The 288,358-nt window shown below is 40.2% G+C and overlaps 1 protein-coding gene across 3 annotated transcripts; it reads left to right on the forward strand.

The window, feature by feature from the left end:
* The first annotated feature begins 6,930 nt into the window (after nucleotides 1-6,930).
* LOC136863858 (COMM domain-containing protein 4) lies at nucleotides 6,931-205,351 on the forward strand. 3 transcript variants are annotated; one of them, XM_068226076.1, is made up of 9 exons: nucleotides 6,931-7,052; nucleotides 12,789-12,825; nucleotides 33,649-33,720; nucleotides 52,285-52,350; nucleotides 63,086-63,125; nucleotides 81,521-81,721; nucleotides 117,854-118,039; nucleotides 184,205-184,282; nucleotides 204,956-205,351. In XM_068226076.1, the coding sequence occupies exons 2-8, from the start codon at nucleotides 12,823-12,825 to the stop codon at nucleotides 184,240-184,242; spliced, it is 606 nt and encodes a 201-aa protein (XP_068082177.1). In that variant the 5' UTR covers nucleotides 6,931-7,052; nucleotides 12,789-12,822; the 3' UTR covers nucleotides 184,243-184,282; nucleotides 204,956-205,351. The 3 variants fall into 3 exon arrangements, with proteins under 3 accessions (XP_068082177.1, XP_068082178.1, XP_068082179.1); XM_068226077.1 differs by lacking the exon at nucleotides 204,956-205,351 and adding an exon at nucleotides 185,613-185,729; XM_068226078.1 differs by lacking the exons at nucleotides 184,205-184,282; nucleotides 204,956-205,351 and adding an exon at nucleotides 150,925-151,057.
* The last annotated feature ends 83,007 nt before the right edge of the window (nucleotides 205,352-288,358 follow it).

Here is a 288,358-nt window from a genome sequence, read left to right on the forward strand (position 1 = left end):
TCAGTGAAACAGCTAAAGCTACAGGTTGTTCCGAAAGAACAATCTATGCTATAAGGAAGGAACACACACACATGGTCCTTTGCGAACTCCCGCAAAAAAAGCAAAATAAAGAGAAGGACGGCAGAAAAATGCAAGGAAAATTAAATATGATGAAATTGTGCGAAGTGGAGTGCGTCGGGTGGTTCACTCTCTTTTATTTGCTAACATACCACCGACATTGAACGTGATTTTGTGTCGGGTAAATGGAGAAGATTCTTTGCCACGATTTTCCAAAACTACGTTGTATCGCTTCTTACACGCTATAGGTTTCCGTTATTTAAGACGGGGTAATAAAGCAGCTTTCATTGAAACCGATGAAATTATTAATTGGAGGCACAGATATCTCAAGGGAGATAAAATGTTTGAGGGCACAAAATAAAGCTATAATTTACACAGATGAATCGTGGGTAAATATTGGGCAGACAGTGACAAAAGAATGGAAGGATACAACAGTGAAAAGTGCACGGCAGGTCGCCACTGAAGGGGTGAGTTCGGGACTTAGGCCACCGAAAAGCCGAGGACCGTGATTTGCCTTAGTCCACGCGGGTAATGAACATGGTTTTGTTCATAATGCTGAACTAACATTTTTATGCCATAAAAACATAAGACAATTGGGCAAATTACGTGAACGAAGTAAAGAAAAATGAGAGAGATTTGTGGAAAGCAGATGAATTACAGGACGATGTCGACGATGAAAATTTTTTAATACGACTTTCTTCATCGTCCGTATCATCCTCAAGTTCATCACCCGAAGCCGGTTCATCCAACGCGGGAACATCAAGGCCTTGCAGAAAGGATAGAATGTGTACGTCCAATGTCTGAGAGCAACGCCAGTGATTAAGGTACGTTGTATTTATTTTACCATCCTACAAATATTAATTTATGAATGAATGAAGTTAAAATTACAAAATTACAAACGAAAAATTTGGAACCGTGACGCCCTGTTTGAGTCACACTCGAGCGTGATCTTCACGAGTCGATTTCGCAACAGCGCGCTCCATCTACGCTGTACTGCAATTTAAGTTTGGAACGCTCTATAGTATAGTGTAATCACCTTTCGGAGTACTATGTCTATAGATAGTGGCGGTTACCCTTTAGGAAGACCTCCTGATATTGGGAATGATGCCTCGAGTGAGGACTTACACATGGACGCTAGTAATACTGATACCCAACGAGACAGTTCTCAAGATACAATACGTGACATGGATCAGCGCCAGCACGTTCCTGTATCTACATATAATAACACTCACCTTGGCCCCTACATAGTATATGTAGAATCGACCGAATCTCAAAATAAAATAGGACATATTCACCCTATGACTCTGAGTCGGATTTTCTATGAGAGGCAAATTGGTGAAGTCAAGGCCATCCATAGGAAGGGAAGAAATAGGATCCAAATTACTTTCATGTCTAGTAAGGCTGCAAACGCCTTTCTTTCTCATCCCATTCTTAAGGAAAAGAAATTGAAAGCTTTTATTCCGTCCTCGAATATTCATCGAGTAGGGGTAGTACTTGGAGTAGACAATACTATTTCCGAATCCGACATTCTCACCTATTTAGAATCGCCATATCCTGTAGTGAAAGTACAACGTCTAAACAGATGATCATCCAAAGAGGGAAAAACTGAATATATATCCTGAAACACCCTACTCGATCGAGTTCCATTATTATACCCAAACTACAACTTCTTTATGAATATTATCATCAACACTCTCCCAAAAACGGCAGATACCCTTTGTTATATCAGGCTTATGCCGAGATAAACGTTCTTCGCTCCTCGTTACTACGAACATCCCAATTACTCATGCATTCCTTTCCATACGAAACCCTCAACTTTATACCTCATATTATTATTCAGTCATCATCCATAACGTCTCAATCCTCACTAAGTATAGCATTAATTACGCCAAGAGAAAAGAAACTTAAAATCTCATCAATCGAAAATGACGTATATATATATGCAGATGGATTGAAGTCTCAACACGGCGTAGGAGCGGCATTTTTTGATTCCAATACACTTACAAGCTTCCATTATAATTTACCGAATCATATAAATATCTTTACGGCTGAACTCTTTGGAATTAGACAAGCATTATTCTATGTTCAACAACATGCTTTTCCTAAGGTAAACCTTTTGACGCATTCCCTAAGTGTTCTTTACGCTCTTAGTACCCCCACACAGTCCTATAATGGATACTTGAGGTCAAATACATTCTATATCAACTCGAATATTCCGGAGTCTACATTAATTTAATACGGATAAAAGGACATTCAGCACACGCAGGAAATGATCAAGCTGATCTAGCCGCGAAAGCAGCGAGTAATTCCTTATCTGATCCTCTTCAGATAAAAATACCTCTTACAGATTTTTTCCAATTATCAAACATGATGCTCTGCAATCTTGGCAGAATTTATGGCAACATACTGCCAGTACCAAAGGGAAATTCTATTATCAGTTCCAACCCTATATTCCAACGAAACCGTGGTATCTAAACGGCTCCTATACCCGACGACACATCATTAACATTATACGATTGCGTTTTAACCACGCATTAACGCCTGCATACAAATACCGCTTTAACATTTCTAACCTCCCATACTGTATTTGTGGACATCCAAACGGCGATAGTAACCACCTGCTCTTTCAATGCCCTCAATATTCATCTTATGAACGTATTTTATTTAAGCAATTAATAAAATTGAACATATCTTTACCAACAAGTGCTCATTGTTTATTATTTGAACCATCACCCAATATTTCACTCTTAAACCAGTTTCTTGATCATACTAAATTAACGTTGTAAACAACTATCTTGCGTTTAGTATCTATCACAGGTCTTACACTCCTACATTCTTTGAACCCCCGTCCTCTAACCACTGTGCCTCGACTTTGAACATACCTCTAGATTAGCTGATGTACCCGTGCTTCGCTACGGAATTCTAAACTGTAGGCTATACAGAATTCTAGGTTAGGTAGTGTAAACTTTGTGAGCAAGATTGTATTAAGTTGTATAGCTCTTAACGTTGCCCCAGAAACACGACGGGGAAGTCACCAACGTCTTTTCTGATATGAAGACTGGGTTAGGGAATTTTCATTGTAATGGTAGGCCAGCTTGCCTACCATCAGTCACAATCAGGTTGGGGAGTTTTCATTATAATGGCAGACACTCACTCTCCGCCTGCCTTTATAGATTCTCAGAAAGACTCTCTTAGTGGTTTTCCCAACTGAAATGAATATGGGTCATTACAATGACGTCAGCAGGAATGGCGCGATTAAAAGCAATGCTTTCATATGATATACTCGATCAAATAAAAACCCACACATTTTCTCACTTTTAACAAACAGTACTACGCTGCAGAACTAACAGCCCAAAGCTACAGAGCTGGAATGACCAAGACGCAGACATCCGTAATCCGTGAACAATCTTCGTCCTTTGTTCGGCGGGGGGGGGGGGAATCGAATAGTGGATGGTCCCAGGGCAGAAACTATGCCCGCTTACTTATCTGTTTCCTGGGAGTACCCGATGAGTCGGAAAATCTCAATTCACCACACTGGCGGGGGAAAGATCTATCTGACGTGGAGGCAATTTTTCCTCTAAGCCAGAGAAGAAACCACATCTTCGCTGCTAATTTGGAATAAAATGAATGTAGATTTAATAAAAGTGAAGAGGAAGAAGCTTTTCTTAAGAAACGGCTCTTTTCAGGGTTGAATTTTGACTTATTTATTGAATTGTGCTACTATAATTTGGAATAGGCCTAAATTGTTATTCTAGACAGTTCATACTACTACTACTACTACTACTACTACTACTACTACTACTACTACTACTACTACTACCAACTGAGCCTCTGACTTAAGTGCGCACACCGCTCATTCAAAATAGCGCGTCAAAGTAGGTATCGAATAGCTGGAATACTATAATGAACCAGTGTGTTACGTACCAGCAGTATCAGAAAATGTATGAAGCAGAAGAATGGCGTGCTAAACAAGAAAGTTATCTAACTCCTCAGCTATTTCCCGCCAATATTCAGTTAGGCTGTTATATTCGGTACGCAGCAGTAATCCCATCTATCGGAGTTGAATGTCAGCATAAGAAACAAAGAACATTACAACAAACAACGGTCAGTGTAATGTTATTGTTGATCAATGTTACGCGCTTTCGATATTGTAGGCCTTCACATTGTTCGGTAATACTAAATAAAACATATATGACCGGAAATTGTATTCTCTATAACTTCTGTTATGTAGTACTTTTCCATAGGACCAAGAACATAGGTATTTAAAAATGAAATTTTAGGTACCTTTCCCTACGCTACCATTTCACTCAGGGTGAATAACATTGTTTATAGCTTAAACTGTAGCTTCTTATTCCCCGACTCAATATACTGATTTTCATTAAATTCTGTTTACCCATTTTATCGGGGCTCGGCGTTGATATGGACTTGGCAACAAAAATCCAAATTCATGAATATCTGTGTCATCATAGCCGGTACGGTAAAAAGGCATAAGACGTAAATGATCCGAAATTTAATTCTATAAAGCTCAATATAGCTCAATCAAACGGGGTCCTACAGGGTGACCCACTGAGTCCTTTGCTGTTTATAGTTGCAACCGCAGATATCCTAAGAATTACCCAAAAGGAGGGAGTATTTTCTTGCGCGTATGCCGATGATATTGTAATTGGCTCAAGAGACATAACAAAATTACAGGAAACTGTAAATGACGTCCAAAACTGGTGCTCCGAAAACAAGCTGTTCATAAACATCTCAAAAACAGACACCATGGTGTTCAGGAAAGGAGGGAGAGTACCCGCCTCAGCAGAGACCTTCATTCGGGATAAAAAATTAAAGATAGTATCAGACTTCAAATATTTAGGCATCACCCTGCAATCGAGAGCATATTGTTTCACAAAACATGTCACAGAAAAGGCAACTCAAGCAATGATGGCAATGCATGAAATAAAAGACATTAGATCACTTAGTCTGGAGACAGCAATGTTGCTATTCAGAGTAAAAATTCTTCCAATAATGACTTATGGCATTGAAATTATCTGGACACATGTAACAACGAGGAACTTATCAACCTTGGAAAAGGTGAAAGCGAACTATATAAAGAAGGTGATAGGTGTATCAAAAACGACACGATCTAGACTTGTATATCTCCTCGCAAGGAAATCTTTTCTCATAGAAGATCTCAGGACAAGTATGCCACTACCGAACACCGGTGCATCAAAGAAACTGCTAGCAAATCTGACGGAGAAGAGAGAAGAAGTCCAACCAGACTTCTATGGCACAGGGGCAAAGATAGATCGCTCATGGACAAAAGCTAATTTTGAATTAAGACATGTCATTACAAGATTAGCAGTTCACGGTTTTCATCACCTACTCTGCAAATCAAAACACTTCCATGACCCAAGTATAGACTGTGAGTGCAAACTATGCGGAAAAACGTGTGAACAGTACCACATTGAATTCTGTACAAGAAGAACAATGTCTATAAGTGATTACGCAAATATGTAACCCATCAATGTAACCTATATTCTGTGTTATGGCTATTTGGCTGCATTAAATATATTAATTCTATATAACTTTACTTATGTAGTATTTATCGATATGACCACTAATAATATAAATATTTGAGAAATAATTTTAGGCCTTCCCCTAAACTACCATTTCACTAAGTGTGAATAAAATGATTTATAGCCTAGATTGTAGCGGCTCACCCCCCGACTTTACATACCGATTTTTATTAAATTCTTTTCAGCCGTTTTCTCGTTATGCGTGTACATACATACATACATACATACATACATACATACATACATACATACAGATAGACAGATAGACAGACAGAAATTACGGAAAATTAAAAACTGTATTTTCTTGTTACTGTGGACATGGTCGATACAGAAATACAATTCTTTTCAAATTCTGAGCAATGTACAGACAAAACTCTTATTTTATATATATAGATGATGATTTGTACTGACATTAACATTACAAGTACACGAGTGATTAAAAATTCTTTAACGTGTGATACGTGTGGACTATGTTTTTTTCACAAAAAAACGGAATAGTGACTGGGTAATAGTCCAAAAAAACGCCAAACCCCATCCCCCTCCCACCTTCGGCAAGTAGAAGAAGAAGAAGAAGTAGATGTGTACAGTAGAGTTGGAGAATCTGATTCCTTTAGAAGAACCGATTCATTTGAAACGATTCACTAAAATGATTCGTTCATCTGAGTCGTTCATTTGATTCGTTCATTCGATTACCACGTGACGGAGAGCCGAAAGCGAAACCATATAGACTCAGATGAACCATTTCTTTTTAGAGGTTATAGTCTAAAAATGCTACATAACTGTCCGACTAATACTTTCTAAATTTAAGTAGTTACCATTCAAAACCATACGACAATCGAGTTTGAAATTTATGGTAGATATGAACATTTTTGTGGCAATGTTCCACACGTTAGTTCAGAGTAGTTCACGAGAACAGGAACGGGAACCTTGAAGTAAACCTAACATTTCGCAATGAGCTGGAAATTGAGTGTATATTACAGTTCCGTGAAGTGTGTGACTTGAAACGACGTGATAATTTCTTATTTTAAAAAAAATATTTTTTCCTGTAAAGTTAGTTTAGGAGTATTTGACTTGTGAACCGGACTTTTAGTTCAGGTTAAATAAAAAATAACGGAGTCGTTCTTCATAAGTTGTCATTGATTCAAAAATGGTGGATACCGGTACCCGATTTGGCGATATGAATCAGAACGAACGAGGAACCAAGGAATGAGTTGCGGCTGCCATCTCTCGATTCACCTTTCGATGCACAAGCGAATCGATTCATTTCGGTCACTGAATCATGATTCAATCGTTCAGTGCAATGATTGGTTCATTATGAATCACTCGTTCAGAATCTCCCCATCTCTAGTGTACAGGTTATACCAATATACTCTATCTACCTTGATACCAACTCCTTATAACCTTCATTTCGGCGTTATTTGCGGTATTGATCAGGTACGACATTTTATTTTGCGGAATGTTTGTATCTATTCATAGAATTCATTTGAAACCATATTGAACAAGTTGAATGATGCGAGGAGTTAAAATTTATAAGCAATCTTCTAACACTCGTTCCGTCTTATTATTTAGGGATTTTACGCTCCAGATGATGGTAGGCCATCTGTAAATATGTAAATATTAATGTATTCGCTCGTGAGAATCTCTAATGTGTTCTTGGTAAAATACCTGGAAGATTTTTTAAGTTCTGCAATAGTATAATACTTCGGACATTGGTAGATCTTCTCTCACTTTTGCCATAATAGTGGTGTCGCAGGTGTGAAATTTGATGCGCATATGACCCTGCCCGGTTATACGGCTGGATGTCTTTCCTGACGCCAACCCTTTGTAAGGATTCACTATTGCTTTTTTATCTGGTGGTTTGCAGTGTGGTGTGTTGTACGAATGTGAAGTGGAATGTGTTAGTACAGACACAAAGTCCCTGTCCCTGAGCACTAGGAATCTACTGTATGCAGGTGGAATCTGCGGCACGGCCGGAAATCGAAACCGGGACCCTATGAACCGCAGGTTAGTACGCTGACCGGGTCCCATCTGCTGAATTATACTGTATTATGGAATGAAAGCAACAAGTATCAGTTGAACATACATACGTTGCAAGATATTCAGAAGAGAAATTTGTGCCCAGGGGCTAAATGTTCAGCTTATTTCTTTCTAAATGACCGAGCAAGTGGCTGTGCTGTTTGGGTCACTCAGCTATCAGCTTGCATTCGGGAGATAGTGGGTTCGAGCCCCACTGTCGGCAGCCCTGAAGATGGTTTTCTGTGGTTTTCCATTTTCACTCCAGGCAAATGCTGTGCCTGTATCTTAATTAAGACTATGGTCACTTCCTCCTCGCTCCTAGCCTTTTCCTATCCAGTCATTGCCCTAAGACTTATCGGTGTTGGTGTGACGTAAAGCAAATTGCTAATGTTCCTTCTAAATAGTCCTGATTGATCTCAGTACTCTTAATGAGGAACAACTATCAGATGCTTAGGACTTAGGCTACTCTGATTGCTGCCCTCGAAGGAATGAGTGTGTAACAATTTATGGAGAAACCTTTAGAAGTTCTGAGTATATTAGTCCTAATTTAAAGTGTAGCATGATTTTATCCTGAAAGAGTAGGCCTACTGTAGCACAACTTGCTGGATGGCTGCTTGCGGGCAACACAGTTTGGAGGGGCTACAATATAAATGCAGATGTAATGAGGTGCTACTCAGGGATAGAGACTGATGGATGGTTGGCAGGATTATAACTGCTGCACTATGTTTGCTGAGTCCACCAATATGATTCACTGTACTATAACTGCTGTCTGTTGTAGCATCATTAATATGAATGCTAGGAATGCATGGATCTATTTCTGAGCATGTTTATAGCTCATTAAGATCATCTTCAGGATCAGATTCCAATTCAGCCCCAGTCAGCTTCCTCGCACATAACGTAGGCCTACTCGTCTTCATGTTTAATCACTACTGCATCATATCATCAATTCAGAATCTATGGATTTTTCTAGAAGGTCCAATAACTCTTTTTTTTATGTCCGTATCGATGTGCGTTTTATTTTAAATTTGCTACTGCTGTATCACTTCAAAGATGACTGAATGACAAAACTGTGGGAGTAAAATGGCTGACAAACATCATACAACGCAATAAGACCACTTAGTTGGAATTAGAAAGGAAATAATTAATATGTTGTTTGTTTATTTGGTGTTAGAAATAGATCCCACTAGAAAGGAAATAATAAATACTGTACATAAAAAATTGTTCATGTACTGGAGGAGAGATTAAAAATAGCAGACATCATTAACACTCTACAATACCAAATAGACATTTGTAGAAAATATACATTAAATAACTTCATTGTTGAATCAGTAATATTGTAACATGAAGTACAACAATGTTAATGTTCCACGAGTCCTGTATCATGCATAAAATCAGTTGAGGCTTCTACTTCCAGACGTAAGGTTTTATGTTTCCTTGGTCTTGATAGTCATTTGGAAGAATATGCTGATGTATGTAACAGATTTTGTATATATAGTTTGAAAACAAAGAACTTGGTGAGAACATGGCTAACTGCATTTTGATGCAATTTACAGTGTTTGTTGTCCCTGAAGGCTAGTAAACAGTAGATAAGGGCAAAACCATAGTAAAGGGGCCTCAAACCGCCAGTTTGACAGTCGTACTAGTAGCGCTGGGAGGGAGCGCCGAGAGGAACGACAATGCTGCCGACTGTTGGCTGGGGACCCTTTCTATCCAACAATATTTCTTGCATTTTACAACTACTAAATGACCTTTTTTTCTTGCCGTGCGTACTGTATGCGCTGCGGCGATAGAAAAGAGCTTCTCGAAGGGAGTGTGGCCCCGAAGGGGCCACTGTTTTCATGACAGAGATTGGTCTGGATGTGCAAAATTATGTAAAAACTAATAAATTACCTTTATTCATAATTTTTTCTTCTGCAATTGTTGGTTACAAAATCTCAATCTCATCCTAGGTGTCGATGACATCATCCTCTTCCATACGTTAACCAATCACAGTTGTAAGCAATGGAGTATGGCGTCCAAAACAGTATTTTTGTTATAAATTTGTTATGAACGTACTTCTAGAGGCGGGTGGGTTGGTCCCTGGCAAGCGTATTGAACACATCTCTCTTCCACGATCATTTTAAGCTGAGAACAGCTGCATTTAAAGTAATATTATATGTAATAATCCTTGAGGCCCCTTTACTATATATCTACCTAGATAAGGAACCTGCAGGCTGGGCGACAGTCCTAACTGCATATTGTATTGATTGTATGTGGCTTCTGGAGAGGCTTGGTGGAGGTCTTTCTGTTTGGCACGTATGGTTGACTTGTGCATCTGTATGTGAGATCATCCTCCTCCACTTCCTTTCCTCTTATCTAGCTCCTGCCAGGTTGGGCAATTTATGGCATGTCTCCACCTTCCTCTCTCCTTCCACCATTCCTCTTTCTTCATTTTGTCCCTGCCAGGCTCAGTAGCACAGACGGTTGAGGCGCTGGCCTTCTGACCCCAACTTGGCAGGTTCGATCCTGGCTCAGTTCAGTGGTATTTGAAGGTGCTTAAATACGTCAGCCTCGGGTTGGAAGATTTACTGGCACATAAAGGAACTCCTGCGGGACTAAATTCTGGCACCTCGACGTCTGAAAACTATAAAAGAGTAGTTAGTGGGACGTAAAGCAAATATTATCATTATCATTTCGTTCCAGTCCAGGTTTCTTCTTCCTGCACTACTCTTTATTGAATTGATCCACCTTGTTCTAATTGTCTCTTTCTCCTTCTCTCGATTGACCTGTTTCTTTAATTTAGCTTGATTAATTTTCAAAAATTGTTCATAAAAAATTCATTAGTGTGATCTAGGAATACATAAATAGCAACAATACTGATATTAATTTATTATTCCTTTATTATTCTGGTCCTAATTAAAATCAGTAGATTAAAAAATATTAATTAGGGCCTATGCCATTGTATTCATTCTTTACTACAAGTTAATAAAACTTCGTATCTTGTCCATATTGTCAACCTTAAAGGGCTTATTAATAGCTGAAAAGTCCCACCTCTACAATACAAGTTCAAAAATGTTTATTTTAAGGCTCACAAGTACATGTCTCATTCTTTTTTAGATCATCATCAGCTTGAACTCAGTCATTGAAACTATTAAAAACCAAGGTACTATTTTAAGTGAAAATGTAGGCCTACACAGTTAAAATATTCTAAAATTATACTTATGGTGATAAATTAAATGATTTCATTCATGTTATGTTAAAATAGCATCTTAAAAATTGACGATGTTAAATAGCAGGAGCAAATGTTGGGGTATGAAGAAAGTTTTCCTATTCATAACTGTACACTTCATTTTAAAAAACAGATAGCTGTTCAGACGCACAACAACTTGATACAGGTCAAGCAGTGTAAGGCCGGTGAGGACGTTTATCGCATATTTCATCACTTAGTACCAGTTTGGCCTTAATTTGCAACCACAAGCAAAGCCCCATTTCTAGTTCTATTCAACAGCAGCTGATGTAGTGTCACATCAATCCAATATTATTGCATAACATTACATATAACATAATACGAAGTCTAGTTTAACAAATACCGAGCTCGATAGCTGCAGTCGCTTAAGTGCGGCCAGTATCCGGTATTCGGGAGATAGTAGGTTTGAACCCCACTGTCGGCAGCCCTGAAAATGGTTTTCCGTGGTTTCCCATTTTCACACCAGGCAAATGCTGGGGCTGTACCTTAATTAAGGCCATGGCCGCTTCCTTCCCACTCCTAGCCCTTTCCTGTCCCATCGTCGCCGTAAGACCTATCTGTGTCGGTGCGACATAAAACAACTAGCAAAAAAAAAAAAAAGTTTAACAGATACCTGTAGAAGTGTTTTTTTTAAACGAAGTGTGCTGTTCTGAATAGGAGAACTTGCTTCACACCACACCATTTGCTCCTACGATTTAACATCGTCAATTTTTAAGATGCTGTTTTAACATGACTCGAATGAAATCATTTAATTTATCACCGTAAGTGTTATTTTAGAATATTTTAACTATGTACATATTTGTGTACATTGGTACCCTGAATTTTAATAGTTTCAATGATTGAGTTCAAGCTGATGATGTTCTAAAAACGAACAAAACATGTACTTGTGAGTCTTAAAATAAACATTTTTGAACTTTTATTGTAAAGGTGGAACTTTTCTGTTATTAGTAAGTCTAATTCATTCTTTACTTGGTGAATGTTGACATACCACATGTTACAATGGAGCTGTCTGTCAGTAGTCATCTCCAGTCATTGATAATCAAATTGCACTTTGAAGTAAAGAGCACTCTGTATCAAGGGATGAACAGGGTAGCCAAATGGATTTTAATACAGCATTTTTCAAAGTATTAATTTCAGTGCACTATATCTATTTATCAGTTTGTTTCCAAAGTATATATTTGTATATATTTAAAAGCAAGGTATCCGGCAGCAGTATCAGACTGGTTTGGCATTTTAAACCAAGGCAAAACATTTTTATAGCTAAATGGAAATATATTAGTTGGATGTAAAAAATAATGCCTCTGGTGGTGATGATGATGATGATGATGATGATGATGATATTCTAGGGAGACAATAAAACATGGTGTTGGCACATAGCCTACTCCTTTTGAGTAGCAGGAAGGGGTCTGCTCAAGGCTTAATGTCGCTGTCCGATGGGTGAATCGCCATCATCAGCATCTTGTGTCCTTACTCTGTATGAACACTGTGGAGATGTTTGGAAGTGAAGCCAGGATTTTGGCACGCAATCTAGTGATTAGAAATTGTAAACCACTACTTCTCCTACACTGCCAGCCAAAATTCTGATGGTGGAATATTTTTCCACCACCGAGACTCAAACCAGCTATCAGAATATATAGACTTGACTCTTTAATGTTTATGGCCACCAAGCAGGCTGTAGTTTTGATTGATTGATTGATTGATTGATTGATTGATTGATTGATTGATTGATTGATTTATTTATTGATTATGAAGTGATCTAAATTGTTGGGCGATTCATTCTGATATTTAGGTCCTTGATGCTGTTGTGGTTTTCACAATGAGAGGCTGGAATGAAGTTGATTTGTGATTGTTTACACTTATTGTTATATAAATGTAATATTGGCACTGGTGCTTATCTAATAATGTGACTTTTTTTTTTCTAATTCCAGGTTGTAACTGAAATTTGTTCAACTTCGAGGAATCATGGTGAGTTATTCTCTCTGAATGTAGACAACATTGCAGTTTAGTGTGTAGCCAAGTTGAAAATCCTTTGTTAGCCTTCACTAACTCAAGATTATTAAAGGTATTATAACTAGATCTCATTGTCCTCCTTTTCAAGCAAGCCCATGTTGATGAAATTGAAAGAATACATGCTGTGCATATTAAAGATGAAGATGTGTTGTTATTAAATGTTTATGTCGGACCGTCACGCCCTAAAAAGATGTTTGGAAGGGTAATAGGGAAGTACATTCAGGGAAACGGGATGGCCTAGGGAGCGGTGATAAGGGAACAGGGAACTGGAAATCAAGTAGGGATGACATAAAATTGTTAGTGTTGAACTGTAGAAGTATTGTAAGGAAAGGAATAGAATTAAGTAATTTAATAGATATATATTTACCAGATATTGTGATAGGAGTTGAATCATGGCTGAGAAATGATATAATGGATGCAGAAATTTTCTCACGGCACTGGAGTGTATATCGTAGAGATAGGATAGGAAGTGTGGGAGGGGGAGTGTTCATTCTGGTGAAAGAAGAATTTGTAAGTTCGAAAAAGAATAAGATACAAAAGTTGAAAACTAGAAAAGCGGCTGGAATTGATCAGATTTCTGGGGATATACTAAAGACAATGGGTTGGGATATAGTACCATACCTGAAGTACTTATTTGAGACACATGAAATTCTAGGTGTAAGGCTCATTTCTAAAGATAATAGGCAACTTGATATATTTGGAGTGTACAGATCGGGAAAGGGTAGCACTGATGCGGATTCAGAATTATTTGATAGGATAGTCAGCTATGTGGGAAACGACATGGAAAGAAATGTGATTGTAGCGGGAGATCTGAATTTGCCAGATGTAAATTGGGAAGGAAATGCGAACGACAGGAAGCATGACCAACAAATGGCAAATAAGTTAATATGGGAAGGACAGCTGATTCAGAAAGTGATGGAACCAACCAGAGGGAAAAATATCCTGGATGTGGTGCTGATAAAACCAGATGAGCTCTATAGGGAAATTGAAGTAATAGATGGTATTAGTGAGCATGAAGCTGTTTTTGTGGTAATTAAAAATAAATGTGATAGAAAGGAAGGTCTTAAAAGTAGGACTGTTAGGCAGTACCATATGGCTGATAAAGCAGGCATGAGGCAGTTTCTAAAAAGTAACTATGATCGGTGGAAAATGGTAAATAAAAATGTAAACGGACTCTGGGATGGGTTTAAAGAAATTGTTGAGGAATGCGAAAACAGGTTTGTTACCATTAAGGGTGGTAAGGAATGGTAAAGACCCACCTTATTATAATAGAGAAATAAAGAGACTAAGAAGGAGGTGCAGACTGGAAAGAAATAGAGTTAGAAATGGCTGTGTGAAGTAAGGAGAAATTGAAGGAACTACTAGAAAATTGAATCTAGCAAAGAAGGCAGCTAAGGATAACATGATGGCAAGCATAATTGGCAGTCATACGAATTTTAGTGAAAAATGGAAGGGTATGTATAGGTATTTTAAGGCAGAAACAGGTTCCAAGAAGGACATTCCAGGAATAATTAATGAACAAGGGGAGTGTGTATGTGAGGATCTTCAAAAGGCAGAAGTATTCAGTCAGCAGTATGTAAAGATTGTTGGTTACAAGGATAATGTCGAGATAGAGGAGGAGACTAAGGCCAAAGAAGTAATAAAATTTACATATATTATAACAATGACATTTACAATAAGATACAAAAGTTGAAAACTAGAAAAGCGGCTGGAATTGATCAGATTTCTGGGGATATACTAAAGACAATGGGTTGGGATATAGTACCATACCTGAAGTACTTATTTGATTATTGTTTGGTCGGAGGAGCTATACCAGATGAATGGAGAGTTGCTATAGTAGCCCCTGTGTATAAAGGAAAGGGTGATAGACATAAGGCTGAAAATTATAGGCCAGTAAGTTTGACATGCATTGTATGTAAGCTTTGGGAAGGCATTCTTTCTGATTATATTAGACATGTTTGTGAAATTAATAACTGGTTCGATAGAAGGCAATTCGGTTATAGGAAAGGTTATTCCACTGAAGCTCAGCTTGTAGGATTCCAGCAAGATATAGCAGATATCTTGGATTTTGGAGGTCAAATGGATTGTATCGCGATTGACCTCTCTAAAGCATTTGGTAGGGTGGATCATGGGAGACTACTGGCAAAAATGAGTGCGATTGGACTAGACAAAAGAGTGACTGAATGGGTTGCTATATTTCTAGAAAATAGATCACAGAGAACTAGAGTAGGTGAACCTTTATCTGACCCTGTAATAATTATTAGGGGAATTCCTCAAGGCAGTATTATCGGACCTATATGTTTTCTTATATATATAAATGATATGAGTAAAGGAGTGGAATCGGAGGTAAGGCTTTTTGCGGATGATGTTATTCTCTATAGAGTGATAAATAAGTTACAAGATTGTGAGTAACTGCAACATGACCTCGAAAATGTTGTGAGATGGACAGCAGGCAATGGTATGTTGATAAACGGGGTTAAAAGTCAGGTTGTGAGTTTCACAAATAGGAAAAGTCCTCTCAGTTTTAGTTACTGCATTGATGGGGTGAAAGTTCCTTTTGGGGATCATTGTAAGTATCTAGGTGTTAATATAAGGAAAGATCTTCATTGGGGTAATCACATAAATGGGATTGTACATAAAGGGTACAGATCTCTGCACATGGTTATGAGGGTGTTTAGGGGTTGTAGTAAGGATGTAAAGGAGAGTGCATATAAGTCTCTGGTAAGACCCCAACTAGAGTATGGATCCAGTGTATGGGACTCTCACCAGGATTACCTGATTCAAGAACTGGAAAAAATCCAAAGAAAAGCAGCTCGATTTGTTCTGGGTGATTTCCGACAAAAGAGTAGCGTTACAAAAATGTTGCATGTTTGGGTTGGGAAGAATTGAGAGAAAGAAGAAGAGCTGCTCAACTAAGTGGTATGTTACAAGTAACTATTCTCATTTTGGTTCCGTATTGAAGTTGACGTATGTCTCAAATATTAGTACAATATTTTAAGTCCACCTGTTCAATACAATACAATATGATCCACTATTTCATATGGTTAAATTTTTTAAATACATAATACATAAAAGTCAATGGTACATGAGTGAAACAGGACATCAGTTTACATCAATTGATAAAGATCTCACAATTCTAAAATGTATAGGCAAAGGAAAACTTATGAATTAGAAAATCTTTACATCTTTTTAGACCAAGCCTATAACAAAGACCATAATCTTAACGATGCCACGGAAGCAAAAAATCCTTTATATGAGCTAACTCCAAAGTTATTAGGCATGGTGAATTCAAAACATAATACAATCCCGCAAACTTTTAGAACTTCTTGTTCTAAAGCTTCCACCACCTCGTCAAATGTTAGGCCCGCCCATCTTGCTCCTAACAGCCCTCCAATAACAGCACATGCGCACAAGGATCCACCCACCATTACTCCCCCTCCATATCCTTCACTGCCTCAGCCACACCGTTATAATACTAGAAGTAGAAAGCTCAGTCAAGCTAGCGTTGCTGGAACAGCCCGACGTACTTAATACGCACCGTACGAGTAAGTACCGCCTTAGGCATTTTTGACGTACGGGAAGTCTCTTGTACAGTACAGTATTATTTAACCAACTTTCTTCAACATTTTATTTCAGAAAAACTTGATCATTTCTTCCAACAAATGTTTCAACGGAGTTATAACATCAACTTGACTGTCTTTTAGATCCAATCGACTACCAACATAATTACTGACATCCGCTAGCTTTGACATACATTTTATCATTAGCAACGCCTCTACAAGAAGTTCCATTTTCTTTTCTACTTTCAGATATACCAACCGTATACATTCTAACATGTTTATTACGTTCACACTTCCGTTTTAAATAACTGACAGTGATTTTACCATCTTGGATTCAAACTATGGGAATTGAAGAAACATCCCCTTTTGATGATTGTGTTTACACTCAAGGCCATCACAGTCTTAATGATATTATAAAAAAAGGATCCATTTTAGTTTTAAACTCTCAAAATTCATGTTTAACCACGTTTTAAAAAACAGTTAATTTACTCTCTTTTAACATACTTTGGTGCATTATCGTTGTTTTAGATGTTATTGTATAATGTTTTACGAAATCATTTTTCAACATTTTACCCTATAATTTATAAGATTAGAATGACTCCATATGTATTATTTTTAAGATTGATATAGGCTGATGATGCCCGTAAAGGAGGGTGAAACATGTACCATTGACTTTTATGTATTATGTATAAAAAAAATTTAACCATATGAAATAGTGGATCATATTGTATTGTATTGAACAGGTGGACTTAAAATATTGTAATAATATTTGAGACATAAGTGGTATGTTCCGAGCTGTCAGCGGAAAGATGGCGTGGAATGACATTAGTAGACGAATAAGTTTGAATGGCGTTTATAAAAGTAGGAAAGATCACAATATGAAGATAAAGTTGGAATTCAAGAGGACAAACTGGGGCAAATATTCATTTATAGGAAGGGGAGTTAGGGTTTGGAATAACTTACCAAGGGAGATGTTCATTAAATTTCCAATTTCTTTGAAATCATTTAGGAAAAGGCTAGGAAAGCAACATATAGGGAATCTGTCACCTGGGCGACTGCCCTAAATGCAGATCAGTATTGATTGATTGATTGATTGATTGGTTGCTTTGCAACCGTAATCTGGGTGCCCAGACCAATGGTCTTGTCCAGATCATATCCTACTCTGTCCAGGCCAGTGGTCTTGTTCTGGTCTTATCCTAACCTATCCTGGCCAATGGAGTCCAGATCAATTAATTTGGTAACCCAGAACGTGAGTTGGTACCTCTCACTGTTGGGAGAGCAGCACGATCACAGCAATTTCTGTTGGTGCACAATGTATGTAAGTGGAAGTGACAGTGTGAATTAAACTTGGTAGTATGGGCTTGCTTTGAAAGTAATACTGATCTGGCTACAGTGTTGATAATCTTAACTTTCCTTGCTTCATTATGCCTTGGAGTACAAAATTTCTATGGTTTTTAGTTCTTCATATAAACTGTGTAGTGATTTGAACAAGTAATTGCCTTTATACCCCTTCTTGAATGCCAGCTGGAACAAAAATCTTTGGGGATATCTACCGATGATGTGAAAAATTTCTAAAAGTAACCCACATTGTAAAACTTTACTAATGACTGTGCAAGAGAGAGGTTAGGAATACAACACAGTGCGGTTTGTACACAACGTCACAGCATGCTACACAAGGCTGCTAACTTAGGAACTTACGTCTGGTTAGGAACAAGACCATAGGTCTGTATTGGTTAGTCAGGTTGGTGACAAAACCATTAGTCTTGATTGGTTAGGTCTGGCTAGTGACAAAACCATTGGTCTGGATTGGTTAGGTCTGGCTAGTGACAAAGGACAAACCAAGAGTACAGTCCTCTAATATCCCTTGTGACAGCAGTCTATTCTGCGTTTGACAATGGACGAAACTTATGAAGATGATAAAACTTGAATTAATCAATATTGACTTATCTTCATTTTAACGTGACTTGTTAAAAATAACTGATAATATTTCTCCTTCCATACTTAATATATTTACGTCAGGGTACAGCATTAATTATTTTAATGTAATGGTCAACTAATTAGATATGTATTGACTTCTACTTAATCTTACATCTATATATTTAACACACATAATCCACCTTGTCAACACATTTCATTTTATTGCCATTAACACGCGAGAGGTCGCACCCACGGCAATTTTATGCACTTTTTAAATATTTTTAAATAATTTCGTTGCTAGCCGCTGTAGGGCTTAGGACGCTCGTTTCATCCCTTCCGTCCCTCTCTCCCACCTGACATTGATTATCATCAGTGTATTGCCTGCTGTGTTCTGGAGTAGTTGAAGTTTTCTTTCACTCTCGCATCTGCCGCGGCAAATTGCCTTCGAGCGACCCCTCGCGTAGTGTATTCTTACATGACTGCATTTCCAAGAAAGTTTCTTAAGTAAAGTTCATGGGGTTTATGGTGGCTTTCAGTCAAGTGTGGTGCTGTAGTTTTATCTTGAATTGTGACCAAATCATTCATTGAAATATACAAACGCAAAAGTTGAGGCAATTTGCTCACGCGCGACCTCTCGTGTTCTTTAAAAACTCATTTAATTTTACCAGATTTTGCAAAAACATTTCATTAATTTTTTACGTTGAGAAAATATTGTTACTGGGTAATTACGTTAGTACTAGTTGAAAGGCAGTTAAACAGGGTATATATTAATATTTTTATTAGAGCATTCACTGCAAAAGGAAAATAGCAGCTCATTAAAATATTAAGCGTGAGCAATTTGCCTTCGCGCGACCTCTCACGTTCTAAAATGGGTGCGACCTCTCGCGTGTTAACATCCGTACATGTTTCGAGAAGCTTCAGTTGCTCTCTTCTTCAGCGGTATAAATTACCAAAACATTCTTGGACAGAGTAAAGTTGACGTTGCACGCGACAAAGTTTTTGTTTTCCGTCTACAGCTGATCCAATAAGTGAGTAATATTCACTATTTAAACTAAGTCTTTGTTTTGTTTTATGTTTTTTGTTGGGTGTTTTCTAATTTTAAATTTGTTTTCTTGTTTTAAAGGAATGGCTTGCATGGTTATTTCATATCAATTAAGGGCAATGTCCTGTTTTTGAGTATGAGTTTTTTTGACAAACAGACTTATCAGTCTTATCTTTATAGATTTTAGATCCATAGAAAGATCTAGAAGGACTAGGAAGTAAAGGAGATGATCCGAGGCAGAAAGACCTGCTGTTAATTAAGGGCAGGTTTTTCTGCAGGTATTCCAGTTTTCCCTGTCATCTTTCATTCCAGCAACACACTCGTTGGCTGAACTGTCAGCATACTGGCCTTCAGTTCAGAGGGTCCCGGGTTCAATTCCCGGACGGGTCGTGGATTTTTACCTTAATTGGTTAATTCCAATGGCACGGGGGCTGGGTGTATGTGTTGTCTTCATCATCATTTCATCCTGATCACGACGCGCAGGTCGCCTACGGGAGTGAAATAGAAAGACCTGCACCTGGCGAGCAGAACCCGTCCTGGGATATCCCGGCACTAAAAGCCATACGACATTTCATTTACTCCAATATAATTTCATTTCATCTGTCAGTCATTACTCATTGCCCCAGAGGAATGCGAAAGGCTTCGGCAGCCGGCCCAATTCCTATCCTCACCGCTAGAGGGGGCTCCATTCATTCCATTCCTGATCTGGTCAAATGACTGGAAACAGACTGCGGATTTTCACTTTTCAGTAGATTTACTGGTAAATTAAATATCATATTTGTGTGAATATTCTCCAGCATCGAACAATCCCCATGTCCTAATTTGAGCAAGGGAAATTTTGAAAAATTTTTGTATTTGTATAACAGTTAAATATTTATATTGAAAATCATAAATACTATAGTACAATATGTTGTAAAATTATGAAGCAACTCATAGCATCGTATTCTTCATTAGAAGAGTCCATTTTTTTTTTTTTTTTTTTTTTTTCTACGGGCTTTACGTCGCACCGACACAGATAGGTCTTATGGCGACGATGGGATAGGAAAGGCCTAGGAGATGGAAGGAAGCGGCCGTGGCCTTAATTAAGGTACAGCCCCAGCATTTGCCTGGTGTGAAAATTAGAAGAGTCCAGCAACATTTCAAATATACTAGCATCAGGTTTAAATTACAAATTTGTTAGAGTCGATTGAAAATTAATTTCTAGAGTAAATTTACCAGCATTTCTCTGACAGAAACTGATAATAAATTTGTGGCATTCACAATCTTTTCTTCATAATAGGGTGGAAGATGTTGCACAGTGCTAATTTTCCTAAAAGATGGAAGTTATTTTCACGGCAAGCCTTAATTTTTAACTCTCTTGCTACTGCTACAGCTTTCAACAAACACATTCTCCTATTAGTAACATATTCGCATATCCTGTTTTTATTTTCTGGAAACCTAGCTTTTTGTCCACAAAATGACCGGGCGAGTTGGCCATGCGGTTAGGGGCGTGGTGCTGTGAACTTGCATCTGGGAGATAGTGGATTTGAACCCAACTGTTGACAGGCCTGAAGATGGTTTTCTTTTGTTTCCCATTTCCACACCAAGCAAATGCTATGGCTGTACCGCAGTTAAGGCCATGGCTGTTTCCTTCCCATTCCTAGGTCTTTTCTATCCCGTCATCACCACAAGACCTATCTGTGTCGGTGCGATGTAAAACAAATTGTAAAAAGAAATTAAAAAGTAAAGTCCACAAAATGCCCAGCGGTTACTGTTCGTTCAAGACAAGCTTAATTTTTCCTCCAATCACGTATCACAGCTTTCGTCCACATTGTACTTCCTTCCTCAGTGTGATTACTAGTTTGCTCTGTCTTTTCAATAATGTAGAACTTTTCTTCTGCTGTAACAAGAACTCACACCAGGTATCCTAAACATGTACTACTACTTAAAGCTGACACCACACAAATAATGCAGTATATACGCGACATGCTTCTCGCTTGTAGTGAGAACAGTTTTGTCAACATTGGGTGGAAAAATACCACGTTCCATATTTCTGTTTGCCAGTAGCCCTGTACCATCTTTGATCCAAATAATGCCCACACTCCAGCTTTTCACCACAAAGTTGAAAAATATAAGTGGAGATTTGCATATGTACAAACCCTCACACCCCATGGCACTACAGCCCTTGAAGGGCCTTGGCCTACGAAGCGACTGCTGCTCAGCTTGGAGGCCTGCAGATTACGAGGTGCGTGTGGCCAGTACGACGAATCCTCTTGGCCGTTATTCTTGGCTTTCTAGACCGGGGCGGCTATCTCACCGTCAGATAGTTCCTCAATTCTAATCACGTAGGCTGAGTTGACCTTGAACCAGCCCTCAGGTGCAGGTAAAAATCCCTGACCTGGACGGGAATTGAACCCGGAGCCTCCGGGTAAGAGGCAGGTACGCTACCCCTACACCACAGGGCCGACATTTGCGTATGTACAGTAGGCCTATACCCAATTTTAAATTTTGTTACTAGTGCATATTTACGACCAATGGTATTTGAAGGGATGTTCGGTTCAAAGTATATTGGGAAGCAGTAGAATATAAATTGATTCGTGTATAATCCTATCTAGACAGTGTGTTGTTGCCTTTGTCCTTCTATGGGAAAGGCCAGAATGCGCCGGCAGATGTCTTACTTGTGGGACGTGCCTGGGTAATAGGGGTTTCAGGTGAGGAGGAACTAAAATTAGTGAATAGTTTTACCAATTTACTTTCCTTTTATCTCTTCACTCTCCTCCTCCTCTTCCTGCCTTCAATTCACCTGCCTCCTCTTATTCTATATTACATTTATTTATATCTTATATGTGTGTGTGTGTGTGTATGTATGTATGTTCAGTCTTCAGCCCTAAGGCTGGTTGGATCCTCAACAGCTCTGCCATCAGCTGTCATAGATGGCCTAGGCATCACTGATGAGGCGTACTAGGGAAATGAGGAGTGAGGTAGTTTCCTGTTGCTTTCCTCACCAAGCCAGAAGTTGCTATTACATATCAGTCTGCCAAGCCCACTGAAATGCATGCACCAACCGACCCTATGAGCAACATTTTCACACCATTCATAGCAGGGACTGGCTGCACAAGGAATGGCATTACTAACATCGCTCATACCTCAGTCACTTTCATATTGTCAAAGCCAAGGATAAGACAGAGACAGATCAATGAAAGTAACAAAATTGCTATAGCCCATACCAGAAGACATAGTGGACTGTAAACACTAGGTCCTGCCAGCAAAGGCATACATCTTATATATTTGCATATTATATGAATTTAACTTGCCTGTTATAAATTTCCGGTGATGAGTCGATTTGGAACCACCAGTCGTGAAGTTCTTATTCTAATAGCTTCACCACTCGGCTAACATGTCACTTGACAGGTTTAGATTTAAAAATCGTAACTTGCATTTAGGCTATATGGATACATAGTACATTACCATTAAGACAGATGGCATTGCGAAGTAATTCACATTTATCACGAAAGATGTCACACTGTCATATGTGATATCAACATAACTTTGAGAAACAATTAAATGTACATGAAATCCAAATCACTAGTTTTGTTACCACAACACATTCCTCTGTATAAAGGACACCACGTAGCCTATCAACCTTCCATTCAGCCATGTATACATTTATATTCAACAAAAATTGCAAAAACTACAGTACAGGACAAATTCAATTCCTTTGTGTAGAAATAGTCCAGAGGTTGAACATCCTGCGAGTCATCTTTCATGAGTTGCTGTTTAACATATTCTCTCCCTCTTTTGTGTGTGTGTGTGTGCGTGCGTGCGTGTGTGTGTGTGTGCGTGCGTGCGTGCGTGCGTGTGCACTAGTCAAAGTTAGTCAGTTCCCATATGTAATTTATTTTCTTTTAAGTACAGCAAGTACCGTAAATTAATATCCAGTCACGGCCGCTTCCTTCCCACTCCTTGCCCTTTTCTATCCCATCGTCACTATAAGACCTATCCGTGTCGATGCGATGTAAAGGAACTAGCAACGGAAAAAGTTCCTGGCGTATCTACCAGACAAAATCTTGATAGAACAGTAATTGATTCAATTTTTATGTTTATTTCCTTGAATCATTGTCATCGATAGTAGTTTCAGTGACAACAGTCGGTCAGTTAGATATTTTGTCACTGTGCTATTAGGAGTGCACAGCTGTGAGCTTGAATTCGGGTGATAGTGGGTTCGAACCCCACTATCGGCAGCATTCAAGACTGTTTTCCGTGGTTCACATTTTCACATCAAGCTTTACCTTAATTAAGTTCACGGCCACTTCTTTCCCACTCGTAGCCCTTTTTTTTGTCCCATTGTCGCCATAAGACCTATCCTTGTAGGTGCGACCATAAAGTCAATTGTGGGAGGAAAAAGAAAGGAAATTTTGTCGCACCTAACCGAACCTAACATAACCTAACCTAACCCAGTGATTTTCGGTGAATCAGAACCTAACCTGTCACTGTCAGTGGTTTTCAGTGGATTATAATGGCCTTGTCGCTAGCCAAAACTCTCCTCGGGCGGTGCTAGATTCCTGCTGGCTGCTCCACTGTCCTAACTAGGGGTCTTATGCGCCCAGACCCTCTTTTCGTGCCCTTGCCCCCCAGCCCATTGGTCTTGTCAAAAGCCAGACCTAACCAATCCCGACCAGTGGTCTTTTCACTAGCCGGACCTAACCAGTCCAGTGGTCTTTTCACTAGACCAGTGGATTGGTTACTAACCAGACGTATCTTATATTCTATCATGTTCTTGTCACTAGCCATGGTCATGTTATGTTGTGTTAGCTGCGCCTTAAACCTCTCTTTTACGAACCGGTTATTAAAGTTTTACAAAATCTAGTGGCCCCTTGTTTTGTACAGTACATTGTGTTGAACAGCCAAAGGTACCAGGTCATTAATCTCCTGTCAAATTATCCACTATTAATGAAAATCTCAACCTCCCAGTCCTGTCACCCATGACATCACCCAGATGCAGGCCCACAGCCAAGGAGCCCATGCTAAAAGATCCTGGACTTCTACCTTTCCGTGCACTCGTCATCTGGTTATGGCATTTTAGGCCCTAAATACTAGTAAAATACCAGGTAAAACGAGGGTTGGGGCAAAAGTCATGGCAACTATTTTTTTTTCCTTGAAGATACCAGTCTGGTTGGAAAATGTGACATATACAGACGAAAGGACAAGGTGTTAACTACATGTGTGATTAGCACTGAAATATCGTAACACACTAATTTATTACGGTGGTATACAGGGCAATATGGCCTTCCCGGTGCAAAAGAATGACAACACAGTACACATAAAGTTGACATGACAAACCTGGGCCTAAAGACCCTCAAAGTAGTCCCCTGCTACTGACACCACACGCTGCCAACGATGTGGGAGGCGCTGAATACCATCTGCCTCAGCATTTGCCGCACCATGTGTGAATCGGGTCACATGTTGGCGCACAGCATTAGCAATGTCCTCTCGTGTTGCATACCGCCTACCACATCGTGGTTCCTTAATCTTTCAAATGAGGTCAAAGTCACAGGGCGAAATGTTGGGAGAGTACGGTGGGTGCTCCAAATCTTCCCATCCTCAACGTCGCAGTAGCTGCCCTACACACTCTGCTTTATGCGGTTTTGCATTGTCGTGCAGGATTATTGCACTGTCCACAAGATCCGGATGTTTCTCCTGAACGCCATGTCATACCTGTCGCACCAGGAAGTCCCTGTAGTACTGTGCGGTCACTGTTCTGCCATGTGGAACAAAGTGGCAAACAATGACACCCCTGACGTAATATACGACGATCACCATCAATTTGACTGAGGAAGGATTCTGCCTCCTTGGTGATCCAGCATGTCGCCACTCCGCGGACTGACGTTTCAGTTCTGGTTCGCATGCCCTGGCCCAAAATTCATCGATGGGTATTATTCGTGACAAGATTTGATCGCCGTCCTGTTGCCAGCGTGCAAGGTGGTCGGAGCATATTGCATAGCGCACCCAGTGCATGCGGTACCCACCGCGATGCGATTTTGCGCAGTTGCAGCTCATTACGCAATATCCTGTGGACGGTGCGTTTCTCGATGCCACTTGCCCTCTCTAACTCCAGTAGCGTCCATCGTCTTTCTTCATCCAGGAGCTGCTCGATGACGGCATGTGCCACATTGGTCCGCACACTGACAGGTCGTCCCGAACGTTGCTCATCACTTGCTGAAACTTTCCTACCCATCGTACTACTCTGCGGTATGGTAGGGCATTATTCCCAAGGGCTTCCACTAATTCACTGTGACATTCCATTGCATTTCTCCCTCGGAGAATGGCTGATTTGATGTAAGTGCGCTGCTTAACACGGGTTACTTCCATCTCGCATGACACTCACCAACTGACTGCATACACACTATGCCTGCAGAACTTCCACTCGACACATGTACATTTGTGATCCGTTCACATATCTACAAGAAAAAAAATAGTTGCCATGATTTTTGCCCCAATCCTCATACTTCAGGAGAAAGAACAATAATTATCGTACAAACAAGTGTGTTGCATATTTACATATGTTGAGAGTTCACAGTGGATTATTCAGTGGTGTACAAAATCCATAGTGGCAGAATTCTATATGATACAAGCCCTCCTCACCGAACCATGTGACTTTGCTGTGGTGGGGAGGTTTATGTATCATATTGAAACAAGTAGCAGTGTCAAGGGTATAATTACATTGGATAGACTGTCAAGAGACTGCGATAAAGAATGGTTCATCAAAAGCCAGCAGCAGCCCTTGAGAAATGCAAGGGCTTCAGTTCAAATGATGAAATGAAATGGTTTGTAATATTATCGAGCAATGCGTAGCTGTATTGATACATTTCCATGGCTGAAATCAATGGAAAATTACAGTTGTAACACCTGAGGATATGCAGCTCTCTCTCTATATGTGATATATTGATGATCGTTTCTTCCTTCAGGAAAGATTTTTGGAGGTGAAATAGTTCCCCCTTGGTGCGTGGCATTGTATGGAAATGAAACATGGACGATAACTAACTTAGAAAGAAAGAGAGCAGAAGCTTTTGAAATGTGGTGTTACAGAAGGATGCTTAAGGTGAGATGGATAGATCGAATCATGAATGAAGAGATACTGAATCGAATGGGTGAGAGGAGATCGATTTGTTTGAATTTGACAAGAAGAAGAGAGAATGATAGGGCACATCTTAAGACACCCAGGGCTTGTGCAGTTGGTTTCTGAGGGAAGTGTAGGCAGTAAGAACGGTAGGGATAGACCAAGGTATGAATATGAAAAGCAGAGTAAAGCAGATGTAGGATGCAGCAGTTGTGAAGATATGAAAAGGTTGGCACAGGACAGGGTGGCATGGAGACTGCATCAAACCAGTCTATGGACTGATGACTTAAACAACAACATAGTTCTCCCCTTCAGATATCTGAGTGAAGTTCTGAAGAACTGAATCATATTACGCTTGTCGATTATATACGGACGTACATCTGTAGAACGTTAATTGTTTCCTAAAAGAGAATGGAATCTATTACTCTGCCGCCTCTAACTGCACAACACACCCCCTTTACCTCAACATGAATGGGTTCCTCATTTAGCTGATTAGGTTTTTCTGCACTCTAGTGTTGGAGAATGAAGAATACATTTCTGTATTTTGCTTTTGATTCAAAACCCATTTTAAAAATATCGTTCTATGATGCAATTTTATTTTATGTAAATAAATATCACACGAGAACACGTTCACTTCCATATATAAATTACTTTATTTACACTGTACGTCACAACACACATACACACTAGCAAATGATACTGTGTACAACACTCAGTAGCGGAGTACCCTGAAGTCGATTCTGACAAGTACAGATATCAACAACACTGACGTGCGCACTATAACATAATCTCTCTTGAATTCACCACCTCACTCACTTTTACTTGAGTCCAATACTCATAGACTGTCTCACTGACTTGACAGCTCGATATTTATACTATTCAATCAACCATCTAGAATGATCGACTTCTGGAAGAGTTCTTACAACACTAATGAAACACACTCGAAACATCGATCGACCAGCTAGTTGAATGGGTACTCGAACGTTCCTTCAGTATTTAAAAATGTACATGGAAATATCTACATGATTCGTAATGTCTCTACACGTGTATCTGGATAATAAAACCTTCCAGTACGTTTCCAGAACCCTTCATATACACCAAATTATAAGTCTAACATACAAACATTATGGAATTTTCTGCCGCTTTCGACTATGTAGATTTTGAGGTTAAACAATACGTATTTGAGGTTATACAATTTTATACTACATATTTACAGAGAAACCATATACTAGTCAATAAAAGATAATTTAGTATTAAATAGACTATAATTAAAATATATTAAACATAATACTTCAGGGTTTTACACCAGGTACGATGTCGTACCTATGACAATTATCCCCCCTAAAACCTTCAATATCTACCCTGTACATTCCTTACTCTAGGTCTTAAATTATATCTAGGTGTCCTTATATCTATTTCTACGTCTCTCTTAGTCCTCACTATTCAAATTACACCTAGACTACCTCAATCACACTGTCTTCTCGTTGGTGTTGTTGAAGTCCACATATCGCAACTAGATAGTTCAATCGATGGCCACCACCTTCCCATGGGGGATCCGCTGGGCCTGGCTGACGGTGTCCCTGTTCTCCGTAGCAATGATCCGCAGGTCCTCGCATGGCATTCGACACTCCACTGACTTTCCCCTTGGTCGTGCCTTTGTGTTCTGCCAGGATGTACGCGTCTTTGTAGTCCACCGGTGTGATGCACGGGAGAGGCTCGCACGTCGTGGTCTTGGTCCTGTTGAATCTCCTCTTTTTCCAGGGTGCTGAATTCAACGTTCCTACCAGCATATGATTTCGTGCCGGGACTAGTGTCCTGGTTAGGTGGCACCCTCGTTTGTTGGCTGCTGTCGCCACAATGATGCCGTCGTCCCGCGGAGTTGCCATCTTCACGACGCCGGAGCCGCCATCACTGCTTGCGGGCTTCACCCGTGTCTGCACAGCTGTCATACTTTCACACAGCGCACTCGCTGTTTTCGCTGGGCCTTGAACTACGGACTCCACTATCGCTACAAGGATCCCATCGTCCCTTGGAGTTGCCATCTTCATGACGCCGGAGCCGCCATCACTGCTTGCAGGCTTCATTCATCTCTCCAGAGCTGTCGTGCTTTCACACAGCGCACTCGCTGTTTCCGCTGGGCCTTGAACTACGGACTCCACCATCGCTGCAATGATCCCGTCGTCCTGTGGAGTTGCCATCTTCACAACGCCGGAGCCGCCATCACTGCTTGCAGGCTTCACCCATGTCTCCACAGCTGTAGTACTTTCACACAGCGCACTCGCTGTTTTCGCTGGGCCTTGAACTACGGACTTCACCATTGTTGCAATGATCCCATCGTCCTGTGGAGTTGCCATCTTCACAATGCTGGAGCCGCCATCACTGCTTGCGGGCTTCACCCGTGTCTCCAGAGCTGTCGTGCTTTCACACAGCGCACTCGCTGTTTCCGCTGGGCCTTGAACTACGGACCCCACCATCGCGGCAATGATCCCGTCATCCCATGGAGTTGCCATCTGCACGACGCCGGAGCCGCCATTACTGCTTGCAGGCTTCACCCGTGTCCCCAGCGCTTTCGTGCTTTCACACAGCGCACTCGCTGTTTCCGCTGGGCCTTGAACTACGGACTCCACCGAGGCTCATACTTCATTGTCCAAAGACTTGATTTGGTCCTTTATTCCTTGAAACTGGGCCTCGGTTTTACCCTCGAGTTTTTCGGACTGTGCCTGAATTTTACCCTCGAGTTTTTCGGACTGGGCCTGGAGTTTTTCGGACTGAGCGTGAATCAACTCAGTTAGTTGTGCGAACATAGTGCTTATCCGATCGTTGGTTTCTTCCTCCGAGGTGACTGCGAAGTCGAAACTGCCTGGGTCCTCCTTGATGTCTATCAAATCCTGGCGCAGCCTCTCTTGTAGGTCCGCTTTGCTTCCAGCCGTCGGTAAACCTCGGGATGCCAGCGCTTTCCGTAACATCGCCGCGGTCATTTGTTCGATCTTCATTGCTGAGTCTTGAAGTGTCCTATCACGGTGGCCAATCTATCGTTCTACGATGCAATTTTATTTTACGTAAATAAATATCACACGAGAACACGTTCACTTCCTTACTTTATTTACACTGTACATCACAACACACAATTATACACACTAGCAAATGATACTATATACAACACTCAATAGCGGAGTGCCCTGAAGTCGATTCTGACAAGTACAGATATCAACAACACTGACGCGTGCACTATAACATACTCTCACTTGAATTCACCGCCTCACGCAATTTTGCTTGAGTCCAATACTCATAGATTGTCTCATTGACTTGACAGCTCGATATTTATACTGTTCGATCAACCATCTAGAATGATCGACTTCTGGAAGAGTTCTTACAACACTCTAATGAAACACACATGAAACATCGATCGACCAGCTAGTCGAATGGGTACTTGAACTTTCCCTCAATATTTCAACATGTATATGGAAATATCTACAACATTCGTAATGTCTCTACGTGTATCTGGATAATAAAACCTTACAGTAAGTTTCCAGAACCCTTCATATACACCAAATTATAGTACAGTAAGTCTAACATACGAACATTATGGAATTTTCTACTGCTTTCGACTATCTAGATTTTGAGGTTAAACAATACGTATTTGAGGTTATACAATTTTATGCTTCATATTTACAGAGAAACCATATACTAGTCATGTTTAATAACACTTAATAAAAGATAATTTAGTATTAAATAGACTATAGTTAAAATATATTAAACATAATAATTGAAGGTTTTACACCAGTTATGATGTACCTACGACAAAAAATCTAATTGTTCATATAGTATCATCCGGTTCAAGTTCATGCAGAAGAGTAACCTTATTGGACATGAGCCCAGGTAACTTCCCTTGCCCTTTGTACAGGACCATAAGGAATTCCCGTTTGCTGAGAAAGACGGCCAAGATATTTTTAGGGGAATTTCCATGTTTTGTACGTTGTTAAGTTTTTCTTCTTTGTAGCACTGCACGTGATTTTATTTAGTTCTTATCATTGTTGCACAAAATGTATTATTTTGTTTAGGAGGAAGCCATTAATATCCTGACCGTACAAATGAATTCCATATGGTCATACAAATCATAAACAAACTTTTTGTGGAATAGAATCATTAGGCCTATTTACTAAGCAGCAATGTGCATAAACTGGCTTTATAGTGGGGTCATGAAAGATGGATGGAGGATAGGTTACCTTGGAGAATAATGGAGGTTAAGAGAGGTAAAGGAAGATCAAGAAGAACGATGGTTAGACTCGGTTTCTAATGATTTAAAGATGAGAGCTATGGAACTAAACAAGGCCACAGAGCTAGTCAGTAACAGAAGATTGTGGAGGCATTTATTTAATTCAAAGAGGCTTGTAAACTGAATACTGAAAAGCATATCAGTTTATAATGAAGATGCATGTATGTACTAAGCATAAAAAATCTCCAGGATGAGGAAATTAGACAAAGAACATGGATGTGATTAGTGAAAAGTTTTGTAGAATAGACCACCAGTAGGTTCAGGAAATATAAAGAGAATGGGTGGCATACAGGACGGCTGTAGTGGAAACAGTAAAGGAATGCCTAGGAACAACTGTGTGTAAAGATGGGAAAAAGTGATCATCTCGGTGGAATAATGATTTGTGAATATAAAAAGAAGGTATATAAAAACAACTACAAAGAAGAACTAATGTAGATAGGGACTTTTACGCAGTTGAAAGAAACAGAGTAAAACAGATCATCGTACAGTCCAATAAGAAATTGGAATTTTTTTTATAACCTGGAAAGGCAAGGTTAAGCAACTGGGGAACCTTTGTGGACTGTAATAAAGAATACCAGTATTTGAAAGGGAGGGAAAAAGGGAAATGAATGGCATTTTGGATAAATCAGGTAAATTCATTATGGATCGTAGGAAACTGGACAGATCGAAGGAGTATTTTGACAATCTCAATATAAATGCAAATCGTTCTGTTGAAGTTTCAGACTGAGAGTTCGTTGTGAGGAGAATGGCGATGGCAGAGAAATTACGTTAGAGGAAGTGGAAAGGATCGTAAATAACCTGTATTTTCATAAATTAGCAGGAATAGATGAAATTAGATCTGTGTAGTGGAAAGGCAAGGTTGAAATGGCTTCATAGAATAATAGGATTGGTGTGGAATGTGAGCAAGGTACCTTCAGATTGGATGAAAGCAGTAATTGGTGCTATCTATAAGCAAGGGAATGGAAAGAATTGCAACAACTTTCAAGGTATATCATTGATCAGGATACCAGGTGAGGTGTTCCTTATATTTTGTAAGGAAGGGTGTTATCCATGAAGGAGAATAAGTTGGATGAAAAATCAGTTTGGTTTCAGACCACAAAGGGGCTATCAGGATCAGATTTTCAGTATGCGCCAGCTAAATTAAAAATGCTATGGGCAGGGTTACCAGACGTCTGTATTTTGTATGGCAAGTTTATATTTTAAGGGCAGTATCCATGTCCATATTGTACTTTTAAAAAATGACAAAATGCCCATATTTTCTTGTTTGATTACATCAGGATGCGGGAAAGAAGACAAAAGATTACTTAGATTCAATTTTTGTTACTAGATGGGATCACTATATGCACTATAAAAAGCCGGTCACGATGTTTTTAACATCAAAGTTCATAATTCTTTCTTCTTTGGCAAAGATTTAGATATTCCGTAAAACAGTATTTTAATAACTTTGCAATTTGCAGTGTATTCACTATGCTCCGTGCCTTCGCTTCGTTATGCGAGCCACGGCAAGCCAAAGCGTATTTATAATAATTGAGTGCTGTTCTGTGTGTGTGTAAGCTTACAGCGTAGATAAAGTTCCTATCAGTTGTAGGTTATGAAATTAGTATTGTAAGCTAACAAGCTCTTCCTAAAATGTCAGAGAGGAAATTTGTCTTCTCAGATGAGCTAGAAAAGGAATATCCATTTCTAAAGATAAATATAAAATAATGAAAATAGGAATGAAGATGAGGTTATGTGCACTGTTTGTAATTTACCATTTTGAATTGAATTTGGTCACCATAGAAACATAAATAAGCGTATGGGAAGTCAGAAGCATTGCAAAGCTGTTAAAGCTTCTATTGAAAGCAAGACAGTGGATATATTTTTTAAGATTTACGGTGATTTACAAAGATTTACAGTGTGCTGCTGGGGAGGCAACTTTTGTTTATCATTCTGTGCAGCATGTTTTGAGCTTCAGTGCAGGTGATTGTGAGTCAGAATTGCTAAATAAATTGTATGATAAAATGTTTACTTGTGGATAAACAAAAAGTGATGCAATAGCAGTTAATGTTGATAGCCCCATTTGTAAACAAGAATGTTGTTGATGATGATGATTGTTGTTTTAAGGGGCCATCAGCCCTAACAAGAATGTTGAAACTGAACTTAAAGCTGCTAATTTTGTTCCTGTAACCACAGATGCTTCCAATAGGTTATATATTAGTCAGTTCCTATACTAGCAAAATATTTCATCCCAACTATTGGGGTTAAAATCAGCTTGTTACAATTTGATGATGTTAGGGGTAAAACTTGAGAAATATTATCACAGCATGTTATCAAAACTTTACAGAATAATGATCTCAAGGACAAAATAGTTTCATATTATGCAGATAACACAAACACAAATTTTGGGGGTGTGAAAAGATAAGGAAAATAAATGTTTTCACTAAACTGCAGAATGAACTTGGAAGGAAAGTTTTAGGTATAGATTGTGGTTCAGACATTGCTCACAAATGTGTCCAGAATGGTGCAGGTCAATTACCCATCAATACTGAAGTTATTGTGAAAATCTGTAAATTCTTCTAATCTACACTGTCAGGGTAGTTCAGTTGACTGACTTCTGTGAATTTGCCAGCATAGAATACCGAGTTCTCTATTGTAGCAGTACCAGGTTCCTCAGCATCTTACAGGTAGTCCACAGAATCTTGTTAATTTGGTCAGTGGAAGTTTGTGTCCTGAACATGTCTAATTATACAACTAGATACATTTTTATTCTCCTGTGAAATAATAATGTTTCCTCAGTTTGACCCTTTTGTGCATCAACACTTATGTTTTGTTAAATCAGTGAGAAGATTTATTTCTCATGAATCAGCTTTAGAATTCCACAAAACTAACTGAAGTTTCCATATTTCAGAGGTTTCGGTTCTGTGGTGACTTGGATTGTCCAGATTGGATTTTAGCTGAAATTAACACCATTGCCAGAATGGTAAGAGTTAACATTTGATTTATAATTCTGACTTTTACCTTATAGCTTACTTTATTGTCTTTGTACCTCTGCTTGTTGTGATCAACTCTTATCCCTGCTCCTCCTACAATTAAAAAAAATAATATTGTGATTGAATTGCTTAGACAGCAGCATGCTAATGAACCTGCTAATGAGATATTGACTTCTAAATTCTGGTGCGTGTCGGTGCGACGTAAAGCCCCTAGCAAAAAAAAAAAAAAAAAAAATTCTGGTGCTTTGCAGCTATCTCTCTGTTCCTTCTGTTACTTTAACCTCGATGATTGTGTAGTATTATGCTCAGATATCTGCTTTCTTTCCAGTTCTAGACTCATATAGTTTTCAAATATATGCTCAATTTCTTGTGCTTATTGTATGTAATAAGGTCGAGACAGAATATATGTACAGTAATTACTCAGCGATGTTATCTGCAGGTGTGTAAGAAGTGGCTTCAGGTCTTCCTCTATCCTTAGGTACCTTGTTTTTGCTTGCAAATGGATATAGTCATTTGAGCTATGTTTTCTCAGAAATATGATTGGTTCATGGTGTGCGTTACTGTAGTCACGTCCTAGTTCGTGAACCATGGGCAGTGGCTGGGTGGACTAGCAACTGGTCCTGAGAGTCGGGATACCAGTTGCTATGGAATGGGAGTGGGCATCTCGGACATATTCTGTGTCATGGCCCTCCTTGTGTTCAGGCGACTCCCCCGGTGGTCCCTGAGCTGTTAGAGGAGAGATCCTCACTTGGACTATGTGCAAGTAAGGGTACCATACTGCTTCAGAGAATTTTCACCGAGCACTCTCAGAACGTTTTAAGTAAGCCTCAGATCTGTAGGAGTAACGGAGTCCCACTCCCATTTTACAGGTGACAGACTCCTTGAAAACAACTTGGTGAATGAAACAGAATTCAGTGGGGAGCTATCAATATTAATGGGGATTACGGAAGGAAGAAAGTAGAACTGGCTGAGTCAGCAAAGAGGATGCACCTGGATGTTCTAGGAATAAATTATATTCGGGTAAGAGGAGATAACGAGGACGAGATAGGAGATTATAAAGCGTAATTGATGGGTGTTAAAAAGGTAGGGGTAGAGGAGAGTAGGGGCATCAGATCCATAATAGACTATATCATAATTGACTTTGAATTTAGGAAATCTGTTAGAAATATGAGGGTGTTCCAGTGATTTTTCGATGATACAGACCAGTATCTGATCTGTAGTGAACTAAGTATCTCTAGACCTAGGATAGTGAAAGTGAAATCTGTCTGCAGGCAGATAAGTTAGAAGATCTCCAGGATGAGGAAAATAAAACAGTACATGGATATTGTTAGTGAAAAGATCCAAACCGTGGACAGTAAGCAGGCTTAGGATGTAGAAAGAGAATGGGTGGTATGCAGGGATGCTGTAGTAGAAACAGCAAGGGAATGCCTAGGAACTACTGTGCGTAAAGATGGGAAAAAGCGTACATTTTGGTGGAATGATGAAGTGAGAGCAGCTTGTAAATGGAAAAAGAAAGCGTATCAGAAATGGCTCCAAACAATGACTGATGCAGACAGGGAATTGTATGTAGAGGAAAGAAACAAACCAAAACAAATAATTGTTGATTTTGGTAATAACCTAGTAAGGCTAGGTCAAGTAGCAGGGGAAACCTTTCTGGATAGTAATAAAGAATATACCGGGCGAGTTGGCTGTGCGGTTAGGAGCGCGCAGTTGTGAGCTTGCATCCGGGACATAGTGGGTTCGAACCCCACTGTCGGCAGCCCTGAAAATGGTTTTCCGTGGTTTCCCTATTTTCACACCAGGCAAATGCTGAGGCTGTACCTTAATTAAGGCCACGGCCGCTTCCTTCCCATTCCTAGGCCTTTCCTGTCCCATCGTTGCCATAAGACCTATCTGTGTCGGTGCGACGTAAAGCAACTAGCAACAACAACAATAAAGAATCTTACGAAGAGAGGGGAAAATGGAAATGAATAGGGTTTTGGAAAATTCAGGTGAACTCATAATAGAACCCTGGGGATCACTGGAGAGCTGGAAGGAATATTTTAAAAGTCTTCCTGATGACGTAAATAATAGAGCTCATGGGGAGGACGACAGTGATGTTGGTGAAATTATGCATGCGGAAGTGGAAAGGATGGTAGATAAACTTCATTGTCTTAAACAGCAGGAATAGCTGAAATTAGACCTGAAATGGTGAAATATTGTGGTAAGGCAGGAATGAAATTGCTTTATAGAGTAATAAGATTAGTATGGAGTGTTAGTAAGATACCTTCTGTTTGGACAAAAGCAGTAATTGCACCCCATCTATAAGCAAGGGAACAGGAAGGATTGCAACAACTATTGAGATATCATTTTGACCAGTATACCAGGCAAAGTGTTCACTGCATCCTAGAAGAGAGGGTGCATGCAGTAGTTGGGAGGAAGTTGGTTGAAAACCATTGTGGTTTCAGACCGTAGATTTTATGGGCCACCTTCCTTCTGAAAATCGCCAAGCCCGTAGTTTCTACAGGGTCGCTCATAAAAGGAAAGTTATTTTGCTAAGTGGTGTTTCTACGGGTCTGGACATCAGAAGATTGTGCCTCGTACTGTTAGTAACGATACTGAGCAAGAGATGACACTGCAGTTGACATATTTTCATGGCTCTGCCTTTCTCATGACAGTGTTATCGTGCCACTTTACCGCCACTTTAAAAACATTAGACACACAATATGAAGGGCTTGCTAAAAAGTTTTTCCTTAAAAAACATGATGATTAAAAATATGAAGTGGCAATCGTTAAAACATTTTTTGAGCTGGAGGCCTTTTCATTTCAATATTTTCGTTGCCCCCTGATGTAGTTCAACTGTTACCTGTACACTGTTGGCTTAATTATTATATTCAGCCATAGGCTGATGTTTGTAAGTTGTTATTGAAGTTGAACCGTCTGTTTTCTAATCTGTAAAATGGATCATAAAAATCAAATTAAGAGTTTAAAAATGGTGACTGACAGGAAACATTTAAGATAAGTTATGATGAACACAAATTAACTTATGTTACGTGGCCCGCCTTTATTACCCGTGTTCTCTGACTATGGAGTCCAGCTCTTGACTGACTTGCTCCCGCAGTGGAGATGAAAGTTTGCCAAAGTTTATCGCGGCATGATATTGAGGATTATTTCGCTGATATAGATGGCGATGTGGATGATTTGGAATATGAGGAATTAGACGCTGGTATATTTGAAGGTATGTACTTGAAGAATACTGTACAACAAGTACGGTATAACAGAATAATGAGCGTTTACTAAACAGTAAAAATTTCCTTCACCATTTCACAGTTCTGTCTCTAAGCAGGTTATACTGAATGCGCTGATCACTGAAATCAACTCCAGGCTATGCATAGTTAGTGGCTTGAGTACCTTCTTCTACAACCAAGAAGTATACCGCTAGGATATGCCACGTTTACAGAACGAGAAATAAGAAATCAAGTGGGAAATCTTCTTGTAAAGGAGACATGCTACTAGTGTGAGCATTGCGGTGTTGTGCTGCGTATGGAGCCATGCTTCAAAAGTTATCACACGTGCGAAGAAATTGGAAATTTATTGAACATCTCTCTTGGTAAGTTATTCTAATCCCTAATTCCCTTTCCTATAAAAAAATGTTTGCAGCAATTTGTCCTCATGAATTCCAACTTTATCTTCATATTGTGATCTTTCCTACTTTTAAAGACACCACTGAAACTTATTCGTCTACTAATGTCATTCTACGCCATCTCTCCACTGACAGCTCGGAACATATCACTTACATTGCAAGTGATTAATATTCTTGTAGATCCATGTTGAAAGTTATTGAAAACCTACAGCCTGTTTTCCAGTCATTGACCGGGTCAGGGATGTAATGAATGAATCATATATAGGCTATTAGTACAATGAGGTCGTCACTCCCAAAGTGATTTATTAATGACTGACAGATGCTATGAAATGAGAATGGAGAGTGTTGCTGGAATGAAAGATGACAGGGAAAACCAGAGTACCCGGAGAAAAACCTGTCCTGCCTCCGCTTTGTCCAGCACAAATCTCACATTGAGTGACCGGCATTTGAACCATGGTATCCAGCGGTGAGAGGCCGACACGTTGCCGTCTGAGCCACGGAGGCTCCATTGAAAGTTATTATACTTGCTAAAATAATTTTTTATTGTTCATCCACCTATTCAATACATTCAATACATTATTTTAGCAAGTATACATACCACTTAGTCAAGCAGCTTGTCTCCTTTCTCCCAAGTCTTCCCAGCTGAAACTTTGCAACATTTTTGTAACGCTACGGTACTCTTTTGTCGGAAATCACTCAGAACAAATTGAGCTGCTTTTCTTTTGATTTTTTCCAGTTGTTGAATCAAGTAATCCTGGTGAAGATCCCACACACTGGAACTGTACTTTAGTTGGGGTCTTATCAGATACTAGGTAGGTGTTACATCATATTTACAAAGTTGACAGTCAAAATACAAGCAATAAACATTACACACAAGTATAGAAATGATTAAAAAGCAAAACTTACATGAAAAATATGCAGCAGTGGTGATGATTAGCCCCCCACCACCACCATCACGTACAGCCAAACATACACAAAAAATTCCAACATTCTTCAACTTTTTACCTGATGAGGAAGAGTCTAACACAATTTTTATCCTTTGAAATGCACAAATATAAATCACATTTAAGGCAACGGGTTCTGGTTCTACTTTTACAAGCTTCATACTGATAAGTGCATGGTGAAGCTATGTCATCAACATTGGGCCAATGGTCGTACCCGTCATATCTATTTTCGTAGACAGGCTTAGGAGATGGTGTGTAGATCTTAGTCTTCTTTCTTGCAGGATGGTCTTCAACTTCTTCATCCTCATCTTCTTTTCTTCTCCTTTCTGTCTGGAGTTGCTACCAATGCTTGCCCTACTACCATTCGAAAATTGAGAATGTACCAGGCGTTACACCTCCGCTCCGCTAATTCAAACATTGCGCCAGTTGAAACTCCTCTACTGGAGGAAGCCTGAACTTTAACTACCGTGTTAATTCTCAAGTTTCTCAGAAGATGTCCCTACTTGTAAATTTTGAAGTGTTCTGAACTGTGTCGTTTTCGATGTATTTTTGTTTTCCCTGTAGCAAGAAGTATGAACATTCTCTTCTAGATGGCACCTCTTATGAACTACAATTGTGCACTTTTAGTGCGAAGTGTAGGAACCTTTTTTTTTTGAAGAAATTTAGTATTTATAAGTTTGTTCTTTATTAAATTTCTTTCTGACATTGTTTAAGTTGGCAACGTTAACCTTTTCTTTCCACCAGTTTTGAAATTGGCCAATCATAAATTTTTGTAATTAATTTTCCACCAATCCTGGTTTTCTTCTTCAGTTTTAACATGTAATCTTTTGGCCGTCCAATAAAATGCTTGTGGGCGGGTGTTATCATTCATGAAATGTCTCGAATGTTCCGCGAGGGTATATAAACTACTGATTTTCGGGTCTCTGCGCCACTTCAGTAACATCTATCATTGTGTAAATTATGTAGCAGGGGGCGGGAAGCGCCTCTTTCGTCGGGCAGCAGTTCTTCAATAAGGTAATGGCCTTTTAATAACTTCTTTTCGTGCTAGCTCAGCAGTTTAACTCTCGGGGCAGGTTCGATACTTTTTACCTTGTAACTTTCCTCTAAAATGTAAGAGACTCTTGGTGTAAATTCTGTCTCTTTAAACTACAAATTGGGATAGAGTGTGCCTAACCCTCTCGAGCTCCCATTCATTTTGTTTTGAGGTGACTACGTTTTCATAACAGCTTCCCTTCTACTCGTAATGTCATAAAGTTTTCTATCGTGTCACCTCCGTAGAATGGGATTAGCCCTTGCATAAGCGGCCTAGGGCCAAATTAGGTTTTAATAAAGTGTATTAGGAGTGCAAGTACGCCTCCACTCAAATTGGTATTTTGGGGCCATGTCATTGACCTGTTTCTTTACTTAATAGGCCTCAGTAGGTTGGGTATTTTTACCCCTGTGTTATTGTACTTGGAGGACAGCTTGAATGTGGAGTTTGGTGTGGCCTTTGATGGGCTTGAACTTTGAGAGCGAGTTGCTCTTTCTTAAAATTTGGTTTCTGTGTGCCTCGAGGAGGCTTCACCATGTAATGGGGAGCAAGTGCTCCTGGGCATGATTGGGGTTTTCTGCCCCTTTGTGGAATCTTGTATATAAGTAATGTTGGGCTAATTGCTCAAGAATTGTGTGTCTGGCTCTCGGAGCCCAAATCCTGTAACACTGTAATTGTACATTCTCGAATTGTTGCTAGGCTACTGAGTACCTGTTATATTTGTTATTTCTTGATCTTAAATGGAAAATATAACCTTGTTAAATTTTTAATTAACTTTAATTTCGTAGATTGAGACCTATTCATCCCAGCACCTTCTTTCACCTCTAACTACCACGGATAACTCCGTAACAAGTGGTAGCAGAGCGTGGTTGAATGGGTCTCAATTTAGCCCCTTTTGACGGCTAAACATTGCTTTGTTTTCGAACTCTAACAATTTTCTCAGTTGCTGGAATTTTTTGATTTTTCCTTTTTCAAAATTGTTTTGTCATCATGCCTGGCCCTCGCGATGTCCTCCATCTCAACTGTTTGCGCAAGGAGGAGTTGATCTATTAATTAACAATTAGAAATGTGCAATCTGGAGGCACGGTTGCGGTAGACACCAATAAGCTTAGAGAGTCCCTTGATTTGCTCATTTCCATCCCCACTTTGGGAGAGAAAGAAATTGACGACTCTCTTTCCACGATCACTGACAATACTACTGAGTTAGCATCTGTAGTTAGTTTTTTTGAAGAAAATGACCCTTCTCCCAATCAAATTAAACATGTGCAAGCCAGGTTATTTCATTTTTCTAATAGAGTTAACGATCTGTTGTCTCTGAAGTTGAATGACATTCAGAGGAAGGAAGCTAGTGTGGTTCTTGAAAACCTTTCTGAATTGTCCAGTAAGGTTACCCAATTGTTAACTGGGGAAGTTCCTCCCAAAACCGACCTACCCGCTACGGTAAACGTAGCCAGCGAGGACCGTTCTCCCACCGGGGAAGAAAGTACCAAATCGATAGGAGTTCAACAAACCTCTGCCCCATTAGACCATGAATCTGAACGACATACCTCATTGAATAATGTACGTTCTGCATTAGCTTCTTTGCCACTTAAACCTTTACCTACTATGTCACCCGGGTGCAGCAGCTTGCCTCATTCATTAGCAATGTTACTCAGAGGTATTTCTAAGTTTTCGGTTAACTCTACCAGTGAAGTTATTTCATTCTTAAGGTTTTTAGTTGAATTTCAGGATCATGCCCTTGTTTTTTCTCTTTCTCCGTGTCAAATTTTGCAGATCATTTATCCCTATGCAATTGGTGTTCTCTCAGACAAAATTGTTAGGGCAATAGCAGAACAGTCATCTATTGAAGATTTTCATGCACACCTTCTTGCAAATTTCATTCCTGCTCGTGCGAGGTCATCTCTGATTCAGAAGTACTATTATCGAGTACAGAGACTGGATGAAAATCTTGCTGATTTCATACAAGACTGTCGTGTACCGACCTCCCACGGACTCGAACCGGCGGACTGCCAGGTGGAAGGCAGCCGGGGTTCGCAGCCGAGTCTTGAGCTCAAGGTGTCAGAGGAGATTAATTAGTGTTAGAATGATGATCAAAAACAGGAGACACCTTGTAGCATTAAGGTAATTGAATAATAATTATAGTCAGATTTAGTTACTGTAAGAAAAGGGAAATATTTCAAGAAGTTACATGTAGTGGAGAGAGAGTTTGCGAAGTGCGCTTACACAAGTGTTGACTAAGAGCGGGGACTTGTTGATCACAACAAGGTATTTACTGTGTATCGACAAACATAGCTAGTATGCCAGGGCCCGCCCGATAACCGACAAAGGAACAAAGCCGAGTGCAAGGCCAGTCAGGGTCAGTACAGATGCACTTAGGAAACAAGGAAAGATGAGGACAAAGTAAGACAGAAGACAGTAGTGCCTAGGTAGCAGCACTTACTGTGACAACTTTTGAGAATAGCTGCTTGAAGGCGCCACGGACTGGATGAACAGTTTGGTAATGCCTGTAAGACCCAACCCCTTGGTAGGAGGTAGGGATAGAACTTTGAGTTCAGGAGCGGAGATATAATCCCTGGCCAAGATGGCGCAGGGCCTTCTTCCAGTCAGTAGTTCGTACTTGTCAGAACGAGATTCTGTTCGGGCATAGCCCAAGTGCCGTAGGGCAAGATTCAGATAGACGCGTAGTAGAACAGTAGGTGCGTGGAACAAGATCATTACATTCAGACTTGTAAATATACTGTACATAGTAGTTTTAGTGTCCTCAGTAATAAAGGACAGGGAAATAACTTCTTCTTTTATTTCGGGAGTAGCGGGACGAGTCATACCTACAAATTACCTGCCTACATTCCGCTCGGCAGGTCAGGTAATACTTCAACATCCAACGGCCTGGTGACCAACCTACGAGTACGTCTCTCAGGACAGGTAGGTCACGACAAGACATTAAATTCTATACCAGGGTGTTTGCTCTTCACTTCCCTGAAGATCAGATTGTACAGGCCATTGTGGAAGGCATTTCTCCATCTTACAGATCATACTTGTGTTTTGCGTCGCGTCCGCAAACTTTTGCCCAATTAGAGGCTTTGGCCGTCTCCGCCGAAGGAGTTAGATACGCCGATACCTTGCGTGTCGCGAAAGAACCCCCTCCTTCTTTCAGTAATTCTCGGCCTCCACCTCGCCGACCAGTCACACCCCGTAAATGTTATGCTTGCGGGTCGCCTGACCATCTTCGCAACAAATGTCCATTGATCAAATCTAGTAGGATAAATAATGGAGCGAGTTTATCCCGAGGTTGTTTTAAATGCGGCGTGTTCTCCCATATTGCCAAGAACTGCCCTAATGCTAACAGCACCCCCTCCTGCTCAGCTTCGGGGGCAACCTCCACCAACAATCATAAGTGACTAGGGGCTTCGGCTGAGTCGGCGAACCCTTCTTCTCGAGGCTCAGCCCCAAGCAATCATGTCGAAATTTCAGGGAAAACTCTGTCTTCAAATTTATCCTTTGAAGGTCCCAAAGAATGTCTTAGGATTGCGGCGGATTCCCCCGCACCCGTACCTTTTCTTAAAATTGAGGTGAATAATGAGCCTATAACTGCTCTTTTAGATTCAGGCAGTGTTTGTTCTATTATTTCGGCTGAATGGTATTCGAAATTGAAATCTGTTTGTAAGCTTCCTGACTATTGTTCATCTTCGGTTCAATATGTTTCGGCTAATTCATCTCCATTAGAAATTTTAGGCTCCTTAAATGTCAAAATTCGTATTTCTAAATTCACTTGGAAAGTTAAATTGTTTGTGGCTAAGCACTTATCTTGCCCCATTATATTGGGAGCCGACTTCATGTCCCATACGGGTCTAGTGCTCGACCGTCAAAGTAAGTCGTGCATGTTCAAATTTGCTTCTAATTGTAAAATCCCCTTATTGAAATGTAATTCTGTATCATGTGCATCTGTTTCGCCTACCCAGGATGAGATGTTGTTAGACCTTAGACATCTACCTGAGGAGCAGGCTGATAGTATTCGTAAGCTGTGTCAGTCGTTTCCAGAGGTGTTCTCTGATACCCTTGGTGTTACTGACCTTCTTGAATACAAAATTGAGGTCATAGATTTGATTCCTATCCGTTTTCCACCTTATAGGCTATCTCCACCTAAAATGAAGGTATTGAAAGAAATCATCGATCAAATGTTAAAGGATGGTATTATTCGGCCCTCTAAGTCGGCATATTCTTCGCCTATTTTTCTAGTCCCGAAACCCCAAGGTGGCTTCAGGCCTGTCATTGATTATAGGGCTCTCAATCGGAAGGTGGTGTTACAATCTGTGCCCCTTCCTGACCTTCATTCTTGTTTTTCATGGTTTCGTAAAGCTAAGTTCTTTACCATCTTGGATCTAAATCAGGCCTATAATCAAATTCCTCTGGCTGAAGAATCCAAACGTCTTACAGCGTTTGCCACGGATTGGAATTTGTATGAATACAACCGCGTGCCTTTCGGGCTCCACACCGGAGCAGCTGTGCTTACGAGGCTACTAGATAGGGTCTTCTCCGACATCAAATTTGAGTACTTGTACCACTATCTTGATGATGTCGTCGTATTTTCAGAGACTTTTGAAGAACATCTAGATCATCTAAAGGAAGTTCTCAATCGCCTTCGTAAGGCGGGCCTAACTGTGAAGTTGTCCAAGGTAGCTTTCGCTAAGCCTTCCATGTCATTCCTAGGGCATATTGTCTCTCCCGATGGTGTCGCAGTCGATCACTCTAGAACACAGGCCATCCGTGATTTCAAACCTCCCAAGGACAGCAAAGGTATTGCCAGGTTCATTGGTATGGTGAATTTCTTCAGGAAATTTATTCCTAACTTCGCTAATAGAGCGGCGCCCTTGAACCCTCATCGTAGGAAAGGCATAAAATTTGAGTGGGGGCCTTCGCAACAAGCCGCTTTTGAAGACCTGAATTTAGCTCTTTGTAATGCCCCTGTCCTTGCTATGCCGGATTTCTCGAAGAAATTCATCGTCCAAACCGACGCGTCATCGTCGGCGGGAGCTGCAGTCCTTCTTCAAGAGACTGAACTAGGGAGGTGACCCATCGCCTATGCATCTAGGACTCTATCGGCTCAAGAAGCCAAGTATTCCATCTATGAGCTCGAAGGTTTGGCAGTCTTATTTGCCCTAGAAAAGTTCCGTCTCTATCTGGAACATGTCAAATTCGACTTGGAGACTGATAATCAAGCCTTAAGCTGGGTCTTACGTAGGCCGCGTCGTACTGGTCGCATAGCCCGGTGGGCCATCCGAATTTCTGCCTTCCAGTTTGACGTTAGGCATATCAGAGGCACTGAAAATGTTGTCGCAGACGGACTCAGCCGTATGTTTTCCACAATCGTTGTAGTCCAGTTCGAAACACAGAAGTGACTTAGTTTTTAGCAGTTAGAAAAATAAAACCGAACTCGCACAAACGTGCGACCTGGTGCTGAAAGGGCTATGAAAAGAAATTTGCACACTTCGAACATTGTTGTAGGAAGTAGATATTTTTGAAGACTTTGATCTAGAACGTGGCATTGTATGGAAGTGAAACGTAGACGATAATTCATCACCTCCCGAGTCCATGCTATCTGAGGTTAATGCCATCTTAACAGATGCTCCCATGCTCTTTAGGGATATTGAGAAATATCAACGTGAAGATCCAACGCTGGCTCCGATCATGGAAACCCTTTCTTCTGGGGAACATGTTGTCCCTTATGTACTGAGGAATGGTGTTTTATGTTGCCCTTCGAGGCATGATCAGATGATGAAAGTCGTAGTTCCAGCTGTTCTTATACCAATGATCTTCAAGTACTATCATGAGATCCCATTAGGGGGGCATTTAGGCATCTTTAAAACCCGTGAAAAGATCCGTGAAATGTTTATCTGGAAGGGTATGGACGGTGAAATTCGTGAACTAGTAAAGGCTTGTAAATCTTGCTTGCTTAGTAAACCCACCATGTCTACCAAGATAGGCCTTTTGTCTTTTCATCAAGCATCGCGCTCAATGGAACGCCTGTATATTGATTACGTAGGACCCTTCCCCCAGTCAAAGGGGAATGCCAACAAGTTCATCCTTGTATGTGTAGATGGTTTTACAAGATTTTCTTGGTTATTCCCGACTAAGCTGGCTATCGCTCAGTCCACCATTACTTGTTTAAATTCTATCTTTGCTTCTTTTGGTCCGTGTCAATATATTGTGTCTGACAATGCTAAGGCTTTCACATCCAATCTATTTCGTAAATTCTGTTTTGATCTGTCCATATCTCATGTGACTACTTCTGCTTATTATCCCCAACCATCTCTTGCCGAAAGAGTCAATCGTAACCTCAGGTCGGCTCTTATTGCTTATCATCATGAAGACCATTCAAGGTGGGACACGTCCCTGCATTGGTTAGCTTTCGCTCTGAATTCGGCTGTTCATGAATCACATAAATTTACTCCAGCTTCGTTGATGTTCAAGTTTGTTCCCAACACGCCGCTCTCCAACCTTTGGTCTTTGAGTGATATTCTACCTGAGACAATAGATCCAGATAATATTAAAGATCTTTGGAAGAAGGCTAAAGCCAATCTTAAAGTGTCTCATGAAAAGGTTAGGGAAAGATATGATCGTGGACGGAGACCCACCAATTTGAAGGTAGGTGACCAGGTGATGGTCAAAAATTTTGTTCCCGCGAGCAAGCTTGCCCCCAGATTTCATGGGCCTTGTATTATTCTCGATTTCCTTACACCCGTTACCTTATTGCTAAGCAATCCAGCCACCGAGAGGATATTTAGGGTTCACCTGTCGCAGGTGAAACCTGTGTAGCTTCCGCGCTAATGTAGCTGATTTTATATTTGCTTTAACATTTTGAAGGTATTCGGAAGGTTATATTTTTTTGGGGGTTTTCTTTGTGAGGCCTTCTGCCCTTGGAGTCAGGTTCCTTATATTTAAGCATTTATTGTAAAACCTTCCCCGACCAGTTAAACTGCCATCTTGTCCTTACCATGGCCATCACCACGCTCTCGTCTCCTGCTCAACAACACACAGTGGCTATTTAAATGAAATAAATATTTCCACGCTGCTGGCCCCTCTGTTCCACCACAATGAATGTACCCTAAAATCATTCTGGTCCAACAAAATTCTGTCGCCGAGATCTTAATGTTTCAGTGCCCCCGCAGCAGCGCGGCGCCGTACCGCCACTGAGGTGGGGTACAGGCCCGCCCCTCTCCAGTGAGGCCAACCAGTGTACGGCGAGCTGGAGTCCTCCTCCCGGCCAAGGCTGATGTGCGGCGCACAACCTGCGACTTGCCCGCGACCTGTATGTTCGCCGTGGGCGCGGCGTGCTTCTACTCCACTACTCCTCTCATAGTGCGGGCGAGCGGTATCTCAGGGTACTTGAGGGGTCCGAGCGGCCTCCTCTGGACACAAGCAGCGGCGGCTGGTCTGGCCGTCAAACCTTATCAATATTGGATGTACTTAATCAGATACATGGACATTTAATACCAACAAGTACTACTTTTTTTTGATTCAACGGCAATATTTGGTGGACTTAGAAAATTTTTCTTCCCTTTCAAGAATTAAAAGTTTTTCCCTCTGAATTCAACTTCTACAAGTATAAAGACATTCCTTCAAACGTTACTACAAAGAATTTTGAAATTGGATCCAATCATTTTAAGAAAACCTTGTTTGTAAATCCTTCTGCAATTAATTTCTATTTCAACAGCATAACTTGGACCTTGTTTTAAAACAAAAGTTTATGTTCTTCTGTGTTACCCCTTGGAGGGACTTTCGGTGGGGGAGGTCTGTACCAGGCGGTACACCTCCGCTCTGCTAATTCAAACATTGCACCAGTTGAAACTCCTCTACTGGAGGAAGCCTGAACTTTAACTACCGTGTTAATTCTCAAGTTTCTCAGAAGATGTCCCTACTTGTAAATTTTGAAGTGTTCTGAACTGTGTCGTTTTCGATGTATTTTTGTTTTCCCTGTAGCAGGAAGTATGAACATTCTCTTCTAGATGGCACCTCTTATGAACTACAATTGTGCATTCTAGTGCGAAGTGTAGGAACCTCTTTTTTTGAAGAAATTTAGTATTTATAAGTTTGTTCTTTATTAAATTTCTTTCTGCCATTGTTTAAGTTGGCAACGTTAACCCTTTCTTTCCACCAGTTTTGAAATTGGCCAATCATAAATTTTTGTAATTAATTTTCCACCAATCCTGGTTTTCTTCTTCAGTTTTAACATGTAATCTTTTGGCCGTCCAATAAAATGCTTGTGGGCGGGTGTTATCATTCATGAAATGTCTCGAATGTTCCGCGAGGGTATATAAACTGCTGATTTTTGGGTCTCTGCGCCACTTCAGTAACATCTATCATTGTGTAAATTATGTAGCAGGGGGCGGGAAGCGCCTCTTTCGTCGGGCAGCAGTTCTTCAATAAGGTAATGGCCTTTTAATAACTTCTTTTCGCGCTAGCTCAGCAGTTTAACTCTCGGGGCAGGTTCGATACTTTTTACCTTGTAACTTTCCTCTAAAATGTAAAAGACTCTTGGTGTAAATTCTGTCTCTTTAAACTACAAATTGGGATAGAGTGTGCCTAACCCTCTCAAGCTCCCATTCATTTTGTTTTGAGGTGACTACGTTTTCATAACAGTTTCCCTTCTACTCGTAATGTCATAAAGTTTTCTATCGTGTCACCTCCGTAGAATGGGATTAGCCCTTGCATAAGCGGCCTAGGGCCAAATTAGGTTTTAATAAAGTGTATTAGGAGTGCAGGTACGCCTCCACTCAAGTTGGTATTTTGGGGCCATGTCATTGATCTGTTTCTTTACTTAATAGGCCTCAGTAGGTTGGGTATTTTTACTCCTGTGTTATTGTACTTGGAGGACAGCTTGAATGTGGAGTTTGGTGTGGCCTTTGATGGGCTTGAACTTTGAGAGCGAGTTGCTCTTTCTTAAAATTTGGTTTCTGTGTGCCTCGAGGAGGCTTCACCGTGTAATGGGGAGCAAGTGCTCCTGGGCATGATTGGGGTTTTCTGCCCCTTTGTGGAATCTTGTATATAAGTAATGTTGGGCTAATTGCTCAAGAATTGTGTGTCTGGCTCTCGGAGCCCAAATCCTGTAACACTGTAATTGTACATTCTCGAATTGTTGCTAGGCTACTGAGTACCTGTTATATTTGTTATTTCCTGATCTTAAACGGAAAATATAACCTTGTTAAATTTTTAATTAACTTTAATTTCGTAGATTGAGACCTATTCATCCCAGCACCTTCTTTCACCTCTAACTACCACGGATAACTCCGTAACAGAGAAGATTGAGAATCTTACTTTTGGGAACTTTGCTCGACAGTCCTCCCGGTACTGTATCCAACTATTAACAATGCTCATAACATGGAAGTGGAGAATCATTTTCAAGGTCTATTTCTTTGTCCTGAACAATGTTCAGTAGCATTCTTATTATTGATTGCAAATATCTGCTCCCCCCATGAGCTTATTGTAATTCTTAATAAAAAACAAGGGCAGTCGACTTCAATATATTTGTGTTCATTTTTTGACCACCTTCTTACCGTGGCTAGGGGTTCAATCCTGGCAAAAGTAGAAGCAACAACGACTCATTGAGAGTCTTTCCATTCCATAACTACAATGGCAATGTCAGAACGCACATATTCATGAACAGGTGTTGACCCCGTGGGTACCCAGTCATCTTCATCACTTACAAACAATGTAATATTCGGTCCTCAGATAACCTGCAAGCATAAATAATATGGAACTGGGCATAAATCTTGTACAGGTATTCTATAAATATGAATTGAATCAAAATTACTGCTTACAAAGTAATATTTCAATTTGAGGTTAGAATTCCTGCCGACCTGAAGCAAAGCCTGACTGCCACAATCGTGCTAGTTGAACTTCGATGCAAGTATAAATTAATATTATTGTATGTATAGCTAACTAATGTTCATAAAATCAATAAATGTAATGTCTACAAATGACACATTCCCAAACATAGCCTTATCATGTCGTATTTTTAAAAATATAAAGCACTTACCTTGAGAGCACATGGTCATTTTTTAACATCAATGTTTACCAGTCACAGCTGCTTCCTGGAGACAGAAAAAAAACCCAGTTGGATGATGTAGCGTGGAACCCGCACAATCGTTGTAGTCCAGTTCGAAACACAGAAGTGACTTAGTTTTTAGCAGTTAGAAAAATAAAACCGAACTCACACAAACGTGCGACCTGGTGCTGAAAGGGCTATGAAAAGAAATTTGCACACTTCGAACATTGTTGTAGGAAGTAGATATTTTTGAAGACTTTGATCTAGAACATGGCATTGTATGGAAGTGAAACGTAGACGATAACTTGCTCAGAGAGGAAGAGAATAGAAGCAAGAAAGAGCATAGAAGCTTTTGAAATGTGGTGTTACAGAAGAATGCTGAAGATGAGATGGGGGGATCAAATCACAAATAAAGAGATACTGAATATAATTGGTGAAAGGAGATTGATTTAGCTAAATTTGACAAGAAGAAGAGATAGAATGATGGGATACATCTAAAGACACCCAGAACATGTTCAGTTGGTTTTTGAGGGAAGTGTAGGTGTTAAGAACGGTAGAGGTAGACCAAGGTATGAATATGGCTAGCAGGTTAGAGGAGATGTAGGATGTAGTAGTTACATAGAAATGAGATGATTAGTACAGGGAATGTTGGCATGGAGAGTTGTATCAAACCAGTCTCTGGACTGGTGACTCAAATAACAACAATGTTTCATAGCACATAATCTCAGATTATCATATGCACCTAACATTTAGTTTAAACATTGTACTTAGATGTTGTTTACATATTATTTCTGCAGCCATCCCTTGGGCTCTTTTGTTAATAGGCATCTAGGTTGCTGACTGTTTGAAACAGAAGTGTATGGCAATAAACTTGGGAAGCTGTTTTATTTAGGAGACTTTGGGCGAGTTGGCCATGCGGTTAGGGGTGCGCTGCTGTGAGCTTGCATCCTGGAGATAGTGGGTTCAAGGCCAACTGTTGGCAACCCTGAAGATGGTTTTCCGTGGTTTCCCATTTTCACACCAGGTAAATGCTGGGGCTTAATGAAGGCCACGGCTGCTTCCTTCGCACTCCTGGGCCTTTCCTATCCTATCAGCGCCATAAGACATATCTGTCTCAGTGTGATGTTTAGCCAATTGTAAAAATTATTTAGGAGACACTCCTATAAAACATACGATTGTGTTTGGTAGATGGAAAGTAGTATTGTCATGTTTCATAAAATTTTGCTGTTGGTACGAGGTTATATGAAACTACAGGACATCACTTCAATTTTTCTCTCTTCATCAGTAAGGGGGCTGATAACAGCTTGGTTTGACCTGTGAAATAATATGTACCAGTAGTAGTCTGATCATCATCTGTATTGGAGGAAGACCTATTATTATTATTATTATTATTATTATTATTATTATTATTATTATTATTATTATTATTATTATTATTATTATTATTATTATTATTATTATTATTATTATTATTATTATTATTATTATTATTATTATTATTATTATTATTATTATTATTATTATTATTATTATTATTATTATTATTATTATTATTATTATTATTATTATTATTATTATTATTATTATTATTATTATTATTATTATTATTATTATTATTATTATTATTATTATTATTATTATTATTATTATTATTATTATTATTATTATTATTATTATTATTATTATTATTATTATTATTATTATTATTATTATTATTATTATTATTATTATTATTATTATTATTATTATTATTATTATTATTATTATTATTATTATTATTATTATTATTATTATTATTATTATTATTATTATTATTATTATTATTATTATTATTATTATTATTATTATTATTATTATTATTATTATTATTATTATTATTATTATTATTATTATTCAGAAGAAGGGACTAGAAGTATAGTGTACAGTTTTATCAGATAAGAGTTTTGCAAAACTCATAATGGATATATTTACAGATTCTTCACTTTGTTTGTTTATGTACTTCATTTACTTTCTTCGTCTTTATATGCGTATTTCGTATTTAGCTTTACAATTTATTTCATGGTGTAAATGAATATGTATGGAACTGAGGAGAGGGATAGAGTGATTAGTTTGTAGCTACACTGTCGTTTTACATTAATTTAAGTTAGGGGATGTTTTGTGGATTGGTATTTACTTAGCACTAAAAGACTGAGGAAGGAAGGTTTGCGGTTGTAGTTACCCATGGAAATTTGGAGAAAGTTTTGATTTATTCACATACCAGGTGGTTCACCAGCCCCTTATTCTTTTTGGAGGTAGTTAACCCAACTAATGTGTATACCATAGTCGTCCAAAAAACATTCTTTATGGCCTTAGTAAAACTATACCATTTAAACAATGCTCGCAAATATGGTAGAAATCATTAGCGGCAGTGTTATTTCTATTACTTCAACCATAATGAATGTGTTAAACTATCACAGCTGTGAATATCACTGTCTTTTTCCTTTCCTTTCCTTTGGTGTTCATAAAACTAGGTTATACTCGTTATTTGGGTTTCCTATCTCCAAAGAGTAAGGGGCTGGTGAGCCACCCGGTATATAAGAAGGTCATGACAACTGAAGTTATGTATTTTCTGAGAGTATTGTAAAGGTGTTATAACAGAAAGTAATGTGTGGGATAGCTCCTAGGTTTCATGGTAAGGCTTTAATATCTGTGGCTGAGGTTGAACGCATATGTTATTTCGTTGTCTTACCTTCCTTCTGTAATACTTTCTCCTTTCTCCTGTCGCTAATGAAAACAAGTGCAAAGATATTTGCAAGCTTCGGTCTTTTTGTTTTTGTTTTGTGAGTTGGTCTTCCCCCCCTTCCATTGTGTTATAGTGTTGATGCTGTGATCCAGTCTATGAATTGATAAAATAAATTTTAAACAATCTGTTTTCAGACTTCTATCAAAATGAAGCTCCTTTGCCAAGAGATTGCGAAGCAGTTCTCAGGTGAAAGCTTGGATGTAAGTAAATTAAATCTTAAGCTGTATGGATTTTCAAAAACCACCTATGTATCTAAAATGATTTAAAATCTTCACAATTATTTGAGTCGTAAGGAGAATTGAAAAAATACCTTCAATTAGGTTCTTTTCTGCTGCATGAGTTTTAGCTGGATAGCATCTTCTACATTGTGTCTGTAACTTGTTTGTTTCTTTTAGTATGATTGGTTCAGTTTTTCTGTTTAGTAACTGAACACTGAATGTGCAGATGGTAATATAAAACTTGTGATGGGAAGATGGTAATAATTGTTGAATGAAAGCTTTGAATGGATTTTTGAATTGTGGTAGCCATTCCAAAAGAAGAAAAGAGGGTAATTAAAGACATCTGTGAATTTGGAGAAATGACTTTCAGGAAATGGATAATATTTTTCTGAATTCTGAGGTACTCAGCCTGAAGGCTGGTTGGAACCTCAACAACTACATCATCAGATGTCTTAGATAGCCTAGGCGTCATTGAAAATATGTACTACGGAAATGAGGTAGTTTCCCATTGCTTTCCTCACCGATGTAGACATTGCTGTTACAAATCACTCGTCCAAACAATGCACCAACTGACCCTATGAGCAAAATTTTCACGCCGTACATAACAGTGACTGGCTGCATAAGGAATGACATTAGCATCACTCATACCTCGGTCACTTTCATATTGTCAAAGCCAGGGATGAGACTGAGGCAGACAGACAGGCCAATGACTGTAACAAATTTGTTCTAGCCTTTATCAGAAGACTAAGTCTTGCCGGCAAAAGCATCTGTGAGAAGTACAGTTGTGGTCAATTTTGGAGACCAGGAACTTCAAAGAACACCCTGCTAAACACTTTGCTGATCAGTGGTTCACTGTAAATATCTGTATGATCAAAAGTGACGTCCTTAATTATCATTCACTAGAAAAATTATTCTATCTAGGATAATTACCACTAATTGATCCTTCCTCCATTTTATTGTCAGATGCTGCACCATGAGTTTACAGAGGTATTGTCGTACGTACGATGCGGTAACTGGTGTAAAACCTTCAGTTATTATAATTAATATATTTTATAGAAGGCTAAATGATCTTTTATTAAATGTTAAATATGATTAATATATGATTTCCCTGTAAATATGTAGTATAAAATTGTATAACCTCAAATACGTATTGTGTATTGTTTAACCTCAAAATCTATAGAGTCGAAAGTGGCAGAAAATTCCATAATGTTCGTATGTTAGACTTATTGTACTATAATTTGGTATATATGAAGGGTTCTGGAAACTTACTGTAAGGTTTTATTATCCAGATACACGTAGAGACATTACGAATGTTGTAGATATTTCCATGTACATTTTTAAATATTGAAGGAACGTTCGAGTACCCATTCGACTAGCTGGTCGATCCATGTTTCGAGTGTGTTTCATTAGTGTTGTAAGAACTCTTCCAGAAGTCGATCATTCTAGATGGTTGATCGAATAGTATAAATATCGAGCTGTCAAGTCAGTGAGACAGTCTGAGTATTGGGCTCAAGTGAGTGAGGCGGTGAATTCAAGAGAGAGTATGTTATAGTGCACGCGTCAGTGTTGTTGATATCTGTACTGGTCAGAATCGACTTCAGGGTACTCCGCTATTGAGTTTTGTATATAGTATTATTATTGATTTAAGCCCACTAAGGAGCGCTGATGACTAGTTCTTCCTCGATGCTCTTCTTTGTTCCCAATATCTCTTGAGCCCTGCTGATAATTTCTCCTTTCTCTCCTGTGAAAGGGGCTTCCGACTTCTAGGAACTCTAGGTGGTGGGGTCCAAGACTGTACCATAGCACAAAATTTGGAACGATCTTCTATATCAATGTCTGAAATCCCAGCCGAATCCAGGTCCTTCTGTACTTCATTAAGCCACAAGCTTCCAGTCTTGTAGCTTTTAACTAAAGAGAAGATCTTCTTGGTAAGCCTGTTGCTGTCCATTCGTTGTAGGTGTCCGTAGAACTTAAGCCTCCTACGTCGCATGCTGGTATTGGATGATTCTAACTGTCGATACAGCTCAGAGTTCGATTTAAGTCTGTAGGTTCCATCTGGGAGCAATCTCGGTCCATGAATTTTCCTGAGGATACGTCTTTCGGCTTTCTCTAGATCATCCATGGTGCCTTTTTTGTTCATCAGGAGGGTCTCTGAGGTGTACAAAAACTGTGGTCTGACAACAGTTTTGTAATGACAGATCTTAGCATTTTTTGAAATGCACCTCTTATTATAATGGTTGTGGGATAGTTGGTACACTGCATTGAGTTTGTTACACCTTTCTAGGATGGATGTACCGTCTCTACCATTGGGGTGGACCCATTCACAAAGATAGCGGAAGCGATTGACTTTCCCAATCGTTCCATGTATGGTCGTCAAAGGGGAGTTTCCGGGATGCCGAGTCTCAAAGTACTTAGTTTTGTCGTACGATATGTGTAATCCTGCCTTCACCGCTATCTCGTGCAGGGCTTCGATAGCAATGACAGCATCTTTAGAGTTGTTGGTTAGGATTGCAATGTCATCTGCGAATGCTAGGCACCTGATCTCAATTTTTCGGGTCCCGGCTCCAATGGCAACTGGTTTGATTTCTAGATTCCTCAGTGTACATTCCCAGTTCTTGATGACTTTATCAAGCACTAGATTAAACAGAATGGGTGAGAAGCTATCACCCTGTCGTACTCCACTTTTTATCTTGTAACTCCGAGATAGTTCTCCCCTGAACTTCACCTTAGATGTTGTATCCGTAAGAGTCTGTTGGATGAGGGTGCGTGTGTTGTAATCAACACCTTGTTCTTGCAGTACAGAGAAGAGTGTCTGGCGGTCGATGGAATCATAAGCTTTTTTAAAGTCGACGAAAACCACAGCGATGTTCATACTCCTTACTTGTTTTAGTTGGAGAATGGTTTTTAGGTTGAAGATCTGCTCGGTACAGGACTGTCCCCGCCGAAATCCTCCTTGATATTCAACAATCGTTCGATCACATTGGCTTTCTACATTGTCCAGTAAAATCCTTGACAGCAGAGATATCCCTCTGTAGTTGTTGACATCACTGCGGTCACCTTTTTTATGTAAAGGGTGTATGATAGCTGATTTCCAGTCATCAGGGATCCTGCCAGTCTCCCAGCAGTCAATCAAGATCTGGTGTATGGCCTCTGTGATCGTATTTCCACCTGCTTTTAGAGCTTCCGCAATGATGCCATCTTCCCCGGGTGCCTTGCAGTTCTTAAGATGTCCGATGGCATTAGCAACTTGCTGCATTGTTGGTGGGTTAGATGGGAGGTGTATCTCTGGAGGATCTTCAACAGGTAATCTTTCCGTGGGCTCTTCGCAATTGAGCAGCTGCTCAAAGTAGTTTGCCAAAAGTTCCACATTCCGGCGGTTACAGGTGACCAAATGAATACATTGTGGTTTATAACCCGAGAGTTCCTCTTTGAAGGCCCGATAAAAGTTTCTGGTGTTGTACATTTTGAATTCTTCATCTAACTTCTCCAGTCTTGACCGATCGTAAGATCTTTTCACACGCCTGATGGTCTTACTCGACAGTTTCCGCATCATTCTGAAATTCTGAAATTTTCCCAGTCTTCCTTTCGTTTAGTCGAGTACCACTTCGTCCACTCTGCGGCGCGCTTATAAACTGCAAGATCGCATTCAGTATTCCACCATCTATGTCGTCTCTTCCTTTAACGTTGTCCAAGGTTATTGGTCGTTTTGCATATGGTGGACTTCAGTTGGTTACAGTCTTTCATATCTTTTTGCAAGATGTCAGTTGCAAAACGTTCTTTATTCTCCGACAGGAATTGGGGATCAATCCTTGGTGGAACTGTGGTAGAAGGAATATTTCGTTTGGGCACTTGGTCAGAATCAACATTCCAACCTTTACGAACTCTGACATTCATGATCTCTTTCCTGCATTTTACACTGATTGCAACATGATCGATTTGAAATGATCCTATAGCTGCGTTCGGTGATTGCCAGGTGGTCTGGTATTTTGGCTTTCTGGGGAAAACTGTGGACATGATCTTCAACTGATATAATCTACACAGTTCAGTTAAGCGCTTGCCGTTGGTGTTTGTTCGTCTATGTGCTGTGTAAGGCCCCAGTATATCTTGGTACTGTCGTTCTTTTCCCAGTTGAGCGTTGAAGTCACCTACGAGTATTTTGACTTGGTGACTGGGGATCTTACCGATCTCGTCTTCTAGCATCTGCCAGAAACTTTGGACCTTTTCAGGGTTCTTATTGTCGTCATTAAGTGGAGCATGTGCATTTACAATAGAGTATCCCTTGTTGCCACATCTTAGAGATAACACAGAGATGCGTTCGCTAGCTGATGTAAATCCGATGACAGAATCCATTATATCGCGCCGTACTGAAAAAGCTGTACCAAAAACGCTGGAGCCATGTATGTTCTTAGATGCTGGTTTCCCCTTGATTACTCTATAACCTTCTGACTCAAAAGCCACATCATCAGTAAATCGGGTTTCTTGGACTGCTGTTATTGCAATTTTGCGCTTATGCAGGATGTCGGTCAATTGTTTGAGTTTTCCGGTCTTACAGAGGGTTTGAATATTGATGGTTCCAAAGTGTGTGACAGTTTTGGGTCTCAATAGGTTGGTGATATTGGGGAACTCCGACTTTCCCCGCACGATGAGGTCAGGCTCCCCAGAATCCGAAGGCCTGAATGCGCCACCATTGGTGACGGGAGATTGGATACTCCCTGGGGTAGTGACATCTGCGTCGTTGTTTATCATCGTATGCGAACTAGTAAAGAAATTTACTAGGGGTGAAGACTAAACGCCTTCATGGTTGGCCATTCCAAATCTTATTCAGGAGCGTTGATTACAACGGGGTCGCCACTCCCAAAGGCATTTTAGAGCTACTGCCAGCAATTATTTAGGATGCCCCTTACATGGGGAACAGACGCCCTTGCAGCTGCCTCTGACATGGGAAACAGACACTGCTGATGCCAAGCGTACTTATATTATTCCTTAAGCACTGGGCTGTCTCTTCCGCAATCTCCACCATTCATAAGTCCATCGTCTCTGCTGTAGATTCCATTGAGGGCTTCACTCGTAACCCTGAGCTGGGACCCTTACCAGATGCTACACACCGGGTCAGTGTGCTCTGGGACTCACGTAGGCAGGGGCGCCAATCCCTGGGCAGGGCTACCTCCGAAGAGGGTCCCTACCTGCTACCTTATTGTATATAGTATCATTTGCTAGTGTGTATAATTGTGTGTTGTGACGTACAGTGTGAATAAAGTAATTTATACAAGGAAGTGAACGTGTTCTCGTGTGATATTTATTTACGTCAAATAAAATCGCAACGTAGAACGATAGTATGCTGGATTATCCATCACAATGACATAGGGTCTTAATCCAACGAAATTGTGTTTCCACTCACGCCTGAAATTTGTGACTATTCATAGCACCATGGTATTCTTGATTTCCCTTCAGATTTGTTGTGAATATTAAACCAGCACCTGCAAGAATTTTGAGATTCATCTTGAAGTTATTTGCCCTAAAATATCAGATCACCTTGTTCAGGACTACTAATAGACAAAAATTGTGATTTGTGCTGAATGACTAAAAAAAGATATCTGATTTTAAGTGGAAACAACTTAAAGTTGAAGTGATCAAATTACGAAGATAATCCCGAAAATAAGGTCTACAATTTTTTTATAAATACATAGACCTGTTTATTTCTACAATGGTTTACATCAATTTTTACAGCTTGAACATTTAACTATTTTTCCACATAATCCCCATTTCGGTCAATGCTCTTTTTGTAGATGCTGTGACAGTTTTTGTATGCCCATGTCATACCAGCTCGCCACCATGTTGTTCAGGAAGTTGTGAACCTCATCATTCACCTCGTCGGTGCTGGCACCCATCTTGCTCACACCTTCTGGTATTTCAACTTTTCCGTTAAAATTCTGTGAGCGGCGCTTCGGGGAACCTCAGGAACCAAAGTGCAGATATCATCCAGGGTGATCCGCTGATCTTCATGCATGATTTGCTTAACCTTCACGACTGTCTCAATGGAAATCGACAGTCTCCCGCTCCTTTGTTCGTCGTGAATTTCAGTCTGACCGGCTGCAAACATTTTTGATGACATCCATGCACTTGGTGGTAACATCCAACGGGAGTTCCATTCTCAACGGTTACCAAGCCAAGGCTGAGTGCCTCAGCGCAGCGTGCGCATGTTTATATGTGAGCGCGGGAAATATTCTTCACAATAGTGTGACCAACAGCCACAAGTACAGAGTTCTGTATTTATAAAAAAAGTAGACCTTATTTTTGGGATTACCCTTGAACTAACCTACCGTAAAATTTGTTACGACCGGGCGAGTTGGCTGTGCGCGTAGAGGCGCGCGGCTGTGAGCTTGCATCCGGGAGATAGTAGGTTCGAATCCCACTATCGGCAGCCTTGAAGATGGTTTTCCGTGGTTTCCCATTTTCACACCAGGCAAATGCTGGGGCTGTACCTTAATTAAGGCCACGGCCGCTTCCTTCCAACTCCTAGGCCATTCCTATCCCATCGTCGCCATAAGACCTATCTGTGTCGGTGCGACGTAAAACCCCTAGCAAAAAAAAAATTTGTTACGAATGTACTTCAGTTATTATATCTACATTAGAAGTCCATCTGTTATGTTAATATATCAGGCACTGAGAAATAAGGTGCTTAGAAATAAATGTCTGACAGGCAACAGTCATACACTGACAAATTATTTCAGCCTGTCTCAAGTGGAAGATTGTCTAACAAAAAACAAACCTAATAAACAGTCTGATAGTAGTGGTGGTATGAACTAAATAGAGTATTTCCTCTGATTGATGAGTATATCTGCCCTTAACATTGAGTATAGCTATCAGTTCTCGGGCATATTTACTGATTTGTTGCTCTTGAGAGAGAGAGTGTTTTATATAGGTTGGGTGACTTTCATAACGACCCCATTTCTGGCTGTCTGCTCGTTGATTTCAACATTCTGTTTTACTCTAGGCCTGATATAGATATTGAATCCCATTAGGGAACCTGAAATATTTGTTCTGAATGAGTAAATTCGTAATTCCAATGTAAGTGGTCCGTTATTGGAAATTTACTGTAGGCCTACTAGATGACAGAGTAAACCAAATCTCTTTTGGACGTCTATGGCCTTTTTAACAAAGTTTTTGGGTAAACACCAAATTGTATCACCAGATGTCTTTTATATGTCAACATTGTATGACATGGAGTGTTGCATGGACTTTTTTCCTGCCTTTCAAAAATCTGACTACCTCTGCTGGATTTGAACCTGCTAACTTGGGATCCAGACTGCACCACTGATCCACAGAGGTAAGATAATGTTATTCCACTAGGGGTCAATTCGCCACCTCTCCCATGGCATCATCCAATGGCTAGTAATGCCAAATATAGAAACAACGTTGAATAATACAAAAATAAGCTAGAGACTTGGATCTGAACCTCATCTGTCAACTATGGTATAGGACACTATCAACTGTTATACATGCTGAGGTATTATTCCCCTGGTCAGTCCGTTGATAAATCGACTTACTTCTTCTAATATACAACAAGCCTTGTTATCTGTTTATTACCTTCAATTATAGGATTGAAGAAAAAAGTCTTTTTTTTTGCAAGTTGTCTCACATCGCACCGACACAGATAGGTCTTACGGCGACGATGGGACAGGAAAGGGCTAAGAATGAGAAGGAAGCGGCCATGGCCTTAATTAAGGTACAACCCCCAGCATTTGCCTGCTGTGAAAATGGGAAACCACGGAAAACCATCTTCAGGGCTGCCAACAGTGGGGTTCGAACCCACTATCTCCCGAATACCGGATACTGGCCACACTTAAGCGACTGCAGCTATCGAGCTTGGTAAAAAGTCATTTATGTTATGCTTAATGTAATAAGGAACTAACATGTTTTGTGTATTAAATCATAAAAATAATGATTAAGCACTTGTAGGTAATAAAAGTCTCTATGTTTACCTTCTTAACTGAGCTATTAATGAACCAAATAGTATCGCACGTACTGGTATACAGAGAAATGAAACAAATTAAGGGAATTATGGTAACTGGTCCCCGTTAATATTGTTAATGTATTCCGTAAAGCTACTGTGCTTACGAGTTGTTTCAGTTAGTGATTAAACAATGGGTAGTGAGCACTGGGTGGATTCAAACTACTGCAATTTAAACCTTATCGCCTAGGCCTATACATATACAGTACCTCTACCAACTAAGCTACTACATCCCACTATCAGAACAGGTTACATAACCTCCATTTAGTGATGAAGTGTGTTATTAATGGGTTTATTACAAAGATAGCTGCTCCTTTACCTTCTGGAAATAATTTCCTGTGTTCGTTATTGTTAATGTATTACACATTGATCTAGAAATCGGATCTCAGTGATGTCTACAAACCAGGTACTTTGTATGCTTCCTCTTCTTGGCCAGTACTGTACAGGTTTACCCTGATTTGTTACTGTATAGGTTTACGATGATTGGTGGGTCTCTAGTGTGGCAGGTCCTGAGATTTTAGCTAGCGGCCAAATTTTGTGTGGTGGAGTGTACATGAGTAATCAGAAAGGAGTTCGTTTGAATTGTGGTTCAGTCCAGGAATTGAAAAGAGACATTTTACCGGCATCTGGTAATGATGGCTAATAAATGAGTGTTTATTAATTTGCTATGGATTTTATATACATGAGTAATTAGAGAAGAGTTAGTTTGGATTGTGGTTTAATACTAGAATTGAAAAGATATATTTTACCAGCATCTGGAAATGAAGACTTTAAAGCTTCAAGCTCCTGTGAGTTAGTCAGGAAAGCCTTTTGGACCACATTCATATGTGGGAGATTGAAATGTATTAATGCATAATAAATGTTGATTAAAATGTCATTCGAGATTCCTTCATGATGTATCCTGTTGAAGACTCCTATGACCAGAATTATCTTGCTCCTTATGAACTGAATATGGGTTGATGATGATGATGATGATGATGATGATGCTTGTTGTTTAAAGGGGCCTAACATCTAAGGAATATGGTTTGACTATGGCGATGTGCTTTAGATAGTAATGACTTAAGTATCATATTTACTGAAGTATGACTTGCTTCCATGTTTGTCTCACAACCTGTTTGTGTGATAAGTGTTCGTTATAGTGCTAGTTTTAAGCTCAGTGTTTTTTCATCGCACCCTGAAGTACGTGTACATGACAGTTGGCCAGAAAGACATGAATTTCCAAGATGAACCTGTCGGACAATATTATCTATACATTCTGTTTCATAAGTGTGGTAGCCCTACATACTTAATAAAATGAATGGAAATAATATAAAACTGAAGGAAATTTAATCAGTTTCATTAGGTACACCAGTCTTCATGTTCAGCATTGTGTCCTTCAATTCAAAGGGTACATACATGCATATGGTTTATAGTGATTTGATGGAATCTGAGGATGTTCTTGTAGAACAAAATATGTTTTTTTTTACAAGTTGCTTTACGTCACACCAACACAGATAGGTCTTATGTTGACAATGGGACTGGAAAGGACTAGAAGTGTCAAGGAAGCAGCCGTGGCCTTAATTAAGGTACAGCCCCAGCATTTGCCTGGTGTGAAGATGAGAACCAAGGGTAAACCTTCAGTTCCCAGTCTAGTTGGGAATTTTAACTACTTGGATCTTCATATTTACACTATACAGCACCTTACGAACCACCACAGAAACACGTTAACTTATAGTGAATACATCCCACTACTTACAGTTGGTCATCTGACTGAAACAGGGCCAAGTCCACATGTGCAACACAGTTCACACCTGCAAACCCATCAGGGTGGTGGAGGAGGAAGAAGAGGAGGCTGCTCTACTGTCATTAACCCAAGTGGAAATACTTTTATCCATATGCCCATTATCCTGGGCTCTTAGGAAGAAGAATGGATGTCTTATAGTATGAAAAGAAAGGAAGTTTTATGCACTTCCAGCAGGTGACAAGACCCAAAATAGAAAAGTATTCAGGTTACTATTTGACGAACTAAAACGGTGATTTTGCCATTTGATACCATAATGGCCAGCAATGATTGGTGTCAGTGACCAGCCTACCAAGTGACCGCTGCTCAGCCCGAAGGCCTGCAGATCATGAGGTGTCGTGTGCTTGGCACAATGAATCCTCTATTCTTGGCTTTCTAGTCCGAGGACCCTAACCCACCGTCAGATAGTTCTTCAATTATAATCACGCTGGTTAAGTAGACATTGAACCAACCCTCAGATCCAGGTAAAAATCCCTGACCTGACCAGGAATCGAACCCGGGGCCTCTGGGTAAGAGGCAGGCATGGTACTCCTACACCACGAGGGTTAGGTCATGCAACAATCTTATTAGTTAATACTGTTAGTGTCAAAATTACTGATAGTGATATGATAGTGAATGTAATTCAGCACTATAAATTGCTCATTGTATAATATACTGTTAATGCTGTGGTATTGCAGAAGTGGAAACTGCTTCAACTTTACCTTACAGGTGTGTCGGAAGTGGCTTTGGTTATTCCTCTCTTCTGAAGTATTTTGCTTTTGGCTTGCAATTGGCCATAATCGTTTCAGCTATGTTATCTCAAAAATTATTCTTAAAATCTGAAATTTTATCTTGTTGTACAGCATTGGAAAATTGATGTGCATGTATTAGACTAATGCAGTTTTTACCATTGAACATCATTAATGCATTTATAAATTTTGTTTCAGTACGAAAAAGTTAAGAAGCTTACTGCAGATGCAAGGTTTGGTAAGTGGCTTTTTTTTCCCCAAAGATAATAATAATAATAATAATAATAATAATAATAATAATAATAATAATAATAATAATAATAATATTAGATAAGTACACATCCTCAAAGTTACAAAGGTGACACTGGAGGACTACTACAATTATAATTTGTTTCACTTGTTCATAATATCACCAAAAATCACAAACATTGACACGTTCACACAACATAAACAGTATTGTTCATACATGCGTATGGTTTATAGTGATTAGATAGAATCTGAGGATGTTCTTGTAGAACAAAATATGTTTATTTTTTACAAGTTGCTTCACGTCGCACCAACACAGATAGGTCTTATGGTGACGATGGGACAGGAAAGGACTAGAAGTGTCAAGGAAGCAGCCGTGGCCTTAATTAAGGTACAGCCCCAGCATTTGCCTGGTGTGAAGATGGGAACCAATTGAAAACCACCTTCCGGGCTGCCAACAGTGGGGTTCGAACCTACTATCTCGTGAATACTGGGTACTGGCTGCACTTAAGCCACTGCAGCTATTGAGCTCAATAACAAAATATGTCTTTCTTCGTTTAATAGAGTGTAATTTTTTACAGGTACATTATAATGAATGTCTTCAACAGACTGGAAATCTTTAAAGTTATATTATCCGAGTCGACAATAAAAGGTATGGCTTTTTCAGACGTGCCAACTCTTCCGATATAAGCGGGAGACTCTCGATTTTTCATTGTTCTTCCCAATCTCCTGATCGCCGGGACAAATCCCACGATTTTCAGAGCGGTTTCAGTAATTTTTGTATTATTTTAAACTCCCGCGCATTTCCTCGTTCTGTCGATATATGGCTGAGTATGGCTGATTGATAGCAGTTCTAATAATTACAACCGGATGGCAGTGCAGGGCACGGTTGCCAGCCATCTGCTCCTCTTTGGTCTATAATACAGTCAAATATTTAAATAGCTTAGTAATAGGAAGTAGAAGTCACAAGCGAGTAAGCTAACCTCAGAAGTAGCACGCCATGGATGCCTACTCGGGGCAGGACCTGCGTAAGTGCTTGTGTCACGTCATGTAGTAGTGCTTCTTGGTTGTATGTCTTAATATTTGTTTTGGCCAAAATGTCAAAAAAAGAAATATGATGCAGTGTTTAAAAGTGCTTATAGGGAAGAGTTTCCTTGTTTCAGTGAATCCAGGAAGGGACCAACGTTCACATTCTGTACTGATTGTAAATACCTAGGTATTAATACAAGGAATGATCTTCATTGGGTTAATCACATAAATATGATTGTAAATTAAGGGTACAGATCTCTGCGCATGGTTAAGAGGGTATTTAGGGGTTGTAGTAAGGATGTAATGGAGAGAGCATATGGGTGTGCTAGAATGAAAACAGCGGCTATCATTACAGAAATGTGCATGGAAGAAAGGGCGAAAATTATATCACATTTGCAGGTGAAAGCATTTTCTGTTGCTACTGATGGTAGCAATGAAAGCGACTTGAATAATATATCCTATTGTTGTAACATTTTTTAGGCCTGATCTCAATGAAATTCAGAGTTGTCTACTCTCTGTGCCTAATTTAGAAGGGGATGCTACTGGAGCTAATATTGCTAATCTTATGCTCTCAACTTTTCAAAGAATTCTGCATTCCATTAAAAAACTGCCTAGCTCTTGGTACTGATAATGCTCCAGTAATGGTAGGATTAAAGAATGTTGTGGCAGAATGCAGCGTTCTCCCTAGCACCTTTTTAATGGGTGCACCACCCTACCATTTTTACAGATAAATGATAGATCTTCGTTATTGACAGCATAATTGCATTAGGTTAGCTTGACTGTTACGTAGCGTCGTGCACGAGCGATGTCTGGAGTAGCGTAGAATCGTGTGCGAGCACTCGATTCCGCATGACGTTTCAAACCCGTATGGCACTCCACAGCAACCGAGTGGTAGGCCCCGGTGTTACATAATTATGAATGAGCAGTAGAACACTAGAAGTTCAAAATACTCTGTTATGTCTCATTCGTGATAGCACCAAAATTGTTCAGTTGTGCAGTTAATGTTTACCTGCCTGATATTATTAATGCCCAGAGGGGAATAAATTGAAATGTTGTCATATTAATTTTTTACGTAGTTTACCCCACCCGACTACTCATTCCTGCCACCCAGCTGACGAAAATTTCTGGGGAGAACACTGGGATGTTTGAAGAGGGAAATTAGTAACATAACCATCGTAGGCTGCTCTTGTTGCCTAATTAATCTTGCTGCAGAGAAGGATGTAAATGTAGATGAAAGTATAATTGATATACAGTAGATGTCCGTTATAGCGAGAATTCATGACGGCGAAAAATGTACTCGCTATGGCGGATGGTCGTTATATCCGATTTTTGTCAAAATCGGGAAAACCCCCATACACATTAAAATCAGTATGAAATGGCAATCATTTTGTTCAAAATTTGTGTTTTCGCGGATAATATCCATACTACAGATTACTTGTTTGTTGTTTTTCGAAATCAGATACTACGATAAAGCGTGTGTTTAATTTCATTCGGAAAAAAAAATATTACCGTATTACCCCCACTTTTTCCTTCAAAAAATTTTAATGAGGCTTAAAAAGTGCTTTGTAAAATCATATGAATGACTTTCTTATACAGTACGCATCTTTAGACTATTTGTAGATGTTGAATTGGCTTTAGTTATACCGTATTTTTTTGCGACTGTACAATTATGCTTTATTTCAGCGGGTTTAATAACCATTAACTTAAAATTGGCATCATAATATCAAAGGTAACTTGCTGAAAATTTCCCGGCAATACACATTCCACGCGTCTCTACAATATGACGATCCATCAGGAAAATATTCTTGCTTACTATATAAGACTTACTTTCACTCAGCGTCAGATATAACTGGCTGCCGCTACACTCACGTCTTGCTTGCCGGATTCGGCCAACTTCAGCGGCTAGCGATGTATAGGTCTTAATTGCGGACTTTGAAAGTCAACGAACGAGTTTACTGCGCCGCGGTATGGCAATTCCGCCCTTGCATTTTTGTGCACATACCTCACAATTTCATCTTCAACTTCTTTAAAGCGTCCTTGTTGCGGGCCACTGAATGCATTTTTAAAATTTTTTTTTTGCAGTACGCATTTTTAAGCTATCTGTCTTCACGGTAACGGCGAATAGGCCTATTGGCTTTCGTTAGGCCTATGCCGTATTTTCTTGCGGCTGCACAATTATACATTTCCGAGTGTTTAATAGCCATTGCTTAAAACTGGCATCATAACATCGACGAGAACCCATTGAAAATTTGCTGACAATACCTGTTCCACGTATGTTTACGATACAACGATCCATCAAGAAAATACTCCTGCTGTCTATAAAACTTAATTTTACTAAGCACCAGGTACAGCAGATGCGATATAACTCTGTTACTGAGTAGCCGTGGCCTTTCTAAGAATTTGAAGGCTCGCATGTTTTGATGCCATTCTGCAGATTTAAGAAACGTTTTTGTAGAGGATAACACTAGCCAACATGATTTTGCGGTAAAATAGAAAATATGTCATTCTTATGGCAATCGCTGCCCTGATTCCGAAAATGATGCTATTTTTTTCCTATCACGTTTAGTTTTGACGCAATTCGGTGTTTTAGTATCTGCATGAATTCGTAAGATGTAATGTTGAGGGATGTTCTTGCGCAACATTTTTTGGAATACAATTATGTGATTTGATTTGTTATTGTTTGCATTTTATTATAGGTTTATTGCTGTCTAAATTTTCATTTTGTAGTTTGGGATTTCCTGGTAAATTCATAACAAACTCCCCCAGATACGCAATAGAACGCGAGGTATGTAGGATTGAAGATAAGACAGTTGAGAGTTTGTCTTTCATCTTAGACCACTTGAATAATCAGACGTGTTAAAAGCCCCAGCCCTTATGCAATGTTTATGATGGACTGATAAAGCAGTTTCCTTTCAAAGATAACAGTCCGAAAGTATTATACTCAAGAACATGAATTTGTATTTTGTATGGATGTTTCAAATCTTCTACGTCGATTGGGAGAGAAAGAGTATGATCCTAGTAAGTGACGTGTTTTTATTGAGTCTTCCAAAATAAGTTTAAAGGCTGTTTGCTTCATAATATAGTAAAACCTCGTTAATTCGAAGTCGTTGGGACTCAAAAATAGGACTTCGAATTACATGATTTCGAATTAACCGCCAATTCGCAATTCAGAAGTACCAACCCTCGCTGCGTTACAAAATATTCAAAGTCCCGTTACTGCATGCAGTTAACCTTGATTCACAGTTTATACCTTTCAAATGCCATAAAAAAAGAACTATTTCCAAAATGTATCCAAGAAGTTGCATTTACAGTATTCAAATAATGCACTTGGATATCTCACTGGCAAACATAACCTCACGCAACGAAAGAAATAAAGAAAGAAAGAAAGAAAGAAAGAAAGAAAGAGAGCAAGAAAAAAAAAAAGCACGATTCAAAGACGAGAAATCTATGCTGGCTCCCATGTGCAAGTACTTTATTCATTGAATTACTATACTGTAAGCATTTTAGATGCCTTGTATTTACACAGAAAGTGACCGATGTCCATAAAATCGAACTTTCCTATGACTATCTTGTACGATTTCCCGCCATAGCACTTCTCTTGTACTTCAGAAATGTAAACACTTGCCACGTCACAAAGTATTCTAAGACTCATTAATACATGCAATCACCTCGATTCACGGTTTAAACCTTTCAAATGCCATAGGAAAAAAACTATTTCCAACATGTATCCAACAAGGTGCATTTATTAATGTTCAAATAATGCACTTGGGTGAATCACAAACATAACCTCACGCAACGAAAGAAAAAATCACACAATTCAAAGACGAGGATAAATTATGCTGGTTCCCTTATGCAAATGCATTATTTTTTGGATTTCTGTACTGTTTGCATTTTTAGATGCTTTGTACTAGCATGGAAAGTGCCTGACGCCCATAACATTGTGGCTTATCGATCTTTCCTATGACGAGGGGATAAAGTTTCTCGCTTCCATGTGCATTGCGATTGCAACGCACTACAATGACCCCCATCCCTCACACTTGTACAATTCCCCGGCTGGCACTTTCTCCTTTAAAACCATATGATCGTTTGCGCTTGCATTAAAATAAAGTAATGCAGTTTCATCGGCAATGACAACATTGTTCGGTGCCTACGAATTTATTATATGAGCCACGCTTTTTTTTGGTTTTTTTTTGGTTTTTTTTCGTCAACTGTCGGCATCGCCAGTGCTCGCGGATTTTGTTTTCCCGCACACTGCCCGTTGCGTGATATTACGGCATTCCTTAAAAGTTTTAATACAAAAGATTTCTTTCAACTTAGTAATCATGAAGCGCACTGTAGATCAACCGAAGTGAGTGTAAATGTGGAAAGCTACGGTACCACTCCACGTTCCGGAACACGCGTTCTATTATGACGCGGATAAATTTCGAGTTGAAATTACTCTGTAACATACAACTGTTTTAAAATGTAAAGGCAGTTTCGAATTAAAAGTCTAAATTTCGGTAATGGGGCCGACATTGTACTTCGAACTACGAATTATCCGTATTTCGAATTAAAGAATTTAAATAACATGTAAAACTGTATCTCATGTTTCCGGGAACAAGACCCTCTTCGAATTAGGCGGGATTTGGAATTAACCGATTTCGAATTATCGAGGTTCTACTGTACAAATGTTCTGGCATCCGTCCACTTGCACACTCCACAAAAATGTCTGAAACATACGAGACCTTAAAGTTGGTGCTTGAAAAAATTTAATATCATGAGCATGGGTGGCAAATTTGCAGTGATTTGAAGATCATTGGATTGTTGCTGGGACAACAAAAAGGCTATACAAAATTTCCCTGTTTCCTATGCGAATGGGATAGCAGGGTACAGGATAAACATTGGGATACAGTGAATTGGACAGAAAGGAAACAACTACAACCAGAATCCAAAAATGTCTTGAATGTAAGTCTTATTGACCGTGAAAAAAGTTTACTTCCACCCTTGCACATCAAATTTGGATTGATGAAACTGTATGTTGAGGCATTAGATAAAAGTAGCCTATGCTTCCAATATTTATCCACTAAATTTCCCTCATTATTAGATGCAAAAATCAAAGAAGGCGTATTTGATGGACCACAGATTCGTAAACAGATGAAGGATAAAATTTTCACAGACACGATGACCAAAATTGAGAAAGAGGCGTGGAACGCATTCAAAGATGTAGTGACTAAATTCCTTGGCAACATTAAGGACCCTCAATACAAAGAAATTGTAAGGAAAATGTTGGTAAAGTTTAAGGAACTCGGTTGTAATATGAGCCTTAAGCTTCATTTCTTAGCTTTGCATCTGGATTATTTCCCTCTAAATTTCGGAGCTGTCAGTGAAGAACAAGGTGAAAGGTTTCACCAGGATCTCAAAGATGCAGAACGACGCTATCAGGGACGTTGGGATGTGAATATGATTGCCGATTACTGTTGGTCGATTGCACGAGACGACTCTTCTAGAGATCATTCAAGAACTTCAAAAACCCGGAAATTCCACGGGAAACGACGGAGGTGTGAATCTAACCTGCAAATAATGTAAGTAACAAAACTATGTATGTTTAACCATGTAATTTTTATTCAAGGTACGGTTATATTAATTTAAAAGCAACTGTACAGTCGAAACTAAATAGGCGCTTTATGTTTCAGTTTCACGAATTTCAATATACATTAAAAATATAATTCATACTACCTACTTGCTTACAAAGCAGCATTTATGTGTATTCAATGCATGAAAAATATGATTGTGTTCTGCAAGCTGAAATTTACATTAATACATCAAATTTAATCAATACTAAGTATCAACAATTTTACGTAAGAACAAAATAATATTTTGTAAAATTGCCACCAAACCAGACGTGATTCGCCAAAACTAATTTTTTTCTCGAATTCTGCGTTAAGAAATTCATAAAACCCACCTAGTTTTGTTTTTACCGCACAAAAAATGTTTTATTTTGCAGGCTAGTGTAATAGAATGTCATTCTCTCTTCACTATTTCCCGAGATCCAGTGACATTACACACAGGCACTGTACAACCAGTCGCCGCAGCTAGCGATGTATGATAAAGAGACGGTCGTTTATTGTCATCGAGTTTTGTGCGCGCGCGCGGGGGTGAAAAGGAACAGCGTGGTAACTGCAGTGTTCATTACTATCAGGCTGCGAATACAAAATTAAACTTTATTTTTCACATGAGATTCTGAGAAAAAACGTCATCTTGGAAATACAGTATCACTCCAGAGCCTCTGCGGCAAACATTTCAGTTTTCTTCTTTAAACGGCCTATTTGAAATGCATGTAGAGAAATGATAACCTCCTCGCTAAAAATTGACTTGGGAATAGCTTTCCAAAATTTAACTAGACGCGAGAAAATATAAACTATCCTCTGAAATCAGTGATGAACCTTGCCATTCTTGAGGTGTATCACATCTTACTTAATTTCAGTATACGGTATACCATTAAAATTAAGAGATCGTTTACTTCAGCCTTTATTTTTAACGAGTTAACAGCTGCTATCGGCCACATTATTTGCGCATTTATTACGAGAACGTGTTATCCCCTTTCATTTCGAATTTTCTTTAGAGAAGAGCAGTCGACGGGTATTACTAATAGACTCCAATATCGCCTTCGAATGTTGGAGAGAGAGCTCGCAAATGCACATAGCGCGAAAACTATACCGTACCGAAGATGATCGATCGCACTTTGTGGCAAACGTTTCAGTTTTGTTATTCAAATAGCATCACCTATCCTAACTTAACTGTAGTATGTATGATGAAAACATACTTCAACCACCAGTAGAGAAATTATAACCTACTCGCCATAAATTCACATAATAGCCTTTCCGTAATTTACGGGACGCGAGAAAATATAAACTAACCTCGTAATCAATAACGCACTCTGCCATATCTTGAGGTGTAGGCCTATCCCATTCTTACTTAATTTCGGTATTTAGCATTAAAATTAAGCGGTTATCTTTAACGAGTTAACAACGGTTATCGGACACATTTACGCATTTATTACGAAAACATGTTCTCTTTATTTTCATTTTCCTTGCGGAAAAGCAGTCGACAGGTATTACTAATCGACTCTGACATTGCCTTCGAATGTCGATGAGAGAGCTCGCTGGTGGGTATAGCGAGAAAACGATACGGTGCCGAAGATGATCGATCGCATGCAGTATAATGACTGGGTGCATAAATATCGGTAACGGAAAAATTGAGCGCGCATAATCGCTCGTAATAACGGATGCGTCAGTGATGGGGCCCTCGCTGTAACCGAAGGATAATACACAGTTTAATATAGGAACTTTGAAGGGACGGACAAATTTTATCGTTATAACGAAGTTCTCGTTATACGCAGTACTCGCTATAGCGGACTTCTACTGTATTTTATTATCTGTAAAGGAGTGCAGAGAGGGAAAAACATTCAGAGAATTCCAGACTTTACAGAACACAGAGATCAGAAAAATTCTGAAGCATGTGCCTACTCGACGGTTATCACCAAGAAGGTGTGTAGATAGGATTTTGCTGCAGTGGGACCCTTTGGTCACTTTCTTCTGGAGCGAAATTGTGAGTAAGGATTCTCAGATGGGAACTTTGAAGGCTTACAAAATTCCTAAGCACAGTCTAAGTTCAGATGAGTATTGTTGGTCTGAAAATGTGAAGCATTGTCATAATACAGTATTACTCCTCTTTTACACTTTTCAAGGGACCAAGGAATACTTGTGTAAGGAAGGGGCGGAATGTAAAAAGGGAGGGGGAGTGTAAATCATGGGAAACAACTTGTACAGGTATATATAAAAATGCTCTGGAAAAGGAGGTAAATGTTACACAAATGCATATTAGCGGAAGCTCGATTCTCCGTTCTGGAGGGACCAGGGAAAAAACTTACAACACGGGAAAACGGAAAATCCGGGAACGAATGAACCATCAACAATTTGGCTGAACATCACAAAAATGAAATATGTATTTTTATATCTTACAAAGATCCCTAAATCAAACTTAACTACAGTCCTGCCTACCAAGCTACCGCCCTCAGTAGACGAATAAGTTTGAATGGTGTATATAAAAGTAGGAAAGATCACAATATGAAGATAAAGTTGGAATTCAAGAGGACAAACTGGGGCAAATATTCATTTATAGGAAGGGGAGTTAGGGATTGGAATAACTTACCAAGGGAGATGTTCAATAAATTTCCAATTTCTTTGAAATCATTTAGGAAAAGGCTAGGAAAGCAACAGATAGGGAATCTGCCACCTGGGCGACTGCCCTAAATGCAGATCAGTATTGATTGATTGATTGATTGATTGATTGATTGATTGATTGATTGATTGATTGATTGATTGAAGGCCTGCAGATTACAAGGTGACACATGGTCAGTGTGACGAATCCTCTCGGCCGTTATTCCTGGCTCTCTAGACTGGAGTTGCCATCTCACTATGCAATAGCTCCTCAATTAAAGGTACGGTAATCGTAGAATGAGTGAACCGGGAACCAGTCCTCATTACAAGTGATGAAATTCATTTTTCGTCCGTATTGAAAGTGTCATAAAATGTATATAGGAAAATATTTAATACAGTAGAAGTCCGCTATAGCGAGTACGGCATATAACGAGAACCCCGTTATAACGGTAACTTTTGTCCGTCCATTCAAAATTCCTATACTAAACTGTGTATTATCCTTCGGTTACAGCGAGAGCCCAATCACTGACGCATCCGTTATTACGAGCGATTTTGCGCACTCGATATTTTCCGTTGCCGATATTTATGCACGCAGTCATTGTACTGCATGCGATTGATCATCTTCGGTACCAAATCGTTTTCTCGCTATGCCCACCAGCGAGCTCTCTCGTCGACATTTGAAGGCAATGTCGGAGTCTATTAGTAATACCCGTCGACTGCTCTTACGCAAGGAAAGTGAAAGAAGAGAACATGTTTTCGTAATAAATGCGTAAATAACGTGTCCGATAACCGCTGTTAACTCGTTAAAGATAAACGCTGTATAGACGATCGCTTAATTTTAATGCTAAATACTGCAATTACGTAAGAATGAGATAGGCCTACACCTCAAGATATGGCAGAGTGCGTCGTTGATTACGAGGATAGTTTATATTTTCTCGCGTCCCGTAAATTACGGAAAGGCTATCATCATGTCAGTTTATAGCGAGAAGGTTATAGTTTCTCTACTGGTGCTTGAAGTATGTTTTCATCATACATACAGTACAGATAAGTTAGGATAGGTGACGCTATTTAAATAACAAAACTGAAATGTTTGCCACAAAATGCGATCGATCATCTTCGGTACGGTATAAGTTTCGATCTATGTGCATTTGCGAGCTCTCTCGTCAACATTCGAAGGCGATATTGGAGTCGATTAGTAATACCCGTCGACTGCTGTTCTCTAAAGAAAATTCGAAATGAAAAAGGATAACACGTTTTCGTAATAAATGCGTAAATAACGCGGCCGATAGCAGTTGTTAACTTGTTAAAAATAAAGTCTGAAGTAAATGATCGCTTAATTTTAATGGTATACCGTATACTGAAATTAAGTAAGAATGTGATACACCTCAAGATATGGCAGGGTACATCACTGATTTCAGAAGATAATTTATATTTCTTCGCGTCTAGTTAAATTTCGGAAAGCTATTCCCATGTCAATTTTTATTGAGGAGGTTGTTTCTCTATATGCTTTTCTAATAGGTTTTCATGATACATATACGTTCAAGTTATGTGATGCCGTTTGAAGAAGTAAACTGAAATGTTTGCCACAGAAGTCTCTGGAGTGATACCGTATTTCTCCGAATCCAAGACGACTTTTTTTTCTCAGAATCTCATGTGAAAAATCAAGCAAGGTTCGCTTTGCATTCGCGGCCTGATAGTAAAGAACACCACTGGCAACTATGGTACCGCAGTAACCACGCTGTTTTTTCTTCATCCCCTACCGCGCGCACCAAAAACTCGTTGACAATAAACGACCGCCTCTTTATCATACATTGCTAGCCGCGGCGACTGGTTGTACAATGCCTTTGTGTAACGAAATAGTGAAGAGAGATTGACTCAGTAGCAGAGTTATAACGCGTCTGCTGTACCTGACGCTTAGTAAAATTAAGTTTTATAGACAGCAGGAATATTTTCGTGATGAATCGTCGTATTGTAAAGATACGTGGAACAGGTATTGCCGGCAAATTTTGAACGGGTTTTCGTCAATGTTATGATGCCAATTTTAAGTTAATGGCTATTAAACACTTGGAAATGTATACTGATTGTGCAGCCGCAAGCAGATACGGCATAGGCCTAACTAAAGCCAATATTCGGCGTTGCCGTGAAGACAAAGATAGCTTAAAAATGCGTACTGCATAAAAAATGTATTCAGTGGCCCGCAACAAGGACGCTTTAAAGAAGTCGAAGATGAAATTGGAGGTATGTGCACAAAAATGTAAGGGCAGAATTGCCATACCGCGGTGCAATAAACTCGTTCGTTGACTTTCAAAGTCCGCGATTAAGACCTGTTGTACATCGTTAGCCGCTGAAGTTGGCCGAATCCGGCAAGCAAGACGTGCATGTAGCGCCTGAGTGAAAGTAACAGTTTTATAGTACCGGTAAGCAAGAATATTCTCCTGATGGATCGTCGTATTGTAGAGACGCTTGGAATGTGTATTGCCGGCAAACTTTCAACGAATTCCCTTTGATATTATGATGCCAATTTTAAGTTAATGGTTATTAAACCCGCTGAAATAAAGCATAATTGTACGGCCGCAAAAAAATATGGCATAACTAAAGCCAATGCTCGGCGTCTACAAATAGTCTACAATGCATACTGTATAAGAAAGACATTTATATGATTTTACAAAGCACTTTTTAAGCCTGATTAAAAATGTTTGAAGGAATAAGTGGGGGTCGTCTTGGATTTGGAGAAATGCGGTAATATATATTTTTCAGAATGAAATTAAACACACGCTTTCACGTAGTATCGGATTTGGAAAAACACACAAGTAAGCCGTAGTGTGGATATTTTACGCGAAAAGGCAAGTTTTTAACAAACTGATTGCTATTTCATACTGATTTTAATGTGCATGGGGGTTTTCCCGACTTTTAAAAAATCGGTTATAACGACAATCCGCTATAGCGAGTAAATGTTTCGTCTTTGTGAATTCTCGCTATAACGGACTTCTACTGTATTTATTTCCACCTGTATTGTATTGAATAGTTGGAAATAAATATTAAATATTTTCCTATATACAACCAGTCCTCATATGAGGTGAAAATGCCTGACCTGGCCGGTATTCGAACCCGAGTCCTTCGAGTGAGAGGCAGGCAAGTCAGACCACGGGGCCGGCTTCAAACATTAATTACCGGTACGAGACTTAAAAATATTGAAACTTTACATTCAGTTTTACCGGGAAATCTTCGTCAGTTTCCTCTGAAAACTTCTTTCAGTTCATCAACTTTGATCAGCCAAACTCTTCGAAAAATCTAATACCCGTAACACCAAGCCAAACAACAGTCGACCACAAGTAGTTTTTAATTCTCTAATCTAATAAAATAAAACACATTAGATACAAAAGCGCCCAGTATGATGGCAAAATCCTTTTTTTAAATCTTCCATTGTAATTTGATCACCGGTATACTGTTCGTAGTGCATTTATTGAAATCTTGTACCGCGTAAATTAGGCCTACAAGGACTTTTCAAGGTTATGTTGAACTGGAGAATATGGTTTTGAATGTAAGTATCGATCTTCAAGTTCTCAAGTGCATTAAATTCAATTCTGCCCATCACTAATCACAATCAAATTGGAAAGAGAAAAAATATCATTAACACTTCCAAAATTATGATTATTCGCGACCTTGAGCTCAGCTGGAAAACACGCTCGTTGTACAAGTCGGTACGAGTGCGAAATGATACAAAGATTTAAATGTAATGTGTGCAAATCAATAGACTGCTGGTTTTACAACATTTTAACAAAAAAACATGAAATTCCCAGTCTTATATTAGGGCAAAAACAGTACCGGTAATAGGCAATCCCAAATACTCCCTTGGCTTTATGTATGTAAGGTGCAACATCTGTTCTGGTCTCGATAACATAATCGTATACGATGATATTAAAATACTAAATTTGTGTTAAGAAGGAGCAGTTGCGATTTCTGCCTGAAAGCCCAGTGACTATACAATGCCCTGAGGGAAGTGCCGGAAACCTGTTCGACAAGACAATTGAAAAAAGTAAAAAATATAAACACTTAACCCTGGACACAATGTAGACGATTTGCAAGTACGAACATTTGACGAAACTTGTTCTGTCTTCAAGTAGAGCTGTCGAAATGCGCTCTGTCTCCTTCCAGTTTGTTGTGGCCACTCTCTGCTTTATCATTTCCGAGGATTCTCTAAACAATACCACCCGAACGCGATGCTAAGATGGTCCCTTATACAAGTTCACCGCTGATCGCTTTTCCGGTACACTACTTCCTCAAATTACCGCAATGATGGGACGTTAACACAAGGATCCGTAAGTATGCCATAGCTGTCCTTTCGTGAGATACAGTTTCTTGAAAAATGCGTGGTCGAGGATTTAGCGTTGATGGGACTGAAATTTCTGGACGGTTGATCCGGGAAATCGTTTCTTTGAGGAATGGATAATACAGGATTTTTACAACGTGATTTAATTAGGATGCTCATGGGACCACGTAATTTGAATGAATAATACGGGGAAACGTAGTTTCCGGGAACGTATAATCGAGGTTCTACTGTATGTGAGATTTAGAGAGTTAATTCAACTCATTGTTGGATTTGAAAATAAGGTATAGGACGTTGTGGAAAACACCTGATATCAAATAATGCACTGCGTTGGTTAAGCAGAAGTTCAATACTGAGAGTTGTCAGAGTTATTACAGACCATGGTTGTTTGATTTGGTCGTCATGCCATGGTTACTCAAAGCATTTTAGGTTAGTTGCGATGCCATTTTACCCCAAATTTTTTCCTCTCGAACGGCCTGTCGTGGCATAAATAGCGGGAAGCATAAAATGTTGCAAACATAAATTTAAGGATTTTAATACATTGTGAGCATAGGAAATTTCAGGGGACCAAAAAAAATGTTGTAAAAGACAGGAAAACGTAAAAGCTGGGAACATAAATGTGGGGTAATACTGTATTTCACCACACTCCTCACTTAAAAGGAAAACCCAGTCATCAGTTTCACCCCAAAAAATAAAACTAATGATGACACTACGAGCCATGATTTATCACGTGGAGAGCGACTGTTCATGTTCTTTTAATCAAATTTACATAAATCTTTTTGCCTTTTTTTCTCAAGTTTTATTGATATCTTTGAGAATCCAAATGTAGCTCTTCAGTCAAGAATGCTGCACATCCACATATTGAAGTCAATTTTGGAAGAACTATTGAAGAATGTGATGGCAAGGTTTGTGAAACCACTGTTATTAGAAGCTCCTCCTCTCTTCTTGATGTAGATTATCATACTCTAACAAATCAAAAGGATGATTGTGGTCTGATGATAGGGAACTCTGCGTTTGTTTTGGTAAACATTTTGAAGTCTGAGGAAAAGTGCATATTCCTTAAGTGTGTTGGAAAGAGTTTCTGTTCATCATGTGACTACGTGGTACACAAATTTCTGTTCAAAGGTGAAGTTTTAATTAATGCAGAAGTTGCAAATATTTCTGCTATAAGTAAGGCATCATTTTCTAGCCTTAGATTTTTCATTAACAAGTTACCGAACATTCTGACTAGTGAAACAGAACATTTAAATAAAGAAACTGATGCACTTCCAGTTCTGTAACTCTCAGCTCGAAGAAACAGACCTGGCAAAAGGAAGAACTGATATTCAGTGGGCATTGGTAGGTCAGAAGAAATCAGCTGATGGTGTACTTAAATATGACAGACTCTCTAAGGTGATGCTTGCTATTTTATCAGTTCCACATAGTAATGCAGAACGTGAAAGGATTTTATGGAGAGTCACAAAGACAAAATCACAGTTCAGATCCTTGCTGTCTGAACAAACTATGGAGAAACTTTCAACTTTAAAAATCAGTTCAGCAAGGTAAGTGCTTTGAGCAAAAATTTAGTTTTGAGTTTCTGAAGAGGGTTAAGTCAACTACGGGTGTGTTGAACAACAATTAGTCGTAATGTGTTCAGCATGTTGAAGGATGAGCAGTCACATGTTCCTAAAGTTCAGGTATGTCCAGTATTTAGTATTCACATATAAATAATGAAAATAGAGTTGTTAATGTATTGAATTATAATGAATTAGTACATGTTTGCCATCAGTGATGTGTCATAATACCAAATACAGTAGAGACAATACGCAACACTTCCGGATTTAGCCTTGTTAAAATTGGAGACAATTTGCTAATGGTGCTCCTAGTGGCGTGACCTGAAAATTCGCGCTAAATTCAAATATCAATGGAAATGTATATATGGAAATGGATAAATAAATTACGTCTAGAAAGAAAGTGTCACTAAAATATTAACTTCGAAGTTGCTAAAGCAATTCTAGATACATGAATGAAGAATTATTTAACATTTATTTAAAGACTGAAATTAGACATATAATCAAAATGTGAATTGGACTGCTGTGAAAGGGCTTGATCATTCATTTATGCATTACTTTTTTAGCTTTAGCATACCTGCCTGAACTTTCGCAGCTAGATTCGTCTTTTTTCTCATTTAAAAGCATTGTACATCACATTAGGATTTGACTTACTTGACTTATTTCCTGTATCTCCTAAGTGGAGCATAGGGCATCATCACATTAGGACACTTGTCAATAAAAATATTGGCACATTCCTTACACATATGATTCAATGAATTTACATTTAAGAGCTGGACAATTTTCCTTTTAACTTGAAGCCTCCTAACAGAAAGAACATCTATAAATTTAGCCGCAAAAACATTCAAAATTTCCCTATAAGCAATACTTGCCATTACATTAGGCTAAAGCAAATTTGCATCATCGTCACATTTCTTAAATCACCCATGTTTTCTTCAGTGCTTGACAACGCATTACGGCATTCCAAGTGGGGTAACTTGGAACACAACCAGCCACACACATATGCATATGCTTTTTCCTGAATTGAATCAAAACCCAAAGATCACACCTACAAAAACATATCGGTATTGAAGGTTAACTGCTGCACTAATACAATAAAATAAGCTCATTTTATTTTAAGCCAGTTAAAATATGGGTCATGCAGGTCAGAAGTTTAGGAAGTAGTCCTGCAAACCCAGTATTTAATTAAATTTTCTTGTCACGAGGGAAACGGAAGAAAGACTGTGAATCCTTCTGCACTTCATAGTTATTGCAGCCAAACGCAACACATATCTTTCCACTCATATTGACGGGAGATATAAAGGAATGACACATGCTACTATTTACTTATGTCAACTTAATGCAAACGCATAAATAACCCCAAAAACTTCACAAACAAATACACGTGCTCTTATGACAGAATCAGTAACTCTCAGGTCACTCCGCTAGATAGAGCTCTAATCGCTGTCTGTCGATATCTCGCAGAGTGTCGCGTATTGTCTCTACTGTATTTGATAATACGTTGTGATTCGCTGCCAAATTCTTCCTGATTTTTACTTTTGAAAGTTGGCATGTCTTGCTTTCTTAACAAATTTAGCTGAGATTATGACACAGCCATAATGCAAAATATTCACAAGAGGATTTTGTTTACGGTCTAGAAGGCCAAGAATAACTGCCGAGAGGAATCGTCGTGCTCACCACGTGACACCTCGTAATCTGCAGGCGTTCGAGCTGAGCAGCGGTCACTTGGTAGGCCATGGCTCTTCGGTGCTGTTGTGCCGTGCGATTTGGTTTTGGATTTCATTTACCTGTGATACGCAGGATGGAAAAATCTTCAAAAGATATTTCTATAGTTATATTGTACTAATAACTGATAAAAACCAATTAAATCAGCACCAGAAATCACCAATAAATCACAGTTCAGTCTCAGTTAACCTCACGGTTGTTCAATCACTACTGATCTGCATTTAGGGCAGTCGCCCGGGTGACAGATTCCCTATCTGTTGTTTTCCTAGCCTTTTCTTAAATGATCGCAAAGAAATTGGAAAATTATTGAACATCTCCCTTGGTAAGCTATTCCAATCCCTAACTCCCCTTCCTATAAACGAATATTTGGCCCAATTTGTCCTCTTGAATTCCAACTTTATCTTCATATTGTGATCTTTCCTACTTTTAAAGACACCACTGAAACTTATTCATCTACTGATGTCCTCCCACGCCTTCTCTCCACTGACAGCTCGGAACATACCACTTAAACGAGCAGCTCGTCTCCTTTCTCCCAAGTCTTCCCAGCCCAAACTTCGCAACATTTTTGTAACTCTACTCTTTTGTCGGAAATCACCCAGAACAAATCGAGCTGCTTTTCTTTGGATTTTTTCCAGTTCTTGAATCAAGTAATCCTGGTGAGGGTCGCATACACTGGAACCATACTCTAGGTGGGGTCTTACCAGAGACTTATATGCCCTCTCCTTTACATCCTTACTACAACCCCTAAATACCCTCATAACCATATGCAGAGATCTGTACCCTTTATTAACAATCATATTTATGTGATTGAGGAAAGCAACGGGAAACTACCTCACTCCTCATTTCCCTAGTACACCTCTTCAGTGATGCCTAGGCCATCTATGACAGCTGATGGCGGAGCTGTTGAGGATCCAACCAGCCTTAGGGCTGACAACTGAATATACACATTTATGTGATTACCCCAATGAAGGTCTTTTCTTATATTAACACCTAGGTACATACAATGATCCCCAAAAGGAACTTTCAGCCCATCAACACAGTAATTAAAACTGAGAGGACTTTTCCTATTTGTGAAACTCACAACCTGACTTTTAACCCCGTTTATCAACATACCATGCCCACCGTCCATCTCACAACACTATAGAGCTCACCCTGCAGTCGCTCACAATCTTGTAACTTATTTATTACTCTGTACAGAATAATATCATCTGCAAACAGCCTTATCTCTGATTCCACTTCTTTACACATATCATTGATATATATAAGAAAACATAAAGGTCCATGTTGTTCAACATGATAAAATTTATTTTAGTGGTAAACAAACAAGAAACACGGTGCAAACTCTATGAATAAATGAAGGTCAAATTCTGTGTCTAGCTTTGTTTAGCATACTTGTGCCATCTAACAAAGAAATGTAGAATTTAATCAAGCCTTCAGTGGGCCAATTTGTTGTTACCCTGACAGAGCAAATGGACAAGATTGAATGCACCTGTTTAATGGAAGTGTCAACAAAATTTATATTATTTGATTCTATCATTTTGTTTCAATGTTCTTACAGAGATTGGGGATGCGAAGGCTGCTGTTGCTGCTCTGACATTTATAATGACTTCATCTGCACAACACGGTGTTGATGAAGAAGCTCTGAATAGTGAACTGCAACAACTGGGTTTGCCACGAGAACACAGCCTGGCTCTTTGTCGAGTGTACAGTGAACAGTTGTCAATTCTTACACAAGTTCTACGTGCCTCTAGTTTACGATGTGAGTACTGCAGGTATCTGGTTTGAAATTTCAATAACATTGTTGTGTGAGCCAAAATGTATTTGAACAAATACCTATAGCTACTGCATTTTTTTATTTTAAGGTTGGGAATGTGTTGTGATGTAATTACTTCATGTAAGTCTTAAATGGTATAAGTTAAAACTTAAATTTTTTCTTAAGAAGATGAATGGTTCATGGTGTGGGTTACTGTAGTCACGTCGTAGTTTGTGAGCCATGGGCAACGGCTTAGTGGCCTAGTAAGTGGTTCTGAGAGTCTCGATACTATTTGCTATGGAATGGGAGTGAGTATCTCAGGCATATTCTGTGTCATGGCCCTCCTTGTGCTCAGGCAGTTAGGACTGTACAATCCACCGGTCGTCCCTAACATTTTAGAGGAAGGATCCTCACTGGGACTATGTGTAAGCATGGGTAGAATCCTTCATCACAGAATTTTCACTGAGCACGCTGAGAACGTTTTTAGCAAGCCTCGCACCTATGGGAGTAATGGAGTCCCCGTCCCATTTGACATGCGAGAGAATCCTTGGAAACAACTTGGAGAACAAAATTGAATTCGATGGGGGCTATCAGTGTTAATGGGGCTTATGGAAGAAAGAAAGTAGAACTGGCTGAGTCAGCAAAGAAGGTGCATCTGGAGTAAATGATATTCGGGTAAGGGGAGATAATGAGGAAGAGAAAGGAGATTATCAAGTGTACTTGACGAGTGTTAAAACGGGAAGGGTAGAGTTTGGGGTAGGACTGTTCATCAAGAGTACTATTGCACGTAACATAGTTCCTGTTAGACATGTAAATGAGCAAGATTTGGGTAAATGTGATAGTTGGAGGAATTAGGATGAGAATTGTCTCAGTGTATTCATCATGTGAGGATGCAGATGAGGATGAAGTTGAGTAGTTTTTTTGAAGCATTGAGTGACATCGTAGTGAGGGTCAGCAGCAAGGATAGGATAGTGCTAATGGACGATTTCAATGCGAGAGTTGGAAATAGAACTGGAGGATATTAAAGGTAAATGTGGAGAAGATATGTAAGCTAATAGGAATGGGAAGCGTTTGCTGGACCTCTGTGCAAGTATGGAATTAGCGTTTACGAATATATTCTGCAAGCATAAGGCTCACCGCTACACATGGGAGGGTAGGGGCGCCAGATACATAATAGGGTATATCTTTGCTGACTTTGAATTCAGGAAATCTGTTAGGAATATGCAGGTTTTCTGGGATTTTTCGATGATACAGACCACTATCTGATCTGTAGTGAACTAAGTATCTTTAGACCTACAATAGAGAAAGTGAAATCTGTGTGCTGACAAATAAGGGTAGAAAATCTCCAGGTCATGGAAATGAGAAGTACATGGATATAAGTGAAAAGTTCCAAACAGACAGTAAACAGGTTTAGTATATAGTAAGAAAATGGGTGGCATACAGGGATGTTGTAATAGAAAGAGCAAGGGAATGCATAGGAACACTGTGTATAAAGATGAGAAAAACGAACATCTTGGTGGAATGATAAAGTGAGAGCAACTTGTAAACGTAGGAGAAGGGCAGTTCAGAAATGGCTCCAAAGAAGGACTGATGCACTTGTAAATGTAAATGAAAGAAACAGAGGAAAACAAATATTTGTCAAATCCAAGACGAAGTCGTGGGAAGATTTTGGTAATAACCTGGAAAGGCTTGATCAGACAGCAGGGAAACATTTTTGGAGAATAATACAGAAACTTAGGAGTGGGAGGGGGGAAGGATATGAATAGTGTTTTGGGCAAATCAAGTGAACTCAGTAGATCCCAAGGAATCACTGCACAGGTAATAATAATTTTGTGTGGCTATTTCTGGCCTGGTGCATTCCTTGTAAGGCAGACCCTCCAACGAGGGTGGGCAGCATCTGTCGTGTATGGGAACTGCGTGTTTTTGTAGTGAAGGATAGTGTTGTGTGTAGTGTGTGAGTTGCATGGAGTTCCCTTAGCCAGGGGAAATAACCATTCAAGGTTAAAATCTCCGACCCACCCGGGAATCGAACTTGGGGCCCTCTCAAACGAAGGCGATTACACCGATCATTTAGCCAAGGAGGCTGACACTGGACAGATGGAAGGAATATTTTGAAGATCTTCTCAGCATAAAAGACAATCATCCTGGTGACATGAACAACCAAGCTTATAGGGAGGAGGACAATGATATTGAAATTATGCTTGAGGAATTGGAAAGGATGATAAATAAACTCCACTGTCATAAAACAGCAGGAATAGATGAAATTTTACCTGAAATGGTGAAATATAGTGTGAAGGCAGGGATGAAATGATATCATAGAGTAATAAATTAGTATGGATTGTTAATAAGGTACCTTCTGATTGGAAGAAAGCAATAATTGCACCCATCTGTAAGCAAGGGAACAGGAAGGATTGCAACAACTGTTGCGGTATTATACTGATCAGTACCAGGCAAGGTGTTCACTGGCATTTTGGAAGGGAGTAAGCGATCAGTGGTTGAGAGGAAGTTGGATGAAAACCAGTGTGGTTTCAGACCACAGAGGGGCTGTCAGTATCAGATATTCAGTATGTGCCACATAACTGAAAAATGTTATGAGAGGAATAGACAGTTATGTTTTGTAGATCTAGAGAAGGTATATAACAGTGTACCAAGGGAAAAGACGTTAGCCGTAGTGAGGGATTATGGGATTAAGGGTAGATTATTACAAGCAGTCAAAGATATTTATGCTGAGATTTGGGCTGCAGTGAGAATTGATGGTAGAATGAGTTTTTGATTCTAGGTACTTACAGGGGTTGGACAAGGGTGTAGTCTTTCACCTTTGTTCATAGTTTACATGGATCATCTGCTGGAAGGTATTGTAGCAGGAAAAGTTGTTGGGCTCTTGAGCATGGGAAGGGTCTCGGGTAGTGTGCGGTACTTAGGAGCCAGTACAGAGAAGGGATTTTACAGGGCGAAATAATAGATGTTATTTTTCCTAATGAGATTTATTCAGAATCTTGTCAAAAAATAACCCTTTCTTATCTTGCATTTAAACTCTTGAAATTATCTTGAAAATGTATTCTTTCATTGATATGATCGACTCAAAATTAAAATTCAGAAATTCTCTGATGCAAATAAAGTTGAACATAAATTTATCCTTTCATAACTTTCATACGTAGAACGTGTTTTCATGAGTCTTTAAAATGTTTAAAATCAACACTTATCCTCAATAATCACACTCATTTGAATCCTACAGTTTGTCTAGATTGATGCCTAAAGTCCATTTGAAATATTGAATTGAAATTCGTAAGTTGAATGTTACTAAAAAATAAACACTTGTTTCATGAAACACTCGTATGAAACCCTAAATTCTGATGGACAGAATATGGTTTCAAAAGTTCAAAATAAACACTGGTTTTCATAAATCACTTATATGAAATCCTAAAGTGTTTCTAAATTCATGAATCATAAATTGAATATGGTTTCAAAACTTCAAAATAAACACTGGTTTTCATAAATCGCTTATATGAAATCCTATAGTCTTTTTAAATTCATCATTAACTTGAAATCCATAAATTGAATATGGTTTCAGAAAATTAAACACCGGTTTCATAAATCCCTGTAGTCTTTCTAAATTCATTATTAAATATAATGTGATTTCACAAACACTTCTTTTCATAAATAAACACGTACAGTCTGTCTAAATTGATTCCTACAGTTTGTTTAAATTGTTGAATTGAAATTCACATGAAAATTAACCTTTTTATTAATTTGGCACATGCAATTAGTTAACGTAGCACTAAAAAAAAATTATGATTGAAAAAAGTGCCTCTTCATCAAGTCAATGATTGTCTAGTGCAATAGTTTTAAATTATTCACCTGCTTTACCAGAGTAAAAATGCTAAGTGCACTCATATCACCTGAGTTCTGCAGATAAAATGCGGCTCCACAGGTTGGCGACTGGAACTCCAACGATGTTATCAGCACGAGGTCGAACCAAGCACCATCAACGTCGTACCACGTTCCATATCCCTCGAAGTACAACGAATTATATCCCTCTATGTACCACGGATCACCTTCAACGTCGTAATATGTCCCACGTTGAATTAGAAGATCAAGTGAATATGAGGCTTAACACTTAGTCGCCGCATCCGGGAGATAGTGGGTTTGAATCCCACTATCGGCAGCCCTGAAGATGGTTTTCCGTGGTTTCCCATTTTCACACCAGCCAAATGCTGGGGCTGTACCTTAATTAAGGCCACAGTCGCTTCCTTCCCACTCCTAGGCCTTCCCTATCCCATCGTCGCCATAAGACCTATCTGTGTTGGTGTGACGTAAAGCAAGTAGCAGGAAATAAAAACACTTAGTCAAGATTTCCGGTGTCGTATGTTATAGCTGACACATGAGAAAGTTCAATTGACACTGAAGTATGAGTGTGAAAACGTAGCACTCCCTATTAACTGGATATTTGCAAGTCAGAAATAAATATTATTGCACTTAGAATTAGGGGCTGCCTGGCTGAGGCGGTAGAGGCGTGCTCGGTTCACCCGGAAGGACGTGGGTTTGAATCCCTGTCAGGAAGTCGTAAAATTTAAGAAACAAGATTTCCACATCCGGAGGTGCATATGGCCCTGACGTTCACTCAGCCTGCACCAAAAATGAGTACCAGGTTAATTCCTGGGGGCAAAGGCAGCCGGACGTAGTGCTAACCACTCTACCCCGTCACGTGCTGAGGTTAACAATGGTGGAAGCCTTTACCTTCCACTCCTCCAAGGGCCTTCATGGCCTGTACGGATGTGACTTTGCTTTGACTTTGCTTTGCACTTAGAATTACGTGAGTCTTAAATCACAATTCATAATTTGCACTTTGTAACACAGTAATGGCTTTTGGTACGGTCTGAAATGTTTAAACACAGTTTACATTAAAATATCTCCAATTCTTAAATAACAAGTGTTTTTATAGGCATAGTTCATGTAATGTGAGATATTTACACTGAACACAGTTCATGACGTTTAGAACACATTGTATAAAGTTCAGAATGAAATATCAAGTCCACAGTTCATGGAAATATTGAGCATTTTCCAGTCCATACGCGGCGCGTTTAACAGTCTAGAAATCACACACACGAGTCTTAACCGAGTTTTTAATGTAAGTTAGCTTTACTTAAGCCCGTACGTCCTATAAACGACATAAAATGTCCTTAAGGTTCACTCAATTGCGTAATAGCACTGTTCAAATAATCTTTAAATCTGCAAAAATTGTCCACATTCGACTATACTAATTATCGAGTTTCTGAATTATCACAACACTCTTAAGTTATACAAAGTCACAGTTCAGTACAAGAAAACACGTAGGAATGTCATTAACCCCTATGCACCCGTAAGCGGACTGGTACGCGCTCGAGCGCCTGGGCCAGGTCTCTACAAGCGGACTGGTACGCCGGGATGCAAGGTCGCATATTGGAGACATTTGTGACACCTGTTGGCATTTTTCGGAAACATTTCTAATTGAAATCTGTTCTTGGTGTCTCAAAGTGTCACTAGAGTGCTCTGGTATGCAACTTTGGCAAAGAGAATTGATTAAAATATCGATCAAGAAATCTGTATTCTGTTGTTGACAAGATGGCTGACTGAGAAGGAAGTTGCTTGCTCGCGCGAAATGCTCAGTAATAGCGAAATTCAAAGCATATTTGATGTTTTACACTCTGATTTCAGCAGTATTAGTGAGGAAGAAGTTATTAGTGATCCTGTGCATGAATGAAAACGAAATATATCACCCGAGATCTTTCGCGTAGTAATATCGTACGACATGGAATGCCGAATGAACTTTCTCCCGCCCCTCAAGATCCGATTGCGACTGCCGGATTTGAACCTACGATCTTGATACCTGGATGTGAACACTTTACCACTGATCCTCAGACTGAATCTTAATAATAATAATAATAATAATAATAATAATAATAATAATACACCGAGAGAGACATACGGCTGTAAGTTCGTATTTCGGATATAGGTTCGAATTTCTTCATTCACTAACTCCACTAACTCGTGATTTGTTTCCCATTAATTCCTTATTTCCAAATCAGGCAAATGTTAGGCTCATGTCGTATTGGTGTCCTATTATTTCCTTATTTCAAATCAGGCAAATGCTAGGCTCGTCCCGTATAATTAAGGCCATAACACACACTAAAGAACTTCCGAGGTGAGATAAGGTAATGAAACATTTAAGATTTCAGAGGGATTTTTTATGTATTATATTTCTGTAAAGTTCTGTTTTTGGTGTCATGAGCAATAGTGTGGAATTTTTCAATAATATACAACAGATCCCGTGATAATACGCACAGTCGATCACCCACTATACTGTTTTAACCGAAAGCTTGCAACACCCAGGTTGCATACTAAAAGGTTGGCGGATTCCTAGCAATGTCAGAGCAAAGGGGGGGTGGATGCATATGGGTTAAATTTGGAAATGCATTAATAATGACGAAGTTCAAATGGTCACACGCCGTTTTTTCAGTGTCCGTAATGCTGTATCTGAGAATGATAGTGTTCGAGTTAAATGCACATTGAAAATTCTATGAGTCCACAACCCGGCTGAAATTTGTAAGTCTCGTCTATTTAGAGTTCAACTTAAATGTACTTAGAAAAATTTATAAGTCCACAATACGGCCGAAATTTGTAAGTCTCTTCTTATATAGAGTTCAACCTAAATGCACTTTGAAAAATTTACGAGTCCACAACACGGCTGAAATTTATAAGTCCCGTCTTACACAGGGATCGAACACACCTTGAAAATTTTACAAGTCTGCTACATGGCAGAAATTTTATGTCTCGCATTATTATACAGTAGAATTCCGCTGTAACGAACACCAGTATAACGAAATTTTCAGAATAACGAATAATTTTTTTGGTCCCTTCCTTTTCCCTATTTGTTGTATGTTAAAATATTTCATTTTAACGAATTTCGTAGTTTCAGTTTAACGAATTAAAATCGAGCTCTTTTCTTTACCAGTTTGACCATATTTTCTCAAATTAAAACCAAAATTCATCCTGTTTTATGACCAACATTTTTCTTGTTACATTATTTCGTTATTCAGACGATATGATCGCCATTTTCCATACATGCACCGTACGCGATCGAGAAGGCGTATTTTGTGTAACCAATACGCTTCGCCCAGTTCTCAGATATGGTATGGAACTTATTTGAGAAAGACTAACGGTGTCCGACCTTCGAACTATTGAAAATGTAAAGGCCAGATTTCTGAAACGAATACTGGGCATCTCCAGGATGTCACTATCACGATTTGCGTATGAATTATCCAAAGAAACTTTTTTACGGGAAGATTTGAAAATAAGAATGCAGCTTTCACATATGCAGCGAGTAGTAGTTCTCCAAGAGAGAAAGAGAAAACAAGCAGAAATCAGCCTGGATTTTTATTCAGCTGATGCTATGATTGACCGCAGCTGGACCGGTCCAAATAATGACGTGAGAAGTGCTTTGAATAGGCTGGCGGTACATGAGTTTCACCATAGTCTATGCCGGCGATCAGACTTTCATGAACCGTCCCTACATTGTGTGATAAACATTGCGATCGCTATCATTTCAGCAAGTGCAATAAGAGAACAAAATCTCCACTAGAATATGCGAAAGATTAATGTATTTTTTCTTTTAATGCACATTTGTACGCTATTAAATAAATAAATATGCTTCGCCCGTCATCCAGTGTAAGACGTCACTCTATTAGCTGAGTAGGAGTGCCAAGTTTGCAATCCACCAATGAACGCTATGCTTTGCGCAACCAATAGGCTTGGCCCATCAACCAATGTAAGACGTCACCCTATTGGCTGGGTAGGATCGCGATGTTTGTAATCCACCAATGAACGCGACGGATGCATTGCATGTTTCTTCTTCGTATTTAATTCGCAAAGCCTATTCAAAGCACTTCTCACATTCTCTTTGACTTCTCATGTCATTATTTGGACCGGTCCAGCTGCGGTCAATCAGATGAATAAAAATCCAGGCTGATTTCTGCTTGTTTTCTCTTTCTCTCTTGGAGAACTACTTCTTCTTGCTGTTAAGGTTATATCATTAAACTTGCAAAATTCGTGTGCATTTCGTTAAATAAATAAGTACGGTACCGTACATATCATCGCAAATGGATAAGCAGAAGCGACAGCAGTTTTCGTTGAGTGAAAAACGTAAAATACTTGCGGAAGTAGAGAAAGGCGGAAAGAAAGGAGATGTAGCGAAGAAGTATGGCATTAGCCCGTCAACACTTTCTACGTTTTTAAAACAGAAAAGCAAGATAGAGGAAAACATTGATGCTGATGCCCTAGGTCCACAGCGTAAGAAGATCAGGACAGCCGACTACAAGGAGGTGGACCAAGCCGTCTATACGTGGTTTGTGGAAATGCGGAGTAAAAACATTCCAATAAATGGCCCACTGTTATGTGAGCGTGCGCGATCTTTCGCACGTTCGCTTGGGTCACCTGAGTTTATGGGTAGTGCTGGTTGGCTTCATAGGTTCCGGGAGAGATATGGCATATCCCACAAAATTATAAATGGTGAAGCTAACGATGCCCCGAAGGAAGTTGCGTCTTCATGGCGGCTGGAGACTCTAAAGGATGCCTTGAAAGAATATTCGCCGGCAGACATTTATAATGCAGGCGAAACTGCTTTATTTTATAAACTAATGCCGAACAAAACCCTTGATTTTATGGGAAATAAGTGTTTCGGGGGCAAACGTTCAAAAGAACGTATCACGGCTCTCTTGTGCACCAATTCCACAGGGACGGACAAACTGAAGCCTCTCATAATTGGGAAATTTGGGAAGCCAAGGTGCTTCAAGGGGGTGCAACATCTGCCCTGTGAATACAGGCACAATTCTAAGGCATGGATGACATCTGTGCTATTCAAAGAGTGGTTGTTGGACTTGGAACGTCGGATGAAGGCCGAAAAGAGGAGAATTCTTCTATTATTGGACAATTGCTCTTCTCATAATTGTGTGCCTCGCCATTTGGAGCATGTAAAAGTTTTATTTTTGCCTCCAAATACAACTTCAATTCTGCAGCCGCTGGATCAGGGTATAATTCATGCAGTAAAGCGGCATTACCGAGCTCGCGTAGTCCGTCGAATGCCACGAATAGAGCCATTAACGTCAATATATTGGAAGCAATGCAGATGTTTAATGCTGCATGGAAATCCCTGAATGCAGACATCATCACAAACTGCTTTAGAAAAGCTGGAGTGGTTTTTACAGAAGACGTCGCAGAAAGTGAAGTGTTCGATGATGTAGAAACTGAGGAGAATTGGAAGCGTTTGTGTACAACATTGGATGTGCCATCTACGGTAAGTCTTACCGACTACATCAATGTAGATAGTGATGTAATAGTCCACAAAGAAATCACAAATGAGGAAATTGTGGAGGACATTATGAATGATAGAGATCCATGCGATGAGGAGGAAGAGGAAGACAACCCCCAAAATGATTGTGATCGACAGAGCTTGACTCTTCAACAGGCAACGAACATGGCACGTAGCCTTCAAGATTTTCTCATGTCACAAAGTGATGTGCCAGAATCTGTTTTAAATTCATGTGCAGTGGTTGGTGACTATTTGGAACGAGCTTTTGTGTCTGGATCTGTTCAGAAGAAAATCACAGACTTTTTCAAAAAATGATGTTCTGGAACAGTGTGTGTAGACTTGCTGGTACAATGTAAAAATAGATTTTCTGAAAACATCTGTCAGTCTCTTATTATTATAATGGTATTTTGAAGTTATATAGATCCTGAAGCTGATATAACAGGGCAGATGACCTCGTAGTTCTGGCCCTAAAAACAACAATAACTAACGGATATAATACTAGGTGAGTTCTTACGAATTGACTTATTTCAGTATAACAAAATTTCAGTATAACAAATTAATTTCAGAGGTCCCCAAAATTTTGTTATACTGGTATTTTACTGTACGCAGAATTTTCTAAGTCTTTCCGTGCAGTACGACTTTCATTACTCCGACGGAACTCTTTGCGTAGGGCGACCCAACGGTATCACCATCTCACATGGTCGAGTTGCATATTTCAACTGGCTGTACTCAGCGAGGCAATGACCTTTTATACGTGCAGCTGTCTGGCTTGCTGCTCGAAGTGAAGAAAATGTGGTTTTGTTTCCACCTCGATATCTCTGAAACTATTGGATGGATTTATTTCAACTTTTGGCTACTTTCCTTATTAAATGCGGGCGTCACACTAGTGTACCTCATATTTTTGTAGCTTAAGTCGTTTAGAAGATATTAAAATGTTTCCAGATAATTCCAGACGGATGGGTCTGCAACACGTGGCGATTACGTCACCCACCCGGTTCCTTGCCCTGTGACGTCGCGCTGTCTCTCTCACTCCTATAGTGAGCAGCTGAGTCGAGAATATTCGTTCGGCATGCTGTTTCCAAATGTTAGAGCTTAGCAATTCTTTAATAAATTATTAATTACAAATATGATGTGCCAGGCCATAGACATTCCTGGTACAGTATTAAGTGGCAGTTAGGTGAAAATGTAGTAGGTAGTCTGGCCTATGCTAACGACTTGGTGCCGAAAGCCTGCAGTCTAATATCTTGGAACTTGAAAATTGGTGGAATGAGTATAGTATGAAAGTTCGCCTTTCCAAAACTAAATTGTTGTCAGTAGCTGAAGAATCTAAGAGAAATGATAGTTTGTGGATACAAAGCTGGAACGGATAGATAACTTCAAGTATTTAGGATGTGTGTTCTCCCAGGATGATAATATAGTAAGTGAGATTCAATCAAGTTGCAGTAAAGCTAGCGCGGTGAGCTTGCAGTTGTGATCAACAGTATTCTGTAAGAAGGAAGTCAGCTTCCAGAAGAAACTATCTCTACATCAGTCTGTTTTCAGACCAACATTGCATTACAGAAGTGAAAGCTGATTGGACTCAGAATATCTTATTCATAAATTAGAAGTAACAGGCATGAAAATACAGTAGAACCTCGATTATACGTTCCCGGAAACTACATTTTCCCGTATTATCCGTTCAAATTACGTGGTCCCACGAGCATCCCAATTAAATCACATTGTAAAAATCCCGTATTATCCGTTCCTCAAAGAAACAATTTCCCGGATCAACAGTCCAGAAATTTCAGTCCCATCAATGCTAAATCCTCGATCGCGCGTTTTTCAAGAAAATGTATTTCACGAAAGGACGGCTACGGCATACTTACGGATCTTGGTGTTAGCGTCCCGTCATTGGGATAATTAGAGGAAATACTGTACTGGGAAAGCGATCGGCGGTGCACTTGTATAAGGGACCATCTTAGCATCGCATTCGGGTGGTATTGTTTAGAGAATCCTCGGAAATGATAAAGCAGAGAGTGGCCACAACAAACTGGAAGGAGACAGAGCGCATTTAGACAGCTCTACTTGAAGACGGAACGAGTTTCGTCAAATGTTCATACTTGCAAAACGTCTACATTGTGTTAAGGGTTAGGTGTTTATATTTTTTACTTTTTTCAATTATATCGTCGAACAGGTTTCCGGCACTTCCCTCAGGGCATTGTATAGTCACTGGGCTTTCAGGCAGAAATCGCAACTGCTCCTTCTTAACACAAATTTAGTATTTTAATATCATCGTATACGATTATGTTATTGAGACCAGAACAGATGTTGCACCTTACATACATAAAGCCATGGGAGGTTTTGGGATTGCCTGTTACTGTTTTGGTCGTAATAGACTGGGAATTTCATGTTTTTGTGTTAAAATATTATAAAACCCGCAGTCGTTTTATTTGCACACGTTACATTTTAAAAGTTTGTAGAATTTCGCACTCGTACCGACTTGTACAGAGAGCGCGCTTTCCAGCTGAGCTCAAGGTCACGAATAACCGTCATTTCTGAAGTTCTGATGATATTTTTTCTCTTTCCAATTTGATTGTGATTAGTGACGGGCAGAAGTGAATATAATGCATTCGAGAATTTTCGAGAATCAATATTTACATTCGAAACTATATTCTCGAGTTCAACATAACCTTTAAAAGTCGATGTTGGCCTAATTTACGCGGAACACGATTTCCATCAACTGACTACGAACTGTATACCAGTACCGGTGACGAAATTAAAATGGAAGATTAAAGAGAGGGAATTCGCCATTATGTTGGGCACTTTTGTATCTAATGTGCTTTATTTTATTAGATTAGAGAAGTAAAAACTACTTGTGGTCGATTGTTCTTTGGCTTGGCGTTACTGGTATTAGATTTGTCGAAGTTTGGCAGAACAAAGTTGCTGAACTAAAATAAGTTTTCACGGGAAACTTACGAAGTTTCCCCCGTAAAACTGAATGTAAAGTTTCGTGATTTTTAAGTTGCATACCGGTAATTAATGTTTGAAGCTAGCCCCGCGATCTAACTTGTCTGCCTCTCACCCGGAGGGCACGGGTTCGATTCCCAGCCAGGCCACGCATTTTTACCTGCATATGAGGGCTGATTCCAGGTTCACTCATTCTACGATTACCTTTAATTGAGGAACTATCGAATGGTGAGATGGGGACCTTGGTCTAGAGAGCAAGGAATAACGACCGAGAGGATTCGTCACACTGTCCATTTGTAACCTCGTAATCTGCAGGTTTTTGGGATGAGCAACGGTCACTTGGTAGGCAGAAGGTCCATTGGGACTGTAGTTTGGCTTGGTTTAGGAGTGTTTATAAGATTATTATAATACATATTTCATTTTTGTGAAATTTAGTCAAATTGTTGATGGTTCATTCGTTCCCGAATATCGCGTTTTCCTCTGTTGTACGATTTTTTTTCGCGGTCGTTATAAAAATGGAGAATCGAGGTTCCACTGTAGCGAGAATGATTGCTGGTGCAAACAGGTGGGAACAATGGCAAGAGGTTACTCAGAATGAGGAGACAACGTGTAAGTTAGGAATGAACTAAGTGGATGAAGCTGTACATATAAACTGCTTCGGTGGTGGGGTCATATGAGGTGAATGGAGGAGATAGATGACCTGGGAGAATAATGGACTGTGTTATGTAGGGTAAGAGAATTAAAGGGAAACCAAGACGATGATGTTTAGACTCTGTTTCTAACAATTTGTAGATGAAAGGTGTAAAACTAAACTAGGCCACAAAACTAGTTACATAGAGATTATTGTGGTGGTGGTAATTAAATTCACAGAGGCTTGCAGACTGAATGCTGAAAGGCATAGCAGTCTATAATGAAGTATGTATGTATGTATGTATGTATGTATGTATGTATGTATGTATGTATGTATGTATGTATGTATGTAGATGAATAGTGAAGTAAGCAATTCACTTAAAAATTCAGAGAGCTCCTAATTGAATATGGATACAAAATTGTGGTAGATGGTGCCACAGCTGTTTTCTTCTCTTAATTATTGAAATGTTTATAAAGAGTTTAGTTGAATGCAATAACTGCTCAAATACCACTGGTGCTGGCATGGCTGAATGAAACTCTGCACAGACACAGGTAATGGCACCTGTCCTGAAATTATTTCTAAATGTGGAGTTTCAGCCTTTGAAGGAAAAGTTGGCTTATCAATAAGTGTATCCATGAGTTTTCTTGTTGAAACTTGACTTGGCCTGAATTCTGGGTAGCCACCTTGGAGTTTGTTTCTGGTGGCTGTGTATAATTTGATCTGAAGGATATTTCATAAGAAATTGTAGTGCACCCAAAGTTTTGGTTATGTTGAGTGATTCACACTTCATAATGGACGCGCAGCAAGAAAGACATCAAGAGGATGATGATGTACACAACAAGAGCAGAAAATGCAGTACAGTAAGTTGGACAAGGAGGATGACAAACGCTGAGGTATTAGACAAAGTAGGCTCTCAGATTAAGAAGTGACTGCTCTCATGGATAGGCAGTTGTCTTTGGCATGGCAGTTTGATGACTGAAGTGACATCCTCCTCCCAAGGAAGACCAAGAAATCCTTTGTATAGATTTTCCTTGGGAACGCCAGACTACAAAGTTACACACGTCAGATGTACTGCTCAAGACCAAGCCAAATGGAGATGAATTACCACAGTGGAAAAGTGGCAAATCAGTTAGAAGATAGAATACCTCACGACGAAGATGTGACCGTTGTAGTGAAAGTTGGACTGCTAATTTGAAATACTGTGTTCATCTATGTAACCTTTATGTCCCCCTTATTTTCTTCTTTCTAATTTTCTTGTTTAAAAAATAAGGGTGTCGCTCTTTATGGCTACAGTGTAAAATATAGTACCTTTATAAGAATTCCTTCGGTATGTTGATAGTGCTCGTATAAAGAGAAACCATGAATCTATCATTGTTCAGCTGCAGCATGATTTATATTTCTTTCTTGGTGTCTTGAATTATGTACTCTCCCCCTCTCATTCCACGAGTTTATTTGTTGTACTCTGGCATGCGGAACTTAAGGTGAGCTGCATTTTTATTGTGTTCCTTCGTGTAATCATTTATAAAATTACATAACACACTATGTATAACCTTGGTCTTCTTTCTTTAAAACCTACTAATTTCATATATACAAATAATCACACCTCACACACACTAATCAATCATATAACCAATATGCAGAATGCTTTAAATCATGGCCAAATTCATATTCCGTCAATTTCAACTCACATTATTTAATTATCCTACTACCTTAATGTATCCGAATACAAGCTGAAGTTCAACAGCAGTAGAAATATAAGACATTCATTTCGATCATACCGAGCTCGATAGCTGCAGTTGCAAGTGCGGCCAGTAGCCAGTGTTTGGGAGATAGTAGGTTCGAATCCCACAGTCGGCAGCCCGGAAGATGGTTTTCCGTGGTTTCCCATTTTCACACCAGGCAAATGCTGGGGCTGTACCTTAATTAAGGCCACGGCCGTTTCCTTCCCAGTCCTAGCCCTTTTCTGTCCCATCGTCACCATAAGACATATCTGTGTCGGTGCGACGTAAAGCCAGTAGCATTTGGATCATCTGAAGTATGATGCCTATAACCCACCCTGGAATGATAGTCTAGTGGAAGGTGGTATTGAAGCTTCAGTTGACAGACTTTATTCTCTTGTTACCAGACTGTACGACAAGCATACCCCCAAGTGACATTTGAGAGTTAGCTGCCCTTCCTGCCCATGGTTAAATGACAAGATTAAAAATATGATGGCTTACCATGACGCATGTTTCCAGCAGTACAGGAGAACTTGCAGTGAATGTGGTTTTGAAAACTATTGTGTACATAGTGTAACCGTCCAGGCTTCTCCAGCCATACTAATTTAATGTACAGTCCTATTACGTGATATCACTCGATATCAAGATTATCCGTCATCGGAAATTATTCATTAACACATATTAATTGAATTCCAATCAATTGTAAATAAGGCTTTTGGAATCATATTGTATATATTAGAACATCATTTATTATTTAAATTATAAGATAGGAATTCATTATATACTGTAAATATGGTCAATATGTTGAGACAGAGTTTGTGACATTTCATCTCATACTTGTGTATTTGGAAAAGTTATTCTTGACGCTGGAAATTTCAGATGACTCACTTGGGTTTAACTCATGAGTACTGTACTATACAGCGACCCACTTGCAAGGCTAGCAAGCTAGGAGACTACATCATCGCCACGCCTACTGGTTACTTGTGAAGAATGAAGAGAGGGAAGATATGATATGAGATCAACAAATCAGATGCTTCATTGTATAGAGAGTGGGTATGGAACTTTACCAAGAGTGGGGAGAGCTCCTGTATATTATTTGGCGCGGAGCAATCGTCTACACATAACTACAATTTATTTTTGAGACAGTGCGTGGTCGCTTCGAGACAGTTATTTTCGAGACAGTGTGTTGTCGCTTCAAGACACAGTACGTAGCTGCTATGATGTCGGATCAGGGTGAGACGAAACAAGCAAACGGCTTGTGATATATTCTATAATTATTCTGGATGAAGAACTACGTTAGTTCAAGTCCACGGTACTTGGTACAAGTCTGTATTATATCAGGAGAGCTAAGTTGGATTGAGATTTCTGATAACATGGAAAAATTCACAACACTGAATTTTCTCCTCATACGATCAACGGTGATCAATTTTCACAAGTATAGGGCCAATGTCTAATTTAAAGACTAGGCAGTTAGGGAGTGCTAGTCAAGGTAGCCCAAACCATATCGCAGAAGGAAGGAAGGAAGGATGTCCATGGAGCCAGTCTGCAACGAGAAAAGGGGAACGAGTAACCACGGAATACAGATGACTTCAACGGAAGGTACAAATTGGTGAGCCTCAGTTAGACAATGCAAGCAACAGTATATTACAGTATCGTTAAATTCTTAACTCCCTCCAAGCTAAAAGGTACTTTTCCAACTCATCTCATTTTTTTTTGTTTAATAAATTCATTTGACCAGATATTGCGTTCATTTTCTTTCTCAAAGCGATATTTAATGGTTAATTATTTAAAATCCTACCCCTGTGATTTAGGTACGGTCGAACCTGCCCTAACGGACACCCTTATTCAGTTGACACCTCCTTATACGGACAATTTTCCTCGGAACCGATTTTATTTTACATAAGACAAGTGTTAAATTGGCCTCATTTTACTGGACACCTTGAACTCCGGACAGCGGACATCGTAATTTTTCCCGTCCACTTGACTTAGCGGACATTTCACACGTTGCCGGACAATTTATTACGCCGGACCACAAGTCATCCTATCTTTTAAAACCATTCTTCAGACATAAGGAAATACCTTTTGAATGTTTGTACTATTTCGCGAGCAAGGGGAGAGTAGGTACATCGGAATGCAGGTCTACCTAGTGGTGTAAAGACCTATTCCGAGAATTCTAATTGCCCAGAAATGCTGCCAGAGACTGTTGACTCACAAGTTACCTGGGGATTTTCTCCCCTTCTTGCATCATTCTATTCATAACTCGGATTGTCGCTGATAATGTCGAGCTCAGGTAGTCAACTTGAGAAGGAAAAGACAGTACAGGCGCTAATTAGTGAGACAGAAATACCGTAGCATTTCAGTTGTCTGTTAAACATGAGTAAGAATGGATTACTTCACGAAGCTGTAATGTTTGTAAATGATGTAAAATCCCTTACAATAACTCTCTATAAGATACTAACACAGAAATGACTTAGATTAATAAAAATAAAGATATGTATGCTTATATTTAAGGTGGATGTTCTTTGCCGTTAAAATGTGTCCGATTTTTACAAACTTGTTTTAGCGGACACCTCTCGTAACGGACATTTTTCCTCGGAACCGACGATGTCCGCAGAAGGGAGGTGTGACTGTATAAGTCTCTATGCTAGTAAATATAAATTTTGCTGTACAGTTTTGTTTAAAACTGTAAAGCTGGCGCCCAAACATTACGTAGAGAAATGGGAAACCATGGAGTGATAATTGATTCTATTTGCATGGCAATTTGCGGGCAGGCCACATATAATTTATATTTATATTCATGTGTCCCCAGCTATTAACTTTCGTCTCCCCAAGTGTGAAGCTTAGGAGAGCGAACAGTTACAATAGGAACAGAGTGAACCAAATCATAAGAAATCAGAAATATATATATACTAGCAATATACCCGTGCTTCGCTACGGTATTATAATGAAATTTATAATTGAATGCTTAACGTTTTATATATAATCTGCCGAAATTCGCGATGTGACTCGTTTTCTGAGAGAATCCGCCAAAATTCGTTATCTGATTCGTTTTCTGAGAGATTACGGCAAAGTTCCACCCATTTTTCAATCTTTCTTTCCAGCAGTCGATTTTGTTCTTCCCGGGCTAATTCCAGGTATTCCACTCGGTCTGTTGGGTCCCTAAATCTTTGCCATCTTTTCCTATAAGCATTTTTAATATGGTTCAAATCCTTGAGGAGATCCGGCGTGGTGTCGTCTTGGGTGCCTGTACGGTACTGAACCCGCGGCCGGGCTGCATTCGTAGTCTCTACCCGGCCAGTACCCGTTCCTAGCGCGGTCCGCACATTTGGACGACGGTCCAGAACTTTATTATTATTATATTATTTTTATTATTATTATTATTATTATTATTATTATTATTATTATTATTATTATTAATCATGTTCTGGACCCCACAGCAACCCCCTACTTGGCAGTAAATTACATCTGCTGCCATTGTCATTGCTGAAAATGTGACCAGCACCATCGTCGCGCGTAGGCAAGTGCACGAGATTTCTGGCGACACGAATGATATACTTCCGTGCATTATTGACCTTATTATAGAGGTGAACAGTTGCACGGTCAATATCATTCCTATCGTTTATTTCAAATGTGTTTAAATTTCTATTTATATGCCAGGAGAATCCACCATAATCTAACTTTATGTTCTCCAAAGGAAAAGATGGCTCTTGAAAACGAACCCAGGAAAGATTTAAAATGATCAGTTTATGATCAGAATAAATACATTATGAGCAGTAAAATCAATTGGTCTCAACGCATTTTTCACCCCACCGCCGTTAAGTTGATTTACCTCCCCCCCTTTCCTACCCCGCCCCAAAGAGGCACGTTTCTTTTTGTTTAAAGGAGATTCCAAATACCAATGTTCACGTTTGTTACTTTCAATTTTGAGATATAAGTATCCCCATAAACATAATTACCTTTTTTTCACTTCCTTTGACACTACCCCCCTTAAGTGAAGTTACCGGCAAAAATACTTGTTTCTTTAATAGTAAAGCATATTCTAAATACCAATTATCACGACTCTAACATCTTCAGTTTTTGAGATATGTGTCTTCATGAAAGGAGTTTAACTCCACTCCCGCCCCTCAAGATGATTCCCCCTCCCCCCCAAAAAAGCGTTTTTCTTTGTTTTTAAAGGAGATCCAAATTTCAATGTTCACGTCTGTAACAACTTTGGTTTTTATTAGATGTATTCTCATACAATTAAGTCAATTAATTTTTCAATTTTTTCACCCCCCCCCCCCCCCCTTCATTGGATTTTCCGAGAATACGTGTTTCTTTACTTTTAAAGCAGATTCCAAATATCAAATTTCACGTCTGTAACATCTTCATTTTTTGAAATATCAGTAGCCTAATTAAAACAATTCAACACAATTTTCAGTCACTTTTACCCCCCCCCCCCCCCTTTTTACTCCATCCAAGTGGTATTTCCGAAAACTAAAAACACACGTTTCTTTATTTTTAATAATGATAAAAAACATTTTCCACTTCTTTAACATGTTAAGTTTTGAGGTATACTGTAGAAATTCTCATTTTAAAATTTCACCCTTTTATTTCCCCTTAACTGGAGTTTCCAAAAACAAATCACCTATGTTTCTTTTCACTTACAGGAGATTCCACCTACCCACATTTTACGTCTGTAACATTTTACGTTTCTCAGATATTCTGTAGATATAGTCTTTCAAAAAATTCACCCCATTTGTCACTCCAACCGCCATTAATTGGATTTTCCAAAAACAAAAAATACGTGTTTCTTTATTTTTAAAGGAGATCCCATATACAAATTTTCAGTTCTGTAATATCTTCAGTTTCTGAGATATATGTATCCTCATTAAAGGCATTCAACCCATTATTCACTCTTTTACACCCCTCCTGTTGGAATTTAGAGAATATAAAAAAATACGTGTTCCTTTATTTTTAAAGGAGATTCTAAATACCAATTTTTACACATGTAACTTATAAAGTTTTAAGATGTAGATATACATTTTAAAAATTCACCCCATTTTCACCCCCCATTATTTGGATTTTCCAAAAACGAAAAAACACCTCTTTCTTTATTTTTAACGTAGATCCCAAATACCAATTTTCAGGTCTGTAATATCTTCAGGTTCTGAAATATAAGTAGCCTCATTAAAGGCATTCAAGCTCTTTTTCACCCTTTTCCACCCTTCCTACTGGAATTTTCCGAAAACAAAAAATACGTGTTTCTTTATATTTAAAGGAGATTCTAAATACTAATTTTTACATCTATAAATAAAAGTTTTGAAATATAGAAACACTCATTTTAAAAATTCGCCCCCTTTTGACCCCCCCCCCTATTAATTGGATTTTCCAAAAACAAAAAATACGTGTTTCTTTATTTTTAAAGGAGATCCCAAACACCAATTTTCAGGTCCGTAATATCGTCTGGTTCTGAAATATAAGTATTCACTCTAAAACGCGTTCAGCCTGTTTTTCACCCCTTTTCACCCCTCCTATTGGAATTTTCCGACAACAAAAAATACATGTTTCTTATTTTTAATGCAGGTTATAAATACCAATTTTTACATCAGTAAACTTTAAAAGTTTTGAGATATAGATGCACTCATTTTAAAAATTCACCCCCTTTTTACCCTCCAATTAATTGGATTTTCTAAAAACAAAAAAATACGTGTTTCTTTATTTTTATAAGCGGTCAAAAGTACCAATTTTCAGGTCTGTAATATATTCAGTTTCTGAGATATAAGTACCGGTATCCTGATAAAAGGCATTCAACCCCTTTTTCGCCCTTTTTCCCCCTTCCTATTGGGATTTTCTGAAAACAAAAAAATACGTGTTTCCTTATTTTTAAAGAAGATTCTAAATACCAATTTTCACATCTATAAACGTTTAAAGTTTTGAGATATAGATACACTCATTTTAAAATTTCACCCCCATTTTCACCCCCTTACCGAAGGAATATCCAAAAATCCTCTCTTACATCATAATATGAATATATTCCCAAAATTTTATTTCTTTATGTCTAGTAGTTTTAGCTCGGCGATGATGAGTCAGTCCAGTCAGTCAGTCAGTCAGTCAGTCAGTCAGTCAGTCAGTCAGTCAGTCAGTCAGTCAGTCAGTCAGTCAGTCCAAGCTATTTTATATATATAGATTTAAATTCTCTTTTAGGTAAACTATATACAAGTAATGCTTTGTTCACTGGGTTTTGTTAAAGGTTAGCAACAACAGGTGGAACCCATCGTTCCCCCTGATGAGCTTAATACATATTTTTCAGAAGATATAATACAGTAAAACCTTGTTAAGACGTTTCAGCAGGAGACAAGAAAAAATAACGTGTTAAGCAAGAAAACGGGCTGCTGAATATACGAAAAAAAAACAAGTATCCAACAGGGATATGGAAATACTAGATACGATTTTTTTACGACATGGCATTTTACGTTGTGTGCATTGAAAATTATATCTGCAATTTCTAAAGATGAGAGGAAAGTATTAAAAGGTGTAAAAGAACCTTTTTCGCTGGGGCTTATAAAATAACAAGTGTACTGAAAGATGTAATAAACACCAGACAATACACACATGAGAACATGTGCACCAGGGTCAATAAAATATCGAAAGTATTATTGCAGATCACACTCTTTCTAAAACAAATGTTAGTAGAAGCCGTTTATTTTGGAGTAAGCATTATTTTCTGGTCACACTCTTACACAATGAATTGGAGGTTACACTTGACCATGTGCGACCGGGAGGAATGACTTTGGCTGCCATTTTGAAGTCAAAATATCGACCAATTCGAGTGATCAAGATGAAACTCAAAGGTGTGAGCTCAACATTCGCTACCTCTGCGTGCTTAAAGATGTGGGTGCCAGTCCACTTTTTGACGGATTTTAATTTTGTGTTCATTAGTAAGGAATTTCAAGACTTTGTCCGTATCCATAACTAGGCTATCATAAGACAAATATGCACCACGCTAGTCAGTTTCACATGATTATGTTCCTAATCCAGATATAAGCTACTGTATCACGTGACAAATTTTCACTACACTTCACTGTACCAACATCATCCTCATCATCAATGTCTCACTCCAATTTCTAACTTGTGAATGGAATGCAAAATATACGCACAGACAGACTCACAGTTTTTCAGCAATCTCGCTGCTAACCAGTGAGCAAAACTGAACATTCCTGAGGCTAACGGGTTGCTCCGGAAGGTGCAAATTATCCTGTGAAGTTCGGGATTTCAAGGCCTTTTCCCGTAATCACACACTGTGGCTACGGCTCTTACCCGAATTGGAAATCACGTTTGTTTCACAAGGGATGACAAATAACATTTTCAGGGCTAGGAAAAATGTGACTGTACTAAGCGGTAATAGCAAAAACTCGTGATGCAATAAGTGAGTTATTTTTATATAGATTTAATACAATGAGAATCGGGACTTCGAATTTATGACGTGCTACGTGGGAAAACTTGTTAATGAGGAATGCACTAATGAGGTTTCACTGTACCACCTAACCCAATTAACCAACCGGACATAAATTTATACCATTCATTCTACCCATCACCTAATTGTCCATGTTTTACTTTCCAGTCTGTCTCTGGCAACGAAGTTAAGAAAGTACTGTATTCAATTAAATGTAATGTCGTAGCTGTAGATTTCATCCTAATACATTTCATCTATGATCTTATCGGTCCTATTCATCCTATTGCCACACATATATTCAGCTACTGTCTTAAAACCAGTACCTTTCCATCTCTCTGGAAATGCGCAAATGCTAATCCAGTTCCCAAGAAACCTGATCGTAAACTACCTTTTGATTACTGTCCCATCTCTATTCTCCCAGTGATTTCTAATGCTTTGGGATGACTTGTGTTTGAAGAAGTATTGCAGTATTTAAATAAACGTTCTCTCCTTGACCCGTAACAGTCAAATTTTAGGAAGGGGTTGTAGTACTGCCACTGCTCTCCTTTAAGTGACAGAAATGTCAGACTTGCTATGAACAGTGACAAGTGACAGTCCTAATGCTGTTGTGTTTCACTGGTGCTTTTGACACAGGATACTTGCAACAGGTATCAAGGATGAACTTAACTCTTCAACACTCAAATTTTTTACATCTTATTTGAATGATCGTTGACAACATTTCAAAGGAAAGTGGACACCCTACAAGTTAGAGTTTTGGAACCACTGCAGTAGAACCTCGATAATTCAAAATCGGTTACAGTAATTCAAAATCCTGCCTAATTTGAAGAAGCTCTCGTTCTCGGAAACATGATGTACAGTTTTGCATGTTATTTAAATTGTTTAATTCAAAATACAGATAATTCGTAATTCGAAGAACAATGTCGGTCCCAGTAAAAAAAATTTTGACCTTTAATTCAAAACTGCTTTTACATTTAAAAAAGTAAAATAAAATAACGGAGTAATTTAAATTCAGAATTTCTCTGCATCGTGATAGACTGTGTCTTCTGGAACCTGCAGAGGTAGCCTTCCGCACTTTCAGTCACTTTGGTGTGTATACATAGTGTGCTTCATAGTTGCTAAGTTCGATAGAAATCTTAATTCTTTTGTATTCAGCATTTTAAGGAACTCCACAATATCACATAGCAGGCAGTGTGCGGAGAAGCATAATCCGCGAACACTGCCATTGCCGACAGTTGGCAAAAATACCAATATAAATGGTCCGTTATTGGACATTATAAAATTTCCAGCTAACTCATTCCTGGTTGCCAGCGTTTCCACTCTGTGTGCTAGGTTGGGCTCATCAGTTGGTACCTAGCGCACCTACCAAGACGCATGGCTAGCGTGGCTCACATAGTCAATTCGTACACACCGAACAATGTTGTCAATGCTGATGAAGCTGCATTTTTTTCATGCCGAGCCCAAATGGACTTATGGTTTTAAAGGAGAGAAGTGGCAGACCAGAAAATTGTACAGGGGTGGGGTCACTATACTGTGTTGCAATGCAGACGGAAGTGAGAGACTTCCTCCGCTCGTCATAGAAAAGTTCAAAAAGCTACGATGTTCTGTGCAATTACAAGGCATCTGCAGTACAGTAATCCAAACAATAAAGCATTTGCACAGGGGAGCCAGCATAATTTGTCCTTGTCTTTGAATCGTGCTTTTTTTTTTCGTTGCACGAGGTTATGTTTGCCAGTGTTTTATCCATGTGCATTATTTGAATAATGTAAGTGCACCTTATTGGATAAATTTCGGAAAAAGTTTTTTCCCTGTCATTTGAAAGGTTTAAACCATGAATCAGGTGACTGAATGCATTAATGGGTCTTAGAATACTTTATGATGTGGGAAAGGTTGGCATTTCTGAATTATGAGAGAAGTGCCATGGTGGGAAATCGTACAAGGATAGCGAGAGACTTCCTCCCCTCGCCATAGTAAAGGTCAATAAGCCACAATGTTTTAGGGACATCGGGTACTTTCCGTGCGAGTATAAGGCATCTAAAATGCATACAGTACAGTAATCCATTGAATAAAGAACTTGTACAGGGGACCCAGCATAGATTTCTCCTCGTCATTGAATCATGCTTATTTTTTCTCTAATTGTGTGAAGTTATGTTAGCCAGTGAATTATTGAAGTGCATTATTTGAATACTGTAAATGCACCTTGTTGGATATTTTTTGGAAATAGTTTTTTTTTTTTAAATAATATTTTATGATGTGGCAAGGGTTGGCCTTACCGAATTATGAGTTGGCAGTTAATTCAAAATCACATAATTCAAAGTCCGATTTTTGCGTCCCAACGACTTCGAATTAACGAGCGATAAAATCATTTCTTACAGTACAACAGTGAGAAACCTTGGCATGACTGACTGGTTTCAGTTCCAAATCTCTCCACAGTGTTCAAATGGATTGGGGGTATATAACACTGTTGATGTTGATTCGAGTGGATGGAGACGTTAAGCGTTGAGCAGACCCCCTTGGTGCTATTCGACAGGAACAGGCTATGTGCCGGCACCAAGTTTCACCTTCTCCTTTCCCACCGTCATATATCTCGCCATTCATTTCATCTCGTCGACTCCTGTGATAAGATTGACGTCAGGAAAGGGCATCCAGTCGTAAAAACTCGCTATGAAGATCCGTCTCGATTCATACCCAACCCCGTAGAGAAACAGGATAAGGGTTGGACATACATACTATGATGTGCATATAACTCCTTACTACCATGAACTTTGCACGGTAAAACCTGATAAAAGACGTAAATATCACTTTCTTGTTTTAATATGTAAATTCCTGCATAGCAAACTCGCCTCAGTACATTTCCTCTAAATTTCAATTTCCTCCTCTCATAACTGTAACACTAGTGCTAGCACTACCCTTGCTATTCCTCGACACCTTTCATCTACGTGTAACAATTCTTTTACTGTGACCAGTTCCAGACTTGGGAATTTCTTACAAGTCAGTGTCAGGGACAATGATTCATTAACTAAATTCAAAAGATCTTGCCGAAATTACCTGTTGAATGCTACCCGCAGATGTGTGCACTGTACAGCTGAGCATGTGAATGGCGAAGTACTGTGAGTGTTTCTCTTGGATATGTAGACCTAGTTGTGTAATACGTATAGTTATTGTATGTTGTGTATTTGAGCAGTATTACTTAATATACATATTGGTTAATGTACAGTGTAGCCTACTATTTATATTATTTTATACATGTGAGAGTGTTAGTATAATGCAACTCTGTTAGATTATAAGTTGATCTACAGTAGAACCTTGAGAATTCAAAATCATTTAATTCAAAATCCTGCCAAATTTGAATATGGATAATTCGTAATTCGAAGGACAAGGTTGGTCCCATTACAAAAAATCAGACTTTTAACTGGAAATTGTCTTCAATTTTATAAATAGTATTTTACACCTTAATTTAAATTCAAAATTTCTCCACGTTATGATAGAACATGTCTTTTGTAATGTCCAGGGTTAGCTTTCCACACTTTCACTTTTGTGTGTCTTCAGAGATGCTAAGTTTAAGTGAAAATGTAGTTTTTTATATTCTTGCAGTTACTCATTTGACTTTTCAGTTTTAGTGTACAGTTATGTACTCCATATATACATTTTATTAATACTGCAGTTTAGTTTATTGTTTGTTGCATTATCAGTATTTTAGTGTAGGGTACACGTGTTAGTTTTTGTGTTATGAGATTCCTAAGCATCAGTATTCTTCCAATACACTGAACGAGAAGATGAGAATTATAAGGGAGGTTGAAAATGGACAAACAACAAAAACTGAAATAGCCAAAGGATTTGGAATTCCTATGTTCATGGTGTCAACATTAAAAATAAATATTGTGAGACTATAGAAGCTCAAGAAATGCTGGGTGCGAATATTGCAAAATGAATGTGCATTCGAGTAGCTGAACACACAAATTTCGAAGTGGAATTGATCAAGTGGTTGGTTTCAGCATGTTTCAGTGAACAGTATTCCTGTTAATGGCAAAGTTATTGCGGGGAGTGCAAATGAACTGGTGCTAAAGACGGGACTGGAGATTCAGTGTTCAAACAGGAGGCTACAGAGTTTTAAGGAATGCCACAATATCATGTGGCAGGCAGTTTGCAGAGAAGCAGAATCCATGAACACTGGCGATGCTGACAGGTGACGAGAAAGCGCGGCTCATATTATCAATTCATGCGCACCAAACAGTATTTTCAATGCGGATGAAACTGCATTATTTTTTAATGCCTGGCCCAAACGGTCTTAGGGCAGGTTCCAGAAAGGTCCATCAAATCAGTCCTTGATGGGAGATCAGCTGATTGCCCATCAACTTTAATTTCAGAGCGCGTTGCAGGAAACCTAAACCCCGATCAGGTTTCTCCAATTTACTGATTGAAAATCTGAGGAGAAACTATATCTGGCAACAGCGCAACTAGTGACCACTGCCTTGTTGATTCGTTAAGGAACGTGTGTAGCAGAGACATCAAAGTGGCAGTGAATCAGACAACAGCTGATCCAGATCGTGTTTGGAAAAGTAAAAAATAGTGGGTTTTGAAGCGATATTAGTTTTCGGCTTAAAATGAATGATATCCCCACTAAGAAAGTGAGAGGGCCGAATTTTTCATTAAATGATAGAGCCCTCTTACTTAATATAGTTGAGGGATACATGCATATAATCGAAAATAAAAAAACAGATGCTGTGTGGGCAAAACAAAAAGAGACGGCTTGGAAGGAAATTGCTTCTGATTTCAATGAAGCCAGTTGCGAATGTTCCAGGACACCACAGCAGCTGAAAATTGCCTATGAAAATTTTAAAAGAAGAGCAAAGAAACAGGCTGCAGATGACAAGGTAAGTTTAAGTTTTATCATGTTGTTGGTTAATTAATTCAAATTTTGAGTGTACAGAAATTTAATATGCCACAGATAAGTACCAATACTTATTTCAAGGAATTTCATTTGCGATAATTTGTTAAAATCTGAGTTGTTCTGAGTCCAAAACCGTTATAAGTTGAGGTTATGTTAGATTATTGACTATGGATAACAGAACATTACATAACTCCTTATAAGATAATTACACCTTGTACATTTAACATTTCAGTATATTTAACGAAGAATAAACCACTTCAGATTTAAAAAAAAAAATGAAATTGGTAGCCTACTATATAGAGGAACTTGGAAAACATAATGAGCAATTGAAACATTACTTCATCAATTCTCTTATCACCTTTCCAGGCTGAACTCTACAAAACTGGTGGCGGGACATTTAGAAAAAGCTTGGATGCAGATGGGGAAAGACTGGTATCCAGGCTAAACTCCCATTTTGCACCGTTAACCAATCCCTGTGATAGCGATGGCCAATATCAGGTGTTTGAAGGAAATTCTGAGGATACTTCCAATCTTGAGGCAAGTATAAATAACCTTTGTATAATTTAGGTTGTAAAATATATGTACCTAACTACATTAGCCTACTTATCAATGACTACAAAAGGATCAGGGGTAGGTAGATGGTTAATAAGACCCTCTGAAGTGTAAATTACATTATAGCAAAAGGTAAACAATGAAAATCTTCCCAGAAGCAAAAAGAGAGAGATATTTCCTTTCTAATTAAGTTACTGTACAATAAAAAGTCCTTTACAGCCACTCATTCCCTCTGAGGGCTGTTTGATGAACACCCCTGACATGTCAGATCAATGTTTTTGTCACTATCCAATACATACATAGAGTAATAATAAAAATATTCCTAAACGATACAGGCCAATGACAGAAACAAAATCAGTGTTAGACAAAAATTAATCTTTGTCACTGGCCACAAACCAAAAAAGGGAAGCTGTAGCCCTATTTGTTGAAAGACAGTCTATGTCCCATACACCCTTACCTGTTTCTCCCCCACACAACTTCTGGAGTTGTGCAACTGGCGCCATTCATTGCAAGTAAGCCGATGTGAGTGCTGCATGTGGAGCATCTCACTAGCAACAAGACTGTATGTTGCAGAGAGATGCCTGTGCTGCACATGGAACATCTAACAACTAGCCTACAAGAGTCTTATTTTTTTTATATGATATAGTTTGCAAGATAAAAATATGTAGGAAAGTCCATATTTTAAATTTATTTTAAAGGTGGGGCTATGCTGAATATACATTTTTAAAACTTTAGGCCTATAATAATCATGTACCTTAGCATGTATTGCCTGGCTGCACTGAATTCTTAGATATTAAATATTTTTGTGGTTTTTATTTCCATAATCACATTTGGAGAGAATGGAGCTCTATTTTTCAGTACTGAGCTCGATAGCTGCAGTCGCTTAAGTGTGTCCAGTGTCCAGTATTTGGGAGATAGTGGGTTCGAACCGTACTGTCAGCAGCCCTGAAGATGGTTTTCCACTGTTTCCCATTCTCACACCAGGCAAAGGCTGGTGCTGTACCTTAATTAAGGCAACGGCTGCTTCCTTCCACTCCTAGCCCCTTCCTGTCGCATCGTCGCCATAAGACCTGTCTGTGTCGGTGCGACGTAAAGCGACTTGTAAAAAATATATATATATATTTCATTAACTTATAGTATTTTCATGGAAAATAACATCAGATATTTCTATTTTCAATATACAGTATATACATTAAATATTTTCTAATAATAGGTCTTAATGGTAGTTTATGTTTCTTTGTGATTAACAAACAAAGATCATCTGTAATACAAGAAACAACTTGGACAAAAATGCAAATGCATGCATGACTGGATGGAGTAAAAGTTATACTTCTCCAGATATTCATTAACCAAGTAATAAACTGTATCAGTAAAGAATCTCACTTGACTGTTGCAGAATAGCTGATATATTGAGATTTAAAACATGCTCTTGCTCATAAATTAAGGATAATATGAGCTTTTGGTACCATGGGGCATGACTTTGTACTAAACTAGTGCTGACAGCATAGATACAGTCAAACATGCAAGAAAGAACCAATGCACACATGTGATGCATAACTATTCTTTTGACCATATACACAGGTTTCAGTGTGGTATGTGATGACCGTGCACATAGATACTGTACATACAGTACAATGGGTAGATGTACTGTGGATCAGGTTTTCGAGCAGCTGTTGGGAGATGGTCTCTCATTCTTGCACCAGTGCCTGTCATAGCTCCAGAAGATTTGTGGGAGGGGAAAACATGCACCCACACATCGACAGAGAGCATTTCAGGCACGCTCAATGAGGTTTAGAATATGGGAATGGATAGGCCAGGACATTCATCTGGTGTCTTCTGTTTCATGGTTGATCGCAGCCCAATGTAGTTGTGCATTGTCATCCATCAGTAGGAACGTGGGACCCACTGCATTCCTTAAAAGGCAGGTGTAATTTTGCAGATTGACATCCTGGTACAACAGATGTGTTTCAGTTCCCTACATAATGCTGCTTATAGCAGGTAGATACCTCGTTCATATTTCACGCCAGACGATTGCGTGACAAAAATCACTCTTGAGAGTATACTTGGAGTAGTCAGTGAAGCGAACCTGGGTCCACTCTATACCAGGCATTACAGGCTCCTCTGTGGGCATTGGTCATTGGAATGTAAATTGTAGGCCTCCATGCTCGTTGAGTCATCTGTACACTGTGTGTCCAGGAACAGCTGTTCCAGTGGCAGTAGCAAGGTGCCCTTGCAGTACTCATGCACTTATGGTGAGATACCTTTCTTGTACACTGTAGATGTTCTCTGCTGTATTGCCAAGATATATTTTATGCCTGGTGAGATGACACTTCATGGCATATGTAGCTCCCGTAGTACACCCTTCTGCATTAGGCCAGCTATCCTGCCCCTCATTATATCATCATTATGTGAGTTTTGAGCCATTTCCAACGCACAATCAACACTGACAGCAGAATCACACCTGTGAGTCATCGGTCCAGTTAAACGCCACCACCCATCTGACCAAGATCACAGTTACTGCAAGGTGTTTGGTACAGTGATTTCAAGCCACAACATGCACACCAAAATTTTGTTTGCAGCTGCTTCAGAATTAACCTTAATTTATGAGCACATGTGTAAGGCATAAACATTATTTCTACCCATATAGCTAGGCTTGTTTTTTGAAAATTCTAAAAGCTTGCAGCCTACCAGTGCAAGCAAGTCTTTTTGTCTTGTACTGCAGTAATGAACAGTATATCTGAGTTTTATAACATTACACATTGTTTTGAACGTGTAGGTGTTTGCACAGTTCATTTTATTTGAATTTTGCTATGTATCCTACTTAATGGCTAGTTTCTGCAAAATTTATAAAAATTCTGCTGGGAAGTATTACCTCATAATTCTGTACCATATGTTGTGGGGAAATAGATCACTCTTGCAGTCCTGACAGGACCTATTTAACCACTATTCTGAAGATAAAGAGTCCCTTACTGCTTATGTGAACTAATTTCTCTGTATGTTTCTTCAAAGTAAATGTTCATCTATTCTCATTGATTGCATCCTCTCCACTGCAAATGTGCAGTTTGAAGTCAGTAAACATGACTTTCTCTCTTGTGTGCTATCTCAACATAATAAAATACACAACATGATAAAGACTTCATTCAGATCAAAAGTAACTTTAATTTAACATCAATAGTTATGAATATTACTGGTTTTGAATGAGAGAGTATCCTTTCATAATTACATAACAGTAACAGGATACAAAAGTGATGTGGAGATAACCTAAAATTGAATAAATAACCAATGAAAGGAAGAGTGTATATATAAGAATATTGAAAAAATGTAACTGAATTATGTACTTGCAAAATGTAAGACAAAATAGTATGGTACAGTCTAGTATGTGTGAAGATAAACAAGTTGGCAAACAAAACAAAGTTACAGATAGTTGAACTGCAGTGCCTGGTAAACTGAATGATGAAGTTCAGTGGTATCTTTTCACAGTGTAATGGAGTTTGACCTAGAGAATGTTAACTTATTTCAGTTTAAGTTTAAAAAAATCTAAAGGTGCCTTTTGCCCTGAGAATCACAACCTGTTTGAGCATCATAATCTGGATGCATTACATGCTGTAGAAAACTCTCACTTCCTGCAAAACATAAATAGGAAGAACGCAGAGTGCTGATGGTTTGGAAGGGAGCCTGACATATAGGAGAGTAATATTAAGGAGAATGTAGAAATAAAGAAATAAATACAGATTTTAGTTGTTACCTCAAACTAATTTCAAATATATTATCTCAAATAATGACAAACTATTCTATTGAAAGTTTTGACATCTAATTAATGGAATGCATCTCTTCATTACAGGATACACAGGAAACCCTGTTAGATGTTTCCGTCCCTGTTGTGACACATCTCACTGCGACTGCTGGCTGTGATGATTCTGCAGATCGCACAGAAGATGAAGTTTCACCTGTTCTCTTGTCTTCGTCTCCTTCAAATAAAAATTCACAGTCAGCAGTTCAGCATCCGCATGCGGTGTCACAAATTTTGAGAGGAGGCAGAATATCCAGATCCAACTCATGTGTTTCTCCCGAGCATGTAAAGCACAAAAAGAGGAACAGGCTGGGAGACTACACTGCCAGCAAAACAGATTTCACTGATTTTAGACGCCAACTCTTACTGGAAAAGCACGAGTTGGAGATGGATATTTTACGCACAAATCTCCAGATGGCAAAAACAGAATTAGAAATAAAGAGAGCCATTTTAAATAGAGAAATGAATAAATAATTTCCATTTCAGTGAAAGAATGTGTTAAAACTTTATTTACCTTTCTGCCACTTCCATAAAATGTGTATCTATGAGTGCAGCTCTGACTGCATTTCTCCCATTTCCTCTTCCTCCTGCAAGTAGTTCATCCTCATCTGCCTCTGGGTACATTCTTGCAATTATATCTTCATCGAGAGGTGGGGGATCATTTTCTCCTGCAAAACATGCAGTAATGCATTCTAAAGTGGTAGATCTTTGCCTTCCCAGTCTGAACCGAAGACCCACTGACAAGCATGGGAACCTTCTTTTTACAACTCCAAATGCTCGCTCGATGCAGTTCCGAGTGTATACCAGAGTAGAATTGTACATCATCTCTGGTTCAGTCCTGGGATTTACTAAGGGTGTCAATAGAAAATTTGAGCATGGGTAACCTCCATCACCTAAAAGGATTCCATTGCCCATTTCTCTATTGACAAACTGAGCACGCAGCCTACTCATTAAAAATATGGTGCTGTCATGTGTAGATCCCTGCCAACGGGCTACAACATTCCAGAACTTTAATGAAGGTGTACAGACTGCCTGTACATTTATAGAAAAGAAACCTTTTCTATTGCGGTACAGTTCTGCATCATTTCCACCTGGTGATATGATGGGAATGTGAGTACAGTCTATACAACCAATCACTCTTGGAAACCCTGACATGGCAGAAAATTCTCTTTGAATTTCCAGACGTTCTCTGTCAGTAGTGGGGGGTTGGATCAAAGTTTCGGCGAGCATTGCAATCTCGTGTGTCACTTGCCTAACCACTCTGCAGATGGTTGATTTGTGAACCCCTACCAAGTCACCCAAAACAATCTGAAAACACCCGGTAGCGTAAAACCGAAGTGTTATTAGAAGCTGGTTCATGGGAGAGAGGGGGTGGTTTCTATTAGTTTGTCTACAAATTCATTCCTCAATAATTGACAACAAAAAAACACACGCGTCCTTACTTAACCTAAATCTTTTCACAAACTCACTTTCGTTACACATAAAAAACAGTTCATGTCTATCATGAAAAATTCGTCTTCTTAATATAATTTCTTCATATTGTTCGAAGATTTCTTCGTCAGAAGAATCCATGTTAATAAATTACTGTACTAGATACCCTCGTAACAACTGACCGGCGAACAGGCCACGGCACGGTACGAAAATTACAAAACATAAACAAACATGCTGCGGGATAGGCTGAAGTTTTGTCATGTTGGCTTATTAATTCTAAAAATTCTGGTTTTATATAGATATAAAAATGCCAGAGATAAGTATTTATTTCAAGATTTGGGTGGTATAAATTAATCGTTCCATGTTCAACATTGAGGTTATATGTGAGAATAATGACTACGGAAAACAAAATAGTACGTCACTCAAATCCCATTTTCTACACAAACTTGGATTTATTTATCACTGAAACGTTAAATCAGATGTATTTAACAAAAGAATAGCATCCTTGTATTTTAACGACTGCAAGAACTGATTGGAGAATCAGTGCTTGATCAGCATGAATTTGCTGGTCAAATCTGATGGGAGATTGATCGTCGATCAAACACTGATTGCTGTTTCTGCAACTCACATAGGATGATTGTCAATCAAACCCACACTGATTGCCAGTCAATCTCCGGTCAAACTCTGATTGGCTTTTCTGCAACCGGGCATTAGGGTTTTAAAGGAGAGAAGTGCCATGGCAGGATATCATAATTAGGATAGGGTCACTGTCTTTCTGTGTTGCAATGCGGACGGAAGTGAGACACATCCTTCCCTCATCGTAGGAAAGTTCGAGAAGCCATGATGTTTGAAGGGTATTAGGCACTTTCCATTCAAGTGCAAGGCATTTTAAAATGCCTGTAGCCGGGCTGAGTGGCTCAGACGGTTAAGGCGCTGGCCTTCTAACCCCAACTTGGCAGGTTCGATCCTGGCTCAGTCCGGTGGTATTTGAAGGTGCTCAAATACAACAGCCCCGTGTCGGTAGATTTACTGGCACGTAAAAGAACTCCTGCGGGACCAAATTCCGGCACCTCGGCATCTCCGAAGACCTTAAAAAAAAGTAGTTAGTGGGACATAAAACAAATAACATTATTATTATTAAAATGCCTGTAACCCGGCGAGTTGGCCGTGCGGTTAGAGGCGCGCGGCTGTGAGCTTGCATCCGGGAGATAGTGGGTTCAAATCCCACTGTCGGCAGCCCTGAAGATGGTTTTCCGTGGTTTCCCATTTTCACACCAGGCAAATGTTGGGGCTGTACCTTAATTAAGGCCACGGCCACTTCCTTCCAACTCCTAGGCCTTTCCTATTCTATCGTCGACATAAGACCTATCTGTGTCGGGTGACATAAAGCCCCTAGCAAAAAAAAAAAAAAAAAAAAAAAAGAAAAAGAGTGACTGGTGTGCCTTGAGCACAAAATGGCCTCTCAGGAGAGAAAAATGTTTTTCTTATGTGTTCAGTGCGCTGCGCCCAAACATTATTTAATTTAAGAAAACGTGCATCTTATTTTTCTAATTCCCTATGGGAATCAACATCTACATCATCTTATTTTTCTGCCGGCCAACACTAGTGCTGAGCAGAACCGCGATTTATCGCTGAACACAATGCGATGCCATTCATCAGCTGTCAGTCCATGCTTCCCGGTCATGACACCACTCCAGACGCAGCCGTTTGTGTTGTTGTGTTAATGGCAGCCTACGCATAGGACGGTAATTCCCTACTCCAGCTGCTGCTAGTCTCCGACCAATGGTGCAGGATGACACAGAATGTTACAGAATCCATTACTTGTTCTTGGATTGCAGGCGCAGATGTGAAGTGGTTACGATGTGTTTAGTGCACAATACGGTGATCCTCCCTTATGGTGGTCAGACTTGTACAACTGAAACCTTGACAATGAGTATACCTGCCCTCATATTCCCATGTAGTCCGACATCGGGCCACTGTCACATCTGAATGCTCTACAAATCTCAGTATTGCACGATTCGAACAGCCGGCCAAATGGAGACCCACAACGAGGCCCCTTTCAAACGATGTCAACTGCTGATAACGCTGTCTCACATGAGTACGTGGAATCTCCATGTCCTACACAGTGATCACTCAACATCTGATGCTGTTCACGCACCATATATACCCTACCAGGCCTGGTAACAACACTAAACACGAACAACACTAACACACACTGGTGGCCGTTCTACCTGTCGCAGAGATTTGCAACTCTAATTATTTACCGACCCGCCTATGATGTGTATGTGTACAAAGTTATTCAACTATTTCTTCTGAGTGCTTCAATTTTATTGTCAGGCAGTGTATATACAGGGTCAACGAAATAGAATACTCATATTTAAAAAAAATGCTGCTTCAAGTTGGATGGAGAGGTTGGGGTGATTGTGAACTCGATTTGAGGAGCAAAGAACAACAAGTGTTAATTTTTTCAAAACCGTTGCTAGTAGTCATCATCGTCTGATCTTGACCTTGACCAAGTGACGTAACCCTTGCTGTGAATAGTGCATCTTCACATGCAATGTGTAGCGAAGCCAGTATTATGTGGACTGCCAAGCAGAAAGCTTGGTTTGTTTTTCCTTAGCTACACAAAAGCAAATGAGAAATTTGTGTCCATGTTATCTTCATGCACGTTGGGGCGCTGCTTCATTTCAGACTAACTCGTGTAGTGTATGAATGTATGCAACACACAGAATGCTCAGTTACTGAATGGTTAGATTGGCAAAGGTGGCCTTATTCTTTGGCTGCCTAGAAACCCCTGTCTCACTCCAATGAACTACTACTACTTCTTCTTCCTCTGCGGATACATTAAGAACATTAGTTATTGTGAGAATATCTATGACTTAGTGCGTCTCAGAGAAAGGATCACTGTTGCCATCGCAACTGCCACTTCAGACATGTTCCAGCGTACAAGACAAGAAACTGATTATCGATTCGATGCCTGCCATGCCACTAATGGAGCACGTATAGAAATTAAGATATGTGAGAAAACCTTCCATACTTCCTCTTCTGTTTAAGACCATAATCACATCAATATGTTTGTCCTACTTGAAGTAGCACTTTTTAAAATATGGTTATTCTTTTTTCAACAACCCTGTATGTCTAGGAAACAGATGGAGAACAGCAACTTACTGTATAAGAATATGTGGATAGAGTATACGCAAAAGAAAGGCATGGATCCAAAACTTTTGCTGTAATGATTATTATTCCATCCTCCACTGACAAATGCTGCAGCTCCGAATTTTCGATCCATGTCTTTCTTTTGAATTTTATTGAAGATAAAGGTATAATGAACAGTAAAAATTTAGATTTGTAAACATTTATTCTTCAGTTGCACGGTATAATTATGTACAAATTTTTAATTGCAGTTGGAATGTTGAAGAATGTAGACAGCAGTATAAACATTGTTAGCAGCTCCAGTGCACATTTGGTTGATATCATGAAGCCACAGCTAGAAGTTCAAGTAAAGATTGAAACACTTGATGGAGTGTGTGACTTAAGCAGGATGCACAAGTTGATACTGACAGAGGAACAATTGGTCCTGTTAGTGTCAGGTATGTAGACAACCATTAAAACTATAAGCTATAGGGCACATTATAGTAGAACCTCGATAATTCGAAATCGGTTAATTCAAAATCCCACCTAATTCGAAGAAGCTCTCGTTCCCGGAAACATGAGATATAGTTTTGCATGTTATTTCAATTGTTTAATTCGAAATACGGATAATTCGTAATTCGAAGTACAATGTTGGCCCCATTACTGAAATTCAGACTTTTAATTTGAAACTGCCTTTACATTTAAAAACAACAGTATGTTACAGAGTAATTTCAACTCGAAATTTATCCGTTCCGCGTCATAATAGAACGCGCGTTCCGGAACGTGGAGGGGTAGCTTTACGCACTTACACTCACTTCGGTGGGTCTACAGTGTGCTTCATGATTGTTAAGTTGAATGAAATCGGAATTCTTTTGTATTCAACCTTTTAAGGATCGCCGTAATCACACAACAGGCAGTGTGCGGAAAAAAAATTCCGCGAACACTGGCGATGCCGACAGTTGACGAAAAAACGTGGCTCATATAATAATTTCGTAGGCACCGAACAATATTGTCATTGCCGGTGAAACTGCATTGCTGTATTTTCATGCGAGCCCAAACGGTCTTATAGTTTTAAAGGAGAAATTGCCAGCCGGGAAATCGTAGAAGGGTGAGGGATGGGGGTCATAGTAGTGTGTTGCAATGCACATGGAAGCGAGATACTTTATCCCCTCGTCATAGGAAAGTTCGATAAGCTACAATGTTTTAAGGGCGTTGGGCACTTTCCATGCCAGTACAAACCATCTAAAAATGCAGACAGTACAGAAATCCAAAAAATAATGCATTTGCACAGGAGAACCAGCATAATTTATCCTCGTCTTTGAATTGTGCGATTTTTTTTTCTTTCGTTGCGTGAGGTTATGTTTGTCAGTGATTTATCCAATTGCATTATTTGAACATTTAAATGCACCTTGTGTGATACATTTCGGAAATAGTTTTTTCCATGGCATTTGAAAGGTTTAAACTGTGGATCGAGGTGATTGCATGTATTAATGGGTCTTAGAATACTTTGTGATGCGGCAAGTGTTTACTTTTCTGAAGTGCGAGAGAAGTGCCATGGCGGGAAATCGTACAAGGATAGAGTCATAGGAAAGTTCGATTTTAAGGGCATCGGGTACTTTATGTGTAAATACAAGGCATCTAAAATGCATACAGTATAGTAATCCAATTAATAAAGCACTTGCACATGGGAGCCAGCATAGATTTCTCCTCGTCTTTGAATCGTGCTTTTTTTTTTTCTCTCTTTCATTGCGTGAGGTTATGTTTACCACTGAGATATCCAAGTGCATTATTTGAATACTGTAAATGCACCTTCTTGGATACATTTTGGAAATAGTTCTTTTTTCATGGCATTTGAAAGGTATAAACTCTGAAGCAAGGTTAACTCCATGCAGTAACGAGCCTTAGAATATTTTGTAACGCGGCAAGGGTTGGTATTTCTGAATTGCGAATTGGCGGTTAATTCGAAATCACGTAATTCGAAGTCCGATTTTTGAGTCCCAACGACTTCGAATTAACGAGGTTTTACTGTACATTGATAAAACAAATGAAACTAAATGATAGAGATCAGTAGCACACCAGTCGAGAGCACAGTTGATAGTACCCATGTAGAAGAAGTACAACATGTTTGTTCAAACAAAGGAGAGAAGGAGAATTACTCTTCACATTCTTGTGTACCAGATTGTTTTTAATCTAGCATGACTAAGCCAATAATTTTGGGCCGTTATATGTTAGTTATCAACCTACATATGTTGATACCGGTGTTCTGTCGGATTTCATCTGCACAAGGTGCAAGGAGATGTTGACTGTAGTCTAGTACACACAGCCAAATCAATTACGCTACCTCCCTGCGTTGTGATATATGTTAGCTTTCCCATTTCATCTCCCCGCCACCATCCATTTAGAATAAATAGATTTTCTGCGGCACATAGTTCTAGGAGTTTATCTATCATTGGCTCTATTCCTTTTTTACTATATGCTGGAATAGACTCCCCAATTTGTGCGTTCCAATCTCCCAACATAATAATTCCTGCCTCTTCAAAGTTACTTCTCATTAAGCTAAAACTCCTCTATTAAATCCTCAAAAAAGTTCATATTTGTATATGGTGACCCCATAGGATGGTTATATATAAAGCCTTTGCATATATCTCTCTGTTTACTCCCTTCCAGTCTGAGTTTGATCCAAACTACATCTTCCATGTCATTAGGTAATTCTTCTATCTGATTACTGAACTCTTCCCTTATCAGAAGTGATATTCCTCCCGGAGTTCTCCCTCGTGTCCTACGTTTTCTTTTCATTACACTTCTCGTAACATAGCCCTTCCATGATAAAATCTTCCCTTCGGGCATCCATGTTTCTAAAAAGGAAAATATCACAAAATTTTCCACAAGCTCAGACACTCCATCATTCCCCAGTTTACTTAATAAGCCTTCTATATTAACAAAACCAATTCTCAATCCTAGTTATTTCGCTTTCCTGTTATCAGAGACACTTCCTGTTTTGCTACGTGTATTTATTGTTTTATCAATTTGGACTATACTTCCATGAGGAGAACTATAAATTTCCCCTAGCATCTTTCCTTCCAGTTTATTACCTTTTCCATCTGTGAGAACCCCCTTCTTAGCCCATATGTCTTCCAAGTTCTGTCCTTGTTTCTTTTTCTTATAGTCTTCTATTTTGTTGCTGCTTTTTACGGCTACCGGTGTAGTACACGAGCTATTCCCCGATTCAGCATCACGTGTTAAGCATTTATTCACAGGTCGTCCCTCCTCACTGGTGGCAACAACCTCACTCTCAGTAGGTGTCAGCAATCTTGTCGGCATGAGCTCCGCTCCTGTTTCTTGCGCGTCATATACAACACGATCGACTATAAGACTCATTTTAATAGTCCAACCGCAACTCAACCTCAACTACGGTTGTTTTATCAAGAGTTCCCCCGATAACTATACGTTAAGAAAATCTTGCATATCTCTAATTTTATCTTCAAGGTTAACAAATATACACGTCCCCAACATAAAGAAGAACCTTATCGCCGATTTTACTTCGTCACTTGGATACTGACTTGTTGAAATTTTTAACCAACATGAATGAACATTTTATTTTATCATCATAACTATCATATGTGTTTTAATTTTTGTGCCATTTTGTCATATCTTTTAGCTATTGCATCATCATAACTATCAATGTGTTTTAATTGTCTTGCCATTTTGTCAAATCTTTTAGCTGAAGATGTTCCATAATCAGAACAAAACATGTCCTAGAGATTAAGCTGGTTTATATTATGTAATTAATAAAACTATTGTATAGAAATTGATAAGTATTGGAAGGTGGGAACCTACTTATAACTTAACCTTAGTTGTGTTGAGCCAATACGGGATAAAATTAGATTTATAAGCTGTCAGGCAGAAATTTATCAATTTTTGTTCTATTCTCTACATAATAATTCAGAATGAAGAATTCCCCTTCATACATTAATTGACATTTTTACAATGCTACATGCTTTCTTATGTGAAATACTTCAATAATTTTACAATTTTATCTAGCCATCTGAATTGAGCACTCTGTAGTGGGTCGACCCATCTAGTGCTGCCTCAGGCACGTGCATGAATGAATGACTCACATCTCTCACTCGCATTTGTGCCAAGGATGGCTAGTAGCTCACAGGCACATGCTATGCTACCATTGTAGCAGAGCAAGCTGTGTCTGTGCATGTCTGTCGTTCTTAAAACTTCATGTTCACATATTCATGATGACTGGGGAGAGAAAAGGCTGTAACCAAGAAGTTGAATAGCGGTATATACATTCTGACCGCAAATACCAGCTAAATAATAAAGCATGTATGCTCATACGTGGTACTTGTGTGTCACAAGGATACTGGATTATATACTGGCTATATTCGATGCAAAAGGTGTATGGAAAGCTATGTGTACATCCTGCAATCGGTATCAACCATTTGGTGAAATATTGTTGCAGAAGTAATAGCATCAGTTGCAGAATGACATAAGTTTCTTGTAGCGTTTTGTCTGTGTTATATGCTTGTTTTATTTGTTGTAGTACACAACACATTCATTGTCTAGTTCAGGGGTTCTGAAAGGGTGTGCCGTGAAATTGTTGGACTGTGCCGCGAAAAAATTGCTTGTGTATTCAATATTTTAGTAATACTATTAAAATTGCATAATGGCGTAAGCTTACATGCAGTAAGAACTCAAGAAGTAAGATGCTCTGTCAATAATATTACACTATTGTTGCAATTTAGTGGGAAATGTGGGTTTGTGTACTTTTGCACAACTGTTCGATGCAGGGAGGAATCGCAGACAAACACACCGGTAATTCTTGGTTTACAGAAAGGTCGCACACGTTTCTTATTTTCAATGCAGGTCAGTGCGGAAAATCCCTGTTCGCACAGATATTTTGTTAAAAACTGTATTAATGAAGATATGGCATGCTCTGACAACACTGAGAACTCTCTTTTCTATGAAATAGTGTTTCTTCCCAAAAATTTCAGCTTCAAAGTTTGATCGGCTTGAAGTTCAGCGAATTCTTCTACCTCTTCTAATGGTACATGTTTTTTGTCCTCAGCAGTAACGGCAAAGGGATTGCAAACCCAGTTGCATTCGTTCACGTTGTGGGAAGGAAAATATTCTTGCAGTTCATTCTCCAAAACAGAAAGACATTCTAAAATTAGACTGGAACAGATGTCGGTATCAGCTGTAAGATGAAGCATTTTATTATCAGTTTTTGAAATTTTAACTTACACAGTGGAATTTTTCTTAAGAATCCCTTTCCCTGCGTACTGGCACTGAGATTTTTCCAATGTCCAAAAATATCAGCTAGGTATGAAACTTAGGAACACGAAGTTTCATCGCTAATGAGGTCAGCAAACTCAGGTTTTTCTGTGGCAAATATTTGTCATAGCTCATGTCTAAGTTCATAAAATCTGGAAAGTACACTTCTTTTGGACAACCAGCGAACTTAGGTGTGAAGGACCAGAGTTTCACGAACAGCTCCTGCGTCCTGACACATTATTTTGAGAAGTCTAGTTTTTAGAACTCTACTTTTAATGTAATTAACAATTTCAACAACCGAGGTCATTACGTTCCTTAGATCTGAAGGAATGGTTTTTGCTACCAAAGCTTCCCGATGTAAAAAACAATGTGTGGATCCAATGTGCGGAAAATCTTGCTTCAACCTTGAAGTAAAACCTCTCATTTGACCAGGGCTCCACCAGTGCACACTGAAATACAATTGTTCCATCTCACTTAATTTTCTTCCAGTGTCACTGTCATAGAATTATATATGTCTGATACTTTTGACGTCAGAGGCAATTCTTTGCAGGATAGGAATTGCCATCATGTAATTTTTCCACTACTGGTACTTTTTAATATCAGCTGACATGTCTTCTATGCGGTGAGCAACTGTATCGTTTGACAAAGGTACTTTTTTGATATCTCCCTCTTGCAGTCTGCTAACATGGAGTAACTATTTCTTTACAAGCTGGTAAAATCAAAGTTTCTGCTGCTGTATGTGACACTATTTTCCTGACAATTATTTTTAGTACTTTATAGCTAGCTACTAGTGCTTTTTTCAGAAGTTGTAATTATTTTATTCATTGCCTTGCCTTCTTTAATTTGAGAAGAGCGTAAACGATTTAAATAAGCTTTATATTTATTTTCTAAGTGACTGTGTTTCGTTTTCAAGTGTCTGTTTAGTTTGCTTGGAACCATACATTTATTGCTAATTTTTCGCCACATACAATACACTCAGGAAGTTCACGATTTCCAGATTCAGTAAATGTAAATCGGAAGCATAAATAAGAATCCTGATACCTGCGCAGAGCATCAGACGATGCGGAAGTACCTTCTCACTGACACTTGATCTGGGTGATTCACTTGTTTTACTTCACTGCTGTTAAATTGTTGGCATTTAATTAAAAACTTCTCCATATTACAACACAATATCTGTATATTTACTTCAGTTTTATAACACCACCAAATATTGCGACTTATTCAACAATCAATTGCACTACATTTAAACATCTCTCCAAATCCAACTGAAGTACTGAACTGACTGCAAGTGATGATTGGTTTATATATGCTCCACATAGGTTTGGGAGTGATTGACATGTTTCTCTACTAACGTTCCAGTGGTTCTTGTGCCTTCTGCTAGGGTTATAAATCTTTCGGGACTTCTCTGTAACGTTTGAAATTCCCCTAAAGCAGGCATAGTTACTTGTATGTTGGGGTGTGCCACCAATACTCAGCATAGCAAAACAGTGTGTCGCGAACGAAAGAAATTTGAGAACCCCTGGTCTTGTTATTAAGAGCCGGGCTGAGTGGCTCAGATGGTTTCACACATTCTTCAAAATCACTCCTATTTTGCTGAAAGAATGAACTTCGGAGGTGTTCCTTCTAGGACGGATACCTTCTACATGGATAATATGAATAGTGCTGCCACTCCTGCTCTGTTAAGCTAGCAAACACTGCAGAGACACTGCTCATTGCTGAAAATACAGTTTATCGGTATAATATCCACTTAAAGCATTAATTCACATTATTGAAAGTGACCTTAATGATGGGATGCAATTATGACGAGATTTAAAGAAAAGTGCAAAAGCACGCTTTTTATTTTCATCACGTTTATTGTGTTTGCAATATTTTCATGCGTCATGTTATTCCTCTTGGCACATTACTGAGCATGAAGGGAGACCACAGTGCATTTGTTGAGAGTAATATGAAGGCACTGTGGATGCCATGTTCACATGTGCACAATTGTCGGCATCAATTCTGCGCTCCAACAAGCTGGGTGCGGGTGTTTACAAGCTTCCTCCAGTTCATCCTGTTCACCCACAGCTGATGTTCTAACTTTTGCTGCCAATTTACGTTATGTTTGGCAAGGTCTTTGGCAGTTTGCTTTTCCCATCCATCACAAGGCCTCCTCTAGGCCTCTTACCGAAAACATTCCTTTCATAAGTTAGTATGCTCTTGGGGTCTTATTTGGAGCCAATATGTCCATATCATTGTAATATGCTTAATTCTAAGTTTACCAACAGACTCTTGTCCATTCCAAGTTGTTGCTGGACATTCTCATTTCCTATTTTCTCTCTTTGTGTTTTGGAGACAAGAACGAAGGAACTTTCCATTTCAGTAGCCTGTAGGTGACTTTTTACAGGTCCAGTCAAAGTTTCTGCATCCAGTCCTTATGTTGAAATTGGTTCAATACTGTATATGTTTTGTATAGTGTGATCTTAGAAGCTGGGGGAAATGTGTTCAAATGTAGACAGTGAATATGCAATTTCTTCTTATAGAAATATCCTCGCACATTTGATGGCCAGTGCTTTTTCAGAAAGTCTAGAAATGCAGTTAAATGTGTATTTTGGTTCCAAGTGTCTATTATTTGAAAGTATATACAGTAGAAGTCCGTTATAGCGAGAATTCATAACGGCGAAAAATTTACTCGCTATAACGGATTGTCGTTATATCCGATTTTTGTATAAAAGTTGGAAAACCCTTCATGCACTTAAAAATCAGTATGAAACGGCAATCAGTTTGTTCAAAACTTGCGTTTCCGTAGATGACATCCACACTACGGCTTACTTGTTTGTTATTTTTCGTAATCCGATACTACGTGAATGTTTAATTTCATTCTGAAAAAAAAAAAAATAGTACCATATATCTCCGAATCCAAGATGAACCCCACTTTTTTCCTTCAAAAAATTTAAATCAGACTCATAAAGAAGTTTGTAAAATCATATGAATGCCTTGTCTTACAGTAGGCCTACGCATTTTTAGACTATTTTTAGACGCCGAACATTGACTTTCGTCACGCCGTATTTCTTTTTTTTTTGGCGGCTGCACAATTATTTATTTCCGCGGGTTTAAGGACCAAAAACTCAACATTGACATCATAATACCGAAGAGAACTCGTTGAAAATTTTCCGGCAATACCTGTTCCATGCGTCTCTACAATACAACGATCCATCAGGAAATTATTCTTGCTGTCTATAAAACTGTTACTTTTACGCAGCGTCAGATATAACCGGCTGCCGCTACACGCATGTCTCGCTTGCCGGGTTCGGCCAAATTCAGCGGCTAGCGATGTATTGGCCTAATTGCGAATGTTGAAAGTCAACGAACGAGTGTATTGCGCCACGGTATGGACATTCCCCCCTTGCGTTTTTCGTGCACATACCTCACAATTTCATCTTCGACTTCTTTAAAGCGTCCTTGTTGCGGACCACTGAATGCATTTTTTGTACAGTATGCATTTTTTAGCTCTTTGTCTTCACGCTAACGCCAAATATTGGCTTTAGTTAGGCCTATGCCGTATTTTATTCTACATTTCTGTGTGTTTAATAAACATTAACTTATAATTGGCATCATAATATCGACTAGAACCCGTTGAAAATTTGCCGGCAATACCTTTTCCACGTATCTTTACAATACGACTATCCATCACGAAAATATTCTTGCTGTCTATAAACCTTAATTTTACTAAGCGTCAAGTACAATAGACGCGTTATGACTCTGCCACTGAGTAGCCATGGCTTTTCTAAGAATTCGAAGGGTCGCATGCTTTGATGCCGTTCTGCAGATTTGAGAAATGCACAGGCTCTCTACAACCGGTTGTCGCGGCTAGCGATGTGTAGTAAAGAGGTGGTCGTTTATTGTCAATGAGTTCTGTGCGCGTGTGAAAAGAAGCAGTTTGGTTACTGCGATAGTTGCCAGTGGTATCCATTAACTTACTGTTAGGCCGCGAATGCAACAACCCTTGAGTTTTCGCATGAGACTCTGAGGAAATAAAAGTCTTGGATTCGGAGAAATACGGTATCACTCCAGAGATTTCTGTGGCAAACGCCTCAGCTTTCTTCTTCAAGCAGCGTCACCTAACCTAACCGTATATGTAGTCTATCATGAAAACATATTTGAAACGCATGTAGAGAAATAACCTCCTCGCGAAAAATTTACATGTGAATAGCCATAACTAGACGAGAGAAGATATGAAATGTCCTCTAAAATCAGTGATGTACTCTGCCATATCTTGAGGTGTATCACATTCTTACTTAATTTCCGTATATAACATTAAAATTAAGATATCGTTTACTTCAGTCTTTATTTTTAACGAGTTAACAACTGCTATCGGCCACTTTATTTACGCATTTATTACGAAAACGTGTTTTCCTCTTTCATTTCGAATTTTCTTTAGAGAACAGCACTCAGTGGGTATTACTAATTAACTCCAACATCGCCATTGAATGTCAACGAGAGAGCTCGCAAATGCACAAAGTGAGAAAACTATACCGTACCGAAGATGATCGATAGCATTTTGTTGCAAACGTTTCAATTTTCTTATTCAAACAGCGTCACGTATCCTAACTTAACCGTACTATTCGTATGATGAAAACACACTTCAAGCGCCAGTAGAGAAATTATACCTTTCTCGCTATAAATTTTCATAATAGCCTTTCCGTAATTTAACCAGACGCGACAAAATATAAACTAACCTCTGAAATCAATTAAGCACTCTGCCACATCTCAAGGTATATCCCATTCTTACTTAATTGCAGTATTTAGCCTCAAAATTAAGCGGTCGTTTAGTCAGCCTTAATTTTAACGAGTTAACAACCGTTATCGGACACGTTATTTACGCATTTATTGCGAAAATATGTTATCTTTCATTTTGAAGTTTCTTTACGGAACAACTGTCGACGTATATTACTAATCGACTCCGACATCGCCTTCGAATGTTGACGAGAGAAATCGCTCGTGCACATAGCGAGGAAACGATGCCGAAGGTAATCGATCGCATGCAATATCATCGCTGGGGTGCATAAATATCGGTAACAGAAAAAGTCGCGCACGCTTAATCGCTCGTAATAACGGATGCGCCAGTGATAGGGTTCTCGCTGTAACTGAAGGATGATACACAGTTTAATATAAGAATTTTGAAGGGACAGAAAAATATCGTCGCTATAACGGAGTTCTCGTTATATGCCGTACTCGCTATAGCGGACTTCTACTGTAGTACCATTTGACCAGTTATTCTGACATTGATTTAGCTTAAGTGGCACATTTTAATTTATTGCTGCAACCAAAAATACAATTTGTCTAAGATTTTTATTCTGCTTTTCCAGGAATTTATTCATAATTTTTCTGGATCCCAAGTTCATATTGTCATTTTTTTTTCTCAGATTACAATATAATCTCGAATACCACCCGCACTGTATTTTCGAAAATATCACTTTCAAAATTGGGTGCGGGTCTTATTTAAAATTTTGGGAATTTTATCTTTCCGAATGCGCATAAATCGGGCTTCACCGCCAACGCGGCTTGGCAACAATGCTCTCTCCGCTCTCAGTATACGCTACTTCCGTGCTTGGCGTCAATCTCACGCATGTTCTCAGAGTATCTGCATGAATTCCACAAAGCTTTTGCGACCTTTTACTGCAAGTGAGAAACTGAAAGTAGTTCGGGAAGCTGAAATGATTGGAAATTGTGCCGCTGGTAGGAAATACAATATTGACGAGTCGTGTATTCGCGATTGGAGGAAAAAGAAAACATGCTGTTAATATGTAATGGTGATCATAGAGCTTTTCGTGGACTGAATATACAGTTTCCAGAAATTGAAAAAAAAACAAACAAACATTATAAATATGTGACAGAAAGGTGGGGTTTGTGATATGGTGTGTCAACCGAAATGTGTCGGCTAAAGGCATTAGAGATCGCAAAGGAACTTTCATCGGAAGGGTTTAAGGCAAGCTGATGATGGGTTTGTAATTTTTTAAAAGAAATGGGTCGAGCATACGAAGGCGTACCTCAATTTCACAGCGTCTTACTGGTGTCTACGGTGAGAAGTTATTGTCGTGTCAGCATCACATAATTCTGTTGCGGAAGGAAAGTGCATATTTGCTTTCCCAAATTGGCAATGCAGATCAGATGCCAGTCTACTTTGAAATGCCAGTGGACAGGACTGTGAATGTTAAGGGTGCGAAAACTGTTACCATTAGAACAGGTGGTAATGAAAAACAATGGTGTATGGTAATGTTGTGTATTCTCGCCGACGGAACCAAATTGCTGCCGTACATTGTTCTCAAGCGAAAGACGCTTCCTAAAAATCTACCCACTGGTGTTATCGTCAGATCTCAGAACTCCAGCTGGATGGACAGTTCACTTGTGGAAGACTGGTTAAAGTGTGTCTGGCAACGTTGCCCTGGTGCATTATTGGGACAAAAGAGCTTGCTTGTTCTCGACAGTTACCGCGGCCACACTAGAGACGCTGTGAAGAAACATATCAAGGATAGGAAAACCGACCTAGCAGTCATTCCGGGCGGGATGACGTCTATGCTACAGCCGCTGGATGTCTGTGTGAACCGTCTATTTTTGAAACAGCTCTATACAGAATGGATGGCGGCTGATAATCACACACTGACGCCAACTGGTCGCATTCAGCGCTCGGAAGTTCAGCTGCTTTGTTCGTGGATTTTGACGGCATGGAATCTTATCCCTGGAGACCTCATATGGAAGAGCTTCAGGAAATGTAGCATTTCTAATGCTATGGATGGCAGCGATGACGACATTTTGTGGGAAGGTGATGGTGATGAAAGTTCCGAAGTTGGTACTGATGATGATGATGATGATGATGATGATGATGATGAATGAACTTGATGGATATCGTTCTGGAAATGTTTGTTTACTTTTATTTGTATTTTCTAATCATTTGATGTGTGTTATTAAATATTGTAAATAATTTTGACTTCACTTTTTTTAAAAATTTTGTTCCTTCAAAATAAAGGTGTGGGTCTTATTCGGTGGCGGGTGGTATTCGAGATTATACAGTAATTATTTTTTTACTCAACCCTCTTGTGCATAAAGACCTCATATGAGGTCGTCGGAGTTCTCATGCATTTTTGTTCATTGTTTATTATTAGATTACATTTTCCCTATCACCTATTAAACTTTACAGTCAATCTAACACACTTACCAGTGATGCCTTACATTTAAATTTCTCTTTTTACATAACAGATGACAAAACAGCCCTACAACCAAAGGTACTCCTTCCACCCCATCAACATCCACGCTTATCAACCACCGTATATTTTCTGTGGGCCCTCCCCATCCAGTACCACAGGATTCAGGAGTACCTCTGGCTCAACCTCAGAGACGTTAAGGGTTATGAACTTCATGTTGTTGGTCCGTATTGAACTGAGATAACATATAAATTGTAAACAGGAGAGTTTTCCACCTATTCAGTACATAGTTGTATTTACAATGTTATTTACATTACATGGGACTAGTTTCAGCCCTATTCGGGATCATCGTCAGCCATATTTAAACATACACAATATTTGGCGAAAACCTAAAACATGTCTCTAAGCAGTAAGAACCTTATGAATGTATAATGTACAATATGATGTGTGGTTGAATTAGGCAAGGTGCTATGGCGCTCAAAATGTTGCAAATGAAAGTGAAATATTACGAGTGACATAGGTGAGCAAAGTATAATGCAAGTACACTAAACACGCTGAAAAGTCTGGGTATGAAAGTACAAATGAGATGCTCTGTGTTGTAGGTCAATTTCAGTGTGATTTTAGACACATGGTGTATCAGATGGAATTCAGTAGGTCCTGGTAATACATAATGGTTGTGGACCGAGTGCTATGGTACTAAGAATGAACACAATATAACATGACACATATAATAACAGTATACAGGTAAGTACAATGTTTGAGTAACAAATGTGAAGATGATATTCTCTAGAAGAATTAAGGCCACGGCCACTTCCTTCCACTTCCCAGGCCTTTCCTATCCCGTCGTCGCCATAAGACCTATCTGTGTCGGTGCAAAAAAAAAAAAAAAATCTCTCCAAAAGAATCTGTGAAGAGTTGATTATACACTGTATCAGCTCAACCCCTCAGCGCCGACCTCTATACGTGGTATAGACCCTCTTTTCTTCCGTAGCTGCCGACCTCTATACGTGGTATAGACCCATATATGGTTTCGCATTTACGCCTTTAGCGCGAAGAGTTTTTGAGTTATGGATGTGCAAATAGTTTTGTTTTCAAGAAATGTTGGGATTTATCAGTGTTGTAAAATAAGAATTGAAGATCGTTAAAATGTAGTTGTTTTTACAAGGGTAAATAATTGTAAGTCTGAGCACTAATCTTTGTTTTTTCAAGTCTGTTTATTTCATTCTTTCCCACAGAATAAAATAAGGAAATGATGATTTGGGAAGTTTGTCTTTTCGCGTGATGTTCTTAGCTCTATTTTTACATTGAGAGTGCGGTTTATTTATTATATTTTTCTTTATTTCTCGGCTTGTAATTTTTTCGTAACTCTCCACGAGTGCACATGTAGGCATCAGTTAGTGCTGCTTTCTGTCATGCGGTACTAGAACCAGTTTTGCATGGTATATATCTCATTTGAAAGGCGATGTCTGGACTTTTTATCTGAAATATGTATCAAGTAAGTATCAGTTTCGTCCTGCTGCTTTCGGTCTAGTTGCAGCTTCATCAGTCCGTGTGGCACGCCGCGCTCAGTGGCTAGCTCCAGCCGTGTTTTGACTGACAGTAACGTGCTTCAAATATTATATAATTCAGATGAAAGTTTAGTCGGAAGTAGTAGTGATAGTATGAGCAGCAGTGATAATGAAATAGATGATGTGGTAAATTATGAGAGTGACGAAGAGGAGGAACCAGTACTTTGAAATTTCGTGTGGGAGACTATGGATAATTATACACAGGCCTACAGGTCGAAGGGAAGTTTTCAACGGTGAGTTCGGATTCCTAAATTCTCTAATAATATTCAGACAAGTCACAGGGACAAACATCAAGCAGTTATCTTATCGAGTTCAGCTGGTGGAAGGTTTGTTTATAAAATACGCTCACTCGGGTGGCGAACGAAATATTCAAGGCTGGCGTGCATCAGATAATACAGTTCCAAGGTTGCAGGAAGGACATTTTATCTGGAAAGTAGAACCCAAGAGTAAAATATCCAAACCTCAGAGACGTATCGTGTGTTGAAAACACGGCACCGAGCTCGATAGCTGCAGTCGCTTAAGTGCGGCCAGTATCCAGTAATCGGGAGATAGTAGGTTCGAGCCCCAATGTCGGCAGCCCTGAAGATGGTTTTCCGTGGTTTCCCATTTTCACACCAGGCAAATGCCGGGGATGTACCTTAATTAAGGCCACGGCCGCTTCCTTCCACTTCCTAGACCTTTCCTATCCCATCGTCGCCATAAGACATAACTGTGTCGGTGCGACGTTCAGCAAAAAAAAAAGAAAACATGGCAAAAAGAAGACGTCGGTGTACTGCTCCCAGGAGTGTGACGTGGGTCTCTGTCTCTGAGAGTGCTTTGAACCCTTTCACACGAAACTAAATTATTAAGGTATGGTAATGTCAAGCAATTATGTAATTATCTGCATGTACATAGTTCTATCATAAGGAATTCAAAATTTTGTGAACATTGGGCCACTCTTATACTTGCAGTACCGCTTTAAGTGAATAAATGTATTTCAGTCGCGCGTAGTTGAAATCTCATCCGGCCGTGGGGTAGGAAGCTCTTTAAATGGCTGCGACGCTGAGGGGTTAAGCAGAAAATTTTATACTTGGCGTATTAAGTAACCAAGCTATGTTAATAGGGCTGCATGGTTTTCTGCTTAAGAATTTTGCTATTCACAACTAGTTATATCAGGTCACTTAAAGCCCTCAGGGGATATTTTGTGTAATGAAGTAGTTTGCTGGATACAAGTTCGTCTGCTCGGCAAAAAATTCAAAGAAATCATCACAAAAAATAAGCCCTACTACTTCGTCAATATTTTGAGGTTCATCAAGTCTTACCGTTATGCCAGGAACTCCTGGGAAATACTTTAAAGTCGGTGAACTATTATTTTATACCCATTCATCAGAAGAAATAGACATATCACTTCCATTTACACTCACGTCACCACTTTCAGCCTCGTTCTCAACCACCAATACTTCACGTTGTTTTGTAAGGTCACATCATTATTGTCAACCGGGACACTTTTGTCAGAATAGTTATCAACTTGGAACTCACGATCGTCAACATCACTGGGGCAATCCGAATACTCATCCACATATAATTAATTAAAAATCTCTTCTGCATCTACGCTCTTGTTCAGTGTGGGAAGTGCCATCTTACCCACCACATAGCTCCTTGAACGATGTAAACATGAGGTCGGAAAACTTTGTAAATGAATCATAAAACAGAAGAAGAATATAAAGCAAAGCATAAACAAAAGCTTCAACACTGAGATTCTAGTAACCTTGACATCCAGATAGTTTCAGAGGTTTCAACAGATGTTACAGAACGTACAAGTCTCGTTCAGACGAGTTAATTCGTCTCCCGTCCACAACACTCGGCCAGCGAAACACGACTAAACTCGTCTCCTGTCCGCAATGTGTTAATATGAACTCTTATGAAGGAGAATTTCTCTCACTGCTTGCTTTAGCCCAAACTTCATTCTGCAGTACAAATTTGTCATGTGGCATGGTCCACTACTGTAAAATTTACTTAATTTCTGTTACAATCATTGCAGTCATACTTCAGGCTATTTTGCAGTGCAATTTGTAAACATATTTGAAATGTTAAACGAGAATAGTTGCTAATTTTCCCTGAATTTGTGTTCTTGTGTTATAATACTAATCATTTGATGTAGAGAACACAGAATTCCTAAAAATTGTCTACTGTATGGTGAGGTCTCAAAATACATTGAATCAGCCTGGAATTGAGTGATAGCAGTAACTGAGACTAATATTTATTGCAAACTCTTGTGAGTTGCTGTCCATCACATATTTTGTGTACAGTATGATGCTGGATACTTATCTATGCCCTAGGAAATTCTGTAATTTAGTCCCAAGGGTATAAGTTATATGTTTGGAAAGCTGAATTATTGTAAAAATATTGAACCATGAATGTTTCATCTACTTGGTACACTGTATGAGAGAGAAATATTTTGTCTATCTAAAGTTATACCAACGGAATGTGAAATGGAGGAAAAACTTCCCAGTCAAGGATTTTCTAGATACTCACTTGGTGTAGATATGAAAGAAATATTTCATGTCACTAATGTAATCATGACTGATATTTTTGTGGCATGTCCTATTCTTGTGTGTAGTTGGTATGGCAGTCTTATTTTAACTTTGAAACTTAAATTCCCTTCAGAATGAGTTGTTTTTACTGGAACTAATGTGAAAGCTTGTATGAGTTCTTCAGTATATTGACTTGGCCATACATTCTTTATAGTCCAGATATTTGAATATATTCAAGGAAATGAAGTTTTTATGGGAGTACAAGAAACTATTAAATATTGTTATTGTTACTGCTATTACTAGAAATTTTGCAGCAGTGTACTTGTTCTCCTCTGGCTGCTGGAATGGAGGAGAAATTTAAAAAAAAAAATATTCCTTTAAAAAAATTCTGATTGTGTTAGAGATACTTATTTTCTGTGAAGATATTTATAACTATATCAGTTGGACCTGAAAAAAAAAATCTCTAATTATGTAATGAATGAAGTTTGTGTTGCCAGAGAATGAAATAAACAAGAAATTAATCATATTTTATCAGTTCTATTTATTTAAATATCAAGACTGCAGTTTGGGTTACTGGAAGAGTTGCTGAATTGTACTATCTCCTCTTTGCATGGGAGTTCTTGCAATGGGGAATGTACTGCTATATGCAAAATTTAAATGTTTGATATTACCTCAGATTACTTATTGTGAAATATACAGTAAAATCTTGAAAAACCAGGAAAATGCAGGGGCTGTACCTTAAAACCACAGTTGCTTCTTTCCCAATCCTAGCCCTTTCCTAACCCATTGTTGCCATGAGACCTATCTGTGTTGGAGCGACATAAAGCAAATTGGGGAGGAAAAAAAAAAACCACTTCGTCTAGGTAGGACGTTCATATTTATTTTGCTATCCCGTGTAATACATGATTTTTGCCTGTAGGAAGCTATTATAAAATTCCCCATTATATCGCGCTTGACTCTCCTTTTTGTGAGAACATTCGTTGCTTAATTTTTTTTAAAAACAAAGTTGAGAAGAAATGGAAAATTGTGGTCTTGTTGCAAATTTACCTACAGACGTGAAGAAACTGAGCAAGTGGCCACGCGGTTTGAGTCGCGAAGCTATCAGCTTGCATTTGGAAGATAGTGGGTTCGAATCCCACTGCCGGCAGTCCTGAAGATGGTTTTCCATGGTTTCCCACCTTCACACCAGTCAAATGCTGGGGCTGTACCTTAATTAAGAGCACGGTAATTTCTTTCCCACTCTTGGCCCTGTCCTATCATCGCCGTAAGACCTAACTATTAAAAGATGTAAAAAACACAACGGTTCCACCTGATCGATACTGTTTGTTTGCTTAAGGCAAATTAAAACCTGTAGAACATGTTTTGTAGACTTTGTAGACATCTTCAGCTACATGTGTCAAGGCTTAGTACATAATTAGTAAGGAATCATTCCTGTTATCTTAATGTTAAAACACACACTTTGAAAGTATTTAAAAAATGTTAAACTTAATTATACTATAGAGTACGTGTCATGGAAAAAAGAGGGGGAGGGGGGGCATTCATGGATGGAAAGGGAATGTAGTATATTAACCGTTTTCACTAAAATATGCTGTTAACAAAAATAGCTGGAAGTTAAACATTTAATGTACTACATTCCCTTTCTACCCAAGAACGCTCCCCTTCCCTACTCTTTTTTCCGTATACACTGAAACTTCATTAGTGCGTTCCTCATTAACATATTTTCCTGCTTAGCACATCACAAATTTGAAGTCCCGATTCTCATCGAATTAAATCTATATAAGAAATACCTCTCTTATCGCGTCACGAATTTTCGCTATTACCGCTTAGTACGATCACAGTTTTTTCTAGACCTGAAAATGTTACTGTATTTGTCACCCCTTCTGAAAGAAACGTGTCTTCCAACTCATGTAAGAGCCATTGCCACAGTTGCGTGATTACGGGAAAAGGCCTCCCTGAACTTCAAAAGGATAAGTTGCTCTTTCGGGGAGCAAGCGATTAGCCTCAGGAATGTTCAGTTTTGCTTGCCGGTTAGCAGCGAGATTGCTGAATAGCAGAGTGAGTCTGTTTGTGCTTGTATTTTGCATACCATTCAGAAGTTAGAAATGTATTTTGTGTTGAGTGATACAGTGGAGTATAGCTAATATTTGTTGCACAACACGGTGGCGTATATATGGATTAGGAACATAATCGTGTGAAATTGACTAGCGTGGTGCATATTTGTCTGTTATGCCTAGTTACGGATATGGAAAGTGTTGTAAAATTCCTTAATAATGAAGACAAAATTAGAATCTGCCAGAAAGTGGACTGGCATCAGCGTGCAGAGGTCGCGAATGTTGAAACTTGCACCTTCGAGTTTTGACTCAATCACTCAAGTTGGTCGAAGTTTTGTTCAGTTCAAAATGGCGGCCAAAGTCATTCCTCGCAGTTGCTGATGATCGAGTCTTGAGTGTAACCTCCAATTCATCATCTAAGGGTGTGACCAGAAAATAATATTTAATAAACCACTGCTCCAAAATAAAAGGCTTCTACTAACATTTGCTTTAGAAAGAATTACATCTGCAATAATATTTCGATATTTTTGTTAGCCCCTGTGCACAAGTTTTCATATTTGTTGTCTGGTGTTTTTCACACCTTACAGTGTACTGGTACTTGTTATTTTCGAATCCCCAACAGAAAAGGTTATCATATTTGTTCTTTCGTGTTTTTCACACCTTTTAATACTTTCCTCTCATCTTTAGGGATGGTTCATGGTGTGGGTTACTGTAGTCAAGTCCTAGTTCGTGAACCATGGGCAACGGCTGAGTGGCTTAGTAAGTGATCCTGAGAGTAGGGAACCAGTCGCTATGGAATGGGAGTGGGCATCTCAGGCATATTCTGAGTCAGGGCCCTCCTTGTGCTCAGGTGGCTAGGACTATACAAACCACCGGTGGTCCCCAACCTGTTAAATCAGAGATCCTCACTTGGACTATGTGTAAGTAGGGTAGCATCCTGCTTCATGAATTTACTGAGCTCAGAACATTTTAAGCAAGCCTCGGACCTATGGGAGTAACAGAGTCCCACTCCCATTTGACAGGCGAGGGACTCCTTGGAAACAACTTGGCGAACGAAATGGAATTCGATGGGGAGCTATCAATATTAATGGGGCTTATGGAAGAGAGAAAGTAGAACTGGCAGTCAGCAAAGAGGATGCATCTGGATGTACTACGAGTAAGTGATATTTGGGTAAGGGGAGATAACAGGGAGGAGATAGGAGATTATAAAGTGTACTTGACGGGTTTTAAATAGGGGAGTGCAGATTATGGGGTAGGACTGTTTATCAGGAATACTATTGGATGCAACATTGTTTCTGTTATTCACGTACACCTGGTCCAAAAAAAATCCTCACCTGCATGTTTTAAGGAAAAACATATTTTAAGAGAGTATTGAGAAAGAATTTGAATGTTTTATTTCAGAATAGGAATATACAGGGTTTCTACAATATATGTGACATGCTTTAGTACTTCGTGTGACCACTTTTAGCCCTTTTGAGGGCTTGTACTCTTTGTGGTATTGACTGAACAAGTTTTTCGCAAATAGCAGGCTCAATTTCATGATACCTCACTTCAACAATTTTTTCAATTAATTCTTTTCTGGTAGTGTAACAATGTTTCCTGAGTTTTGCAAACATAATAGCCCATAAATTCTCAATGGGGTTCATATCGGGTGAATTTGGGGCCCACCATAATCGCTGAATGCCGAGATCTGAGACACATTGCTGGACAACCCTGGATCGGTGACAACTGGCAGTGTCGTCTTGGAAAATGAACGGTCCTAGGTTTGCACCACTAAAATGGTCCCTAGCACTATTCAAAACTTCCTTCTTAATGATGTCACAGTATGCCGTTCCATTGATTGAACCCGTGCAAACTTTAATTCTTCCCACCCCTTTGGAAGTTATTGCTCCCCACAGCATAACACTTTCACTAAATTTCTTAGTTTCCACAACACATTCCTTCTTTAACTTTTCTCCGGGCTCCATCCACAGTTTTACATCACCATCATTACCGAACACATTAAAATTTTTTTCGTCTGAAAAAATCACTCTACACCATTCCTCAGTTGTCCAATTTTCATACATCTCAACAAATTTTTTTCTGTCCTGGATATGCATTTTTGTCACGATTGGCTTCTTTGCAGGCTTTTTCTTTTTTATGTTCATATCTGAGAGACGTCTTAACACTGTTTGGTGTGAAACGGAATGACCTAGATCATGTTGCAACTTGCACGAAAGCTGATTGGAGCTCAATATTCGTCCTTGCTTCGCCATTGCTTTCAGTGCCCGGCACAATCTTGGGCTGGCATTCTTCTTGCGACCACATTTATGCCTCAAACTTGTCATCCCTGTCTCCTTTTGTTTCTTCAAAACATTACCCACTGTTTTATGGTCAATGAATAACCTCCTAGCAATTTCCCTGTTGGATATTCCTTGGGAACTGAATGCAAGAATCATTCCATGCTTCCTTGGAGATAGGTCTTTCTTCCTCCCCAGAACCTAAAAAAATCAAATAGCAATCTTAAAATCTCTCAAAATCCAGTAAGCTATGGGAAAACAATTCTATCTATTGAGAAACAGAACAATAGATCTGTAAAAACTTACCAAATTGGTTTCTCTTTTTACAATTCAGCTTACTGAAGAACAACTGATAAGAAGTCAGACGGAAGTACAACTAGAGGTATATGGCAGGAATTTTGTGAACTTCAGGCATGCGCGTGCCATCTTGTGACCAAATATTGTAATGTCTCCTAGGCGCCGTATTTGAATGTGCCTCGGAAGCTCGTACGGTGAATATGGCCAATATCAAGATAAATCTTTTCACGCTGTTCTATCATTCACATTACTCCAATTAACCTATCAAAACAGCTTTTAATAACAAATACCACTTGAAGAGTGTCTTAACTTCATAGGAAATAAACTGATAGCACGAAAACGCTGGTACCAATGCAAGTCTGTTAGAAAATGAGGTTGAAATTGAAATATTGGGCCAGTATACGTAGTGGGGATATTTTTTTGGACCAGAGTGTAAATGAGTGAATGATGTGGGTAGATTTGTCAGTTGGAGGAATTAGGACAAGAAATGTGTCAGTGTATTCACCATATGAGGGTGCAGATGAGGATGAACTTGACAAGTTTTATGAAGCATTGAGTGATATTGTAATCAGGGCAACAGCAAGGATAGGATAGTGCTAATGGGTGATTTCAATGCGAGAGTTGGAAATGGAACTGAAGGATACAAAAGGGTGATTGGTGAATGTGGGAAAGATATGGAAGCTAATGGGAATGGGAAGCGTTTGGTGGACTTCTGTGCTAGTATGGGTTTAGCAGTTACAAATACATTTTTCAAGCATAAGGCTATTCACCGTTACACATGGGAGGCCAGGGGTATCAGATCCATAATAGACTATATCTTAACCAACTTCGAATTCAGGAAGTTTGTTATGAATGTATTGGTTTTTTGGGGATTTTTCGATGATAAAGACCACTATCTGATCTGTAGTGAACTAAGTATCTGTAGGCCTAGGATAGAGAAAGTGAAATCTTTCTGCAAACGAATAAGGGTAGAAAATTTCCAGGACGAGGAAATTAGACAGAAATACATGGATATGATTAGTGAGAAATTTTGAACAGTGGACAGTAAACAGGTTCAGGATATAGAAAGAGAATGGGTGGCGTACAGGGGTGCTGTAGTAGAAACAGCAAGGCAATGCCTAGGAACGACTGTGTGTAAAGATGGGAAAAAACTTACATCTTGGTGGAATGATGGAAGTGAGACGGGCTTGTAAACGTAAAAAGAAGGCTTACCAGAAATGGCTCCAAACAAGGGCTGATGCAGACAGGGAATTGTATGTAGATGAAAGAAACAGAGTGAAACTAATAGTTGTTGAATCCAAAAAGAAGTCATGGGAATATTTTGGTAATAACCTGGGAAAGCTAGGTCAAGCAGCCAGGAAACCTTTCTGGATAGTAATAAAGAATCTTAGGAAGGGAGGGAAGAAGGAAACGAGCAGTGTTTTGAGTAATTCAGGTGAACTCATAATAGATCCCAGGGAATCACTAGACAGGTGGAGGGAATATTTTGAAAATCTTCTCAACGTAAAAGGAAATCTTCCTAGCGGTGTCGCGAACAACCAAGCTCATGGGGAGGAAGAAAATGATGTTGATGAAATTACGCTTGAGGAAGTGGGAAGGATGGCAAATAAACTCCATTGTCATAAAGAAGCAGGAATAGATGAAATTAGACATGAAATTGTGTAGTATAGAGGGAAGATTTCTTTTTGTTTGCTATTTGATTTACGTCGCACCGACATAGATAGGTCGTATGGCGACGATGGTACCGGAAAGGCCTAGGAAACGGAAGGAAGCGGCCGTGGCCTTAATTAAGGCACAGACCCAGCATTGCCTAGTGTGAAAATGGGAAACCACGGAAAACTTTCTTCAGGGCTGCCGACAGTGGGACTCGAACCCACTATCTCCCGGATGCGTACCCACAGCTGCGTGCCCCTAACCGCATGGCCAACTCGTAGTGGGGAGGCAGGGATGAAATGGTTTCATAGAGTAGTAAGATTAGCATGGATTGTTGGTAAGGTACCTTCAGATTGGACAAAAGCAGTAATTGCACCTATCTATAAGCAAGGGAACAGGAAGGATTGCAACAGCTCTCGAGGTATCTCATTGATTAGTATACCAGGCAAAGTATTCACTGGCATCTTGGAAGAAAGTGTGAGATCAGCGGTTGAGAGGAAGTTGGATGAAAACCAGTGTGGTTTCAGACCACAGAGGGGCTGTCAGGATCAGATTTTCAGTATGCACCAGGTAATTGAAAAATGTCACCAGAGGAATAGATAGTTGTGTTTATGTTTCATAGATCTAGGGAAGGCATATGACATGGTACGGAGGGAAAAAGATGTTCACCATACTAGGGGAGTACGGAATTAAAGGTACATTATTAAAATCAATCAAAGGCATTTATATTGACAATTAGGCTTCAGTGAGAATTGATGGCAGAATGAGTTCTTGGTTCTGGGTACTTACAGGGGTTAGACAAGGCTGTAATCTTTCACCTTTGTTGTTCGTAGTTCACACGGATCATCTGCTGAAAGGTATAAAGTGGCAGGGGTGGGATTCAGTTAGGTGGAAATGTAGTAAGCAGCCTGGCCTATTTTGACGACTTGGTCTTAATGGCAGATTATGCAGTCTTAATATCTTGGAACTTGAAAATAGGTGCAATGAGTATGGTATGAAAATTAACCTCTCGAATACTAAATGATGTCAGTAGGTAAGAAATTCAACCGAATTGAATGTCAGATTGGTGATACAAAGCTGGAACAGGTCGATAATTTTAAGTATTTAGGTTGTGTGTTCTCCCAAGATGGTAATATAGTAAGTGAGATTGAATCAAGGTGTAGTAAACCTAATGCAGTGAGCTCACAGTTGCGATCAACAGTGTTCTGTAATGAGGAAATCAGCTCCCGGACGAAACTATCTTTACATCGGTCTGTTTTCAGACCAACTTTGCTTTACGGGAGCGAAAGCTGGGTGGACTCAGGATATCTTATTCATAAGTTAAAATAACAGACATGAAAGTGGTGAGAATGATTGCAGGTTCAAACCGGTGGGAACCATGGCAGGGGGGTACTTGGAACGAGGAGATAAAGGCTAATTTAGGAATGAACTCGATTGATGAAACTGTACACTTAAACCGGCTTCGGTGGTGGGGTCGTGTGAGGCGAATGGAGGAGGATAGGTTAACTTGGTGAATAATGGACTCTGGTATGAAGGGTAAGAGAAGTAGAGGAAGGCCAAGACGACGATGTTTAGACTCAGTTTCTAACGACTTAAAGATAAGAGGTATAGAACTAAATGAGGCCACAGCACTAGTTGTAAATAGGGGATTGTGGCGACATTTAGTAAATTGTCAGAGGCTTGCATACTGAAGGCTGAAAAGCATAATCGTCTATGATGATAATGTATGTATGTATGTATGTATGTATGTATGTATGTATGTTGCCTACATTTTTCACTGTACCCGTATATTTATGACGTAAAATGCCCTCATGTCGGAAAAAATCGTATCTAGTGTTTCCATATTCCTGTTGGATAGTTTTTGTTCGTATGTTCATTAGTACGTTTTCTTGCTTAACATGTTCTTTCTCCTTGTCCCCTGCCAAAATGTCTTAACAAGGTTTCACTGTAATTAAGTTAACATTTTTTAAAATGTTTAAAAGTGTGTTTTTAACATAACAATAACAGGAACGTTTCCTTACTATTGTGTTTCTTTTTCATCTTTTAACAGTGTATAACATCGATACGGAAAATGCGGATGATTGCTTGCAAAGCGCTAACTGTGTTGGTGCAGCGTAAAGCAGATTATAAAAATAAAAAAGATAAAAATGATTAAAAAAAGACGTGAAGGAATCTGTAAATTTCATGTGGAGCTGAAGATTAGGTGGAGGATGTTGATGTTCAGACCTTGCAATCATCTTACCTTAATATGACCAAGGGGAGTCTGCAGTATGTATAGAGTTCACAGATGGACCAGCACTGTAGAGATCGGGTGAGCTGGCCATGCGGTTAGGAGCGTGCAGCTGTGAGCTCGCATCCGGGAGATAGTGAGTTCGAACCCCACTATTGGCAGCCCTGAAGATGGTTTTCTGTAATTTCCCATTTTCACACCAGTCAAATGCTGGGGCTGTACCTTAATTAAGGCCACGGCCGCTTCCTTCCCATTCCTATTCCTTTCCTGTCCTATCGTCACCATAAGACCTCTCTGTGTCGGTGTGACGTAAAGCGACAAGCAAAAAAAAAAAAAAGAAGAAGCAGCACTGTAGAGACGAGGAGAGGCCATTTTAGAATATCTTGTAAACAAGGTGTTATGGTGGCAATAGGATAGGAAAGGGCTGATCGGGAAAGAAGCAACTGTGGACTTAAGTAAGGTACAGCCTGGTATGAACATGCGAAGCTACAGAAAACCATCTTCAGGGCTGCCGGCAGTGGGGTTCGAACTTACCATCTCCCGAATGCAAGCTCGCAACTATGTGACTCAAACTGCATGGCCAACTTGCTCAGTCCAAGGTAAAAATCTTGACCGAGGAAGTGAGGGAAGAAACCTTTTCATTATATCCTTTACAAGTTTACTGGGACACTTCTAAGATTGCCACGATTCAGTCACCACGGAGGGATCCAATACTGTATGGACGATATGGTGTACTATATTTTAACTAACTACTGTATTTCAGTAAAATGATATTTCAGTATATAGTCTTCTTTGCTGACGCAAGTGTGATAAGTTGATATAACTTGAAAACAATATTCTCTCACCCATGGGTAAATAATGCAAGTATCAAGCTTGAATGATTATTTTATTATTATTATTATTATTATGACTTGTGATGTACATCCACTTATTAGTATCGTTATTAGTTTACAATTGCATTATTTGTGAGGTTATGTCTTGAAACATTTGCTGCATATCGATATTTATATGAGTTTAGTTAATGTAAGAACCTGTCTTTTTCTTTGTCGTTTAGGCCTACTGATGACCACGGGGCTCGTATCTACTCTTCACTAAAGTTGTTGCTTTCTTCTTCTTCCAATACTCCTTCATTTGCTGCCAATGAGCTAGCTTTCTCTCCTCTGTCCACTTAGTTCCTGTAGTCTTTTTACTTGTAAGGGACGTTGGGAAAATTCTCTGTCGGATGGCTCGACGGAACAGTTGTCGGTCATGAGTTTGTCCCCGTGGGATATCTAGTTGTTCCATATCCGACTTAACTGACGTGATCCATTTGTTCTCAGAAGCCTTGCCTCTTCCTGTCACTGTGAATATCATGTTGGTGAGTCTTTTGGAATTCAGACGGGCCAAGTGTCCATAAAAGGTCAGGCGCCTTTTCCTTATAGACGTGACGATGTCCTCCTGGTGTTCATACAGTTCATCATTATGGCGGATTCTGTAAGTGCCTCCTTCCTCTCTGATTGGTCCTAATATCCTCCTAAGGATCTTCCTCTCTTTTCAGCTTTCTGAGTGGGCCCTTCCTAGCTATTACAAGGCAATTGGAAGCATACAGAACAGATGGTTTGACGACCGAGTTGTAGTGTCTGAGTTTGAGGTTCTTGGAGAGGCACTTAGATGAATAGATACCACGACACGAGTGATAAGCCCTTTCAAACTTGGTACATCTGGCATCTATGGCTAGGTTCTCACTCTGATTCGCAGAGATTCATTCTCCCAAGTACATAACTGCAGGTACTTTTCTTACGGTAGCGTTCGTGAGAGGAATTGTAGAAGGGGCCTCCTTGATATTGGTCATAAATTCAGTCTTCTGGATGCTGATTTTCAGACCAGTCTTAACCGCTACACTATAAAGACTCTGTAAGTTGTAGGTAGCCTCCTCTATATTGTTTGCCAGTAGAATGAGGTCATCGGCAAAGGCTAGGCACGGGACAATGAGGTTGTCTCTTTTGTACCCAAGCTTCCCGGCTCCCGGTGGTAGCATCGTTCTCCATTCCCTAATGATCTTTTCCAGGACACAGTTGAAGAGAATGCAGGAGAGACCATCACTCACCCTGTCTAACTCCTGTTCTGATTGGAAAGCTTTCGGATAGTGCACCTCTGAACCTGACCTCGGACATCGTGTTCCTCAGAGTGGCTTGAACCAATCGTAGGGTCTTCTCATTCAGACCAAGTTCCCATAGTATGGAGAAAAGGTTGTCTCTGTCCACAGAGTCATAAGCTTTCTGAAAATCTACTAGGACCACCACCCAGGGATGTCCACCTCGGCTTTTGTAATTGAGAACTGTCTTCAGATTGTGTATCTGTTCTGGACAAGATCTAGTCTTACGGAAACCAGCTTGGTATTCTCCTAACTGTGAGTCTAGCTGTGTGGTGACTCTTATTGAGCAGGGCTACAGAGAGGATCTTGTAGGTAATTTGTAACAAGGAAATACCTCTATAATTGTTGACGTCTGTCTTACTTCCCTTGTTGTGGAGGGGATGAATCACGGCAGACGTCCATCCTTCGGGTAGGGACTCTGTTGTCCATATGTCCTTTATGATTTGATGGATGCTCTGCAAAGACTGGTCATCTGCATGTTTCCACATCTCGGCAACTATGCCGTCTTCACCTGAAGCCTTGTTGTTCTTAAGACCACCGATGATGTCCTTTATTTCTTCTCTCGTAGGTGGTTGAGAATCAGGGTTCCTGTGTGAAGGCTAACGGAAAATAAGCTTTTCTTTAGGTTCCTCTGCGTTTAGTAGCTTCTGGAAATAATCTGCAAGAGTTTTGGTGCAGTCTTTATTGTTCAGTTGAAGTTTTCCATCTGGCCCGTGGAGGATGAGGGTAGAAGCTGTGTACTGGGTCGTTTGCTTTTTAAGTCCTTTGTGCAGGTCTCTTGAGTTGTTTCCCTGAAAATTATTTTCAGCCTGTTGCATTAGGCTCCTGAGGTAATTTCTCTTGGCACTGCGGATGGTGTTAGCTGTAGCTTATCTTTGCATGAGGAAGGCTTCATAATTGGCTTCAATTTTATGTTGGTTCCACCTAGTCCAGGCTTTACGCCTTTCTTCTATAACCTCATCACACTTTGAACTCCACCATGAGTGTTTGCCTTTGGTTGATGAGGCAGGGATAGTTTATTGAGCGGCATCCAGCAAGGCCTTTTGTAAGGCAGGCCATCCTTCTTTGTGTTCTTCTTGAGGGTATCCTGAAAAGCACAATCCTCATCACGCAGTCTCAGAGTGTTGAACCTGGGTATCTTATGACTACTTTGGAGAGTTGGTATATAATTTATATGTATACATGTATACATATATATATGTATATATGTTTATGTGTAGTTTCACTGTAGTTTATAAACCTCCAGATATAGTGAACATGATGGAGTTGGAAGCTTGTTTATTCAACCTAGTACCAACTTACGAACATATCGTACTATTAGGAGACTTAAATATAAACTTACTGAAAGAATCAGCTCAGAAGGACTAACTACTTGATATACTGTTTTCCTTTAACCTTGTGATTCTCCCATTAAATCCTACCAACCATATATATAGCAGTAATCACACTTCACACTCACTAATCGATCTAATCATAACAAACAATCCCCAGAAAGTCTTAAATCACGGCCAAATTCCTGTTCCATCGATCTCAACACATGACCTAGTTTATTTATCCTATTCTGTTCACATACCCAAATACAAACCTAAGTTCACCACTTGTAGGGATATGAGAGATATTAATTTAGATCAACTGAAGTATGACACTTAAAACCTACCCTGGGATGATATTCTACTACTAGACGATATTGACGCAAAATTAGACAAACTAAATTCCCTCATTATTAGTCTATACGACAAACACGCTCCCAAACTACAAGTGAAAGCCCATGGTTAAATGACGAAATTAAGAATATGATGGCTCACCGTGATTCATGGTTCCGACGATACAAACGTACCTGTAACAAATTCGATTTTGAAAACTATTGGGTACTTAGGAACAGAATTAAGCAAGAAATCAGAAATCAGAAATTTAAGTACTTAAACTGTCTTTCAGGTAAAATGAATGCCAGGAATTCCTGGAAAGAACTACGCTCTCTTGGTATTGTAAAAGGCCAACAACAGCAACGAGAACCAACTGTTACCCTAGACGAGCTTATTACATATTTTTCTGAAGAACGAATCGCGTTTAAACCAATCAGTCAGGCAGAATTAAATACGAATCAACCAGCCATCCCTCCACTTAACCACCCTCAATTTTCATTCCAAGAGGTCACTAGCAACCAAATTAATAAAGTACTATACTCTATCAAATCTAAAGCAGTAGGAGTAGATGACATCCCTATGCATTTCATACATAATATAATAGGTGCTATCCTCCCGATTATCACACATATTTTCAATTACTGTCTTAGAAATGGAACTTTCCCTGCACTCTGGAAACAAGTTAATGTTATCCCAGTGCCCAAGATAAACAATCCTAAACTGACCTCTAACTATCGCCCAGTTTCTATTCTTGCAGCGCTTTTTAAGGCTTTGGAAAGACTGGTGTACGAGCAAGTATTGGAATATTTAAATAACTATTCTCTCCTTGACCCATTACAATCGGGCTTTAAGAAAGGGTACAGCACTGCCACGGCTCTCCTTAAAGTGACAGACGACAACAGACTAGCTATGGAACAACGACAAGTTACCGTACTAACGCTACTGGATTTCAGTGGTGCATTTGATACAATAGACTTACAGCTACTAATTAAGAAAATGGAATCTTACTTGTTTGACCCTTTAGTACTGAAGTTTTTTACGTCATATTTGAAAGATCGGAGGCAGCGGGTGATAACTCGTGAAAGAAATTCAGAATGGCATACAAGGAAAGATGATGATGATGCTTGTTGTTTTAAGGGGCCTAACATCGAAGGTCATCGGCCCATACAAGGAAAGTTGGCACGCCGCAAGGTAGTATTTTAGGACCGTTGCTTTTTACATTGTATATCAATGACATTTCATCTTCTCTAAAAACGTGTAATTATCACCTATATGCTGATGATCTCCAAATTTATTACCATTGCAGCTTAAACGAATTACCAAACGCAGTAAAATGCATAAATGATGAGATGAAAAAACTCAGTGAATATGCTCTCGCAAACAGACTTCTCGTAAATCCATCAAAATCGCAAGCTATCATTGTTGGTTCCCAGAAGCTCCTACACAAGATCAATGATTCGATCATTCCTCCTCTACAAATAAATAATAGCACAATCCCTTACAGTAAAACAGTGAGAAATCTTGGGGTGACTATGACTGAAACTCTATAAATTGGGCAGAACATATCAGAAACGTAAGTCAGAAGGTGTTTGCTACTCTACACCCACTGAAATTAAATAAAGATATTATACCACTAAATATGCGGCAAAGATTAACACAGACCCTAATTCTTCCTATCCTTGACTACTGTGATGTTATCTTGGTAGACGCTACTAAAGAACAAACTAGGAAACAAGGTATGATGTGCATATTACTCCTTACTATCAAGCACTGCACTGGTTAAAACCTGATAAGAGACGGGAATATCATATACTTGTCTTAATACACAAACTCCGGCATAGTAACTCCCCCCTGTATATTTCATCTAAACTCCACTTCCTCTCTTCCTTCCATAACCGTAACACTCGCTCGGGCTCCACTTTAGCTATTCCTCTTCACCACTCTTCTATAAATATTTTATTGCAACTGGTTCCAGGCTTTGGAATTCCCTGCCAGTAAGTGTCAGGGGCATTGACTCTTTCCTCAAATTTAAAATATCTTGCCGAGACTTCCTGTTGAGAGTTACCGATTGAAGTGCCTGTTGAGAGTTACCGATTGAAGTGTGTATTGGTGTGTATAGTGTGCATGTGATTGGTAATTGTAAAATTAAAAATTGTTTCTGTTAGTTTTATATAATGTAAACTTAAGGGTAGTTGATAAGTGTGTACATTGTAAGGGTGTGTGCAAGTGTCTGTGGGAGATAGAAAAGAGGACTGAATCAACGGGCTAATAAGCTAATAAGCTGCATGTTGTGTGGGTGTGTAACTTAAGCTTAATTTAGGAAATAGTATAAGTAGTATAATTAGTAATAGGCAACCTTAATATTATTTGTTGTATTGTGGTTAAGTGTAAGAGAGGGCCATGTGCCCTAACTTCACCACATGAAAGAAGCCATAATAAATAAAATAAATAATTTATTATTACCTGTATTTATGATTTGTAATCCACTACAGAATTGTGAAACGCACTGTAAAATCCAGAATGGTACTGGGTAGACGAGATCTCGGTAGAATGTTCTATGCGTTATATCTGGGCCTTAAGCATTCTAGAATTTACGAGAAAATGCATTGTACCGGGAACAGTAGTACAGGATTAAGTCCCTGCAATTAAAACTTAAACTTCGCGCTGTGTGCCGGCTCAACAGCAGACGACAGCCAGAGACAGTGAGCAACCTATGTTAGTGACGTGGAGCGGGTGGACGTCACAGCCTGCCTCCCCGTGACAGAGAGCCTATGTCAGTGTGGAACATTCAAAATGTTCTTCGTTTAATAACTTTTCCCACAGTAATGGTTGAATTAAATCAACATCATCGTCTAGCCATATATTTTACATTCATTTCTACAAAGTTTGATAGAAATCTTACGAGAGACAACAAAGGTATCAAGCAAAATGTAAGGACAAATTTTAGGTCGATTTGAGTATAAATGAAGAGCCGATTCCCTAGGCAGATGAGAGAGAGAGAGAGAGAGAGAGAGAGAGAGAGAGAGAGAGAGAGAGAGAGAGAGAGAGAGTGTGTGTAAATTTGTGGGGCGAGCAGCGGGCCTGAGTGCGGATCTTCAACTCCACAGTCGAACCCGTCGGTTGACTCGTGGGGACCGAAACGCTACGCGAGTGATAGTGTCATTTCGCAGAGTCTCAGACTTAAACTTTGTAATACTGTGTGTGGACTTGTAAACTGGTTTTCCGTGGTTTCCCATTTTCACACCAGGCAAATGCTGGGGCTGTACCTTAATTAAGGCCACGGCCGCTTCCTTCCCACTCCTAGCCCTTCCCTGTCCCATCGTCGCCATAAGACCCAACTGTGTCGGTGCGACGTAAAGCAACTAGCAAAAAAAAAAAAAAAAAAAAAAAAAAAACAAAGAGGACTTGTAAATTTTCCGTGATTCACGAGTGATAGAATCTAGCCTCAATTAAGAGTGGTTTAAACTTTAATGTGCCATAGATTTCCAAGTGATTTATTAGTTAAACGAATGTTTCAAACTTATATTTCTTTCAAGTGCTTGTAACTCATGGCTGATAAAACAATTCGAACAGTGATGGATTGTGAATGATATTTGCCTTGCCAAGTAATTGAAATATTTTCGAGAATTTTATGCTTACAAACTTAGAATTTCTCACACTGTGACAAGTGATTGATTAATGGATTAATTTCAGTGTTTGACTGTGTCACCAGACTTATAGAAATCGTGTGATTTTTCAATATCTTGTAGACATTTGTAGTGGACATTGGACTGTGAATTAATTTCAATATATGAACTACTTATTAGGACTTTGCCTTCATCGTAGACATTGAACTGTGTATTAATAATAGACTGTGAAACATTTATTTGAACTGTGCCTTCATCATAAACATTGAACTGTGTGTTAATGATAGACTGTGAAACATCTGTTTGAACTGTGCATTCATAGTAGGCATTGAACTGTTTGTTAAATGATAGACTGTGAATTACATATTTGAACTGTGCATTCGTGGTAGACATTAGAATGTGTTTAAGAAGTGCATTTACAATAAGTGATTAACCGTGAAATTAGACTGTGTATTCATGACAAGCAGTGAACTGTGCATTTGAACTGTGTGTTTACAATAGACAGTGTATTTTCGTATGATCAAACTACGGACTGTGAAGGATTAGAATCCATTTAATTTAATTTCAAGTTAACATTAATGAATCAAATCAGTTACGAATGAAAGACTTTTCTTTTCAAGTGATTGAGTTCAAATTGCACAGAAACTAAAAAAATATTTCGTGAGTGATAATTTCAAACTGTTCCAAGTGTCATATTTTTTAAAGTCAATTTTATTGACATGTGACGACACTAAATCACGAGTAATTCTTTAGTTCAACATTCAAATCTGTTAATTTATATTCAAGAAACTCTTTCCGTGTCCGAGGTGCTAATGTGTACAGTCATAAGTCCTTCTCTGTGCAACCAAATCTCAACGCTCACATTACTACGATATCTCGATCTTCTAGACGTTGTATGGATATTCGAGAACTTCTAGAATTTCCATCGTGGAAGGAATCGTGCTTCCATGGTGCGGAGAGGAGACTGATAGCAGTACGAGGAGAACAGCCGGATTTCGAGTACATCACCAGCCTCGATGAGGAAAGAACCTTTACCTGTATATCTGCTGTATGAAGGTGATAAAACTTTGAACTTTGTTAATAAATTTAGAATTTTAACAAACTTAATAATCATTTCAAGAAACCCTCTTTTTCTCTGTAAGCATTTCAGTTAGAAACGGCACACGCCCTGCTACTAGTTTCATGCTTGTCAAAGTACTGCATTTACTGTTACAGTATCTTTCTAGAAGCCTGGCCAGACACATATATAAACAGGTGGTCTTGATGGTAGAGACGAGTTATTGTTTAGTAAGAGTCATGGTTTAACAGGAGTTGTTCTGATCAGACATGCGTCGTGCTAACGAGTGTTTGAAGAATTTCAATTGGTTTAGTAAAGTTGGTAGTTGACATGAAGTGATTGCGGTCTCCATGTAAGATACTTCGTGATGGGCATTTGTTAAAGATGGTGACGTGTTGATGTTTTCGGAGTGAAGTGTTCTGTTTGCGAGGGCAGTGCTTAAGGTTATATGTATTAATTTGTAAATAATTGTGAAAAAATCTGTGCACTCAAGTTGACAGCATTTTGTGTGCATCATTGTGAATACATCATTGCATTGAGAAACTTACAAATTATGTAATTGTATTGCTTCTGGCGTGGGGACTTGGTGTTTGTGTCGTCTTTAACGTTCCTTTCCTCACATTCAACACTTTACACTTCCGCAATTACACTTACACACAGGTTCCTCTCATATGGTAAAAGTAGTGGCAAAAGATCTGCAGAAGTCGATGCCACGAACAAGTATCTTAAAAAAAAAAATTGTATTGCTTAGTTTCTCCCTACTTAGTACACTGCCTCCGTTAATACACGGTATTCATGCAGTCCCTCAGACTATGCCTTATCGAAGTTTTACTGTAGTTCCTCTTAGTGTTTGTGCTGATACAACCAATAAAGACAGCGTCCAAAAGAGGACAACAAAGATGTCCATCAAGCAACTATCACAAAAGAAAACTCCCTCATGGTATGAATACTCTTATGTAATTTTCTGGCTGAATAATTTACTCACATCAGGCATATTGGAAACGGATTCTTGTTCTTTTGGTACCTGTAGTGGATCATGAACAGAATGCAATCTGAATGAGGGCAAGGTAGCGGAGAGAAAAGCATGCACGAACTTGTATATGAACACTGCCATCAGTAACACTACTAAAGTAAATCAATTTGGTTGGATATACCTGACTCCCCCTCTGTTCCCTCTTTCACATCTTATTCTGCTCCATAAATCATGACTTCAACCACCCAGTTCTCATTTTCTTGACTGACCTCCCAGTTTTTTCTGCCTACAGTTGGCACTTCAAATGTCTATCGACTTTCTTGGTTACATTGTACTCCTTTTATTTCACTGTGTTGGTGCCCGGCTCCTTGGTTGAATGGTCAGCATAATGGCCTTCTGTTCAGAGGGTCTGAGGTTCGATTCCTGGCTGGGTCAGAGATATTGATCTTAAAAGGTTAATTCTCTTGGCTTGGGGACTGGATGTTTGTGCTGTCCTCAATCTTGCTGTAATTCATTCACCACACTGAACACTGTCTTCCACCACAGTTACATACATTTTCCTATACATGGCAGATACTGACCACACTCGTCGCAGGATCTACCTTACAAAGGCTGCACTGTGCTAGCAATAACCACATGAAATTATTATTATTATTATTATTATTATTATTGAGTACTTTCAGTTGGAAGTACACGATCGTGACAGAAGTTTAACCCAGAAAAATCCAACATACATACATGCATACATACATTATCATTATAGACTGTTATGCCTTTCAGCGTTCAGTCTGCAAGCCTCTGTGAATTTACTAAACGTTGCCACAATCCTCTGTTTGCAACTAGTACTGTGGCCTCATTTAGTTCTATACCTCTTATCTTTAAATCGTTAGAAACTGAGTCTAACCATCGTCGTCTTGGTCTCCCTCTACTTCTTTTACCCTCCATAACAGAGTCCATTATTCTCCTAGGTAAACTATCCTCCTCCATTTGCCTCACATGTCCCCACCACCGAAGCTGGTTTATGCGTACAGCTTGATCCATCGAGTTCATTCTTAAATTAGCCTTTATATCCTCATTCTGAGTACCCTCCTTCCATTGTTCCCACCTGTTTGTACCAGCAATCATTCTCACTACTTTCATGTCTGTTACTTCTAACTTATGAATAAGATATCCTGAGTCCACCGAGCTTTTGCTCCCTTTAAAGCAAAGTTGGTCTGAAAACAGACCGATGTAAAGATAGTTTCGTCCGGGAACTGACTTCCTCCTTACAGAATACTCTTGATCGCAATTGTGAGCTCACTGCATTAGTTTTACTACACCATGATTGAATCTCACTTACTACATTACCGTCCTGGGAGAACACACAACCTAAATACTTGAAATTATCGACCTGTTCTAGCTTTGTATCACCAAGCTGACATTCAATTCTGTTGAATTTCTTACCTACTGACATCAATTTAGTCTTCGAAAGGCTTATTTTCATACCATATTCATTGCACCTATTTTTCAAGTTCCAAGATATTAGACTGCATAATCTGCCATTAAGACCAAGTCGTCAGAATAGGCCAGACTGCTTACTACATTTCCATCTAACTGAATCGCTCCCTGCCATTTTATACCTTTCAGCAGATGATCCATGTAAACTACGTACAGCAAACGGGAAAGATTACAGCCTTGTCTAACCCATGTAAGTACCCTGAACCAAGAACTCATTCTACCATCGATTCTCACTGAAGCCCAATTGTCAGCATAAATGCCTTTGATTGATTTTAATAATCTACCTTTAATTCGATAGTCCCCCAGTATGGCAAACATCTTTTCACATGGTACCCTGTCATATGCTTTCTCTAGATATACGAAACATAAACACAATTGCCTATTCCTCTCGTAGCATTTTTCGATTACCTGGCGCGTACTGAAAATCTGATCCTGACAGCTCCTCTGTGTTCTGAAACTACCCTGGTTTTCATCCAACTTCCTCTCACCTACTGATCGCACCCTCCCTTCCAAGACATCAGTGAATACTTGCCTGGTATGCTAATCAATGCGATACCTCGATAGTGCTTGCAATCCTTCCTGTTCCCTTGCTTATAGATAGGTGCAATTACTGCTTTTGTCTAATCTGAAGATACCTTACCAACACCATGCTAATCTTGCCACTCTATGAAGCCATTTCATCCCTGCCTTCCCACTATGCTTCACCATTTCAGGTGTGATTTCATCTATTCCTGCTGCTTTATGACAATGGAGTTTATTTACCATCCTTTCCACTTCCTCAAGTGTAATTTTACCAACATCATTTTCCTCCTCCACATGGGCTTGGCTATTCGCAGCACCACCAGGAAGATTTCCTTTTACATTGAGAAGATGTTCAAAATATTCCCTCCACCTGTCCAGTGATTCTGTGGGATCTATTATGAGTTCACCTAAATTACTCAAAACACTGTTCATTTCCTTTTTCCCTCCCTTCCTAAGATTCTTTATTACTGTCCAGATTTTTAAAAAATACTCAGGAGATAGTCCTACAAGCATGAAAATACATACTAGCCACCAACCACAGGGGTAAAACAAGCGACAGGCAACAAGCACTGCTACCAAAATGAAAACGAGCAAGAAAAAGGAGTGCATTTTACACAATAGACCTAAGGAAAACCAAAATGAAAACACACTTACCTGGCGTCAGGATAATACACGGGCAACATCCCAACACAAGGAAGATACACCGCAGGAGCTTAGCAATTAAAATAAAAGAGGAAAGGGACCTAATTGTACACCATGCCCAATCACTAAAACCCCTTAAATTAACAACTCTTCTACTAATTTTATACACAAGAAAAAATTAAATAAAACCAAAGCAAGTAAATTTAAAGTACTATAAAATTACACTCTTTTTGCATGTAACAGGTCCTCCTCTAGAGTGGCAGGATAATTTGAAAGACCTAGTCTAGTTAAGGGTCATCAAAATTACAATGAGTGGTGGTAAATTTAACCTTAACACGACTGTAATTTAGTCTATATCTTATTATCAAGATATTGCCTTGACTGAAGGACAAATAAGCCATCAATAAACACCATGCAGCACACGGGATGCGAACTCAATGCAATCCACTGCTGACTGCAATGGCAGAATCCCACCAAAGTCGGTACGTTATCATCTCAGATAACAGTTGATAAGCACTAACGTAACGATGGCCAGAATTCTCAAAGAATTTTAGTTGATAGAGTTATCTGTCCCTCTAAATATACTAGTAATAGTAATAACCAAAGACTAATATGAACTAACACTAATACCTATGATAGAGAAACCCGAGAAACAGTTAAAAATAATATGAAATTAAGTTAAATTAAATAACTTAAGAAGATGCAGCCGCATTACAAATTCTAAAATGTGATGATTACCGGCCTAATAACAATAGCCTTAAAAGAAATATAAATTAGGGGATATACATGAAAAATGAGTAATAAACAAATTGAAGTAACTTAATTAGGTAAATCACTTAAGAACAATAGAAATTACTCCCAGAAAATAACATGTAGTCATGAGGTGTGAATTCACATCTCAAAGAAAGTGAGTACATTGTTTAAATTTGCAGTTACACATCGCAGACCCCACAAGGGGTGGCCTGGGCCTAAATGAGATGTTTTAGTGAAGAATTATTAAACACGAGTTTCGTGTATCCAAAACAGAAATCATCTCAGACAAGTAAGGTTTAAAGTTTAGCACTTCAGTCCCCACATAGGTCGTACTGTCACAAAGATTTACTTTCAAAACAACACTCACCTTTGAGATTATTTTCAGTTTTAACTGATATACATTACCAACTACTACTCACTCCAAATTATTATCATTCTCAGAAGAGGAGCAGTGCCACAGTTTTGGGTGGATAGAAATCCCACCTAATGTAACAATGGCTAGAATCCTCAAAGAATTTTAGTTGATAGAGCCGTTACAGATTAATACACTGTGTGCGAAGGACAAGTGGGAGAGGGAAAGACATGGCCGGTTGTGCGCTCAGCATTTCTGAAGAGTCCAAGATTTAAAGTAATGCTGCTCCAGTCTGATACAATACCCCAAAATAATTAAACAAGAATTACAGTTCAATTCCAAAAATGAGAGAAGTGAATCACAATCAGATGTTATGTACCATGAAACATGTAATTTGTATTATCATGTTGAGACGATTCCGGGAAGAAAGGTTAGTCCGACGGCCTCTCTGTGGGTCGCCCACTGCTAAATCGCAGCAATTCACACAGATCACAGAAATTTCAGTTGTCCAGTTTACGAGGAAAAATGTAGGCTAAAAATAAGCACCAAAGATTCAGTGTTTGTAAGGTAATAATACAAACTTGGTTAGTGATAGAACAGCTTCATTTCTAGCTCATCATCAGGGTAGAATGGTTCAGATTCCATGAAAAACTCTTGGTTCTTTTGTGTATGATTTACAATTTATAACTTTATTAAACTCCAAGCTTTGCATGCTTGGTGTCATATGGAGGGAAGTCATAACAAAAAGCTACATAGGTCCTAAGGTGCCTTTAGTTGTATTTTATGAATGATGAAAATAGCTTCCTTTCATTTACTGATGCTTTTTATAAAATGCTTATCATAGCGATATGTATGAATACTAGGAGGTGCAGTTTGGATGTTTGAATATGTAAGAATTGTCAGGGACATGTGAGTTTAATTTTAGTCACGTTGAAATGAAAAGTCCTTAAAGTAAATATGTTTGTTCGTGTGATCTTAAATTCTTCCTTGAATTATCTGAAGAAGGCCAATCTGGCTGTAATGTACTTGGAACTTCATCCACAATCTGGGTCACAATCCTACTTTCCTCCACAGCATAATTCACTTGAACAGAGATCTTTGTTTTGTAGTACTTTTCTGTGATATGTCCTACTCCAGTTAACTACCAAAAAGGTTCTGATAGAATATGGAGAGTTCTGTGTACTACGTGCTTGCAACAGTTCCAAGGATACTTCAGCAGATCTACTATGTTTAGTATTCTGTAACACAATTATGCCACAGCTCAGTAAATAGTAAAGTTCTTGGGCAGATTGCAGAAACGGTGTTTAAATGATGTCTACGGTTAAACAATGCGTAAGTATGGCTGCCACATTGCAGAGACGTTGTCACGTAGGCACTGTCTAAAACCGATGTTCAACCGGTCTTGTTTAAACACTGCCGAGAGCACTGTTTAACCTCACATGAGAGAAGTGAATCACAATCAGATGTTATGTACCATGAAACATGTAATTTGTATTATCATGTTGAGACGATTCCGGGAAGAAAGGTTAGTCCGACGGCCTCTCTGTGGGTCGCCCACTGCTAAATCGCAGCAATTCATTTGACATTTACAGGGAGATTGATCTTAAAATAAGATTTCACTTTTCAGGAGACTTGTTTCTTGAGACTGACAAAGGGACAGTCCGTTAGCTGTTAACTTGAATACAATTCTTGGCAACTGATATATTTTATTATATACAGGGGTTAATTTCCATGGAATTATGGGTCACTTCGACTACGTACATATCAGAATTACGTGTCCCGATCGTAAGAGGGCTGTCACATACATCAACCGGGAGGGATTCATTTATACGCACATAATAGTGAAAACTAAAAAGTAGGTTGTATGTGGTTTTTATGTATATAATCGTATAAGTTTTTGGCAACTATCAGATAGGAAAAAAGGCAAGTGATGGTGATGGTGGTGATTATTGTTTAAAGAGGAGGACTCTGGAAGAAGAGCCGTGGCCATAATAACAGCCCTAGTATTAGCCTGGTGTAAAAATAGGGAAACTACGGAAAACAATCTTCAGGGTTGCCGATGATGCCTTTCGAACCTATGATCTCCAGAATGCAAGCTACATCTATATGGCCTGTACAACACACTCGGTTACACATTACTATTTCTTCATCTTCCCTTTGTCGAAGCTACTGTATTTATGAGTAGATTACACCCACTATAACAACGCTATAATAAAGCTACACTTCCCCGTACGGTAGCGTGTCGCTTTAGTGTCGATAATATTATGAGATTCAATTTCCACCAAAAGCGATACTGTTATCTGCGGGGCAATCATGCTTATGCTTAGCCATATTTGAGTAATGTGTAAGAAGACAAACAGCTGACTGGTGTTCGGCTATAACGGTTCACATCCCGTTACATCTGTATTATTATTATTATTATTATTATTATTATTATGATCATTATATCTGTATTATAATTATTATGTCTGTATTATTCTTATTCTTATTATTGTAACTATTATTATTGTTCAATTCAATTCTGTAATGATTATTGCTTGCGTGATTATAGTCAATTTGTTATATATGTGTGTGTTGTTTAACACTAAAGACATGTACAGTGAGAGTTGCTGTATGATATTAGATGTGGATGTAGTGTATGTAATAACTTGTGACATTGCAACATTGTGCAATACTGCTAGCGTAACTGCCGAGTCATCGCTCTGTCATTGAGTGCATTTAGCGGTGAGCTCATTTTTTGGAGAAACCTACTGCCGCCCCAGGCAATTTCAACATAGTATGTAACATTTGGAGCCAGATGGGAGTAGTATTATAGTTATTTTCGGAAGTTACATAGGTGTGTAAGCTAAGGCTATATATACTTGGACCAGCATCTTTTAGCTTCATTCCAATGGATGGTGAACAGTGAGATAGTCAAATGGATGGAGAGACCTCAGTCGGTCAGTTAGTTGGAGTCAATTGGAAGGTGAGATCTCAGTCAGTCAGTTCAGTTGGAGGGAGAGGTTTACCATGAAGTCATATGAACGGAGAGACTTGCCATGAAGTCATGTAGAAGGAGAGACTTGCCACGAAGTCATATGGATGGAGACACTTGCCAAGGAGTGTTGTACTGAGATGATAGTAGTCAGTCATCTGGATGGAGAAGCAGCAGTCACATGGATACTTAGTCGCCAGTCACCATATGGATTAAATGTTCGGAGTGTGAATCTAATTTCAAGCCATGCTATATCTCGTCAGTGAAACAAAAAGGATACATCACCAAATTAGGCTTGATACCCCTACAGCAGACACCAACTCAAAGGAATACGTCGTAATCACACTCAAAGTGTTGAAGGAACAGTCAAGTGAACCAGTGAGGGATAAATTTTGTGTACAATTTTTAAATGTCTGGTCAAGAGGAATTCAAACTAATGCCTAGATTCTTTCAGTTGTAATGTCATACTTTTATATTCTTGTTACCATGGTTGGTGGATCAGCAGAGGTGAAAGAAAGAATTTAAACAGAAATGGAAGGTTATATTCTTTGAACAGCAACAAGTTAACAAATCCTCACTTCGTGAGATAACAATTACATTGCAATTAAAAACAAGATTCAGAAAAGAAAAAAAATTCAAGATTTTAAATCTTTAACACATTTCGGATTCAAGCCCTTAGTTTTACAATTTTTGAGTGGTACCTCAAAACCCAAATTTGTTTCAAGAGCAGAAATACCCTAATACACGTAGCCCTGCTCCTCGTTACAATATCAGGCCTCCCAGAGGCACATTTACAATACATAAAAGAGCTAACCCGCTCTCAATTTTTCGAGCCTATTAAAGGCCATACCAGGCTTTACCATTAATTGCCCTCAAGGCACAACTTACAAAATGAAATGGGGTTATCTTGTACCCAACCTACTGGACCTTAGCAGAAAAAGAACAGGTTAAGTAAATGGCCCGACATACAAAAGGAATGGAGACGTGAATTTGCACTCCTACATGAAACTTCTTAAAACCTAAAAGGCACTAGGCTGATGAAACAGGGGCTATTCTCAAACTATGGAGGTGACCCGTATAAGAAAGAAATCTGAACATTACGGAAGAAAAGAAATTCAGTTACCAAAACGTAGTCACCTCAAACCAAAATGAAGGGGAGCTCGAGAGAGTAAATCACTCTCTATCCCCGAATTACAGTCACAAATTTACTTAAGTTTTTATATAAGCTGGTAGAAATTTATATATTTATAGGGATGGGTTACATGGTGAAGGTTTCGGACCTTTCCCGCGGGTTAAACTGCTGAGCTAGCAAGAAATAAAGATGTTAAATGGCCATTACCTTATTGAAGACCTGCTCCCAGATGAAAGAGGCACTTCCCGCCTCCTGCTACACATCCATACACTAGGTTAGATGTTAATCAAGTGGCCGAGAGACAAGAAAATCAGCAGTATATAAACCCTCGGGGAAAGTTCGAGACCTTTCATGAATAAAACAGCCACACCCACTTAATTTATTGGTCAGTCTTGAAAGTACACTCAAAATCAAAGAAGAAAGACACGATTGGTCAAAAATTAATTACAGAAATTCTGGATTGGCTATGTTCAAAACCGGCGGAAAGAAAAGATTAATATTGCCAACCCACAAATGAAAGAACGAAATTTAGTAAAAAAAAACCTTATGAGTACAAAATTTCTTTAAGAAAGTTCCTTCACTTCGCACCAGGGTGCATGGTCATAGTTTTTAGGCAGTGACATCTATGAGAGAATGGCCAAACTTCTTGATAAATAGTAAACAAAAAACACGTCAAAATTCACACAGTGACATCTTCAGAGGAAAGGTTTAAGTAGGTCCAGTTTTTAAGTTCACTATTTCTCCTGTAGAGGAGTACTTTAAGGTGGAAAATTCAAATGTGCAGCGTAGAGGTGTACCACCCGGTACAATTCTCATATTTTTTATCGCAGCAGTTCTTACTATTTTGTGAAATAATTTAAAGAATATATTTTGTTCTATCATATTAATTTATCGTTTCATTTCAGTGGTAGACTTAGATAACCTCAAATTTAATGGGGAAACAAAACGACAATCTCCTTTTCCCAGAACCTATATGGTATGTTGTCAAAAGTAAGCTTATTACCCCACACCCTAAAGATATTCAAGACTCTCATTCTATTATTGCTGCACTGAGTTGTAGCTGGCACCCATCAAATATTGTATGTGTGAGTAATCAGATAAGAACTAAGTGTGAGTACAAGGTCCGACGTTTGAATATTTTATTTAATGAATATTAATTTTCATATTTTTCATTTTAATGCTATTTGAGATTATTTTAAACTATTGAGTATTAGTCACAAGGTTACATGGCGTGTGCACTAACAAATGTCATTGGTTGTGACAAGCAAAGAGTTGTATGAAAGATACTTCTATCTCCATTTTCAAACCAATATTGAAACTTTAAACGATGTCTAGTTAAAAACCGGCTGAACACTGTTTATGCAATGGAAGATCGTGCTTGATTTATACGTTGTTTAGGTAGACGTTGCATAAGGCTTAAAACTAGTCATCGTTCTGCAATCGGCCCCTTAAGTTTGCGTGAGATTATTATCTTCTCTCAATTTGTATGTATGACCAGTGTCTATGTGCCAGTGTATTTTTATAGTTCAATTTTTATAATGTGGTTTATGCTGTGATAAAATAATTATCTTCTCCATGTTTCCCATATTATTAAAATATGGAAATATAGTTAACTCCAGCTATAATGAACCTCTACAGGCTCATATATTTGTACCTGTCAAATTAAGTAAACAAGTAACACAAAAATTGATTATCTTAAAAGTACTATAGAAACAAGATGAGTATATATATATTTATATTTTAAATACTATTTGTTCGGGGCGTCGACCTAGAAAGATCTTTTGCCCCTACTTGCACCATATGTTGGAACCTGCGTGTATTTGGAAATTGCGGAAGTGTAAAGTGTTGAATGTGAGGAAAAGAACATTAAGGATGACACAAACACCCAGTCCCCAGGCCAGAGATATTAATAATTTACAATTAAAAACCCCTGACCCAGCCGGGAATTGAACCCAGGGCCGCCTGTGGCACAGGCAGCCACGTTTCCGCCTACACTGCGGTACCGGACAGAAGAGTATATTACTCTGAAACAGTTCTGTTAATGACGTGCTATACATTTGCTATTTTCTGTGTTTGGTGGATTGTTAATTTTTCTCCATTTTTAAGGGATTTTTATATATGATACGTCGTCAGTATGGACTGTTGTGAATATGAGATTCATAAACTGTAATGCTATACATTATTAAATAAGAAAAAAATATTTTTCATGCACTGTACTCACAGGTTTATTGAGCCCTGAAGAAGTCGGTTATTTACAGCTGTTATCTGTACACTGTTTTAATTAAATCTGCTTAGAAGACAGAGGAGGTGGATACAGGCAGAGCCATTCAACTCCTTCCCTACCCATGATCCAGATACACAGGCAAGAGCAGAATTTATGATATGGAGGTCAGAGAAGGTTTTCCCAACGAGAGGTTTTTTTTTGTTCGGAGGTTAGTAGAGTGGGGCTCTCACCTTGCCTCTTGGAGCTCCATCTGTTCTTCATTTTAGCAGAAGAAACAAGACGAGAACGTTTTCTTCTGTAAACTGAGTTTATGCAGGTAAAAATAGACATTGTTTTAGAATGCGATGTACTGTGTAGCATCCTTTTCTTGCAGATTTTTCACTATAACTGAAATGGTAGTTCACGTTCAAGAAATTTTTTAGTATGTATTGTAATGTACACTAATCGGGAGCAGACATTTAGGTTTACTATAGCTGAATGATATAGACTTCGATTCCTGTTCGGGAAATTGAATTATTTGTTTTGAATGAGTAAATTCATAATTCCAATATAATTGATCCGTTATTGGAATTATACATTTTCCTGCCACCTCATTCTTGGTTGCCAGCGTTTTGCTCCAGTGTGCCAATTTAGGCTCATTAGTTGGTAACTAGCACACCTACCAAGACACATGGCTAGTGCATGTAGAGGAGGCTACTACTAAGTTGTTTTCATTCCTGCACTGGAGGAAGGTGAGCCTCTTAGACGGTGACGCCATCTCTCAGGCCGGGAGATTTGTGATGGTGATGGAGATGTATGGAGTAGGTAAGGGTTTGTTGTCCTATGCTGGGAACTGTCCCGGCATTCGCCTTAATGCAGGAGAATGGATAACCATGGAAAACCATTCTCAGGACAGCCGGCAGTAAGGACCAACCCCTCTCCTTTTCCTGAATGCAGAGGTGTAGAGCCATGGCCACCTGTCCTCTGCTTGGTTGGTCGGAGTCCTGAGCTGTCGGACCACAGATGAGTTGTGGCCATTTGTAGGCCGAAATAACTGCTGACCTCTGATGGAGGCTAACTAACTACAAAATTTTAAATTCATACCCTGAAGGGGTACGGCAGATGTCTTAGAGCATAATGTCTTTTCTTAAGCCAGCAAGATTTGGAGCAGTGAAGGTGATGTACGGAGAAGGTGAAAGCGTTGGCGGCTGTGGCCTATACTAGGAACTGTCCCGGCATTCACCTTAGTGCAGCAGAATGGAAAACCATGGAAAACCATTACTAGGACAGCTGACGGTGGGGACCAGCCCTGAATACAGAGACGTAGAGGGATGGTAGAGTCGTGGCTACCTCTCCTCTGCTCGGTTAGTTGGTTGGAACGCAGAGCTGTCGGACCACGGATCAGCCTTGGCCAGTTGTAGGCTGACACCTACTCTGCTCCTTTCGTCCTTGTGGAGGCCACTGCACAGGCTACTTGGAGCCACAGACAGTGTCAATGCACTATGAGAGACTTGGTTTCTATCACAAGAAAATGATGCCTGCAAGGCCATCAGATGATATAAATTTCAATTCCCAAGGGGAACATATATATATATATATATATTTGTCCTGTATGAGTAAATTCGTAATTCCAATAAAATTGGTCTGTTATTGGAAATTAACTCATTTTTGGTTGCCAGTGTTAGGGTATTACTTTCATTTTGTACTTTTGCATACTGCTCGATTGAGTATTGAGAAGGCGATGGGGATGTAGGCTCCGAAAGAGTTAGAACCACGATGGGTAGTCATGGAGCTGAGGTTTTATTTTGGAGTTTTCTCCTTGGCATATCATCATCATCATCATCATCATGTGGTCCTACCAATTCCTTTGTGATCTAAAATTGCACTCCTTTTCATTCATGTTGTTCACAACAGCAGTCACTTTCCTTTCTGAAAAGCCTATCTGCACCTTGTCTAGGATTTTCAGCTGAGAAGTATCTCAGTAGGTGTTGTAATCCTTGCTTCTGTATATAGGTGCAATTTCTACTGTTGCCAGTCAGAAAGTAACTAACAGAATGCTTTTTCTTGTACTGAATTAAAAAAAAAAAAAATCCTTGCCCCTTTCATCAAACATAATTATCTTTCCATCCTTATATTCATCCCACTAAATCCTGTAATCAGACACCTTAGTAGAAATAATTTTTTAAATATTGAGTTATTCTTTAAAATTGTTTCTATTTGTCCTATGCTTTCTAGAGTCTAGAAGGATTCACAATATCTTCAGCAAGCTACTTATAACAACTGCAGTACTTACTTTTTAATTACACTTTTCAAATTCTCTGAAAGAAATTGAAGGCAGGAAAATGTGAGCCAAGATAAATTCAAATTATCATATTAATATATAATTATTGAATCTTTGCTTAGAAATTTGTTTATTACAGACTGCTAAGAATGATAAAATTATTGGAAGTTCGTCGATAAATTTGAATTTTTCAACATGTGAGCTAAGAAAATAATATGACCAAGCAAGTGGCTGTGCATAGCCGTCAGTGTGCATTCAGGAATTAGCGGGTTTGAACCCCACTGTCTGCACCCCTGAGACGATTTTCCGTGGTTTCCCATTTTCACGCCAGGCAAATGTTGCGTCTGTACCTTAATCAAAGCCACGGCCGATTCCTTCTAACTCCTAGACCTTTCCTTTCCCATCGTCGCCATAAGATCTGTGTGTGCTAGTGCGATGTAAAGCAAGTTGTAAAAAGAATAATAGTATACTTGTACAAAATATCCTGAGAGAAAAAGCAACTGAATTATGTTGAATGTGATGGAGGAGTGTGAAAATAGGTATATACCTCTAAAAGTGGTAAGGAATTGTAAAGACTCCATATATTGTAACAGAGATATAGAGAGTTTGAGGAGGAGGTTCAGGTTAGAAAAGAATGACTTAGGAATGGCTGTGGAAGTAAGGAAAAATAACCAATATCTCCATGCAGATTCTCACTACCATCCATCACAAAAACAGGGCATTCTCATGTCACTCGCCATGACAGCGACACGAATTTGTGCGCTATCAAATATCCGGAAGGAGATGGACACACTCAAAGTCACGTGCAAGGGTAATGGTTATGACGATTTACTGATTCACAGAGCTCTATCTCCCATAGGGACAACTAAGCAAAGCTCACAGAATGATAAAGTGAAGGGAACTGCCTACCTGCCTTACATCCACAAGACCACAGACTGAATTGCCGAGGTCCTCCGCAAACACAATATGAAAACTGTATTAGGCACCATCATCAAAATTGCTCACAGTGTAGGTAAAAGCAAGGACAAATTGCCCCCACTATTACAACCTGGGGTGTACAAAATTCCCTATACCTGCAGCAAGGTGTACATTGGCCAAACATGCTAGTCCATTTGGACTCACATCAAGGAACACCAAAAACATATCCGTCTCAACCAGCCAGACAAATCAGCAATAGCTGATCACGCCCTATTGTCGGGTCATGATGTCGTGTTCCAAGATGTTCGAGCTCTTACCCACACTAGACACTACAGATCCAGGATTATACGGGAAGCTGTGGAAATACGTAGAAATCCTAACAATTTCAACAGGGACACTGGCTATCAATTAAGTGATATGTGGATGCCAACCATTAAGGATTTACGTAGGTAGTTCTCTTCCCTGTCATTTCACTATTATTATTTCGTTTCAATGTTTTTCAAATTCGTACGTTCCTCATCACCAGATGTTTCATTTCAGGCTTGTGTCAGAGTCATACTTTCGTATGTGTGTACACCAGTTATAACTCCCCTCCGAGACCGATTCTGATGGTGCCGTCGGCTTCCGCTTCGAATGCTAGTGTTGTACCACGTACGATGAGCCATCTGGTGACGAACATACCACTTACACTTCTATTACTAACATCTAATTTCAAACTTTCATTATTGGAGAAGTCTTCCTCGTGAACAGTCAAGATTTTCTTCTGAAGATGTGGAGCAACGTTCTCTGCGAGACGTAAAGTGTTTCACCTTGTTTTCCTGACATGGCATAAGCCAAAAAGCCCCTATAATGTCTACAATTTGAAGGAATTTACTAGAAAATTGAATTTAGCAAGAAAGTCAGCTGAGGATAACATGATGACAGCATGAATTTTAGGGAAACAGGGAAGGATATGTGTATGTACTTGAGGGCAGAAACAGGTTTCAGGTAGTACATACCAGGAATTACAGATGACAAAGGGGTGTATGTACGTAAGGATTTACAGAAAGCAGAAGTATTTTGTCAACAGTATGACAAGGATAGTTGAACATGAAGACAATGTCCGTGTTATACAGGAAGTGACTTGTGAATTTGCATTCGGGAGATAATAGTTTCGAACCCCACCGTCAACAGCCCGGTAAATGGTTTTCTGTGGTTTCCCATTTTCACACCTGACTGTACCTTAATTAAGGCCATGACTGCTTCCTTCCCACTCCTAGCCTTTTCCTACCTCATCATCACCATAAGACCTATCTTTGTCGGTGTGACGTAAAGCCAGTTGTGTTAAAAAAAAAAAAAAAAAGTGGTGACTAAAACCAGCAAAGTACTGAAATCTATCTATGGCATTTACGGAAAAGTGAGGGAAACCTTCCGAACGAAGTTGAACGTGGACTTCACGATGGAGAGCTTCAACCGGTGCCACAGGATTGGGCAGCCTCAGCGCTCAGCAGCTGACGTGGTATCTACAGGCAGGTGCCCAATAATAGTTAAATTTACCCGTTACCACGAACGTGACCGAGTGTGGAAGGCGAAGCGGCTCCTGAAGGGCACAAAGGTACTCATCACCGAGTCCCTCACCAAAACCCGAAAGTGCATATTAAACCTGGCTAGGGATCACTTCGGGCCATCCCGTGTATGGACCCAAGATGGACGCATCGTAATTCACCTGCCTAATAGGACGAAAAGATCCATTACCACTGTCGCGGAACTGGATGACATAAAAAATCTGCGAGATAACTGTGACAATTAAAATGGAACAGCACAGCTCGATAGTGCATCTGCTTGTTATTCATAAGTGTTTTTGTAAGTGTATTATGTGTGTGTGTTAGTGGCAGTCAGTGTAAACATTTATCAGGATGTCGAGGTAAGTTGCATGCTATTTCTGTTCTACTATTTCGTTAACATTCCGTTATTCAGCTGATTCAGAGCTCTGTACCTGACACTGACCTTGGCAACATTCCCCCTCTCACCCCGTCACCTCTCACCACCGGCTTGCTCCTCAAACAGGCATTATCTCCCTCCACCAATTGTTTACAGTGTTGCCATGTCAACGCACTCTCCTTGGTAGCGCACTTCGACGAAATTCAAGCCATAATGAGGGAAAATAATATCCATATTTTTGCTATTAGCGAAAGCTGGCTTACTCCGAGCATACCCTCTGGTATGGTACAACTTGACCGGTATTCCCTCTTACGTCATGATAGATCCGATGGCAGAAGAGGAGGTGGGGTGGCCTTGTACTGCAGAAACGATTTAAAAAGCCGGGTGATATGTGTATCATCTAACAATGCACAGTTAGGGCCAGAATTCATGTTTGTTGAAGTCATTATTAACCAACAGAAACTCCTTATAGTTGTTGTATACAAGCCGCCCAAAATAACAAATATGACTGAATTCGAATTTCGCTTACTTGACCTACTGCCTAGCTACGAGCATATTATTGCCGTAGGTGACTTCAACATTAACCTGCTTACTAAAACGCACGAAACTAAACAATTTATTGACATGTTTTCTTCCTGTGATATGACCATCCTCCGTTTAGAGCCCACTAATCATACTTACACAGAAAACTACGAAACACACACGCTTATTGACCACATTGTGACAAATAACCCAAACAAAGTCATAACTCACGGCCAGATTCCAGTCCCAGCCATCTCCACTCATGACCTTATCTACCTATCCTACTCCCTCCGAATGCCAAAATATAAACCTAAGTATGTTATTTCCAGAAACACAAAAGACATGGATATGGACGAGTTAAGACATGACGCTTACAATCTACCCTGGAATGACATACTCCTATTGGACGATATAGACGCGAAAGTAGACAAGTTCAACTCCCTTGTAATCACTCTGTACGATAAACACGCCCCTAAGCGACAGATAAAAGTTACACGCCCATCTTGTCCCTGGCTAAATAGCGAAATAAAAAACATGATGGCCCACCGCGATGCACTTTACCGACGCTTTAAACGAACTCGTGACCAAAGTGACTTCGAAAATTATCGGGTCCTTAGAAATAGAGTTAAACAGTTCGTTAGAAACCGTAAATTTACATATTTGAAAAACATGACTGCAAACATGAATTCTGGCAGTGCTTGGAACGCGCTTCGTTCCTTAGGCATAGGGAAACCTCGACAACAACCCCATGTGCCAGACATACCACTCGATAAGTTAAATGCATTTTTTACTGAAGAAAGAACACCACCTAATGTATTAAATTCCCCAAACTCAGTACCCAACCCCGTTATGAACCCTTTACCTGACAAACAACATTTCACATTCCACCCTGTTACTGCAAATAAAGTTAAAAAAGTATTATATTCTATCAAATCAAAAGCCAGAGGAGTGGATGATATCCCTATAACTTTCTTACACAACATTATTGGTGCTGTTTTACCAATTATTACCCACATTTTCAACTACTGCCTTAAAAACGGAACCTTTCCTTCACTATGGAAACTAGCTAATGTTATCCCTGTGCCTAAGAAACCTGACCCCTCCCTACCATCCGACTACAGATTAATTTCTATCTTACCAGCGATTTCCAAAGCACTCGAGCGTCTGGTTCATGAGCAGGTGTTGGAATACTTAAATAACCATTCTCTCCTAGACCCATTGCAATCTGGCTTCAAGAAGGGACACAGCACAGCAACTGCCCTGCTCAAAGTGACTGATGACATACGGCACGCAATGGACCAAAGACTAGTGACAATACTTACTCTCCTCGATTTCAGTAGCGCATTTGACACTATAAACATCCAGACTCTATTAAACAAGATGCAATCTTACTACTTCGATCAACGAACTATTAATTTCTTTTCATCGTACCTCAAAAATCGTGCGCAACGAATTATAACCCTTGATCAAACCTCTCACTGGCGAACCAGGAAGGAAGGCACGCCGCAGGGTAGTGTTTTAGGCCCATTGCTCTTTATTTTGTATATAAACGACATTTCCTCTAATCTAAAGAATTGTAGCTACCATCTTTTTGCGGACGACTTACAAATTTACTGTCACTGTAAGACCTCTGATTTACCGCATGCCATAGCAGGCATCAATGCTGACCTTCAGCGACTTAACGCTTACTCCTTGAAAAATTCCCTCCTCCTTAATCCCTCCAAGACGCAAGCAATCATTATTGGCTCTCAAAAATTGTTGGCCACACTAAGATACGAAACTATTCCTTCAGTTATACTGAATGGTAGAGTTATCCCATTCAGCCAAACTGTGAGAAATCTAGGAGTGACAATGAACGAAACTTTAAATTGGTCTGAATATATTAAGAATGTGTGTAAAAAAATATTTTCGATACTTCATTCGGTTAAAAGAAACAGCGATATTTTACCTTGTATTGTGAGAGTCAAACTCATACAAACGCTAGTGCTTCCCGTCCTCGACTACTGTGACGTCATTCTGGTAGACGCAACAAAAGAGCAGACTTTGAAACTTCAGCGGGCGCTTAATTGTTGCCTTAGATTTATATACAGTCTGAGTTATGACACACATGTTACCCCATACTATCACACTATTTCATGGCTAAAACCTGACAAACGACGGATGTATCACATACTGATACAGATATACAGACTGCTCTCTGAAGACAGACCACTATACATTTCTTCCCAGCTTAAGTATTTGTCCTCCTTTCACAGCAGTAATACCCGCTCTGGTTCCTCCCTTTCTATTCCTGTTCACCGCTCCTCCATGTACAACAACTCCTTTGTTGTGGCGGGTTCTAGACTTTGGAATTCCCTGCCTGTCAGTGTCAGAAATTCCACTTCATTACTTAAATTTAAGACTGCTTGCCGAGACTACCTGCTGAATGCAGCTGACTAACTTGTATGACTGGAAAGAATGAATGATCGTATGAATGTGAGTTAGAAAAGTGTAAGGTATTTTTGTGTAGGTTATCATTTATTATATAATATGTACTCAAACTCTGCTCTCAATGATGTGTACAGTGGTTAAGTGTAAGAGAGGGCCAAGAGCCCTAACTTCGCCACCTACAAAGGCATGATAAATAAATAAATAATGAAGGTATGTACAAAAAGATGCAGAAATTTACAGCTAGAAAAGCAACTGAAATTGATAAGATTTCTGGCGATACACTAAAGGCAATGGGTTATGATACAATACCATATCTGAAGTACTTAGTTGATTACAGTTTGTGTGAAAGAGCTATACCAAATGAATGGAGTTGCTGTAGTATCTGTTGTGTACAAAGGAAAAGGTGATAAACATAAAGCAGATAATTTTCAGGCCAGACAGCTTGACATGTTTTACATGTAAACTCTGGGAAAGCATCCTTTCTTGATTATATTAGACATGTTTGCAAAATTACAAACTGGTTTGATAGGAGGCAGTTTGGGTCTGCGGACAGTTATTCTAGTAGGGCTCAAGTTGCAGAATTCCAGCAAGATACAGGATATCTTGGGATGTCAAATGGACTGGATGGTGAGTTCAATAGGAACTGTTAAGTTAGAAAGTTCTTACATCATATTACCTGAAGATCACATTGGTTAATACTGAATTGTATTTTTAGCCATTGAGATCTAACATTTGTGTCAATGTAATTTAACAAATACTTTAGAGATTTTTAGGTTTACTGTAATTGGGGTTTATTACCCTGTTGTAAACCAGCTTTTAAATAAATAAATAAATAAATAAATAAATAAATAAATAAATGTAGGCATGTGCAAATAGTCCCTGCACCCTAATTTTAAGGAGGGAAATGTTGAAAAAAAAATTGTTTTAAAATTATATTAAAAAAAACCCATGGCGCAACAGCCCTGAAGGGCCATGGCCTACCAAGCGACCGCTACTCAGCCTGAAGGCCTGCAGTTTATGAGGTCTCATGTGGTCAGCACAACGGTTAAAATTATATAGTTTTGTTAATTATTATTAATACAATAAAAGTCCATTGTGGCAAGAATTCATATTAGCAAACAATTTACAGCATTACCCCTCTTTTACACCTTTCAAGTGACCATGGAATACTGGTGTAAAAGGGGGGAAAGTTTAAATCGTGGGAAACAACTTGTACAGGTATATATAAAAATGCTCTGGAAAAGGAGGTAAATGTTACACAAATGCATATTATTAATTTAGAGAGTATTTCAATCTCAATTTACTGTACTTGCCTCAAATAAAGGTCCATGTAAGTTAATTAGTGTACTGTATTCACTGTTGACTACACTGCCTTTGTAATTCTGCTCATCCTTTGCCCAGGAGAAAGTTACTGGTAGGTGGTAAAAATTTGTGTAATACAATGGAACCTCGGATTGCGAGTAACTTGGTCTACGAGTGTTTTGCAAGACGAGCAAATATTTTAAATAAATTGTGACTTGATAAGCGAGTGAGGTTTCGCAATACGAGCGTCACGATTACATACGTTTTCACCTCCCCTGTGCCTTTGCTTTCCCCTCCCCCTGCCACTCTCTTTCCTGGGGAAGTGTGTGTAATCATTTCCCGCGCTGGACTTCAGTTGGCGTGCCTTGCTCGTATAGTCAACACCGTACGAGTGTACATGTTTTGTTTCTGTCATCTGTGATATAACTGTTCTGCAACGATGGGCCCTGTGAACGAAAAGAAGGCTAAAAAGGAATTCGGCCGGAAGAAGGAGATGATTACAGTGGATGAATCTGTTCAATGACAATGCAATGTCACATTTTCGTGAAATCCTCAAAAAAGAGGCAAAAGCAACAGTCATTGGACAGGTTCCTCGTTAAAGTTGCATGAAAAGAAAACACTTTCAATGAGCCAACCGATAGCAGTGATTCCGTTAGTGAAATTCGTGCTACACAGGAACTCTTCTCATGTCATCTCTCGTCTCCCTCACACCAACAATGATTCTGTTGTAAGGTAAAGTGCAGTTTAATCGTTTTACATTATATTTTGTTTTAGAAATGTTATGCGAATAAATGTTTTTGTGTTGTGGACAAATTATCCGAGTTTCAATAGTTTCTTATGGGAAAATTTGCTTTGATATACGAGCGATTTGGATTACGAGCATGTTGCCGGAACGAATTATGCTCGCAATCCAAGGTTCCACTATATATTCTTTTAATATATAGTAGTTACTTTCTTACAATGGCTATAGAATTATCTAAAATGCTATTATTGTACGTGTATTTACATCATTAACACAAATTTATTCCAGATGGAAAACTACACAATCACGGCTTCCTACCAAAATAGTCCAGAATCGATCTCTGTTTACACTTCTTATTTCTTATGACCTCTATTTGTTTTTCAAGCTCATAAAGGTTATGAAAATTATTTTCACCCCCCTCTACAGATGACAGATACCTGCGTAAAACATCCACTGCTGCACTAGCATCAGCACTGGTAGGCATCACTTCACTGTCTTCCTCTTCTTCATCTCTGTCACTGGTGGGAGACACGGCTGCTGTTTGCTCAGCAACCAACTACTCCACACTTCTTTCCTCTGCAGTGATCGCAGAATCATCTACCCGAAGAAAATCTTCAGTAGTGCAGTCTGACTGCAACATTCTCCATACATCAGGTAGCAGGCCTTCTTCTTCTTCTTCTTCTTCTTCTACTTCTTCGTCTTCTTCTTCTGGCAGCTGCGATTTGGGATGATTCTTGAAAAATCCTGCTTTCAAGAAACAATTTGAGATGGTAGTTTGCTTCATGGCTTTCCAAGACTTTGCAATGAAGTGAAGCGCATCAAGGATTGAAACTTTAAATGATGATGGATCCTTTCCAGCATCCAAAAGGAATAAAATTCGCTGCACCAGGTTCTTCCCATAAAGTGACTTAATGGAATGCCTGCAGCTCTTGGAAGTTTCAAACCAACTTTTTTCAATTTTTTTCCATTTTCTCGTATTTGCAGTATGACACATACTTCCTTTTCTTGGAGTTTGGTCTGCATTCTGAAGCACTTGATGTAATGCTTCCTCTGCTTTTCACAATTGTATTCAGCGTGGATACCGGAAGCTGCAATTTGCGTGCCAATGAAACACGTGTTCCGTGGTACGAATCCATAGGTTGTAGCTTGCTTGTGCAGTTAGCAGACAGAAATTCTAACTGCACATTCCTCAAATTAAAATCCATGGGATGTGCAGGACAGCAGTCGATGAAAAGAAGGATCTTCCTATTTTGCGCACCCATTTTTGAATCCAGAGCAATTAACTGTTGTTGGAAAAGATCTGAGGTCATCCAAGCTTTATGGTTGGTGTTGTAGGCAGTAGGTAATGATCGCACATTTTTGAAGCAATGAGGCTTTTTAGATTTCCCTATCACATAGGGGTGGAGCTTCTCAGAGCCATCAGCATTGGCTCCCAACATCACTGTGAGCCTCATCTTGCTGTGTTTCCCATCATGGCATTTATCTCCTTTGAATGCCAAAGTCTTGCTGGACAAACACTGAAAAACAGTCCAGTGTCATCTAGGTTATAAATGTTCCTGGATTCGTAATCCTTGGTCAGCTCCTGCTGCAATCTTGTATCGATCCATTCTTCCACAGTTTCATCACTAACTACATTAGATTCCCCACAAACAGTTTTATAGGTTAGGTTATACCTTTTCCTAAATCGGCCGATCCAGCCATTGGATGCGCTGAAATTTTCAATGCCAAGAATGTTTGCCACTTTAAGCGTCCTGTCCCTTAAGAGCACACCATCAGTTGGAATGCCTGCAGCTCTTGGAAGTTTCAAACCAATTTTTTTCCATTTTCTCGTATTTGCAGTATGACACATACTTCCTTTTCTTGGAGTTTTGTCTGCACTTGATGTAATGCTTCCTCTGCTTTTCACAATTGTATTCAGCGTGGATACCGGAAGCTGCAATTTGCGTGCCAATGAAACACGTGTTCCGTGGTACGAATTAGCCTTTTCTAATATTCAAACTTTCTCATCCATAGTGAAAGTTTTTCTTTCCTTCTTTTTTTCCATTATTAGCAGGAAAACAATAAAGCAATAACAAAGAAGGATTAACAAATACACACAATGGGAAAGGAAGAACGCTGCAATTCACTTTGACCGCTCGACTCACATAACAAGAACAAAAAACGTAACAAATAACAAAAATAAATGTGATGAATCAAAGACACTTTAACAACTCCAACAACAAAGGCAAGTGTAAAACAATAACCGTGAAATAAAGAACTCGGGCAAGACAAACACTGAATCACTTGATAACGTCTCATTCTTCTGGCTTATACTGTACTTAGCAATAAAGCAAACACCTGATATCTCCTTCTTCTTCCTCTTCTTCTTCTTCTTCTACTTTGAGGTTTTGTTGGGCTCTGCATTTTGCCATTACCCAGATACAAATGTACGGTATTATACATGTTATTGATTTTTATTGGGTGTTTGTTTACTTGCATTCAAAAGTCATAGGAGGCGTCCAGTTTCAAAACCGGCCAGTCACAAAATTTACGAAAATGAGTTAAGGTTATCAATTTGAAGTAGAAGAACAGCACTATCAGGTGAAACAAGAATATGTTTTAAAATCGTCCATGTCTTCATGTTATAGACCACTGAATTCTCGGTCGTGGAACAGAATCGGCCAAGTCATGCAGCCAGTGAATTCAAAACCGGCCAAGTCAAGGAACGAGCGACAATCCTTATGATGCAGCATTATTGTCTGGAATCTTGTGTTGTTACATTAAGTAACAATGTGATAATACCAGTAGGCAAAATCGTTCCTTGTAATGTATATTCCTTGAAGTCATTATATTTTGTTTTTTGTTCGTTTGCAACACTGATTTACGTATTCGTGGGCTTCTTACCGTCATTGGCGCCAGAGCAATCCTATTTCCGGTGTGCTCGTATTTTGTCATTATTGTTTGTCTCCCCTTTTAAATCTACTATTATTCGTAGTCATGTGCTACCATACTATTCTGTGGCATACGATGTGATTCAATATACACCTCCTATTATTCATTCTAAAGAATCTTCTTTTGCTATGCTCCCTTACCGGCTTTCATATTTTCCTCTACATTCTAAAAAAGTTCGCATATCATCCACTAATGCCTGTCCCAATTTTTATACTGATGGATCGAAAAATTCTTGTGGTGTCGGCGCTGCTTTTTATTACGAACAGACTCAGTATGCTGAATTGTTTCACTTATCGTCCCACTTTTCTATTTTTTCGGCTGAACTCCTTGCCATACGCCAAACATTACTCTACATCAAACATTCATCCATACAATCTGCTAATATATTCACTGATTCTCTCTCTGTGCTACAAACACTAAAATCTAACAAGTTTACACTGAACTGGTATGTTTATAACGTCAAACACATCCTCTTCAATTTACACCAATCAGGTGTCCAAATCACCCTCATTTGGATACCTGCACATAAGAACATACCAGGCAATGAACGAGCCGATCGCTTAGCGAAAGAGGCTTCCCTCTTATCTACAACCCCAGCTACATTTTCTGTTCCAGCCACAGATTTCATATCTCTCCTCAAATCACAACAACGACAAACATGGCAAAACACATGGACAACATCTGCATGTCAGAAGGGCAAATTCTATCATAGTCTCCAACCCATACTACCTACTACTTTCTGGTATCAACACGACACCTACACTCGTCGTCATATCATCAATATCATACGTCTTCGCTTTAATCATTCCCTTACCCCTCTCTATAAATTTCGCTTTCGCTTACAACCGCATCCCATATGCCATTGTGGATCTGTAGATGCTGATATCAATCATCTCTTTTTTCAATGCCCATTGTATAACTCTCCTCGTCGATGCCTGTACTCCAACTTAATACAATACAATTATCCACTTCCCACGTCAATTGCATGTCTCGTCTACAAGCCCTCTCCCACAATCATACGTATCTTAAATCAGTTCTTAGATCACTCTAATTTACAACTCTAACCCCACTTTCCCACAATACATTGACACAACTTACATATTTCATCATATTCTCATTGCCTCCTGCCCTCCCTAACGCCTCCTCTTCAACCACGACACATAGCTACCGTTTTTTCATCTCCCCCTCCGCCGATCGCGTGTACCTTTTCACTGATGTTCATAACAACACAATATCGCCCCTCTTCCTCTTTTGTTTACGATTTCACCGACACTTTCCCCTCCCTACATCCCCCATATACTTTGCTCAGATCTTTCCTTCCATCCGTCCAAAGTCCTACACTCTCACATATATCCACCCCTCCGTCGTTCCCCTGCCCTCTCCTGCTTGTCCCTTATATGTTGGCCCGGTGTGTATGTTTTGTAGAAGTCGCTGAGACGGCCACTCTAGCGTGAAGATTAGTATACCTTGTGTCCCTGTGCTTTTCCTATATCTCCTAGTCTTGTATACGTAATTCCTCCCTTTTAATTGTCTAGGTGATACGTCTTTTCTTGATCTACTTTCAGTGCTTTGAAACCATTTGTGAGTCTGCTGCATGGTCTACTTCCCTCAATCTTCAAGTACTTGTACTCCGAAAACATTGTCAACTGCATTGGTGTACTACTTTATTGAAATTGTGTGCGTGTGTACATCTAGTACAAATATCATACGGTATAGTGTCTGGGTGAAATAACGAGCCCAAATAAACTTCACGAACAGAACAGAACAGTGTGCTGTAACGTGGATATTGTTCCGAGTGGAGAACTGAAAGATTTAATTTCATACCTTGTGAAATTGTACAAAATTGCAACAAAAACGGCCAAGTTAAAATTGAAATTAACAAAAAAGATGGGTTAATTATGAGTTAGATTTCTCAAAACAGCGGAACTTAAATATTAAACCATTAAGGATATAACTGTGAAAAATAATCTTTTCTGACCATCATTGCTTTGTCTCTACAGGTTTTTCGTCCATATTGAAAATTATGCCTTGAGTGACTTGGCCGGTTTTGATACTAGACGCCTCATAGGATTATGGTGGAAAATTTGTGTGTATGTGAGATTTAGAGAGTTAATTCAATCGCCGGATTTGAAAATAAGGTTTAGGACATTGTGGAAAACACCTGGTTAAGCGGAAGTTCAATACTGAGAGTTCTAAGAGTTATTATAGACCATGGTTGTTTGATTTGGTCATCATGCCATGGTTACTCAAAAAGCATTTTAGGGTAGTTGCGACGCCATTTTACCTCGAATTCTTTCCTCTGGAGCAGCCTGTCGTGGTGTAAATGGCGGGAAGCATAAAATGTCACAAATGTAAATTTGAGGATTTTAATACATTTTGAGCAACAAAAAATGTTGTAAAAGACAGGAAAACGTAAATACGGGGTAATACTATATTTGCTTTAGCAGCTTGTCATTATATACAAACCAAACCACATGGTGCAACAGTTCCCAAGGACCAAGGCCTACCAAGCGACCGCTGCTCAGCCTGGAGGCCTGCAGATTACAAGGTGTCATGTGGTCAGCATGACGAATCCTCTTGGCCATTATTCCTGGCTTTCTTGATAGGGTCATTACATTCAGGTTTTTCATAAGAATTCGGAAACAAAAATTGGGAAGAAATAAGTTGTTCAGAAATTATATTTTTTGGACTCACTGGCATTGTTATTACTTAATTTACTAAATTACAGTATATAAAACAGTTAAGAAAATGAAGAAAAGGTCTTTTGTGTATGAATAAAAAAAAATGCACTTGCATATTCAGTATCGTCAAATTCAGCACATTTTCATCACCACCACTATCGGTCAAATGGCACTTAGCAACAACTACACTTTACATAGCTACTGAAAATGTTGTAAAAGCATGAAAAAATATTAAAAGGATGTGCTTCCCCCCTTGCTCGAATCATTGCCTGCAGATTTCTTGATTTCTCAGGTGCACACAAATCTTCCTGAGGAATGAGGTCCCATTCTTCAACCAAAATTTCCCTCAGTTCTTGCGGGGTCTCAATGTCACTACTCCAAAGTCTCCAACCAAGCATGTCTTATATGTGTTCAATGGGATTTACCGTATTTACTCATGTGTTAGACCCCCTTCCCCCCCCACACACACACAGCCAAAAAATGTAAAGGGGGTCAATATGCGATAACCTCAAACTTTGTACAGTGAACATATGACTTTCTAGGCTATGAAGAGCTATAAATTGTACATGTAAACATTCTACATTATTCTTTAACAAACTTATGAGTGTATTTGAGTTATGTTTTAGTTACTCATTTCACGTCATTCGTTTCGTCTCCTTACTTCTTTCGATGAAGTTGACGTCGGGAAGGGCATGCGGTCTTAAAAACTTGCTTCGAAGATTTGTCTCACTTCATACTCGACCCCGTAGAGAAAAATTATAAGGGTATCGTATTATCATATTATGTAATATTGATACAAAAGAACTTAATGGCCAGTCATTTGTCTCTGTCAGTTGAGCAGTAGGCCTACCACACAGTAAACCTGATCACTGCTTTAATTTGAATTATTGTCCTGTGCCGCCAACTTCCCTGCTACCAGCGTGTCGCCGTTCCAAATGATGTCATCTTTACTGCCAGAGTTTGCCATCTACTCCTTTTAAGACCCATCCTTTTGAAACTTTTAAAAATAGTTTTGTTCCTGACTATAGAGTCCAAACAGTGAGAACCTATTCCCAAATGGTTTCTGGGGTTGGTCTCTGAGATTCCCAGTTGGTGTATGTGTAGCAGAAGCCACTCCTTCCAAGTAAAGCTGTGCTGTAGATGGCGTGCCAAACCACCAGCTGATAACTAGCATATGTTACGAGTTGTACTTCCGAATGTAATATATATTGACTGGAGGCATTCTTTGGATAACTGCAGCTGTTGAGAGCCAGACCCTTATTTTAAAGTATAATTCATGCTTGTTCTCTACACGTATCACATCAGGATTTACCTAAACAGTTGTATATGAGATAAGAGAGACCACATTGTTTAGGTTAGGTATGATATGAAGTGCCCAGATAGTGTCAGAAGTTCCACGACAAAAAGAATAAAAATAAATAACAGGAAAGTTTGCCCCGTGTGGTGGCAATGTGTTTTATTACCATAATGTTTAATTTCGTATGTTCGTTGTCTCAGTTTTTTAATTTACGCATAGTATGTTTGTTTGGCATCTTCAAAAATTGTTAATAGTAAATGGGACCTAAAATCATCATTATTTTCATTATTATTATTATTATTATTATTATTATTATTATTATTATTTAGGTACATTGGCGAGTAAAACAATAGTTATGAGTGGATTGTTTTAATCACGCTTTAAACTTACGTCTGTCCAAAAAATACCTGAATTGGTCCAAGTTACGAGATATTAAACAATCACTTTGTTAATGATGTCGCGTGCAACAACTGCAAATATTTCTCAACTAAGGTAAACTCGTTTCCTCATCCTGAGGTGGTTGCAGCTCTTTTTAGACACTCCGTCAATGAAGGGAAGTTGCATGTACCATTTTTACCGCCTATCAGCCTTCCTGCCATTCTTACATCTGTGACCGTACGGTACCGGGAATCAAACTCTGGCTCCCGAGAATGGCAGCTAATTGTGCTAACCATTACGCTTGCGGACATTCTTAACTACAAAACACAGACATATATAGCTTGACTGATGCGTGCTTGCAATGCGCGGGTCAGACACGAAGCTATTCACCTATTTTTGAGATGTCATCAGACCTGCAGTAGGCCTACGCTACGGAGGCGGACATTTCTTAACTACGAAACATAGACGTACTGCATGACTTAGACGTGTGTTTTCATTGCGTGGGTTGTACGGACGAAACTAATCACAAGTAGCGAGCTGCAGTAAGGCTTGTACCTGCCTTGAAGCGGAAACGTTATTCTCTGACGAATTGCATTTGGGGGGTATTGTATGCAAGATATTTTCTTTCATTTTCTTTTTTCATCTCAAAAAGCCAGGGGTGTCTAATACACGAGTAAATACGGCAAGTCTGGGCTACAGGCTGGCCAGTCCACAGTTTGTATCCCGACATCCCAAAGGTACTGCGTGACACATGTAGTAGCGCGTGGATGCGTGTTATCATGCACGAATGTGAAGTTGTCACCAATAAATGGAGCAAAATCGACTACATGTTCATTGAGAACCTCATCGTTGTGCCTCCGGTCGTTGAGTACCTCACCATCGATGCCCCATACCTTTATGAAAACTCCTCTGAATGTCACTCTTGAGGAGAAACAAGGTGGTGAATCTCTCTTTCCCTGTGTCCTCCATATTCTTTCATGGCCCTTTGGAGATCTAAGGCTAAACCTGCTTACATCTGAAATAAGAACCTTGCTCCACTGTTCTGTATCCCAGTCCTGATAATGCCTTGCAAAATTCAGCTGTGCTACCTTGTGTGTTTGTTAGAGCTTCGGTCCTGATGCAGGACCTCTTGACTTCATATTAGCCTGCTCTAGTCTTTGTCATACTATTCTTTCACGTATATGAACATTTCAGACATTTGTGAGGCAATTTTTGGCCTTAACCACTGTAGTGTGACGGTGCCACAAAATCTGGAGGACCAGAAATCTTTCATCCCTTGGAGATGTATGCCTTCTGGGTTCTAATCTGGGCCTTTTATCAAAGGACCGAACTCCTGAAAATGTTTAATCTAACTCTGAATGCTGTGTAGTGTAAGCTTTGCCCATCATCCACCCACAAATTCATCCCAAGAGAGAGGTATCTTTATTCCACAGAATCTCTCCAGAAACTGCTGCATTGATTATGAGAGATCACTGGCAACCGTTGACAATTGTTGACTTGAATAATTGAAAACAGCTGGCTGTGATGTACTGTTGTGCCTTATATAGTGTAATTACAGCCAAAAATCCCATTATCTGCAATACCTTCATCTTGCTTGCTGAAGAAATGTGTACGATACTCCCATTATGTGGGAAACAGAAGTGATTTCTGGATGAAATGCTTCAAATAAAATTATTCCACTAGAATGTTACATTTCTCTTGTGATCCATTTTTCGTGCCGGTCATTGTATTTTATCATTAACGTAAAGTTATACAGATGGCTGCACAGTAAGATATTCCAAAATCATTCTACTGTAATTATTTTTCAACAACACATGAAGAATCTGGAGGACTTTCTACACATTCCACTTTCAAACCTAACTGATTTATGTTAGCAAACTACAAGCTATTGGCGAGACCAACAGTGTAGCTCAGTCCAAGCAAATTGGCTGGTAGCTGGTCTGCACCAAGAAGAATGGTCTGACATGGTGACCACCCACTTCAATACAAACATTGAACCTGCATATCATGTTCCGGTACACTCACTCACAAACACCTGATAATCAGATATCTGCCACTTCATAACCTGAGAAAGCAGGTGTTCCCTTGTCTCCACTGGCATCCCATTAAACCAACTCTTCTTGTAAGTGGATGCAGAAACACGCAACCATAATGTGCGTACTCTGTTCCACTCGTTGATGCAGCAGACTTGGGACATTCCTTTTTTTATTTTTATTTTTACAATTTGCTTTACATCGCACTGACACAGATAGGCCTTGTGTAGACAGTGGGATAGGAAAGGGCTAGGAGTGGAAAGGAAGGGGCCGTGAGTTTAATTAAGAATTAAGGTACAGCCCCAGCATTTGACTGGTGTGAAAATGGGAAATCACGGAAAACCATCTTCAGGGCTGCCGACAGTGGGATTCAAACCCACTATATCCTGGATGTAAGTTCACAGTTGCGCGCCCGTAACTGCAGGGCCAACTCGTCCTGTAATATGAATTGAAGATACACCTGGTATACTTAAAGAGTTCATTCCTAACTTGACCTGTATTTCTTTGTTGTAAGAGCCTTCCATTCATTGTTCCCTCCTGTTGTACCAGCAGTCATTCTCGCTACTTTGTCTTTAACCTCCAGATTATGAATAAGATATCTTGGGTCCATCCATATTTGACTCTTGCACAGCACCTTCAGCCTGAAAACATAGTGATGTAAGAATAATTTTGTCTCAGAACTTGCGTCTTTCTTACAGAAAACTATTGATTGCATCTGTAAGCTCTCTGCTTTAGCTTTGTTACATCGTAATTTGATTTCTAATAGTGTACTGCCATCCTGTCTTGAAAATAGGTAGCGATTTTTTAAGTATTTGAAATGATCCTCCTGTTCCAGTTTTGTATTCTCTGCATGGTATTCTCTCCTTAGGTTTCTTTGCTAATTTTATCACTTTATTATTGAAAATAGGTAGTGATTTTCATATCATACGTGCTATATTTCTTTAAGCTCCAGGATAATAGATTGTAAGATTTCAACATGATCTGCCATTAAGACGGAAGTTGTTAGCATATGCCAAACTGCTTACTATATTTTCACCCAAGTGAATCCCTTCATGGGATGTGACAGCCAATGTGCATCGTCTGGCTTCTTACCAAGGTGGGCATGGTTCGATTCCAGCCATACAAGTTGACATTGTTAAAATGAAAAGTTAGGTCCTTGTGGCTCAGAGATTTAATTTTGCCATCACATGATCCTTAACCCATTGCCCTTGAATATTTTCGTAGGCATAATGTCTCCCAACTTGTAATTATTTCAGTCAGTTTTTGCCGTACTTGGGATGTACTATGGAACACTCATTTACATATTTACAACAACTTTGTACAGGTTCAAAATGCAAAAATATTGTACACAGAGACATTAGAAAGACAGATAGATTTTTTCCTACATTTTCATTGGAATTTCTGGAGGGTTTGATACTTTTTGAAGCACAGTCCTGGGTGAAGTCCTGGTTGCTTCTCACAGATTTTGCAAAAGTGAACTGTTTCTCACCTCCCCAACACAACTTTCCTATTGCTGCAAACCTTGCGGTCCTTCTACTGTGACTCCCTTCCATGAACACCATATAGACCGCTTTGGAAGTGGAGTGTTTCTCTGAATGTTTAGTTTTGTGTATTCGTTAGTCTCATTCATAATGGAGGTTAGTAGCTGGTCCATAAAAAGTAATTGCCAGTACTGTAATTCTGTAGAAGGCCTATTTCCACGGCTTACAAATCCACTTACTGACCTAAAAGTGAATTTAGACAGGCCTACATCACCTGTAGTCCACGATTTCCAAGCAGTATTAGAATGTTGTATATGCCGATGAGGTCCGGGTCGTGGCAATACATTATACCTCCCCATACATTACATGCATTGCTGTCATTATTACTCTCACTCAGATCACTCTCTGAAACATCACTTTCATCACTTGCCTTGAAACGTCCATCACTTTCATGGTCACTATCCGTAAATTCAGTCAATGTCACCAATATTTCATCCTCCGTCAAGCTGAGCACCGCTATTTTCCCGGGATCGCTTTCCTTTGAGCATATACATCACCAAGGAAACAGAGTAATATTGTCTTCGCATTAAAAAAAAGTGATCTGAAATTTGTTCTCAGTTTGCTCAGATGATAGCAGCTCTCATTGAATAATAAATAGAAGTCTTAATGTATTCCCGAGAGTAGTTATGCAACGCAAAACCACGTATCGACCAGAGCTCGACACACGAGTGTTAGCGCTGAACGGCGACCTGTTGTCGATACGCGAGCGGAAAGAGTTAATGAATGAAGCAGAGGAAGAAACTAGGTAGTTTTGAACATCTTTCGTTAAGGAAAATGCAGTGGGACCATCCTAGTCATTACGAAGTATAATGCAGAGTGTACATGTACATGATTCACATTAGCTTTTCAAAATTAGATCAAAGGTATTGTTCTTTTCAGTCATCTTTTACGGTATAGATGAAAGGGCAATATTAATCTCCCGTGATAGATTTAAAGATGTGTGTTACTTTCCTGGGAGTTTAATTCCATGCAAATGAAATCATTTGACTGGTTAATAAAAGTGAATTTCTTATTCTTAAAACTTTTACATCATTTTGTTGATGAAAGGAGAATGGTGATATTTCTCATGGACTAAATTTGTTCACAGGTTTGAAGAAAGCTCAAGAAATAATGGCCAATCTGTAAGAACTGCCAAGTGTTCTATCAATTGCTCTCCACAGTCCAGGTGAGATTTCACATATATCTTAGTCCTATATGTTAAGGTATATTAGCCCAGTTAACTTTGCCTTCTGTGTGTCCTTAATAGTAAGCCTTAAAATATTTTCAAGAATTTGGAACACTACACAGTTGTCCTTTGATAATAATTTATTTGATGTTGAGAGTCATGTTTGAAATAGGATATGAGTTCATGCATTCACTCCTACAGTTCTCATTTGCAGTTTTTCTCATAAAATACTGTATTCTAAGATTGCCTTCGTGTCATCTGGCCGTTTCAAAAATTATCCTTTAAAAAAGTTCCCTTCTTGAATGTGCCATATTCGGTCCACTGACGTTGGGCATCAATCTGGCATATTCATTTGTTTTCTGTAAGGCAAAATAACTTCTGAGGGCTTTGCATACCTGTCAAAAGTTGAACATTTCTTAGCCAGGATGCTAGTCTTCTTCCAATACCTTTACGACTTTCTACAAAGTGTTGCCTAGAATGTCCGAGAATTTCCTCATAAAAGCATGAATACTTTAGTTGATGCATTATTTCCACCATCACCTTGAAAGTAGTCACTGTAAGCATGACTACAGTGATTCCAGCAATTTAATTTTCATATTTGGATGCACTCTCAGAAGTCTTCTGGCTTCAAAGTTTTCATCACTTCCTGCGATTTTCCTTGGATTTCTTTAGTGGTGTTGAAATGCTACTCTTTCAACCAGAGTTCATTGTAGGGAAGAGGTAGAAGCCTCAGGGGGCCAGATCACGTGAGTGAGAGTGGGGTGGGGGGAGTGCAGAAAGCTGGTCAAGTTTTAAAAATCAGGAAGTCACATGCAGTGAGTGAGGTATGTGCAGATGTTTTGCCATGATGCAGTAACCAGTTTCCATTGTTCCACATGTCAGGTCATTTGTGCCTCACACCTTCCTTCAGTCGTCTCAAAACATCTTTTGTAAAATTTCCCGTTTACAGTCTGATGTCTTGATTTATGAATTATAACATAAATGAGTTATCTGAAAAAAACTAATATTTTGTTCAATAAAATCGTTCCTGTCTTAAAAAATGACTATGTCACACTAGTCAACAGACGACGTCATACACAAGCTACGGCGCAGACAGCGAACCTCAATGACTCCACCCATAAACATGTAACAACCTCCCCTACTTATCCCTCCGCCCCTCTCACAACAGACAACACTAGAACCATCAGTACGAGGTACATTACTCGTCAAACGGCCAAGAAAGTCGCATTTCAAACATCCAGCAGTAAGTAGATTAATTCAGGGTTTATAAATTCACACAATATTACACTTCTATTGAAATCTAATTCACTTCATTCATTTCGGCTTACAGACTTTACCAGCCTCAAAAAGGGAAAGGAACCACCACATTCTTACGGCATTTGATGGAAGAAAACTCCAGAACAGAAGTTAGGCCAGAATTGAATTACACATATAGTGCATAATTTAACACGTATCAAGCTTATATTCATCCATCTCACAATATAGGAAAGTGCTGTTATTTACAAATGGAACCTATAAAGACCAACATTCGACATATATAAAAAAAGGAAATTACGCAAATATAACGTAAGAATCAAGGCCAACACGTTTCAATGTCACTAATACATTGACTATATTACTAGACATTCAAGTGTTATAAAACTTCTGTAGTAAATGATAAGCATTATATTTAATAGACATTTATGTTTCACACAACACATAATCAACATAATATGAAACTTGTAATTTTATGCAAGAAGGAACTGACACTTAATCATTAGACTTAAAAGCCAACCATATACGGCATATTTAAATATTATCAATATCTGATGTTATATAAAGACAAATTGTTACAATATTTTACCACATAACAACTCAAGATCCAAAGCAATAAGTATTTTAGACTTTAAAGTACAATAATTACACTTTAAAATATATTAGTGTGTTTATGTAAAAATATTTTATAGAGTTCAACACGCATTTATATTCTACCTAGGTGCGACGTAAAGCCCCTAACAAAAAAAAAAAAATAAATAAATAATATTCTACCTAAAATAATATCACTCCAGCAATATGGTGTAAAGATGTAACATGATATTTTATTGTAATTATCAAGCAAGATTTATTTATAAAATTTTACTGATTGTAAATAAGTATAAAAAGGAATAATAAAGAATAAGCAACAATACCTATGATAGATGCTTAATCAACCCAAGGATGCATTCTGTCAGCCAAAGTGCATGTATATAATAGACAAAGTTTTGTAATTTTAATTTTAATTTTTATCACAACGCTTGTAAATTTATAAGTTTTTAAGATAAGTTTTCACTGAAAATTATGAAACAATATATCATGAAGATCTTTCAGAGGTATAAAATAGAAATGCAAATGTGATTCTGATATAGCTGATGATGACCTATGAAGGGTCGAAACCGGTCCTAGATTGTAATAGTACCGAGCTCGATAGCTGCAGTCGCTTAATTGCGGCCAGTATCCAGTATTCGGGAGATAGTAGGTTCGAATCCCACTGTCGGCAGCCCTGAAAATGGTTTTCCGTGGTTTCCCATTTTCACACCAGGCAAATGCTGGGGCTGTACCTTAATTAAGGCCACGGCCGCTTCCTTCCCACTCCTAGCCCTTTCCTGTCCCATCGTCGCCATAAGACCTATCTGTGTCGGTGCGACGTAAAAAAAGCAACTAGCAAAGCAACTAGATTGTAATAGTTCACAAGAAAATAAATGTATTGATTAGGTGGAATTTTTCTTTCCATTTATGACGATACAGTCTGATGTATCATGCAGTCATCTTCCATACCTAGTATAGCCATAAATACTGTTACAAACTTTTGACACACACTGTACAACCAGGTTGGCAGGTAAAGAACTACCAGTGTGCACATGTTAACATTGAACCATTGTTAACTTGTCTGTGAAAGAGGAAGTATCTAGCTCCAGGTTTCAACATGGAATGAGGTGGTTATGAAAATCGTGTTGCAGTAATAGCATTACATAAAGTTGGGAAATCTTCAAGTGACATTTTTGATACACTGCAAAAGCTGAAAATCAGTCGTATGTTTGTGTACCAGACCATTGAGCAATTCACTGCAACCGGGACTGTAAAGGATCGTCCAAGGGAGGGTCGCCCAAGCAGTGTCAGGACTCCAGCAGCAAGCAAGACAGTGGCAGTGGCAGGGGGGACCCCATTAAAAAATCTAAAACTATGACCATTACAATGTAACATTTAAAAAATTTGAAGGATAAAGACATGGAATTAAATTCCATCTTGTCATGTACAATAAAACACAATATGATAATGTCTGTTTGAATTAAAATGTTGAGCACAGCATCTTATTGTGATGCGAGTTCACATTATCCTTGATGTTGCAATGCTATCTTGTAAAGTTCAAATGGAGTAGTAATTGCACTCAAACATGTAGTCCTGCCGATACCCTCCGTTAATGGGTGTGTTATGCAGCCAGGTTTAAATAAAGTTAAAATGGTCAAGGTAGAACTGGCTGAGTTAGCAAAGAGGAATTAGGACAAGAATTGTGTCCGTGTATTCACCATGTGAGGGCGCAGATGAGGATGAAGTTGACAAGTTTTATGAAGCATTGAGTGACATTGTGGTCAGGGTCAACAGCAAGGATAGAATAGTGCTAATGGGCGATTTCAATGCGAGAGTTGGGAATAGAACTGAAGGATACGAAGGGGTGATTGGTAAATGTGGGGAAGATACGGAAGCTAATGGGAATGGGAAGCGTTTGCTGGACTTCTGTGCTAGTATGGGTTTAGCTGTTACGAATACATTCTTCAAGCATAAGGCTATTCACCGCTACACATGGGAGGCTAGGGGTACCAGAACCATAATAGACTATATCTTAACATACCTTGAATTCAGGAAATCTGTTAGGAATATACAAGGTTTTTGCGGATTTTTTCGATGATACAGACCACTATCTGATCTGCAGTGAACTAAGTATCTCTAGGCCTAGGGTAGAGAGAGTGAAATCTGTCTGCAAACGAATAAGGGTGGAAAATCTCCAGGACGAGGAAATTAGACAGAAGTACATGGATATGATTAGTGAGAAGTTTTGAACAGTAGACAGTAAGCAGGTTCAGGATATAGAAAGTGAATGGGTGGCATACAGGGATGCTGTAGTAGAAACAGCAAGGGAATGCCTAGGAACAACTGTGTGTAAAGATGGGAAAAGGCGAACATCTTGGTGGAATGATGAAGTGAGAGCAGCCTGTAAACGTAAAAATAAGGCTTATCAGAAATGGCTCCAAACAAGGGCCGAGGCAGACAGGGTTTTGTACGTAGATGAAAGAAACAGAGCGAAACAAATAGTTGTTGAATCCAAAAAGAAGTCGTGGGAAGATTTTGGTAATAACCTGGAAAGGCTAGGTCAAGCAGCAGGGAAACCTTTCTGGACAGTAATAAAGAATCTTAGGAAGGGAGGGAAAAAGGAAATAAACAGTGTTTTGAGTAATTCAGGTGAACTCATAATAGATCCCAGGGAATCACTGGATAGGTGGAGGGAATATTTTGAACATCTTCTCAATGTAAAAGGAAATCATCCTGGTGGTGTTGCAAACAGCCAAGCTCATGGGGAGGAGGAAAATGATGGTGAAATTATGCTTGAGGAAGTGGAAAGAATGGTAAATAAACTCCATTGTCATATAGCAGCAGGAATAGATGAAATTAGACCTGAAATCATGAAGTATAGTGGGAAGGCAGGGATGAAATGGCTTCATAGAGTAGTAAAATTAGCGTGGAGTGTTGGTAAGGTACCTTCAGATTGGACAGAAGCAGTAATTGCACCTATCTATAAGCAAGGGAACAGGAAGGATTGCAACAACTATCGAGGTATCTCATTGTAGTATACCAGGCAAAGTATTCACTGGCATCTTGGAAGGGAGGGTGCAATCAGTCGTTGAGAGGAAGTTGGATGAAAACCAGTGTGGTTTCAGACCACAGAGAGGCTGTCAGGATCAGATTTTCAGTATGTGCCAGGTAATTGAAAAATGCTATGAGAGGAATAGGCAGTTATGTTTATGTTTCGTAGATCTAGAGAAAACATATGACAGGGTACCGAGGGAAAAGATGTTCACTATACTGGGGGACTATGGAATTAAAGGTAGATTATTAAAATCAATCAAAGGCATTTATGTTGACAATTGGGCTTCAGTGAGAATTGATGGTAGAATGAGTTCTTGGTTCAGGGTACTTACAGGGGTTAGACAAGGCTGTAATCTTTCACCTTTGCTGTTTGTAGTTTACATGGATCATCTGCTGAAAGGTATAAAATGGCAGGGAGGGATTCATTTAGGTGGAAATGTAGTAAGCAGTTTGGCCTATGCTGACGACTTGGTCTTAATGGCAGACTGTGCAGAAAGCCTGCAGTCTAATATCTTGGAACTTGAAAATATTTGCAATGAGTATGGTATAAAAATTAGCCTCTCGAAGACTAAATTGATGTCAGTAGGTAAGAAATTCAACAGAATTGAATGTCAGATTGGTGATACAAGGCTAGAACAGGTCGATAATTTCAAGTATTTAGGTTGTATGTTCTCCCAGGATGGTAATAGTGTTAGTGAGATTGAATCAAGGTGTTGTAAAGCTAATGCAGTATCAAGGTGTTGTAAAGCTAATGCAGTGAGCTCGCAGTTGCGATCAGCAGTATTCTGTAAGGCCGCGTGCACACCGAGCGCGCTTTGCATAGTGTGTCGCGTGTAGCGTGAAATGCTATGCATAGCGCAAGGCATGCTTGCAGTTTACATCGAAAACTCAATGCCGTGCTCTCAGCTTAGTTTGGCGCGAGGCGTTTTAGGGTCGTCAGAAACTGATGCCGTTATCCAAGTACACTAGAAACAGTTTACTGATGGATAACTTACCTAAAATTAAAAATTAGAAAGAAGAATCGAAAGTGGATTCATGAATGTAATGAAGAATGAATTACTTCCAGAGAATTCCATCGTTTGTACAGAGATGCAAGACTTTATCGCGATAAATTTTATGATTACTTAAGAATGACAAAAACTACCTTTGACCTTACAAACCCTACAACTGAAATATGGTGACAAGTAGGAGAGAAGTATTGGGAGAAATTCAATTTTCCCAATTGTCCAGGAGCACAGTGCAGCAAACAGGTGGAAATTAAATTTCCGGCTAAATCACGCTCTTTATATAATAATTATAAATAGTATTTTACAATACTGTTACAATTAGCATACACAATTTATCATCGTAACAAAAGTGAAGTAAATGTGTGACAAATATTATATTTACTTCCAAACCCACTCCTAGCCTGCAGAGTGATATTCTTCATGTTACCACCCTCCATTTGCAAAATTATAGTTTCTATGCACTTTGCCACAAAGTGTCCGGCTACATGGCTAAATGGTTATCGTACTGGCCTTTGGTCACTGGAGGCCCGTGTTCGATTCCTGGCAGAGTCGGGAATTTTTATTCATAATTAGTAAATTCCATTGGCACGGGGGCTGGGTGTATGTGTGTATTCATAATCATTTTATCCTCGTCATGACGCAGGTCACCTAGGGGAGTCAGTTCAAAAGACCTGCACCTGGCAAGCCGAACTTCTCCACGGACACTTCCGACACTAAAATCCATGCGCAATTTCATCCTGTCACAATGTTAAGCCCAGTAAAGTGTGACAGTAGAAGTAATATTACTGTATATGTTTACTGTAGGAATGCGATAAAACTGTTGTAGATACGTAAGTCCCCTTATTTTGCAAAACAGTTACATTTTTATAGTTTTTGTGTCTTGGGTTCCATATTTCTTCTCTTTGAAACACAGCGTGAATAATTTCTTCTTCTATAGCTTCAGAACAAGCTAGGTAACGCTAAGCAATTAACCAACACTGCGCGTTGTCTGGTACTTCACTTAGCTGTAATGTAGGCGTTCCGCGCAGCAGAGCGCGGGCTGTGTGAACACCTGGTTTAGGAACAAAGCACTGGTTATGCTTAGCGTGACGCTTAGCGTTGAGCAACACGCGACACACTATGCGAAGCGCGCTCGGTGTGCACGCGGCCTAAGAAGGAAGTCAGCTCCCAGAAAAAACTATCTTTACATTTGTCTGTTTTCAGACCAACTTTGCTTTACGGGAGCGAAAGCTGGGTGGACTCAGGATATCTTATTCATAAGTTAGAAGTAACAGACATGAAAGTAGCAAGAATGATTGCTGGTACAAACAGATGGGAACAATGGCAGGAGGGTACTCAGAATGAGGAGATAAAGGCTAATTTAGGAATGAACTCGATGGATGAAGCTGTACGCATAAACCGGGTTCGGTGGTGGGGTCGTGTGAGGCGAATGGAGGAGGATAGGTTACCTAAGAGAATAATGGACTCGGCTATGGCGGGTAAGAGAAGTAGAGGGAGACCAAGACGACGATGGTTAGACTCGGTTTCTAACGATTTAAAGATAAGAGGTATAGAACTAAATGAGGCCACAACACTAGTTGCAAATCGAGGATTGTGGCGATGTTTAGTAAATTCTGAGAGGCTTGCAGACTGAACGCTGAAAGGCATAACAGTCTATAATGATAATATATGTATGTATGTATGTATGCATGTATGTATGTATGTATGTATGTATGTATGTATGTATGAATGATCAATATAAGTATTGCTTGTGGCGTGCGTCTATTGAGGAGCTCAATGGAATTTGAATCCAATAGCTGAAGAAGAGAATGTATATGTATTCTCAAAACATGTACTAGACGTAATGTTGAGATGAAAGGTAAATAAAAATCAATAAATAGTATTGACTAGGCAGATCATTTACCAATATATTTGTTGTCTCTGCATATTGCCATCTAGTCTTTACAGCACAGATTATTAGATAGATGTCAGCTGCTCCCATCTCCTCAGCTCTGCCCACGCTTGTGCAATTGGCTCAAGGGTTCGGACCCTAATGTCGGCAGCCCGGAAGATGATTTCCTGTGGTTTCTGCATTTTCACACCAGGCAAATGCTGGGGGAGCTGTACCTTAATTAAGGCCATGGCTGCTTCCTTCCCACTCCATAAGATCTATCTGCTTTGGTGCGATGTAAAGCAACTTGTAAAAAGAAAAGGAAGAAAGGAAAAAAACTGTTTCATGGAGGCGGGTACATTAGCTTGGCGTATCTGGTACTGGAAAGAGTTACAGCGCTTGTTGTTGTTACTTTCTGGCACTGTATTGCAGTCACTAGGGATAAGATAAGCTGCTTTTCTATTGAAGGAGCTTCAACTGCTTCTGCTTCATCCGCAAAACAGTTTCAAATAGCAGCTTCATGAAGCAGTCTCGTTCCCTCATGTTAGAGCAGTTTAGACTTTGCTAGAGGTTGTATCTGCTTAATGCTTTCTGCTATTTGTGAACTGATAGTAAAAGAGTATTGAGACTGCTTCACAATTATGGTTGTTTAATTTCCATCGTCGCGCGGCTGTGAGCTTGCATCCGGGAGATAGTAGGTTCGAATCCCACTATCGGCAGCCCTGAAAATGGTTTTCTGTGGTTTCCCATTTTCACACCAGGCAAATGCTGGGGCTGTACCTTAATTAAGGCCACGGCTGCTTCCTTCCAACTCCTAGGCCTTTCCTATCCCATCGTCGCCATAAGACCTATCTGTGTCGGTGCGACGTAAAGCCCATAGCAAAAAAAAAAAAAAAAATTTCCATCGCGTTTATTAAATGCTTATTGCTACTTTATCCAGGATGATTTATGATTTGATTGATACTATACCAAAATTTACGTCTACTTTATGTGAAAAAATTCGGATTATTGGATAAACTGGGTGATCCCTATGAATTGACACTGGATTATAATGCTTGTGAAAAGTGCTATTTTTAGGAAATTTTTAAAAAATGTGTTTAGGACTGAATGGATAAAATTAGGTTCCTCCAAGAACAGAGAAAAACCAGTAAAAGTGTGTTTTTTAAATATTTGTACATTTGAAAATGAAGCAGGAAATGTAAAATATTATCAGGGAAAGCTGTGAAAGATGTTGCTACAAATAAAACATGAAATTAAATTGAAAAATTTATCCCCTCCCCCCTGAAAATACCATGAACGTACATAGTGATATAATTTTTAGGATGGCTGGGCTGAGAGGCTCAGACAGTTGAGGCGCTGGCCTTCTGACCCCAACTTGGCAGGTTCGATCCTGGCTCAGTCCGGTGGTATTTGAAGGTGCTCAAATACGACAGCCTCGTATCGGTAGATTTACTGGCACGTAAAAAAAACTCCTGCGGGACTAAATTCTGGCACCTCGGCGTCTCCGAAAACCGCAAAAAAGTAGTTAGTGGGACGTAAAGCAAATAACATTATTAAAATTAGGAGGTTTCTGTACATTGTAAAAGTGGGCTAGTAATAATATCAGTCCATACAACGAAATAAGCTTGTGATATGAAGTTATCCTCAGGAAGATTATACAAAAACTACCATGTTTTAGGTAATCCGGTCCAGCTGTGAGAATACGAGAAATATAATGACCCCTTTTATTAGTAATGGTGACATTGTAGATAGATTAAACTTTTCATGGTCAGGCTGAGTGGCTCAGATGGTTCAGGTGCTGGCCTTCTGACCCCAACTTGGCAGGTTCGATCATGGCTCAGTCCAGTGGTATTTGAAGGTGCTCAAGTACGTCAGACTTGTGGCTGTAGATTTATGGCACATAAAAGTACTCTTGTGGGATTAAATTCCGGCACCTCGGCGTCTCCAAAAACCGTAACAGAGTAGTTAGTGGGACGTAAAGCAAATAACATTAACATTATGAAATTTTAAAGCCTTATTCTAATATTTAAAATACAATGCCTTTAGTTTTTCTCTGTATACATTTACAATCTGTTAAATTGCTAAATGTTTTAAAATTATTTGTTATATACACATTAAAACATTTTGTTACAATCGGATGTAAACATTTTCTCATGTTGTACCATATGGAATTGAAATCTTAACACACTCTCAAAACAGCTGAGTTTAGGCATGAATATTATTATTTTCATCCATAAAATTGGCTAAACTAATTTTATAATTGCTTTTAATGTATTGAATAGGTGGAAATCAAAGTTCTATTGTTCTCCTTATAGCGGACATGGATTGTGGATGGGAGGGGCTGAATAAATTCACAGGTAATCCCTGCCTGTCGTAGAAGGCAAATAAAAGGGTCATGTGTCCATCGGTCCCCTCTTTAAAGATATTTTTTTGGGGGTTAGTTGTAGACCGATTCAAAATTCTTGATGTGTGTGCTGCTCAGAGATAGGCCTCTTACTTGTGCGATTATGCTAGAAAGCCCGCTCGTGGCCTTGGGACGCCTATGGGTGGGAGCGCCATGTACCCGTGTAGTAGTATCCGTCTGACAACACAGGTCCCCGCACAGCCGAACACCAGAAGGGCATATTATTATTACTTGTTTATTATTTGTTTCTCTATATTTATTACTCTGTACGCAGTATGGGGAACATGCTATTGAAGGTGATTGGACGAAGGGAGTCCTGGTGCTCATTGCCTCAGTCATTCCGTATTAGGCATCGTCTGACATCGGAAACCGGGCAGTACCTGCTGTGACCAGGTGGGTATTTCCTTGGCTGCTTCGTTTGGCTACAGAGGCTCCTGATCGGAGTGGGTGCCATTTGGGGAGGATGTTTTTTGGGTATGGCGTCGAAACCACTTCCTCCTGCCTCAGGTAATTTGCTACCCAAGTCTTTAACATTTGATTCCTTAAGGGGGCAACCCTCCTGGGGAACAAGCGCAGCGTATTAGTTTGGGTCCCAGCTTCCTTAGGTTTCTGGTTGCTACCAGAACCGATGGGCAAGATTTCAAGCTGGGCGTCTCCGAAGACCGTAATAGTACTTAGTGGGATGTAAAGCAAATGACATTATTATTATTATTATTATTATTATTATTATTATTATTATTATTATTATTATTATTATTATTATTATTATTATTATTATTATTATTATTATTTCAAGCTGGTCAAATTATCCTTTTCAGTACCCAAGTCTTTAACATTTGATTCCCTAAGGGGGGCAACTGCCTGGGAACAAGCGCAGCGTATTAGTTTGGGTTCCAGCTTCCCTAGGTTCCTGGTTGCTACCAGAACCGATGGGCAAGATTTGAAGCTGGTCAGATCGATCCTTTTCAGTCAACACATCGAAGGTGTATAGGCGAACTTGAGGATCTTAAGAAAATGCGCAAATGGTGGTTTGCTTCTTAAGCACTCTGCTCCAAGCAGATCGTTTGCTTAAGTGCGACCACTTTGGTAAAGTTCCCGTCACCGAGCTCGATAGCTGCAGTCGCTTGAGTGCGGCCAGTATCTAGTAATCGGGAGATAGTGGGTTTGAACCCCACTGTCGGCAGCCCTGATGATGGTTTTCCGTGGTTTCCCATTTTCACACCAGGCAAATGCTGGGGCTGTACTTTAATTAAGGCCACGGCCGCTTCCTTCCCATGCCTAGGCCTTTCCTATCCCATCGTCGCCATAAGACCTATCTTTGTCGGTGCGATGTGAAGCAAATAGCAAAACAAAAAAAAAAAAAAATTCCCCGTCAAAGTGGAAGAGCACAAAACCTTGAGTTTGGTTCGTGGAGTTATCTTGCACCATGATCTCATTCTGAAGACTGACGATGAATTGGTGGAAGACATGAAGAACTGTGGCATGCCACACGTACAGCGCATCACGCGCAAAGTCAATGGTGAAGACGTAGCCACAGGTGCGTTCATAGTCTCCTTCAAATTGTCAGTGTTGCCAAAGAAAGTCAAGGTAACAGCCTATTGTTGCGATGTGAGGGCATCCTGTGTGATGCTATCAATGCCAGAGATTCTGACACATGGTAACTCGTTCAAATCCATGTGTGTGTGGTTCATGTGGAAGAACTCATGACGCGGAAGAGTGCACAACTCCATATAGGTGTGCTAACTGCCCTAGTCTTCATTCTCCTCGAGATCGGAACTGTTCTGTATACCTGAGTGAGAAGGAGATCCAGGGGATCAAATCCCTGGATGGTCTTTCCAACCAGGAAGCGTGCCGTAAGTTAATCTTTTGAATGCCCCAGCCAAGACACGACTTCAGCATGATAGCACAGTCTCTCCCAGGTTTATCATTTACTACTGGAACACCTTCCCAGAAGATCGCTGCTCCCAAGGCTACAGTTGCTCTTGTGAGCAACACCGCAAAGTGAAAAAGCTCGAAGGCGGGTTCATCCCAGCCTTCGACCACAAACAAGTCTGTGCCGGCAAACCTACGCCGGCACAGCAGGGGATGAAGACAATGTTTCCTTCCCTCAAGAGGTCAGCGAAAGCCCCGCCTAAGCCGGCGGAGGTGATATTGTCGACCAGGGCTGGGAAATTACTTCCCAGCCCGTCTAAACAAGAATCGACGGCGGGAAAGAAGAACGCCCTTACACGGTGTTCTTCCACCTCTCCTATGAATGGAGTCTCATGCCCTCCAACCACAGGGTCTGAGTTTGTGCCAGCCGATTTTCCTCCTGGAAAACCTGCACGCTCCCCTCGTAGGAAGAAACCCCGCCCTCGGAATACATCGAAGAAGTTCAAGGCATGCATCACCTCGTCGTGATGTACATGGTGCATTTATCTCCATCTTCGGATGGGGATGTGAGTGTAGGTTAGGTAGCATCTTGCTGCTTCTAACCTAAACCTCAGAAGTCCACACCCGCACTATGGCACTGTTACAAGGGAATTGTAACGGCTATGGTAGGCATCTTGCTGAGCTGCGCCAGCTCATTAGTGAGTATTCGGCGAGTATAGTCTGCATTCAGAAAACAAATCTCAGACCAGGTCATCATACGGTCTTGAGAAATTTTCGACTTTACTCAACAGAACGACATTAAGCTAACCCGACTTGCGGTGGCTTTGGCATTTTTGTCTGTTCCGATACCTACAGCAAAGAGGTTCCACTAAGAACCCCGCTGGAGGCTCTAGCAGTTCGTGTTCCGCTGCCTGTCATAGCAACAGTGTGTAATGTTTAATGTTTATTTTCCACCAGGCCATCCCCTTAATATAAATGATGTCGCTGTTTTTGTAGATGTGATTCCTCCTCCCTTCCTCTTATTGGGTGATTTCAACGCCCATCACCCTATACGTGGCTCTGAAACGCTTTGCCCCAGGGGAAGGGAGTTGGAAATAAAACTAAGAGAGTTGGATTTATGTATTTTGAATACAGGTGAACCAACTCATTTCAATGTACGTTATGGCACGTACTCTCACATAGACGTAAGTCTCTGCAGCCGAACGTTGGTTCCGCTGTTTTGGCGTGTGATGATCTCTCTGACAGTGACAATTTTCCCATTGTTCTTACTTTGTTAAAACAGAAATCCGTCGAGGCTCCTCCTTGATGGATTCTTAACCCTAGAACCTGCAATGTTAAATTCTGTACTGGCAGACAGTTTGTGTTATATTTACCTACCAAGTGGATTTTTATTTTCATCCTATTGTGAACGATGCTCCATGGCACTGTTGCATTTCATTGGAAAGCTAATAAACCACAGATTCAGATGGTAACGAAAACTTTCCTGTGAGACTTCATAAGAAAAGAAAATGACACTTGAAAAGGGTGGAATTATTATTTCATGAGCAATATCAAAATTTTAACAACATAAAATACGAGGTGAAACATGAAAAAGCAAAATCCAAGATATACAAAATGATGCACATATATATACATAATATGTGTGAAAGTTTAGTGTCTGTGCAATAATATTTGTATGATTGGTAAGAAAAAAAATATGTTCCCATATATGAGCCATGTTAGGTCTATAACCTACGTGAGTGCACAAACTTGTTATAATAAATGTTATTATAGCAGCTATGCTGCATACTGTACAAGCTAACTAAAATAAAAATATTGTAGACTGAAATAACAACAACAAAGGTGCACTTTTAACTTGCCAGTACATATAATTACAGCGGTAGTGATAGAGCAAGTCGTTCATTTGTTTCAAAGGAAGCATATACAAGGAGATTGTTTCTGTGATGAAAATGAGTAAGAAGCATCTGTAAACTTCTAGGATCACAAGACAAGACAGGTCACACCGTCTGTTGGCGGAATAGTGCTACTAAATAAAGAAATAAAAATACATCAAAGAATCGACTCTGCTGCTACAGAAATGGGCAAACAGTCGATGTGAGCAGGCGGACCGTAGATGGCAATATAACTTGCATAACACAGGTAATTCTTTCTGCGGACCGTAGATGGCAATATAACTTGCATAACACAGGTAATTCTTTCTGCTACTAATGAGTCCATTGCATTCCATCATTTTCAGGGATTCCTTGCCGAAAACTCATTCCTTGGTGGAACAAAGAAATTACAACAGCTGTCAAAGAACGCCGTCGCGCTCATAAATGCTGTCGTAGGCAGCCTACTATGACCAACTTGCTAACATTTAAAAAAACTCTGTGCTAAGGCTCGAGTTCTTATTGGGCATAGTAGGAAAGCTTCATGGGAGAGATATGTGTTGTGTGTGACGTCCCATACACCATCATCTCTAGTGTGGACTACACTTTGACATATTTCGGCGAGAGGGCATAGTCATTCCTGTCCTCAAGCCTGACAAAAATCCTAAGAATGCAGGAAGTTACAGACCTATTTGTCTTTCTGACTGTTTATGTAAGCTATTTGAGAGGATGGTAAATCACTGACTTGTGTGGTGTCTGGAGAAACAAGGACTTCTTCAGTACCGGGAATTTCCATTGCAGGCAGTATCGTCACTGAACCACTTGCAGTTGCTAATCATCTAGCCAGTCATTTTGCGTATGTGTCTGGCTCCGGGAATTACTGTCATGATTTCCTCACTCTGAAGCAGGAGGCAGAACATCATCACCTCAGTTTTACCACTCATGCTTCAGAGGACTATAACGTGCCCGTTACGGAGTTGGAACTCCGCAGCACCGTGGCGCTTTTCAAGGACACGTCTCCCGGACCAGAAAATGTCCATAACCAGATGTTGAAACACCTTAGTGAGTATAGTCTGTTATAACTCCTGGATAGAATCTGGATAGAGGCTGAGTTTCCGTCTCATTGGCGAGAGGGCATAGTCATTCCTGCCCTCAAGCCTGACAAAAATCCTAAGAATGCAGGAAGTTACAGACCTATTTGTCTTACTAACTGTTTGTGTAAGGTATTTGAGAGGATGGCAAATCACGGACTTGTGTGGTGTCTGGAGACACAAGGACTTTTGTCCGAGTACCATTGTGGTTTTCTAGCTGCTCGCTCGACTACTGACCACTTGGTACGGCTGGCGAGTTCTGTCCAGGATGCATTTCCCCGCATTTGGTAGCTGTTTTCTTTGACTTAGAAAAGGCCTATGACACCACATGGCGATATGGTATCCTTTCTGTCCTGCATCAGTTGAGATTCTGAGGTAACTTGCCAGTATTTATTGTGAATTTTTTGTCCCTGTGTCTATTCCGTGTCAGAGTAGGGAGAGCATATTCGCAATACCACGTTCAAGAAAATGGAGTCCCACAGGGATCAGTTCTTAGTGTCACTCTGTTTGCGATTGCCATTAACTGTTTTGTCGCTGCTGCTGGTTCAGCAGTAATACCGTCGCTATATGTGGACGATTTTGCTCTGCATTATAGCTTGCACAATATGGCAGTTGCAGAGCGATAATTACACCAGGCTATTAAGAGAGTGGAACAGTGGACATTAGAACATCTCTTTCGGTTTTCAACCGCAAAGACCTCTGTTGTACACTTTTGCCAGAAGTGCACTCTTCACTTGCATCCTGAGCTGTATTTATTGAAATTCGCTCTTCCCATAGTTGACACCAATTTCTTGGCACCTTTTCGATAGCGAATTATCGTGGGAGCCACAAGTGCGGCAGTTAAAAGTGTAATGCACTAAGAATTTGAATATATTGAAGTTTCTTAGCAGTACTAATTGGGGGCTGACCACACGGTGCTCCTGCGATTTTATAGGGCACATATTTTACCCTGGTTAGACGACGGCGGTGAAGCACATGGATCAGCAAGGCAAAGCATCCTTGCGAAACTGAATAGCATCCACCACAGTGGGGTGCCTTTACACCTGAGGCACCAGCAAATGCTTCTGTCCAGTGCTGCAAATTTGTGACAGGTGCTACTTCACCCAAGCTATCCTTGTGTATTCCACAATGGAAACATTCGGCTGTACGCTGCTTATCCTTGAGCAATGCTGCCGGTTGGAATATGCTTCGATAGCAGTTACAGATTGTTTGATGTACCTTTGGTTCCCTGTCTTGTCAGACAACCAAGTGGGGTACCTCCGTGGATAATACAATGACTTGAAATAATCCTGGATCTGCACACTGGCCTGAAGGAAAACGCGGACCCTTCGATTTATCGGAGGCTCTTCCAGATTCAGTCATCGTTTACACGGATGGTTCGAGGGCAGAAACAAAAGTGGGCTGTGCGTTCATTGTCAACAATAACAGGTTTCTTCTTCCTTTACCAGAAGTGTGTAGTGTGTACACAGCAGAGCTGTATACTATCTGTGAAGCTCTGCGATACACGCTGTCCGATGAGCACCGGCACTTTCTGCTGTGTACAGACTCCTTCAGCTCACTACAATCTATTGATACATGTTTCCCTCGGCACCCTCTGGAGCAGCGGATCCAGGACCTACTGGCCGGGTGTTTGGATGCTGGCATCAGAATCACGTTTATGTGGCTCCCCGGCCACGTGGGTGTAGAGGGAAACGAGTTAGCTGATAAGGCTGCCAAGGAGGCTGTTACATTGCCCCTGTTGCTTTACAAGATTCCAGCAAGTGATATTCGTTCTCAGCTGAGACATTTTGTTAAGTCCCATTGGGAGATGGAGTGGCAGGCTACTCCACTTCCAGATAAGCTGAGAGCGATAAAAGGTATAACGAAGGTGTGGAGGACTTTCCTTCGGGCTTCTCAGAGGGAAGCAGTGGTATTATGTCGTCTTAGGATCAGCCACGGTATAGTAATGCACTTCTATTTACTGAAAGGAGAGCCCCATCCTGTGTGTACTTGCGGCAATCACCTTTCCGTGGTACACATTGTTACGGAGTGCTTGGACCTGGTCGATCTGCGCCGTAGTCTAAAACTTCCGAGTACCATCTCCCTCATCCAGCGAGATGATGAGCAGTCAGCAGACCTCGTCATCCATTTTATGAGGGATAGTGGTTTGTTTTATCGCATGTAAATGTAGTGTTTTGTAGTAGTCTTTGTATTATTGTTCACTATGTTTTATTAATTTGACTCTGTTTTAGTTTGTGTTTGTGTATTTTAATGGTTTTTTTAACATAGTAATTTGCATGATATATTATTGCATTTTAAGGCAATGTCTTATTCTACCATAATCTATCATCTATCATTTTACTGAAAATAAGGCATTGCAAATTAGATCCACTGATTATTTTAAATTCACAATCATTGTTCATCTTAATTCCAGTCAGTGGATACATTTTAAAATTTTAATTATCATATCATGTCGTCCATCTCGTACCATTAGGTGCCGATGACCTTAGATGTTAGGCCCCTTTAAACAACAATCATTATCATCATCATCTCATAATCGAAATAAAACAAAGTACCGAGATGTTCCAGTAAGTATTTCTAGGACAACCTGTTAACAGAATCTACCAAGAAAATGCATGAACCTGTAACAAAGCAACTGAGTTTTGCCTCTCAGTTATTCTGTATTGTTTACATTGAATATGCTAATGTTACGATAAAATATTTGATGTCATTAGATACAATGTTCAGATGATTCTAAAAATACTGAGCTTCAGTAAATAAGAGTTAATGTGATTAAGGTTACAGGGTTATAAATGTAGTGAGCAAAAGATTAGCCTTCATAAGTTGAGCTGCTTTAGTTAAAATTACTGATCACCGGTGATTAATTGCAAATGTATTTTAGTAAATGCTTAGAAAAGCGGTCAGTAGTAGAGGTGGAAAACCACTATCGTCTGACATCGATAGTCAGTTGCCTATTATCGATAGTCAACGATAGTTTCTTTTTCCTTATTGGCTTATTTTTCACACTAACAGAAAATGTACAGCTGTTTCACAGTTTGGTAGTAACTTTAATATACCAGTTTAAAATTGTGAACTTCATATAAATATGCCCAAAAGGAAGATACCTGACGTTTGGAAGTGGTTTAGGCGTAGTGAGGATAAAAAGTTAGCTAAGTGCAATGAGTGTGGAAAAAGTTCGGAACTGTCAATCGCACTCACCTCCGGTAATACTGTAATACAACCTCTACACCAGAATATCCCGTAAATGGAATGATATTAGATTGTTCAGTATTTACAGGCTTACATTTTTTCCACACGAATATATGTTCTACATCTCCCATCACCATCGTTTCCGACAAAATATCTTCCTCACAATCATTAGAAAAAACAGGTCATCATGCGACAAATCATTATCACTACTATCAGAATCACCAATATAATTTAGAGATTCATCTTTGATGTAGGCGAGTCTCTTATTTTGTCATCAGACAAACATTTCTTCCGTTTTGCGCTCGCCATTTCTGTTTACCTTGTCAGCTGGTGAGTCACAGATTGTATAACTTATAGGCGAGAGAAGATAAGGCAAATTTTAGGCCAAAGGCTTCACGAAAGCAATTGAAAACTCTCTTGCCATCCATTGAGAATGCTGTATAACAGTTTTCCAAAGATATCCAAGAAAATGTCGGGCGATCGCAAAATGAACACTGCAGCTGAATGAGAATTTCTCGGGCGGTCACGTTATGGGCAAGCGCTTGCAGCTCGAGAATGTCTTGGACGTGCCACTGAAGAGATTTACGAGTGATTCTGATTTGAATTTCAGAAATTACATAGCATGAAATAGTTGTAATTTCTACTGAATTTTTTTGTGGATTGTGTTCAATGAATGTTCTATTTGCATGCATAATGATATGATTCGTTCCACTTTTTGAAAACTATCGATTACTATCGATAGTAGAGCTCATAATATCGGAAAATATCGATGGCGATTATTATCAATAGTTTGCCGCCAGTAGTAAGTTTGTAAATCACTTCATATTCATTAACAAGGATGACTATTATTACATGTTATAAACACCAGACTCAGAGCCAACAGACGGGCAGCAACCAACTCAACTGTAGATAACAAATAACAACTTCCACTTACATAAAACATTATTTCTGCATCTACTGACATTTTCTGGCATGGTTTCAGCCATTTTATTACCTACCGGTGCTAACGGCCACTTACAATTTTTCAACAGATGCTTCTGCCTCACTTGCTGACGAATTTCATCAGCGGCCTTGGAAAGATTGTATTCACGCCAATCAAGTTTATGCTTATGTTCCCGCCCTCATGTCGTTGGCTTTATATTATTACCGGTACCACTTTGATTTTCCACTAATATTTTATATGAACTGTATTAATTAGAATTTTAATAGAAGAAGTTTTAGTTTAGTTTTAGTCTCCGACAAGATTATAATTTAATCATAAGACAGTTTTCCATTAGCATCTTTATATTTTATCACATTTCACACTTTTATGTTCCGAATTTTAATAACTGACTAAACTTTTAACTTCCACTTTTAATTTACTTGTATTTTTGATGATTGTGTTTAGGCTGAAGATGCCCTTAATTAAGGGCGAAACATGTCCCATGTAACTAAGAATCTAATTATGTAACCACTATAAGTAAAAGTATAAGTATTGAATAGGTGGAACAAATTAAAACACCTTTATTATTGTTGAAAGGATGACTATGGCCTTTATAAGGCTCAATTGTTCAGATTCATCTGGAGTATATACTAATAATGGTTACAGATAGTCACATGATAAACATAAATTTAAAAAACCCCATCAAAAACCAGCAAAATGGGTATAAAATAAATAGCACAAAGTTTACATAATACATAATGTTATTCCATCCTCAAGGGATGGAAAACTGAGAAAAGTCCCCAATATGTAAGGAACTAAGTACTTCAGGCATGTGTACAACACAAAATTCTGATTGAGACTGGCAGCATGGTGGTCTTACAGTAGCCAAGGTCAATCTTGAACTTGATAGTACCGAGCTCGATAGCTGCAGTCGCTTAAGTGCGGCCAGTATCCAGTATTCAGGAGATAGTAGGTTCGAACCCCACTGTCGGCAGCCCTGAAAATGGTTTTCCATGGTTTCCCATTTTCACACCAGGTAAATGCTGGGGCTGTACCTTAATTAAGGCCACGGCCGCTTCCTTCCCACTCCTAGCCCTTTCCTGTCCCGTCGTTGCCGTAAGACCTATCTGTGTCGGTGCGACGTAAAACAACTAGCAAAAAAAAAAAAAAAAAAAAACTTGATAGTAACAGCTGTGATGGAAGTCAGAGTCCACTCCCACCAGAGAATTTAAAAAAATAGCTCTTAATAACTCTGTTTACATCTTAATGCAAATTTTAAAAAATACCTCTACGTACTGATGTGGATATCTTGCATTGAAGCACTCTTGGAATCTGAATTCAAGCTCACAACCTCGAGCATAACAGTCGAGCATCACTCCAATTGCATTTCTCAGTCGACCATTATACATTGTAATTAGTCAGCTTATTCAACTGCCATGAACTATTAATCAGGGAGTATGTATGTATGAATGAAGGAGTGTTATGTATACTTTGTGTGTTTGTTAAGTACAAGCCCTTTTGTGTTTTTAACAATATTCTTGCACAGTACTGTACAGGGTCCTCTTTTTTTAGGGGTGTGTGCAGGGAAGAATGAAACAGCGAGATGACACAGCTGCCAAGTAGTGTGTGGTGATGATACTTGTACTGAAGATGGTTTGCTATTGCCAAGTTTGAAAAGAGATGGTACTATAAAGTGCCTTGGGAGACAGCACTGTTGGTGTATTCATCTTCTATTTTTGCTTTCAATGGAATCTGCACAGCTGGACCAGGTTTATATTTCCTAATATAAACTCCTCTTGTAAGCTTCATGTGATTGAAAGTAGTTTGAAGGGAAAAGAGAAGTTTTTATGTAACATAAATGAATGAAATTCCTTTTTCAGGTTTTGAATGGGCTATAATGATCAAAAGAAGAAGTATTTGTGTGTCCACTTATTATTCAATACATATATAATTTAATAATCTCTTAGATTATTTTACTTAGTCATCATCAGCCAAAAACTTCACAATTGACCAAGATATAAAAGAGAATAATTAAGAATTCATAGTCCACCTATGTTATACATACAAAAATCACTTTGTTCTGTTTAAAATTAGCGTCTTGAACATTTAAAACTCATGAATTAGTGGGGATTGAGCAATTAAAGAATGTTGCACAAGTTAATGTTTACAGCATTAAAATTTCTCATTAAGGTCTCTTGACCTCACCAACAGTTGGAATTTTTGTGGAGAAGTAAATTGACACTGCTGTGCTATGTAAATTCATTTCATATGCTCTCCTTTTGTGGTGGATGATATAATATAAATAAGGAACTTGAATGAATTGGTGAATTGGCACTTGTAATAGAATGTTATTTTGTGCTTAACACAGCAGTGCTTCATGGTTCACGTCTCCATGCCTAATCATCGCATAATCAGAATAAAAGGAAATATAATATAAACTCCTCTTTCAAGTTTCATGTGTGATTTAAAGTAGTTTGAAGGGAGGAGAGAAGTTAATTATGTAACATAAGGCTTGAAAGATATTAGACTTAGCAGACATGGTATCTTCAGGGTTTTGCTGTGTGAAATTTGACAGGTGATGAAATTCCTATTTCAGGTTCTGTATGGACTATAATGACCAAAAGAAGTATTTGTGTGTCCACCTATTTTTCAGTACATATATTGTACACTTGGGAATGTTGAATCTGTGGTTATCTTGTCTATCATTCTGCCACGTCGCTCTGAACTCTAACATTTATTACAGGTAATTTCCCTATTTGGGGTGTTACTCTCTTGACAGGGTCTTCTAATAAATCGCTGGGTTGCGCTACCCATGAATTAACTTGGACAATAATCCATTAACAATCATCGTCTCGTCCTATAGTTTGTAATTTGTCGGATGGAGGCGTCAATTGGAAATTGGGATTTTTTTGGGTTTGCACCGCCTTGTTGGTACAGCGGCGCAAACGGGTTTAATGAGTTGTTTCTACTTTCTTCTCATCCTCTGGAGGGCTGGTATTTGAGACACTCTGCACCCCAGATATCTGGGTTGATCTCTTGTCTCTCTATTACTTCTTTCCATCTGTCCTGTAGTGGGCAGAAGTTCCCAGGCAATATCTGGCTAGGTGCATTTATGACATAATTGCTTAACAACCCTGAACAGCACGTGCTCTACAGTACCTCTTCTAAGGTTGAATGTTACATTCCTAATCATGTATCTGCAAATAACTGTAACCATTACCCTTGAACGTGACTTTGAGTGAGTCCATCTCCACCTGGATATTTGATGGCTCACAAATTTGTCTCGCCTCTTGGTGAGTGTCATGAGAATGCCTTGTTTTTGTGCTGGATGGTGGTGAGAATCTGCATGAAGATAGCAATTTTGTGTGGGTATGCTTATGATAGACGGTATGTCCTAAGGAGCTGTCCAGTTTCTTTCTTACTAGCACATCCAAGAAAGGAAGGCATCCGTCCTACTCCATCTCCATAGTGAATTTAATTGAAGGATGTTGCTCATTTAGGTGGTTTAGAAATAGATCACAAATGTATCATCAACATACCTCCACCATATCATAGGTTTGATGGGTGCTGAAGCAGTAGCCTCCTCCTCAAAATGCCCCATAAAGAAATAAGCCCCTACGGGCAAAATTGGACTTCCCATAGCCACTTAATCCATCTGTTTGTAAAAATTCCCAACCCACAAGAAATAGCTGGAAGTCATGCAGTGGTAAAATAGCTTGGTAATGTCCTCAGGAAACAGATGTTCAATGAGAGACATGACCGAGTCAGTCGGCACTTTATTGAACAAGGACTCCACATGAAAACTCACCAAAAAGTGCATTAGGTTAAAGGGTTATGTGCTTCAGCTTCACACTGTTGGGAATGATGTTATGGTCCCGGCATCTCTGCAGAAAACATAAAGAAAAAAGACGAATAGATTTCTTTCTACTTAATTTGCTGAATTTTGAAGCATTCTTGAAAGTATCCTTCCCGTAGAGATTTTTAATGTTAAATTAATAAACTTCATTGTTTGTCCGTATGGAACCAAGATTACAACATTTATTATAATTTGGCTCCACCTTATTCAGTACATAAAAATTGTTGCTTAGATGTGATTACAACAAATATTTCAGTCGCTGAAAACTAGTTCTGATTGAAATATATGTTGTAATTACATCTAAGCAACAATTTTTATGTATTGAATAAGGTGGACCCAAATGATAATAAATGTTGTAATTTTTAATGTTGCCATTGATGCTTTCACGACCTGTACTTATAGACGTGATATAGGCCTTTGGGCTTATGGTGTGTCAAGAAAATAAGGTGAAATTTTTTACGTTTTGCAGCGAACTTTGCGTAAAGAATTTTGCCTTATTTTCTTGACACGGCATAAGCCCGAAAGCCTATATCATGTCTATTCTTTTAGTTGTTCTATCTCCACTCATTCAGGTGTTATAATTGTTAAAGACGCTAATTTTAATTATAACAAAGTATTTTTAATATGTATAACATAAGTGAACTACATAATTTGTAATTCTGTTTTATGTCTGGTCAATTATGAAGTCTTAGGGTTGATGATAGCTCATGGAGCCAAAACATGTACCAGTTATGTAAAATAATCTAAGAGATTTTTAACCACTCAACGTGGAATGCCATGCACTGCACACTGACACCCCTACGCTCTCTGTCGTGGAGTGGCGCACATTACATGTGCGTAGCAGCTTCTGTTTTGTGCTTCTATCTAGCGAATAGTTCTTGAACTACAACAAATGTAATAAGATATTTCTATAGACGATGCATCGATCTTTCATTTGATGAGTATATCTATCGAGGTTTTATTGATTACATATATATCACGTCTGAAAAACTAACGAGTTCTGCTGTTGATAGCTAAACATTTTCTTGTGATCGCAAATTCGAAAATTAGGGGTGTTTTACCAATTTGTGATACGGAAAGTTTAGTTTCATTAAACAAGGACGAATTTTAGAGTGAAAGTAGTGATTGTGACATTGATGTTGCTTTTGATACACAGGAAAATATTGGCCATCATGTTATTGTTTGTGAGTTTGTGTGAGAAGACATGGATAATTACAGAGGGAAAGGGGAAATGTTTATGGCAGATTATGGGTCTCAGAATGCTGCAAAGAACTGCTTATATCCTGTTTCAAAAATTTTCAGTTGTTTTCTACTGTCGAGTTTGTAAAGATGATAGTAGAATAAGTAGATATTTATGCTCATCACATGCGGTCACACGGTATGATATTTACGTTCCGATCGAGTGTAAATGAAAGTGTACCATTTACTATGGAGGATATGTATGTTAATTTTAGTTCATAACACCAGTGTAGGCAAGCAAATTTTACGATAAAAACACCAGCTTCATCACACACATCTTTTATTGTGAACTGTTGCCCATAACTACCAATCACACACATCTCTAGCACTTCAAAGAATAAAAAACCAAGATAAACCAACCGACTCAATTTCTTCAAGGAATAATACACTTTAGTTACCAACACATAACCTTAATATAGATTTCTTACAACTAACACATGATATATATATATGTATGATATTATTTATTTTTATGAGAAAATCAAAACATTCCAACACTCCCCACTTTTCTAAAAAAAAAAAGAAAAAAGACTACACTTCAATTATCCCTTCATTGCAATCCTATATGCCACAGAAACTCTTAAGCTTGTTGCTTTATAAATTCTTTGTGAATAAGTCTGCAGCATTTCTCTCTGATGCTACGTATACAAACTCAATGAAATCTTTTTCCATTAGTTCTCTACATACATGATGTCAATATGTTTTGACCTTTCACTCACATTATCGTTTTTGCTTAATTTAATTGCTGCTACATTGTCAGCAAAAACTTAACAAGGTGTGTCTATAAGCCTTTGCAGCCCTAGCTTTGATAGCAAATCTTTCATCCAAGTTACATCTCGAGATACCTCTGCCATTGCCATGTATTCAGCGTCCATGGTAGATCTAACAATACAACTCTGTTTCGTGCTTTACCAAGACCCTGCTCCCCCTGCCACTGTGGTTACATACCCACTCACTGATGTTCTTGACTCAGTATTTCCTCCCCAATCTGCATCACAGAATACTTGTACGGACTCTACACAACTTTTAAAACAATTATAAATCTCTAGTACCACACAGATATCTCATGATATGCTTTACCTCTTTCCAATCTCTAATCATAGGTTTTTGACAATTTTGGCTAACTTATCGCAAACGCAATGTCAGGTCTAGTATTATTTGACAAATATAGCAAACTTCCTACCGCACTGCGATAGATGGTACAATCAAATTCCTGCTCTTCGTTTTCAGCTGCTGTATACCCTCTTGGTAAAGTAGTCTTACTCGGTTTACAGTCATGGAAAAATCAGCAAGTAATTTGTCTATGTACAGATAAGTTTGTCACTTTCCCCAGATCTTTAATCTCTAACTCATCTGCCAACCTTATTTTTACCATCTTAACAACCTCTTTGTTAGCTATTACAATTATATCGTCAACATACAACCCAATGATACAACTCTCCTTTACATACACACATGATTCTTTGACACATCTCTTAAAGTCTAGCCTTCTTATTATAGCATCAACACAAGCATTCCAGCCTTTACTCGAATTCAGTAGTCCATAGATACTTTTCTTCAATTTACATACATAGTTTTGGACATCCTTTTGTGCAAACAATTCTGGATGTTCCATGTATACAGTACAACTGATTTCACTATTTAAGTAAGCACTAGTTACATCTAGATGTTCTACAGTCCAATCTTTACGTACTGCAATGCCTATCAGCAGTCTCATTGTTTTCCTCTTTATAACAGAACTAAATGTTTCATCACAACTAAGGTTCATCTGTCTCTTAAAACCTTGGGCAACCAATCTGGCCTTATATTTCTGAATGTTACCCTCACTGCCATATTTCAATGAAAATACCCATTTAGAACTAATTACCTTGATATTATCCGGTCTTTTTTTTTTACAATTTCCCAAACATGCTCTTTCTCATTTCATTGATCTCCGCTTTCATGGCTTCCATCCAGTTATCAGACTCTTGGCTTAACATAGCCTCCTCAACTGTTCTAGGTTCCACTACATTCCCATGTCTAACTCCCATCACTGCCTTACAGTCTGCACAAGTCTTTCCTTTCCTCTGTCTTATTGACCTTCTCAGATTGTTCCCACCGAGCTCGATAGCTGCAGTCGCTTAAGTGCGGCCAGTATCCAGTAATCGGGAGATAGTGGGTTCGAGTCCCACTGTCGGCAGCCCTGAAGATGGTTTTCCGTGGTTTCCCATTTTCACACCAGGCAAATGCTGGGGCTGTACTTTAATTAAGGCCACGGCCGCTTCCTTCCACTTCCTAGGTCTTTCCTATCCCATCGTCGCCATAAGACATACCTGTGTCGGTGCGACGTAAAGCAAATAGCAAAAAAAAAAAAAAAAATAGCAGATTGTTCCCTGGCTCTTGTATTGCTATAGATTCAACCTCTAGTTGTTCCTCCCCAGTCATTGACTCAACAGCTAATATTTCCTCTCCGTCCTCCCCTGTGTCTAACTCAGTCCCTAATTTTATCTCTGGATCTTCAATGCACAATATGTCAAAGTATGTTTCACTACCCTCTGCCTTTGGTACATTTCTCTTTTCTATAATATCGATTCCAGGACCTTTCACCTTAAAGGGAAATATCTGCTCTTCAAATACCACACTTTTCGTCACTATTACTTTTTTCCTTTCAAAACTCCATTATCTATATCCATATTTAATACCTGCCTCATACCCTATCATAACGCGTGACTCTGCTCTGGGATCTAACTTCGTGCTGTCTACTCTCTCAGCCCACGCCTGACATCCAAATACTTTCAATCTACCTATTTCTTCCTCATCCAGCTTCCTATTCAACCACAGTTCATACGGTATCTGAAAATTGCTGAGGATGCGCACCTATTTCTTAAGTAGACTGCAGTTATTACTGCTTCTCCCCAAAATTTCTTTGGTAACAGAAACTGGATCAGTAGACATCTAACAGTATCAAACATCATTCTATTCTGCCTCTCTGCTAATCCATTTTGTTGTTGAGTGTGCGGTACAGACCTCATATGAGTAATACCCCATTTTTTGCAGTTGTGCTTTAAACCTGCTACATGTGTACTCTGTACCATTGTCAGATTGTACTACATTAATTTCTACACCATGTAACTTTCCTGCCTTTGCCTGATTCCTATGAAACAGCTTCAACACTTCATCCTTATTTTTCATACACACAGCCACATTGTATCTGGAGTATTCATCAGTCATAGTTACAACATATTGAGCTTTCCCAAGTGATGGTGAACTAATTTTTCCAACTACATCAGTGTGCACAACATCAAGTGGTTTTTCTCCCTTGCGCTCACAAGACTTAGGTACTCCCTTGTTACTTAGTTTCCCCTGAATACATACAGAACAAGTATTAATATCATTACTTCTTTTCAATTCTAATATAGGCAATTTAAACAAAGCTTTAGAATGTACGTGTCCATATCTCTCGTGCCACAACTTAACCTGCCCAACACATTTAAATGCTACATTGTTATTACATTCTTGATCTATCATTTGGTCACAATCACTCACTCACAGCTACAATATCATTTCTCCCCTCTGTCTGTACTACATATGCATCATTCCTCCTGTTCACAATAAACAATGTTTCATCTCCATTCTTATCTACAACCGCCGCTTTCTCACCTGCAAATCCTACTTTGAAACCTTTGCTGGTTAACTTACCAACGGATATTAAGTTTGCACCCAAGTTTGGCACATACAACATATCTATAAATGTAATTGTCCATCCTGTTGACATTTTTACTTTCACCTTACCTATACCTCTAATATCCAGCTTTTCTACATTCCCAGTCACATTTGTTGACATGTCTATAAACATCTCCTCTGTTGGACACATATGATGGGACGCACATGAATCGAACAGCCAATCTCTAATTTTCTTAGTTTCTTCAGAAACTATCATGCTTATTGCTTTATCTACTACATGTATAATTTCCGAGCTTACCACTTTTCCACTTGCATTCACTGATTCATTCTCCTGAATTGATTCATCACTTTATTGTTTGACATACTTTAGAACAATGTCCCAACTTACTGCAATTGGAGCACTTTTGGGTACTGTGACAATATTTAGATACATGTCCCTGTTTACCACAATTGTAGCAACTATACTGTTTTCTTCGTCCCACGTCTTCTTTCTCGATATATCGCTTCTGTTGCACAGCCATGACTTGAACTTCATCCTCCTAATGCGTCCCAGTGTCATTAGCCTTTCCTCCATTTTCCTCCAAATTGTTCTCCACTGGAAGCTCAGCCACATTCCTATTCAGTCTTTTTTCCCCAGTCCATGAGTTGGCCATTTTCATGTTAATATAATGTCACAACTTGCTTCGTCTGTTAATTCTTGTTAGTCCATTTCATGTTATATTATCCAGAATGTTCTGCGGCTTTTAGGCGCTCTGGGCACATAACCTGTTGATATCTCTTCATTTTAGCTCATAACACGAGTTTAGCCAAGCAAATTTTACGATAAAAACACCAGCTTCATCACACACATCTTTTATTATTGCCCATAACTACCAATCACACACATCGCTAGCAGTTCAAAGAATAAAAAAACAAAATAAACCAATTGACTCAATTTCTTTAAGAAATAATATACCTTAGTTACCAACACATAACCTCAATATAGATTTCTTAAAACTAACACGATATGTATGATATTATTTATTTTTATGAGAAAATCACAACATTCCAAAAATTGGTCTCAGAATGCTGCAAAGAACTGCTTATATCCTGTGTGAAAATTTTTTAGTTGTTTTCTACTCTCGAGTTTGTAAAGATGACAGTGGAATAAGCAGATATTTATGCTCAACATCACATGCTGTTACACGTTATGTTATTTCCGTTCCAATCGAGGGAAAGTGAAAGGGTTCCATTTACTATGGAGGAAATTTATGTAGTTTTTGCATTGTGTATGTTTATGAGCATAGTACAGAAATCTGTATTTTGATCGTATTTCTCAAAAACCCAGGTACTAGATACTCCTATATTTAGTTCACCCATATATCTGGTTCGATTTGAAAGCATCAGAAGATTCCTCCAGTTCATTGACCTTAGGTAATTCTAGTAAATTATGCTGTTTTTGTGTTTATGCGTTAATAAAAAACTGAACATTTTGATAAAATTAATTGAACAGCTTGTAATTTACGCCCGATTAACTACAAACCTGCACTCACGGCATGCTTGGTGCTATACTCCTCCTGCAGCACAGGGTAGCCAGGTCGTCCCACGCTGAGAGGTTAAATTGTAAATGTATTAAATAGGTGGACACACAGATTCCTCTTTTTTTGCTGTGTGAGATAGGTGATATTAGACTAGGTAGACATGATACCTGTTGCGTTTTTGCCATGGGAGAGGCGACCTGTAGGGGATCTTTTATGTTTTGCTAAAAGTTTGGTCTGCATCATCAGGAGAGAGTCTCAATCGACTACAACTTTTCTTAAATTTAGATGTGGGGCTTCTGAGACATCTGCTCTATAACAACCAGCATTTCATCTTAGGCGTGGCTCTAGACGGCATTTCTTCTCAAGTGTGACTCTAGACTTATCAGAGTGACACTGGTTTTATACAGCGAATGCCTGGAAAGCCTTTAATCTAATTTTTGAAATGTTCTATTGGTGGGAAAATGAAAATAATTCCCTCAGTGTGAAGTTTGACTTTCTATTACAACTGTTCTGATTGCTGAAGGGGCCTAACATCTGTGTCATCGGCAGAATCTAATTTTTAAAATGTTCTATTGGTGGGAAAATGAAAATAATTCCCTCAGTGTGAAGTTTGACTTTCTATTACAACTGTTCTGATTGCTGAAGGGGCCTAACATCTGTGTCATCGGCAGATTTCTAACAATGCTGAAAGGTTTGAAATCAGTTGACTGATGAAATATTACTCTCATTCATCGTCAGATGGTTTACTTTACACTGTTACATTCCATGAAGGAATTTGTTACCCTTTCCATTACAACTGCTCTGATAGGTGGTATGATTGCTGAAGGGGTCTAACATCTATGTCATTGGCAGAGTTCTAACAATGCTGAAAGGTTTGAAAACAGTTGACTGATGAAATGTTACTGTCATTCATTGCCAGGTGATTTACTTAACACTATTATATTCCAAGAAGGAATTTATGTTACCCTTTCCATTACAACTGTTGTAATAATGGTGATGATTGCTGAAGGGTCCTAACATCTATGTCGTTGGCAGAGTTCTAACAGTGCTGAAAGGTTGGAAATCAATTGACTGATGAAATACACTAGTGTCCAAATGTTAAGCATAATCACTAAACGAGGTCATACCGCCTGATAGGAATGTCAGGCGGATTGCTGAACAAACAGAGGCTGAATCACACACCGTATGTCACACAACTTGTCCCAAAAAAACAGTGTCAGAAAGGTTCTGATAGCTAAGGTACACCTTTGACAACAACTGACAAAACTTGGCAATGTTTTCCACAACAAAATATGCTGTTAATAGGGTGTATGGTTACCCCTAACGGCCACAGATGCTTCGCAGTGACGTGACATGCTCTCTATCAGATGGTCCAAGAGCTCTTGTGGCAGTCTATCCCATTCCTCCGAAAGGGCAATGCAAAGGTCTTGGAGGGTCCTTAGTGGAGGCTGACAGGATGCAATTCGCCTCGCCAATGCATCTCAGGCATGTTCTATAGGATTCAGATCCGCAGACCTCGCTGGCCAGTTCATGTGATTGTCATGACACTGGTTCCTCACGACTTGGAGTGTTACTGAGTCAGATTGCTCCCCGAGCGATTTGGGAGATTAATACCTAGGGTCTGGGAGATCCACTACGCGTATAGAGAGTTGAAGTCCACTGCTTCCCTTTACCACCATATAATATCAACAGTTCGTGCTTTTTACAGTATATACAAGCGTCTCCACAACCTCAAAATGATATCTACTTCGACGACCTGGTGTGGTAGACTTTCATTGGTCCCAACTTGAAGAGCTTAACATTATTATTATTATTATTATTATTATTATTATTATTATTATTATGCGACGATCTCAAAATGCTGACTGACAGAGATTCGGCTTACAACTCCCCGGTAGATTTGATCCAAAGTCCTCGTATAGGGTGTGCCCCCTTGCTTTATACCTTCTCTTCGCCACACCCGAGCTTCTCCAAGGGAATCGAAATTCTCCACTCTGCGGGAACTGAGTTCCGCCAATCAGAGGGCTAAAACTCCCGTGTTCTTTCAACGTGACTTCCTACTTTCTAGGAGACGATCTACGCACTTGGGAGGGTGCGGTACCCTGCCTACATAACTAACCACTGTTCGACCAAGCCATGTCCTCTTATTGCACAACTATGCTGCGCCTTTCTACACTCAATATCCTCTCATATTCCAAAACCTTATGATTCTTATTTTACATTGAATATCTCTTCTAATATTATGCATACTATTTTTGTATCATCATTACATTGGTATAAATACGTACACACATTCTCCCCTTTAATACTTGGTCATGTCTCAGTGACACCATTCCTCCTCTGTTCCTGACCACAGGTTCGATCCTCGGAAGAGTGCTGACCACAGGTTCGATCCTCGGAAGAGTGGTGGTCCTGAGCTCAAGTCTGGGGTGAACACAACATGATGAATGTCTTGCCCAGCCAGAAATTCATCCACCAGAGCTGCGCTGTGCGGTCTGACATTATCGTCCATTAAGAGGAAGTCTGGACCAACTGCACCTCTGAAGAGTCGAACATGTGGTCTCAGTACCTCATCCCTGTATCTCTGAGCATTAACAGTGTTCCTTGAACCACCCATGAAGATGTGCAGGTCAGTACGGCCGTTCAACATGATGCCGCCCCACACCATGACGCCACCACCGCTATACTGGTCCCGTTCCACAATGTTCTTGTGGTTGTATCGGGTACTCGGTTCTCTCCAGATTAATGTGCGACGGTAATCGTTCTGCATTAAAGTGGGATTCATCTGTGAAGAGCACATGTCTCCTTTCGTTCATGGTCCAGTTTCGATGTTGACGGCTCCCCAGTAAACGGGCCCGTTTTGCCCTGGAGTGAGCGGGACGCACACCGCTGGATATCTGGCAAACAACCCTGCTGTTCTGAGCCTCCGGCACACAGCTTGCCAGGAAAGGCCAACCCCTGAGACGGCTGCAAGCTCTGCCAACAATTGTCTTTCAGGTGCAGTCCGATTTCGCCGGGTGGTTAAGGCCAGATATCGGTCCTGGTGTGGGGTGGTTACCCTTGGTGGACCTGTTACTGGCCTACGACTAACATCTCCTATGTCTCGAAATCGTCTCCAAAGCCTGGAAATTACACTTTGTGGCACATTCAAGGATACGGCGACTTCAGTCCGTGTATAGCCTGCTTCCAGGCGGCCGAGTATTGTACCCTGCAAAACGGGGTCCAAATGGCGTCATTGTGCCATTATGTTGTCACGTTCACCACGAGGCTACACTCCGCACACTATAACAGGGCAAACACGACAGGGAATATTGGGCGCAGGCACTGGCTGTGTTTACGTTGCGGTTACGCCACTAGTCAAAGCAGGGTCCTTTCCTATACAGAGCGAACACGTAAGGTTGGTAGGTGCATATGTGGTGCGATTTGCGGTCTATTTCCTGTTGCCCTGCTTACTCGTAACTTATGCTTAACTTTTGGACACTAGTATATTACTCTCATTCATGGTCAGTTGGTTTACTTTACACTGTTATATTCCAAGAAGGAATTTGTTACCTTTTCCATTACAACAGCTCAAATGGGTGGTATGATTGCTAAAGGGGCCTAACATCTATGTCATCGGCAGAGTTCTAACAATGCTGAAAGGTTTGAAATCAGTTGATTGATGAAATATTACTGTCATTCATTGCCAGATGGTTTACTTTACACTGTTGTATTCCAAGAAGGAATTTATGTTACCCTTTCCATTATAATTGTTCTAATGGTGGTGATCATTACTGAAGGGGCCTAACATCTATGTCATCAGTAGAGTTCTAACAATCCTGAAAGGTTGAAATCAATTGACTGACGAAGTGTTACTCTCATTCATCGCCAGATGGTTTACTTTACACTGTTATTTCCAAGAAGTGTTTTATGTTACAGTTTTTATTACAACTGTTCTAATGGTGGTGATGATTGCTGAAGGGGCCTAACATCTATGTCATCGGCAGAGTTCTAACAATGCTGAAAGGTTTGAAATCAGTTGATTGATGAAATGTTACTCTCATTCATCGCCAGATGGTTTACTTTACACTGTTATATTCCAGGAAGGAATTTATGTTACCGTTTCCATTACAACTGTTCTAATGGTTGGTATGATTGCTGAAGGGGCCTAACATCTATGTCATTGACAGAGTTCTAACAATGCTGAAAGATTTGAAATCAGTTGATTGATGAAGTGTTACTCTCATTCATCGCCAGATGGTTTACTTTACACTGTTATATTCCAAGAAGGAATTTATGTTACCCTTTCCATTATAATTGTTCTAATGGTGGTGTCATTGGCAGAGTTCTAACAATGCTGAAAGGTTTGAAATAAATTGACTGATGAAACATTACTCTCATTCATCGTCAGATGGTTTACTTTGCACTGTTATATTCCAAGAAGGAATTTCTGTTACCGTTTCCATTACAACAGTTCTAATGGTATGTATGATTGCTGAAGGGGCTTAACATCTATTTCATCAGCAGAGTTCTAACAATGCTGAAAGGTTTAAAATCAGTTGACTGATGAAATGTTACTGTCATTCATCGCCAGATGGTTTACTTTACATTGTTATATTCCAAGAAGGAATTTGTGGTATCCTTTCCATTACAACTGTTCTAATGGTTGGTATGATTGCTGAAAGGGCCTAACATCTATGTCATTGGCAGAGTTCTAACAATGCTGAAAGATTTGAAATCAGTTGACTAATGAAGTATTGCTCTCATTCATCGCCAGATGGTTTACTTTACACTGTTACATTACAAGAAGTGTTTTATGTTACCGTTTCTATTACAACTATTCTAATGGTGGTGATGATTACTGAAGGGGCCTAACATCTATGTCATCGGCAGAGTTCTAACAATGCTGAAAGGTTTGAAATCAATTTACTGATGAAATATAACTGTCATTCATCGCCAGATGGATTACTTTACACTGTTATATTCCAGGAAGGAATTTATGTTACCATTTCCATTACAACTGTGCTAATGGTTGGTATGATTGCTGAAGGGGCCTAACATGTATGTCATTGCCAGAGTTTTAACAATGCTAAAGGATTTGAAATCGGTTGACTAATGAAGTATTGCTCTCATTCATCGCCAGATGGTTTACTTTACACTGTTATATTACAAGAAGTGTTTTATGTTACCGTTTCTATTGCAACTATTCTGATGGTGGTGATGATTGCTGAAGGGGCCTAACATCTATGTCATCGGCAGAGTTCTAACAATGTTGAAAGGTTTGAAATCAATTGACTGATGAAATATAACTGTCATTCATCGCCAGATGGATTACTTTACACTGTTATATTACAAGAAGCGTTTTATGTTACCTTTTCTATTACAACTATTCTAATGGTGGTTATGATTGCTGAAGGGGCTTAACATCTATGTCATTGGGAGAGTTATAACAGTGCTGAAAGGTTTTAAATGAGTTGATTGATGAAATGGTACTCTCATTCATTGCCAGATGGTTTTATTTACACTGTTATATTCCAAGAAGGAATTTATGGTATCCTTTCCATTACAACTGTTGTAATGGTGATGGTGATTGCTGATGGGGCCTAACATCTATGTCATTGGCAGAGTTGTGACAATGCCAAAAGATTTGGAATCAATTGACTGATGAAATATTACTCTCATTCATCACCAGATGGTTTTCTTTAATCTGTTATATTCCAAGAAGGAATTTATATTGCCATATTCCTCATGTCTGATGTTCTCACACTGTGAGTTGCAGAAAATACAATGACAAGGTTATCAGATCAGAGACTGGGGGTTGTGGTGTGGGGAAGGAGGAATATAAAGGAAAATTAAAATCAAGAGCAGTGAGAGAGAGAGATAAATGCAAAATGTACTTCTCTTCATCTCTATCCTGATTCTGTTCCTTTCTGTCTTTATCTTTTTCTATTTCTTTCTCTTGCTATTTTGTTAAAAATGAAGCTATACTTTCCAGTGTCAGTCAGTTAATATAACTGTATGCTTTTCAGTCTAACACTAATTATAACACCTACAACACCCTAACATACTTGTAAAAATCACTATTAAACAAAGAATGACATTTAATTTTGAAGGAATATTATCAGATTCTATCACATCATGCAGGTTTTTTTTTTTTACAAAATTTTATTAATTGATGAAAATCTTCTAGAAATTCAAAACATTTATATTTAAATTCTGTTTGTACCCTTTAATACACGAGAGTTATAACTTATATTAATGGAGTGCTCAATGGTGCATACTTTCTTCTCGCCTGTCTGACAAAGAGGGCGGTGCAATGCTCTTTTCATTGGCACAAGGCTAGCTGGCTGCCATAATGATAACTTTCTGTTCATTACGCTTCAGTAAAGTAAACGGCTGTTTGAATTGTTTTGTAAACATTTAGGGGTTGTATAATGATCATTTAATGGGCTGGCTAGTGTACCGGTAATTTTCTCTTATGTCAACTAGCCAGCTAGTGTACCGGTAACTTGCCCTTATGTTAGCTAACCAGCCCATCAGTAAACAATCCCTATATAATTTCCCAAATAATTAGAATATGATAATGATAATAATAATAATAATAATAATAATAATAATAATATCGATAATAAAGCTAAAAATTCAATTCAAAGTAGCCGTTGACTTCACTGAAACATTACATAATGGAAAGTTACCATTAAAGTAGCCAGCATGGCTCATGCCAATGACAGAGGATTGCACCACATTCCTTGTTAGACGGGTAAGGAGAGGGGACGCCCACCGAGCACTTCACTAAGATAAGTTATAACTCCCGTGTACTGCAGGGTATAAAAAGAACTTAAACACGAATGTTTCTAAATTTCTGAACAGTTTCAATCAATTTATAATATTAAAAAATGTTATTTGTTAGAATGTGGTGTTCTTTCAAGATCAAAACATGTCATTCTTTGTTTAATAACGTTTCTTTACAGGTGTGTTATAGTGTTGAAGGTGTTATAATTAGTGTTCGACACATTGAAAAACATTTAAGTTTCATTTCTCTTGTTATCTTTCTCTCATCGATTATTTTTCATATATATCCCTCCGATCTTCGATTAGTCTGATGACCTTGTTATGTCTATTCTCAGTTCATGGATGTGAAAGCGTTGGACATGGAACAATATGGTACCGGTAGTATAAATTCCTTCTTTGAATATGATCTGGTGACAAAGGGAAGTATCATTTTATCAGTAGAGGAATGAACAGTACTGATCACAAACTTTTCAGCTTGTTAGAACAGTTGTAGTCAAGGTCGATCAAGTTTCTGTTCCAATGATGCGGAGCAAAGTCTTTGCAGAATGTAAGAATCTCTACAGTTTGCCACTGTTGTATGGCAAAAAGAAAGATAATGATCTCTGCGCTGCGTTGACTGGCCAGTGATGACTGGATTATCAGTTGCACACAGGTGATTTCCTATGTTTAGTGGTGGAGTGTGTGAAAATATCAAAATTATAATTGAATTATAGTACACTGGGTAACAAAATTATGGGTCACAAAGTGTTCTTCATAATGTAAAGTTTTTTGAGTTGCTGGATCGAGAAATGACTTCAGTTTCTCCATCATACTTCATTTCTTCACACATTAGTAACTTTACCCATCAAAAGGTATTGCATATATTTAGGTAAAGAGATTGCATGGAAATTATTGTTTGTCAAGTAATGAAATAATACTGTTGTACTACTGTATATTTGTTAAAATAAATAACAAAGTGTTAATAGTCATGTTTTATCTTGTTGGATATTTTTTCTGTTGCTTTTTTATACTGAGAATATTACATGTCCTCTTATGTGGGATTTGGTATATCACAGTGTAGCAGCATATCTGTGGTTCATTCCATGTTAAGAAAACAGTATTGTTCTTATGGCAACCCTGTTGTCATATGGAACGGCTCTGCGCAACACAATCACGTTGAAACGGCGGCACATAAATCAGTGAAATCCAATATTTAACTTCAAGATAAGAAGCGGAGTAAACTAAGCTGCAAATTATTTGTATGAACTAAAGGGGACGGGGAGTTTTGGTTTGTACAGAATCAGAGGTAAACTACGGCACGTAAAAAAACCTGAGCATTGAAGTGTAAGGTAAATCGGCGGAGAAAATAGACAAATACCATTTTTTATGGGCTCGAAGGGTGAAGGATGCATTTAATTGCATTTAATAAATTTCCCCAGGCGGGATGAGTGGCTCAGATTGTTGATGCGCTGGCCTTCTGACCCCAACTTGGCGGGTTCAATCCTGGCTCAGTCCGGTGGTATTTGAAGGTGCTCAAATACGTCAGCCTCGTGTTGGTAGATTTACTGGCACGTAAAAGAACTCCTGCGGGACTAAATTCAGGGACCTTGGTGTCTCCGAAATCTGTAAAAGTAGTTAATGGGACGTAAAACAATTATTATTATAAAACTTCCCCGGGTAACGTGGGGTACTGTTGTATTGTCGTATCACTTAACAGAAGACAGTAGTAAAAATTAAATGGTTATTAAAGAAAACAGCGGTAATTAAAATGTGCTTAAGAAAGAACAGCTAAATAACAAAACCAAGCACAAACAAAACACATGGCAAGTTTTTGTGTCAGTACAAGTTATGCCATGACTTATTGCTGCACATCACAGCATCATAATCTTAAGTAACAACTCCTGTACAGTACGAAAATAATAGAACACACACAAATACTATGCAGTATACAACCAAAGTAAAATATCTGCCAGTAGACAACAACTTTATGGTACCGAATGTTACTTACATGCCGCTGCAGGCTGAAGTCCTCTATCATTCTGAATCAGACAAAGATTCACTGCCAACAGCAATGATGAAGGGCTCTATTTCGTACTGGATCAAATCAGATTTCCACATGTCCGTTTCAATATCTTTCATGTGTTCCACGTAGTTCGCCCAGTTTTTAGTAGACACCCGTAAGAAACCTTCATCGATGAGTCTTTCCATCTCCCTTCTTTTGAACGTGGTGTTGTTCATAGCAACATAGTGCTTCACTTGCGCCCAAACAAGTTCAATAGTGTTCAGCTCACAATGGTATGGTGGTAAAGGAAGAACCGTGACACCACTTTCTCTTGCCATTTCATTGATTTTGTGGCGATCGTGTTTCCAACGTACATTGTTTACGAGGGCCATAAAGTCTGTTTTCAGCATGTTCTCATCATACACTACACCATGTTCTCGAAGCCATGACCACAGGTTCTCTTTTTTCCATGCTTTCGTAGGCAGAGCTTCTTTCTTGCGGCTGTGATAGGAGACAATGTCAAGAACAATGACGGAGTTTGGTGGCAGGTTCGGTAGTAGACGTTGCTTAAAAGACTCCTCATAACAATCACCGTCCATTTCGTTGTGAGCATCTGCGGTATTCTTCTTGCACTGAAACACGTACTTCGCCCCTGGCACGAACCCCTTCTCGTTACCGGCATGAACTAATGTGAACCGTGTACCACGACCTGTAGGTGACTTAAGACCGCAAGAGAGTCCTAACAGAAAAGCATCCCGTGGAGTTGAAATGGTCTTGTCTTTCCATTCTTTCGCAACAGTGCGTCCTATGTTAATCCATGACTCATCAGCGTAAAAGATGTTCCTTCCCTCGTCTAGACATTTCTTAACTGTTGACAGATACTTGTGATGCCAAGATATGTCTTCTCTTTCCATCAGACGAGCTGAATTCCCTTTCTTTTCGTACTGGAAACCCATGTCTCTCAACAAACGATACAAAGTTGTTCTTTTGAACTCGGGAAGGTCTTTATCATTATTCACAGACTGTAGGACTTGCTGCAAGGTTGGAGGTTGGTTTTTAAGGAAAAACTCTTGCACCATACGCCTTATACCACTGCGAACAAAATCATTGAACTTGACTGACCTGCTGTCTTTCCTTGGTGTTTTATGTTCTCTTGTTTTAATTGGTGAAGTCAAAGGTCCTGTAGTGGCTGCTGATCGCACTTCATAAACAGTCCTCTCAGAAATGCCTGTTGCTTCAGCAGGTTCTTTAACCACCCAGCTGAGACTTTTATCTGGATTCTTTCGAGAAAGGTAATTAAGTACGTTAAGCACAGGTTTGCTTTTGTTTCTTCCTACGTATCTCTTCCTGCCTATTTTTATGGACGTTCTTACCCATAATGCAAATAAATCACTATTAATGTTAAAAGAAAGAAATCACACACGTAGGCTAAGCACATAACACTCACTCAATAGAATACAATTAGGCCTCTACACTAATATAAAGGCTGAAAAACACACGCAACAAATAAATACCGTAAACTACATCTCTACAAAAGAAATCACGGTATTAATGATAAAAGAAAGAAAACACACAAGTAGGCTAATTAATCACATAACACTCACTCAACACAAGACAAGTACGCACTGATATAAAGGCCAGAAAACAGACGCAACAAATGAATACTGTAGATGACTCTACAAAAGACCACAGTATTAATGTTAAAGAAAGAAATCACACACATAGGCTTATCCCATAACTACCACTCAACACAAGATAAGTATGCACTGATTTACAGCCTAAAAACACACATGCAATAAAGAAACATTGTACGTGACTTCACTACAGAAGTGAGCTGCCCGTGGTTCACAGATGCTTGTACCAGAGCAACATAGAAGGCAAATGAAGCAAGGCAACAAAGCGATGGCTGTTCCTACCATTGTACTTCCTCCCTACGAATGTATTTATTAAAAATAAAATGTTATATAGTTATTATCTCATGGGCAAAAATGTCTCATCCTTTTTATCTATCTTTCATAATACATTACAAAGTACAGTATAATATCCCTTAATCACGAGGAATTATGGGTGTCTCAAAGGGGGTATGTTCACTCATTGTAGGTCCGTAAGAGCAATAACGTCTTCTTAACGTGGAATGAGCCGTAACAATCCCATATATGAACATCACATATACCCTGGTATTTTCTTCCCATATCCTTAATATCTTGATGGAAGCATTCCTGTTGTACTGAATGATACTACTTATTATCAGAGTTTGGAAGTAATTGAATTGCTTGTAACTAATACATTTTGAGTACATTTTACTTGTAATTGTTACTTTTTAGAAAATGCAATTTTTACTCTCAATTTGTTTCTTGAAATAAAATTGTAATTGTTACATTCTAGTAACTGATATACATCACAGGGAAGTCGAAATAGATAAAAATTAATAGATAGTGAAGATAACCTTTTCATTTCTACTACAGCAAAACCAGTAGTTTTTCCACAACTGGATGAAATACTTTCTTACCTCTCCATTACTTCCGCACACATCTACTTATCCTACAATATCCATCTATCCATCACTGTTGTGGATGTTCTTAAAATTAAACAGAAGTAAGTATTCCTCCAAGTTCCCCTGCAGAGTGTCATTTCAGCAAATGCAGAAATGTAATTTCCCCCAAGAGATCAAGGTTTAGTGATCGTAATTTTAAGGATGTATATTATTTTATAGTGAAAATTCATTAGTGTTTTCCTCATGAAGATGTTTTCTCACTTAACCCGTCATAGTCCTGATTCCCATCATATTAACTTTATACAAAAATAAGCAACGCTTATTGTGTCACACAAATTTTCGCTATTATTGCTTAGTAGTTACATTTTTCCCAGCCATGAAAATATTCTTTGTCTTCCCTTGTGAATGGAATGTGATTTCCAACACAAATAAGAACCCTCACCAAGGAGGCAGGTCAGCGAAAGTTCAGCGATAACAGGAATAGGCCTTGAATTCCTAAACTTCACAGGGAGCTTTACGGAGCAAACTGTTAGTCTCAGGGAAGTTCCGTTTTGCTTGCCAGTTAGCAAGATTGCTGAATAATGCAGTGAACTTGTGTGTGCTTGTATTTCGCATTCTGGTCAGAAATGTATTCTCTGAGTTGTACAGTAAAGGGTAGTGAATATTTGTTGTGTGATAGCCTACATATGAATTAGGAACATAATTGTGAGAAGCTGAGTAGCGTAGTGCATATTTGTCGTGTGATTGCCTAGTTATGGAAATGAAAAAAGTCATGACGTTGCTTACTAATGAAGACAAAACTGAAATTCTTCAGGAAGTGGACAGACATTCATGTCTTAAGTGGGTAGAGTTGGCATGACTGTTAAATGGTCGCTTCTTCGACTCAAGTCGGTCCAAACCAATGCCGGGTATTGCCAAAGTGTTGTTGCGTTCAAGATGGCAACCAGAGTCATTCTTTTGCACATGGGTAAGTGTAACCTCAGAGTGATATATCCCTGGTTGGATAACTGTTATTTGCGCAGGCCTACTAAATAGTACATTTTCTCATTTATCATGTACTCTTTCCTTGTCCCGTGCAGTAATGTCTTAACAAGGTTTTACTCTAACAATTAACAGTTCAGCATTGCATTTGTTTTAGACAGAATGTGACCTGCAGTAATACTTCGGTACTGTTACATGTCAGCCCCGTGGTAGCTCCTTTAGGTATTTCCAGAAAGGGGCTGATGACTCAGAGGACCTGAAATCTCCCAGCCGACCTTCCCGTGTATTGTTCTCAGTGGCCGATTTACATGCAAGTTGTTTTTAGATTCAATGGGAATGTTATGCCTCCAGTGACATCGTGAAATTTCTCGATCAAATTACGCGAGCTATCAAAAGGGAGATGAGCCCCGGAGAGTCAGTCAGAGTTGGACTCCATGTGGGAGTCAGTGTTAGAGTGAGCAACAGTTGGGCTCTGAGGTGGAGCCAGTGTGACCCTCAGTGAGTTGGGGTTCGGCTGGGCTGAGGGCGACAGAGATGTTAGCTGTTGCTAGTGTCCTACCGAGATCTGAACCAGGAGCTGTTGTTATAGTGTCGGAGAGACCAGGGAGTGTTTAACTGGAGGTGACGGAGCGAAAGACTGTGTATTGCCTTAGGAGTACTGTGCGTGTGTGTACTTCAATCAATCAATCACTACTGATCTGCATTTAGGGCAGTCGCCAGGTGGCAGATTCCCTATCTGTTATTTTCCTAGCCTTTTCTTAAATGATTGCAAAGAAATCGGAAATTTATTGAACATCTCCCTTGGTAAGTTATTCCAATCCCTAACTCCCCTTCCTGTAAACGAATATTTGCCCAAATTGGTCCTCTTGAATTCCAACTTTATCTTCCTTTTGTGATCTTTCCTACTTTTAAAGACACCACTCAGACTTATTCATCTACAGATGTCCTCCCAGGCCATATCTCCACTGACAGCTCAGAACATACCACTTATCATATCAGATGTAAGGCTTTTTTCAGGCGTTTTGCTCTATCAACCAGTGTTTCGTCTTAGGTCTGACACTAGACTCATCAGAGTGGGATGTGTCAGACCCTACCCACTGACGCTGGGGTGTATGCAGGTGAACTTATCAGAAGCCCATTATAAGAGGCACAGTCTGATAACTGCATACGGGAAATAAATCTCCACAATGGAATTATTGTCTGCCTAGCAATTCCGAAAGGAAATTCTAAGTTCCTATGGAGGGAATTAGATAATTTTCCACAAATGGAGCATGTCAAAAATCAGATGTAAGGCATTTTTCAGGCGTTTTGCTCTATCAACCAGCATTTCGTCTTAGGTCTAACACTAGACTCATCAGAGTGGGATGTGTCAGACCCTACCCACTGACGCTGGGGTGTATGCAGGTGAACTTATCAGAAGCCCATTATAAGAGGCACAGTCTGATAACTGTATACGGGAGATAAATCTCCACAATGGAATTATTGCCCGCCTAGCAATTCTGAAAGGAAATTCTAAGTTCCCATGGATGGAATTAGATATTTTTCCACCAATAGAGCATGTCAAAAATCAGATGTAAGGCATTTTTCAGGCGTTTTGCTCTATCAACCAGTGTTTTGTCTTAGGTCTGACACTAGACTCATCAGAGTGGGACGCTGGTTGATAGAGCAAAACACCTGAAGAAAGCCTTACATCTGATTTTTTACATGCTCTATTAGTGGAAAAATATCTAATTCCGTCCATGGGAACTTAGAATTACATACCACTTAGTCGAGAAGCTCGTCTCCTTTCTCCCAAGTCTTCCGAGCCCAAACATCGCAAAATTTTTGTAACGCTACTCTTTTGTTGGAAATCGCCCAGAACAAATCGAGCTGCTTTTCTTTGGATTTTTTCCAGTTCCTGAATCAAGTAATCCTGGTGAGGGTCCCATACACTGGAACCATACTCTAGTTGGGGTCTCACCAGAGACAAATATGCTCTCTCCTTTACATCCTTACTACAACCCCTAAATACCTTCATAACCATGTGCAGAGATCTGCACCCTTTATTTACAATCATATTTATGTGATTACCTCAATGTAGGTCTTTCCTTATATTAATACCTAGGTATTTACAATGATCCCCAAATGGAACTTTCACTCGATCAACACAGTAATGAAAACTGAGAGGACTTTTCCTATTTGTGAAACTCACAACCAGACTTTTATCCCCGTTTATCATCATAGCATTGCCTACTGTCCATCTCACAACATTATCGAGGTCATTTTGCAGTTGCTCACAATCTTGTAACTTATTTATTACTCTGTACAGAATGACATCATCTGCAAAAAGCCTCATCTCTGATTCCACTTCTTTACATATGTTGTTGTTTGAGTCATCAGTCCATAGACTGGTTTGATGCAGCACTCCATGCCACCCTATCCTGTGCTAACCTTTTCATTTCTAGATAACTATTACATCCTACATCTGCTCTAATCTCTTTGTCATATTCATACCTTGGTCTACCCCTACCGTTCTTACCACCTACACTTCCTTCAAAAACCAACTGAACAAGTCCTGGGTGTCTTAAGATGTGTCCTATCATTCTATCTCTTCTTCTCGTCAAATTTAGCCAAATCGATCTCCTCTCACCAATTCGATTCAGTATCTCTTCATGATTCGATCTATCCACCTCACCTTCAGCATTCTTCTGTAACACCACATTTCAAAAGCGTCTATTCTCTTTCTTTCTGAGCTAGTTACAGTCCATGTTTCACTTCCACACAATGCCACGCTCCACACAAAAGTCTTCAAAAACATCTTTCTAATTCCTAAATCAATGTTTGAAGTGAGCAGATTTCTTTTCTTACGAAAGCTTTTCCTTGCTTGTGCTAGTCTGAATTTTATGTCCTTACTTTGCCATATTTATTTATTATTTATTTTACTACCCAAGTAACAATATTCATCTACTTCCTTTAAGACTTCATTTCCTAATCTAATATTTCCTGCATCACCTGCCTTTGTTCGACTGCACTCCTTTACTTTTGTTTTTGACTTATTTATTTTCATCTTGTACTCCTTACCCAAGACTTCGTCCATACCATTCGGCAATTTCTTTACACATATCATTGATATATATAAGAAAACATAAAGGTCCAATAATATTGCCTTGAGGAATTCCCCTCTTAATTTTTGCAGCGACAGATAAAGCTTCACCTACTCTAATTCTCTGAGTTCTATTTTCTAGAAACCGAGCCACCCATTCAGTCACTCTTTTGTCAAGTCCAATTGCACTCATTTTTGCCAGTAGTCTCCCATGATCTACCCTATCAAATGCCTTGGACAGGTCAATCGCAATACAGTCCAATTCACCTCCTGAATCCAGGATATCTGCTATATCTTGCTGGAATCCTACAAGTTGGGCTTCAGTGGAATAACCTTTCCTAAACCCAAACTGCCTTCTATCAAACCAGTTATTAACTTTGCACTGAGCTCAATAGCTGCAGTCGCTTAAGTGCGGCCAGTATCCAGTATTTGGGAGATAGTAGGTTCGAACCCCACTGTCGGCAGCCCTGAAAATGGTCTTCCGTGGTTTACCATTTTCACACCAGGCAAATGCTGGGGCTGTACTTTAATTAAGGCCACGGCTGCTTCCTTCCCACTCCTAGCCCTTTCCTGTCCCGTCATCGCCATAAGACCTATCTGTGTCGGTGCGACGTAAAGCAACTAGCAAAAAGAAAAATTAATTTTGCAAATATATCTTATATAATCAGAAAGAATGCTTTGCCAAAGTTTACATGCAATGCATGTCAAACTGACTGGCCTGTAATTTTCAGCTTTATGTATATCACCGTTTCCTTTATATACAGGGGCTACTATAGCAACACTCCATTCATTTGGTAAAGTTCCATCATGCAAACAATAAACAAACAAGTACTTCAGATATGGTACTATATCCCAACCCATTGTCTTTAGTATATCCTCCAAAACCTTATCAATTCCAGCTACTTTCTTAGTTTTCAACTTTTGTATCTTACTGTTCTGTCATAGGTAAATTTTAATACTTCTTTAGTATTAATCTCCTCCTCTATCTGGACATTATCCTTGTAACCAACAATCTTTACATACTGCTGACTGAATACTTCTGCCTTTTGAAGACCCTTGCATACACACTCCCCTTGTTCATTAATTATTCCTGGAATGTCCTCCTTGGAACCTGTTTCTGCCTTAAAGTACCTATACATACTCTTCCATTTTTCACTAAAATTTGTATGGCCACCAATTATGCTTTCCATCATGTTATCCTTAGCTGACTTCTTGCTAGATTCAATTTTCTAGTAAGTTCCTTCAATTTCTCCTTACATCCACTACAATTTCTAACTCTACTTCTTTCCACCCTGCACCTCCTTCTTAGTCTCTTTACTTCTCTGTTATAATATAGTGGAACTTTACCATTCCTTACCACCTTTAAAGGTACAAACCTATTTTCACATTTCTCAACAATTGCTTTAAACCCATCCCACAGTCTGTTTACATTTTTACTTATCGTTTTCCACCGATCGTAGTTACTTATTAAAAGATCCCTCATGCCTGTTTTATCAGCCATATGGTACTGCCTAATAGTCCTAATTTTAATATCTTCCTTTCTTTCACTTTTATTTATCATAAGCACAAAAACAGCTTCGTGATCACTAATACCATCTGTTACTTCGGTTTCTCTATAGAGCTCATCTGGTTTTACTAGTACCACATCCAGAATATTCTTCCCTCTAGTTGGTTCCATCACTTTCTGAATCAGGTGCCCTTCCCACATTAACTTATTTGCCATTTGTTGGGCATGCTTCCTGTCGTTCGCATTACCTTCCCAATTGACATTTGGTAAATTGAGATCACCCGCTACAAACACGTTCCTTTCCTCATAGTTTCCCACATAGCTGATTATCTTATCAAATAATTCTGAATCAGCATCTGCCCTACCCTTTCCTGGTCTGTACACTGCAAAGACATCAAGTTGCCTATTTTCTTTAGAGATGAGCCTTACCCCTAGAATTTCATGTTTGTCATCTTTAACTTTTTCGTAGCTTACAAATTCTTCTTTTACCAGAATTAATACTCCCCCTCCTACTATTCCTATGCTATATCTACGATACACCCTTAGTTCCGTGAGAAAATTTCTGCATCCATTATATCATTTCTCGGCCATGATTCAACTCCTATTACAACATCTGGTATATATATCTATGAAATTACTTAATTCTATTCCTTTCTTTACAATATTTCTACAGTTGACCACTAACTTTTTAATGTCATCCCTACTTGGTTTCCAGTTCCCTATTCCCTTAACACCGCTCCTAGGGCACCCTGTTTCCCTGAATGTATCTGCCTATAACACTTCTAAACAAATTTCCTAACTTATATGTACCACTGTGGTTTATGTAAAGGCCACCTGAGCGTAGATCCCTATCTCCTCCCTCTTCTGTGGATTGAGGACCTCTGTGAATCAGCAATTGAAGAAATTATCATGAGTGTGAGGATAATTGGACGTGTGTTAATATTCGCTGTTGTGAGTATCGTCTTGCTGGTGGATACTGTTGAGCTTTTGCTGATTGTCGTTCACTTCATGTGATTGTGTGAAGTACCGGACTATAATTGGAGTTCGAACCAACGAACAGTCGTCGTGTGTTGTATAGCCAGTGACACTGTGCCAGTGACAGCCGCTGTATGAGTTGATTGACTGGACTTGGGGAAGGGAAAGTGAGGCTTAAGCGTCCGCAGTTTGACGGGCGGGCTAGACCTACTACCGTGTGTACAATAGACAGATTTGTAAATAGACTGGTAATTAGTAGTGTGGCCATTCGTAACTGGTTAGAATTACTTGTGTTTAATTATGTGTGTGTACATTTATTAGGCCATCCTGAAATAAGTTAGACTAATCAAACAGATGGAGTGTTATACAGGGTGAACAAAAAAGCCCGCACGTGGAGGTCGGCATGCGGTTCCTCGTCGAAATTCACGACAAAAGTTTATCTTGCAAAACCTAGTCCCACCAATAGGTTTACTGGAAATTCAGGCTCTGTCGACGCTGTAACGGCGTGCAGCGTGGCCAAGCACTGGTTGCATGAACTCGGCGCTCTGCCGGAGCTGTCTCATTAGCTCAGTGAGACGAGGTAATGCCATAAATGACGGTTGTGCGGGCGCGCCGATGTTCGAGTCGTGTTCGCGCCAAATTTTTTCAGTTAATGTATCAAATTGTATCCAGTGCACACCTCCACTATGCAATACACTATGTTTTGCCTTACCGTTACAGTTACCTTTATTTAAACATTCAAACATAACATGGACTTCTTACAGACGTAAATGACCACTTTGTTTCGTCCATGGCACAAGTAAAGCCAATACGTAAAACATAATAGTGGACACAGTAACATCGTCTCTATCCAATGCTGTACAAGGAAAGACAATATAGTATAGTAGGGGACAAATCATGACGACCTCGCCTCACACCACTACTTTCCAGCGGCAGCTCGGTGTCTATTAGCGACTTATAGGATTTACTACCACTACTGCAGCCAGAGGTGCCAAATTGGCTACTGCGCTCTACACGAAGAAAGGGTAAATACTACAGAGAGTGAGGAAGAAAGTGGTTTGGCAGCCTCTCAGAAACAAACAAGGATCACTTAGAACTTGTTAACTCAGCAGGGTGTAGGGTGTGATTAACTACTGACTTCCAGCTCGCTTCCCGGAACTGAGGCCGTCATGTTTTGTCCCCAACTATACAGTAGGTAGACTACACTGAATTGCCCATTATGCTACGCACAATAAATTCCATAGTGTACGTGTGACATCCATTCTTTTCTTCACAGAGCCGGTACGTACACTTACGAACAACGTTCACTTCACAGCAGATGTTCAAAGCGACCACCTTGCATTTGCAAACACTTCGCCACTCGCTGGAGCATACTTTGCCGGACCCTAAGCAACACACCTGCATCCACCATTGCCGATGCAGCAAGCACGCGAGCTATTAGGTCTTGTACATCCATGGGTAGTGTACTATAAACATGTTCCTTTAAGTGTCCCCACAAATAAAAATCTAGTAGATTAAGGTCTGGGGAACGTGGAGGCCAGAACACTGTACCTCCACGACCAATACATTTCCCTGGAAACGCTACATTTAACCAGATACGCACAGACATTCCAAAGTGTAGCGGTGCACCATCATGCTGAAACCATAGCTGTCGCCGAACACCAAGTGGAACGTATTCTAAAGTGTCAGGCAACATATTGCCCAGAAACGTACGATAGTGGGGCACATTCAACTTGTCCGGCAATAGGTAAGGGCCTAAAAGCACTCCTGCCACGATTCCAGCCCACAGGTTTATGCCAAAGCGTGCCTGAAAGCCACGTTCATGGGTGACATGTGGGTTGTGGTCAGACCAATAATGGCTGTTGTGATGGTTGAAAATACCTTCCCGAGTGAAGCTACATTCGTCACTCCATATCACATTCTTTATAAAATGTTCGTTATCTTCAACTTGTTGCAAAAGCCATTCACAGAACTGTATTCGTTGAATGCGGTTTTCTGGCCGCTGGTGTTGAGTTAACGTGTAATGATACGGATGCAGTTTTTCGTCGTGCAACACGTCAACAACCAGTGTTTGAGATACCTGGAACTGCCTTGCAATATCACGGGTACTTCGCCGAGTTGATCGGTGAACGGCTTCAAGAATGTCGCCCTGTGTTTGTGGAGTACGTCTAGTCCTTGGACGACCTCTGTCTACTACTTGTCGACGAAGAATACCGGTTTCCCGCAGGCGTTGCTCAAGGCGACGAAAAACATTCTTATCGGGATGACGCCTTTGAGGGTACCGTCTGTTTGACCGAGGTGAAAACTGTTGTTTTGTTTCTGATCTAACCTTACCTCTGGTGGTCGCATATGATAACCACATAATAAAGTACTTTCGGAGGACCACTTAAATGATATTAAGAAAATACAGTATGTAAAAACCTAAAGAGCACACAAGTCACTTATTTATTCAGTTGTATGTGAACAACAAAACACCTGTACTGTAAGTATTTCTTGTACATATACAATTATATTTACACATGAGGTACGTACGCACTGACACAAAAAAAGTAGAAATATTCCTTTCACTTGAAGACGTAATTGTTATTGTGCCAATGGTTTGGCTGCACTTGAAATGTTAGCACTGTTGTGCAATTACATTATTTTATGAGACTGTTGTCTCCACATGTTACTCGCTGCATGTCTGACGCGCTTCTCCCTCCCTAGCCAGTCACTTGCGCCAGAAAACAGTCCCGGCAGCGAAGTGCTGCTCTCTATACACAATTTCAACAAATATAAATAAAATACTACAATAATGTTAAGTTAAAACACAAATAAGTTATAAAATTACTTAAATATAATTGTTAATGCGATATGTGCAGTAACATACCGGCCCACTTAAAATGTGCTCACATTTTACAAATTAAATGAAATAACAATGAAATTCAATACCCTGAAAATAAAACAAGTAATGCATTGAGTTCTGTCTCAAAAAAAAAACTGTCAAGGCAAAGATAAATACATATGCACAAATACACAAGAAAATATTGACGACGCACTACACTGAGGTCACTAGTCAATTGGGAGTGGGCATAATTTGCACACAGGTCTCCTATAAACTCCTGCGGGTGTACGGACATCAACGACTCTCACCAACCCGTCCTTGCCTGGGAATGTTTGCTCATTGAAGCCTAATCTCCAGTCCAATGGTGGAATGTTGTCCTCCTTAATTAGGACAACAGTTCCTGTAGATACACTGGGCTGTGCTGACCTCCATTTCATGCGCTGCTGCAAGCTGCCCAGATAGTCGGATGACCACCTGTTCCAAAAATGTCCATTTTGTGAAGATGATTCCACCTGGAAAGCCTTGAAGTATTTGATAAGTTTAGGTCTGGTTCAGGTATGGCCATCATGGGTTCTCCTATCAGGAAATGTCCGGGTGAAAGATAGGAGGTTTCATTTGGGTCATTGTTCAGGAGAGTGATTGGACGTGAATTTAAAATGGATTCAATCTGACAGAGAAGAGTAGTCATTTCTTCGAATGTCAAGTGAGCGTGCTTGGTAACTCTAGTAAGATGAAATTTCATAGATTTCACCCCAGCTTCCCAAAGACCTCCAAAATTTGGTGCTCGTGGAGGAATGAATTTCCAGGTAAATCCTTCTTGGATTCCAACATTATCCATCTCACGTTGGTGTTGCTCTGATTGGAATAATTGGTGAAGTTCTCGAAGTTGATTTCTGGCTCCGATGAATGATGAACCATTGTCACTGTGAAGTTGAAGTTCCTTTCCTCTCCGGGCTATCATTCTCCTTAAGGCAGCAATGAAGGCTTCGGTGGTTAGATTGCTTACAAGTTCCAAGTGAATGGCCTTGGTGGCTAAGCAGACAAAAAGTGCAACGTAACATTTTACTCTCGTGTTACTACGTGGAGAACCTTGAAGAAGGGTCCCGCAAAGTCTACACCGCTATATAGGAAAGGACGAGTGGGCTTAACTCTTTCAGCAGGCAGCTGGCCCATCAACTGTGATGAGCTTTCGGCTTTGAACCCGTAACATGTCACACATTTGCGAATGACTCCTTTGACAGTTGTCCTGGCGTGAGGAATCCAATACTTCATTCTAAGTGATGCAACTAGTAGCTGTGTGCTAGCATGTAGTAATCTTAAGTGTTCGTCACGAATAATTAATTTCGTGACATGGTGATGCGCTGGTAATATAATCTGATGTTTCTGGTCATATGCTGCGTCTGCATTACGTAATCGCCCGCCCACGCTGAGACACTCGTCTTTATCAAGAAATGGAGCGAGAGATTTTAACTGACTTCTCTTGTCAACTTCTTTTTTCAGTTGAAGATATTGAATTTCCTTCTGAAATTCCTGGTGTTGAATATATCGTACACAACAAAGTAGTGCATTGTTGCATTCTTCCGTGCTTAGATTTCCTGTAATGTTCGCATGAGAGTGCTGTAGATTGTAGATGAATCTTTTACAGTACGCAAAGACACGTTTCATTCTTGATAACGAGGAAAACCTTGTAGTGATGTCTTCATTATCGCAGCTGTTGATTGCGCATGTAGTGGGTTTGGCTTCAAGTGCTTCTGAGGTACATTCTGCAGTACTGATTGGCCGTAATTCTTCAGGCTGGCACAACCAGGATGGTCCATGCCACCAGAGGTCATGTGATTTTAATGCTTGAGGCTCGCTTCCTCGTGACAATATGTCAGCTGGATTCTGTTGTGTAGATACATGATGCCATGTGAAGTTTTCAGCCGTGTCCTGGATTTCAGAGACCCGGTTGGCGACGAATGTTTTCCACCGTGTCGACGGTGACGAAATCCATTGTAAGACAATTGTTGAGTCTGTCCACGCATGAATAGAACTCGTATCCGAGTTGAGACTTGTGAACGTTCGCTTAAGTAATCTTACTAACAGGAGAGCGCCGCACAATTCTAAGCGTGGAATTGACAATTGTTTAAGTGGGGCGACTCTTGATTTAGAACACATCAAATTGCATAAAATAAGCCCTTGTTCATCTGTGGTACGAATGTATACGCACGCCCCGTAAGCACGTTCAGAGGCGTCACAGAAACCATGTAATTCACAATTTACAACTTTAGTCTTACTTAAAATGTACCTGTCAATTTTTATATCGTTAAGTTCTGGTAATTGCGAGTAAATTGCATCCCAAGTGTTAAGAAGCTGACTTGGCAGGTCTTGGTCCCATTTTAATTGAAAAGTCCAGAGTTGTTGCATGAAGACCTTGCATGAGAGAATAACTGGACGCAATAAGCCCAGAGGGTCAAAAATTGCAGCAATAGTTGAGAGTACACTTCTCTTGGTTGCATGGGAAACCCCTTTAACACTTATGTCGTATTGAAACTGGACCGTAGAAGGGTGCCAGAGTATTCCCAATGTTCTTACTGTGTCTGCATTGTCGAGTTGAAGTGGTGATTTGGTTTCTCTATTTTCTTCTGGTATTTTTGACATGACCTTACTGCTGTTAGAACACCATTTCTTAAGTTCAAATCCTCCTCTTAACAATAATGTCTTTAATTCTTGCTGTAAGCGAATGGCTTCCGATTCAGTATTGGCTCCGGTTAGGAGGTCATCAACATAAAAATCCTTTCTAAGGACAGCTTTTGCTTGTGGAAATTCCTTTGACTCGTCATCGGCTAACTGTTTCAAACACCTCACAGCGAGAAAGGGAGCACTTGCCGTTCCGTAAGTAACTGTCGTGAGTTCGTAACACTGGAGTGGTTCGGTGCTAGTGTTTCTCCATAGTATTCGTTGTAGTTTCATGTCCTCATTGTCAACTTTAATTTGTCGATATATTTTTGTAATATCTGCGACAAGAGCAATCTTGTGTGATCTGAAACGTAGTACAATAGAATGCAGGTCGTCTTGTATGGTAGGACCTACGAGTAACTTGTCATTCAAAGATACGCCACTGTCAGTTTTAGCAGACGCATCAAAGACAACACGAGTTTTAGTGCTGGTACTTGTCGGTTTGAATACGGCATGATGTGGCATGAAGTATCCTCCATCTTCAGTGCACGTGGGTACCGGTTTCATGAGGCCAAGTTTCAGATATTCATGAATGCTGAATATTCTTCTCTTAATTTGGGACCACGATTAAGTTTCTTCTCAATACTGTAGAATCTCACTGCTGCCTGTGGGTATGAATTCCCTAACTGCGATGAAGTCTGTTTAAGTGGCAGTCGAACTCGGAACCTTCCCGTAGCATCTCGCGTTGTGTTCGTAGTGAAGTGTTCTTCGCAATCTCTTTCTTCTTTGGTGATTGGTTGCATATTCAGTTCTTCTATTTCCCAGAATCTTTTAAGTTGTGTGTCTAATTGGTCTACCTGAATGAATCGTGATGTTGCATGTTCCCCTTGGTGTTGTATGGGTGCCTGGTCAGCTACTACCCAACCCAGTTTCGTATTCTGCAATGTTGGATACCCATCACGAGTTTTCTTGCCCTCCAATATAACCTTAAAGAATATGTCTGCACAGAGTAGCAAATCGATCTTGCTTGGAATGTGGAAATTTCTGTCGGCATATTTTATATTGGTGGGTAGATTCCATCTTGAAATGTCGATTTTTCTACTTGGAAAATTGTTTGTAATCTTTGGTAGCACTAAGCATGTGGCATCTATATTGAAAGGGCTGACCACAGATTGCAAATGAACTGTGATGCAGTGTGAGGTTTGAACTCCTGCACCGTTAATTCCAATTACTGGTGTAACATGTTTTTGTTTTCTGAGGCGTAATACTTGAGCTAGTTCTTCGCTCACGAAATTCGTTTGAGAACCTGAAACCAAAAGACATCTAGCCTCATGCATATTACCGTGAATGTCCTTAACCTTGACTATCGCTGTTGATATCAAGACTGTAGACAGATCGGATTCCTTGACAGCGCAGTGAGTAACATCTGTTGAACGGGTTGTGTGATTAGCTACTGCCTGGCGCGAGCTGTGTTCCCTCTCTGTTTTCCGTGAGCTAAGCATTGGCCTGCTGCGGTCACGTCTGGTGTCATCGTGCAATAGTGAATTATGATATTTTCCGCACATCTTGCACGATCCTGATTGGCACTGATTGACATTATGATTACTGCCCAAGCAGTTAAAGCATAATTTATAATCTCTCACAACATTATTATGAAGGACTCACACTTGTATAGGTAATGTGAGCCCTTGCAGAGTACACATTGGTAATTAACACTAGCATTCACATTGCTTACTTGATGTTTGGGTGTAGTTCTAATTGACTGTTTAATCTGTTGAACTTGAGTACCTGGCTTGATTGCCTCAAGTGCTAAACATCTCCTTTCTAAAAATGTCCACAACACCTCCAGAGATTCTCACTCAGAACCTGAAGTGTGTATTTCCCATGCCTTCCTAGTCGCTGGGTCTAGTTTGTTGATTAACAATTGTGACAATAATAAATCTTCAATTGAAACATCTAAGTCAAGGGCCTGTAATGCCTTCACATTGGCCTGACTTGTGTTTATAGCCTCTCTGAGAGAATTGGCATTCTCTTTCTGGATTGAATCTTGCTCTAATATCCGTTTAATGTGAATTGACGAAATTAATTTCTTGTTTTGAAACCTGTCGATTAACCTTTGCCAAACTATGCTGTAGTTTTCAGCAGATAGAGGGAGACTTTGTGCATTTGAAAGAGGTTCGTTTCTTAAACTGCTAATTAAGTAGTGAAATTTCTGTATATCGTGCAAATCTTGATTATTATGGATCATAAATACAAAGGAATCGTGAAATCCTCTCCAATCTTCATACTCGCCTCCAAATGGTTTCAGTGTAATAGTAGGTAATTTGATGTGCGCCCCATTGTAATTATTGCTTACTGAGATATTCCCGTGACTGGAGTGTCAGGAAAGACCTGTTATTTCATGCTGGGTGATTATTCTGTCTATGTCGACCTTTATCTGATGATATGCGTCTTTAAATATTTCTCTATCTGCTTCGTATGTTTCTCCCTCCTCACTGATTTCTAGCTGGGATTGAATGTCCTCATACTTTTGTTTCAATTCCTCTAAACTTTCTCTACGAGAGATAATAGCCACAATTCCCTGCTGAATGTTAAACCCATCTACGAAGATTTTAATTCGTGTTACGCTGCCCTTTATAACACCTCGTTTGCGTATTAGAATTTTAATACTCTCCTCTGCCATAATGGAAGGATAGGAATAAATATATGAATTGGATCTGACCTTGTAAGGTGTGGGAAGTAGTTGTTGTCATCAAGGAGCCATCTTGACATGACTCAGGGTTGCTACTGCCAACAGTCCACAGGTTGTACGTTCCACAGCGCGGATGATTTGACCGGCGCGGTTGGTATTGCTGATATAGCGGCGTGAGTTCGCGCGTAAATTAGCCATGTGGCGAATTGCGTCATAAATTGCACCACGATACATCACACAATATTATCGGGATAATCCAGTCACTGTAAATGCACTATGTTTGTTGTCACATAAAATGAAAGCTCGAAGGATCCGGCCCGGAGGACCAAAATGTTTGACCGAGGTGAAAACTGTTGTTTTGTTTCCGATCTAACCTTACCTCTGGTGGTCGCATATGATAACCACATAATAAAGTACTTTCGGAGGACCACTTAAATGATATTAAGAAAATACAGTATGTAAAAACCTAAAGAGCACACAAGTCACTTATTTATTCAGTTGTATGTGAACAACAAAACACCTGTACTGTAAGTATTTCTTGTACATATACAATTATATTTACACATGAGGTACGCACTGACACAAAAAATGTAGAAATATTCCTTTTACTTGAAGACGTAATTGTTATTGTGCCAATGGTTTGGCTGCACTTGAAATGTTAGCACTGTTGTGCAATTACATTATTTTATGAGACTGTTGTCTCCACATGTTACTCGCTGCATGTCTGACGCGCTTCTCCCTCCCTAGCTAGTAACTTGCGCCAGAAAACAGTCCCGGCAGCGAAGTGCTGCTCTCTATACACAATTTCAACAAATATAAATAAAATACTACAATAATGTTCAGTTAAAACACAAATAAGATATAAAAATACTTAAATTTAATTATAAATGCGATATGTGCAGTAACACCGTCACAGTCTAATATATACAGTCGCGAAGCTCTAATAAGAGGAAGGTTCATCCACTTGACAGCTGGAGCGGCACTGACACCTCTAGCGGCGAGGTAGAGGCAACTTGCTAGCGGACAACAGGGAACGAATTACCACTAATGTCTAAAATGGTGATAACTTCTGAACCATTCATGCAGATAATGTCCTGACAAGGTTATTGTAATCCTTATGAAATAGTGGAGGAGGTCAAACGATTTATTTCGATAAGGAGTTCGAGGATAATATCGAAATATGTATTTAATCTTAAGGAGTTATGTCTTTTTACCGCGGACTATAACATAAAATCGCTTCTACAGGACAACCGGATCGAAGTAGGTACATATCATCGCGGACTTTTTTTGTAGAGGTTTTCGTACGCGTACATTTGGGGTCTATCGTTGACGGTTCAGGCAGCGTAAGCCAAGAAAGCAAGTGACCTACCGAGCTCGATAGCTGCAGTCGCTTATGTGCGGGCAGTATCCAGTAATCGGGAGATAGTGGGTTCGAGCCCCACTGTCGGCAGCCCTGAAGATGGTTTCCCGTGGTTTTCCATTTTCACACCAGGCAAATGCGGGGCTGTACCTTAATTAAGGCCACGGCCGCTTCCTTCCACTTCCTAGGCCTTTCGTATCCCATCGTCGCCGTAAGACTTATCTGTGTCGGTGGGACGTTAAGAAAAAAAAAAAAAAAAGCAAGTGACCGACCATGGCAGAGCGCTGGCCCTCTCAGCCCAACTTGGCAGGTTCGATGGCGGTCGGTCGGTCACTTGCTTTCTTGGCTTACGCTGCGTGAACCATCAACGATAGACCCCAAGTGTAAGCGTACGAATTGTAGAGCATAGAAACCTCTACAAAAAAAGTCCGCGAGGGTATATACCTATTTCGAACCGGTTGCTCTCTAGAAGCGATTTTATGTTATAGTCCGCGGTAAATAAAAATAACTCCTTAAGATTAAATGAATATTTCGATATGATCCTCGAACTTCTCATCGAAATAAATTGTTTGACCTCCTCCACTATTTGATAACGATTACAATAACCTTGTCAGGACTATATTTTCATGAATAGTTCAAAAGTTATGACCATTTTAGACTGTAGTGGTAATTCATACCCTGTTGTTTGCTAGCAAGTTGCCTCTACCTCGCCGCTTGGAGCGCTGTAGTCGCCTCGGGTGAAAAATATCATCAGAGCTTCGCGACTGTATATATTAGACTGTGGTACTGTGCTGCATAATAATAATAATAATAATAATAATAATAATAATAATAATAATAATAATAATAATAATAATAATAATAATAATAATAACATCTACAACACACAAGGGCTTCGAGTTCTAATATGGAACTGCCAGGGCGTCAGGTCAAGAAAATATGAACTTGAAGCCTTCCTAACAGCGAACACCATACATGTAGCACTTATAACAGAAACGTTCCTCCCACCGGGGAGGAAGTTCACCATACGAGGCCACAAAATACACAGAAGTGATAAGGCTAACGGAGTTGGAGGAGTGACAGTCCTGGTAAGGAAGGACATCAAGCACATGGAGGTAGACATGCCAGAGCTGGTCACGCTGGAGGCATGCGGAATAGCGCTACCAGTGCAAGGAACACTTATAAATGTCATAGCGGCATACTCCAGACCGACAAGCCTAAACACTCAGGACATAGAAGCAGTACTAAGGCTAAATCGAAACACATTGCTAGGAGGGGACTTAAATTCGAAACACGCCAGGTGGGGATGCCTGAAACCAAACCCAGTAGGCACAAGGCTGTATAACCACATGCTATCCCAGGACTATGTGGTAACAGCCCCCAGCGAGCCCACGTTCCTAGCACCGAACGATCACGTATCCGACATACTAGACATAGCCCTATTGCGACATATTCCTCAAGGGCATAGCATAACGGTAGTGAACGACCTGGGGTTGAGGCACCAACCAGTGATATTTACACTAGATGCGAACCCAGAGGAATATGAGAAAAGCCCCAAACGCCGGCTCAACTATAAAGCAGCCAACTGGGGCAAATTCGAACGCAAGCTAGACACACTCCTACAGGGAAGCGAAGGCATGCTATTTGACAGCACAGCCCAAATTGACGAAGCAGTCAAAACCCTAGTTAGAAGCAATTCAAACAGCCACAACTGCGAGCATACCGCTAAGCAAACACAAAGTTTCCCCTCTTTTCGAGATTCCAGCACACATAAAAGAGTTAATGCGCAGGCGCAACAGCCACAGGCGTAACTGGGCTTGACATCACAGAGACGAAGATCGCGAGATAAAAAACGAACTAAACATGGAAATACAAACTCAGTTACTGGAATGCAGGTCGGAAAAGTGGAACAACCACCTCAGACTTTTCGACACCAACACCAGGCCAGTGTGGAACCTAGCGAGACACTTCACGCGAGAAACACATAGCATCCCTACCATTAAGGGACCTAACGGCCCGGTATACGAGAACCGTGATAAAGCGGTAATCATAGCGGATTCAATAGAGACGGCTTTCACTCCGAACGAAATACCATCTGACCCCGCCTTCACCAGGCAAACTGAGGCAAAGGTAGCAGAATTCCTTGAAAATGCACCTAAGCCGGAGGTTAAGAGGACAAATATACACGAAATTAAGTGGATTATAGGTCATCTTAACCCCAAGAAGGCGCCTGGCCCAGACGAGATCCAGAATATTATAATTAAGAAATTAACTCACAAAGCCCTAACACTACTTACCAGCATCTTCAATGCAATGTTCAGACTCCAATATTACCCTGAACAATGGAAAAGGGCTAGGATCCTCGTATTTGGAAAACCAGGCAAAGACAAGTCAGACCCTAACAACTACACGCCCATCAGCCTTCTGGACGCCCTCAGTAAAGTATTCGAGAAAATACTACTGAAAAGGTTAATAGGGCATATCAAGGAAAAAGGTATAATTCGCAACGTGCAGTTTGGCTTTAGGAACGGACATTCTGCCCCGCAACTGCTCACACGATTCATAGAACAAGCCATCATAGGTCTCAATAAACGAAGAGACACAGGTTCAGCTTTCCTTGATATCCAGAAAGCATTTGACAAAGTCTGGCACGAAGGCCTACTAGGGAAACTAATAGACCACGAATTCCACCCAGGCTATATAAGACTTATAAAATCTTATCTGGAGGGCCGAGTTCAAAGTAGACGTAAACAACACACTGTCAAGTACGCGTAGGATTAGAGCGGGTGTAGCCCAAGGGTCCCTTATCGGCCCAATCCTCTTCGTCCTGTATACAAACGACATGCCTAATACAGAACTCACTACCACACACCTCTACGCTGATGACACCGCTATCACAGTTCAACATCCACAGCTAGCGTGCGCTCGAAAGAGGCTTCAAGTAGCACTAAGAACTCTCGAGCCATGGCTAACGAAATGGCGCATCAAGGTCAATGTTGACAAGTGTCAAGCCGTGCTGTTCACTAAGAAGAACAGACGCACACGCAGACCAGTCAACATAAAACCGCTAAAGCTTTTCAACGAAGATATAGTATGGCATGACAAAGCCAAATACCTAGGACTAGTCCTAGACAGAAAGCTCACCATGCTACACCACATCAAAGATATCCAAAGAAAAGCACACATACACTGACTGACAGAGCAAATGCAACACCAAGAAGGAGTGGTCAGAACTTTATGCCAATTGCAGGGTAGACTGACGTCACTGAGGTATGCTCATGATGTGAAATGCGCCGCTGTGCTACGCACGTAGCGAACGATAAATGGGACACAGCGTTGGCGAATGGCCCACTTCGTACCGTGATTTCTCAGCCGACAGTCAATGTAATACAAAATAAATGCATACGAGCAGCGGCCAGACTCCCTTACAATACGCCAATACGCTAACTACGCGGCATTGCGAAAGTCAGCTCAATAAGGCACCTCATACGTAAACAGACACTAAAAATGTACAGAAAGTCATGGAGTAATAAGATCAACCCGTTAGTAAGCGGGATCGGACGCTACGACGTCGATCTTTACACACAGTATCCCACACCGAAGCACATTCTGTTCAGCCACAGGGTTGGGTGAGCGAGGGGCCGATAGCCAGCCCCCTCCCCCAAGCTGACACCTATATACCACATAAACCCACACACTGCAGACACCTATGTAAATACACTGACTGACAGAGCAAATGCAACACCAAGAAGGAGTGGTCAGAACTTTATGCCAATTGCAGGGTAGACTGACGTCACTGAGGTATGCTCATGATGTGAAATGCGCCGCTGTGCTACGCACGTAGCGAACGATAAATGGGACACGGCGTTGGCGAATGGCCCACTTCGTACTGTGATTTCTCAGCCGACAGTCATTGTAGAACGTGTTGTCGTGTGCCACAGGACACGTGTATAGCTAAGAATGCCAGGCCGCCGTCAACGGAGGCATTTCCAGCAGACAGACGACTTTACGAGGGGTATGGTGATCGGGCTGAGAAGGGCAGGTTGGTCGCTTCGTCAAATCGCAGCCGATACCCATAGGGATGTGTCCACGGTGCAGCGCCTGTGGCGAAGATGGTTGGCGCAGGGACATGTGGCACGTGCGAGGGGTCCAGGCGCAGCCCGAGTGACGTCAGCACGCGAGGATCGGCGCATCCGCCGCCAAGCGGTGGCAGCCCCGCACGCCACGTCAACCGCCATTCTTCAGCATGTGCAAGACACCCTGGCTGTTCCAATATCGACCAGAACAATTTCCCGTCGATTGGTTGAAGGAGGCCTGCACTCCCGGCGTCCGCTCAGAAGACTACCATTGACTCCACAGCATAGACGTGCACGCCTGGCATGGTGCCGGGCTAGAGCGACTTGGATGAGGGAATGGCGGAACGTCGTGTTCTCCGATGAGTCACGCTTCTGTTCTGTCAGTGATAGTCACCGCAGACGAGTGTGGCGTCGGCGTGGAGAAAGGTCAAATCCGGCAGTAACTGTGGAGCGCCCTACCGCTAGACAACGCGGCATCATGGTTTGGGGCGCTATTGCGTATGATTCCACGTCACCTCTAGTGCGTATTCAAGGCACGTTAAATGCCCACCGCTACGTGCAGCATGTGCTGCGGCCGGTGGCACTCCCGTACCTTCAGGGGCTGCCCAATGCTCTGTTTCAGCAGGAAAATGCCCGCCCACACACTGCTCGCATCTCCCAACAGGCTCTACGAGGTGTACAGATGCTTCCGTGGCCAGCGTACTCTCCGGATCTCTCACCAGTCGAACACGTGTGGGATCTCATTGGACGCCGTTTGCAAACTCTGCCCCAGCCTCGTACGGACGACCAACTGTGGCAAATGGTTGACAGAGAATGGAGAACCATCCCTCAGGACACCATCCGCACTCTTATTGACTCTGTACCTCGACGTGTTTCTGCGTGCATCGCCGCTCGCGGTGGTCCTACATCCTACTGAGTCGATGCCGTGCGCATTGTGTAACCTGCATATCGGTTTGAAATAAACATCAATTATTCATCCGTGCCGTCTCTGTTTTTTCCCCAACTTTCATCCCTTTCGAACCACTCCTCCTTGGTGTTGCATTGTCACTGTCAGTCAGTGTATGTTTCAGCTATCCTAGACCCATGGACCAGGTGAGGAATATTGATAAGAAGTACAACTTAAGAAGACGACGGCAACGCAGCCAGACGGCCAAGGACGTATCAATCCATCCCCGCCCCTCACCGACAGAGACATGGGAGCGGAACACCAGCCCGCGCCCTACAAACAACAATAATATCTATCTGTTTAATGAGTTATTTCACTCGTATTTAGGTAGAACGCTGGACATGAGAGCAGGCAAACAGCCGGCACTCCAATGAGAACCTGTATATACATATGTTATTAATAACCTTAGTTTTAGATCTGCAGTGACAAGTGTGTTCCAACAACACCGCATAGAGGTACATCGACAGGCGGAAGAAGATAGCCCCTTTGTATGCAAGGCTTGGCTCTAATTCCCCCTCTCCAAAAGGAGACTTGGCACCAGAGACTGTTGGCTGCTGGACAATGGGACGAACCTGTGGCCCAAAGCCCAGACGCTAGCAGATCCGAGCCGACCCGGCAGTGACAAGAAGGACTGATCCCCATAATAACAGAAAATGGCAAGGAAATGGTTATGATTGCATGACACCGATTGCTAGCACCGACCGACGCCGCCGTCGCCAACCAGGAGAAAGAAGAAGATGGCGACGCAACGGAGCCACCAGCTACCCCGGGGTCACCAGGCCGGGAGGAGGGCCACCAGGACGACACTGACTAACACAACCTCTGGTCTTTTTCCAGCCCACATCCTTGCATGTGGTATCAAAAGATGTCAGGTTTTACATGTAGGCTCTTTCTTCTTTCTGCCTATGTGGTTTTTCCCTGACCCTTCAATAACATACCTCAACACCACCTAACCAATACAAACTCTTGCGGTGGTAGCGAGTCTAACTCGGAAACCGGCAGATACTCCATGTATCACTTCCCACTCTCCCTGCTATCTCTTTTCTGCTCAGAAATCGATGGCATGTCGGAGGCAATGTAGATTGTGTCGATTGCCACGCCGGTGGAGTGGGCTACGGGGACCCCCCGTAAGAAAAAAAGAAATAGTGCTGCATAAAAGGACGAGCTGCGCTTTCTCTCTCCTTGTCAGGCGCTCTGTTCTTTTCAAGTATTAGCCAGGCACTTGTACTTATTAGTACATCTTGGAAGGAGCATTGTCTGAGCTGTAGCACTTCTCAGTGCTCGCTCTTTCTTTTCTTCTGTTTCAGGATTTCTTTCAGGAGGATCAGGATGGAGCAAATAATCGGCGTAGAGATACCGGACAACTACGACTAAAAGGTAACTGTAGAGACAGCAGAAGCGGCGCTCCGAACAGTGACTGCCCCCGAGTCAGACTTCCGGCGCTGGTGGTGTTCAACCGGTGGGGGGAGCCCGCCTACCAGGAGGCGGCTTACGTGGCCCTTACCACCGAGCGCATCGCTTTGTCCATCGGAGAGGAGTACTACGAGACCATCAGCGATGTAATACCTGGCTGGGCGGTCATCCTCCGCCCCAAGGACGCAGCCTGCTTCCGGATCTACGAGGAGCAGGCGTCCCAGCAGTTCCAAGTTGCCCGGCTACCAGGATTGAGGGAGCACCTGGACGTCTCAGGCTACCAGGAGGCAGCCACGCAGATGGAGCCGGAGACCGAGGCCGAGGACGACGGCGGCGCTCCCGAGCGCCGCGACAGCGCGACCCCACTTGGAAAGCTGTACTTTACGAAGTACACGCAGACCAACAAGGCCGCCAACTTGGATCGTCGACCACCTACCAAGGCGAAGTGGTCGCAGACGCAGGCCTACCAGGAAGGGCCTGTTACCCGGGTGCAAACCAGGAAATCGCCCGTGATGGTGGATGGCAGCACGGCAGTGGGGAAGGACGCCCCTTGGCGTTCTGAGGCCGCTGTCCAGGCCCAGCCTGCCAGCACGTCTGTTGAGCTGCAGACCTCGATGTGCGCCCCCAGGACCGGGAACGCAGTCGAGTGCTAGCACCGACCGACGCCGCCGTCGCCAACCAGGAGAAAGAAGAAGATGGCGACGCAACGGAGCCACCAGCTACCGCGGGGTCACCAGGCCGGGAGGAGGGCCACCAGGACGAGGCCTCTTCCCCAGCCGAGAAACAATCCCCGGGAAGAAGAAGAAGACGACGCCGGACCAGGAAGCAGAAGGCGACGCTGGCCCATCAGGAGAGGGCTGCCCAGCCGCAACCCAGGACTGCTCCCAGGACAGCAGCTGACCGAGGAGCCAACCAGGAGAGGGCCTCAGCGGGTAGCGGCAGTCAGGTGAGATTGAAACGTCCCCCTCAGCAGCTCTTGCAGTGTTTCCGCTGTCTGAGGTGGGGCCACTGGCAGGTCAGCTGTGGATTCCAAGTGAGGTGCAACCGATGTGGTGGTGATCACCACTACACGGCCTGCGCAACACTTAAGGAGACGCCGGTGTTCGCCAACTGCGCGGAAGGCTATCCGGCCTCCCATCGCAGTTGCCCAATCTACTGGGCCATGGCGCGAGCAGAGAGGAAGGAGGCCCGGCGCCATGACCCACCCCCTTCCAGGAGGTCCCCGCCTCGGCGGGCTTGGCCTCATTCTCCGGGATCGGAGACTGGGTACGAGGGACCCCAAGGAGGTGGTGCCGTGCAGCGGGCCCTAGTGGCACTCGACGCATGGCTCCGCAGCCGGCAAGGCCCGCGCTAGTCACAGCAGTGCCCAGACGGACTGATCCCCTGGCAGATAGAACGGCAAGGAATAGGTTTATGACTTGTGCATGTTACCTGTTCCTAACTAACACAACCTCTGGTCTTTTTCCAGCCCACATCCTTGCATATGCTATCAAAAGTTGTCAGGTTTTACATGTAGGCTCTTTCTTCTTTCTGCCTATGTGGTTTTTTCCCTGGCCCTTCAATACCATACCTTAACACCATCCAACCAATACAACCTTGCGTGTCTGACATGGAAACAGGCTGATACTCCTTGTATCACTTCACTCTTCCCAGCTATCTCTTTCTTCTTAGAAATTAATAGCATGTCGGAGACCATGTAGATTGAGTTGATGGTCACGGCGGGGGAGCGGGCTACGGGGGCCCCCCGTAAAAAAAGTGCTACATAACAGAAAACTGGCCCCTCAGGCAAAAAAGACCCGTCAGGACCTAAAGGCCCTTCAGGTACAAAGGGCCGAAAAGAAGGCCAATCAGGCAAACCAGGCCCATCAGGTGGAGGCAGAGTAAACATGCTACCGAGCTCGATAGCTGCAGTCGCTTAAGTGCGGCCAGTATCCAGTAATCGGGAGATAGTGGGTTCGAGCTGTCGGCAGCCCTGAAGATGGTTTTCCGTGGTTTCCCATTTTCACACCAGGCAAATGCTGGGGCTGTACCTTAATTAAGGCCACGGTCGCTTCCTTCCACTTCCTAGGCATTTTCTATCCCATCGTCGCCATAAAACATATCTGTGTCGGTGCGACGTAAAGCAAATAGCAAAAAAAAGTAAACTTGCAACCCTCAAGGACGGAGGGAACACGCAACCCTGGGCCCTCAGCCCAAATACCCCCCCCACCACCCTCCAATGTAAGACCTCTGTAAACAATAACAGAAAGAAGAAGGCCCTACCCCCAAAACCCAACTCAAGGCAGGCTAAGCCCACGCACGCTGCCCCCGAGCTGTCCCAGGACTCGTCCCAGGCCAGCTCCATCCCCCGCAAGGAACCTGCCGTTAACAATCCAGCATCCGACGCACACACCCCCCCAACCCCCGCCCCCAGCACAACAACAGTCACACCAATCTCACCACCTACACCTGAAATACTAACACAGGTACAACAGCCAAAGGGAAACATGGCAGGAAGGGTGTTCAAGGAAAAGATAGACGAAATTCTGAAAACGTCTTTCCGAACTTGAACCTAACCGTGATCATAACCTCTGGAGTTATGATAGCCAAAATGCTGGCCGCGACCCTATCACTCCCATGGCTAGGGGACTTGGCGAACGCGATCTCCAAACTCCTGACCCTAAATGACTGAACAACGCAACGAAGACGATAATAATAATAATAATAATAATAATAATAATAACAATAATAACACGCAGGAGCTTCGGGTTCTAATATGGAACTGCCAGGGCGTCAGGTCTAGAAAATACGAACTCGAAGCCTTCCTAGCCGCGAACACTATACACGTAGTTCTCCTAACAGAAACCTTCCTCCCACCGGGGAAGAAGTTCACCATAAGAGGCTATAAATTACACAGAAGCGACAAGGCTAACAGAGTCGGAGGGGTGGCAGTTCTGATAAGGAAGGACATTAAACATATGGAACTAGACTTACCAGAACTGGTCGTGCTGGAGGCATGCGGAATTGCCATGCCAGTGCGAGGAACACTCTTCAATGTCATATCGGCATACGCCAGACCTAAAAGCCTTAGCACACAAGACATTGAATCGGTACTAAGGCTAAATCGAAACACGATCCTAGGAGGAGACCTAAACTCGAAACACGCCAGCTGGGGATGCCTGAAACCTAACGGAGACGGCACAAGGCTGTACAACCACATGCTATCCCAGGACTATGTGGTAACAGCTCTCAGTGAACCCACCGTCCTAGCGCCAAACGAACAGGTCGACGATATACTAGACATAGCCATACTGCGACATATTCCTTAAAGACAGCATAAAAGTCATAAACGACCTAGGGTCGAGGCATCAACCAGTGATACTTACACTGGAAGCGAACACAGAGGAATATGAGAATAACCCCAAGCGCCGACTCAACTATAAAGCAGCCAAATGGAGTAAATTCGAAAGAAAACTCGATTCACTCCTACAGGGGACCGAAGACATACAAATAGTAAACCCAGCCCAAACGGATGAATCCTTAAAGACACTTATAAATGCGATCCAGGCAGCCACAACTGCGAGTATCCCGGTACACAAACCTAAACAACACACTAACATCGAAATACCGGCCCACATTAAAGATTTAATAAGCACGCGCAACTGAGCCCGATACCACCGTGATGAAGACCGGATACGTAAAAATGAACTATGAACTGAAATTGAAACCGAACTAATGGAATACAGGTCTGGAATAAAAAACTTAGTACGTTTGACACAAATACCAGACCGGTGTGGAACTTAGCGAGATATTTCATGCGAGAACCACACGTGATCCCAACAATTAAGGGACCTAACGGACCGGTATACGAAAACCAAGATAAAGCCGAGGTGATAGCTGACTCACTGGAAGAGGCCTTTACGCCCAATGACGAACCGCCAGACCCCGCCTTCATTAGACAAACAGAGGCCAAGGTAGCGGAATTCCTAGCAAACGCACCTAAGCCCGAGGTTAAGAAGACTAATATCCACGAAATTAAGTGGATAATTGATCACCTTAACCCGAAGAAGGCACCCGGCCCAGACGAGATTCAGAACATAATACTCAAAAAGCTAACTCCGAAAGCCCTCGCACTACTCACTAAAATATACTATGCAATGTTCCAATTGCAGTATTACCCGGAACAGTGGAAAAAGGCGGGAATCCTTGTATCTGACAAACCAGGCAAGGACAAATCTAACCCTAATAATTACAGGCCCATCAGTCTCCTGGACGCCCTCAGCAAAGTATTCGAGAAAATACTGCTCAAAAGGCTAATAGCACATATTAAGGAAAGAGGAATCATTCGAAATGAACAGGTCGGTTTTAGAAACGGCCACTCCGCCCCGCAACTGCTTACCCGGGTCTTAGAACAAGCGACCATCAGTCTAAACAAGCGGAGGGATACAGGCACGGTATTCCTTGATATCCAGAAGGCATTCGATAAAGTCTGGCACGAAGGCCTATTAGCGAAATTAATAGACCTCGAATTCCACCCAGGGTACATAAGATTAATTAAATCATACCTGGAAGGCCGAGAGTTCCAAGTAGATGTTCACAACACACTGTCAAGCACGCGACCGATCAGGGCGGGCGTAGCCCAAGGATCACTAATAGGGCCAATCCTGTTCATCCTATTTACGAATTTCATGCCGACAGCGGAACTCACTACCACGCACCTCTACGCGGATGACACTGCTATCACAGTACAACACCCCCAGCTAGCATGCACCTGGCGTCCAGTCACCCCTCTTCTATCATGTCTGCACCAGTTATCTCCCTACCTGCTCATTCACAGCCGCCCCCTGCTCACTTCCCAGATGCCACTGTCGCAGCTACGCCACTCTCCCCCAACACTGAAGACTCCTCCGTATCAGCTCACAACCGGCCTTCGCCACCGAGCTGTGTCATCCGTGGCCTGGACCCTGCCTTCACCGAGCAAGACATCCTGGCTGAACTGACCTCCGCCGGCGTTCCTGCCCGTCGAGCGCTCCGCATCTTTAACTCCAGCGGCCCGACCTTCATGGTTCGTCTCCAAGCCTCCTCTGGAGCCGACGTCGACCATCTCATCACCACCGGCGTCCGATTTCGCGGGCGAACATATAGAGTGGAGCCTTCTCGCTCCCCACCCCGCCCCGCTCGTTCCCCTCCTCTTACCTCTTCTCATAGTCCGCCGTCCGCCCCGCCACCCACGCCCCCTTACCAGATCCACAACCTAACTTCTTCCTACCGCCACTCCCGACCCTAGATCTCCTCCGTCTTCTTGCCACTTCCCTTACCTACCTTCTCTCACAATACTACACTCCACCTTACACCCAATTTCTACCCACACCGTATATGTAATACGATTATGTACATATCTGTAAATAAATGTCACTCTCCGTAATGCGCGCCCGAGATACATCAGTTTTCAATAAAGTCACTTATCTCCTCTTCCCCTGCTGTTCGTAGGGGTTTGCCTGCGCGGGGTGCTTTGCGGGCTTCGCCCTGGATTCCGGCTTGTTGTGACGGTGCCCTTACGCCAGATTCATTCACTCTTTTCCTCCTCTGGTGTGTACAACACACACCCCCTACATTTTCTCTTTTCTGTAAATTCTTCCCTTTACACGGCCGAAGAGCTCCTTAGTTGAGCTGATGGCCCGCCCCTCCTCGTCTGAGGAGAGGGAGTGAAATAACTTGTTTTCGCTTCGCTTCATGCACCCGAAAGAGACTACAAATAGCACTGCGAACCCTCGAGCCCTGGCTAACTAAATGGCGTATGAAGGTCCAAGTTGACAAATGCCAAGCTGTGATGTTCACTAGGAAGAACAGACGCACACATAGGCCAGCCAATATAAAACCGCTCAAACTATTTAATCGAGATATGGCATGGCACGACAAGGTCAAATATCTAGGAGTAGTCCTAGATAGAAAACTAACCATGCTATATCACATTAAAGATATCCAGCGGAAAACACACGCACGACTGTCACAGCTCTATCCTATACTGAATAAAATATTCAGTATTAACAAAAGAGTAGCAATCAACATGTACAAGGCCCTAACTAGACCAATAATAACGTACGCAGCTCCCGCCTGGGGATACACTGCTATGACGAACCTGGATAAGCTGGAACTAATGCAAAACAAATGCATTCGAGCAGCGGCTAGACTCCCGTATGACACACCAATACGCCACCTACGCGCAATTGCGAAAGTCAGCTCGATAAGGCAACACATACGAAAACAAACACTCTGAATGTACACGAAGTCATGGGGTAGTAAGGTCAACCCACTAGTCAGTGGAATAGGACGCTATGACGTCGACCTATACACCAAATACCCCACGCCGAAACACATTCTGTTCAGCCACAGGGTTAGGAGACCGGGGGACCAAAACCGCCCCCCCCTCTTAAGCTGACACCAACTCACTACACCGCACCACTTAACATTACGCACACACACCACAATACCTGTATATATGTACATGTCTGTTTACTACCTATATCCTTGTCCTATATTATGTTATGCTATATTATTATTATACTAAGTTGCAGATCTAGCCACCACAGGGAAACAAGCGAGGGAGGATTGAGAGAAGGAACACAACATGACGAAGGCAACACAGCCATAATAAGAGACGATCCAATCCACCCCCGCCCCCTGCCAGTGACAAAGGAGTGGACGGAAAACCCACCCCTGCAAATATCATTTAACTATTTAATTTACTTACTTGTTACAGGACACGAGAGCGGAAAAGCGGCCCGCACTCTACAGAAGAAAAGCATTAATGTATATATGATAGGATGTGTGTATATAATTCAGAGACAATTGTGTGCAACCAACACCGCAAAGAAGGGACGCCATCAGGCGAGAAGAAGAAGCCCCTTACCCCAAGTAAGGCTTGGCTATACTCCCCTTCTCCTTAAAAAAAGACTTGGCACCAGGGACTGCTGGCTGCTGGACCAAGGGACTAACCTGTGGCCCAAAGCCCAGACGCCAGCGGACCCGAGCCGCACCAGGCAGTGACAAGAAGGACTGATCCCCCATAATAATTGACACAAGCTAGGAAAATGGTTATGATTGCATGACACATACTCCTAACAAACACAACCTCTGGACTTTTTCAGCCCACATCCTTGCATGTGCTATCAAAAGATGTCAGGTTTTACATGCAGGCTCTTTCTCTCTTCTGCCTATGTGGTTTTTCCCTGACCCTTCAATACCATACCTTAACACTATCCTACCAATACAAACTCGTCTGGTAACGTGTTTAACATGGAAACAGACAGATGCTCCTTGTATCATTTCGCACTCTTCCCAGCTATCTCTTTTCTACCTAGAAACTAATAGCATGTCGGAGGCAATGTAGATTGAGTCGATTGCCACGACGGGGGAGCGGGCTACGGGGTCCCCCGTAAAAAAAGTGCTGCATACTTACGAGCAGCAGCAGCAGCAGCAGCAGCAGCAGAAGCTATCGGATGCACTCAACACTAAAGGCATATCGACTTAATCGCCGTTTGTGTATTCCGTCAGGAATCCGCCCTACATGCACTTGACAGGACCAGTTATGGTTGTGCACTGCGTGGTTATTCGACTCATGCATTCAGTTGAATGGATCACACTGTCATGTGTTCGACTATTGTCATGTGACAACAGGATGCCATGCTTACAAACGCCGTTACACGACGGGAACTAGGGACCTGGCGTCACATACACAAAAGAAGAAAAACCTGACGTAGATTCGAGCCGTAGCTCCATGGTGCATGTGGGTTTGATAACCGAGCAGTCTACTCAGTGAGCTGCGACGGCGGGTACGGTAGAGCGGGATGATGCACGTTTCTCTATTACATTCCGATGCGTTGCAGGATGTGACAGTGTTACCAGCTTCTCGTTTTCGACTTGTTTTCCAACAGCACCAGATCCGATTTGGCTATAGATAATTTTGTCTTGCAATGGGATGAGGAAACCACATGCCGACTTCTAAGTGCGGCATTTTTGTTCACCCTGTATTCGTAACAGTACTTTTAAGACCCTAGTGCAATTTTTTTTATATTTCCTATCTCATGTTTTCCACAGCTTTTAATACTCTTGTCTCATCTTCAGAAATGGTATATACAGCCTTCACTGTAACCCGCTTGTATACAGCGAAAATTGCATTTCAGAAAAAAAAAATCGTGTTTCCTTATCCCGGTTGGATAACTTATTTGTGCAGGCCTACTGAATAGTACATTTTCTCGTTTATCATGTACTTTGTCCTTGTCCCATGTAGAAATGTCTTAATAAGGTTTTACTCTATAAAGTAAATGGGGAAAAACATAATTTTGAAAGTTCTGAGGAATCTTGAGGCTCACTTTGTGATGATAACTACTTAATGTCTTTATACTAAAATACGAAACAAAACATTAAATGAAGTAATATCTTTTACTTTGGAAACTTCGGTATCATTCCAGGCCCGTGCAGGAGGAATAAAAAAAAGTTAAGTAAAATACATCTCAGGTAAGTTAACTGTAATTCAGCCCATTACTTTTTTATTGTACTTTTCCCATCACTGCTCATAATGTTTGTTTTTAATTAAGTACTCTCGTTTGAAAGTAGGGAAATCATTCATATGTGTAACTAAAAATACACTGACTGACAGTGACAATGCAACACCAAGGAGGAGTGGTTCGAAAGGGATGAAAGTTGGGGAAAAAACAGAGACGGCACGGATGAATAATTGATGTTTATTTCAAACCGATATGCAGGTTACACAATGCGCACGGCATCGACTCAGTAGGATGTAGGACCACCGCGAGCGGCGATGCACGCAGAAACACGTCGAGGTACAGAGTCAATAAGAGTGCGGATGGTGTCCTGAGGGATGGTTCTCCATTCTCTGTCAACCATTTGCCACAGTTGGTCGTCCGTACGAGGCTGGGGCAGAGTTTGCAAACGGCGTCCAATGAGATCCCACACGTGTTCGACTGGTGAGAGATCCGGAGAGTACGCTGGCCACGGAAGCATCTGTACACCTCGTAGAGCCTGTTGGGAGATGCGAGCAGTGTGTGGGCGGGCATTATCCTGCTGAAACAGAGCATTGGGCAGCCCCTGAAGGTACGGGAGTGCCACCGGCCGCAGCACATGCTGCACGTAGCGGTGGGCATTTAACGTGCCTTGAATACGCACTAGAGGTGACGTGGAATCATACGCAATAGCGCCCCAAACCATGATGCCGCGTTGTCTAGCGGTAGGGCGCTCCACAGTTACTGCCGGATTTGACCTTTCTCCACGCCGACGCCACACTCGTCTGCGGTGACTATCACTGACAGAACAGAAGCGTGACTCATCGGAGAACACGACGTTCCGCCATTCCCTCATCCAAGTCGCTCTAGCCCGGCACCATGCCAGGCGTGCACGTCTATGCTGTGGAGTCAATGGTAGTCTTCTGAGCGGACGCCAGGAGTGCAGGCCTCCTTCAACCAATCGACGGGAAATTGTTCTGGTCGATATTGGAACAGCCAGGGTGTCTTGCACATGCTGAAGAATGGCAGTTGACATGACGTGCGGGGCTGCCACCGCTTGGCGGCTGATGCGCCGATCCTCGCGTGCTGACGTCACTCGGGCTGCGCCTGGACCCCTCGTACGTGCCACATGTCCCTGCGCCAACCATCTTCGCCACAGGCGCTGCACCGTGGACACATCCCTATGGGTATCGGCTGCGATTTGACGAAGCGACCAACCTGCCCTTCTCAGCCCGATCACCATACCCCTCGTAAAGTCGTCTGTCTGCTGGAAATGCCTCCGTTGACGGCGGCCTGGCATTCTTAGCTATACACGTGTCCTGTGGCACACGACAACACGTTCTACAATGACTGTCGGCTGAGAAATCACGGTACGAAGTGGGCCATTCGCCAACGCCGTGTCCCATTTATCGTTCGCTACGTGCGCAGCACAGCGGCGCATTTCACATCATGAGCATACCTCAGTGACGTCAGTCTACCCTGCAATTGGCATAAAGTTCTGACCACTCCTTCTTGGTGTTGCATTTGCTCTGTCAGTCAGTGTATTTTATTAGAATGAAAGAAATATATATTTTATTAGTTGAAAGCTATGTGTAAAGCAGTATAAGACATTAAATACTGCCAGCTCACTTAATGAACAAGTTCTTCCATTATAATTAACAGTAATTATTAATCATTTTAAATCAACACACCTTGGAAAGCATCGAACAGGGAGAGAGTTTCAGAGATCAGAACTAGTGGAGAAGCCTCGTGCACCAACTCATTGTTTTAAAACAGAGAAATTATTCAGATGTTAAAACTGTGGACTTGCTTTTTATAATGGAAACTAAAGTAATAATCACTAGGATTTTGGAAGTTTCCTACATTTCATTCAACACGAGCTGTGATTCTTTTTGGATATTCTAATCCTCTTTTCATGCCCCCCAACTGTCATTATTTGGGATCAGTGACAGTGGTGACCAGTTATGTACACACCTCGCAATGCACTCGCCCACTAACTCGGCACATGCATCAGTGAAACAGGACCCCCTGTGGATGGGAGACGCAGACGAAGAATACACCCATGGTATCCTCTGCCTGTCGTAAGAGGCGACTAAAAGGGGCGACCAAGCGATGATTGTATTAGAACCGTGAAACTACTTTTGATTAGTACCATCACGCGGGGAACACCATGGGTTGCCTGTACTTGCGAGTAGTACCACTATATTAGGTACGAAATATGTTTGTGAATAGTAGCAGCAGAGAGGCGTTCACTGTGGGTTTCCAGTACCCGTGCGCCGTACCCTTGTGAGCAACACCACGGGTCTGGGCGTTGCCTGTGATTAGTACCGCTATATGAGCGGCACCGTGGGTCTGCGTTGCATGTGCTTAGTACCGGTACTCACTATGTGAGGAACACCACGGGAATACGAGCGCCCGTGATTAGTACACGTAGGTGAGGAGCACCATCGGTTTGCGTTGCCTATGTGTGGCGCCATTATGTGAGAAACACCATAGGTCTGCGTTACCTGTACGACGTCCAATAGGCCTACTTGTGAGTAGTACCATAATGTTTGGAACACCGTGAGTTTACGCTACCTTTGATTAGTACCGCAACTTGAGAAATACCATGGTTCTCCTTTACTAGCGATAAGTGCCATGATGCGATACGGTTGACTTGGATATTGACCCCTTTAGACAAGCATCATCGATTCAGGATTGGGCTTTGGAAGCAGTCCCTTGGTCAGTAATATTGTTTCTGGGAATATGAGGCATTTCGCGTCAGATCTTCTGATTGTTTTAAATTCATATTCATCAATTCATTCCTCATCATCACGTTTTGAATTCTGGTCAGTGGATGAATTTTGTACTTTTAAATTGTAATCGCATTTCTTCTCATTTCGTACCATAGGGGCCGATGACCTAGATGTTAGGCCCCTCTAAACAACAAGCATCATCATCATCAGTGAAACAGAGTTGAAGAACACTATGTTCAAAAATGAGTGGTAAGGAGGAAGTCTTGTCCCTCACTGCATAGCATTTTTTCAACATATCTGATAAAAAAAGAAATATAGTAAGATATTATGTACCTCGTAAAGCCACTAAATCCTTGTTACAATTCCTGATGTTTACATGCTGTTGTGTCATAATTATGACTATAAGTTTGAAATTTTAAAATAATTTTTGTAATACCATTTAGTACAACAAAGCATTCTGACTGTGATAATTCACATTAATTGATCTTTCCTCCATGTGATTCTTATTTGTTGCTTCAGAAATTTGTAATATGCTGCCTTCGCCATTACAGTGTAGTGATGAGTAGCTCGTGAATGAGTAGTTCAAAATGAAGGCTTCACTCATATGAAGTGTGAACTAACCACTGAATTTAATTGAACTGGTAGTTCAAACACTTCACAGTTCTCAAACTTCATAACATTCACAACTCATTTGATTCGTCTGCCGCTCGCTGTCTTCCCCCCTCCCACTATTTACTTCATTCATTACCTCTTAACTCCGAGGCCCATCCTACCTGTCAGCTGTGTTCTTACACGTATTTCCTTCTTTACATGAGACAGGTTTCTTCGTTTATCTCTTCCTTGTCCCTATTAACCATCATCTAGATGCTGTAAGCAGGTAAGCCATAATAATGTTACTGGCTTTACGTCCCACTAACTACTTTTACTGTTTTTGGAGGTGCTGAGGTGCTGGAATTTAGACCAGTATTCGTGAGATAGTAGGTTCGAACCCCACTGTCGGCAGCCCTGAAAATAGTTTTCCGTCGTTTCCCATTTTCACACCAGGAAAATGCTGGGGCTGTACCTTAATTAAATCCACGGCCACTTCCTTCCCATTACAGTCCCATGGTCGCCATAAGACCTATCTGTGTCGGTGCAACGTAAAACAAATTGTAAAAAACGAAAAAGGAATTTAGTCCCACAGGAGTTCTTTTACATGCCAGTAAATCTACAACATGAAGCTGACGTATTTGAGCACCTTCAAATACCACTGGACTGAGCCAGGATCGAACCTGCATAGTTGGGGTCAGAAGGCCGGCGGCTCAACCGTCTGAGCCACTCAGCCCAGCGTGGGTAAACCATTGGGAGTCCATAATTACATTGCTCTGCCATCCATAGGTAATGCTATTAACTATTAAAAAGCTTTATTGAGTGGATGAGAAACTGTGAATGAATTCGCTGCTGAATGACGTAGTTAGCCATACTGCCTATTATTCCGGTTTTTCCGTAAACTGTTCGGATTTTGAGTGTGTTTTACGGTTGTGCGAATGAACGACGTTATTGCATGGATTTTGAATATCCGTGCTTGTTTTTGCTTTCTGCAGTCAAATCGGTTTTGTTTGACTTTCGATAGTAGCTGGTAATACGAGATGCAGTGTTTGAAATTTGACCGGTAAATGTATCGATAATCACATTATCCATTATCACCATGCTTTTGTGCCTGTTCGACTTCATCTGCTACTTCATCCACTGAGATGTTCCCAAACAAGTAGCAGGCTGAGATTTTGAAGAAAAGAAATCAGTGAAAAGTAGTAGGCTGTGAATTTATATATAATAACAACTTTTAGTAAGTGCGTCGTGCTTCGTAGCAGCTGTGAGTAACATTGGCGGTAGTTCTGAAACTCGTGGAATTGTGTGACGAATTTATAAGCAATTTAGTATTTTTAGTGCTGTTCGTGTCCGCCTCTGTGGTGTAGTGGTTAGCGTGATTAGCTGCCACCCCCGGAGGCCCGGGTTCGATTCCCGGCTCTGCCACGAAATTTGAAAAGTGGTACGAGGGCTGGAACGGGGTCCACTCAGCCTCGGGAGGTCAACTGAGTAGAGGTGGGTTCGATTCCCACTTCAGCCATCCTGGAAGTGGTTTTCCGTGGTTTCCCACTTCTCCTCCAGGCGAATGCCGGGATGGTACCTAACTTAAGGCCACGGCCGCTTCCTTCCCTCTCCCTTCCCGCTCCCTTCCAATCTTCCCATCCCTCCACAAGGCCCCTGTTCAGCATAGCAGGTGAGGCCGCCTGGGCGAGGTACTGGTCATTCTCCCCAGTTGTATCCCCCGACCAAGAGTCTGAAGCTCCAGGACACTGCCCTTGAGGCGGTAGAGGTGGGATCCCTCGCTGAGTCCGAGGGAAAAACCGAACCTGGAGGGTAAACAGATGATGATGATGATGATAGTGCTGTTCGTAATGAGGTCAACTAAAGAACGATATCAATCTCTTAGGGAGGCATATTCTGCAGAATTTCCTTGTTTTATACGCTCACGGGAAGGCGAAACATTCGCATTCTGTTCCATGTGCTTGTGTGATGTGAACGTTTCTCACGGAGGAAGAACAGAATTAGTAAATCACATTAAATCTGTTAAACACGTTTCCAGTACAAAATTTAAGGATGGCAGTCAGAAAATTAATTCGGTTTTTTACCTCTTCTGGAGCCGACCTCGATATAGTAAGAGCGAAATGCTTGTTCACTTCATTTTTAATTGAACATACTATCCCTTTAACTGCTGCCAATCATGCTAGGGCTCTGTTTAGGAAAATGTTTCCAGGTTCAGAAATTGCAAAAAAATATGGCTTTGGTTTTAGGAAAACCACACACATTTTGAAAGAAATGGCTACAGATTCAAGAAGCGAACTCGTTTGTTACATGCAACGTGAACCATTTTCTTTAGCTACGGATTGGAGCAATAATAGTAATGCGAAGCTTTACCTTATTGTCGTCACCTGTTCTGTGGCAAAGCAGGAAAAGATAGTTAGCCCAGTGTTGTCTGTCCCAGCCTTGGTGCGTGATTCAACGGGACGTAATATTGGTAATTTGATAATTTCACAGAGTGTTTGAAAGTTCCAATTCAAAATTGTGTAGCGTTCTGTTCCGACAATGCTCCAGTCATGGTTTGAAAGAAGAATGGACTTGCTGCTATTTTAAGGGAAGCACAGTCATCTGTCTTCTTACTAGGTTGCTCATGCCATTTGATTAACTTGGCTGTTGAGAAAGGTGCAAGCAGTTTGCCTGTTAAAGTTAATGAACTATTAGTCGATATCTTATGTTATTTAGAAAAGAGTTGTAAGAGGAAGGAACGCCTTAAGAAATTCCAAGAGCTTCATAATAAGGAAACGGAGAAGATACTGAAACATGTTTGCGCAAGGTGGCTATCGTTAGGAAGGTGTCTGCAGAGGCTGTTAGAGCAGTGGGATCCTCTACTTGGTTTCTGTAAAGATGAGGTGCTTGTTAATGCTCACTGTGCATCAACTACTAGCTTAACATCATTTACAATCCCAAAAGCCGAGCCTGGTAGTTCCAAAGACCATGAAAAGAGGAATGCTCCTGAGTCGTCAGAATTGGTCGCTCCCAAAGATTTGCATGTGTCTCAAAATCTGACATTCCTCTGCTAAAGAATAAGAACATTATTCAAAATTGTGAAGAAAATATTTGTATGGTTCTGTCATCAGGCTTAAATAAGCATACTGTGCCTTCCTATATGCTGTCATTCCTTTATTTGAGAATCTCAGTTCTACACTTCAGAGTGCCTCCCCTCACATTCATAAACTACTAGAACTAATGACGAACTTGTTAAAGCAGCTGCTTTCGATATTTGTTAAACCAAAGGTGATCAAAAGTTCCCTTTTATTAACAGTTCCATAGCATTCTATTAAGAATCAGAGAGACAGTGATGAGATAGTCGTTGGCGTTGAGACAATGAACTTTGGTGAAGAAACTTAATGATAGAGATAAATTAACATTCTTTTCATCTTCCAGGGGTTACTTCTGCACAGCATGTGATTATATTATTAACAAGTTCCCTCCCAATGGTGAAGTACTGAAACATGCAAAGTTTACAGATGTGTCACAAATTCTTCTGTACAATTATTTATAGAAAGTTTTCTACCATTGCTGCCGAGGAACGACCGTGAGTTAACGTGAGAAATTTCATTTTTTTTGTCCGTATTGAACTGAGAATTATAATGAATAAACTTTTAATGTCCTCCTATTCAATACAGTAATAATGTTGTTTACAGATGTAATTACAACATTCTAATTATATTCAGTACTAGTTTCGACGCATTTTTGCGTCATCCTCAGCTGTACAAAGAAATCGAAAAATAGGTAAATTATATAAAACTCATGATAAATATTAAATTGTACGTGATATAAAAACCCTATAGAATATACATTAAAACAATGACACATAATAAAACCTTATTGAACAAGTGAAAGACTTGCGAGTCAAAAATATACTGAATGTTGAATGACAGTTCCCAAGTTGATTCATGTCCCTGTGGAGATACAGTAATTACATCTATAAACAACATTATTATTGTATTGAATAGGTGGACATTAAAAGTTTATTCATTGAACGACCGTGAGTCGGTCGAGGATCCGATGAATGTGCCCCAACCAATTTGTAGCTCTTTTGTGCTACTGTTGAGAGTGAGATTCTCACAGATGGCACCGAATGGGCTCGCTTGATGAACATTAGTGGAGCTGATGATGTTCTTAAGTATGATAAGATATCCAGGCTAATGCTTTCTGTTCTGACTCTACCGCACAGCAATGCTGAGTGTGAACATGTGTTCAGCTTAGTGAAAAAGAACCAAAATCAGTTTACGTCCTCAGTGTCAAATGAAATACTGGATTCTATTTCTGTTTTGAAAACCAGAAGTACCGGTCCATGTTACTCGAGTAGCTTTCCTCCAGAATTTCTGAAGAAAGCAAAGAAAGCAACTCATCTCCATCTGTCCTCTACATCCTGTGATGGATAATAGCCTGCATACTGTGAATATGACAGAATTGTGTAAATAAGCGTAGGCCTACATGTTTAGTTTAATTTAGACGGTAACATTCATATTGTGACCCTCAAGTTTAAAGTGCAGAGAAACGCTGTGTCTGTACTGTGTGAAAACAGATGAGCACTCATCAAGATGTAACTTTGTGTAAGTTTCATTTCAGGGGTGATCATAACATGTATTTGACTTGTATTAGTATTGTCAGTAATCTCCCCCCCTTGCTGTCCTTTTTCTACTGTGTCTCAAGACTTTTGCGCCCGTGCTGTTAAAATTTTCCCTCTTTAGTATCTGGATTTCTCTTTTTGAAAGTTGGCAAGTATGGTGAGCAGTTTCTTCAGGCTACATTACTTTATGAACGAACTATTTCATTTGAACGATTCACAGTAAAGAGTGTGAATGAGTGAAGTAGTTCATAGAATCAACTGGTTCGACCTATTGCTATTACAGTGGCACAGCATCCTGTGCTTTTAAGTCAAGAATAAATTGTCCACCCACACTTGAAATTTGTAACAAAAAAAAAAAGGCACAGTAATACAGCTTTCTCTTCAAATTTGATGGAAATATTAAACCAGCACGCACGAATTATGATCATCAACCTTGGAATTTCAGACCTAATGTTGAAAATATAGACACATGTGTGAAACGAAAGTGAATAATATTATATCCTTAAAATATGTGAATATCGAGTTATACGTACCTCCTTCATAGAAAAGAAATGTTATTTAGCACATGAGAAACGGAAAGAAACACATCACAGTTGTACCTTGAAGTAATAATAATAATAATAATAATAATAATAATAATAATAATAATAATAATAATAATAATAATAATAATAATAATAATAATAATAATAATAATGTCCGCCTCTGTGGTGTAGTGGTTAGCGTGATTAGCTGCCACCCCCGGAGGCCCGGGTTCGATTCCCGGCTCTGCCACGAAATTTGAAAAGTGGTATGAGGGCTGGAACGGGGTCCACTCAGCCTCGGGAGGTCAACTGAGTAGAGGTGGGTTCTATTCTCACCTCAGCCATCCTGGAAGTGGTTTTCCGTGGTTTCCCACTTCTCCTCCAGGCGAATGCCGGGATGATACCTAACATAAGGCCACGGCCGCTTCCTTCCCTCTTCCTTGCCTATCCCTTCCAATCTTCCCATCCGTCTACAAGGCCCCTGTTCAGCATAACAGGTGAGGCCGCCTGGGCGCGGTACTGGTCATTCTCCCAGGTGTATCCCCGACCAAGAGTCTGAAGCTCCGGGACACTGCCCTTGAGGCGGTAGAGGTGGGATCCCTCGCTGTGTCCGAGGGAAAAAGCGACCCTGGAGGGTAAACAGATGATGATGATGATGATGATGATGATGATAATAATAATAATAATAATAATAATAATAATAATAATAATAATAATAATAATAATAATAATTGTGTGTGGCCTCTACAGAGGCCTGGTGTAGGTCTTTCAAGTTGACGCTTAAAGGCGATGTGCGCACCTGTGAGGATGGGCTCGTACCTATGATGAGTTCTAGCAGTGAAGATGGCACCCAGCCCCCGAACCATTGAAATTAACCAATGAAGGTGAAAATTCCGGACCAGCCGGGAATCAAACCTGGGACCCCATGGGCCAAAGGCCCTAGACAGCTGGACCTTTGAAGAAATTATTTACATTGTTTACAAATTCACGGATGAACTATTTATATAGTGTATACTTGATGCCATTAGCTGAAAACTTTCAGTTGGGTTTCCCCGATATGGTGTGAGAGGACGCTTTTTCACAATATTGTGGGCTGTTTGACGTGGAGCTCCGCAACCATATTCCGCAAAATATAGTTTTCCCCGCTTATGCACTGGGTTGACGCATCTGTCATGGCGAGTTTGAACCCTGCTGATGGCTGTCCTGGCCTTTCATTTTCGATCAAACAAAACCTTGTGGTTTACCTATCCGTTACATTATATTGGGACACTGGAGACCCATACTTGTTTCCAGGCCTGAATCAGATTGAAATTGTCTGCTAGGGGTGTAGGCTGCTGTTATCAGCATCTTCAATGTCACTATGGATTTATATTTGAATTATTCTTCTTCTTCTTATTATTATTATTATTTTCTGCCTGGCCTTTTTCTACTTACATGGGGTTGTCACATTATATGGATTTAGCCCATTTTTATGACCAGGTGCCTTTCATGATACTAACCCTCCATGCAAGAATCTATCCTGTATAGCGTGTTTGTATGGTGGTCAAGGTTAGACATTTGAATATTACCCATTATTTTCTTGTGCTCCCAGTAGGAGAGCACATTCCTTACAAAGATGTGGTGGGATATGCCTGAGAACAGGTGAACAGAAAGTTGGAGATCAAAATGTCTTTTGTACGATATACGCTATATGATTCAGCTGCGTGTCCAGCTAGTTTAGTATGGCTGCTGTTTAGTAGCCATAATCGTAAGCTGTATTGTGCAGCAGAGAAAACAAGGCCAAGAACTGAAGATTTTAAGAAGACCCCCATGCAATACCACACAATTTTTTCAGGATGTTATTCCTTGATCACAATTTGGCTGTGATTTTCTGAAGGTGTTTGCTAAAGGACAGCATTCCATTGAGAGTAGTTCTAGATATTTTGGGTGTTTGTTGTGGACAAAATGTATATACTCGAACAGGACGTTTAGTTCGTAATAGGCCATCATCAGCTGACAATGTTTCCTCAGTGCTCTCCACAGATTTACACTGTGTGGCTAGTGTCCAGTCATCTGCATAATCAGGTTTTCTGGAATAAGTTTTAGGTAAATTAGTAGTTATGTATGCTCCGGGGAAGGCCGTTATTTAGAATCTTCTCATTTTCTCATTGTTAGTATTGTCTTTCATGATTACATGAAACTTGCTGTTAGTGAGCATGTTATCTATGAGCCAAGCGATTTTCTTGCAGGCTACAATTTTTAGTGGTTTACTAATAAGTCCTTGTTTCTAGATTGTATTGTTAGCACTTGTCAAGTCCACAGATACATCAAAGGTTGTCAGTTGTTTTCGAGATACAGCTTTTACACATGTAGGCAGTAAGATAACCTGATCTAGTTTGGTCAGAAACCTGGTTGCTCAACAGAAACTATTATGCACAAGAGCAGGAAAGAGGAAGAAGTGGCAGAGCCTAGGATTTTGAAGAAAATGATCATACAAAAACTTTAAAGTTTAAATGTATTTCCTAAATATTTTCTTTTGTTCTTTCTTTTCTGTTTTGTTCTCAAAAACAACAGCAGCAGCAATTAATAACTAGGATAAATGTTTATCAGCCATCTTTAATAGTGAATAGTAACAAACAAGCTTTAGAGCTAGTTAATGATGGGAGAACAAGCTCCCAGTTCACAATATCTGTTAGCCTTTACACATGTTTGGTGTGTAGCACAAGAAGTGTAAGCTTCCAATAATTAAGCTTTACACTCCAAAGGGAGATCAAACTCCCAAACTTGAACACACTTAGGGCTTCGTACCCACATCAAGGTACCCCCCTAAATATATTTCCAGAGGGAAACTACGAATATGAATCTTAAACGCTCGCTGAAGTGCTGCTCTGCCAGTGAAGAGGTGATAGCCAGATGGCGCGAGGTCGGGGCAGTACGGTGGGTGCGGAAGGATGTCCCATCCAAGTGATTTCAAGGTGTCCTTCACTAGTTTTGCTGTGTGAGACGGCGCATTGTCGTGAAACAAAATCACTCTGCCATGTCTTCTGGCCCATTCCGGTCATCTTTCGATCAATGCGCGATTTAAATCAATCATGTGTTGGCGATAGGGTTGTGCAAGTAACGGTTTCGCTGGGCTGCAATAGTTCATAATACAGAATACCGCTCTGGTCCAACCAAACACAAAGAAGTGTCTTTTTGCCGAAGCGATTTGTCGAAACCATGTCTCGCATGTTCTAATCGATGGAGCATGAGCACCATATGTTTCTACCAGCAAACGATAACTTTCCACAGCCTTTTTCTTGTGATTAAATAAGAAAAGAAAAGCGTGCCGCAAATGTTCTTTTTCAGGCACAAACGTCGACATGATCACTGAACGATACAACACAGGCGCTAGAGTTTGGTGAACTCAACTTGTGTTTATTGGTAGGTTAATGTCAGACGAACAAACTGACGTATGTGTCACATTTATACGTCGCGTATTGTTTGCTGGCTCAATCTCTTAATGAAACCGGAAAAGACTTATGCATACACCTGGTATTTTACAGTCTGTAGCAGAAATTCAGGGCGGATAGTATCACAACCAGGGCTTTACGTGGCTTGAGATTTTATAAAGCATCTGATGTATCCTGAGGGGTGAAGAGGCTGGAATAAATACTGTGTTCTGAGCTGTTTATTTTTGGTGTCTTCAATTCAACTTTTATCTCAGAGGTATGGGCACGGTCGTTAGGAGCTTTTGAATTGGACACAATTTCTGTACAAACTACACTATTAGTACATAATAGAGTGCTGACCTTTTCTATCTGGTTTCCACCCATGTATGTTGACGAGCACCATCCATGCTGCCATGTCTTGATCTCCAGTTGCGAAAGGCTCTTCCTAAAGAACCTCACTGTTTTCACATCAGGCAGGGATATACCTCCTTTGGTAGCCTGTAGTTATGAACATGTGTGCTGTGCTTGTTTCTGCAAACAAAAATCTCTCATATTTATTGTGCACTAGCTCCAGTACCCGCCGTTGACAGCTATATCCTATAGCATCTGCAACGTTATCCCAGCTACTTTCCGCACATATTCATGCACACTGTTTTACTCGGGACGCAGCAGTAATCCCATCTCTCTGAGGTGAGTGGTAGCAGAAGAGACAAAGCACATCAAAACAGTGGTCAATGTATTGCTATTGTTGATGAGTTTTATGAGCTTTCAATATGGTAGGGCTTCACATGTACTTTTCTTCCGACTTTTTTGATATTAGGGCATCTACTGTGGCCTAAAGGGAGTCCTTCCTTCTTTCAAGGCTCCCTCTTGTCTTATTCTTCAAGTGATCGTTCCTTTACGATATTTTTTCTCATTTTGATAATTACAATTTTCCTTGGCGATATGGACCGATGAACATGCGGTTTTATACCGTAAGGCAATCATGACAAAACCCATCGCCAGTTAACACGATTGAACAATATTCCCACGGCCTTGTTATGGACTAAGTAACAAAAGTCTAATAATCTATTCTGTTATCATAGTCGGTACGGTAAAACTGTATAAATGATCGGAAATTGCATTTCCTATAACTTTTGTTATGCAGTACTTTTCGATAGGACCAATAACATAGGTATTTAAAAATCTAATTTTAGGTGCCGTCCCCTAAATTATCATTTCGTCCAACGTGAATAAATTTATTTATATCCTGGACTGTAGTGCCTTATTCCCTGACTTTACATACCGATTTTCATTACATTCTCTTCACCCATTTTCTCGTGGTTTGGCGTTGATATGGACTTAGCAACAAAAATCGACATTCATGACTACCTCTGTTATCGTAGCCGGTACGGTAAAAATGTCTAAGACATAAATGGTCGGAAATTTAATTCTATATGACTTTAGGGAATGCGGAGATACAGGCCAAGTTAGGAATGAACTCGATGGAGGACTCTGTGCACATAAACCGGCTTCGGTGGTGGGGTCATGTTAGGCCAATAGAGGAGGATAGGTTACCTAGGAGAATAATGGACTCTGTTATGGAGGGTAAGAGAAGTAGAGGAAGACCAAGACGACGATGGCTAGACTCAGATTCTAACGATTTAAAGATATCAATCAATAAATCAATACTGATCTGCATTTAGGGCAGTGGCCCAGGTGGCAGATTCCCTATCTGTTGCTTTCCTAGCCTTTTCCGAAATGATTTCAAAGAAATTGGAAATTTATTGAACATCTCCCTTGGTAAGTTATTCCAATCCCTAACTCCCCTTCCTATAAATGAATATTTGCCCCATTTTGTCTTCTTGAATTCCAACTTTATCTTCATATTGTGATCTTTCCTACTTTTATAGACGCCATTCAAAACTATTCGTCTACTAATATCATTCCACGCCATCTCTCCGCTGACAGCTCGGAACATACCACTTAGTCGAGCAGCTCTTCTTCTTTCTCTCAATTCTTCCCAACCCAAACATTGCAACATTTTTGTAACGCTACTCTTTTGTCGGAAATCACCCAAAACAAATCGAGCTGCTTTTCTTTGGATTTTTTCCAGTTCTTGAATCAGGTAATCCTGGTGAGGGTCCCATACACTGGAACCATACTCTAGTTGGGGTCTTACCAGAGACTTATATGCACTCTCCTTTACATCCTTACTACAACCCCTAAACACCCTCATAACCATGTGCAGAGACCGGTACCCTTTATTTACAATCCCATTTATGTGATTACCCCAGTGAAGATCTTTCCTTATATTAACACCTAGATACTTACAATGATCCCCAAAAGGAACTTTCACCCCATCAACGCAGTAATTAAAACTGAGAGGACTTTTCCTATTTGTAAAACTCACAACCTGACTTTTAGCCCCGTTTATCAACATACCATTGCCTGCTGTCCATCTCACAATATTTTCGAGGTCACGTTGCAGTTGCTCACAATCTCGTAACTTATTTATCACTCTATAGAGAATAACATCATCCGCAAAAAGCCTTACCTCCGATTCCACTCCTTTACTCATATCATTTATATATATAAGAAAACATAAAGGTCCGATAACACTGCCCTGAGGAACTCCCCTCTCAACTATTACAGGGTCAGACAAAGCTTCACCTACTCTAACTCTCTGAGATCTATTTTCTAGAAATATAGCAACCCATTCAGTCACTCTTTTGTCTAGTCCAATTGCACTCATTTTTGCCAGTAGTCTCCCATGATCCACCCTATCAAATGCTTTAGATAAGTCAATCGCGATACAGTCCATTTGACCTACAGAATCCAAGATATCTGCTATATCTTGCTGGAATCCTACAAGTTGAGCTTCAGTGGAATAACCTTTCCTAAAACCGAATTGCCTTCTATCGAACCAGTTATTAATTTCACAAACATGTCTAATATAATCAGAAAGAATGCCTTCCCAAAGCTTACATACAATGCATGTCAAACTTACTGGCCTGTAATTTTCAGCTTTATGTCTATCACCCTTTCCTTTATACACAGGGGCTACTATAGCGACTCTCCATTCATCTGGTATAGCTCCTCCGACCAAACAATAATCAAATAAGTACTTCAGATATGGTACTATATCCCAACCCATTGTCTTTAGTATATCCCCAGAAATCTGATCAATTCCAGCCGCTTTTCCAGTTTTCAACTTGTGTATCTTATTGTAAATGTCATTGTTATCATACGTAAATTTTATTACTTCTTTGGCCTTAGTCTCTTCCTCTATCTTGACATTATCCTTGTAACCAACAATCTTTACATACTGCTGACTGAATACTTCTGCCTTTTGAAGATCCTCACATACACACTCCCCTTGTTCATTAATTATTCCTGGAATGTCCCTCTTGGAACCTGTTTCTGCCTTAAAATACCTATACATACCCTTCCATTTTTCACTAAAATTTGTATGACTGCCAATTATGCTTGCCATCATGTTATCCTTAGCTGCCTTCTTTGCTAGATTCAATTTTCTAGTAAGTTCCTTCAATTTCTCCTTACTTCCACAGCCATTTCTAACTCTATTTCTTTCCAGTCTGCACCTCCTTCTTAGTCTCTTTATTTCTCTATTATAATAAGGTGGGTCTTTACCATTCCTTACCACCCTTAAAGGTACAAACCTGTTTTCGCATTCCTCAACAATTTCTTTAAACCCATCCCAGAGTCTGTTTACATTTTTATTTACCGTTTTCCACCGATCATAGTTACTTTTTAGAAACTGCCTCATACCTGCTTTATCAGCCATATGGTACTGCCTAACAGTCCTACTTTTAAGACCTTCCTTTCTATCACATTTATTTTTAACTACCACAAAAACAGCTTCATGATCACTAATACCATCTATTACTTCAGTTTCCCTATAGAGCTCATCTGGTTTTATCAGCACGACATCCAGGATATTTTTCCCTCTGGTTGGTTCCATCACTTTCTGAATCAGCTGTCCTTCCCGTATTAACTTATTTGCCATTAGTTGGTCATGCTTCCTGTCGTTCGCATTTCCTTCCCAATTGACATCTGGCAAATTCAGATCTCCCGCTACAATCACATTTCTTTCCATGTCGTTTCCCACATAGCTGGCTATCCTATCAAATAATTCCGAATCCGCATCAGTGCTACCCTTTCCCGATCTGTACACTCCAAATATATCAAGTTGCCTATTATCTTTAGAAATGAGCCTTACACCTAGAATTTCATGTGTCTCATCTTTAACTTTTTCGTAGCTTACAAATTCTTCTTTCACCAGAATGAAAACTCCCCATCCCACCTTTCCTATCCTATCTCTACGATACACACTCCAGTGCCGTGAGAAAATTTCTGCATCCATTATATCATTTCTCAGCCATGATTCAACTCCTATTGCAATATCTGGTAAATATATATCTATTAAATTACTTAATTCTATTCCTTTCTTTACAATACTTCTACAGTTCAACACTAACAATTTTATGTCATCCCTACTTGATTTCCAGTTCCCTGTTCCCTTATCACCGCTCCCTAGGCCATCCCGTTTCCCTGAATATACCTCCCTATTACCCTTCCAAACAAATTTTCTAACTTATACGTACCACTGCGGTTTAAATGAAGGCCATCCGAGCGCAGATACGAGGTGTAGATATAACTAAATGAGGCCACAGCACTAGTTGCAAATAGACGATTGTGGCGACGTTTAGTAAATTCACAGAGGCTTGCAGACTGAACGCTTAAAGACATAACGATCTATAATGATGATCTATGTATGTATTTAGTTATGTAGTATTTATCGATAGGGCCACTACTAACATATTTGAGAATTACATTTTAGGCCTTCCCCGAAAGTACCATTTCACTTAGCACGAATACAATTATTTATAGCCTAGATTGTAGTGGCTCATTCCCTGACTTCATATATTGATTTTCATTAAATTCTCTTTTGACACTTCCTCGTGATGTGCGTACATGCATACATACGGAGAGACAGAGATGACGGAAAATGAAAAAATGTGCATTTGCCTGTTACTGTGGACACGACCGATACAGAAATACCATTCTTTTTTAGATTCTGAGCAATGTACAGAAAAAACTCTTATATAACTATGTAGATAAGTGTTTTTTATTTTTGTTGCTAGTTGCTTTACGTCGCATCGACACAGGTAGGTCTTATGGCGACGATGGGACAGGGGAGGGCTAGGAGTGGGAAGGAAGCGGCCGTGGCCTTGATTAAGGTACAGCCCCAGCATTTGCCTAGTGTGAAAATGGGAAACCACGGAAAACCATATTCAGGGCTGCCGACAGTGGGGTTCGAACCCACTGTTTCCCGGATACTGGATACTGGCCGCACTTAAGCGACTGCAGCTTTCCAGCTTGGTATAGATAAGTGGGATCTATCCTAAGTAAATGTTAAGGTGTTTGGGGTACCCATTCCAGTTCACTCTTTTGAAGTTCTAGTGAGGGCATGGAGTAGAAGGCACTATCCCAATATCCGCAATGACTGGTGATTGTGAAGCAAGTCAGAGAGAACTCTTCTTATAACTCGTAGAGGCACATAGTTGCAGTTGGAAGAAATACAGCAGAGATCGGGCTTACATTCCTTTTTCCATGGAGCTGATTGGAAATAACAAACATTGTTGCATATTCTATGCTTAATGACAGAATAATGATTGATTGCTTGTTTTTATAGTGTTACAGGGATTTCCGTGGAAGTAGAGGGGAAAAATGTATGGGCTTAGGCATCTGAACAAAGACCACACAGAAATGTTAAATTACGGAGGACAAGTACCTCGACCAGGTGGCTTGACCTGCTATGCTGAACAGGGGCCTTGTGTTGGGGATGGCAAGACTGGAAGGGATAGACAAGGAAGAGAGAGAAGGAAGTGGCCGTGGCCTTAAGTTACGTACCATGCCGGCATTTCCCTGGAGGAGAAGTGGGAAACCACGGAAAATTACTTCGAGGATGGCTGAGGTGGGAACTGCCCCCCTACCCGCTACTCAGTTGACCTCGCGAGGCTGAGTGGATCCCGTTCCAGTCCTCGTACCACTTTCCTAATTTTGTGACAGAGCCGGGAATCGAATCCGGGCCTCCGGGGCTAGCAGCTAATCACAATGGCCACTACACCACAGACACACGTTATTATTTATTTACAGGTGAATTTAGCTCGTCTAGATTGGCCTTCTGGAAGGTTACACCCAGTGGCGTATACTGACGGTTACCAAGGCTATCGGTGAAGCCCAAACCTCAAATGAGAACGATGGAAACCTAAGCGCATTATATTGTAATTATCTGACACAATTGTTCCATTGACAAAACTTCAATGCAATTGAAAAAAAAACCGTCGCACGTATTTCTGAGAGCAAGGCATCGGAGACATCTTGCAGCCCAGGCTCTGCGTCCTTGTCCCCTCGCGGCTTGCTGATGTATACCCGTTAGGTGCAGGGACCGGTGGCGGGGGATAGGTGTGCTAGTAGAGATGGGCACTATCGACTAATCGGGCGATAGTCCCTTCGAACTATCGACTGGAGAGTCGAATGAAAGTATTCGTTACTTCCTGTCGAGAAGACAATAGTCGAATGAAAGTATTCATATACCGGTAACGTAAGTAGTCAGTCGTTCCATCCATGAAAAACATTTGAATGTTTTCAGTCGAAACACTCCGTATCAAAAGTGGAGAGTTGTACTTTTACGAATTCGACTTATTTTAACGCAGTTTACCAATTATTTTAGACATCACTTGTATAAACACCCATTAGAACAAAATTAATGTTATATTGAGTGACTTACGTGTTTATTCAAAGGGACCCCACGTTCGCAACCGAGAAGTCCACTCCACTCCACTCCGCTCCACATTAGGAATAAGAATCTGCACCACCCCAAAATCTCACGTTCGTATTCCATTCACTGACAGTGGATACCGCATACTTAATTTACTTTTCCACACATTTTTCTACATTAATTCCTAGCAAATGCCACAATAGTACTGTGCCTTGGTCGCATACACCAATCCCGGACCACCGAGCTCGATAGCTGCAGTCGCTTAAGTGCGGCCAGTATCCAGTATTCGGGAGATAGTAGGTTCGAACCCCACTGTCGGCAGCCCTGAAAATGGTTTTCCGTGGTTTCCCATTTTCACACCAGGCAAATGCTGGGGCTGTACCTTAATTAAGGCCACGGCCGCTTCCTTCCCACTCCTAGCCCTTTCCTGTCCCATCGTCGCCGTAAGACTTATATGTGTCGGTGCGACGTAAAACAACTAGCAATAATAATAACAATCCCGGACTTATATAATCACACTATCAAGGAACTCACAGTTGCGCAGGTTAAAATCCGATTTACACACTCGTCCGTACACGGGGCTAATAAACAGAGAGATGCCCTTAAAATGAACCAACATCATACGAATGGCCTTTCTTGGTGCTAAGTGGACAGTGAAACGTAGAAAGACGACAATGAGGCTCTATTCCCGAACAGTGCTAATAATAATATGTAAAATTAGTTGGTGTAGTACGCATAAGGATGTATATGAGAATAGCCAAACACACTACTACTGTATTTTCTAGATTATTGTTATAGTTATGCATTATTTATGAATAACGCAATTAACATAAATATACAACGAAACAAGGGGCACATAAACGAGAAGAGAAAATCGCCATATAAAGTTAATATATACGGTATATTACATATCCGAAGTGAGGATACACTGATAGTTCCATTCGCTTCCACATGTGAACTCAGTCGACTTGTTTCGTGTTGACTGGACAGTGAAACGTGGATAGATCCGTGACGGGAATGCGACTGAATTCAGTCGACTTGCTGAATGGAGTGCAAAACGGGGAGAGATGCGTGACGGGGACTGAATTCAGTCGACTTGTTTTTTCAAGCAGTCGAATGTTAACGATATAAACTATCGACTAGTTCGATAGTTATCAGCCAGTAGTGCTCATCTCTCTGTGCTAGGCTTTGGTCCATCAGATCGCTGACACCACTGCTTACTAACAGCCATGCGTTGCTCATCGTATATACGTCCTCACCTCATACTCATAGATAACAGTAGTGATGGGCAGTCTGAGACGAGATCTCGAGATTTCCCGAGACTAGCGCAGGCACTATTTCTCCCGAGAAATTTCGAGAGATCTCGAGAGCGTTGTCCTCTCATTGTGTGGCGAGCAGCGTGTCATAGGCCTACAGGTAGATGGAGCTGAATGTTGTTTGCGCCGAGTATGCGAAGAGCAAACCACGCACTTTCTCCATTCCGTAAATATGTGTCAACAAGGGCGTTCATTTCTAACGAGGTATATTTCGACCCAATATAACATAATTATAAAGGATACGTATCCTGGCATTGTATGAAGTGGTAAGTACATGACTGAACGGGTAAAGTACAGAAACTGACGGCTACTGTAGGTACACCTACCTAGATACTAGAGGCGTGCATTATTCGAACTCGAGACGAGGCAAGATGCGCCCTGCCGCATATGCAACCACCATTACGCATGAGTGGAATGTGCAATCTAAAATGCTTGAGTTTGCTCCAGTTCTTTCGACAGGTAGGTGTACATCGTTATCAGACCCAACGTTCATTATCATATTGTGACCACTGCTTGTGTTTATCGATATTTTGGTGACGACGGAAATAATTTCTTACAGTGTTATAGAGTATTTGCGTCATATGTAAAGTTAACATAATTACTCAACAACTATAACAACAACAAGAGTACAACAAGCAATTCTATGGAAAGGAAATATTACGAAAAGTACTACTAGTTTAACATTCTAAATCCAGCATCATCATACACAAATTCAGTATTTCCAGTGTTTAACACTACCGCTTACAATACTATAGGTTGAGATTTCTACTAGCTTAACATTACAAGGGATATGAAGTGAAGTTAAACCATCATTACCCTACAACAATAACAACAACAATGAAAGAAAATATGATAGGAAATACCACTTAGTTTAACTTTCTAAATCCAGAAATATTATACAAAAATTCACACAACTTAAGTATTTCCATTACTTAACACTACGGCTTACAATACTGTAGGTTGAACTTACTAATAGCTTAACACTACAAGTGATATTAAAGTTGAAACATAACTACCCAACAACAACAAGAGTACAACAAGCAATTCCATGGAGAGAATATATTAGAAGAAACATTCCAAATCCAGCAGAAAATCACAAATTCGGTGTCCGTCGTTTACAGTTTTTACTTTACACTATCACTAATCACCTTCTTAAACGATTTGATACCGGAAGGGAATCTATCAAAGACTGCTGCAGGTAATTTATTCCAATCCCTTATGGTCCTGTTTACGAAGGTAAACTTGCCCACATCAGTATGCTGGTTATTATAACACTACTGCGACCATTGTCACCGGGATATTTCCCACTTGCGATGTACTTGTTATTAATAATAATAATAATTAGGTACTTCGGTATATGACAGTGCAATGTGTAATTTTGTCTACTTTTACGCGACAACTTGAAGACGATGTCCGAAACGCAACGTAAGACGTGGATGTCGGTTATTTTGAAGAGATACCACATAGCACAGCACACTGTATTGTTTATTCAAAAGAAGTAAAATATGTTGGCAGAAATACTTCTAGGATGATCCGACACTTAAAAACACACAGTATAAATGAAGAGGAATAGTCACAGAACTCCTCCGGCCCGGTCTGAATCACAAGAAGCTACCCTGCCGATAACGATCGTGAGGCATCCAGGTAGGTGTACATCCCAATAACTGTTATTGACAAATTACAGGGGTTATTCAGCTAAGAAGTCCACCTGCAATAACTCGTGAACAGTTTAAGATACTGGCATTCTGTCTTCACTTTCGTTAATGGTATTAAGAAGCTCAACATGCAGTGCTTTCCTAGGCTTTTGAAAACATTTATCGTCACACACGTTTCCATATGAGAACTGCTGATGATAACCATCAAGCTTACACTCGTAGTTACTGGGACGTCGCTCAGCTCGCAGCACAAGAGAATCGGTCTCGAGACCGTTGCACATCACCCATGCTGAAAAGAATTGGAGCAAAGTCGGGCATTTTAGATTACACGTTCCACTCATGTGTAATGGTGGTTGCATATGTAGCAAAGCATATCCTTCCCATCTCAAGTTCGGATAATGCACGCCTCTAGTATCCAAATAGGTGTACATACCAACTTAAAAAAAAACACACACAGCCTGTTTCCAGTCATTCGACCGGGCCGGCTGCCGAAGTCTGTCGCACTCCCCTGGGGCAATGATTAATGAATGACAGATGAAATGAAATGTTAATTGGAGAGTGTTTGCTGAAATGAAAGATGACAGGGTGAACCGGAGTACCCGGAGAACAACCTGTCCCGCCTCCGCTTTGTCCAGCTCAAATCTCACATGGAGTGACAGGGATTTGAACCACGGTATCCAGCGGTGAGAGGCAGGCGCGCTGCCGCCTAAACCACGGAGGCTCCGCATCCCATCTACAGTTATTTACAGATTATTCACAAATTATGCAGGGTTAGTCCGCTAAGAAGTCCACCCCAAATAAGTCGTGAACAGTCTAAGATACTGACATTCTGTTTTCACTTCCGTTAATGGTATTACGGGGTTCATAGATGAACATGCAGTACTTCTCCAGGGTTATGAAAAAATTCATTGGCTCACACGTTTCCGTATGAGAACGTTATTTCACGCAATAACTGCTGATGATATTGTGCCCTACTGCACTATAAAGTTCCGTCCAGGCGAAGGCCGGTCTCGAACCCAGAGTACAGTAGTGAACGAACTCTCACAGACGTGAGCTGGTGCACATAGTCTTACCTGAACACTGTCCTCTTCAATCAGCCGGGAGAGCGCTCTTCTCAGGGATAACATGGGTATAACGGGGCAACATAAAGATAAAACACTAGGACATGTGCCTACTCAGGTAAGAATTCAACTAAATTAAAAAAAATTAAAATAAAATATCTAACAGAAAACACCGCTGCATTCAAAGTTTAACAAATAGGGATTTATTACATAAAATTGAATTATTTACAAATAAAAGATCATTTCAATCTGAGATGGGAAAATGACGCTGAGCCGATGACTATCAGTTCACTGCCTTCACGAAAACTCGTGAGCTGCAACAAGCATGTTACAATGGTGTAAGTAACGAAGTTCTGAAAGATGGATATCTGCTTAATTACACAAAAACAATGATTCCCATAAAAATTTACAATGCCTCGCGCCGTCGAACCCCGGTGCAAACAAAATCACCACAAAATTTACAATGACCTGACTCGGTCACGAACCCTAGTCCTATGACAGGTAAGGTGTCCAAGATACCTATGCAAACAATATGAAAGAATCCAATCAACACATACAAGGGTGTCAGTATAAAACGGGCCAGTGTTAAAATATTACGTAAAACAAATAGGACATAAAACAAATCTCTCTCTGCTTTCAAAACAAGAAGGTCGTTTCTTCCCCTCCTAGCATACTTGAAATACCGCAGACGACCAACACACCAGCCTGTGACGTCAAGCTCAATGACCTCCATTCTCACCCCTCCACTTGCGGCAGTTCCCTAATTTATGAGCTCCAACAGGGAGACAGGCTAAAGTCTTGCCTTTCAAAAGAACACTTCACGTAGTCAGCTGCTAAAGCCCTCATTTAAATATACCTGGGCTCTCTGCCCTCGTCTCAATACCTTCAGCAATCTCGCTCATCATACTAATGCCTCTCATGGGCTAAATCCTGGTGCTACAAAACACTAATCATTAAGCGATCGTCACATTGCCATACTAGGCATTTCCAAAATATATTCAATAAACTCTCAATGGTTGGGCTCTCTCATACCAACTGCAAATTCTACTTCTGCCTCTTATGGGCTCAAATCTCTTAAATATTTGGACTCGCTCGCTCTATCAGTGAATCTGGGTGAATTCCTGGTCACGACTTGGTCACAACTTGGTCATAACTATACACTTCTAAGTCTGCAGAAACAAATGCCTGAATGTGATCTAATAAAAGTACCTATCTGTAGACTAACCTCCTACGCCCAAATGAGTACGATCAGACCCTTACAAAAACACGTACTTTAAAATAACGCAATCAAAATGAACTATCAATTCGCTAACAAGGACACCACAAATAACATCTACCTTAAAGTACGGGGTTCGAGTTTGAGGCCTAGCTCTATATTACAAGGGAAATTATCCTATTACCACAAATCTGCTGACTGACGGCCCCCATATTCCTATCTAAATTTAAATGACATGCTTGAAACAGAATTGGAAAGTTCTGACCTTAATTTAGAGAACATAGCGGAGCGGCCATCCCTGTGGACCACTGGATCTACCACATTCTGATAGACTGTAGAGCTGTCATCAGAGACTGTTGACCACTTGGAGACATTCTTGCTGGTGTGGCGTCTTCGTACAGCTCCCTCTGTAGTCGGAAGGTGTCCTCTTCGATGTTGTGCTGGTCAGGTGCTCCCAACGTTCCTGGATCGATGCCCGTTGTTGTGTTGGCTTCAGCTCCTGGTTGTGGCTTCTTTGCAATGATGCTGTCAAACACTCGTTCTGACTTGATGCTGGGGTAACTGAAAATAAATTCATATATTACAGACTGTCCAAACTCGATGCCTGTCTTCACTATTAGCGTGTCTCACACGTCACACTGACCAAGTCTCGTTCAGAGTTTTAACCTGGTACACAATAGTTTCTTCACTACTCTCAGTCACTGTTCTATCACCCTATCACATGGACAACATATAGTTTTAGAATTCCTAACCTGAGCCAATATTAATTCTAGCATTTCGTCCGCAATTCCTTGACCTCACAGAAATATGAAGCTACTGGTTCATTAGTCTCTTATAAGCAGTACCTCATCTCCCCATAGCATAATCTCACAGGTAAAATCTTCAATTCCTCTGAATATTCAAGTTGATTACTTACATCGTTGCAGAAATAGCAGTACAGGTAGTCGGTGTAGCTTGAAGACAAAGCGTTGTTCTCAGCACCAACACGCAGTATGACGATTCGTTCCCGCAGCCTCTCGGTCCAAGAATGACTCTGATATGCCCTGGCGGCCTTAATTTATAATTCCGGGTAGCGTCATCAAGCCGCTTGGCTGCGTGCAATCTTAGCGTGCCCGGGAAAATTTCCCGCATTAATTATATCATGGGCTCAAATTAGCGAATGCATTAATTAATGCAGCCCTAATGCCTATCAAAATAAAGCGGAAAGAATACAGGTTGCAATTCTTGTCTCAAATCCAATGCAACTCTTCTGTAACCAAAGATATTAATTTATTTCATTCTTCCCTCCTAGAATAAGTTTAGCCGGGAACTGGAAAGCGTCCCCAAACTTCATCAAGAGGCTTGGCTTGGGACATAACTTCTTTTAATGAGTTCTGGAGATTTCTCATAATGACGCTCGCGCTCACTTCACATAAGAACGCTTCTTCTGGACCCCTTTATGACATATACTGTAAGACATCGGCTTCGTGGGTGGCCTAGTATGATTCCAATATCCAATACTCAAATTAATGCAATTGCTCCAATGAACAGAATGGTTCATAGCCCCCCGTGAACGACAAAATAAAATTTTGTCAAGAATTTTATTTTCCCAAATTCCAAGATCATTGTCTCATTGCAATCATATCTGCTGTCAATATTCAAAACTTCAGGGCATGGGACTATCTTCAGCTACAGACATGATAGCCTCCCTATCCTTCCTAACTTGGTAATAGGCATCCAGCAGAGCTAGAAATCTCCGTTGGTTACTCTCGCAGTCTTGACACTCCGTTTCTTTGCGCTGCTCAGATCGCTGTTTCTGGTCGCCTGGAGAAATCATATTCACTTCTTCTTCTTCTTCTTCTTCTTCTTCTTCTTCTTCTTCACCATTGGGTACCTCTGGTTGTTCTTCTTCGCTGTCATTTCCATCTTCTTCCGGAATGATAACCTCCTCTCTGGCAATATTTTCGGTCTCTTCGTCCTCAGGTTCTTCTTCCTCTTCTTCGCCTCCTTCTTCTTCTTCTTCCTGATTATCTAATTGATATTGGCCGGGTTGGAAAAAGGGCTTAAGGTTTGATGAGTTAAAGACCTTAGTCACTGTAGCGTCCAAGCTTTGTACCTTGTATGAGTTATTTTCATAACTATGAATTATTCTATACGGTCCAGTGTATAGCTCAGCGAACTTATGGTAGTATCTCTCTGTAGGGTTAGAGACAGTGGGTGTCTTAACTAACACTAACTCGCCCACTTGTAGAGGTCTATGAAATCTTTTATTCCTAGTTCTTCGCAGCCGCTTCTCAGCCTGTGCTTTTAAGTGTTCTGCAACGTTATTAACACATATCTCTTGAGCTAGTTGAGGATCCCTAGGGCACGGAATTACATTTTCCCAAGGACGTTTAGGCAGCTCATTATTGTGAATCCATGCTGGAATCATACCGGTCGATTCGTGTCTCGTTGTGTTAATACACTCTGTAATAATGGGCACTACAGTGTTCCACTTATAATGTTCTCTAGGGCAGTATATCCTGCAATACTTGGATATCTCCCTCATGATACGTTCACTCGGGTTAGCTTGCGGATGTCTGATGCTGGATAAGACATGCTTGATCCCTAGTCTTTCTAGTTCACGCTTAAACCCTGCAGCAGTGAATTGGCTCCCATGATCACTTAAGATGCTCTCAGGCTTACCCATAATGGGTATTATCTTTCTTTTGATCTGCGATAACGTTGAACGAGTATTCGCCTTTTGAATAGGGCATAATGTAACAAATTTACTGAAGACGTCCATACAGACCAGGATGTACTTTAAGCCCCTAGTAGCAGAGGGTAAGGGACCGAAGAAGTCTATTGCGAATAATTTACGTGGTCCCGTAGGTATCAGTGGTCGTGGCGGTTGCTTCAGAAGGTACGGATTTGGTTTCACCCTCTGACAAATGTCACAGGTACGCAGGATTTTCTGTACCATCGACCTCATTTTAGGCCACACGAAAGTTTCCTGCAGTATTGCTACCACTTTATCAATTCCTGAATGTCCTGTAGAGTGATGAGCTATCCATATCAAGTCAATCTGTAATCGCGGAGGTACCACAATTCTAAATTTCGTATGATTCTCATCCACAAATTTATGCAAAATGTTGTTAAAATAGTGGTAATTTACCGCTTTGCGCTCCGCTTCAGCGTACTGTGGAGTCCCGGGTTGGAGTTCTTTCCGAAAGTACTGGATTAGCCGTCCGGTCTCTGGGTAATTTTCCTGTTCCTCATGAATATTCCGCAGTCTCTCCAGTATATTTTGATCCTCTTGGTCTAACAGAGTTAAGTGTATTGTAAGTTCCTCCGGATTAGGATTTCTGCTCAACGCGTCAGCTAGTATGTTCAGTTTCCCTGGGCAATGTTCTACCGTGAGGTCGAACTGCTGGACGTAAAGTGCCCATCTACTGACCCGTGCGTTAGCCATGTCCGTCTTAAGAATGAAGGTAAGTGCTTTGTGATCAGTTCTAATCACTACTGGGAATCCGTACACATACTTTCTCCAGTGAGCTAAGGCCGTAACTATGGCTAACATCTCCAACTCGGTGGTCGTGTATTTCAACTCGTGTCCTCGTAATTTTCTACTCATGAAAGCCAAATATGATATTTTATGCTCCCTCTCGGGTGTTTCCTGGTACAGCACTGCTCCGACTCCAACTGCAGAAGCGTCCGTCTGTATGATGAACTTCCTATCGAAGCTAGGGTACCCCAATTTTACAGAATTTTCTAAAAGTACCTTAGTATTTACAAAAGCTTTTTCTTGCTCTTCTCCCCACTTCCATCTATTATTGGTCTTCAACATATCTTGAAGAGGCGCCACTGTATCCGTGTAACCGGGACAATGATTGGAGAAAAAGTTCGTTAGGCCCAAGAACTGCCTAACATGTTTAATCTTGATCGGCCTAGGAAAATTTTGTATCGCCGCAATTTTAGCTGGGTTGGGTCGAATGCCTTGACCATCGACAACATGCCCCAGGAACAATACCCTGCGCTGACAGAAGTGTGACTTTTCAAAATTAACCTTGAAATTGCATCTCTCGAGGTCCTGAAAGAGTAAATTCAATTTTTCCATGTGTTCTTCTAGGGTTTTAGTGCAGATTAAAATATCGTCGATATACCGAATCGTAAACTCTTTTACCTCGGGACTGAGGTTCGATTCCAGTGCCCGTATCAAAGCAGCACAACTTGAGACTAGGCCAAATGGAAGACGTAGGAAAATATACGTCTGGTTGTCAAATAAAAATCCAGTTAGCATATTTGTACTTGGATCCAAAACGATATGGTGGAAGCTTGAAGTCATGTCTACCGTACTGAAAAATTCCATATCTCCGAACTTCTTGAGAATATCCTTAAGGTTTGGAGGTCTCTCATACTCGGGGACTAGGCGTTGGTTCAAAGATCGTGCGTCAAGGCACACGCGCACCGTTCCATTCGCCTTGGGCACTGCACATAACGGATTCAAAAACGGACTCGGGGACTTGGCGATTATCCCGTTCCTCTCCATGTCTTCGATTACCTCTCGGACCTGGGGTAGCATCTTCTCTGGAATTGGATATGGTCGCTGTTTGAAAGGCTCCCAGTTATTTACACATAATTTGTATTGGTAATTTGGGATCTTTCCAGGCCTCGAACCAAAGACCGTCTCATGCCTCATCAATAACTCCTGCAGCCGTCCCTTGTCTTCCGGACTAATCTTTGCTTCTTCGATTTTATTCGGCAATAGTTCTAGAAATTTTTCTTTCTCTCGCTGTTCTTCCAATTCGGATACCATAATTTCGAACTCCGGAATAATTTCTTCGTGATCCTGTAGCCATTTTTCTGAATCAAGTTCTTCCGTCTGCATGTCCATTGTCCAAATACGTTCCCCGGGTTGGTAATCCTGGTTCTGGTTTAATTCTACTCGTTCCTGGTTACCATTTAATTTTAACAGGATAGAGTTCGTACCCATGTCAATTACAGCTTCGTATTCTCTTAAGAAATCGGCTCCTAATATAAGATTGTATTCCATTTTAGGCAGCACAATACATGGATGGGACACCAGTAAATCTCCAATCTGGATGTCAAGTAATACCTGCTCCTTACAGGACGTTACTTTGTCAGGTATAATCCCTTTAATTTTGACCTTTGAAATTGGTATAGACGGGATACGAACTCTGTTTTGAATTTCCGAAACTAAGGCCTGTGATACTACACTGACCGTGGCTCCAGTGTCAGCCAGACAGCGTACGTTTAAACCGTGAATTCTGGTATAAATTACAGGTAATTCTTTCGGTCTGGGCAAATTACTTTTATTAGGATCCTCTAATAGATCATCAGGAGTGATAACCCAATTATGAATAGCTATAGTCATCCAACCGGCATCCTCGCGAAATATTCTATCTCCTGGCACTAAATTTCTCGTTTTTTTAATCCTCTCTCTCGATCTCGGCAAAGCTAGGTGTATTTGGGTTGAGACCCTTCGGCCTGGCGCCATTATGAAATTCTTGGTATGCCAAGCTCGCAGCTCCAGGAGAGTTAGCCGCACTGTGATTCCGGATCGCTTCCTGCCATGTGTCGCGTGTTGACATCTCCCCCGACTCTCTCCCTCTTGAGTGGTAGGCGCCGTCTTGTCTCTCACCATTTCTCGGGCGCAGTGAACTCTCCCTCGGCCTGTCGTATCTCGCTCGGTTCCCATTCCATCGCTGGCGGTTGCTTCTAGAGTTGTAACGTTCACCGTCTCGTCTCCAGTACGGCCGGTCATTCCGCCGTTGTTCGAATGAATTTCTTCGGTGTTCTTGCCCTTTCCACCGGTCCGGTTCCTCCTGCCATGTGCTCCATCTTCGTGGTCGCCAGTTCGTATCTCCTCTGGGTTTCGGATTTTCTTCCTCTCGTTCCCTCCGGGTAGGTGTTTGAGTGCCGGAATTTTGACATTCCTTGTGGCTTCTTTCTTCCATCTGCTCTTCTGCCTGTATGTTCACATTATGGACAGTCTCTATGGCCCGTATCCGTGGTTGATGCAGTGCAGACGTTTGGTCCCAGAGCCTAAGCATTTCTTCCGCTGCTACCGCCGTCGTAACATTAGCCGCGATAAGAGCCCTCTGTACCTCTACCGGCAGCTGTCTAATAATGGTTGTGACGATTTCCAGCTCTTCGGGCTGATGATCTAGCTCTTGCAAACGTAAATATTGGGAAATGAAGAACTCGCTTAGTCTAGTGGGAGTACTATTCGCATATCTTCGTGCGTAGAGCTCCATTCTCAGCGCCAACTGATGTCCCTGATTCCAGAATTTATTCAGGAATGCCCGTTTAAACTCATCATAATTCTTAAATGATTGCCCAAACGCTTTAAACCAAGCTCCAGCAATCCCTCCAAGATACTTTTCTGCCGTGCGTAGTCTGCGCTCCGGTGGTATCTGTCCTTCGTCCATGTAGGTCTCTAACTCTTTCAGGAATGACCGGGGTGTGACCTCTCCATTCCCCTCAAATTTCTTCGGTTTCTCCTCGGGTGCCCTAATCCAATGGTAACCCGGGAATACACTGTCTTGACTGAATAGGGTTGAATTTCCCATCCTTGGCTTAGCCCTAAATGATTCTCCTAGTATCTCATGTCCCTCTTCCTGACTTTCATTCAGGCTGTCATCTCCATACTGGCGTTCCATCGGGCTATGAGTCCTACTCAGTTTTCGCTTCTTTACTCCGTTGTCTTCCTCAATTTTTAACTGGTCCAACTTATCACGTATATTCTCCATTTCATGTTCTAACCCTAGTATACGTTTCTCAGTTGTCCGTTGTTCCTGCTCACGGCACTTCTTCAAACCCTGGACCTCCGCGCTGATTTCCTTCCTAGTTCGTTGTAAATCCAATTCTAGTCCCGCAATTTTAGCCTTATTTTTCTCGGTCGTTCTTTCATATTTGTCTACCACTTCTTGAGTCCTAGCCTCTAGTTTTTCTTCTATTCTGACTAGTTCTTCTTGAGTATGATCCATACGGACTACGACTGCCACCAAGTTTTCTCTAAATGTTCCTAGTTCGGACTGGGTCTCCTTATCTTTTTCTTCCATGCGCTGTTTTATCCCCTCGATACTATTCTTTACTTCCTGAATTTGCTTCTCTACCGTTCTGTGCGATTCTTCCATCTGTTGACTTAACTTCTCGGTCGTGGTAACACAGCACAGCCGTACATTTTCTATTTTGGTATCTAATTCTGCTATGGTTTCCCTAGTCGCTTCATTTTCAGAGGCCAATTGCTCCAAACGAATGCCAGTGTGCTCCCTTAGCTCAGTTATTTGGTTAGCTACCCGTGTTTCGGTGCGTACTACTTGTTCGGTCACCTTTTCTTCGCACTGCGCGATTTTCTTCGTAAGTTGCTCGGTTACGTGTACTTTAAGTTCTTTTATCTGATCCGAGTTCCTAATTTCTTGTTCTTTAAATTGAGCACTGACTTGGTCGTTTAAACGTTCACCGTTCCTATCCGCTTGTCCTTTAACCTCCCCTAGTTCCTCTTTAAGCGTCACAAACTGTTCATTGAATCGCTCACTATCCCTAGTCTGTTGTCCTTTAATAGCTCCTACATCCTCTCGAAGCGCCACAAACTGTTCGCTCAGGTGCCTCAGCACCTCCCCTATGTCTACCGACATTCAACTCACTTATTATAAAGTCCGGCGGGAAAAGCCGCTCCGTATGTCCTCGATTAAATTTCAAATACTCTAAATTTCCTACACTTTCTAATTTATCAAAATGTTCCTACTGCTAAACTCTCGAACTTTCAAAGCCTAAATTGGCTACCTCAATCTAATATCATGTCATTCAAACATAGGGTAACCGTCAGTACAACACTATGATACAAAACATATATACAACACAAACATAAAATTCTCCCACAAAATGTCATAAACCAGCAAAAACTACCACATGCACAACTCCAAGCTATCCGATTATACACCTGTAAAACACAACACCTTGCAGGTCAAATCCCCGCACGAATATCATCCATCACTTCAAGGAAAACACAAAATCAGCACATCCTCGCTAAACACCATCAACAGCAATATCCATAAACTAATGGTAAGATCAAAAACAGAACATCACCAATTACCTCTCTGAACTGGCAGTCATTCAACGTCACACGTTTAACAACCTACTCCAAATATCACCAAGCTAACAGTACAGATCACCGACCAAACTTGGTATACCTGCACAACACCTAATCGAATGCAGCTGTCATAACATATGCCTGAAATCAAGCCTTGCACGACCTTTATTTACCAAAATATCAGGTCCTGCCTTTATAGACACACATTATGACCTATAGCCCTATTTTATGGGGAAAATCAGCAAAATACCACTTGGTTATGTGAGCTCGCTTACACAAATATCAAGCATCACCTGACGGCATAATAAAATAAGCTGTATGACCCTCCTTACTGCAATATCGGGTCCTCAGTTAGCCACACCAAGTTCACAATGTAGACAAAGGCGCTATGGTCCCTTTTACTGAAATATCGGGCCATTCGTTACTCGTCGTCATTAATACCATGGCGCTATGGTTAGCCC

The sequence above is a fragment of the Anabrus simplex genome, chromosome 2 (assembly GCF_040414725.1).
Source record: "Anabrus simplex isolate iqAnaSimp1 chromosome 2, ASM4041472v1, whole genome shotgun sequence".
Taxonomy (NCBI): domain Eukaryota; kingdom Metazoa; phylum Arthropoda; class Insecta; order Orthoptera; family Tettigoniidae; genus Anabrus; species Anabrus simplex.

Excerpts from the sequence above, each read along its gene's own strand:
- LOC136863858 (XM_068226076.1), top strand. Across the intron at positions 52,351-63,085 it reads TCTCAGGTGAAAGCTTGGAT|TACGAAAAAGTTAAGAAGCT; the intron begins GTAAGTAAATTA and ends ATTTTGTTTCAG. Across the intron at positions 63,126-81,520 it reads TACTGCAGATGCAAGGTTTG|AGATTGGGGATGCGAAGGCT; the intron begins GTAAGTGGCTTT and ends ATGTTCTTACAG.